Source organism: Bombina bombina, chromosome 1, assembly GCF_027579735.1.
Source record: "Bombina bombina isolate aBomBom1 chromosome 1, aBomBom1.pri, whole genome shotgun sequence".
In the NCBI taxonomy this organism is placed as follows: domain Eukaryota; kingdom Metazoa; phylum Chordata; class Amphibia; order Anura; family Bombinatoridae; genus Bombina; species Bombina bombina.
This window is the reverse complement of record NC_069499.1, coordinates 1,589,347,726-1,589,636,083: the sequence shown is the minus strand read 5'-3', so window position 1 is coordinate 1,589,636,083 and position 288,358 is coordinate 1,589,347,726.

Below are 288,358 nucleotides of genomic sequence, written 5' to 3'. Positions count from 1 at the left end.
GTCTGGTCAGTATTATTAATTCTAAAATAGTCCTCTAAAGCTGCAGCTATCTCTAACGAGGTCGGTGCGTCATTTAACATTGTCTCATCTAGTCGCCAGGTGTATGGGAGGATTGTTTTTTCCGGCCACTTAAAGTCACATATCACCGGTGCGTGATCTGACCAAGTGATCTGTAATATGTCTGTATACAGAACATGTGAGAGTAGGGCTTGGTCAACAAGAATATAATCTATTCTGGAGTATGTGAGGTGTGGGTGAGAATAGAAGGTGTATTTTCTGTCTTTAGGGTGTTGTATCCTCCATGCATCTCTCAATAAAAGCTGCCGCAGCTGTGGACCAACTGATCTCATCACCTTTTTAGGAACGCTGGAGGTGCCACCCGAAGTGTCTACTTTAGGTTCTAGGGACAAATTGAAGTCTCCTCCCATTATCACCTCCCCCCTGCTATTCTCCAGGATCTTGTGTGTAATTATCTTTAAAATGGTGTGCTGCTGTTGGTTTGGTAGATATATATTTATCAACGTGATGTATCTGTTATATAACAATCCAATAACTATAATATATCTCCCTGTTCTATCCTTGTCAACATATGTCGGGTGGAATTGTATGTTGCTATTAATTAGTATTCCCACCCCTCCTGTTTTCGTTTGACCTGAAGCGAGGAAAATTTGATTGTATCTGGCACTGAGTGTTTTTGGCTCTCTACCCCTCCTAAAATGGGTTTCTTGCAAAAATATAATATCTCCGTCCTGCCGGTGGAGATCCCTGAAAGCTATTGACCTTTTTTCAGGGCTGTTGAGGCCTTTAGCGTTTATGGTTATCAGCCTAATTTGGCAGTTTTCCCTCCGTGTCCATTGGACTGACATTGTATTAGCCCTGTGTGATGTCTTGGGGTTAGGGGAGGGTGTGGGGAAAGGAAGGGAAGGCGGGGATGAGTTTGAGAATAAAGTTATGAGTAAGGTTAAGTGGATGAAGAGAAAGTGACAGCAGTCTCCTAATATGCTGTGCTATATCAGTATAGAGTAGAGTCCAGTTGAATTTATTCGTGTCAGTGGTACACTAAATGGTTGTGTAACAGAGTAGGGTGTTATCCCCTACCCCCAGGGTGACATTCTGATTTCATTTATCTGTTTCTAGGCAGATTCCTATGCAGTTAATAATGTAAATAAGTGTGCCCTATGGTCAGTCTCAGGGGCATGGCGGCCCTGTTGTTGAAGATAGGATTAACAGTCAGTGACGCTGCAAAAGTGGTGATTTCAGCATTTAATAACGTGTATTCTAGGTCTACGGTTGTATTTAGGTGCAATTATTGCAGATTTAGACATTCCTCAGTTTTGCTTTATACAGGTCTATAACATACTCAAAGAAAAGGGAAAAGAAAATTGTAACCTCCATAACATGAATCTACAAAACATTGAACAAATAGTAAACATTGCATAACGCCCTACTGGGGTCAATGTGCTGGTATCTTTGGTTAGACCTGCAAGGGTCTCAGATCATATAAGATAAATAATACATACCATTTAAATAGTATTCAGGCCCTTCCAATATCTTTGTATTTGACACTCAGAGCTTGGGTGCCGGACATACATTGTACTACTTATAAGGTGGCCATAAACATTTGATAAACTATTTCTTTACAACATTTTTAACTTTATTAACTTATAAGAAACCATCCTCTCTCAGTGCTATTTAGCCTTATGCGGCTTAGCGTTTCCCTCAAGAGGGTAGATCCATTACTTGAACCTATGTAGCAATAACTGATCAACCAATAGAATGTAACATAAAACTTTTGCCACACTATATCATAGATGTTAAGATGGTGTTTTTAGTTAGAACATTTGTGACTTTACTCAGCTGCGGGACTGGGAAATATAATACATAGATAATAACTGGGCTCTTTCACCTATTATGTTACTGCTGGAGTATACTCTTGTATTTACTTCCCTATCAAGGAAAAGTTTGTGTGACATTTGTTAATTGTTATCAAACTGTATTTTTTCAACTTTGTTTACTTTACCCTCCTGCAGTCAGCCAGTTCATATGAGAATGTTCCTTGTATCAGTGGGCCGGCGGGCAATTAAGATAAGTCCATGATGGTAAACAGGTCATTAAGTCCCTTTTCTAGTGTCGCTGATTTTTGCAGCATTCTCTTGCAAGTTGCTCCTGTTTGATGGGGGTTGTTCTGCAGGGGGGGTGATTTGTATGTGAAGAGTTTCGCAGAAGTGGTCCAAGTCCTCTGGGTTCCTGAAAGTAGCCGATTTCTCTCCTTTAGTGGCAGTTATGCTAACTGGGAATCCCCATCTGTATGGTATGTTTTTCGCACGTAGAGTCGACGTGATAAATTGTAGATCTCTCCTCTTCTGCAGGGTGGCCGGACTGAGGTCTGAAAAGATCTGGATAAGCACTCCTGCGTGTGTAAATTGCGGCTTCAGGCGAGCGTGGCGCAGGATTTCTTCTTTTTCCTGGTAGTTTAAAAATTTAATAACAACATCTCTTGGAGGCGCTTTTGGTGAGGGTTTAGCCCTGAGGGCTCTATGTGCCCTTTCCATGATTACTTCTGCGGACGTGCTGGTACCTTTAAGTGTCCTGAACATATCTTGTAGATAGCCTGAAAGAGCCGTGGGTAATATACTCTCTGGGACACCTCTTATACGCAAGTTGTTTCTGCGCCCTCTATTGTCGAGATCCTCAACTTTTTCTAGTAGGTTCTGTATTGTGTCCTCTTCATTGTATACTAATTGTGACAAGTGCTGGACATCTTGATTAGTTATGTTGTGGCTTTCTTCTAATGTTGTCACTTTGTTATCTATGCGCCGTATGTCCCTTTTCATCTCTTGGAACATATTGCGCATATCAGTCATTGCTGATTTAATATCCTCTTTAGAGGCTAGTAGTTTAAGGTCCTCTCTGGTGATTTCTGAGTGTCTCACCTGTGAAAATGGGGTCTCAGGATTGATGTCTGACATGTTCGGTGAGGTTTGAGCTTCCTGTAAGTGGTCTGCTGCAGATGTCAGGGGGCCCTCTGCCTGTTTCATATATTGACTTATCATTTTTGATTTGGGCTGGGGATCTAATTTCACAGCTTTTTTAGCAGGCATTACCCCTTTAAGTGATTGAAGGGAGAGTTCTTGGTTAAGCTGTATTTATTTTTTATTTATTAATTTATTTCTTTTTTTATTTTTATTTTTTATATGCACTTGAATTTGTCCTTCTTCCCCTCTGTGCCCTTATTAAATCAGGCCTCTCTTAATTAACCCACACTGGAAGGGTTAGTGTGACACTCCTATCACCTTATTTTATGATGGGTCAGAGGTGGCTTTAGTTGTAATTCTGATGCTGCTCGTTTTAGCCTGTCTGTTTTTCTCTGTTTTACAGAGCGTGCTGTATAAATGTGAGTATGACTCACCTTAGGTCTAATGACCAATGTCGGCTCTGGACTCTGTTTCTTGGCGGTACCCAGAAGTGCTGATCCTCCGCTGTGGGTAAGTGCCCCCCTGATTTCCCTGCTAGCTTTCACTGCGGCCCGTTGAGGACCGGATCGGATTGAAGTGCGCCCGCTCTTGTCTCTGTGACCTCTTCAGCGCAGTTGTTCTGCAGCGCCTATGCCGGGACCTCTCTCTGTCTCGTTGTAGGATCTACCGCTGGGCAATCAGAAGCCGGTATAGGGCAAGCTGGGGCTGCTTGTTGTGTTGCGCACCGTGGCTTGATTGTGGCCTTCTGTCTGATCCTGCGGTTTTAGATATAGCTGTGCCTCAGGTGCTTCCTCTGCTTTTCGATCAGGCGCCACTGCTATTATAAGTGCTTGGATGGGCAAATATTCAGGTATTGCTTATTTAAACATTATGAATTTGTCACTCTGGGGGATTAGGGCCTAGGAGCTATTTCAACAGGCAGCCATCTCCCGGCGTGGCCAAGCTCCGCCCCTCCTCCTTCAGCCTTTTTATATGAGGGTCCCTCAACAGGCACCACAGCATGAAAGACCCCATTTACACAAGGTTGGATGCGGAGCTACTCATGTCCCGTTCCTATCTTCTTCCCCCCAGCCACGTACAACACCACGGGTACCAGATAGGTGACAATGAGCACCCTGGGATGCCTGTTGTGGTTGGTCTTCCTCCTCCTCCTCAAAGCCACATTCCTCCTCTGACGCCTCTTCCTCACAATCCTCTTCCAGCGTTGCCGCAGGTCCAGCAAGCAATGCTGATAAGGCTGTTTCTGGTGGTGATGGTGACCACAACTCTTCTTCTTCACGCTCATCTATGGCCTGATCCAGCACTCTTCGCAGGGCACACTCCAGGAAGAAAACAAATGGTATGATGTCGCTGATGGTGCCTTCGGTGCGACTGACTAGGTTTGTCACCTCCTCAAAAGGACGCATGAGCCTACAGGCATTGTGCATGAGCATCCAGTAACATGGCAAAAAAATTCCCAGCTCCGAAGAGGCTGTCCTGGCACCCCGGTCATACAAATAGTCGTTAACGGCTTTTTCTTGTTGGATCAGGCAGTCAAACATTAGGAGTGTTGAATTCCAATGTGTCGGGCTGTCGCAAATCAAGTGCCTCACTGGCATGTTGTTTTGCTGCTGGATATCTGAAAAGTGCACCATGGCCATGTAGGAACGCCTGAAATGGCCACACACCTTCCTGGCCTGCTTCATGACATCCTGTAAGCCTGGGTACTTATGCACAAAGCATTGTATGATCAGATTACACACATGTGCCATGTACGGCACATGTGTCAACTTGCCCAAATTCAATGCGACACAAAATTTCTTCCGTTGTCAATAACCACTTTGACGATCTCCAGTTGGTGTGGAGTCAGCCACTGATCCACCTGTGCGATCAGGGTGGACAAGAGTGCTGGTCCAGTGTGACTCTCTGCTTTCAGGCAAGTCAACCCCAAGACGGTGTGACACTGCCGTATCCAGGATGTGGAATAGTACCTGGGGAGCTGGGGGGTGTCGTTGATGTGGAGCAAGAAGCAGCAGCAGAAGAGGACTCAGTCCAGGAGGTTATGGAAGAGGATGGAGTAGGAGGAGTAGAGGAGGTGGCAGCAGGCCGGCCTGCAAGTCGTGGCGGTGTCACCAACTCCTCTGCAGAGCCACGAATTCCATGCTTGGCAGCCTTCAACAGGTTTAACCAATGTGCAGTGTAGGTGATATACCTGCCCTGACCATGCTTTGCAGACCAGGTATCAGTGGTCAGATGGACCCTTGCCCCAACAATGTGTGCCAGATATGCCATTACTTCCTTTTGCACAATCGAGAACAGGTTGGGGATTGCCTTTTGTGCAAAGAAATTTCGGCCGGGTACCTTCCACTGCGGTGTCCCAATAGCTACAAATTTTTTGAATGCCTCAGACTCCACTATCTTGTATGGTAAAAGCTGGCGGGCTAAGAGTTCAGTCAAGCCAACTGTCAGATGCCGGGCAAGGGGGTGACTTTGTGACATTGGCTTCTTATGCTCAAACATGTCCTTGACAGACACCTGACTGTGTGCAGATGAGCAGGAACTGCTCAAGGCAAGACACGGAGTGGCGGATGGTTGAGAGGGGGCAAGGAGGACAGCAGTGGTTGACGTGGCTGAAGATGCTGGACCAGGAGGAGGATGGCGGCTTTGAGTTTGTGTGCTGCTTGTACTCTTGTTGATCCCATAGGCGTTTGTGATGTGTGATCATGTGCCTTCGCAAAGCAGTTGTACCTAGTTGGATGTTGGACTTCCCATGACTCAGTTTCTTTTGGCACAGGTTGCAAATGGCATTGCTGTTGTCAGAGGCAGACACACAAAAAAAATGCCACACTGCTGAGCTCTGCAATGACGGCATTCTGGTGGTGGCAACAGCATGTGTTGATTGGCATGCTGTCTGGCTGACCCCGGGTGCCAATGCATGCTGTCTGACTGTGCCAATAGCTCCTTGTGACAACCTCCCCCCCCTTCCAACTCGTCTCCTCCTCTCTGTCTCCCCATCTGAACTTTCCACCTCTTCTTCTTCTCTTCTAGCGGGCACCCACGTGACATCCACGGATGCATCGTCCTCATAAACCGCTTCACTTGTATCTCACAACTCAGCAAAGGAAGCAGTAGTGGGTACAACATCATCATCATCACACCGTACGTCCATGTGTGTAATGCTGCCTGACTGAGACATATCCCTGTTATCTACATCCTCTGGCAATAATGGTTGCGCATCACTATCACTCATTTTTTCCAACTAACTCCTCTGACAAATCAAGTGAAGCGGCTGTGGTGCTAGTGTTGGTGGTGGCGGCAGGAGGACGAGTGGTAACTTGAGAGGTGCCCGAAGCTAAGCTGGAGGAGGATGGTGCGTCAAGGTTCCGAGCGGAAGCTGTAGAAGATTGGGTGTCCTGTGTTAGCCAGTGAACTATGTCCTCAGAAATGTTCGAGTTCAGGGTACGTGGCCTCTGAACACTGGGCATTATTCTAGGGCCAAAGGGAATCACAGCACCACGACCACGACGGCCCCTGCGGGGTGGCTTGCCTCTGCCTGTCATTTTTTTTTCCGATTAGTGGTACTATGCGTGCAAGCTACTGTGACAACAGATATGAGTAGCACTGTGCACTGGCAGAAGTTGGCAGAGTAGACGCTGTAGGCCTGACACACACACTTGCAGACAACTAACTGCTATTAAATCTATTACAGTCAAAATTGTATTTTTTTTTTTAAATGTACACTACTGTTACACCAGATATGAGTTGCACTGGGGTGACACTGTGCCCTGGCAGGCAGGCCCTGAAACTCACACGTGTGAAGGAAACTGACTGCTATTATTTAACACAGTCAAAAAAGTGTTGTTTTTTTTAAATCTACACTACTGTTACACCAGATATGAGTTGCACTGGGGTGACATTGTGCCCTGGCAGGCACTGAATCTCACACGTGTGAAGGAAACTGACTGCTATTATTTAACACAGTCAAAAAAGTGTTGTTTTTTTTAAATCTACACTACTGTTAACCAGATATGAGTTGCACTGGGGTGATACTGTGCCCTGGCAGGCAGGCAGGCCCTGAAACGCAGACGTGTGAAGGAAACTGACTGCTATTATTTCACAGTCAAAACAGTGTTGTTTTTTTTAAATCTACACTACTGTTACACCAGATATGAGTGGTGGCACTGGGCAAGTGGGCACAGTATACGCTGTGAGTCTGACACACACGCTGGCAGGCAGGCAACTGCAATTAGATTACAAAGGGAAAAAAAAGCAGACTGATGTTCTAGCCCTAAAAAGGGCTTTTTGGGGTGCTGTCCTTACAGCAGAGATCAGATGAGTCTTTAAGGACTGTAGTGGACACTGAATACATTAGCCTAGCTATCAATTTCCCTATTAAATCAGCAGCAGCTACACTGTTCCTCCTCTCACTAAGAATGCAGCTTCCAAATGAATCTAAAATGGATGCTGTCCAGGAGGTGGGAGGGTCTGGGAGGGAGTGTCTGCCGCTGATTGGCAGTAATGTGTCTGCTGACTGTGAGGTAAAGGGTCAAACTTTACTCAATGATGAAGAATAGGGGGCGGATCGAACATCGCATATGTTCACCCGCAGCGGCAAATGCGAACATGGTATGTTCGCCGGGAACTATTCACCGGCGAACTATTCGAGACATCACTACTAGTAATATCTGTGTAAAGCAAACGCTAGTAATATCTGTGTAAAGCAATCACTAGTAATATCCGTATAAAGCAAACACTAGTAATAACTGTGTGAAGCAAACGCCAGTAATATCTGTGTGAAGCAAATGCTAGTAATATCTGTGTAAAACAAACGCTATTGATATCTGTGTAAAGCAAACACTAGTAATATCTGTTAAAGGAAAAGCTAATAATATCTGTGTATAGCAAATGCTAGTAATATCTGTTTAAAGCAAACGCTAGTAATATCTGTTTAAAGCAAACGCTAGTAATATCTGTGTAAAACAAACGCTACTGAGATCTGTGTAAAGGAAACGCTAGTAATATCTGTGTAAAGCAAAAGCTAATAATATCTGTGTAAATCAGACGCTAGTAATATCTGTGTAAAGCAAATGCTAGTAATATCTGTGTAGAGCAAACAAAAGTAATATATGTGTAAAGCAAATGCTAGTAATATTTGTGTAAAGAAAAAGCTAGTAATATCTGTGTAAAGCAAACATTAGTAATATCTGTGTAAAGAAAATACTAGTAATATCCGTATAAAGCAAAAGCTAGTAATATTTGTGTAAAGCAAATGCTAGTATTATCTGTATAATCAAAAGCTAGTAATATCTGTGTAAAGCAAACAATAGTAATATCTGTGTAAAGCAAACGCTAGTAATATCCGTATAAAGCAAAAGCTAGTAATATCTGTGTAAAGCAAACACTAGTAATATCTGTGTAAAGCAAACACTAGTAATATCTGTGTAAAGCAAGTACTAGTAATATCCGTATAAAGCAAAAGCAAACACTAGTAATAACTGTGTGAAGCAAACGCTAGTAATATCCGTATAAAGCAAAAGCAAACACTAGTAATATCTGTTAAAGGAAAAGCTAATAATATCTGTGTAAAGCAAATGCTAGTAATATCTGTTTAAAGCAAACGCTAGTAATATCTGTGTAAAACAAACGCTACTGAGATCTGTATAAAGCAAATGCTAGTAATATCTGTGTAAAGCAAACGCTAGTAATATCTGTGTAAAGCAAAAGCTGGTAATATCTGTGTAAAGCAAAAGCTAGTAATATCTGTGTAAAGCAAAAGCTAGTAATATCTGCGTAAAGCAAACATTAGTAATATCTGTGTAAAGAAAACACTAGTAATATCCGTATAAAGCAAACGCTAGTAATATCTGTGTAAAGCAAACGCTAGTAATATCTGTGTAAAGCAAAAGCTAGTAATATCTGCGTAAAGCAAACATTAGTAATATCTGTGTAAAGAAAACACTAGTAATATCCGTATAAAGCAAACGCTAGTAATATCCGTATAAAGCAAAAGCTAGCAATATCTGTGTAAAGCAAACGCTAGTAATATCTGTATAAAGCAAAGCTAGTAATATCTGTGTAAAGCAAATGCTAGTAATATCCGTATAAAGCAAAAGCTAGTAATATCTGTGTAAAGCAAATGCTAGTTATATCTGTGTAAAGCAAACGCTAGTAATATCCGTATAAAGCAAAAGCTAGTAATATCTGTGTAAACCAACTGCTAGTAATATCCGTAAAAAGCAAAAGCTAGTAATATCTGTGTAAAGCAAACGCTAGAAATATCTGTGTAAAGCAAACGCTAGAAATATCTGTGTAAAGCAAATGCTAGTAATATCCGTATAAAGCAAAAGCTAGTAATAGCTGTGTGAAGCTAAAGCTATCTGTGTAAAGCAAACGCTAGAAATATCTGTGTAAAGCAAATGCTAGGAATATCTATGTAATGCAAATGCTAGTAATATCTGTCTAAAGCAAATGCTAGTAATATCCATGTAAGCAAAAGTTAGTAGTATCTGTGTAAAGCAAAAGCTAGTAATATCCGTATAAAGCAAAAGTAGTAGTAATTAGTGATGTGGCAAACCTAAAAATTTGGGTTCGCGAACTGTGAACGCAAACTTCCGCAAAAGTTCACGAACCAGCGAACCGGGCGAACCTCCATTGACTTCAATGGGCAGGCAAATTTTAAAACCCACAGGGACTCTTTCTGGCCACAATAGTGATGGGAAAGTTTTTTCAAGGGTACTAACACCTGGACTGTGGCATGCCGGAGGGAGATCCATGGCAAAACTCCCACGGAAAATTACATAGTTGATGCAGAGTCTGGTTTTAATCCATAAAGGGCATAAATCACCTAACATTCCTAAATTGTTTGGAATAACATGCTTTAAAACATCAGGTATGATGTTGTATCGATCAGGTAGTGTAAGGGTTACGCCCGCTTCACAGTGACAGACCAAACTCCTGCAGTGGGTACAACATCATCATCATCACGACGTACGTCCATGTGTGTAATGCTGCCTGACTGAGACATATCCCTGTTATCTACATCCTCTGGCAATAATGGTTGCGCATCACTCATTTCTTCCAACATGCTATGTTCGCCGGGAACTATTCGCCGGCGAACTATTCGCAACATCACTAATAGTAATATCTGTGTAAAGGAAACGCTAGTAATATCTGTGTAAAGCAAAAGCTGGTAATATCTGTGTAAAGCAAAAGCTAGTAATATCTGTGTAAAGCAAACACTGGTAATATCTGTGTAAAGCAAAAGCTAGTAATATCTGTGTAAAGCAAATGCTAGGAATATCTATGTAATGCAAACGCTAGTAATATCTGTCTAAAGCAAATGCTAGTAATATCTGTGTAAGCAAAAGCTAATAATATCTGTGTAAAGCAAAAGCTAGTAATATCTGTGTAAAGCAAAAGCTAGTAATATCTGTGTAAGCAAAAGCTAATAATATCTATGTAAAGCAAAAGCTAGTAATATCTGTCTAAAGCAAATGCTAGTAATATCTGTGTAAAGCAAAAGCTAGTAATATCTGTGTAAAGCAAAAGCTAGTAATATCTGTGTAAAGCAAAAGCTAGTAATATCTGTGTAAAGCAAAAGCTAGTAATATCTGTGGTAAGCAAACGCTAGTAATATCTGTGTAAAGCAAAAGCTAGTAATATCTGTGGTAAGCAAACGCTAGTAATATCCGTATAATGCAAAAGCTAATAATATCTGCGTAAAGGAAATGCTAGTAATATCCATACAGGGAGTGCAGAATTATTAGGCAAATGAGTATTTTGACCACATCATCCTCTTTATGCATGTTGTCTTACTCCAAGCTGTATAGGGTCGAAAGCCTACTACCAATTAAGCATATTAGGTGATGTGCATCTCTGTAATGAGAAGGGGTGTGGTCTAATGACATCAACACCCTATATCAGGTGTGCATAATTATTAGGCAACTTCCTTTCCTTTGGCAAAATGGGTCAAAAAAAGGACTTGACAGGCTCAGAAAAGTCAAAAATAGTGAGATATCTTGCAGAGGGATGCAGCACTCTTAAAATTGCAAAGCTTCTGAAGCGTGATCATCGAACAATCAAGCGTTTCATTCAAAATAGTCAACAGGGTCGCAAGAAGCGTGTGGAAAAACCAAGACGCAAAATAACTGCCCATGAACTGAGAAAAGTCAAGCGTGCAGCTGCCAAGATGCCACTTGCCACCAGTTTGGCCATATTTCAGAGCTGCAACATCACTGGAGTGCCCAAAAGCACAAAGTGTGCAATACTCAGAGACATAGCCAAGGTAAGAAAGGCTGAAAGACGACCACCACTGAACAAGACACAAAAGCTGAAACGTCAAGACTGGGCCAAGAAATATCTCAAGACTGATTTTTCTAAGGTTTTATGGACTGATGAAATGAGAGTGAGTCTTGATGGGCCAGATGGATGGGCCCGTGGCTGGATTGGTAAAGGGCAGAGAGCTCCAGTCCGACTCAGATGCCAGCAAGGTGGAGGTGGAGTACTGGTTTGGGCTGGTATCATTAAAGATGAGCTTGTGGGGCCTTTTCGGGCTGAGGATGGAGTCAAGCTCAACTCCCAGTCCTACTGCCAGTTTCTGGAAGACACCTTCTTCAAGCAGTGGTACAGGAAGAAGTCTGCATCCTTCAAGAAAAACATGATTTTCATGCAGGACAATGCTCCATCACACGCGTCCAAGTACTCCACAGCGTGGCTGGCAAGAAAGGGTATAAAAGAAGAAAATCTAATGACATGGCCTCCTTGTTCACCTGATCTGAACCCCATTGAGAACCTGTGGTCCATCATCAAATGTGAGATTTACAAGGAGGGAAAACAGTACACCTCTCTGAACAGTGTCTGGGAGGCTGTGGTTGCTGCTGCACGCAATGTTGATGGTGAACAGATCAAAACACTGACAGAATCCATGGATGGCAGGCTTTTGAGTGTCCTTGCAAAGAAAGGTGGCTATATTGGTCACTGATTTGTTTTTGTTTTGTTTTTGAATGTCAGAAATGTATATTTGTGAATGTTGAGATGTTATATTGGTTTCACTGGTAAAAATAAATAATTGAAATGGGTATATATTTGTTTTTTGTTAAGTTGCCTAATAATTATGCACAGTAATAGTCACCTGCACACACAGATATCCCCCTAAAATAGCTATAACTAAAAACAAACTAAAAACTACTTCCAAAACTATTCAGCTTTGATATTAATGAGTTTTTTTGGGTTCATTGAGAACATGGTTATTGTTCAATAATAAAATTAATCCTCAAAAATACAACTTGCCTAATAATTCTGCACTCCCTGTATAAAGCAAAAGCTAGTAATAGCTGTGTAAAGCTATAGCTATCTGTCGGCTAGATTTAGAGTTCTGCGGCCAAAGGGGTGCGTTAGCTATGCGTGATTTTTTTCCCCCGCACCTTTTAAACAGCGCTGGTATTTAGAGTTCACAGAAGGGCTGCGTTAGGCTCCAAAAAGGGAGCGTAGAGTATATTTTACCGCCACTGCAACTCTCAATACCAGCGGTGCTTACGGACGCGGCCAGCTTTAAAAACGTGCTCGTGCACGATTCCCCCTTAGGAAACAATGGGGCAGTTTGAGCTGAAAAAAAAACCCTTACACCTGCAAAAAAGCAGCTTTCAGCTCCTAACGCAGCCCCATTGTTTCCTATGGGGAAACACTCCCTAAGTCTGCACCTAACACCCTAACATGTACCCCGAGTTTAAACACCCCTAACCTTACACTTATTAACCCCTAACCTGCCGCCCCCGCTATCGCTGACCCCTGCATATTATTATTATTAACCCCTAATCTGCCGCTCCGTACACCGCCGCAACCTACGTTATCCCTATGAACCCCTAATCTGCTGCCCCTAACCCCCGCCGACCCCTATATTATATTTATTACCCCCTAATCTGCCCCCCCCACGTCCCCGCTACCTACCTACAATTATTAACCCCTAATCTGCCGACCGGACCTCACCGCTACTCTAATAAATGTATTAACCCCTAAAGCTAAGTCTAACCCTAAACCAAACACCCCCCTAAGGTTTAATATAATTTTTATCTAACGAAATAAAATAAATCTTATTAAATAAATTATTCCTATTTAAAGCTAGATACTTACCTGTAAAATAAACCCTAATATAGCTACAATATAAATAATAATTACATTGTAGCTATTTTAGGGTTTATATTTATTTTACAGGCAACTTTGTATTTATTTTAACCAGGTACAATAGCTATTAAATAGTTAATAACTATTTAATAGCTACCTAGTTAAAATAATTACAAAATTACCTGTAAAATAAATCCTAACCTAAGCTACAATTAAACCTAACACTACACTATCAATAAATAAATTAAATACAAATACCTACAAATAAATACACTAACTAAAGTACAAAAAATAAAAAAGAACTAAGTTACAAAAAATAAAAAAATAATTTACAAACATTATAAAAATATTACAACAATTTTAAGCTAATTACAGCTACTCTAAGCCCCCTAATAAAATAACAAAGCCCATCAAAATTAAAAAAATGCCCTACCCTATTCTAAAATAAAAATTGAAAAGCTCTTTTACCTTACCAGCCCTTAAAAGGGCCTTTTGCGGGGCATGCCCCAAAGAATTCTACTCTTTTGCCTGTAAAAAAACATACAATACCCCCCCAACATTACAACCCACCACCCACATACCCCTAATCTAACCCAAACCCCCCTTAAATAAACCTAACACTAAGCCCCTGACGATCTTCCTACCTTATCTTCACCACGCCGGGTATCACCGATTGAATCAGCCAATCAGATTCAAGTTCAATCCGATTGGCTGATTGGATCAGCCAATCAGATTGAGCTTGCATTCTATTGGCTGATCAGAACAGCCAATAGAATGCAAGCCAATCTGATTGGCTGATCCAATCAGCCAATCGGATTGAACTTGAATCTGATTGGCTGATTCCATTAGCCAATCAGAATTTTCCTACCTTAATTCCGATTGGCTGATAGAATCCAATCAGCCAATCGGAATTCGAGGGACGCCATCTTGGATGAAGTCCCTTAAAGGAACCTTCATTCGTCGGGAGTTTGTCGTGGAGGAAGGATGTTCCGCGTCGGCGGGATGAAGATGGAGCTGGAAGAAAGAAGATTGAAGATGCCGCTTGATAGAAGATTTCAGGCGGATGATGGACCTCTTCAGCCCCCGCTTGGATGAAGACTTCAGCCGGATGATGGACCTCTTCAGCCCCCGCTTGGATGAAGACTTCAGCCGGATGATGGACCTCTTCAGCCCCCGCTTGGATGAAGACATCGCCCAGATAGGAGGAAGACTTCAGACCCTCTTCTGGACGGTGATACCCGGCGTGGTGAATATAAGGTAGGAAGATCTTCAGGGGCTTAGTGTTAGGTTTATTTAAGGGGGGTTTGGGTTAGATTAGGGGTATGTGGGTGGTGGGTTGTAATGTTGGGGGGGGTATTGTATGTTTTTTTTTACAGGCAAAAGAGCAGAATTCTTTGAGGAATGCCCCTCAAAAGGCCCTTTTAAGGGCTGGTAAGGTAAAAGAGCTTTTCAATTTTTATTTTAGAATAGGGTAGGGCATTTTTTTATTTTGGGGGGCTTTGTTATTTTATTAGGGGGCTTAGAGTAGGTGTAATTAGCTTAAAATTGTTGTAATATTTTTATAATGTTTGTAAATTATTTTTTTATTTTTTGTAACTTAGTTCTTTTTTTATTTTTTGTACTTTATTTAGTGTATTTATTTGTAGGTATGTGTATTTAATTTATTTATTGATAGTGTAGTGTTAGGTTTAATTGTAACTTAGGTTAGGATTTATTTTACAGGTAATTTTGTAATTATTTTAACTAGGTAGCTATTGAATAGTTATTAACTATTTAATAGCTATTGTACCTGGTTAAAATAAATACAAAGTTGCCTGTAAAATAAATATAAACCCTAAAATAGCTACAATATAATTATTATTTATATTGTAGCTATCTTAGGGTTTATTTTACAGGTAAAGTATTTAGCTTTAAATAGGATTAATTTATTTAATAAGATTTATTTTATTTCGTTAGATAAAAATTATATTTAGGGGCGGAGCCAACCGCCAAACGGAATGGTCGCAAGCATCAAGAGCTCTGTACATAATAGCACAAAAACTGCATTTTAAGGGAAATGTATAATGGACTTTTGAGCCAGAGCTGACTCTGCTAACCATCAACCTAAAGGGGCTTAATACAACTGACACTGACGGTCAGATTGAGACAGGAGCAGAGGACACGTCTCAATTGTTTCAATCCCAGCTCTCTATCTTCCATAGTGATACCGAGCATTTGATATCATGGCCGCGCTCCTTCTAGCACAACTAAAAGATTTGTTGGATCGACACAATGAGGCCCTATTGGAGTCGGTGGCTGAAGCTTTTTGACCTTCTATTGTCCTTACTACAACCTCGGTTGCTCTACCTGTCTGTGAAGATCAGTGCGCAGCAGCTGTAATTGGCCCACGGGAGTCGCCATCTTTACTCCCCACACCAGGATATCTCTTACCTCATCACGGTCCGAAGGGGACTGCAGAGCGAGATACCGTTAGAGATCTGGACTCTGCCTAAATGTTTCAGGACCCAGCACCACAAGCACATTGCAGGGGCTCAGAAGCGGTAACGCTGACAGATACTTACTACCGCACTAACAGATGGCGCTGGATGAAAGACCCCCGCGTGGCTGCCGTCTATCTACTAACCTGCCAACACTTCTCTTCAGTACATGACACAGATTGCGAGATCGCTCCATGGCTGAGGGATACTATAACAAGTTGGCCACAAAGGATTTACGACCTAGCCCTGGCGGTAAGAGCCCCAAGAGCCGGAGTTGGTTAATTATTAGGCTGCATACATACTGATGCCTTGTTTGAGTTTTATATGACTGGTGATGGGCTTCGCTGACTGGGTTTCATGTTTGTGAACTTTCTCTACCGGTCAGCTCTCTTAACGAATTCAAGGCAACATAAGAGCACTGTTGATGCTGGAGGAAGGTTGTTGCAAAAGTGGTAACTCTCCTATACTTTAGGCCTACCAGACAACTTGGGCATCCCTGAAAACTTTGGCAATCTTTATTTGAGAAATTGGGATCTAGCCAAAAGACAGGATAATTGCTACTGCGAACTAACACATGTCCCTTCCTATTGTTTTGCTTATGTCTATATTTCTCAGGCACTAAATGGTACATATGTAATGGCTATTATTTTTTTCAGCTTGGACTATCATTTCAGCACAATAGGACCTCATACACGATGCAGTTTACCAGTCTCAATAATGTTGAAAATAACTTCTAAATAATTACATAGCATCATCTGCTTATCAGTCTGCTGTTCCACAATATCTGCTTACAGTTAGCAATAAGTCTGTACGCCACTTTATGTAATAATTGTCTACTGTTTTAGGCGCACCTACCAAAATGCTGGTCTATGTTTATTTGTTTGTGCCAACCTCAATTACCCTAACAGTTTCACATATGTTGTCAGTGGCAAGTTACCCCAAGAGTTCTATAACTGTCATATATAGCAAGTTACCAAGTTAGCTGACACTGTTTATGCGCAATAGTTAGGCCCAGAGGGCACTTAACAATTGGGAGTTCTACAGTTTAACATGTTGCAATTCTGTGTTTACTTTCGGAGATTTTTCTGCTTTCACTGGGATATTTTATTTTATGTGATGGACACCTGTATATATGTGCAACTGTTTGCATTTTCTTATTCTCTTTACCTTAATGGTACAGGCGTAGCCAGCGGCCGGGGCTGCGCCTTCACAATCAATATGTCTAGAAATATAGGTGTTCCATTATGTTCAGTAGATTCATCCCTTTACTGCCGTGATGTTCCCCCACTATTGACAGTTATTTTATACAAAGTGTGTCATCTGCTCCCACGCTACTCCAAGTTACAAGACCTCCTACCACTTTATCAGCAGCCTCTTATAGATAGGTATGTTTTATGTTATAATGGCTCTAGCTCAACCCGTATAGCCCATTTTTTTTTGTTTCTGCTTATAACTCTCCTATTTAAGGTGATGTTTATTGCCTAGACTTATCAGACTTTATCTGTTACCTACATAGTGTATCCAGAGACAAAATGTAGTGCTCATTGTGTTGGCTTACTTATCCCAGCGGGCATATTTATTACTATATGAGGGTACCACCCCCTGGCCAATAGTTGTGCCTCCTTAGTTTATAAGTATATTATCAATCGCTAAGATATTATAACATGAGGTGCAGCGAGACTTTGCAGATTAATACGGTGTTTCTTGTGCAGGCAGGTCCTGCATCATTACTCTTACCACTTATGCCCTTCTCATGCACTATATTTTAGATAAGCCCTACACATTTTGCCAACTATGTAAACATAGAACTTATGGCTCCCTTGATTTAGATGCTCCTTTGACCTAGCATATACTCAACATATTGGTAACCTACTACTTTATATTGACCACCTCCCCCCCTCCCCCCCTCCCATTTTCAAATAATATACCTCCTAACTTAGGAGGGTTATTTGAGCGGTGTATCTTGCTTGTACCGCACCCTGATTACTTTCATATTCATATATCCTGCAGTGCAATGCGACAATGACCATATTTTTCCTCCCCAGCCTTGCAGGTTTGTTTAGCATTCTCTTGTTAATCATAAAAAAATTAAAAGAGTAAAACAGGGTTTCACAGCTGAGATCCAAGTGTGATCTCAATCTATTTGAATTTACCTACTATAATTATATCCACATTACACCATTATAGGCCCCTAGAGTGGCCCGTTAAATTGTTCAGTGGGTTTGAAGTCTTAAAGGCAATTGTTGTGTATTTCAAGATTATGTAACTATACACTGTATTTGTGTTTTTTGCAATGACATTTTTTTGTATGTTTGCCTTATTTGAAACCTCAATAAAGAGTATTTAAAAAAATAAATAAAAAAAAAATTATATTTAACTTAGGGGGGTGTTAGGGTTAGACTTAGCTTTAGGGGTTAATACATTTATTAGAGTAGCGGTGAGGTCCGGTCGGCAGATTAGGGGTTAATAATTGTAGGTAAGGTAGCGGCGATGTTGGGGGGGGGGCAGATTAGGGGGTAATAAATATTATGTAGGTGTCGGCGGTGTTAGGGGCAGCAGATTAGGGGTTCATAGGGATAATGTAGGTTGCGGCGGTGTGCGGTCGGCAGATTAGGGGTTAAAAATTTTTAATAGAGTGGCGGCCTCGGTTTAGGGGTACATAGGTAGTTTATGGGTGTTAGTGTACTTTAGAGCACACTAGTTAAGAGCTTTATGAACCGGCGTTTGCCCAGAAAGCTCTTAACTCCTGGCTTTTCTCTGCGGCTGGAGTCTTGTCGTTAGATCCCATTGAAAAGATAGGATACGCAATTGGCGTAGGGGGATCTGCGGTATGGAAAAGTTGCGGCTGGAAAGTGAGCGTTAGACCCTTTCCTGACTGACTCTAAATACCAGCGGGCGGCCACAACCAGCGTTAAGACCCCCTAACGCTGGTTTTGACAGCTAACGCAGAACTCTAAATCTAGGCGTGTGTAAAGCAAAAGCTGGTAATATTTGTGTAAAGCATAAGCTAGTAATATCTGTGTAAAGCAAACGCTAGTAATATCCATATGAAGAAAAAAATAATAATATCTGCATAAAGCAAACGCTAGTAATATCTGTGTAAAGCAAATGCTAGGAATATCTATGTAATGTAAACGCTAGTAATATCTGTGTAAAGCAAAATCTAGTAATATCTGTGGTAAGCAAACGCTAGTAATATCCGTATAAAGCAAAAGCTAATAATATCTGTGTAAAAGAAACGATAGTAATATCTGTTTAAAGCAAATGCTGGTAATATCTGTGTAAAGCAAAAGCTAGTAATATCTGTGTAAAGCAAATGCTAGTAATATCTGTGTAAAGCAAACCCTGTTAATATCTGTGTAAAGCAAAAGCTAGTAATATCTGTGTAAAGCAAAAGCTAGTAATATCTGTGTAAAGCAAACGCTAGTAATATCTGTAAAGCAAATGCTAGTAATATCTGTGTAAAGCAAATGCTATGTAAAGCAAACACTAGTAATATCTGTGTAAAGCAAATGCTAGTAATATCTGTGTAAAGCAAACGCTAGTAATATCTGTAAAGCAAACGCTAGTAATATCTGTGTAAAGCAAATGCTAGGAATATCTATGTAATGCAAACGCTAGTAATATCTGTGCAAAGCAAACGCTAGTAATATCTGTGTAAAGCAAACACTAGTAATATCTGTGTAAAGCATATGCTAGTAATATCTGTGTAAAGCAAATGCTAGTAATATCTGTGTAAGCAAATGCTAGTAATATCTGTGTAAAGCAAACGCTAGTAATATCTGTGTAAAGCAAACACTAGTAATATATGTTAAAGAAAAAGCTAATAATATCTGTTTAAAGCAAATGCTAGTAATATCTGTTTAAAGCAAACGCTAATAATATCTGTGTAAAGCAAATGCTAGTAATATCTGTTTAAAGCAAACGCTAGTAATATCTGTGTAAAACAAATGCTAGTAATATCTGTGTAAAACAAACGTTACTGACATCTGTGTAAAGCAAACGCTAGTAATATCTGTGTAAAGCAAAAGCTAGTAATATCTGTGTAAAGCAGACGCTAGTAATATCCGTATAAAGCAAAAGCAAGTAATATCCGTATAATGCAAAAGCTAGTAATATCTGTGCAAAGAAATGCTAGTAATATCTGTGTAAAGCAAACGCTAGTAATATCCGTATAAAGCAAACACTAGTAATATCCGTATAAAGCAAAAGCTAGTAATATCTGTGTAAAGCAAATGCTAGTAATATCCGTATAAAGCAAAAGCTAGTAATATCTGTGTAAAGCAAACACTAATAATATCTGTGTAAAGCAAATGCTAGTAATATCCGTATAAAGCAAAAGCTAGTAATATCTGTGTAAAGCAATAGCTAGTAATATCTGTGTAAAGCAAACACTAGAAATATCTGTGTAAAGCAAATGCTGGTAATATCTGTGTAAAGCAAAAGCTAGTAATATCTGTGTAAAGCAAATGCTAGTAATATCTGTGTAATGCAAACCCTGTTAATATCTGTGTGAAGCATAAGCTAGTAATATCTGTGTAAAGCAAATGCTAGTAATATCTGTGTAAAGCAAACGCTAGTAATATCTGTGTAATGCAAACCCTGTTAATATCTGTGTAAAGCATAAGCTAGTAATATCTGTGTAAAGCAAACGCTAGTAATATCTGTGTAAAGCAGACGCTAGTAATATCTGTGTAAAGCAAACGCTATTAATATCTGTGTAAAGCAAACGCTAGTAATATCTGGGTAAAGCAAAAGCTAGTAATATCTGTGTATAGCAAACGCTAGTAATATCTGTTTTAAGCAAATGCTAGTGATATCTGTGTAAAGCAAACGCTTGTAATATCTGTGTAAAGCAAACACTAGTAATATCTGTGTAAAGCAAACACTAGTAATATCTGTGTAAAGCAAAAGCTAGTAATATCTGTGTATAGCAAACGCTAGTAATATCTGTTTTAAGCAAATGCTAGTAGTATCTGTTTAAAGCAAACACTAATAATATCTGTGTAAAGCAAAAGCTAGTAATATCTGTGTATAGCAAACGCTAGTAATATCTGTGTAAAGCAAACGCTAGTAATATCTATGTGAAGCAAACGCTAGTAATATCTGTGTAAAGCAGACGCTAGTAATATCTATGTGAAGCAAAAGCTAGTAATATCTGTGTAAAGCAAACGCTAGTAATATCTGTGTAAAGGAAACGCTAATAATATCTATGTGAAGCAAACGCTAGTAATATCTGTGTAAAGCAAAAGCTAGTAATATCTGTGTATAGCAAACGCTAGTAATATCTGTGTAAAGCAAAAGCTAGTAATATCTGTGTAAAGCAAATACTAGTAATATCTGTGTAAAGCAAATACTAGTAATATCTGTTTAAAGCAAAAGCTAATAATATCTATGTGAAGCAAACGCTAGTAATATCTGTAAAGCAAAAGCTAATAATATCTGTGTAAAGCAAAATCTAGTAATATCTGTGTAAAGCAAACGCTAGTAATATCTGTGTAAAGCAAATGCTAGTAATATCTGTGTAAAGCAAACGCTAGTAATATCTGTGTAAAGCAAACGCTAGTAATATCTGTGTAAAGCAAACGCTAGTAATATCTGTGTAAAGCAAACGCTAGTAATATCTGTGTAAAGTAAACGCTAGTAATATCTGTGTAAAGCAAACGCTAGTAATATCTGTGTAAAGCAAACGCTAGTAATATCTGTGTAAAGCAAACGCTAGTAATATCTATGTGAAACAAACACTAGTAATATCTGTGTAAAGCAAAATCTAGTAATATCTGTGTAAAGCAAACGCTAGTAATATCTGTGTCAAGCAAACGCTAGTAATATCTGTGTAAAGCAAACGCTAGTAATATCTGTGTAAAGCAAACGCTAGTAATATCTGTGTAAAGTAAACGCTAGTAATATCTGTGTAAAGCAAACGCTAGTAATATCTGTGTAAAGCAAACGCTAGTAATATCTGTGTAAAGCAAACGCTAGTAATATCTATGTGAAACAAACACTAGTAATATCTGTGTAAAGCAAAATCTAGTAATATCTGTGTAAAGCAAACGCTAGTAATATCTGTGTAAAGCAAACGCTAGTAATATCTGTTTAAAGCAAACGCTAGTAATATCTGTGTAAAGCAAATGCTAGTAATATCTGTGTAAAGCAAAAGCTAGATATTGAGAAATTATATTTGTACTATTTTTCTCCTACGAATAATCAGAAACAATATAAACACAGTTAAAGCAATGGTAAAACAAAATGAATAGAGGAGAGGTTACAAGCAGCTTACCATTTATAGTCTAAAGCTACTCAGCACAATAACCTATTGTAATAAAATGCTTCGCACAATTATCAAGTAAACGAGAAGTTACACAATATGTTATTTAAAAATCCTAATTTGTTACTGGAATTTGAACTCCCTTATTATAACAAACACAAGAAATAACTGTTTCTAAATGTTGTCAATGCTTTTGTGTGTTTGACGCCTTTATTTGAAGGTCATAACGCACTTTTCCTACAATCCCTCCTGCTATTCTATTGATAGTCAAACACTGAATACGGCTCTTTAACTAATGGAATAAACAAAAATAGCACAAATAGCTTCTTACCTTAAAGTTGCAGGTGCTATTAAAGTAACTTAAACTAAAGGATTTTGTTACATCTCACAAGTCTTTATTTGCTTTTTTCTGTAAGTTAAAAAGAGATTACATTGTTTTCTTGCTCTCTGATCAGTTTTAAACCTTAGATGGTTATGGCCAATATAATTTATTCCCATCTATCATTTTCTAAATCTTAATTTAATTTTCTCGTTAGAATAAAGACCCACATCATCCATCTGTCAAAAACTCAATAACCATATACAGTAATAGAACGGAGAGCTGTATATTCAATTCTTTTTATTTTCTATGGCCTAGATTTAGAGTTTTGACGGTAACGACCCATGTAGCTAACGCTGGCTTTTTTCTGGCCGCACCTTTTAAATAACTCTGGTATTGAGAGTTCACAGAATGGCTGCGTTAGGCTCCAAAAAGGGAGCGTACAGGCATATTTACCGCCACTGCAACTCTCGATACCAGAGTTGCTTACGGACGCGGCCAGCTTCAAAAACGTGCTCGTGCAAGATTCCCCCATAGGAAACAATGGGGCTGTTTGAGCTGAAAAAAAACCTAACACCTGCAAAAAAGCAGCGTTCAGCTCCTAACGCAGCCACATTGTTGTCTATGGGGAAACACTTCCTACGTCTGCACCTAACACTCTAACATGTACCCCGAGTCTAAACACCCCTAACCTTACAATTATTAACCCCTAATCTGCCGCCCCCGCTATCGCTGACCCCTGCATATTATTATTAACCCCTAATCTGCCGCCCCCGCTATCGCTGACCCCTGCATATTATTATTAACCCCTAATCTGCCGCTCTGTAAACCGCCGCTACTTACATTTTCCATATGTACCCCTAATATGCTGCCCCTAACACCACCGACCCCTATATTATATTTATTAACCCCTAATCTGCCCCCCACAACGTCGCCTCCACCTGCCTACACTAATTAACCCCTAATCTGCCGAGCGGACCGCACAGCTATTATAATAAAGTTATTAACCCCTAATCCGCCTCACTAACCCTATAATAAATAGTATTAACCCCTAATCTGCCCTCCCTAACATCGCCGACACCTAACTTCAAACATTAACCCCTAATTTGCCGACTGGAGCTCACCGCTATTCTAATAAATGTATTAACCTCTAAAGCTAAGTCTAACCCTAACACTAACACCCCCCTAAATTAAATATAATTTAAATCTAACGAAATTAATTAACTCTTATTAAATAAATTATTCCTATTTAAAGCTAAATACTTACCTGTAAAATAAATCCTAATATAGCTACAATATAAATTATATTTATATTACAGCTATTTTAGGATTTATATTTATTTTACAGGTAACTTTGTATTTATTGTAACCAGGTACAATAGCTATTAAATAGTTAAGAACTATTTAATAGCTAAAATAGTTAAAATAATTACAAAATTACCTGTAAAATAAATCCTAACCTAAGTTACAATTAAACCTAACACTACACTATCAATAAATTAATTAAATACAATATCTACAAATAAATACAATTAAATAAACTAACTAAAGTACAAAAAATAAAAAAGAACTAAGTTACAAAAAATAAAAAAATATTTACAAACATCAGAAAAATATTACAACAATTTTAAACTAATTACACCTACTCTAAGCCCCCTAGTAAAATAACAAAGACCCCCAAAATAAAAAAATGCCCTACCCTATTCTAAATTACTAAAGTTCAAGGCTCTTTTACCTTACCAGCCCTGAACAGGGCCCTTTGCGGGGCATGCCCCAAAGAATTCAGCTCTTTTGCCTGTAAAAAAAACACATAGAATACCCCCCAACATTACAACCCACCACCTACATACCCCTAATCTAACCCAAACCCCCCTTAAATAAACCTAACACTAAGCCCCTGAAGATCTTCCTACCTTATTTTCACCATACCAGGTTCACCGATTGATCCAGAAGAGCTCCTCCGATGTCTTGATCCAAGCCCAAGCGGGGGGCTGAAGATGTCTATGATGTGGCTGAAGTCTTCATCCAAGCGGGAGCTGAAGAGGTCCATGATCTGGCTGAAGTCTTCTATCAACGGCATCTTCAATCTTCTTTCTTCTGGATCCATGTTCATCCCGCCGACGCGGAACATCCATCTTCACCGACGACTTCCCGACGAATGACGGTTCCTTTAAGGGACGTCATCCAAGATGGCATCCCTTGAATTCCGATTGGCTGATAGGATTCTATCTATCAGCCAATCAGATTGAGCTTGCATTCTATTGGCTGTTCTGATCAGCCAATAGAATGTGAGCTCAATCTGATTGGCTGATTGAATCAGCCAATCGGATTGAACTTGATTCTGATTGGCTGATTGAATCAGCCAATCGGATTGAACTTGATTCTGATTGGCTGATTCCATCAGCCAATCAGAATTTTCCTACCTTAATTCCGATTGGCTGATAGAATCCTATCAGCAAATCGGAATTCGAGGGACGCCATCTTGGATGACTTCCCTTAAAGGAGCCTTCATTCGTCGGTAGTCCGTCGGGCCAGCAGGATGTTCCGCCTCGGAGGTCTGCAAGATGAACATGGATCCGGAAGAAAGAAGATTGAAGATGCCGTTGATAGAAGACTTCAGCCGGATCATGGACCTCTTCAGCTCCCGCTTGGATGAAGACTTCAGCCGGATCATGGACCTCTTCAGCTCCCGCTTGGATGAAGACTTCAGCCGGATCATGGACATCTTCAGCCCCCCGCTTCGGCTTGGATCAAGACATCGGAGGATCTCTTCTGGATCGATCGGTGAAACTGGTATGGTGAAGATAAGGTAGGAAGATCTTCAGGGGCTTAGTGTTAGGTTTATTTAAGGGGGGGTTGGGTTAGATTAGGGGTATGTGGGTGGTGGGTTGTAATGTTGGGGGGGGGGTATTGTATGTGTTTTTTTTACAGGCAAAAGAGCTGAATTCTTTGGGGCATGCCCCGCAAAGGGCCCTGTTCAGGGCTGGTAAGGTAAAAGAGCTTTGAACTTTAGTAATTTAGAATAGGGTAGGGCATTTTTTTATTTTGGGGGTCTTTGTTATTTTATTAGGGGGCTTAGAGTAGGTGTAATTAGTTTAAAATTGTTGTAATATTTTTCTGATGTTTGTAAATATTTTTTTATTTTTTGTAACTTAGTTCTTTTTTATTTTTTGTATTTTAGTTAGTTTATTTCATTGTATTTATTTGTAGATATTGTATTTAATTAATTTATTGATAGTGTAGTGTTAGGTTTAATTGTAACTTAGGTTAGGATTTATTTTACAGGTAATTTTGTAATTATTTTAAATAGGTAGCTATTAAATAGTTAATAACTATTTAATAGCTATTGTACCTGGTTAAAATAAATACAAAGTTGCCTGTAAAATAAATATTAATCCTAAAATAGCTATAATATAATTATAATTTATGTTGTAGCTATATTAGGCCTAGATTTAGAGTTTGGCGGTAAAAGGGCTGTTAACGCTCCGCGGGTTTTTTTCTGGCCGCACCATAAATTTAACTCTGGTATCGAGAGTTCAAACAAATGCTGCGTTAGGCTCCAAAAAAGGAGCGTAGAGCATTTTTACCGCAAATGCAACTCTCGATACCAGAGTTGCTTACGGACGCGGCCGGCCTCAAAAACGTGCTCGTGCACGATTCTCCCATAGGAAACAATGGGGCTGTTTGAGCTGAAAAAAAACCTAACACCTGCAAAAAAGCAGCGTTCAGCTCCTAACGCAGCCCCATTGTTTCCTATGGGGAAACACTTCCTACGTCTGCACCTAACACTCTAACATGTACCCCGAGTCTAAACACCCCTAGCCTTACACTTATTAACCCCTAATCTGCCGCCCCCGCTATCGCTGACCCCTGCATTACACTTTTAACCCCTAATCTGCCGCTCCGTAAACCGCCGCCACCTACGTTATCCCTATGTACCCCTAATCTGCTGCCCTAACATCGCCGACCCCTATGTTATATTTATTAACCCCTAATCTGCCCCCCACAACGTCGCCGACACCTACCTACACTTATTAACCCCTAATCTGCCGAGCGGACCTGAGCGCTACTATAATAAAGTTATTAACCCCTAATCCGCCTCACTAACCCTATCATAAATAGTATTAACCCCTAATCTGCCCTCCCTAACATCGCCGACACCTACCTTCAATTATTAACCCCTAATCTGCCGACCGGAGCTCACCGCTATTCTAATAAATGTATTAACCCCTAAAGCTAAGTCTAACCCTAACACTAACACCCCCCTAAGTTAAATATAATTTTTATCTAACGAAATAAATTAACTCTTATTAAATAAATGATTCCTATTTAAAGCTAAATACTTACCTGTAAAATAAATCCTAATATAGCTACAATATAAATTACATTTATATTATAGCTATTTTAGGATTAATATTTATTTTACAGGTAACTTTGTATTTATTTTAACCAGGTACAATAGCTATTAAATAGTTAAGAACTATTTAATAGTTACCTAGTTAAAATAATTACAAATTTACCTGTAAAATAAATCCTAACCTAAGATATAATTAAACCTAACACTACCCTATCAATAAAATAATTAAATAAACTACCTACAATTACCTACAATTAACCTAACACTACACTATCAATAAATTAATTAAACACAATTGCTACAAATAAATACAATTAAATAAACTATCTAAAGTACAAAAAATAAAAAAGAACTAAGTTACAGAAAATAAAAAAATATTTACAAACATAAGAAAAATATTACAACAATTTTAAACTAATTACACCTACTCTAAGCCCCCTAATAAAATAACAAAGACCCCCAAAATAAAAAATTCCCTACCCTATTCTAAAATACAAAAATTACAAGCTCTTTTACCTTACCAGCCCTGAACAGGGCCCTTTGCGGGGCATGCCCCAAGAATTTCAGCTCTTTTGCCTGTAAAAAAAAACATACAATACCCCCCCCCAACATTACAACCCACCACCCACATACCCCTAATCTAACCCAAACCCCCCTTAAATAAACCTAACACTAATCCCCTGAAGATCTTCCTACCTTGTCTTCACCATCCAGGTATCACCGATCCGTCCTGGCTCCAAGATCTTCATCCAACCCAAGCGGGGGTTGGCGATCCATAATCCGGTGCTCCAAAGTCTTCCTCCTATCCGGCAAGAAGAGGACATCCGGACCGGCAAACATCTTCTCCAAGCGGCATCTTCTATGTTCTTCCATCCGATGACGACCGGCTCCATCTTGAAGACCTCCAGCGCGGATCCATCCTCTTCTTCCGACGACTAGACGACGAATGACGGTTCCTTTAAGGGACGTCATCCAAGATGGCGTCCCTCGAATTCCGATTGGCTGATAGGATTCTATCAGCCAATCGGAATTAAGGTAGGAATTTTCTGATTGGCTGATGGAATCAGCCAATCAGAATCAAGTTCAATCCGATTGGCTGATCCAATCAGCCAATCAGATTGAGCTCGCATTCTATTGGCTGATCGGAACAGCCAATAGAATGCGAGCTCAATCTGATTGGCTGATTGGATCAGCCAATCGGATTGAACTTGATTCTGATTGGCTGATTCCATCAGCCAATCAGAAAATTCCTACCTTAATTCCGATTGGCTGATAGAATCCTATCAGCCAATTGGAATTCGAGGGACGCCATCTTGGATGACGTCCCTTAAAGGAACCGTCATTCGTCGTCTAGTCGTCGGAAGAAGAGGATGGATCCGCGCTGGAGGTCTTCAAGATGGAGCCGGTCGTCATCGGATGGAAGAACATAGAAGATGCCGCTTGGAGAAGATGTTTGCCGGTCCGGATGTCCTCTTCTTGCCGGATAGGAGGAAGACTTTGGAGCACCGGATTATGGATCGCCAACCCCCGCTTGGGTTGGATGAAGATCTTGGAGCCAGGACGGATCGGTGATACCTGGATGGTGAAGACAAGGTAGGAAGATCTTCAGGGGATTAGTGTTAGGTTTATTTAAGGGGGTTTGGGTTAGATTAGGGGTATGTGGGTGGTGGGTTGTAATGTTGGGGGGGGGGGTATTGTATGTTTTTTTTTTACAGGCAAAAGAGCTGAAATTCTTGGGGCATGCCCCGCAAAGGGCCCTGTTCAGGGCTGGTAAGGTAAAAGAGCTTGTAATTTTTGTATTTTAGAATAGGGTAGGGAATTTTTTATTTTGGGGGTCTTTGTTATTTTATTAGGGGGCTTAGAGTAGGTGTAATTAGTTTAAAATTGTTGTAATATTTTTCTTATGTTTGTAAATATTTTTTTATTTTCTGTAACTTAGTTCTTTTTTATTTTTTGTACTTTAGATAGTTTATTTAATTGTATTTATTTGTAGCAATTGTGTTTAATTAATTTATTGATAGTGTAGTGTTAGGTTAATTGTAGGTAATTGTAGGTAGTTTATTTAATTATTTTATTGATAGGGTAGTGTTAGGTTTAATTATATCTTAGGTTAGGATTTATTTTACAGGTAAATTTGTAATTATTTTAACTAGGTAACTATTAAATAGTTCTTAACTATTTAATAGCTATTGTACCTGGTTAAAATAAATACAAAGTTACCTGTAAAATAAATATTAATCCTAAAATAGCTATAATATAAATGTAATTTATATTGTAGCTATATTAGGATTTATTTTACAGGTAAGTATTTAGCTTTAAATAGGAATCATTTATTTAATAAGAGTTAATTTATTTCGTTAGATAAAAATTATATTTAACTTAGGGGGGTGTTAGTGTTAGGGTTAGACTTAGCTTTAGGGGTTAATACATTTATTAGAATAGCGGTGAGCTCCGGTCGGCAGATTAGGGGTTAATAATTGAAGGTAGGTGTCGGCGATGTTAGGGAGGGCAGATTAGGGGTTAATACTATTTATGATAGGGTTAGTGAGGCGGATTAGGGGTTAATAACTTTATTATAGTAGCGCTCAGGTCCGCTCGGCAGATTAGGGGTTAATAAGTGTAGGCAGGTGTCGGCGACGTTGTGGGGGGCAGATTAGGGGTTAATAAATATAACATAGGGGTCGGCGATGTTAGGGGCAGAAGATTAGGGGTACATAGGGATAACGTAGGTGGCGGCGCTTTGCGGTCGGAAGATTAGGGGTTAATTATTTTAAGTAGCTTGCGGCGACGTTGTGGGGGGCAAGTTAGGGGTTAATAAATATAATATAGGGGTCGGCGGGGTTAGGGGCAGCAGATTAGGGGTACATAAGTATAACGTAGGTGGCGGTCGGCAGATTAGGGGTTAAAAATTTTAATCGAGTGGCGGCGATGTGGGGGGACCTCGGTTTAGGGGTACATAGGTAGTTTATGGGTGTTAGTGTACTTTAGAGTACAGTAGTTAAGAGCTTTATAAACCGGCGTTAGCCAGAAAGCTCTTAACTCCTGCTATTTTCAGGCGGCTGGAATCTTGTCGTTAGAGCTCTAACGCTCACTGCAGAAACGACTCTAAATACCAGCGTTAGAAAGATCCCATTGAAAAGATAGGCTACGCAAATGGCGTAGGGGGATCTGCGGTATAGAAAAGTCGCGGCTGTAAAGTGAGCGTTAGACCCTTTAATCACTGACTCCAAATACCAGCGGGCGGCCAAAACCAGCGTTAGGAGCCTCTAACGCTGGTTTTGACGGCTACCGCCGAACTCTAAATCTAGGCCTTAGGGTTTATTTTACAGGTAAGTATTTAGATTTAAATAGGAATAATTTATTTAATAAGAGTTAATTTATTTTGTTAGAATAAAATTATATTTAATTTAGGGGGTGTTAGGGTTAAGGTTAAAATTAGCTTTAGGGGATAAAAAATGTATTAGAGTAGTGGTGAGCTCCGATCGGCAGATTAGGGGTTAATACTTGAAGTTAGGTGTCGGCGATGATAGGGAAGGCAGATTAGGGGTTAATACTATTTATTATAGGGTTATTGAGGCGGGAGGGAGGTGGATTAGGGGTTAATAACTTTATTATAGTAGCGGTGCGGTCCGCTCGGCAGATTAGGGTTTAATAAATATAATATAGGGGTCGGCGGTGTTAGGGGCAGCAGATTAGGGATACATAGCTATAATGTAGCTGGCGGCGGCGTGCGGACGGCAGATTAGGGGTTAATAATAATATGCAGGGGTCAGCGATAGTGGGGGCAGCAGATTAGGGGTTAATAAATATAATATAGGGGTCGGCGGTGTTAGGGGCAGCAGATTAGGGGTATATAAGTATAACGTAGGTGGCGGTCGGCAGATTAGGGGTTAAAATTTTTTATTAGAGTGGCAGCGATGTGGGGGGGCCTCGGTTTAGGGGTTCATAGGTAGTTTATGATTGTTAGTGTACTTTAGAGCACAGTAGTTAAGAGCTTTATGAACCGGCGTTAACTACTGACTTTTTTCTGCGGCTGAAGTTTTGTCGTTAGAATTCTAACGCTCACTTCAGACACGACTCTAAATACCGGAGTTAGAAAGATCCCATTGAAAAGATAGGATACGCAATTGACGTAAGGGGATCTGCGGTATGGAAAAGTCGCGGCTGGAAAGTGAGCGTTAGACCCTTTCCTGACTGACTCCAAATACCGGCGGTAACCTAAAAACCAGCATTAGGAGCCTCTAACGCTGGTTTTCACGGCTACCGCCAAACTCTAAATCTAGGCCTATGTTCCTAAAAGATCAAGGGCTAGATTACAAGTGGAGCGTTAATTTAACGTGTGCCCTTAAAAGCGGGCAAATTCACCCGTTTACATGCGCCGGTTAAATAAAAAGCCATTACAAGTGTCTGGTTAATGCTACCTTGAGCTTGCGGATAGTAATTTGTGCTCCGATAATTAACCAGAGGTAAAATCTCTGGTTAATTTAAAAAAAAATGTTCCCCAATTGCCCCCTTAATAAAGTGTAGTGCTGGTTTTTAAATGTGAAAAATTTGTATCTTTATTTTTTTCTAAATAGCAGTTATAAGGGGTTAAAGTGAGTAGCTTGACTTTACATAACAATCTATGGGTACTGTGTTATTCCTATAAATACATATAATGCTTATATACATATATATATATATAAATGTAATGTTTTAATTTTTGCACCTAACCTTTATGCAAGATAAAGTGCTAACCTGACAAATTTAGTTAGCGCTTATGTCGTTGCACGGGTGACACAGGCCCTCTGTAATTTCCCTAGATACATACAAAACACTGAAATGGGCTGCACTCTTAAAACCAGAAAGTACAGAGATCCTGTGTCACATTGTTTTGTATCTCAGTGCTTAAGGCACGCAGTGTGAGGGTGTTGGTTGGGGACCCAGGGTGGATGAGACCTTGACGTGGTCTTGTGTCTAACACCATTTGGCCAAATGCTGTAACTAACTCTTCCTTTTTGCTTTTTAATCTATCTGTGTGCTTGCAAGAGAGTGACAGGCTTTTTATGTGTTGTGTTGATAATTTTGCCTATGGGCTTTGCACCCAAGATTGTCTGGCCTGGAGTTAACTTCCTGAGTTACTCAAAGCTGTGCAGCTGGTTGCGAGTGCTGATGAGCACGAGGGCTGTAAGTTTTGTAAGGTTATGGGATGTTTACCCAGTCTGGTTTGAGAGTGCAATCCATTTCCATGTTTTGGTGTGTGTGTGTATATATATATATATATATATATATATATATATATATATATATATATATATATATATATATATACAGATATAGATATTTAAGTGAAGAACAAATGTATTTAATGCATTGGTATTAACCCTTTAAGGACACAGCTTTCAGTTTGCTCAATTGTTTTATGACGGAAAAATTCCGTCATAATGTCCTTAAGAGGTTAAAACTAAGGCGTGTGTATTTATGTATGTATATATATATATATATATATATATATATACATATACACAGTCTGTGTATAAATTTGTGTTTGTATATGCATATGTGTATGTATGCATTTGTGCACATATTTTCACATATATACATAACATACATGAACAAATACATATATAAATACGCCTAGATTTAGAGTTTGACGGTAGCCGTCAAAACCAGCGTTAGAGGCTCCTAACGCTGGTTTTTACCGCCCGCTGGTATTTGGAGTCAGTCATTAAAGGGTCTAAAGCTCACTTTGCAGCCGCGACTTTTCCATACCGCAGATCCCCCTACGCCATTTGCGTATCCTATCTTTTCAATGGGATGTTTCTAACGCCAGTATTTAGAGTCGTGGCTGAAGTGAGCGTTAGAAATCTAACGACAAGACTCCAGCCGCAGAAAAAAACCTGGAGTGAAGAGCTTTTTGGGCTAACACCGGTTCATAAAGCTCTTAACTACTGTGCTCTAAAGTACACTAACACCCATAAACTACCTTTGTACCCCTAAACCGAGGCCCCCCCCACATCGCCGCCACTCGATTACATTTTTTAACCCCTAATCTGCCGACCACACACCGCTGCCAGCTACGTTATACTTATGTACCCCTAATCTGCTGCCCCTAACACTGCCGGCCCCAATATTATATTTATTAACCCCTAATCTGCCCCCCACAACATCGCCGCCAGCTACCTGCAATTATTAACCCCTAATCTGCCGACCGGACCTCACCGTTATTATAATAAAGTTATTAACCCCTAATCCGCCTCACTCCCGCCTCAATAACCCTATAAGAAATAGTATTAACCCCTAATCTGCCCTCCCTAATATCGCCGACACCTAACTTCAATGATTAACCCCTAATCTGCCGACCGGACCTTGCCGCTACTCTAATAAATGTATTAACCCCTAAAGCTAAGTCTAACCATAACCCTAACACCTCCCTAAATTAAATATAATTTTATTCTAACGAAATAAATTAACTCTTATTAAATAAATTATTCCTATTTAAAGCTAAATACTTACCTGTAAAATAAACCCTAATATAGCTACAATATAAATTATAATTATATTGTAGCTATTTTAGGATTAATATTTATTTTACAGGCAACTTTGTATTTATTTTAACCAGGTACAATAGCTTTTAATATCAGGTTCCTTGGTTATTTGAATCACAACTGCAGAGTCTAAATAAATTATATTTGTTTCACAACTGAAGTACAGGCTATTATATCAGCATAGACTGTTTTATTCAGAGTGATTTTTATAAGTAATGGCAGTAAGTCTTTATATGGTTATATTATATCGTTATACCATATAAATATTTAGAGGCTGAAAATAAGTATTATTATTAATAACAACTTTTGACAATAATTGTGCTCAAACCCAAATGTGAGAGATAGTGTTCATTGTAATAAGCACTGAGGCATGAGAGATGTGAGACACACAGACTGCAGCTGCTGACAGGGGCGTGACCTGCTGCGAGACACAGCACACAGAGTAATGCTTGCAGCGTGGAAATCTGAACACAGACTAGTGATTGTAAATGGAGCTGTGAGACACGCTGAGTTGTAAGGAGCTGTATGGCAAGCTGAGATGTATGAAGCTGTGTGACGTCACATAAAGTCCGTTACTGTCCGGTATGAGAATGTATCAAAGGAAGTTCATAGAATTAAATAAAACATACGTTGCAATCAAAGTAATTTCTGAGAGACAAAGTCAATTTACATAAGTTCAAAAGGAAACATGAAATTTGTAATTAGCCGTTACTTAAGGCATCCAAGGTAAATTAGATTTGATACAAATACCGTAGTAGTAGTTGGTAGAATCCTCCTGTTGGAAATTAGATAGCAATTCCTGTAGAGATGTGGAGTTGAATAACTTAATACTTCTTGGAATAGCAATCTTCAGGATGAATAAGACTAGTTGTTATTAGTCCCTTTGTGACCAAACTGCAGCTGGTATTTGTAAATCCAAATGTTAAAGTAGTAGAAGTAAATCTTCTTTTGATAAGTATATAGCTTATAAGAAAGAGAGCACTGGTTTCAGCAAACAATACTCAACAACTAAGCACTTGTTTGGGGCGGGGTGATGCCTTAAGTACAGGTGAGGAAGGTAAGTTGAGGCAAAAAGTAAAAGCAGGACTGGAATCCTTACAGATCCCCCCCCTCAAGCAAGCCGACCACGGGTTGGAATTTAGGTCTGTTTGGATATCTTCTATGAAAACGAGCAATAAGCTTTGGAGCATTAATGTGTGCATGAGGTTCCCAAGTATCATCCTCTGGGGCGAACCCTTTCCATCGGACCAGATACTGTAATTCCCCATTATAAAATCTTGAGTCCAAAAGATCATAAACTTCATAGACATCAGTGCCCAATTGAATAGGAGAAGGGGGTAGAAGAGGTACATCAGGTTTATCTCCCAAGTAGGGTTTCAATAATGATACATGGAAAGTTGGGTGGATGGGTAAAGAATCAGGTAGATCAAGCCTGACTGCATTTTCATTGATGATGTGTAGAATTTTGAATGGGCCAAGGAACAACCCAGCCAATTTTTTACTTGGTAAGTGCATTTTAATGTTTTTGGAAGATAACCAAACATAGTCCCCTATAGAATATTTCGGAGAAGCTCTACGACGTAAATCATAGAATTTCTTCTGAGACGCCTGAGCTTGTTTGATGTTATCTCGTAAATGTAGGAAATTTTCAGCTATGTTTTGTGTTAGCACATCAACAGATGGTGAGTCATGTGTAGAAGTCGTTTGGATAGTGAATCTTGGATTAAAACCATAGTTGGCGAAAAAGGGAGAGTAATTTGTAGTGCTGTTAATGGTATTGTTATAGGCAAATTCAGCCATGGAGAGAAAGGAAGTCCATTTATTTTGATGATATGAGCAATAGCATCGTAGATATTGCTCAAGCCACTGATTGAGTCTCTCAGTTTGGCCATTAGTCTGAGGGTGGAAGGCTGTGCTTAACCTTTGATCGATTTGGAGTGCTTTAGTGAGTGCTTTCCAGAAGCGTGAGGTGAATTGGGTTCCTCTATCAGTAGTTAAAATGGATGGTAACCCATGGTATCGTACAATGTGGTTTAGAAATAAATATGCTGTTTCAATGGAAGTGGGTAACTTATGAAAAGGAATAAAATGTGCCATTTTAGTAAAATGATCGGTAACAACTAAAATGGTGGTTTGTCCAGAACTAGGTGGTAGATCAACTATAAAATCCATTCCCAAATGAGACCAAGGAGATTCCGGTACTTCCAAAGGAATTAAATAGCCATAGGGAGGTCTCCTTTCTGGTTTTGATACTGTACAGGTTGTACAATGTTGTATATATTCCTTTATACTGGTTTTCATCGATGGCCACCAGTAACTTCTGGAGATGAGCTCATGTGTACGTTTGATTCCTGGATGACCAATTAGTGGAGGGTCATGATGATCTTTGATTATTTTCTGTCTGAAACGTTCTGGAATATAAAGTTTAGAACCATGGAAGTAAAAACCATCCTGGAGGGTTAGTCTATCTAGTAGGGTTTGGTCTTCTGAAGAAAGATCAGATTGATATTCCTTATCCTGTTGAGATAGGATAGCAAGGAATCGAGTAGGGGGAAGAATGCTAGTAGGAGAGTCTTCCTGTATAGGTCTTGGATCTCGTCGAGAGAGTGCATCTGCCTTCCCATTTTTTGAACCCGGCCTGTACATGATTTGGAAATTGAAACGGCTAAAGTAGAGACTCCATCTCACTTGACGTCCAGATAAAGTTTTATTATTTTGTAGATATTCCAAATTCCGGTGATCCGTATAAATCACTATAGGTAGGGAGGTACCTTCAAGGAGATGTCTCCAGAATTCAAAAGCTCTTTTAATGGCTAGAAGTTCCTTGTCCCCAATGGAATAATTGATCTCTGCTGGAGTCATAATTTTTGAATAGAACCCAACTGGGTGTAGTGGTTCTGTAGGAGACTGTCTTTGGGAGAGGACTGCGCCAAGAGCATAATCTGAAGAATCCACCTCTAGGGTATATTGAAGGTTTGGATCAGGATATTTCAGAATGGGGGCAGATGAAAAGGAATTCTTTAGAAAGCTGAATGCATCATCCTGTTCTTTAGTCCACTGGAAAGAGCAATTAGCACTAGTTAATTTAGTAAGAGGTTTTGCAATTTTAGAAAAATTGCGAATGAACTTTCTGTAATAGTTACTGAAACCAAGAAACTTTTGTAGTTCTTTCCGTGTTGAAGGTGTGGGCCATGATTTTACTGCTTCCACTTTGCTATCTTGCATTTGAATCCCATTTGGGCTGATGGAGTAACCCAGGAACTCTATTTTGTTGGTGTGGAAAATACATTTTTCCAATTTGGCGTATAGCCGATGGACTTGGAGTCTTGCTAAAACCCAACTAACATGTTTGATATGTTCTTCTAGATTTGTGGAATAGATTAAAATGTCATCTAGGTAGACAACAACACATGTGTCAAGGAGATCATGGAAAATGTCATTAATAAAGAACTGGAAAGTTGCGGGTGCGTTAGTTAAGCCGAAAGGCATAACTAGATATTCAAACAACCCATACCTAGTTCTAAAAGCGGTAAGCCACTCATCCCCCTCACGGATACGCACTAAATTGTACGCCCCTCTCAAATCTAATTTAGTAAAAATCTGAGCATGCCTGAGTCTTTCTATGAGTTCGGGAATGAGGGGGAGAGGGTATCGATTTTTTATGGTTATTTTGTTCAATTGTCTGAAGTCAATGATAGGCCGAAGAGATTGGTCTTTGTTCCGCACAAAGAACATTCCTGCACCAGCAGGAGAAACCGAAGGACGGATAAACCCTTTCTTTAAATTTTCATCTAGGTAAGTTTTTAGATGATCCAGTTCTGGTTGACAAAGTGGGTATAAATGTCCAATAGGTGGCGTGGTTCCAGGTTTCAGTTCAATAGGGCAGTCGTAGATTTTAGATTCTGTGTGGGGGAAGGGTATCTGCTTCCTTCTTACTGAAGACTTCAGAGAACTGCTTGTACATTTCTGGTATCTGAGTTTCTGATGTGGAGGATAAACTGTGAAAAAAAATTCTATGGCAAGTCTGTTGACAGAAATCAGAATTTAATTGAACATTTAAGGATTTCCAATTAATATCAGGTTCGTGTAGCTGTAACCAAGCTAGCCCAAGTACAATTGGGAATAATGGAGAAGTGATTACATCAAAAGTGAGATGTTCATGATGTGTTTTTAATGTAGTGACAGAGAGCGGGATGGTGTGATGTGTAATTGGCCCTGATGATATCTCAGAGCCATCAACCACACGAAGGAAAATAGGAGACAACTTTTTTATCAATGGTATTTTATTTTTAGAAACCAGAGAACTGTCAATGTAGTTTCCTTGTGCTCCTGTATCCAAGATGGCTGGAATGGTCAGTTGCTTATTTGCCCACTGTAGAGAAAGAAGTAAAGAACAATGAAGAGGGTTGTTATGCTTTGACTGGAGAGAAAGATTGGTATGGTACTTACTCTTCTTGTTCTGTGGCAAAGATGGGCAATCCTTTAAAGTATGAGATGAGGATGCGCAATACATGCAGAGGCCTCTAGTCTTCCTTCTGATACGTTCTTCAGGAGTTAGAGGTCCTCTAAAAAAACTTATATCCATTGCTTCAGCACCAGTTGAACCAGTATGAGGACTGTTAGAAGTGGGATGGTTTAGAACCTTATCCTTCTTATAAACAATTTCAGGGTATTGACGTTCAAATCTTCTTTCACGTAATCTCCTATCAATTTGCCTGCTGAGCTTCATAAGGCCTTCCAATGTTTCAGGTAACTCAGTTCGGGCTAATTCATCTTTTACTGCGTCAGAGAGTCCAAGCCTGAACTGGTTTTTTAAAGCAATGGCGTTCCACTGAGAGTCAATAGAATATTGCTTGAATTCTGTTATGTAACATTCAACAGGTTTGTTACCTTGTTTTAAGTTCCTCATCTTTTTCTCAGCAGTATACTGTAGGTTAGAATCATAGTATAATTCATCCAGGATATCCAGAAAAGATGAAAAAGATGAAAGAACAGCATTATTTGTCTCAAAGAGAGTGTCTGCCCATATGCGAGGTTCACCTCTTAAATAGCTTATCATTGTAAGGACTTTAACCCTATCATTTGGGTATGTTTTAGGTTTAAGGGTGAAATTAAGCAGACAAGCATTTTTGAATTGACGGTATAAATTCCTATCTCCGTTGAAAAAATCTGGAGGTGCAATAAATGGTTCTGACAGATTGTCAGGAAGGCTCTGTTTAATAGAGACAGTGTCTTTTATTACTTTTCTTAAAGTTTCATTTTCTAATTGTAACTCTCTAAAGGCTTGACTAAGTTGGTCAACTCTTTGTGTTAAATTATAAACAATTTGAGGAAGCTCTGCTGGATCCATATTTTATGGCTTAGTTGTTATATCAGGTTCCTTGGTTATTTGAATCACAACTGCAGAGTCTAAATAAATTATATTTGTTTCACAACTGAAGTACAGGCTATTATATCAGCATAGACTGTTTTATTCAGAGTGATTTTTATAAGTAATGGCAGTAAGTCTTTATATGGTTATATTATATCGTTATACCATATAAATATTTAGAGGCTGAAAATAAGTATTATTATTAATAACAACTTTTGACAATAATTGTGCTCAAACCCAAATGTGAGAGATAGTGTTCATTGTAATAAGCACTGAGGCATGAGAGATGTGAGACACACAGACTGCAGCTGCTGACAGGGGCGTGACCTGCTGCGAGACACAGCACACAGAGTAATGCTTGCAGCGTGGAAATCTGAACACAGACTAGTGATTGTAAATGGAGCTGTGAGACACGCTGAGTTGTAAGGAGCTGTATGGCAAGCTGAGATGTATGAAGCTGTGTGACGTCACATAAAGTCCGTTACTGTCCGGTATGAGAATGTATCAAAGGAAGTTCATAGAATTAAATAAAACATACGTTGCAATCAAAGTAATTTCTGAGAGACAAAGTCAATTTACATAAGTTCAAAAGGAAACATGAAATTTGTAATTAGCCGTTACTTAAGGCATCCAAGGTAAATTAGATTTGATACAAATACCGTAGTAGTAGTTGGTAGAATCCTCCTGTTGGAAATTAGATAGCAATTCCTGTAGAGATGTGGAGTTGAATAACTTAATACTTCTTGGAATAGCAATCTTCAGGATGAATAAGACTAGTTGTTATTAGTCCCTTTGTGACCAAACTGCAGCTGGTATTTGTAAATCCAAATGTTAAATTAGTAGAAGTAAATCTTCTTTTGATAAGTATATAGCTTATAAGAAAGAGAGCACTGGTTTCAGCAAACAATACTCAACAACTAAGCACTTGTTTGGGGCGGGGTGATGCCTTAAGTACAGGTGAGGAAGGTAAGTTGAGGCAAAAAGTAAAAGCAGGACTGGAATCCTTACATTTAAATAGTTAATAATTATTTAATAGCTACCTAGTTAAAATAATTACAAAATTAACCTGCAAAATAAATCCTAACCTAAGTTCGGAACAGCCAATAGAATGATCGGAACAGCCAATAGAATGCAAGCTCAATGTGATTGGTTGATTGGATCAACCAATCGGATTGAACTTGAATCTGATTGGCTGATTCCATCAGCCAATCAGAATTTTCCTACCTTAATTCCGATTGGCTGATAGAATCCTATCAGCCAATCGGAATTCGGGGGATGCCATCTTGGATGGCGTCCCTTAAATGAACCTTCATTCGTCGTCTAGTCGTCGGAAGAAGAGGATAGATCCGCGCTGGAGGCCTTGAAGATCAGCCGCTCGTCATCGGATGGAAGAACATAGAAGATGCCTCCTGGATGAAGATATTTGCCGGTCCGGATGTCCTCTTCTGCCCGCTTGGATCAAGACTTCAGCCGGAGGATGGATGTCTTCAGCCCCCCCGCTTGGGCTTGGATCAAGACATCGGAGCCTGGACGGATCGCTAATACCCGGTGTGGTGAAGATAAGGTAGGAAGATCTTCAGGGGCTTAGTGTTAGGTTTATTTAAGGGGGGTTTGGGTTAGATTAGGGGTATGTGGGTGGTGGGTTGTTATGTTGGGGGGGGTATTGTATGTTTTTTTTCCAGGCAAAAGAGCTAAATTCTTTGGGGCATGCCCCGCAAATGGCCCTTTTAAGGGCTGGTAAGGTAAAAGAGCTTTTCTATTTTCATTTTAGAATAGGGTAGGGCATTTTTTTTATTTTGGGGGGCTTTGTTATTTTATTAGGGGGCTTAGAGTAGGTGTAATTAGTTTAAAATTGTTGTAATATTTTTCTTATGTTTGTAAATATTTTTTTATTTTTTGTACTTTAGTTAGTTTATTTAATTGTATTTAATTGTAGGTATTTTATTTAATTAATTTATTGATAGTGTAGTGTTAGGTTTAATTGTAGATAATTGTAGGTATTTTATTTAATTAATTTATTGCTAGTGTAGTGTTAGGTTTAATTGTAACTTAGGTTAGGATTTAATTTGCAGGTTAATTTTGTAATTATTTTAACTAGGTAGCTAATAAATAATTATTAACTATTTAAAAGCTATTGTACCTGGTTAAAATAAATACAAAGTTGCCTGTAAAATAAATATTAATCCTAAAATAGCTACAATATAATTATAATTTATATTGTAGATATATTAGGGTTTATTTTACAGGTAAGTATTTAGCTTTAAATAGGAATAATTTATTTAATAAGAGTTAATTTATTTCATTAGAATAAAATTATATTTAACTTAGGAGGGTGTTAGGGTTATGGTTAGACTTAGCTTTAGGGGTTAATACATTTATTAGAGTAGCGGTGATGTCCGGTCGGCAGATTAGGGGTTAATAATTGTAGGTAGCTGGCGGCGACGTTGTGGGGGGTAGATTAGGGGTTAATAAATATAATATAGGGGTCGGCGGAGTTATGGGCAGCAGATTAGGGGTACATAGGGATAATGTAGGTTGCGGCGGTGTACGGAGCGGCAGAATAGGGGTTAATAATAAAATGCAGGGGTCAGTGATAGTGGGGGCGGCAGATTAGGGGTTAATAAGTGTAAGGTTAGGGGTGTTTAGACTCGGGGTACATGTTAGGGTGTTAGGTGTAGACTTAGAAAGTGTTTCCCCATAGGAAACAATAGGGCTGCGTTAAGATCTTAATGCTGCTTTTTTGCAGGTGTAAGGTTTTTTTTTTCAGCTCAAACTGCCCCATTGTTTCCTATGGGGGAATCGTGCACGAGCACGTTTTTGAAGCTGGCCGTGTCCGTAAGCACCGCTGGTATCGAGAGTTGCAGTGGCGGTAAATTATGCTCTACGCTCCTTTTTTGGAGCCTAACGCACTGAAAACGCAGCCATTCTGTGAACTCTAAATACCAGCGGTATTTAAAAGGTGCGGGGAAAAAAAAGCCAGCGTTAGCTACGCGGGTCGTTACCGACAAAACTTTAAATCTAGCCGTTAGCTCTGTTATGTGTTGCTTTTGAGCATAAAACACAAATTTTAACTTGTAATTTGAGTGATGTTTAGTGCGGCCATGCTCTCCATTGAAATTTTTTTGGATGTTACTTTGGTTTTCAAATGTGACTTTAATTTTTGAATGTTTCTAATTATATTGAATATCCACATTCGAAATGTCAAATGACATTTAACAAATTCTATTCAGAAGTTCAATAGTTCATGTGGTAGGAAATTCAGTAAAAAGATACATTATAGATATAAATACTATATTAATTTGAATGTTTCTATTTCGAATATTACATTTAAATAAAACATTAGAAATACTATTACATTACATTAAATGAATGTTAGAATGTTATACAAAAAAAAAAATTGAAACAAATGAACAAATGTGTTAAATAAATTTCATTTGTAGAATGTAGCAAAATATTCGCCCATCCCTAATATGTATATGTGTAAGTGTGTGTATAAGTATGTATGTGTGTGTATAAGTATGTGTGTATGTGTGTGTATAAGTATGTGTATGTGTGTGTATAAGTATGTGTATGTGTGTGTATAAGTATGTGTATGTGTGTGTATAAGTATGTATGTGTGTGTATAAGTATGTGTATGTATGTGTATAAGTATGTGTAAGTGTGTGTATAAGTATGTGTATGTATGTGTATAAGTATGTATGTGTGTGTATAAGTATGTGTATGTGTGTGTATAAGTATGTGTATGTGTGTGTATAAGTATGTATGTGTGTGTATAAGTATGTGTATGTGTGTGTATAAGTATGTGTATGTGTGTGTATAAGTATGTGTATGTGTGTGTATAAGTATGTATGTGTGTGTATAAGTATGTGTGTATGTGTGTGTATAAGTATGTATGTGTGTGTATAAGTATGTGTATGTGTGTGTATAAGTATGTGTATGTGTGTGTATAAGTATGTATGTGTGTGTATAAGTATGTGTATGTGTGTATAAGTATGTGTATGTGTGTGTATAAGTACCTGTATGTGTGTGTGTAAGCATGTGTATGTGTGTGTATAAGTATGTGTATGTGTGTGTATAAGTATGTGTATGTGTGTGTATAAGTATGTGTATGTGTGTGTATAAGTATGTGTATGTGTGTGTATAAGTATGTGTATGTGTGTGTATAAGTACCTGTATGTGTGTGTGTAAGCATGTGTATGTGTGTGTATAAGTATGTGTAAGTGTGTGTATAAGTATGTATGTGTGTGTATAAGTATGTGTATGTGTGTGTATAAGTATGTGTAAGTGTGTGTATAAGTATGTATGTGTGTGTATAAGTATGTGTATGTGTGTGTATAAGTATGTGTATGTGTGTGTATAAGTATGTGTATGTGTGTGTATAAGTATGTGTAAGTGTGTGTATAAGTATGTATGTGTGTGTATAAGTATGTGTATGTGTGTGTATAAGTATGTGTATGTGTGTGTATAAGTATGTATGTGTGTGTATAAGTATGTGTATGTGTGTGTATAAGTATGTGTATGTGTGTGTATAAGTATGTGTATGTGTGTGTATAAGTATGTGTAAGTGTGTGTATAAGTATGTATGTGTGTGTATAAGTATGTGTATGTGTGTGTATAAGTATGTGTATGTGTGTGTATAAGTATGTGTATGTGTGTGTATAAGTATGTGTATGTGTGTGTATAAGTATGTGTATGTGTGTGTATAAGTATGTGTAAGTGTGTGTATAAGTATGTATGTGTGTGTATAAGTATGTGTATGTGTGTGTATAAGTATGTGTATGTGTGTGTATAAGTATGTATGTGTGTGTGTATAAGTATGTGTAAGTGTGTGTATAAGTATGTGTATGTGTGTGTATAAGTATGTATGTGTGTGTATAAGTATGTATGTGTGTGTATAAGTATGTTTATGTGTGTGTATAAGTATGTGTATGTGTGTGTATAAGTATTATGTGTGTGTATAAGTATGTGTATGTGTGTGTATAGTATGTATGTGTGTGTATAAGTATGTGTATGTGTGTGTATAAGTATGTATGTGTGTGTATAAGTATGTGTATGTGTGTGTATAGTATGTATGTGTGTGTATAAGTATGTAAGTGTGTGTATAAGTATGTGTATGTGTGTGTATAAGTATGTGTATGTGTGTGTATAAGTATGTATGTGTGTGTATAAGTATGTGTATGTGTGTGTATAGTATGTATGTGTGTGTATAAGTATGTATGTGTGTGTATAAGTATGTATGTGTGTGTATAAGTATGTGTATGTGTGTGTATAGTATGTATGTCTGTGTATAAGTATGTATGTGTGTGTATAAGTATGTATGTGTGTATAGTATGTATGTGTGTGTATAAGTATGTGTATGTGTGTGTATAGTATGTATGTATGTGTGTGTATAAGTATGTGTATGTGTGTGTATAAGTATGTATGTGTGTGTATAAGTATGTATGTGTGTGTATAAGTATGTGTGTATGTGTGTGTATAAGTATGTATGTGTGTGTATAAGTATGTGTATGTGTGTGTATAAGTATGTATGTGTGTGTATAAGTATGTATGTGTGTGTGTATAAGTATGTATGTGTGTGTATAAGTATGTATGTGTGTGTATAAGTATGTGTATGTGTGTGTATAGTATGTATGTGTGTGTATAAGTATGTATGTGTGTGTATAAGTATGTATGTGTGTGTATTAGTATGTGTATGTGTGTGTATAGTATGTATGTGTGTGTATAAGTATGTATGTGTGTGTATAAGTATGTATGTGTGTGTATAAGTATGTGTATAAGTATGTGTATGTGTGTGTATAAGTATGTATGTGTGTGTATAAGTATGTGTATGTGTGTGTATAAGTATGTGTATGTGTGTGTATAAGTATGTGTATGTGTGTGTATAGTATGTATGTGTGTGTATAAGTATGTGTATGTGTGTGTATAGTATGTGTATGTGTGTGTATAAGTATGTATGTGTGTGTATAAGTATGTATGTGTGTGTATAAGTATGTGTATGTGTGTGTATAGTATGTATGTCTGTGTATAAGTATGTGTATGTGTGTGTATAAGTATGTGTATGTGTGTGTATAAGTATGTATGTGTGTGTATAGTATGTATGTGTGTGTATAAGTATGTGTATGTGTGTGTATAAGTATGTATGTGTGTGTATAAGTATGTGTGTATGTGTGTGTATAAGTATGTGTATGTGTGTGTATAAGTATGTATGTGTGTGTATAAGTATGTGTATGTGTGTGTATAAGTATGTATGTGTGTGTATAAGTATGTATGTGTGTGTATAAGTATGTTGTATGTGTGTGTATAAGTATGTATGTGTGTGTATAAGTATGTGTATGTGTGTGTATAAGTATGTGTGTGTATAAGTATGTATGTGTGTGTATAAATATGTATGTGTGTGTATAGTATGTATGTGTGTGTATAAGTATGTATGTGTGTGTGTATAAGTATGTATGTGTGTGTATAGTATGTATGTGTGTGTATAAGTATGTGTATGCGTGTGTATAAATATGTGTGTGTATAAGTATGTATGTGTGTGTATAAGTATGTGTATGTGTGTGTATAGTATGTAGGTGTGTGTATAAGTATGTATGTGTGTGTATAAGTATGTATGTGTGTGTATAAGTATGTATGTGTGTGTATAAGTATGTGTATGTGTGTGTATAAGTATGTATGTGTGTGTGTATATGTATATGTGTGTATAAGTATGTGTATGTGTGTGTATAAGTATGTATGTGTGTGTATAACAGTGTGTATGTGTGTGTATAAGTATGTATGTGTGTGTATAAGTATGTGTATGTGTGTGTATAAGTATGTGTATGTGTGTGTATAGTATGTATGTCTGTGTATAGGTATGTATGTGTGTGTATAGTATGTATGTGTGTGTATAAGTATGTGTATGTGTGTGCATAAGTATGTATGTGTGTGTATAAGTATGTATGTGTGTGTATAAGTATGTATGTGTGTGTATAAGTATGTATGTGTGTGTATAAGTATGTGTATAAGTATGTATGTGTGTGTATAAGTATGTGTGTGTATAAGTATGTGTGTGTGTATAAGTATGCGTGTGTATAAGTATGTGTATGTGTGTGTATAAGTATGTATGTGTGTGTATAGTATGTATGTGTGTGTATAAGTATGTATGTGTGTGTGTAAGTATGTGTATGTGTGTGTATAAGTATGTATGTGTGTGTATAGTATGTATGTGTGTGTATAAGTATGTATGTGTGTGTATAAGTATGTGTATGTGTGTGTATAAGTATGTATGTGTGTGTATTAGTATGTGTGTGTGTATAAGTATGTATGTGTGTGTATAAGTATGTATGTGTGTGTGTATAAGTATGTATGTGTGTGTATAAGTATGTGTATAAGTATGTATGTGTGTGTATAAGTATGTGTGTGTATAAGTATGTGTGTGTGTATAAGTATGCGTGTGTATAAGTATGTGTATGTGTGTGTATAAGTATGTATGTGTGTGTATTGTATGTATGTGTGTGTATAAGTATGTATGTGTGTGTGTAAGTATGTGTATGCGTGTGTATAAGTATGTGTGTGTGTATAAGTATGTGTATGTGTGTGTATAAGTATGTATGTGTGTGTATAAGTATGTTTATGTGTGTGTATAAGTATGTGTGCATGTGTGTATAAGTATGTATGTGTGTGTATAAGTATGTTTATGTGTGTGTATAAGTATGTAAGTGTGTGTATAAGTATGTGTGTATGTGTGCGTGTATACGTATGTGTATGTGTGTGTATAAGTATGTGTATGTGTGTATAAGTATGTGTATGTGTGTGTATAAGTATGCAAGTGTGTGTATAAGTATGTGTGTATGTGTGTGTATAAGTATGTGTGTGTGTGTATAAGTATGTGTATGTGTGTGTATAAGTATGTGTATGTGTGTGTATAAGTATGCAAGTGTGTGTATAAGTATGTGTGTATGTGTGTGTATAAGTATGTGTATGTGTGTGTATAAGTATGTATGTGTGTGTATAAGTATGTGTATGTGTGTGTATAAGTATGTATGTGTGTGTATAAGTATGTATGTGTGTGTATAAGTATGTGTATGTGTGTGTATAAGTATGTATGTGTGTGTATAAGTATGTGTATGTGTGTGTATAAGTATGTGTGTGTATAAGTATGTATGTGTGTGTATAAATATGTATGTGTGTGTATAGTATGTATGTGTGTGTATAAGTATGTATGTGTGTGTATAAGTATGTATGTGTGTGTATAGTATGTATGTGTGTGTATAAGTATGTGTATGCGTGTGTATAAATATGTGTGTGTATAAGTATGTATGTGTGTGTATAAGTATGTGTATGTGTGTGTATAGTATGTAGGTGTGTGTATAAGTATGTATGTGTGTGTATAAGTATGTATGTGTGTGTATAAGTATGTATGTGTGTGTATAAGTATGTGTATGTGTGTGTATAAGTATGTATGTGTGTGTGTATATGTATATGTGTGTATAAGTATGTGTATGTGTGTGTATAAGTATGTATGTGTGTGTATAACAGTGTGTATGTGTGTGTATAAGTATGTATGTGTGTGTATAAGTATGTGTATGTGTGTGTATAAGTATGTGTATGTGTGTGTATAGTATGTATGTCTGTATATAGGTATGTATGTGTGTGTATAAGTATGTATGTGTGTGTATAAGTATGTGTATGTGTGTGCATAAGTATGTATGTGTGTGTATAAGTATGTATGTGTGTGTATAAGTATGTATGTGTGTGTATAAGTATGTATGTGTGTGTATAAGTATGTGTATAAGTATGTATGTGTGTGTATAAGTATGTGTGTGTATAAGTATGTGTGTGTGTATAAGTATGCGTGTGTATAAGTATGTGTATGTGTGTGTATAAGTATGTATGTGTGTGTATAGTATGTATGTGTGTGTATAAGTATGTATGTGTGTGTGTAAGTATGTGTATGTGTGTGTATAAGTATGTATGTGTGTGTATAGTATGTATGTGTGTGTATAAGTATGTATGTGTGTGTATAAGTATGTGTATGTGTGTGCATAAGTATGTATGTGTGTGTATAAGTATGTGTGTGTGTATAAGTATGTATGTGTGTGTATAAGTATGTATGTGTGTGTGTATAAGTATGTATGTGTGTGTATAAGTATGTGTATAAGTATGTATGTGTGTGTATAAGTATGTGTGTGTATAAGTATGTGTGTGTGTATAAGTATGCGTGTGTATAAGTATGTGTATGTGTGTGTATAAGTATGTATGTGTGTGTATTGTATGTATGTGTGTGTATAAGTATGTATGTGTGTGTGTAAGTATGTGTATGCGTGTGTATAAGTATGTGTGTGTGTATAAGTATGTGTATGTGTGTGTATAAGTATGTATGTGTGTGTATTGTATGTATGTGTGTGTATAAGTATGTATGTGTGTGTGTAAGTATGTTTATGTGTGTGTATAAGTATGTGTGCATGTGTGTATAAGTATGTATGTGTGTGTATAAGTATGTTTATGTGTGTGTATAAGTATGTAAGTGTGTGTATAAGTATGTGTGTATGTGTGCGTGTATACGTATGTGTATGTGTGTGTATAAGTATGTGTATGTGTGTATAAGTATGTGTATGTGTGTGTATAAGTATGCAAGTGTGTGTATAAGTATGTGTGTATGTGTGTGTATAAGTATGTGTGTGTGTGTATAAGTATGTGTATGTGTGTGTATAAGTATGTGTATGTGTGTGTATAAGTATGCAAGTGTGTGTATAAGTATGTGTGTATGTGTGTGTATAAGTATGTGTATGTGTGTGTATAAGTATGTATGTGTGTGTATAAGTATGTGTATGTGTGTGTATAAGTATGTATGTGTGAGTATAAGTATGTGTATATGTGTGTGTAAGTATGTATGTGTGTGTATAAGTATGTATGTGTGTGTATAAGTATGTGTATATGTGTGTGTAAGTATGTATGTGTGTGTATAAGTATGTGTATGTGTGTGTGTGTGTATAAGTATGTGTATGTGTGTGTATAAGTATGTGTGTGTATAAGTATGTGTATATGTGTGTGTAAGTATGTATGTGGGTGTATAAGTATGTTTATGTGTGTGTATAAGTATGTGTATGTGTGTGTATAAGTATGTGTGTGTATAAGTATGTACGTGTGTGTATAAGTATGTGTGTGTATAAGTATGTATGTGTGTGTATAAGTATGTGTGTTTATAAGTATGTATGTGTGTGTATAAGTATGTGTATGTGTGTGTATAAGTATGTATGTGTGTGTATAAGTATGTGTGTATGTGTGTGTATAAGTATGTGTATGTGTGTGTATAAGTAGGTATGTGTGTTTATAAGTATGTGTATGTGTGTGCATAAGTACGTATGTTTGTGTATAAGTATGTATGTGTGTGTATAAGTATGTGTGTGTGTGTGTGTGTATAAGTATGTGTATGTGTGTGTATAAGTATGTATGTATGTGTATAAGTATGTATGTGTGTTTGTGTATAAGTATGTATGTGTGTGTATAAGTATGTATGTGTGTGTATAAGTATGTATGTGTGTGTATAAGTATGTGTATGCGTTTGTATAAGTATGTGTGTGTGTATAAGTATGTATGTGTGTGTATAAGTATGTGTGTGTATAAGTATGTGTATGTGTGTGTATAAGTATGTGTATGTGTGTGTATAAGTATGAGTATGAGTGTGTATAAGTATGTATGTGTGTGTATAAGTACCTGTATGTGTGTGTGTAAGCATGTGTATGTGTATGTATAAGTATGTGTATGTGTGTGTATAAGTATGTATGCGTGTGTATAAGTATGAGTATGTGTGTGTATAAGTATGAGTATGTGTGTGTGTAAGTATGTATGTGTGTGTGTAAGTATGTGTGTGTATAAGTATGTATGTGTGTGTATAAGTATGTGTGTGTATAGTATGTATGTGTGTGTGTAAGTATGTGTGTGTATAAGTATGTATGTGTGAGTATAAGTATGTGTATGTGTGTGTATAAGTATGTATGTGTGTGTATTGTATGTATGTGTGTGTATAAGTATGTGTATGTGTGTGTATAAGTATGTATGTGTGTGTATTGTATGTATGTGTGTGTGTAAGTATGTGTATGCGTGTGTATAAGTATGTGTGTGTGTATAAGTATGTGTATGTGTGTGTATAAGTATGTATGTGTGTGTATAAGTATGTTTATGTGTGTGTATAAGTATGTGTGCATGTGTGTATAAGTATGTATGTGTGTGTATAAGTATGTATGTGTGTGTATAAGTATGTTTATGTGTGTGTATAAGTATGTAAGTGTGTGTATAAGTATGTGTGTATGTGTGCGTGTATACGTATGTGTATGTGTGTGTATAAGTATGTGTATGTGTGTATAAGTATGTGTATGTGTGTGTATAAGTATGTAAGTGTGTGTATAAGTATGTGTGTATGTGTGTGTATAAGTATGTGTGTGTGTGTATAAGTATGTGTATGTGTGTGTATAAGTATGTGTATGTGTGTGTATAAGTATGCAAGTGTGTGTATAAGTATGTGTGTATGTGTGTGTATAAGTATGTGTGTATGTGTGTGTATAAGTATGTATGTGTGTGTATAAGTATGTGTATGTGTGTGTATAAGTATGTATGTGTGTGTATAAGTATGTGTATGTGTGTGTATAAGTATGTATGTGTGTGTATAAGTATGTATGTGTGTGTATAAGTATGTGTATGTGTGTGTATAAGTATGTATGTGTGAGTATAAGTATGTGTATATGTGTGTGTAAGTATGTATGTGTGTGTATAAGTATGTGTATATGTGTGTGTAAGTATGTATGTGTGTGTATAAGTATGTGTATATGTGTGTGTAAGTATGTATGTGTGTGTATAAGTATGTGTATGTGTATGTGTGTGTATAAGTATGTGTATGTGTGTGTATAAGTATGTATGTGTGTGTATAAGTATGTATGTGTGTGTATAAGTATGTGTATATGTGTGTGTAAGTATGTATGTGTGTGTATAAGTATGTGTATGTGTATGTGTGTGTATAAGTATGTGTATGTGTGTGTATAAGTATGTGTGTGTATAAGTATGTGTATATGTGTGTGTAAGTATGTATGTGGGTGTATAAGTATGTTTATGTGTGTGTATAAGTATGTGTATGTGTGTGTATAAGTATGTGTGTGTATAAGTATGTATGTGTGTGTATAAGTATGTGTGTGTATAAGTATGTATGTGTGTGTATAAGTATGTATGTCTGTGTATAAGTATGTGTGTTTATAAGTATGTATGTGTGTGTATAAGTATGTGTATGTGTGTGTATAAGTATGTATGTGTGTATAAGTATGTGTGTATGTGTGTGTATAAGTATGTGTATGTGTGTGTATAAGTAGGTATGTGTGTTTATAAGTATGTGTATGTGTGTGCATAAGTACGTATGTTTGTGTATAAGTATGTATGTGTGTGTATAAGTATGTGTGTGTGTGTGTGTATAAGTATGTATGTGTGTGTATAAGTATGTATGTGTGTGTATAAGTATGTATGTGTGTGTATAAGTATGTGTATGCGTTTGTATAAGTATGTGTGTGTGTATAAGTATGTATGTGTGTGTATAAGTATGTGTGTGTATAAGTATGTGTATGTGTGTGTATAAGTATGTGTATGTGTGTGTATAAGTATGTGTATGTGTGTGTATAAGTATGTATGTATGTGTATAAGTATGTATGTGTGTTTGTGTATAAGTATGTATGTGTGTGTATAAGTATGTATGTGTGTGTATAAGTATGTATGTGTGTGTATAAGTATGTGTATGTGTGTGTATAAGTATGTGTGTGTGTATAAGTATGTATGTGTGTGTATAAGTATGTGTGTGTATAAGTATGTGTATGTGTGTGTATAAGTATGTGTATGTGTGTGTATAAGTATGTGTATGTGTGTGTATAAGTATGAGTATGTGTGTGTATAAGTATGAGTATGTGTGTGTATAAGTACCTGTATGTGTGTGTGTAAGCATGTGTATGTGTATGTATAAGTATGTGTATGTGTGTGTATAAGTATGTGTATGTGTGTGTATAAGTATGTGTATATGTGTGTGTAAGTATGTATGTGTGTGTATAAGTATGTGTATGTGTATGTGTGTGTATAAGTATGTGTATGTGTGTGTATAAGTATGTGTGTGTATAAGTATGTGTATATGTGTGTGTAAGTATGTATGTGGGTGTATAAGTATGTTTATGTGTGTGTATAAGTATGTGTATGTGTGTGTATAAGTATGTGTGTGTATAAGTATGTATGTGTGTGTATAAGTATGTGTGTGTATAAGTATGTATGTCTGTGTATAAGTATGTGTGTTTATAAGTATGTATGTGTGTGTATAAGTATGTGTATGTGTGTGTATAAGTATGTATGTGTGTGTATAAGTATGTGTGTATGTGTGTGTATAAGTATGTGTATGTGTGTGTATAAGTAGGTATGTGTGTTTATAAGTATGTGTATGTGTGTGCATAAGTACGTATGTTTGTGTATAAGTATGTATGTGTGTGTATAAGTATGTGTGTGTGTGTGTGTATAAGTATGTATGTGTGTGTATAAGTATGTATGTGTGTGTATAAGTATGTATGTGTGTGTATAAGTATGTGTATGCGTTTGTATAAGTATGTGTGTGTGTATAAGTATGTATGTGTGTGTATAAGTATGTGTGTGTATAAGTATGTGTATGTGTGTGTATAAGTATGTGTATGTGTGTGTATAAGTATGTGTATGTGTGTGTATAAGTATGTATGTATGTGTATAAGTATGTATGTGTGTTTGTGTATAAGTATGTATGTGTGTGTATAAGTATGTATGTGTGTGTATAAGTATGTATGTGTGTGTATAAGTATGTGTATGCGTTTGTATAAGTATGTGTGTGTGTATAAGTATGTATGTGTGTGTATAAGTATGTGTGTGTATAAGTATGTGTATGTGTGTGTATAAGTATGTGTATGTGTGTGTATAAGTATGTGTATGTGTGTGTATAAGTATGAGTATGTGTGTGTATAAGTATGAGTATGTGTGTGTATAAGTACCTGTATGTGTGTGTGTAAGCATGTGTATGTGTATGTATAAGTATGTGTATGTGTGTGTATAAGTATGTATGCGTGTGTATAAGTATGAGTATGTGTGTGTATAAGTATGAGTATGTGTGTGTGTAAGTATGTATGTGTGTGTGTAAGTATGTGTGTGTATAAGTATGTATGTGTGTGTATAAGTATGTGTGTGTATAAGTATTTATGTGTGTGTGTAAGTATGTGTGTGTATAAGTATGTATGTGTGTGTATAAGTATGTATGTGTGTGTATATATGTATGTGTGTGTATAAGTATGTATGTGTGTATAAGTATGTATGTGTGTGTGTAAGTATGTGTGTGTATAAGTATGTATGTGTGTGTATAAGTATGTGTATAAGTATGTATGTGTGTGTATAAGTATGTATGTGTGTGTATAAGCATGCGTGTGTTTAAGTATGTGTATGTGTGTGTATAAGTATGTATGCGTGTGTATAAGTATGAGTATGTGTGTGTATAAGTATGTATGTGTGTGTATAAGTATGCGTGTGTATAAGTATGTGTGTGTATAGGTATGTATGTGTGTGTATAAGTATGAGTATATGTGTGTATAAGTATGTATGCGTGTGTATGCGTATGTGTATGTGTGTGTATAAGTATGCGTGTGTATAAGTATGTGTATGTGTGTGTATAAGTATGTGTGTGTATAGGTATGTATGTGTGTGTATAAGTATGAGTATATGTGTGTATAAGTATGTATGCGTGTGTATGCGTATGTGTATGTGTGTGTATAAGTATGCGTGTGTATAAGTATGTGTATGTGTGTGTATAAGTATATATGTGTGTGTATAGTATGTATGTGTGTGTATAAGTATGTATGTGTGAGTATAAGTATGTGTATGTGTATAAGTATGTATGTGTGTGTGTAAGTATGTATGTATGTATGTATGTATGTATGTATGTGTGTGTGTGTAAGTATGTGTGTGTGTATAAGTATGTATGTGTGTGTATAAGTATGTATGTGTGTGTGTAAGTATGTGTGTGTATAAGTATGTATGTGTGTGTGTAAGTATGTGTGTGTATAAGTATGTATGTGTGTGTGTGTGTAAGTATGTGTGTGTATAAGTATGTATGTGTATAAGTATGAGTATGTGTGTGTATAAGTATGTCTATGTGTGTGTATAAGTATGTATGTGTGTGTGTAAGTATGTGTGTGTATAAGTATGTATGTGTATAAGTATGAGTATGTGTGTGTATAAGTATGTCTATGTGTGTGTATAAGTATGTATGTGTGTGTATAAGTATGTGTATGTGTGTGTATAAGTATGTATGTGTGTGTATAAGTATGTATGTGTGTGTGTAAGTATGTGTGTGTATAAGTATGTATGTGTGTGTGTATGTATGTGTGTGTGTAAGTATGTATGTGTGTGTATAAGTATGTATGTGTGTGTGTAAGTATGTGTGTGTATAAGTATGTATGTGTGTATAAGTATGTATGTGTGTGTATAAGTATGTATGTGTGTGTGTAAGTATGTATGTGTGTGTATAAGTATGTGTGTATAAGTATGTGTGTATGTGTATAAGTATGTGTATGTGTGTGTATAGTATGTATGTGTGTGTATAAGTATGTGTGTGTGTAAGTATGTGTGTATATAAGTATGTATGTGTATAAGTATGTGTGTATATAAGTATGTGTGTGTATAAGTATGTCTATGTGTGTGTATAAGTATGTATGTGTGTGTATAAGTATGTATGTGTGTGTATAAGTATGTATGTGTGTGTGTAAGTATGTGTGTGTATATATAAATATATACACACATACACAAACATACACAAACATACACACACCCATACACCCAGAATGGTATATATATATCATGTGTTAAAAACAAAGCTTTATGTACCTATCCAGTTCTGCAGCTCTGCCCATAAATAGAGACACCTGAAGCTTTATTTGGGCAATGAGCAAATAGCACAAAGCGCCATCATCTGGAATAAAACTGATCTCCTGGGTCCATGCAGTAAAAATAATTTCTTATGTTTCTGGCTTGACAGGCAGAGAGTTTATGAAGACGACCTTCATGAAAACATCAGATTGTGTCATTCTCTGTTTGAAATCATGGAGTCGAGAGACAGAAGGGCCGATGTCAGTTATTGCAGCTGAGTGTCAGGGGAATGTTTTGGATGAAGGAAATGAGTGTTTTTTTGTGAGGGTGACCATAACAAACTGCACATGGTGACATTGTCCTACATACGGGGTGACTTGTGTGCCGAGAGCACTGAGCATTGTAACCTGCTGTCACATAAATATCCTGTTGTTTATATGTGCAATACATTACTATACTAAAAAAGTTTTGCCACCCATATGAAACAGCAGCATCTTAACATGCCAAATTTCTTTTAAAAGCTAATTAAATCGAAACTAATACATTTGTCTTATTTGCATATGTCCTACTAATTTTTATTGGCTCTTAGGTACTTCCTGCTAATGCTCATTGGTTGTTAGGCACTTCCTGCTAAAGCTTAATGGCTGATAGGCAATTCCTGCTAATGCTTATTGACTGATAGGTACTTCCTACTAATGCTCATTAGTTGATAGGTACTTCCTGCTAATGTTCATTGGCTAATAGGCACATCCTGCTAATGCTCATTTGCTGATAGGCACTTCCTACAAATGCTAATTGGCTGATATGCACTTCCTGCTAATGCTCATTGGCTGACAGGCACTTCCTGGTAATGCACATTGACTGATATGCACTTCCTAATAATGCTCATCGGCTGATAGGCACTTATTGCTAATGCTCATTGAGTGATAGGCACTTCCTGCTAATTCTAATTGTCTGATAGTCACTTCCTGCTAATGATCATTGACTGTTAGGCACTTCCTGCTAATGCTTATTGGCTGATATGCACTTCCTGCTAATGCTCATTGGCTTATAGGCACTTTGTTCAAATGCTCAAAGGTTTATAGATATTTCCTGATAATGCTCATTGGATGATAGGCAAGTCCTGCTAATGCTCGTTGGATGATAGGCAAGTCCTCCTAATGCTCATTAACTGATAGGCATTTCCTACTAATGCTCATTTGCTGATGGGCACTTCTTGCTAATGCTAATTGTCTGATAGTCACTTCCTGCTAATGCTTATTGACTGATAGGCTCTTCCTTCTAAAGCTCATTGGCTTATATGGACTTCCTGCTAATGCTCATTGGCTGATAGATATGCACTTCCTGCTAATGCTCATTGGCTGATAGGCACTTCTTGCTAATGCTAATTGTCTGATAGTCATTTCCTGCTAATTATGATTCACTGATAGGCATTATTGCTAATGCTCATTGAGTGATAGGCACTTCCTGCTAATTCTAATTTTCTGATAGTCACTTCCTACTAATGATCCTTGACTGTTAGGCACTTCCTGCTAATGCTTATTGGCTGATATGCACTTCCTGCTAATGCTCATTGGCTTATAGGCACTTCGTTCAAATGCTCATGGGTTAATAGATACTTCCTGATAATGCTCATTGGATGATAGGCAAGTCCTGCTAATGCTCGTTGGATGATAGGCAAGTCCTGCTAATGCTCATTCACTGATAGGCATTTCCTACTAATGCTCATTGGCTGATAGGCACTTCTTGCTAATGCTAATTGTCTGATAGTCACTTCCTGCTAATGCTTAATGACTGATAGGCACTTCCTTCTAAAGCTCATTGGCTGATATGGACTTCCTGCTAATGCTCATTGGCTGATATGCACTTCCTGCTAATGCTTATTGACTGATAGGCACTTCCTTCTAAAGCTCATTGGCTGATATGCACTTCCTGCTAATGCTCATTGGCTGATAGGCACTTCTTGCTAATGCTAATTGTCTGATAGTCATTTCCTGCTAATGCTGATTCACTGATAGGCATTTCCTACTAATGTTCATTGACTGATAGTCACTTTCTGCTAATGCTAATTGTCTGATAATCACTTCCCGCTAATGCTCATTGGCTGATATGCATGTGACAGACCCTTCTGTCAGGACTGAAGGAGTTAATTGTGTTTAGCTAAGAATCTAATTTCTAAAGACAGGTTTTCTGGCCTCAGCTACTGTGTGCTATAATTACATTTAAGTAATAAACAGGCCATTGTTTAATCACCCTCAGAGAGCAGACGTTAGGTGATAAGACAAGCCAAATGTGTTTAAGTTGTTATCTGCCTAAGTAAAGTATTTAAGTAATGTAATTCTACTGTTTCATAAAAGGGCGTCTTCCCCTTTTTATCTAAATGTACAAGAGTCTTTCAACCCCCCCATCTGGGGTCAAACCTGTATAAATACTAGGCATCTAGCCTTTAATAAATGACATTCTGTTTTAAACCTGAAACTGGCTGGGTTGTGAATTGCTGATTCCCTATGCAGGACATTGTTCATCTGGTATTAACCCTTGGTACACTGTTGGTACCGTAACAATTGGTGGCAAGCGACGGAATGAACCTTATCGCCCAGAAGAGCAACTACACAAGCCAGTAACCTCAGGAAGAGGGGGATTATTACAATACTGACTAAGATGGAAAGAGTACCAGGGACAGAAGGAACCAATGGGTCCAGCATATCAGACAGAACCCCTGAAGAAGCAAGCTTTGATCGGGCGGTTAAAATAAGACTGGCATATTATGGCCCCAACCCATCTGCGGAAATTATCGACCGGGTCATAGCAGCTGTGGAAGCCAACCTACTTCGCCAAAGCAGCGCTGCAGCAGCCCAAGTGGAAAAGAGAAAAGTAAATTTTGCAGCTTTTAAAAACTTCCTGGAAACAGAAGGAGAGATTGATGGGTTCCTTGCGGATTTTGAGAGGCAATGTGCACTACACAAGGTACCCGCAGAGGACTGGGTCACGATATTATCCGGAAAATTATCCGGCCGGGCCAGTGAGGCTTTTCGGGCCATTCCAGATGAGGAGGTTGGGGATTATAATACTGTGAAAGAGGCTCTGCTCTCCAGGTATGCGGTTACACCGGAGGCATACCAAAGGCGGTTCAGAGACACTGTTAAATTAGCTGGTGATTCCTACGTTGAGTGGGCATGTAAGGTGCACCGCACAGCAGCTCACTGGATAGCGGGGTGCCAAGCCGTATCTGGGGAAGAGGTGCTGCAGCTATTCCTGTTGGAACATTGCTTTGACAAGTTATCAGCAGGAGTTAGAGAGTGGGTTCGGGACCGTAAACCCTCCACCCTGCATGAAGCTGCTCGCCTGGCAGATGAGTATATGGATGCCCGCAAACTGGACACTGCTACCACTAAGCCCCCTGCTAGAGTGGAGTACAGACCCCCAGTCACCCCAGCAACTGCCAGTTACCAACCCCCGGCGCACCGCTATACCACACGGCCTCCGGCCACGAACTACCCTCAGAGAGCCCGGTTCAATTCACGGGGCTACTCACAGCCTATTTGGTGCTTTGGATGTAAGCAACTAGGGCACAAAAGACCAGAGTGTCCCCTAAATGCAGCGAACCAAGCACAGTCCTGGAGAAGACCCGCCAGCGGAATCCCACGTAACTCTCAGCCTGCGGCCCGCTACGTAGAGGCGCAAGAATGCTGGAGCATCCTACATGAGGCAGACCTTGTGCAAGCTACCCACCGGAATAACCGGCAACTGGTTAAAGTGAATGGGAAGAAGGTCAGTGGTCTACGGGATACTGGTGCTACCATGACCTTGCTTCAAAAGAACTTGGTGTCTGAGAAACAGTACACTGGAGACACTGTGGCTGTGAGGGTAGCAGGGGGCGATGTGTTCAGCCTACCTGTTGCCAGGGTACATTTGGATTGGGGAGTGGGCGCTAGACCTGTGAATGTGGGGGTCAAGAAGGACTTACCTGCTGATGTTCTTCTTGGAAATGACTTGGCCCCCCTTGTTTCTGCCTACGCTCCTATGGGTCCCGCTGATGTTAACTCTGTGACTACCCGTGCCCAGATCCGTGCAGCAGAGACTGACCCCCCTGCTGCTAAGCCCCAGGACGCTGAGCTCGGTAAATCTCTATCCGCTATGGATACATGGAAGTCCCGTTACAATGCGCTGATGAAGGAGAAGAGGAGCGCAGAGGAAAAAGCACGTTTAGAACGTGAATCTCTGCTAGACAAGCTGCACCGACAGACTGCAGAAAACACCAGCTTGAGAGTGGGACATGAAACATTAAAGACAAACTTAGCGACACTTGAGGAGAAGCTGACGCTGGCTCATAGTGAGGTGCTGCAACTCAAGGGCACCCTATGTCAGTATGAAGGGATTGTGGATACCTATAAAGAGCAGGTACAGAAAACTCGTAAAGAAGCTGATGGGATTTTGAAGGACTGTTTAGCCCTAGTCTGGGCACTGAGGAAGTTGAACCCTTCTTTGTATGGACAGGAATTCTCTCTCATAACGGGAATACAGATGGATTGTCCTGGCAAACTGACATGCCTACCACCTCCTAGTCCGGTCATCCCCAGGTTGACCCGCCAAAGTGTCAAGCCGGGTCTGCCGGAGTGTTCCACAAGGGGGGAGATATGTGACAGACCCTTCTGTCAGGACTGAAGGAGTTAATTGTGTTTAGCTAAGAATCTAATTTCTAAAGACAGGTTTTCTGGCCTCAGCTATTGTGTGCTATAATTACATTTAAGTAATAAACAGGCCATTGTTTAATCACCCTCAGAGAGCAGACGTTAGGTGATAAGACAAGCCAAATGTGTTTAAGTTGTTATCTGCCTAAGTAAAGTATTTAAGTAATGTAATTCTACTGTTTCATAAAAGGGCGTCTTCCCCTTTTTATCTAAATGTACAAGAGTCTTTCAACCCCCCCATCTGGGGTCAAACCTGTATAAATACTAGGCATCTAGCCTTTAATAAATGACATTCTGTTTTAAACCTGAAACTGGCTGGGTTGTGAATTGATGATTCCCTATGCAGGACATTGTTCATCTGGTATTAACCCTTGGTACACTGTTGGTACCGTAACAATGCACTTCTTGCTAATGCTCATTCACTGATAGGCATTTCCTACTAATGCTTATTGGCTAATAGACACTTCCTGCTAATGCTAATTGTTTGATAGTCACTTCCTGCTAATGCTCATTCACTGATAGGCATTTCCTACTAATGCTAATTGTCTGATAGTTACTTCCTGCTAATGCTCATTGACTTTAAGGTACTTCCTGCTAATGCTTATTGACTGATAGGCACTTCCTTCTAAAGCTCATTGGCTGATATGCACTTCCTGCTAATGCTCATTGGTTGTTAGGCACTTCCTGCTAATGCTCATTGGCTGTTAGGCACCTCCTGCTATTGCTCATTGGCTTATAGGCACTTCCTACTAATGCTCATTCATTTATAGGCACTTCATACTAATTCTCATTGGCTTATAGGCACACCCAGGCAATGCTTATTCGCTGATAGGCACTTACTGCTAATGCTTTTTGGCTGATAGGCACTTCCTGCTAATGCTTATTGACTGATAGGCGCTTCCTGCTAATGCTCATTGGCTGATAGTGTCACAAACCAAGCCTCCAGACTAAAAGGAAAAATAAAAGGTCTAGGAGACATTCTGCTCGAAAGGGCTGTGCATGGATTTTTTTAAGTTGCATGCTATTGTATTTGAAACTCCTAAACTGCTAGAACTGGCTGTGGCTCAACATACAAGCAAACAGAGTAGTAAGCACAGAGCCACAGTCAGTTCTAGCAGTTTAGGAGTTTCAAATACAATAGCATGCAACTTAAAAAATCTGTTAAATGAGTAATTGTCTTACTTGTAATTACACCTGTGCAAAACACAGGTGCTCTCAATTTTGGATTTAGTCAGAACCAATCCTGTGCAAAACCTCCCTATTTAAGGCTGGCTGTTAGGCTGCACATTGTCTTCACATTGTTTCTGTTTTGTCACAAGCCAGAAGACTTCACCTTTGCACCTGTTTACAAATTTGTTTTCTACCTTGTACAATTCCTGCACTTCAGTTAATACCAGGAGAAATACTTTACCTTTAAACCTGCTACCTGTTTACAAATTTGTTTTCTACCTTGTACAATTCCTGCACTTCAGTTAATACCAGGAGAAAGACTTTACCTTTAAATCTGCTACCTGTTTACAAATTTGTTTTCTAACGTGTACAATTCCTGCACTTCAGTTAATACCAGGAGAAAGACTTTACCTTTAAACCTGCTACCTGTTTACAAGTTTGTTTCCTGCTTTGTGCAAATCCTGCACTTCAGTTATTACCAGAACAAAGACTTTCCTTTTGAATCTGCATCTCTTCTTACTTGCTCGTTCCTTACTCCTGGCGTATGTGGACATAACATACCTGAATAGCACATATTTAAAATACCCTGCAAGTATTTGCTCAAAGTATTTTGTTATTTAAATAAATCCGTTATATTTTCAATCTATATGGCTTCTACTAATCTTCATTTAAAGCAACTGTTCCAGACAATGAGGCTCTCACAAAATATCCTGAGACAGAACATGACTGGCACTTCCTGCTAATGCTGATAGGCACTTCCTGCTAGTGCCCATTAGTTGTTATGCACATCCTGCTACTGCTCATTAGTTGTTAGGCACTTCCTTCTACTGCTCATTAGTTGTTAGCCACTTTGTGCTAGTGCTCATTGTTTGTTAGGCACTTCCTGCTACTGCTCATTAATTGTTAGGCACTTCCTGTTATAGGCATATAAAGGTATTTCCAGAGGCTGGCTGTGGGTATATAAAGGTATCTACAGAAGCTGGCTTTTGGCATATAAAGGTATCTCCAGAGGCTGGCTTTTGGCATATAAAGGTATCTCCAGAGGCTGGCTTTTGGCATATTAAGGTATCTCCAGAGGCTGGCTTTTGACATATAAAGGTATCTCCAGAGGCTGGCTTTTGGCATATAAAGGTATCTCCAGAGGCTGGCTTTTGGTATATAAAGGTATCTCCAGAGGCTGGCTTTTGGCATAAAATGGTTTTTCCAGGAGCTGGCTTTGGGTATATAATGGTATCTCAAGAGGCTCACTTTTGACATACAAAGGTATCTCCAGAAGGCTGGCTGTGGATATACAAAGGTATCTCCAGAAGGCTGGCAGTGGATATACAAAGGTATCTCCAGAAGGCTGGCTGTGGATATACAAAGGTATCTCCAGAAGGCTGGCAGTATATATACAAAGGTATCTCCAGAAGGCTGGCTGTGGATATACAAAGGTATCTCCAGAAGGCTGGCAGTGGATATACAAAGGTATCTCCAGAAGGCTGGCAGTGGATATAAAAAGGTATCTCCAGAAGGCTGGCTGTGGATAAACAAAGGCTGGCTGTGGATAAACAAAGGTATTTCCAGAAGGCTGGCTGTGGATATACAAAGGTATCTCCAGAAGGCTGGCAGTGGATATACAAAGGTATCTCCAGAAGTCTGGCAGTGGATATAAAAAGGTATCTCCAGAAGGCTGGCTGTGGATAAACAAAGGTATCTCCAGAAGGCTGGCTGTGGATATAAAAAGGTATCTCCAGAAGGCTGGCTGTGGATATACAAAGGTATCTACAGAAGGCTGGCTGTGGATAAACAAAGGTATCTCCAGAAGGCTGGCTGTGGATATACAAAGGTATCTCAAAAGGCTCACTTTTGACATATAGAGGTATCTCCAGAAGTCTGGCTGTGGGTATATAAAGGTATCTCTAAAAGTTGGCTGTGGATATACAAAGGTATCTCCAGAAGGCTGGCTGTGGATATACAAAGGTATATCCAGAAGGCTAACTGTGTATATACAAAGGTATCTCCAGAAGGCTGGCTGTGAATATACAAAGGTATCTCCAGAAGGCTGGCTGAGGATATACGAAGGTATCACCAGAAGGCTGGCTGTGGATATACAAAGGTATCTACAAAAGGCTGGCTGTGGATATACAAAGGTATCTCAACAAGGCTGACTGTGGATATACGAAGGTATCTCAAGAAGGCTGGCTGTGTATATACAAAGGTATCTCCAGAAGGCTGGATGTGGGTATATAAAGGTATCTCCAGTTGGCTGGCTGTGGATATACAAAGGTATCTCCAGAAGGCTGGCTGTGGATATACAAAGGTATCTCCAGAAGGCTTGCTGTATATATGCAAAGGTATATCCAGAAGGCTGTCTGTGGATATACAAAGGTATATCCAAAAGGGTGGCTGTGGATATACAAAGGAATCTCCAGAAGGCTGGCTATGGATATACAAAAGAATCTCCAGAAGCTGGCCGTGGGTGTATAAAGGAATCTCCAGAAGTTGGCTGTGGGTGTGTAAAGGAATCTCCAGTAGCTGGTCGTGGGTGTGTAAAGGAATCTCCAGAGGCTGGCCATGGGTGTGTAAAGGAATCCCCAGAATCTGGTTGTGGGTGTGTAAAGGAATCTCCAGAAGCTGGTTGTAGGTGTGTAAAGGAATCTCCAGTAGCTGGCCATGGGAGTGTAAAGGAACCTCCAGTAGCTAGCCGTGGGTGTGTAAAGGAATCTCCGGTAGCTGGCTGTGGGTGTGTAAAGGAATCTCCAGAAGCTGGCTGTGGGTGTGTAAAGAAATCCCCAGTAGCTGGACCTGGGTATGTAAAGAAATCTCCAGAAGCTAGCCGTGGGTGTATAAAGGAATCTCCAGTAGCTCTCTGTGGGTGTGTAAAGGAATCTTCAGATGCTGGCTGTGGGTGTGTAAAGGAATCTCCAGTAGCTGGCTGTGAGTGTGTAAAGGAATCTCCAGAAGCAGGCCGTGGGAGTGTAAAAGAATCTCCAGTAGCTGTCTGTGGGTGTGTAAAGTAATCTCCAGTAGTTGGCCATGGGTGTGTAAAGAAATCTCCAGTAGCTGGCCATGGGTGTGTAAAGGAATCTCCAGAAGCTGGCCGTGGGTGTGTAAAGGAATCTTCAGAAGCTGGCTGTTGGTGTGTAAAGGAATCTCCAGAAGCTGGCCGTGGGTGTGTAAAGGAATCTACAGGAGCTGGCTATGGGTGTGTAAAGGAATCTCCAGTAGCTGGCCATGGGTGTGTAAAGGAATTTCCAGAAGCTAGCCGTGGGTGTGTAAAGGAATCTCCAGAAGCTGGCCTTGAGTGTGTAAAGGAATCTCCCGAAGCTGGTGGTGGGTGTCTAAAGGAATCTCAGGGAGCTGCCCATGAGTGTTTAAAGGAATCTCCAGAAGCTGGCCTTGGGTGTGTAAAGGAATCTCCAGAAGCTGGCCATGGGTGTGTAAAGGAATCTCCAGCAGCTGGCCTTGGGTGCGTAAAGGAATCTCCAGAAGCTGGCTGTGGGTGTGTAAAGTAATCTCCAGTAGCTGGCCGTGGGTGTGTAAAGGAATCTCCAGGAGCTGGCCGTGGGTGTGTAATGGAATCTCCAGTAGCTGGCCATCGGTGTGTAAAGGTATTTCCAGTAGCTGGCCGTGGGTGTGTAAAGGAATCTCCAGAAGCTGGCCATGGGTGTGTAAAGGAATCTCCAGAAGCTGGCCGTGGGTGTGTAAAGGAATCTCCAGGGGCCGGCCATGGGTGTGTAATGGAATCTCCAGTAGCTGGCCGTTGGTGTTTAAAGATATCTCCAGTAGCTGGCCGTGGGTGTATAAAGAATCTACAGAAGCTGGCCATGGGTGTGTAAAGGAATCTCCAGAAGCTGGCCGTGGGTGTGTAAAGGAATCTCAAGAAGCTGGCCGTGGGTCTGTAAAAGAATCTCCAGAAGCTGGCCGTGGGTGTGTAAAGGAATCTCCATTAGCTGGCTGTGGGTGTGTAAAGGAATCTCCAGGAGCTGGCCATGGGTGTGTAAAGTAATCTCAAGTAGCTGGTCGTGGGTGTGTAAAGGCATCTCCAGAAACTGGCCGTGGGTGTATAAATGAATCTCCAGTAGCTGGCCGAGGGTGTGTAAAGGTATCTCCTGAAGTTGGCTGTGGGTATATAAAGGTATCTCCAGAAGGCTGGCTGTGGATATACAAAGGTATCTCCAGAAGGCTGGCTGTGGATATACAAAGGTATCTCCAGAAGGCTTGCTATAGATATGCAAAGGTATATCCAGAAGGCTGGCTGTAGATATACAAAGGTATAGCCAAGAGGCTGGCTGTGTATATACAAAGGTATCTCCAGAAGGCTGGCTATGGATATATAAAGGTATCTCCAGAAGGCTGGCTGTTGATATACAAAGGTATCTCCAGTCGGATGGCTGTAGATATACAAAGGTATCTCCAGAAGGGTGGCTGTGGGTGTGTAAAGGAATCTCCAGAAGTTGGCTGTGGGTGTGTAAAGGAATCTCCAGTAGCTGGCCGTGGGTGTGTAAAGGAATCTCCAGAAGCTGGCTGTGGGTGTGTAAAGGAATCCCCAGAATCTGGTTGTGGGTGTGTAAAGGAATCTCCAGAAGCTGGTTGTAGGTGTGTAAAGGAATCTCCAGTAGCTGGCCATGGGTGTGTAAAGGAATCTCCAGTAGCTGGCCGTGGGTGTGTAAAGGAATCTCCAGTAGCTGGCTGTGGGTGTGTAAAGGAATCTCCAGAAGCTGGCCGTGGGTGTGTAAAGAAATCCCCAGTAGCTGGACGTGGGTGTGTAAAGGAATCTCCAGAAGCTAGCCATGGGTGTATAAAGGAATCTCCAGTAGCTGGCTGTGAGTTTGTAAAGGAGTCTCCAGATGCTGGCTGTGGGTGTGTAAAGGAATCTCCAGGAGATGGCTGTGAGTGTGTAAAGGAATCTCCAGAAGTTGGCCGTGGGTGTGTAAAGGAATATCCAGTAGCTGGCTGTGGGTGTGTAAAGAAATCTCCAGTAGCTGGCCATGGGTGTGTAAAGGAATCTCCAGTAGCTGGCTGTGAGTGTGTAAAGGAATCTCCAGAAGCTGGCCATGGGTGTGTAAAGGAATCTCCAGTAGCTGGCTGTGGGTGTGTAAAGGAATCTCCAGTAGTTAGCCGTGGGTGTATAAAGAAATCTCCAGTAGCTGGCCATGGGCGTGTAAAGGAATCTCCAGAAGCAGGCCGTGTGTATGTAAAGGAATCTCCAGAAGCTGGCTGGTGGTGTGTAAAGGAATCTCCAAAAGCTGGCCGTGGGTGTGTAAAGGTATCTCCAGAAGACTGGCTGTGGATATACAAAGGTATCTCCAAAACGATGGCTGTAGATATACAAAGGTATCTCCAGAAGGATGGCTGTGGGTGTTTAAAGGAATCTCCAGAAGGCTGGCTGTGGGTGTGTAAAGGAATCTCCAGAAGCTGGCCGTTGGTGTGTAAAGGAATCTCCAGAAGTTGGCTGTGGGTGTGTAAAAGAATCTCCAGTAGCTGGCCGTGGGTGTGTAAAGGAATCTCCAGAAGCTGGCCGTGGGTGTGTAAAGGAATCCCCAGAATCTGGTTGTGGGTGTGTAAAGGAATCTCCAGAAGCTGGTTGTAAGTGTGTAAAGGAATCTCCAGTAGCTGGACGTGGGTTTGTAAAGGAATCTCCAGTAGCTGGCCGTGGGTGTGTAAAGGAATCTCCAGTAGCTGGCTGTGGGTGTGTAAAGGAATCTCCAGAAGCTGCCCGTGGGTGTGTAAAGAAAACCCCAGTAGCTGGACATGAGTGTGTAAAGGAATCTCCAGAAGCTAGCCGTTGGTGTATAAAGGAATCCCTAGTAGCTGGCTGTGGGTGTGTAAAGGAATCTCCAGAAGCTGGCCGTGGGGTGTAAAGAAATCCCCAGTAGCTGGAAATGAGTGTGTAACGGAATCTCCAGAAGCTAGCCGTGGGTGTATAAAGGAATCTCTAGTAGCTGGCTGTGGGTGTGTAAAGGAATCTCCAGAAGCTGGCCGTGGGTGTGTAAAGAAATCCCCAGTAGCTGGACGTGAGTGTGTAAAGGAATCTCCAGAAGCTAGCCATGGGTGTATAAAGGAATCTCCAGTAGCTGGCTGTGGGTGTGTAAAGGAATCTCCAGATGCTGGCCGTGGGTGTGTAAAGGAATCTCCAGTAGCTGGCTGTGGGTGTGTAAAGGAATCTCCAGTAGTTGGCCGTGGGTGTGTAAAGAAATCTCCAGTAGCTGGCCATGGGTGTGTAAAGGAATCTCCAGAAGCTGGCCGTTGGTGTGTAAAGGAATCTCCAGAAGTTGGCTGTGGGTGTGTAAAAGAATCTTCAGTAGCTGGCCGTGGGTGTGTAAAGGAATCTCCAGAAGCTGGCCGTGGGTGTTTAAAGGAATCCCCAGAATCTGGTTGTGGGTGTGTAAAGGAATCTCCAGAAGCTGGTTGTAGGTGTGTAAAGGAATCTCCAGTAGCTGGATGTGGGTGTGTAAAGGAATCTCCAGTAGCTGGCCGTGGGTGTGTAAAGGAATCTCCAGTAGCTGGCTGTGGGTGTGTAAAGGAATCTCCAGAAGCTGGCCGTGGGTGTGTAAAGAAATCCCCAGTAGCTGGACGTGAGTGTGTAAAGGAATCTCCAGAAGCCAGCCGTGGGTGTATAAAGGAATCTCTAGTAGCTGGCTGTGGGTGTGTAAAGGAATCTCCAGAAGCTGGCCGTGGGTGTGTAAAGAAATCCCCAGTAGCTGGACGTGAGTGTGTAAAGGAATCTCCAGAAGCTAGCAGTGGGTGTATAAAGGAATCTCCAGTAGCTGGCTGTGGTTGTGTAAAGGAATCTCCAGATGCTGGCTGTGGGTGTGTAAAGGAATCTCCAGTAGCTGGCTGTGAGTGTGTAAAGGAATCTCCAGAAGCTGGCCGTGGATGTGTAAAGGAATCTCCAGTAGCTGGCTGTGGGTATGTAAAGGAATCTCCAGTAGTTGGCCGTGGGTGTGTAAAGAAATCTCCAGTAGCTGGCCATGGGTGTGTAAAGGAATCTCCACAAGCTGGCCGTGGGTGTGTAAAGGAATCTCCAGAAGCTGGCTTTTGGTGTTTAAAGGAATATCCAGAAGCTGGCCGTGGGTGTGTAAAGGAATCTCCAGGAGCTGGCTATGGGTGTGTAAAGGAATCTCCAGAAGCTGGCTGTGGGTGTGTAAAAGAATCTCCTGAAGTTGTCTGTGGGTATATAAAGGTATCTCCAGAAGCCTGGCTGTGGATATACAAAGGTATCTCCAGAAGGCTGGCTGTGGATATACAAAGGTATCTCCAGAAGGCTTGCTATAGATATGCAAAGGTATATCCAGAAGGCTGGCTGTGGATATACAAAGGTATAGCCAAAAGGCTGGCTGTGTATATACAAAGGTATCTCCAGAAGGCTGGCTATGGATATATAAAGGTATCTCCAGAAGGCTGGCTGTTGATATACAAAGGTATCTCCAGTCGGATGGCTGTAGATATACAAAGGTATCTCCAGAAGGCTGGCTGTGGGTGTGTAAAGGAATCTCTAGAAGTTGGCTGTGGGTGTGTAAAGGAATCTCCAGTAGCTGGCCGTGGGTGTGTAAAGGAATCTCCAGAAACTGGCTGTGGGTTTGTAAAGGAATCCCCAGAATCTGGTTGTGGGTGTGTAAAGGAATCTCCAGAAGCTGGTTGTAGGTGTGTAAAGGAATCTCCAGTAGCTGACTGTGGGTGTGTAAAGGAATCTCCAGAAGCTGGCCGTGGGTGTGTAAAGAAATCCCCAGTAGCTGGACGTGGGTGTGTAAAGGAATCTCCAGAAGCTAGCCATGGGTGTATAAAGGAATCTCCAGTAGCTGGCCGTGGGTGTGTAAAGGAATCTACAGAAGCTGGCTGTGGGTGTGTAAAGGAATCCCCAGAATCTGGTTGTGGGTGTGTAAAGGAATCTCCAGAAGCTGGTTGTAGGTGTGTAAAGGAATCTCCAGTAGCTGGCCATGGGTGTGTAAAGGAATCTCCAGTAGCTGGCCGTGGGTGTGTAAAGGAATCTCCAGTAGCTGGCTGTGGGTGTGTAAAGGAATCTCCAGAAGCTGGCCGTGGGTGTGTAAAGAAATCCCCAGTAGCTGGACGTGGGTGTGTAAAGGAATCTCCAGAAGCTAGCCATGGGTGTATAAAGGAATCTCCAGTAGCTGGCTGTGAGTTTGTAAAGGAGTCTCCAGATGCTGGCTGTGGGTGTGTAAAGGAATCTCCAGGAGATGGCTGTGAGTGTGTAAAGGAATCTCCAGAAGTTGGCCGTGGGTGTGTAAAGGAATCTCCAGTAGCTGGCTGTGGGTGTGTAATGAAATCTCCAGTAGCTGGCCATGGGTGTGTAAAGGAATCTCCAGTAGCTGGCTGTGAGTGTGTAAAGGAATCTCCAGAAGCTGGCCATGGGTGTGTAAAGGAATCTCCAGTAGCTGGCTGTGGGTGTGTAAAGGAATCTCCAGTAGTTAGCCGTGGGTGTATAAAGAAATCTCCAGTAGCTGGCCATGGGCGTGTAAAGGAATCTCCAGAAGCAGGCCGTGTGTATGTAAAGGAAGCTCCAGAAGCTGGCTGGTGGTGTGTAAAGGAATCTCCAAAAGCTGGCCGTGGGTGTGTAAAGGTATCTCCAGAAGACTGGCTGTGGATATACAAAGGTATCTCCAAAAGGATGGCTGTAGATATACAAAGGTATCTCCAGAAGGATGGCTGTGGCTGTGTAAAGGAATCTCCAGAAGTTGGCTGTGGGTGTGTAAAAGAATCTCCAGTAGCTGGCCGTGGGTGTGTAAAGGAATCTCCAGAAGCTGGCCGTGGGTGTGTAAAGGAATCCCCAGAATCTGGTTGTGGGTGTGTAAAGGAATCTCCAGAAGCTGGTTGTAAGTGTGTAAAGGAATCTCCAGTAGCTGGACGTGGGTTTGTAAAGGAATCTCCAGTAGCTGGCCGTGGGTGTGTAAAGGAATCTCCAGTAGCTGGCTGTGGGTGTGTAAAGGAATCTCCAGAAGCTGCCCGTGGGTGTGTAAAGAAAACCCCAGTAGCTGGACATGAGTGTGTAAAGGAATCTCCAGAAGCTAGCCGTTGGTGTATAAAGGAATCCCTAGTAGCTGGCTGTGGGTGTGTAAAGGAATCTCCAGAAGCTGGCCGTGGGGTGTAAAGAAATCCCCAGTAGCTGGAAATGAGTGTGTAACAGAATCTCCAGAAGCTAGCCGTGGGTGTATAAAGGAATCTCTAGTAGCTGGCTGTGGGTGTGTAAAGGAATCTCCAGAAGCTGGCCGTGGGTGTGTAAAGAAATCCCCAGTAGCTGGACGTGAGTGTGTAAAGGAATCTCCAGAAGCTAGCCATGGGTGTATAAAGGAATCTCCAGTAGCTGGCTGTGGGTGTGTAAAGGAATCTCCAGATGCTGGCCGTGGGTGTGTAAAGGAATCTCCAGTAGCTGGCTGTGGGTGTGTAAAGGAATCTCCAGTAGTTGGCCGTGGGTGTGTAAAGAAATCTCCAGTAGCTGGCCATGGGTGTGTAAAGGAATCTCCAGAAGCTGGCCGTTGGTGTGTAAAGGAATCTCCAGAAGTTGGCTGTGGGTGTGTAAAAGAATCTTCAGTAGCTGGCCGTGGGTGTGTAAAGGAATCTCCAGAAGCTGGCCGTGGGTGTTTAAAGGAATCCCTAGAATCTGGTTGTGGGTGTGTAAAGGAATCTCCAGAAGCTGGTTGTAGGTGTGTAAAGGAATCTCCAGTAGCTGGACGTGGGTGTGTAAAGGAAACTCCAGTAGCTGGCCGTGGGTGTGTAAAGGAATCTCCAGTAGCTGGCTGTGGGTGTGTAAAGGAATCTCCAGAAGCTGGCCGTGGGTGTGTAAAGAAATCCCCAGTAGCTGGACGTGAGTGTGTAAAGGAATCTCCAGAAGCCAGCCGTGGGTGTATAAAGGAATCTCTAGTAGCTGGCTGTGGGTGTGTAAAGGAATCTCCAGAAGCTGGCCGTGGGTGTGTAAAGAAATCCCCAGTAGCTGGACGTGAGTGTGTAAAGGAATCTCCAGAAGCTAGCAGTGGGTGTATAAAGGAATCTCCAGTAGCTGGCTGTGGGTGTGTAAAGGAATCTCCAGATGCTGGCTGTGGGTGTGTAAAGGAATCTCCAGTAGCTGGCTGTGAGTGTGTAAAGGAATCTCCAGAAGCTGGCCGTGGGTGTGTAAAGGAATCTCCAGTAGCTGGCTGTGGGTGTGTAAAGGAATCTCCAGTAGTTGGCCGTGGGTGTGTAAAGAAATCTCCAGTAGCTGGCCATGGGTGTGTAAAGGAATCTCCACAAGCTGGCCGTGGGTGTGTAAAGGAATCTCCAGAAGCTGGCTTTTGGTGTTTAAAGGAATATCCAGAAGCTGGCCATGGGTGTGTAAAGGAATCTCCAGGAGCTGGCTATGGGTGTGTAAAGGAATCTCCAGAAGCTGGCTGTGGGTGTGTAAAGGAATCTCCTGAAGTTGGCTGTGGGTATATAAAGGTATCTCCAGAAGCCTGGCTGTGGATATACAAAGGTATCTCCAGAAGGCTGGCTGTGGATATACAAAGGTATCTCCAGAAGGCTTGCTATAGATATGCAAAGGTATATCCAGAAGGCTGGCTGTGGATATACAAAGGTATAGCCAAAAGGCTGGCTGTGTATATACAAAGGTATCTCCAGAAGGCTGGCTATGGATATAAAGGTATCTCCAGAAGGCTGGCTGTTGATATACAAAGGTATCTCCAGTCGGATGGCTGTAGATATACAAAGGTATCTCCAGAAGGCTGGCTGTGGGTGTGTAAAGGAATCTCCAGAAGTTGGCTGTGGGTGTGTAAAGGAATCTCCAGTAGCTGGCCGTGGGTGTGTAAAGGAATCTCCAGAAACTGGCTGTGGGTGTGTAAAGGAATCCCCAGAATCTGGTTGTGGGTGTGTAAAGGAATCTCCAGAAGCTGGTTGTAGGTGTGTAAAGGAATCTCCAGTAGCTGGCTGTGGGTGTGTAAAGGAATCTCCAGAAGCTGGCCGTGGGTGTGTAAAGAAATCCCCAGTAGCTGGACGTGGGTGTGTAAAGGAATCTCCAGAAGCTAGCCATGGGTGTATAAAGGAATCTCCAGTAGCTGGCTGTGAGTTTGTAAAGGAGTCTCCAGATGCTGGCTGTGGGTCTGTAAGGGAATCTCCAGGAGATGGCTGTGAGTGTGCAAAGGAATCTCCAGAAGTTGGCCGTGGGTGTGTAAAGGAATCTCCAGTAGCTGGCTGTGGGTGTGTAAAGAAATCTCCAGTAGCTGGCCATGGGTGTGTAAAGGAATCTCCAGTAGCTGGCTGTGAGTGTGTAAAGGAATCTCCAGAAGCTGGCCATGGGTGTGTAAAGGAATCTCCAGTAGCTGGCTGTCGGTGTGTAAAGGAATCTCCAGTAGTTAGCCGTGGGTGTATAAAGAAATCTCCAGTAGCTGGCCATGGGCGTGTAAAAGAATCTCCAGAAGCAGGCCGTGTGTGTGTAAAGGAATCTCCAGAAGCTGGCTGGTGGTGTGTAAAGGAATCTCCAAAAGCTGGCCGTGGGTGTGTAAAGGTATCTCCAGAAGACTGGCTGTGGATATACAAAGGTATTTCCAAAAGGATGGCTGTAGATATACAAAGGTATCTCCAGAAGGATGGCTGTGGGTGTGTAAAAGAATCTCCAGAAGGCTGGCTGTGGGTGTGTAAAGGAATCTCCAGAAGCTGGCCGTTGGTGTGTAAAGGAATCTCCAGAAGTTGGCTGTGGGTGTGTAAAAGAATCTTCAGTAGCTGGCCGTGGGTGTGTAAAGGAATCTCCAGAAGCTGGCCGTGGGTGTGTAAAGGAATCCCCAGAATCTGGTTGTGGGTGTGTAAAGGAATCTCCAGAAGCTGGTTGTAGGTGTGTAAAGGAATCTCCAGTAGCTGGACGTGGGTGTGTAAAGGAATCTCCAGTAGCTTGCTGTGGGTGTGTAAAGGAATCTTCAGTAGCTGGCTGTGGGTGTGTAAAGGAATCTCCAGAAGCTGGCCGTGGGTGTGTAAAGAAATCCCCAGTAGCTGGACGTGAGTGTGTAAAGGAATCTCCAGAAGCCAGCCGTGGGTGTATAAAGGAATCTCTAGTAGCTGGCTGTGGGTGTGTAAAGGAATCTCTAGAAGCTGGCCGTGGGTGTGTAAAGAAATCCCCAGTAGCTGGACGTGAGTGTGTAAAGGAATCTCCAGAAGCTAGCCGTGGGTGTATAAAGGAATCTCCAGTAGCTGGCTGTGGGTGTGTAAAGGAATCTCCAGATGCTGGCTGTGGGTGTGTAAAGGAATCTCCAGTAGCTGGCTGTGAGTGTGTAAAGGAATCTCCAGAAGCTGGCCGTGGGTGTGTAAAGGAATCTCCAGTAGCTGGCTGTGGGTGTGTAAAGGAATCTCCAGTAGTTGGCCGTGGGTGTGTAAAGAAATCTCCAGTAGCTGGCCATGGGTGTGTAAAGGAATCTCCACAAGCTGGCCGTGGGTGTGTAAAGGAATCTCCAGAAGCTGGCTTTTGGTGTTTTAAGGAATCTCCAGAAGCTGGCCGTGGGTGTGTAAAGGAATCTCCAGGAGCTGGCTATGGGTGTGTAAAGGAATCTCCAGAAGCTGGCTGTGGGTGTGTAAAGGAATCTCCAGTAGCTGGCCGTGGGTGTGTAAAGGAATTTCCAGAAGCTAGCCGTGGGTGTGTAAAGGAATCTCCAGAAGCTGGCCTTGAGTGTGTAAAGAAATCTCCTGAAGCTGGCCGTGGGTGTGTAAAGGAATCTCAAGAAGCTGGCCATGGGTATGTAAAGGAATCTCCAGAAGCTGGCCGTGGGTGTGTACAGGTATCTCCAGTAGCTGGCCGTGGGTGTGTAAAGGAATCTGCAGAAGCTGGCCATGGGTGTGTAAAGGAATCTCCAGAAGCTGGCCGTGGGTGTGTAAAGGATTATCAAGAAGCTGGCCGTGGGTCTGTAAAAGAATCTCCAGAAGCTGGCCGTGGGTGTGTAAAGTAATCTCCATTAGCTGGCTGTGGGTGTGTAAAGGAATCTCCAGGATCTGGCCTTGGGTGTGTAAAGGAATCTCAAGTAGCTGGTCGTGGGTGTGTAAGGAATCTCCAGAAACTGGCCATGGGTGTATAAAGGAATTTCCAGTAGCTGGCCGTGGGTGTGTAAAGGAATCTCCAGAAGCTGGTCATGGGTGTGTATAGGAATCTCGAGTAGCTGGTTGTGTGTGTGTAAAGGAATCTCCAGAAGCTGGCTGTGGGTGTGTAAAGGAATCTCCAGTAGCTGGCCATGGGTGTGTAAAGAAATCCCCAGTAGCTGGACGTGAGTGTGTAAAGCAATCTCCAGAAGCTAGCCATGGGTGTATAAAGGAATCTCCAGTAGCTGGCTTTGGGTGTGTAAAGGAATCTCAAGATACTGGCTGTGGGTGTGTAAAGGAATCTCCAGTAGCTGGCTGTGAGTGTGTAAAGGAATCTCCAGAAGCTGGCCGTGGGTGTGTAAATGAATCTCCAGTAGCTGGCTGTGAGTGTGTAAAGGAATCTCCAGTAGTTGGCCGTGGGTGTGTAAAGAAATCTCCAGTAGCTGGCTGTGGGTGTGTAAATGAATCTCCAGAAGCTGGCTGTTGGTCTGTAAAGGAATCTCCAGAAGCTGGCCGTGGGTGTGTAAAGGAATCTCCAGGAGCTGGCTATGGGTGTGTAAAGGAATCTCCAGAAGCTGGTTTTGTGTGTGTAAAGGAATCTCCAGTAGCTGGTTGTGTGTGTAAAGGAATCTCCAGAAGCTGGCGTTGGGTGTGTAAAGGAATCTCCAGTAGCTGGCTGTGGGTGTGTAAAGGAATCTCCAGTAGCTGGCCGTGGGTGTGTATAGGAATCTCCAGTAGCTGGCCGTGCTTGTGTAAAGGAATCTCCAGTATCTGGGCGTGGGTGTGTAAAGGAATCTCCAGTATCTGACTGTGGGTGTGTAAAGGAATCTCCAGTATCTGGCTGTGGGTGTGTAAAGGAATCTCCAGTATCTGGCTGTGGGTGTGTTAAGGAATCTCCAGTAGCTTGCCGTGCTTGTGTAAAGGAATCTCCAGTATCTGGCTGTGGGTGTGTAAAGGAATCTCCAGTATCTAGCTGTGGGTGTGTAAAGGAATCTCTAGTAGCTGGCCGTGGGTGTGTAAAGGAATCTACAGTAGCTGGCCGTGCTTGTGTATAGGAATCTCCAGAAGTTGGCTGTGGGTGTGTAAAGGAATCTCCAGTATCTGGCTGTGGGAGTGTAAAGGAATCTCCAGTATCTGGCTGTGGGTGTGTAAAGGAATCTCGAGTATCTGTCTGCGAGTGTGTAAAGGAATCTCGAGTATCTGGCTGCGAGTGTGTAAAGGAATGTTAGGAGTGAACTGTTTTAAAGAGAGGCTCTTTTTTTCTGGTTTCATTAGTTTGCTCTGGTTATAAAGATATTTTGGTGATTTAGTGTCCTTCACATTGGAACTTGCAACTTGAAGCGAATGGTTAGGAGATACTTTAGGCCCCATGATTATTATACAGCGTATCTCACTCTTTAATACAATGATGAGTGATGGGGTTGCATCTTTATAAATAATGAGTTGTGATGTTCTGACCAGTGTTCTTGTGTTGTGTGAGCTGTAAACAGCTTTTTTCCCATTCTGTATTTTTATTTTAAATAAATGTGATTCATTTACCCCACTATCCCCTTGTGCAATACAACGTAGCAAGTCATTTCTATCACACACAGAGATGAGAGCTGTAACAGCTGAATTCATTGATCCTCTGGTTGAGATGCTCTGTCTGTCCCTAGGAGATGTGATTTCCTGTAATTATCCCACTGAGGTGAGCTATTGTACAATTAATAATTCACACAGAATCTTTCAAGCTTGAAATTAGGGTGTAACCTTGAATCATAATCAGGCTCCCTGCACGCTGTAAAGCTCCATAAGAGACATCTTATTAAAGGGCCATTCACCTGCAAATCACTGTGACAGCTGGGCCCAGCCTATAGCAAAAGAGCTAGTATGCATCTAATGTAGCAACTTCGCACACTAAAGTATTAAGCAGATTTAACTGATCTTCTCTGTAACCCTTGTAAATATTTATATATAATATACACAAACTGACTGTGGCACAAGCATATTTTTATTGTAATAAAATGTAATTGTGAAAAAAATAATTAGTGATCCCTTTAGTACAAATATTTTAAAGCATTAAACACAATTGTGTAAATGTATTTGTGTTTGTGTGTGTGTAGCTTTACCCCTAAATATACTCTAATCCTAGCTGTAACCCTAACTGTAACCCAAACCCTATCCCTAACTGTAACCCAAACCCTATCCCTAACTGTAACCCAAACCCTATCCCTAACTGTAACACAAACCCTATCCCTAACTGTAACCCAAACCCTATCCCTAACTGTAACCCAAACCCTATCCCTAACTGTAACACTAACCCTATCCCTAACTGTAACACTAACCCTATCCCTAACTGTAACACTAACCCTATCCTTAACTGTAACACTAACCCTATCCTTAACTATAACCCTAACCCTATCCCTAACTGTAACACTAACCCTATCCTTAGCTGTAACACTAACCCTATCCTTAACTGTAACACTAACCCTATCCTTAACTTGAACACTAACCCTATCCCTAACTGTAACCCTAACCCTATCCCTAACTGTAACACTAACCCTATCCCTAACTGTAACACTAACCCTATCCCTAACTGTAACACTAACCCTACTATCCTTTACTGTAACACTAACCCTATCCCTAAAGCTAACCCTAACCTAAACCCTATCCCTAACTGTAACCCAAACCCTATCCCTAACTGTAACCCAAACCTTATCCCTAACTGTAACACTAACCCTATCCCTAACTGTAACACTAACCCTATCCCTAACTGTAAAACTAACCCTATCCTTAACTGTAACACTAACCCTATCCCTAACTGTAACCCTAACCCTATCCTTAACTGTAACACTAACCCTATCCCTAACTGTAACCCTAACCCTATCCCTAACTGTAACACTAACCATATCCTTAACTGTAACACTAACCCTATCCCTAACTGTAACACTAACCCTATCCCTAACCCTAACCTAAACCCTATCCCTAACTGTAACCCAAACCCTATCCCTGACTGTAACCCAAACCCTATACCTAACTGTAACACTAACCCTATGCCTAACTGTAACCCTAACCCTATCCCTAACTGTAACACTAACCCTATCCCTAACTGTAACCCTAACCCAAACCCTATCCCTAACTGTAACCCAAACTCTATCCCTAACTGTAACCCAAACCCTATCCCTAACTGTAACCCAAACCCTATCCCTAACTGTAACACTAACCCTATCCCTAACTGTAACACTAACCCTATCCCTAACTGTAACCCAAACCCTATCCCTAACTGTAACCCAAACCCTATCCCTAACTGTAACCCAAACCCTATCCCTAACTGTAACCCAAACCCTATCCCTAACTGTAACACTAACCCCAAATGGGGCCAGCCTATAACAGAAGAGCTATTATGCATCTAATGTAGCAACTTCGCACACTAAAGTAATAAGCAGATTTAACTGATCTTCTCTGTAACCCTTGTAACTACTTATATATAATATACAAAAACTGAATGTGGCACAAGCATATTTTTATTTGTAATTAAATGTAATTGTGAAAAAAATAATTAGTGATCCCTTTAGTACAAATATTTTAAAGGATTAAACACAATTGTGTAAGTGTATTTGTGTTTGTGTGTTTGTAGGTTTACCCCTAAATATACCCCTAATCCTAGCTGTAACCCTAACTGTAACCCTAACCCAAACCCTATCCCTAACTGTAACCCAAACCCTATCCCTAACTGTAACCCAAACCCTATCCCTAACTGTAACACTAACCCTATCCCTAACTGTAACACTAACCCTATCCTTAAATGTAACACTAACCCTATCCTTAAATGTAACACTAACCCTATCCCTAACTGTAACACTAACCCTATCCCTATTTGTGACACTAACCCTATCCCTAACTGTAACACTAACCCTATCCCTAACTGTAACACTAACCCTATCCCTAACTGTAACACTAACCCTATCCCTAACTGTAACCCTAACCCAAACCCTATCCCTAACTGTAACCCAAACCCTATCGCTAACTGTAACCCAAACCCTATCCTTAACTGTAACCCAAACCCTATCCCTAACTATAACACTAACCCTATCCCTAACTGTAACACTAACCCTATCCCTAACTGTAACACTAACCCTATCCCTAACTTTAACCCTAACCCAAACCCTATCCCTAACTGTAACCCAAACCCTATCCCTAACTGTAACCCAAACCCTATCCCTAACTGTAACCCTAACCCAAACCCTATCCCTAACTGTAACCCAAACCCTATCCCTAACTGTAACCCAAACCCTATCCCTAACTGTAAACCAAACCCTATCCCTAACTGTAACCCAAACCCTATCCCTAACTGTAACACTAACCCTATCCCTAACTGTAACACTAACCCTATCCTTAACTGTAACACTAACCCTATCCCTAACTGTAACACTAACCCTATCCCTAACTGTAACACTAACCCTATCCCTAACTGTAACACTAATCCTATCCCTAACTGTAACACTAACCCTATCCCTAACTGTAACCCTAACCCAAACCCTATCCCTAACTGTAACCCAAACCCTATCGCTAACTGTAACTGTGACAAAACCAATCTCGCCACTGTACATTGGAGGGCCTGTTATGGAACATTCTTAGGGCTGGAGGTACATGGGCTTAAGGATACCCAGAGACTGCATGGAAATATGGAATTTTATATGCTGGACACCCCATGTACTTTCATAACTCTGTCTTATGTCTATGTCACCCTGTATCCATAAATACAGGATGGGTACAGGGTGTGAGTGCCCCTTGTGGGAGCAATTGTGACTCTATAAGCCAAGTGGGCATAAAAGACTTTATAGCTAATAAGAACTGTTCCTATATTCTGTAATAAGATGTATTCTATGTATGTTTAAGATCTGATTGTGTCTCAGGAGTCTGTCTAGGTAAACTGATTGGGTTTTGTGTGATTATGTTAACTAGACTGCCCAACATCAAATTGTCTGAGTACTTAATATGTTAATCTGTTTTACCTGTGATGCATTGTTCATATGTTTGCTTTACTGTTTAACCAATGCCCTCTGTAACCTGAAGCCAGGGTTATATTCAACCCCCCCCATCTGGGGTCAAAACCTGTATAAATACTAGGCATTCAGCCTTTAATAAATATATTCTTTTTTAAACCTGAAATGTGGAGCTTGGTCTCATGTTTGCAGGGAAACTGATCGAGGTTGTGAAGTGCTGATTCTGTATGCAGGACATTGTTCCCTGGTATTAACCCTTGGTATCCTGTTGGTACCGTAACAATTGGTGGCAAGCAACGGAATGAACCTTATCGCCCAGAAGAGCAACTACACAAGCCAGTAACCTCAGGAAGAGGGGGATTATTACAATACTGATTAAGATGGAAAAGAGAAAAGTAAATTTTGCAGCTTTTAAAAACTTTCTGGAAACAGAAGGAGAGATTGATGGGTACCTTGCGGATTTTGAGAGGCAATGTGCACTACACAAGGTACCCGCAGAGGACTGGGTCACGATATTATCTGGAAAATTATCCGGCCGGGCCAGAGAGGCTTTTCGGGCCATTCCAGATGAGGAAGTCAGGGATTATAATACTGTAAAAGAGGCTCTGCTCTCCAGGTATGCGGTTACACCGGAGGCATACTGGAGGCGGTTCAGAGACACTGTTAAATTAGCTGGAGATTCCTACCTTGAGTGGGCATGTAAGGTGCACCGCACAGCAGCTCACTGGATAGCGGGGTGCCAAGCCATATCTGGGGAAGAGGTGCTGCAGCTATTCCTGTTGGAACATTGCTTCGACAAGTTACCCGCAGGAGTTCGAGAGTGGGTTCGGGACCGTAAACCCTCCACCCTACAGGAAGCGGCTCGCTTGGCAGATGAGTATACGGATGCCCGCAAACTGGACACTGCTACCACTAAGCCCCCTGCTAGAGTGGAGTACAGACCCCCAGTCACCCCAGCAGCTGCCAGTTACCAAACCCCGGCGCACCGCTATACCACACGGCCTCCGGCCACGAACTACCCTCAGAGAGCCCTGTTCAATTTGCGGTGCTACTCACAACCTATTCGGTGCTTTAGATGTAAGCAACTAGGGCACAAAAGACCAGAGTGTCCCCTAAACGCAGCGAACCAAGCGCAGTCCTGGAGAAGACCCGCCGGCGGAATCCCACGTAATCCTCAGCCTGCAACCCGCTACGTAGAGGCGCAAGAATGCTGGAGCATCCTACATGAGGCAGACCTTGTGCAAGCTGCCCACCGGAATAACCGGCAACTGGTTAAAGTGAATGGGAAGAAGGTCAGTGGTCTACGGGATACTGGTGCTACCATGACCTTGCTTCAAAAGAACTTGGTGTCTGAGAAACAGTACACTGGAGACACTGTGGCTGTGAGGGTAGCAGGGGGCGATGTGTTCAGCCTACCTGTTGCCAGGGTACATTTGGATTGGGGAGTGGACGCTAGACCTGTGAATGTGGGGGTCAAGAAGGACTTACCTGCTGATGTTCTTCTTGGAAATGACTTGGCCCCCCTTGTTTCTGCCTACGCTCCTATGGGTCCCGCTGATGTTAACTCTGTGACTACCCGTGCTGTTACGGTACCAACAGTGTACCAAGGGTTAGTACCAGGGAACAATGTCCTGCATAGGGAATCAGCAATTCACAACCCAGCCAGTTTCAGGTTTAAAACAGAATGTCTACTTTATTTGAAGGCAGCACACAGATTTATACACCCTCGCTTCAGGTTACAAAGGGCATTGGTTTAACAGTAAAGCAAACATATGAACAATGCATCAAACCTCTAACAATTGTCTATTCACAGGTAAAACAGATTAACATATTAAGTTAATTAACTAGGGAAGAACGTTTACTCAGACAATCTGATTTTGGGCAGTCTAGTTAACATAATCACACAAGGACACAATCAGTTTACCCAGACAGACTCCTGAGACACAATCATATCTGAAACATACATAGAATACATCTTATTAGAGAATATAGGAACAGTTCTTATTAGCTATAAAGTCTTTTATGCCCACTTGGCTTATAGAGTCACAATTGCTCCCCCAAGGGGCACTCACACCCTGTACCCATCCTGTATTTATGGATACAGGGTGACATAGACATAAGACAGAGTTCTGAAAGTACATGGGGTGTCCAGCATATAACATTCCATATTTCCATGCAGTCTCTGGGTATCCTTAAGCCCATGTACCTCCAGCCCAAAGAATGTTCCATAACAGGCCCTCCAATGTACAGTGGCGAGATTGGTTTTGTCACATCTCTCCCCTTTTCCAAACAGACTAACAGGGTATCTGACCTCCTGCCGGTCAGTGCCCTGGTTAGTCCAGCAACCCACCCATAAAACACACTTAGTAGTACAGCCCACCCACAATAAATGGTTACTACACCTGAGTACGGGGAAAACTTGTCCATGTCCAGGTGCCTCACCACAGCTGTGTGGGGGACTGGTACGCTGAATTGGTGGGTTGCGAGGTGGGCAGAGACCAGCTGTACTCTGCCCGGGTGCCAGCACTACCATGGAAGTAGCCTGGTGGGAGCCTGGTTGCTGGAGGGGAAGACCGACTGTCTCCCCTTCGGATACATAGCTGTGCTGCTGGAGGGGGAGACCAATCGTCTCCCCTTTGGCTAAACAGCCGTGTTGCTGGGGGACAGGACCATCAAACTCCTCTCCCTCTGGTTTGTCATGCTCGGCTGTCCAGGGTATATACTGTGCCATATACCACCAGAGCGCCTGGTAGGCATGTCAGTTTGCTGGGACAATCCATCTGTATTCCCGTTATGAGAGAGAATTCCTGTCCATACAAACAAGGGTTCAAATTCCTCAGTGCCCAGACCAGGGCCAAACAGTCCTTCAAAATCCCATCAGCTTCTTTACGAGTTTTCTGTACCTGCTCTTTATAGGTATCCACAATCCCTTCATACTGACATAGGGTGCCCTTGAGTTGCTGCACCTCACTATGAGCCAGCGTCAGCTTCTCCTCCAGTGTCACTAAGTTTGTCTTTAATGTTTCATGTTCCACTCTCAAGCTGGTGTTTTCTGCAGTCTGTCGGTGCAGCTTGTCTAGCAGAGATTCCTGTTCTAAACGTGCTTTTTCCTCTGCGCTCCTCTTCTCCTTCATCAGCGCATTGTAACGGGACCTCCACATATCAATAGCGGATAGAGATTTACTGAGCTCAGCGTCCTGGGGCTTAGCAGCAGGTGGGTCAGTCTCTGCTGCACGGATCTGGGCACGGGTAGTCACAGAGTTAACATCAGCGGGACCCATAGGAGCGTAGGCAGAAACAAGGGGGGCCAAGTCATTTCCAAGAAGAACATCAGCAGGTAAGTCCTTCTTGACCCCCACATTCACAGGTCTAGCGCCCACTCCCCAATCCAAATGTACCCTGGCAACAGGTAGGCTGAACACATCGCCCCCTGCTACCCTCACAGCCACAGTGTCTCCAGTGTACTGTTTCTCAGACACCAAGTTCTTTTGAAGCAAGGTCATGGTAGCACCAGTATCCCGTAGACCACTGACCTTCTTCCCATTCACTTTAACCAGTTGCCGGTTATTCCGGTGGGCAGCTTGCACAAGGTCTGCCTCATGTAGGATGCTCCAGCATTCTTGCGCCTCTACGTAGCGGGCCGCAGGCTGAGGATTACGTGGGATTCCGCCGGCGGGTCTTCTCCAGGACTGCGCTTGGTTCGCTGCGTTTAGGGGACACTCTGGTCTTTTGTGCCCTAGTTGCTTACATCTAAAGCACCGAATAGGTTGTGAGTAGCACCGCAGGGCTCTCTGAGGGTAGTTTGTGGCCGGAGGCCGTGTGGTATAGTGGTGCGCCGGGGTTTGGTAACTGGCAGCTGCTGGGGTGACTGGGGGTCTGTACTCCACTCTAGCAGGGGGCTTAGTGGTAGCAGTGTCCAGTTTGCGGGCATCCGTATACTCATCTGCCAAGCGAGCCGCTTCCTGCAGGGTGGAGGGTTTACGGTCCCGAACCCACTCTCGAACTCCTGCGGGTAATTTGTCGAAGCAATGTTCCAACAGGAATAGCTGCAGCACCTCTTCCCCAGATATGGCTTGGCACCCCGCTATCCAGTGAGCTGCTGTGCGGTGCACCTTACATGCCCACTCAAGGTAGGAATCTCCAGCTAATTTAACAGTGTCTCTGAACCGCCTCCTGTATGCCTCCGGTGTAACCGCATACCTGGAGAGCAGAGCCTCTTTTACAGTATTATAATCCCTGACTTCCTCATCTGGAATGGCCCGAAAAGCCTCTCTGGCCCGGCCGGATAATTTTCCAGATAATATCGTGACCCAGTCCTCTGCGGGTACCTTGTGTAGTGCACATTGCCTCTCAAAATCCGCAAGGTACCCATCAATCTCTCCTTCTGTTTCCAGGAAGTTTTTAAAAGCTGCAAAATGTACTTTTCTCTTTTCCATCTTAGTCAGTATTGTAATAATCCCCCTCTTCCTGAGGTTACTGGCTTGTGTAGTTGCTCTTCTGGGCGATAAGGTTCATTCCGTCGCTGCCACCAATGTTACGGTACCAACAGTGTACCAAGGGTTAGTACCAGGGAACAATGTCCTGCATAGGGAATCAGCAATTCACAACCCAGCCAGTTTCAGGTTTAAAACAGAATGTCTACTTTATTTGAAGGCAGCACACAGATTTATACACCCTCGCTTCAGGTTACAAAGGGCATTGGTTTAACAGTAAAGCAAACATATGAACAATGCATCAAACCTCTAACAATTGTCTATTCACAGGTAAAACAGATTAACATATTAAGTTAATTAACTAGGGAAGAACGTTTACTCAGACAATCTGATTTTGGGCAGTCTAGTTAACATAATCACACAAGGACACAATCAGTTTACCCAGACAGACTCCTGAGACACAATCATATCTGAAACATACATAGAATACATCTTATTAGAGAATATAGGAACAGTTCTTATTAGCTATAAAGTCTTTTATGCCCACTTGGCTTATAGAGTCACAATTGCTCCCCCAAGGGGCACTCACACCCTGTACCCATCCTGTATTTATGGATACAGGGTGACATAGACATAAGACAGAGTTATGAAAGTACATGGGGTGTCCAGCATATAACATTCCATATTTCCATGCAGTCTCTGGGTATCCTTAAGCCCATGTACCTCCAGCCCAAAGAATGTTCCATAACAGGCCCTCCAATGTACAGTGGCGAGATTGGTTTTGTCACACGTGCCCAGATCCGTGCAGCAGAGACTGACCCACCTGCTGCTTAGCCCCAGGACGCTGAGCTCAGTAAATCTCTATCCGCTATTGATATGTGGAGGTCCCGTTACAATGCGCTGATGAAGGAGAAGAGGAGCGCAGAGGAAAAAGCACGTTTAGAACGTGAATCTCTGCTAGACAAGCTGCACCGACAGACTGCAGAAAACACCAGCTTGAGAGTGGAACATGAAACCTTAAAGACAAACTTAGCGACACTTGAGGAAAAGCTGACGCTGGCTCATAGTGAGGTGCAGCAACTCAAGGGCACCCTATGTCAGTATGAAGGGATTGTGGATACCTATAAAGAGCAGGTACAGAAAACTCGTAAAGAAGCTGATGGGATTTTGAAGGACTGTTTGGCCCTGGTCTGGGCACTGAGGAATTTGAACCCTTGTTTGTATGGACAGGAATTCTCTCTCATAACGGGAATACAGATGGATTGTCCCAGCAAACTGACATGCCTACCAGGCGCTCTGGTGGTATATGGCACAGTATATACCCTGGACAGCTGAGCATGACAAACCAGAGGGAGAGGAGTTTGATGGTCCTGTCCCCCAGCAGCAGAGGAATATACAGGGAATTGGGAGCCCAGACTCCATTCCCCAGCGGCAGGCTGCGTTACAAGGGGTAAGGACAGTTGGTCCTGTCCCCCAGCAACACGGCTGTTTAGCCAAAGGGGAGACGATTGGTCTCCCCCTCCAGCAGCACAGCTATGTATCCAAAGGGAAGACAGTCGGTCTCCCCCTCCAGCAACCAGGCTCCCACCAGGCTACTTCCATGGTAGTGCTGGCACCCGGGCAGAGTACAGCTGGTCTCTGCCCACCTTGCAACCCACCAATTCAGCGTACCAGTCCCCCACACAGCTGTGGTGAGGCACCTGGACATGGACAAGTTTTCCCCATACTCAGGTGTAGTAACCATTTATTGTGGGTGGGCTGTACTACTAATTGTGTTTTATGGGTGGGTTGCTGGACTAACCAGGGCACTGACTGGCAGGAGGTCAGATACCCTGTTAGTCTGTTTGGAAAAGGGGAGAGATGTGACAAAACCAATCTCGCCACTGTACATTGGAGGGCCTGTTATGGAACATTCTTTGGGCTGGAGGTACATGGGCTTAAGGATACCCAGAGACTGCATGGAAATATGGAATTTTATATGCTGGACACCCCATGTACTTTCATAACTCTGTCTTATGTCTATGTCACCCTGTATCCATAAATACAGGATGGGTACAGGGTGTGAGTGCCCCTTGTGGGAGCAATTGTGACTCTATAAGCCAAGTGGGCATAAAAGACTTTATAGCTAATAAGAACTGTTCCTATATTCTGTAATAAGATGTATTCTATGTATGTTTAAGATCTGATTGTGTCTCAGGAGTCTGTCTAGGTAAACTGATTGGGTTTTGTGTGATTATGTTAACTAGACTGCCCAACATCAGATTGTCTGAGTACTTAATATGTTAATCTGTTTTACCTGTGAATAGACAATTCTTAGAGGTTTGATGCATTGTTCATATGTTTGCTTTACTGTTTAACCAATGCCCTCTGTAACCTGAAGCCAGGGTTATATTCAACCCCCCCATCTGGGGTCAAAACCTGTATAAATACTAGGCATTCAGCCTTTAATAAATATATTATTTTTTAAACCTGAAATGTGGAGCTTGGTCTCATGTTTGCAGGGAAACTGATCGAGGTTGTGAAGTGCTGATTCTGTATGCAGGACATTGTTCCCTGGTATTAACCCTTGGTATCCTGTTGGTACCGTAACAGTAACCCAAACCCTATTCCTAACTGTAACGCTAACCCTATCCTTAACTGTAACACTAACCCTATCCCTAACTGTAACCCAAACCCTATCCCTAACTGTAACACTAACCCTATCCCTAACTGTAACACTAACCCTATCCCTAACTGTAACACTAACCCTATCCCTAACTGTAACCCTAACCCAAACCCTATCCCTAACTGTAACCCAAACCCTATTCTTAACTGTAACCCAAACCAAATCCCTAACTGTAACACTAACCCTATCCCTAACTGTAACCCAAACCCTATCCCTAACTGTAACCCAAACCCTATCCCTAACTGTAACCCAAACCCTATCCTTAACTGTAACACTAACCCTATCCCTAACTGTAACCCTAACCCAAACCCTATCCCTAACTGTAACCTAAACCCTATTCTTAACTGTAACCCAAACCCTATCCCTAACTGTAACACTAACCCTATCCCTAACTGTAGCCCTAACCCAAACCATATCCCTAACTGTAACCCAAACCCTATCCCTAATTGTAACACTAACCCTATCCCTAACTGTAACACTAACCCTATCCCTATTTGTGACACTAACCCTATCCCTAACTGTAACACTAACCCTATCCCTAACTGTAACACTAACCCTATCCCTAACTGTAACACTAACCCTATCCCTAACTGTAACCCTAACCCAAACCCTATCCCTAACTGTAACCCAAACCCTATCCCTAACTGTAACACTAACCCTATCCCTAACTGTAACACTAACCCTATCCCTAACTGTAGCCCTAACCCAAACTCTATCCCTAACTGTAACCCAAACCCTATTCCTGACTGTAACACTAACCCTATCCCTAACTGTAACCCTAACCCAAACCCTATCCCTAACTGTAACCCAAACCCTATCCCTAACTGTAACCCTAACCCAAACCCTATCCCTAACTGTAACCCAAACCCTATCCCTAACTGTAACCCAAACCCTATCCCTAACTGTAAACCAAACCCTATTACTGACTGTAACACTAACCCTATCCCTAACTGTAACCCTAACCCAAACCCTATCCCTAACTGTAACCCAAACCCTATCCCTAACTGTAACCCTAACCCAAACCCTATCCCTAACTGTAACCCAAACCCTATCCCTAACTGTAACCCAAACCCTATCCCTAACTGTAAACCAAACCCTATCCCTAACTGTAACCCAAACCCTATCCCTAACTGTAACACTAACCCTATCCCTAACTGTAACACTAACCCTATCCTTAACTGTAACACTAACCCTATCCCTAACTGTAACACTAACCCTATCCCTATTTGTGACACTAACCCTATCCCTAACTGTAACACTAACCCTATCCCTAACTGTACCACTAACCCTATCCCTAACTGTAACACTAACCCTATCCCTAACTGTAACACTAACCCTATCCCTAGCTGTAACCCTAACCCAAACCCTATCCCTAAATGTAACCCAAACCCTATCGCTAACTGTAACCCAAACCCTATTCCTAACTGTAACGCTAACCCTATCCTTAACTGTAACACTAACCCTATCCCTAACTGTAACCCAAACCCTATCCCTAACTGTAACACTAACCCTATCCCTAACTGTAACACTAACCCTATCCCTAACTGTAACACTAACCCTATCCCTAACTGTAACCCTAACCCAAACCCTATCCCTAACTGTAACCCAAACCCTATTCTTAACTGTAACCCAAACCAAATCCCTAACTGTAACACTAACCCTATCCCTAACTGTAACCCAAATCCTATCCCTAACTGTAACCCAAACCCTATCCCTAACTGTAACCCAAACCCTATCCTTAACTGTAACACTAAACCTATCCCTAACTGTAACCCTAACCCAAACCCTATCCCTAACTGTAACCCAAACCCTATTCTTAACTGTAACCCAAACCCTATCCCTAACTGTAACACTAACCCTATCCCTAACTGTAGCCCTAACCCAAACCCTATCCCTAACTGTAACCCAAACCCTATCCCTAACTGTAACACTTACCCTATCCCTAACTGTAACACTAACCCTATCCCTATTTGTGACACTAACCCTATCCCTAACTGTAACACTAACCCTATCCCTAACTGTAACACTAACCCTATCCCTAACTGTAACCCTAACCCAAACCCTATCCCTAACTGTAACCCAAACCCTATCCCTAACTGTAACACTAACCCTATCCCTAACTGTAACACTAACCCTATCCCTAACTGTAGCCCTAACCCTATCCCTAACTGTAACACTAACCCTATCCCTAACTGTAACACTAACCCTATCCCTAACTGTAACCCTAACCCAAACCCTATCCCTAACTGTAACCCAAACCCTATCCCTAACTGTAACACTAACCCTATCCCTAACTGTAACACTAACCCTATCCCTAACTGTAACACTAACCCTATCCCTAACTGTAACCCTAACCCAAACCCTATCCCTAACTGTAACCCAAACCCTATCCCTAACTGTAACACTAACCCTATCCCTAACTGTAACACTAACCCTATCCCTAACTGTAGCCCTAACCCAAACCCTATCCCTAACTGTAACCCAAACCCTATCCCTAACTGTAACACTAACCCTATCCCTAACTGTAACACTAACCCTATCCCTATTTGTAACACTAACCCTATCCCTAACTCTAACACTAACCCTATCCCTAACTGTAACCCTAACCCAAACCCTATCCCTAACTGTAACCCAAACCCTATCCCTAACTGTAACACTAACCCTATCCCTAACTGTAACACTAACCCTATCCCTAACTGTAACACTAACCCTACCTCTAACTGTAACCCTAACCATACACCTAACTGTAGCCATAACCCTTGAGGTCTTAGAGGCTCCATTTACCTTTCATATACCCTTAAAGGGACACTGAACCCCAATTTTTTCTTTCATGATTCAGATAGAGCATGCAATTTTAAGCAACTTTCTAATTTACTCCTATTAGCAATTTATCTTCATTCTTTATTTGAAAAAGAAAGTCCAGAACCTTGGACAGTACTTGTTTATTGGTGGATGAATTTATCCACCAATCCGCAAAAACAACCCAGGTTGTTCACCAAAATGGGCCGGCATCTAAACTTACATTCTTGCTTTTCAAATAAAGATAACAAAAGAATGAATAACATTTGCTAATAGGAGTAAATTAGAAAGTTGCTTAAAATTGCATGCTCTATCTGAATCGCAAAAGAAAAAATTTGGGTTCAGTGTCCCTTTAATCTTCAAGCTGTCACTTGACAACAAACCGTTACACCAACCTTGCCATTATAGGCTACCTGAAATAAATACACTGACACCAGAGTTTGGCTAAATATGGAAAGGTCACGTTTATTAATTTAATTAAGTTTCTTATTGGGTAATAACCAAACCCTAATCCCTAACTGTAACACGAACCCTATCCTTAAATGTAACACTAAACCTATCCCTATTTGTGACACTAACCCTATCCCTAACTGTAACACTAACAATATCCCTAACTGTAACACTAACCCTATCCCTAACTGTAACACTAACCCTATCCCTAACTGTAACCCTAACCCAAACCCTATCCCTAACTGTAACCCAAACCCTATCGCTAACTGTAACCCAAACCCTATCCCTAACTGTAACCCAAACCCTATCCCTAACTATAACACTAACCCTATCCCTAACTGTAACACTAACCCTATCCCTAACTGTAACACTAACCCTATCCCTTACTGTAACCCTAACCCAAACCCTATCCCTAACTGTAACCCAAACCCTATCCCTAACTGTAACACTTACCCTATCCTTAACTGTAACACTAACCCTATCCCTATTTGTGACACTAACCCTATCCCTAACTGTAACACTAACCCTATCCCTAACTGTAACACTAACCCTATCCCTAACTGTAACCCTAACCCAAACCCTATCCCTAACTGTAACCCAAACCCTATCCCTAACTGTAACACTAACCCTATCCCTAACTGTAACACTAACCCTATCCCTAACTGTAGCCCTAAACCAAACCCTATCCCTAACTGTAACCCAAACGCTATCCCTAACTGTAACACTAACCCTATCTCTAACTGTAACACTAACCCTATCCCTATTTGTGACACTAACCCTATCCCTAACTGTAACACTAACCCTATCCCTAACTGTAACACTAACCCTATCCCTAACTGTAACACTAACCCTATCCCTAACTGTAACCCTAACCCAAACCCTATCCCTAACTGTAACCCAAACCCTATCCCTAACTGTAACACTAACCCTATCCCTAACTGTACCACTAACCTTATCCCTAACTGTAACACTAACCCTATCCCTAACTGTAACCCTAACCCAAACCCTATCCCTAACTGTAACCCAAACCCTATCCCTAACTGTAACACTAACCCTATCCCTAACTGTAACACTAACCCTATCCCTAACTGTAGCCCTAACCCAAACCCTATCCCTAACTGTAACCCAAACCCTATCCCTAACTGTAACACTAACCCTATCCCTAACTGTAACACTAACCCTATCCCTATTTGTGACACTAACCCTATCCCTAACTGTAACACTAACCCTATCCCTAACTGTAACACTAACCCTATCCCTAACTGTAACCCTAACCCAAACCCTGTCCCTAACTGTAACCCAAACCCTATCCCTAACTGTAACACTAACCCTATCCCTAACTGTAACACTAACCCTACCTCTAACTGTAACCCTAACCATACACCTAACTGTAGCCATAACCCTTGAGGTCTTAGAGGCTCCATTTACCTTTCATATACCCTTAAAGGGACACTGAACCCAAATTTTTTCTTTCATGATTCAGATAGAGCATGCATTTTTAAGCAACTTTCTAATTTACTCCTATTAGCAATTTATCTTCATTCTTTATTTGAAAAAGAAAGTCCAGAACCTTGGACAGTACTTGTTTATTGGTGGATGAATTTATCCACCAATCCGCAAAAACAACCCAGGTTGTTCACCAAAATGGGCCGGCATCTAAACTTTCATTCTTGCTTTTCAAATAAAGATAACAAAAGAATGAATAACATTTGCTAATAGGAGTAAATTAGAAAGTTGCTTAAAATTGCATGCTCTATCTGAATCGCAAAAGAAAAAATTTGGGTTCAGTGTCCCTTTAATCTTCAAGCTGTCACTTGACAACAAACCGTTACACCAACCTTGCCATTATAGGCTACCTGAAATAAATACACTTACACCAGAGTTTGGCTAAATATGGAAAGGTCACGTTTATTAATTTAATTAAGTTTCTTATTGGGTAATAACCAAACCCTAATCCCTAACTGTAACACTAACCCTATCCTTAAATGTAACACTAACCCTATCCCTATTTGTGACACTAACCCTATCCCTAACTGTAACACTAACAATATCCCTAACTCTAACACTAACCCTATCCCTAACTGTAACACTAACCCTATCCCTAACTGTAACCCTAACCCAAACCCTATCCCTAACTGTAACCCAAACCCTATCGCTAACTGTAACCCAAACCCTATCCCTAACTGTAACCCAAACCCTATCCCTAACTATAACACTAACCCTATTTCTAACTGTAACACTAACCCTATCCCTAACTGTAACACTAACCCTATCCCTTACTGTAACCCTAACCCAAACCCTATCCCTAACTGTAACCCAAACCCTATCCCTAACTGTAACCCAAACCAAATCCCTAACTGTAACACTAACCCTATCCCTAACTGTAACCCAAACCCTATCCCTAACTGTAACCCTAACCCAAACCCTATACCTAACTGTAACCCAAACCCTATCCCTTACTGTAACCCAAACCCTATCCCTAACTGTAAACCAAACCCTATCCCTAACTGTAACCCAAACCCTATCCCTAACTGTAACACTAACCCTATCCCTATTTGTGACACTAACCCTATCCCTAACTGTAACATTAACCCTATCCCTAACTGTAACACTAACCCTATCCCTAACTGTAACACTAACCCTATCCCTAACTGTAACACTAATCTTATCCCTAACTGTAACACTAACCCTATCCCTAACTGTAACCCTAACCCAAACCCTATCCCTAACTGTAACCCAAACCCTATCGCTAACTGTAACCCAAACCCTATTCCTAACTGTAACGCTAACCCTATCCTTAACTGTAACACTAACCCTATCCCTAACTGTAACCCAAACCCTATCCCTAACTGTAACACTAACCCTATCCCTAACTGTAACACTAACCCTATCCCTAACTGTAACACTAACCCTATCCTTAACTGTAACACTAACCCAAACCCTATCCCTAACTGTAACCCAAACCCTATTCTTAACTGTAACCCAAACCAAATCCCTAACTGTAACACTAACCCTATCCCTAACTGTAACCCAAACCCTATCCCTAACTGTAACCCAAACCCTATCCCTAACTGTAACCCAAACCCTATCCTTAACTGTAACACTAACCCTATCCCTAACTGTGACCCTAACCCAAACCCTCTCCCTAACTGTAACCCAAACCCTATTCTTAACTGTAACCCAAACCCTATCCCTAACTGTAACACTAACCCTATCCATAACTGTAGCCCTAACCCAAACCCTATCCCTAACTGTAACCCAAACACTATCCCTAACTGTAACACTAACCCTATCCCTAACTGTAACCCTAACCCAAACCCTATCCCTAACTGTAACCCTAACCCAAACCCTATACCTAACTGTAACCCAAACCCTATCCCTAACTGTAACCCAAACCCTATCCCTAACTGTAAACCAAACCCTATCAATAACTGTAACCCAAACCCTATCCCTAACTGTAACACTAACCCTATCCCTATTTGTGACACTAACCCTATCCCTAACTGTAACACTAACCCTATCCCTAACTGTAACACTAACCCTATCCCTAACTGTAACACTAACCCTATCCCTAACTGTAACACTAATCTTATCCCTAACTGTAACACTAACCCTATCCCTAACTGTAACCCTAACCCAAAACCTATCCCTAACTGTAACCCAAACCCTATCGCTAACTGTAACCCAAACCCTATTCCTAACTGTAACGCTAACCCTATCCTTAACTGTAACACTAACCTTATCCCTAACTGTAACCCAAACCCTATCCCTAACTGTAACACTAACCCTATCCCTAACTGTAACACTAACCCTATCCCTAACTGTAACACTAACCCAAACCCTATCCCTAACTGTAACCCAAACCCTATTCTTAACTGTAACCCAAACCAAATCCATAACTGTAACACTAACCCTATCCCTAACTGTAACCCAAACCCTATCCCTAACTGTAACCCAAACCCTATCCCTAACTGTAACACTAACCCTATCCTTAACTGTAACACTAACCCTATCCCTAACTGTGACCCTAACCCAAACCCTCTCCCTAACTGTAACCCAAACCCTATTCTTAACTGTAACCCAAACCCTATCCCTAACTGTAACACTAACCCTATCCCTAACTGTAGCCCTAACCCAAACCCTATCCCTAACTGTAACCCAAACACTATCCCTAACTGTAACACTAACCCTATCCCTAACTGTAACACTAACCCTATCCCTATTTGTGACACTAACCCTATCCCTAACTGTAACACTAACCCTATCCCTAACTGTAACACTAACCCTATCCCTAACTGTAACCCTAACCCAAACCCTATCCCTAACTGTAACCCAAACCCTATCCCTAACTGTAACACTAACCCTATCCCTAACTGTAACACTAACCCTATCCCTAACTGTAGCCCTAACCCAAACCCTATCCCTAACTGTAACCCAAACCCTATCCCTAACTGTAACACTAACCCTATCCCTAACTGTAACACTAACCCTATCCCTATTTGTGACACTAACCCTATCCCTAACTGTAACACTAACCCTATCCCTAACTGTAACACTAACCCTATCCCTAACTGTAACACTAACCCTATCCCTAACTGTAACCCTAACCCAAACCCTGTCCCTAACTGTAACCCAAACCCTATCCCTAACTGTAACACTAACCCTATCCCTAACTGTAACACTAACCCTACCGCTAACTGTAACCCTAACCATACACCTAACTGTAGCCATAACTCTTGAGGTCTTAGAGGCTCCATTTACCTTTCATATACCCTTAAAGGGACACTGAACCCCAATTTTTTCTTTCATGATTCAGATAGAGCATGCAATTTTAAGCAACTTTCTAATTTACTCCTATTAGCAATTTATCTTCATTCTTTATTTGAAAAAGAAAGTCCAGAACCTTGGACAGTACTTGTTTATTGGTGGATGAATTTATCCACCAATCCGCAAAAACAACCCAGGTTGTTCACCAAAATGGGCCGGCATCTAAACTTACATTCTTGCTTTTCAAATAAAGATAACAAAAGAATGAATAACATTTGCTAATAGGAGTAAATTAGAAAGTTGCTTAAAATTGCATGCTCTATCTGAATCGCAAAAGAAAAAATTTGGGTTCAGTGTCCCTTTAATCTTCAAGCTGTCACTTGACAACAAACCGTTACACCAACCTTGCCATTATAGGCTACCTGAAATAAATACACTGACACCAGAGTTTGGCTAAATATGGAAAGGTCACGTTTATTAATTTAATTAAGTTTCGTTTTGGGTAATAACATATCCCAAGTCAAATTCAACTACACAAAAAGTAAATTTATGCTTACCTGATAAATTAATTTATTTTATGATATGATGAGTCCATGGATTTCTTTCTTACTTGTGGGATATTAACCTCCTGCTAACAGGAAGTGGCAAAGAGCACCACAGCAGATACGTATATATAGCTCCTCCCTTCCTTCCACCCCCAGTCATTCGACCGAAGGTTTAGGAAAAGAAAGGAAAAGCTAAAGGTGCAGAGGTGACTGAAGTTTAAAAGAAATAAAATAAATCTGTCTTAAAATAACAGGGTGGGCCGTGGACTTGTCATATCGTAAAAGAAATTAATTTATCAGGTAAGCATAAATTTACTTTTCTTTTACAAAGATATGATTAGTCCACGGATTTCATCCTTACTTGTGGAATACCAATACCAAAGCTATAGGACACGGATGAAAGGGAGGGACAAGACAGAGACCTAAACAGAAGGCACCACTGCTTGAAGAACCTTTCTCCCCAAAACAGCCCCAGAAGAAGCAAAAGTATCAAATTTGTAAAATTTGGAAAAAGTATGAAGAGACGACCAAAATGCAGCCTTGCAAATCTGCTCAACAGAAGCATCGTTTTTAAAAGCCCATGTGGAAGCCACAGCCCTAGAAGAATGAGACGTAATTCTTTCAGGAGGCTGCTGTCCAGCAGTCTCATATGCCAGCGGTGGATGATACTCTTCAGCCAAAAAGAAAGAGAGGTAGCCATAGCTTTCTGACCCCTTCGCTTTCCAGAATAAACAATGAATAATGAAGATGATTGACAGAAATCCTTCCTTGTCTGCAAGTAAAACTTCAAGGCACGGACCACGTCCAGGTTATGTAACAGACGCTCCTTCTTAGAAGAAGGATTAGGACACAAGGAAGGAACAACAATTTCCTGATTAATATTCTTATTTGAAACAACCTTAGGAAGGAATCCAGGTTTGGTACGCAAAACCACCTTATCAGAATGAAATATAAGATAAGGTGAATCACATTGTAACGCTGAAAGCTCAGAAACTCTACGAGCCAAAGAAATAGCAAGCAAAAACAAAACTTTCCAAGATAATAATTTAATATCTATGGAATGCATGGGTTCAAATGTAACCCCTTGAAGAACTCTAAGAACTAAATTCAAACTCCAGGGAGGAGTAATCGGTCTAAATACAAGCTTAATTCTGGTTAAAGCCTGACAAAAAGACTGAACATCTGGAACATTTGCCAAACGTTTCTGAAATAAAATTGACAAAGCAGAAATCTGTCCCTTTAAGGAACTTGCTGATAACCCTTTCTCCTATCCTTCTTGGAGAAAAGACAGAATCCTGGGAATCCTAACTTTACTCCATGAGTAATCGTTGGATTCACACCAATAAAGATATTTACACCATATCTTATGATAGATTTTTCTAGTGACAGGCTTACGTACCTGTATCAAAGTATCAATGACCAAATCAGAGAATCCCCGCTTAAATAAAATCAAGCGTTCAATTTCCAAGCAGTCATCTCCAGAGAATTTAGATTTGGATGTTGGAAAGGACATTGAATGAGAAGGTCCTGTCTCAAAGGAAGTTTCCACGGTGGCAGAGAGGACATGTCCACTAGATCTACATACCAAGCCCTGCATGGCCACACAGGCGCTATCAGGATTACTGAAGCTTTCTCCTGTTTGATCTGAGCAATCACGCGTGGAAGGAGAGGAAATGGTGGAAACAGATAAGCTAGGCTGAACGACTAAGGCACTTCCAAGGCATCTATCAGTTCGGCCTGAGGATCCCTCGACCTGGGTCCGTAACGTGGAAGCTTGGCATTCTGATGAGATGCCATCAGATCCAATTCCGGTCTGACCCATTGGCGAATCAATGAAGCAAACACCTCCAGGTGGAGTTCCCACTCCCTCGGATGAGTTTTCTACTCCTGGGATGTAGATTGCCGACAGATAACAAGAGTGGGCCTCCGCCCATTGGATTATCTTGGATATTTCTATCATCGCTAAGGAACTCCTTGTTCCCCCCTGATGATTGGTATAAGCCACAGTCTTGATATTGTCCGACTGGAATCTGATGAATTTGGCCGAAGCCAACTGAGGCCACGCCTAAAGCACATTGAATATTGCTCTCAGTTCCAGAATATTGATTGGAAGTAGAGACTCCACCTGAGTCCAAACACCCTGAGCCTTCAGGGAATTCCAGACTGCACCCCAGCCCAGTAGACTGGCGTCCGTTGTCACTATCAGCCACAAGGGTCTGCGAAAACACGTCCCCTGGGACAGATGATCCAGCGACAACCACCAAAGAAGAGAGTCTCTTGTCTCTTGATCCAGAATTATCTGAGGAGATATATTTGCATAGTCCCCATTCCACTGTCCGAGCATGCACAGCTGCAGTTGTCTGAGATGAAAGCGAGCAAACAGGATGATGTATATTGCCGCTACCATTAATCCAATTACCTCCATACACTGAGCCACTGATGGCCAAGGAATGGACTGAAGTGCTCGGCAAGTATTTAGAATTTTTGATTTTCTGACCTCCGTCAGAAATATTTTCATGTCTACCGAGTCTATCAGAGTTCCCAAGAAGGGAACCCTTGTCCGTGGAACTAGTGAACTCTTCTCTATGTTCACCTTCCAACCGTGAGTTCTCAGGAAGGACAACACTGTGTCCGTGTGAGATTTTGTCAGATGATAAGTTGATGCCTGAATCAAAATATCATCCAGATAAGGCGCCACTGCTATTCCCCGTGGTCTGATAACCACCAGAAGGGACCCTAGAACCTTTGTGAAGATCCTGGGTGCTGTGGCCAACCCGAAGGGAAGAGCCACGAACTGAAAATGTTTGTCCAAGAAGGCAAACCTTAAGAACTGATGATGATCCTTGTGAATAGGGATATGAAGATATGCATCCTTCAAGTCCACGGTAGTCATATATTGACCCTCCTGGATCATTGGTAAGATTGTTCGTATAGTCTCCATCTTTTTTGGGAACCACGAGAAGATTTGAGTAAAACCCCTGTCCCTGTTCCAGTTTTGGAACGGGACAAATAACTCCCATTGTAGAGAGGTCTTTTACACAGCGTAAGAACGCCTCTCTTTTTATCTGGTCTACAGACAATCGTGAAAGATGAAATCTCCCTCTTGGGAGAAAATCCTTGAATTCTAGTTGATAGCTGTGAGTCACGATTTCCAATGCCCATGGGTCCTGAACATCTCTTGCCGAAGGCTGGGCAAAGAAAGTCTGCCCCCTACTAGATACGGTCCCGGATCGGGGGCCGCCCCTTCATGCTGTCTTTGTAGCAGCAGCGGGCTTCTTGGATTGTTTACCTTTGTTCCAAGCCTGGTTGGGTCTCCAGACGGACTTGGATTGAGCAAAATTCCCTTTCTGCTTTGTGGAGGAAGAGGAAGCAGAGGGTACTCCTTTAAAATTTCGAAAGGAACAAAAATTATTTTTAGCCCTGATTTTAACAGACTTATCCTGAGGTAGGGCATGGCCTTTGACTCCAGTAATGTCAGAAATTATTTCCTTCAATTCAGGCCCGAATAGGGTCTTACCCTTGAAAGGAATAGCTAACAGCTTAGATTTTGATGACACATCTGCAGACCACGATTTGAGCCATAGCGCTCTACGCGCTAAAATGGCAAATCCTGCATTTTTCACTGCTAAGTTAGCAATTTGAAAAGCGGCATCTGTAATAAAAGAATTAGCTAGCTTGAGAGCCTTAATTCTAATTTCTCTGGTGGGATTTCAATAGGGTCACAATCATCCAGAGTCGCTAAAACCTCCCTAAGTAACAGACGGAGGTGTTCAAGCTTAAATTTAAAAGACATAACGTCCGAATCTGTCTGAGGTAACATACTTCCTGGGTATGAAAGTTCTCCCTCAGACAATAATTCCCTGACCCCCAACTCAGAGTCCTGTGAGGGTATATCGGAAATAGCCAACAAAGCATCGGAGGATTGAGTATGTGCATTAATACCTGACCTACTGCGTTTACCCTGTAACACTGGTAATTTAGATAATACCTCTGTAAGGGTAGTTGACATAACTGCAGCCATATCCTGCATAACCTTAGTTACATCTGCTAAGATCATCAACCTCAGGGCAGAAATCTTCTTCTCATATCTCCCTGAGGAAAATAGTACTCACCGGTAGCATTTAAAATAAAAAACTTCTTGATTGAAGAATCTAAAACTAACACCTCGCTTTACCTCTTCCTATTACTAACACAGGCAAAGAGAATGATTGGGGTGTGGAGGGAAGGGAGAAGCTATATATACAGCTCTGCTGTGGTGCTCTTTGCCACTTCCGGTTAGCAGGAGGTTAATATCCCACAAGTAAGAATGAAATCCGTGGACCGTCATATCTTTGTAAAAGAAACTGCACCAGCATTTGAACATGAACTTGGACCCACATGTCAGGGGGACCACAAACTCCCCCCCTGTGGCAGAGCAAGAGGGGGAGGAGAGAACCTGCAGCATAGGCCAACCATTAGCTAGACCACTGAATCATGACTTAGGGTGGGTATGCTACAGGATCCCCTCCACCCCACCTACGTGCCTACGTGCCAGATCCCAATGTTACCACAAAAACCCTTCATCATTTTATCTCAGATTTATGGCATCTCTACAGCTGCGTGTTTATCTTATCACCGTCAGCTAGCATAGACCACTCAAGTCACCTACTAGCATCCAGCTGCAGCTTCTTTCATTCCTCTTTATTAGGGAGCACGGGCAGTCTTACTGCGATCCTACTAAGTAGCTAAAATCCTGCCCATAACCGTACCAAATTCGTTTCACATCCAGGTAATTGCTTCTACTTGCTCATCCGAATCTAGGGAGTGCGGGAGGGAAACAAAAAATGTTAGTAATGATGCACTTCCTGTTTTCCTGTTCCTATATACCTCTTTCCCACCCCCTACCTTTTATCTCTGCAAGTCCCTCCTCTATCCCTTATCTATCTCTCTCCCTATTCTTTGTCTAACTTCCTACCCCCCTTCTCCCCCAGCTATTCCAGCTAGGAGCCCATCCCTTATGCCGCTCCTGTCATAGTCACTCCATATGCTTATTTAAGGTCTTAGAGGCTCAATTTACCTTTCATATACCCTTAACCTTCAAGCTGTCACTTGACAACAAACCGTTACACCAACCTTGCCATTATGGCTACCTGAAATAAATACACTGACACCAGAGTTTGGCTAAATATGGAATGGTCACATTTATTAATTTAATTAAATTTCTTATTGGGTAATAACATACCCCAAATCAAATTCAACGACACAAAAATGCACCACATTTGAACATGAACTTGAACCCACGTGTCAGGGGGAGGGGCGAACCACAACCACCCGCCGTGGCAGAGCAAGAGGGGGAGGGGAGAACCTGCAGCATAGGCCAACCATTAGCTAGACCACTGAATCATGATTTAGGGTGGGTATGCTACAGGATCCCCTCCACCCCTCGTATGCCCCACCTACGTGCCTCCGATGTCCCTCAGTGCCTTGGCCGCTACCAGATTAATCTTTCTTCTGGATCTATAACCCGCCCTTTGCATGTCTGTATTCCTCCAAAACAATCTTGAGATCATGTTTGACCATACTATTCTTACGCCCTGCTATTCTATCGCAAACCAACTCATTACTCCCTTTATCTTCTCCTCCAATACTCATCCGGCCGCCCCCATCTCTGCCTTATCTGCTGTATGGTGCCTACCAAATCTACCCACTTCATTCCCCGCTTGCCTATCAATCTAATACTGGCCTCAGTGTGTTTAAAACCTAAATGCACCCCTTTGGCCAATGCCGCAGCCTTAACGTGTGCCCAGTGTACGTATGAGTGTCCTACCACCCATATCCTCAAAGCTCCTCCTGCAATAAGATGGAGAAAAACATTAATAGAAAACAGCAGATTTCCCATAGGTTTAGTAACTTGTATCCTAATGAAGTAATGTATACACATTCGTGGCTGGACAGTCATACGTCCAAAATAGCTGTTAAACCCCCAGGAAAGCACACTATACGTGCACCAGATGAACCTATAAATCCAAACAGCTCCAAAGCTCCCAACAGGGTCAAATGAATAGGAGACTACTTTCAACCTCACCCCACAAGTGAGGTTTAGGCAGAAAAATCTTCTTTGTTATATAAACATTAAGCTTCCTCTTTACCTTGCATCAAAGGATCCCATCGTCTGCCGGATACAGGCTCCGTCGTCCTGGTGAACCGCAGCTCCGGTGCGGAATTACTCACTAGACGAGCCTCCATGTGCAGCATTGCCTTTGGTATGCAAGACCGGCGTGTGACGTCACACTGGGGGCATGTGTGTCTCCCAAAAGCTTAGTGCCGTTTCTTCAGCTTTCCTAGGGGAAACAGGTGAACCAACAGCTTGCCATGGAAAGTGTAGAGGCTGTAAGGGCTCCAGATGAGAAGCGGGCTCCTTGTAGCCCGTAGATAAATAGACAAAGGAGGATTCAGGAGTCCCAGTTTAAAATAATCCAACAAGCTTTATTTGTGAAAAAACAATAAATATAAGTAGTGATACCATCAAAGTAACAGAATAACAGCTGGTCCTACTAGTTTCGGCTAGTTGCCGTAATCTAAGACCTGTCGTAATCTTACGGCAACTAGCCGAAACTAGTAGGACCAGCTGTTTCTCTGTTACTTTGCTGGTATCACTACTTATTTTTATTGTTTTTTCACAAATAAAGCTTGTTGGATTATTTTAAACTGGGACTCCTGAATCCTCCTTTGTCTATTTATCTACGGAGAAAAACATTGTCATTTAGGTTGGTTCATTATTACATGAGAAAATCATTCTTCTAGACGCTATTACAGCCCCCATTCAACCTGATGTAGGACTTGTATGCCACAGATTTCCATCTCCCCATCTTTTTAATCTGCTCAGCTGAGCACCCGTTGCTTGCCATGCTAGTTGCTGCCACAATTCTAAATGAATGCGGGGTGTAGTACGCATTTGTCCAACCTAGCTTCTTTACTACCCGCTCTAGCACCTTCCGAAATTGAAAAATTGTGACGCTAGTCCCGTCCTTATGCCTAACAAAATACAGGCCTACTGCCCTTTCTGCTAACATATATTCCTTTACGGCTGCTACTGGGCAAGAGACACCCTCTACTGCTCCCATTGACACCCATACCCCTTTAATAGGTAAATCCGTCTTTGATTTCCTGATCAAAACCAATACTGCCCTCTTACCCCGTCTCACATCCATTTGCCTTGGACCTCTGTCTGTGTCTTTTTTATTCTTAAGACAACAATTCCCCTATTCTCAATGCCCCGTGAAAAGCCAGTGAAAATGCCACTCTGAATACCAGCGCCTGATCCTTATCAAAACATACTTCTTTAAGTACAGCTATCATCTCCACAAGTATATGCTCCGTTATAGGTTCCCTTTTGTCTCTTCCTTTCTTTTCTCCTGCGTCCCAACCCCTTACTACTTTCTTCACCACAAGTCTCCTTGTTAAATACTTTCTCCCGTGTAGCTGCGCAAAATACGACACTCCAGCCATTCCTGTACCTAGCTGTCCTTTCTTCATACCTCCCTGCTTTAATAACCATATCCATTCTAAAAACTGGTTTCTTCATTCTGTCCTACAGTCCTACTAAATTTGCACCACTGTTCCCAATACTTCTTGCATACTGCCCATGTTTTTGGCGCCACAGACTTCTCAACCATTTCCCTGATTCCGTCTATTCGCTGCCAATCTGCCAAAGAAAAACAGGGCAGGAATCACCTTCCTTTCTTGCTCCAGGAGAAACCTTCCTAAATACATCCCATTTAAAACGTGACAGTGCATCAGCCACAACGTTTCTATACCCTGGAATACTGGAATATGCTGAGCTTTGAAACAGATATTATGCTCAGATATTATGCTTAAGACACTTCAAAACTAAATATCTAAAATATTTAATTACCGGGCCAGATGATGATGACAAATTATTCATTACATCAACTACCGCTTTATTATCAGACCAGCATATTATTCTTTTGTTCTCCAATATATGGCCCCATAGTTCTATTGCCACTATAATGGGAAACAATTCTAGCAGAGTCCGGTTCCTTACCAATCTCTTCTCCTTCCAATCACTGGGCCATTTGCTCACACTCTACCTTGAAAATATGCCCCAAAACTGATACTGCCTGCTGCATCCGTAAACAACTTCAATTCCTCTACTGACTTCACCTCCTTCCATATCCTGACTCCATTAAATTCATATAAAAATGAATCCCATACCCTTAGATCCTCCTTCATTTCTCTATTCACACAGACCATATGCTCGGGCTGCTTAGCCCCTTTTGTTCCCATCTCCAACCTCATTTTGAATAACCTACCCACTGGTATCACTCTGCACGCAAAATTTAAGACCCCCAGCAGACTCTGCATCTCCCTGAGTGTCACTTTATTTCTCTTCAACATCCTTTTAATCATTTGTCTTGCCTTATCAATCTTATCGGCCGGGAGCTCACACTGCCCTCTCGCTGAATCTATCATAATTCCCAGAAAAACAAGCCTTGTTCCTGGCCCTTCCGACTTTTCTCCCGCAACTGGCAACCCCAATTCTTTTAACATGACTTCCAACTCCTCTTTCGAGATTCTACTTTCCACAGTTTTGGCCCTACCAACTACCAGAAAATCATCTAAGTAATGAGCCATATTCTCACATCCTGTCCTTTTCATAAACAACCAATGCAAAAAGGAACTAAACTTTTCAAAAATGTAACAATAAACCGAACACCCCATGGGCAAACAATTATCTATATAATAGCAACCATCAAACTTACAACCCATCAAATTAAAGCTACACAGGTTCAAAGGTAATAATCTAAAGGCAGACTCCACATCAATCTTTGCCATCAAGGCTCCTTTCCCTAGCTGTTTCACTATATTCACTGCCCTATCAAAAGATTGATATTGCACTGAGGAATCCAACTTATCAATTGCGTCATTGACTGAATCTCCCCTGGGGTAAGACAGGTGCTGTATCATACTGTATTTTTCTTTTTCTTTTTTAGGTACCACCCCGAGGGGAGACACAATCAAATCCTCACAAGGCTTCTCCTTAAATGGCCCCACCATTCTCCCAGTTTAACCTCCTTTTCCAACTTCTCTGCCAACACCCCGGGAAATTCTGCTGCAGATTTCAGGTTTCTAGCCTGCATTGCCCCTTTAACCTCCATTTTAACTGGAACAATAAAACCTTTTGCACAAACCATTTGTCAATAAATTTCTTTCCTCTCTCAGCGGATATGCTGCTAAAAACTTAATAATTCTATCGATTCTCAGCAGTGTTTTGGCCATTTCCTGCCACTCCTGCCCCGTTAATGTTGCTCCCGTGCCCTCAAAAGGAAAATTTATTGCTGGTACCAGCATTACCCCTTCTATAATCTATGCCTGGGTGAGCGCCCCTGCAGTATCTACATGCGTGCTTGTATTTACATGAGTTCCCCCTATCACATCTTTTGTCATTCGACGCCCAGCACTCCCTTACCTCTGTCCTAACTGATTTCACCTGCCCCATTGGTTTACCACTTTGTGCATCCGATACCTTCATTAACCTTGTCCACATATCCAGTATTTCTACTCCGAAATCCTTTCTTCCCTACCCTCCTTATTGTAAATTCCCCTTCCTGAATTCCCTATCGTAATTCTTCCAGGCGAAACCGTTGTATGTCGTATAGCACTCGGCTAAGTGGATGTAGCGCAGTACCCCCTTTTCTTTATCAGGGTTAGCCATTATAAAGCATTCCGCATAGATTACTATTCCCTTCACCCACTCTGGAAACATTTACCTTGCCTTCCTCCCCTGGTCCCTGCTACTTCATCATCTAAATTTATTTCATTATCACTGCTATCCCCTTCCTCCGATACCTCCTTCACCACCCTTCTTTGTCCTTGTTTTGCCTATATCCTTCTAACAATTTTCAATATTTTTCTATGTCCATTACTATTGTGCTTCTCATCCTCAGAATCAAATTCAGTAGAACTCTCAGATGAGTCTGATCACTACTTCCACTATAATACATTTTCTTACCTTGTTTCTGCTGCTTGGGAAACTCCTTCTGTCCTTCCTTGCCCGCTGCTGCCATTCCCTGCGATGCTGCGCTGTCTCCATCTCCCTCTTTGTCCTTTGCTCCTTTAGGCGCTGCATACTCTCTGTCCCCCCTCTGTAAAATATCCACATTTGCATTAGCATCCCCCTCCCCTTATGGCTGTTATGCCACCCAAACTGCTGGCTTGCCCTTTTGTTGCTGTGTACATTCTTAGTCGTACTCTAAACATCCCTTCCCCCCTCCCCTGGGTCAATCATCATGTAGGTATTGCCCTCAACGTCCCTGATTACCCTGGGGTGCTCTGACCTAACCCCCCTGCCTCACTCATTTTTTGGGCCTTTTATCGTCTGATTCCCTGTCATACACCTCTAAATACCATGGGGGCCCCTTATACTCGTCCCCCCTCTCCTTTGTTGTCTCCCTCCCTGTTCCTACCCGGGAAAAACGGTTTGGACCGCAACCGAAACCGTCCTCCCGGTACCATGTCTTGCCTGCTTGTAGCTTTTCCCCCCTTTTACTGCTAATGCCCCCTACAGTATTGCCCCTCTCCACCCGCTCCCACTGTGGCCAGCAATCTTGTAGGCCTTATTGCCCCCGGACGCCTCCCCCCTTTTTTGCGTGGTGACGTCATCCGCACGCCGACGCCCTTCCGGCATGCACACGCACAATGGGGATCTAAAGGCCGGGGAAGTAGGATGGGTAATGCTGTGGCTACACCCATAAACATGGAGGGTGTCTCCTTGATTGGAGGTAATCTCCTTGATTCAGCCCAGACTTGCCTCCTTTCGCCCTCCCGCCCCCTGCCCCATGGACTATGACTAGCCACCTGATTGCCCGCCCTCCCTACTTAGGATTTAACCCCTTGTGGTGCGGCCCGCCTCATACTCCCAGGGAGTGCCTCACTACTGCCCTCCGTATGGCCGTACCTGCCCCCTTGACCCAGGGGGTTTCAGGGCTAGATGAGTGATCTGTGTTGCTGAAGAGTAAAAGCTCACCCATACTCACAGACATTGCCCCATCGACTTCCCCAGGCACCCTATTCATACTCACAGCTCCATCTGTCAAATTCACCCTTCCAGGGGGTATTACCACATCCACACGAATGGCCTCTTCTGCGCCCACATCGCTCTCGTCCTCCAGAAGGTCTCATTGACGGTTAGGAAATGCTTAGGAATCTTCCTGCTTCTAGTCGACATCTTCAATCAACTTTTTCTGCAAAACAGCTACAAGCAGCACCTGGAAACAAAAAATGTTAGTAATGATGCACTTCCTGTTTTCCTGTCCCTATATATATATATATATATATATATATATATATATATACCTCTTTCCCACCCCCTACCTGTTATCTCTGCAAGTCCCTCCTCTATCCCCTATTCTTCCTCTATCTTCCTACCCCCCTTCTTCCCCAGCTATTCCATTCCTTATGCCGCTCCGGTCATAGTCACTCCATATGCTTATTATATCTTACTGTAATCCAAACCCTTTCCCTAACTGTAACCCTAATCCTATGCCTATATGTAACCCTAACCCTATCTCTAACTGTAACCCTAACCCTATCCCTATCTGTAACCCTAACCCTATCTCTATCTGTAACCCTAACCCTATCTCTATCTGTAACCCTAACTGTAACACTAACCCTATCTATAACTGTAACTCTATCCCTAACTGTAATCTGAATCATATCCCTAACTGTAATTCTCACCCTAACTGTAATCCTAACCCTATCCCTAACTGTAACACTAATCCCTAACTAATACTAATACACTAATCTCTAACTGTAAACCTATTGCTAACTGTAACCCTAAACATATCCCTTACTATAACTTTAAAACTATCTCTAAATGTAACCCTAATCCTATCCCTAACTGTAATCCTAACCCTATCCATTTCTGTAATCCTAATCCTATCCCTTACTGTAATCTTTACCCTATCTCTAACTGTAATCCTAATCCCTAACTGTAACCCTGTTATTCCTAACTGTAACCCTAACCCTATCTCTAACTGTAATCTGAATCATATCCCTAACTGTAATTCTCACCCTAACTGTAACCCTAACCCTATCTTTAACTGTAACCCTATCCTTAACTGTAATCCTAACCCTATCCCTAACTGAAACACTAACCCTATCTCTAACTGTAACCCTAACCGTATCTCTAACTGTAAACCTATTGCTAACTGTAACCCTAAACCTATCCCTTACTATAACTTTAAAACTGTCCCTAACTGTAACCCTAACCCTATCCATTACTGTAATCCTAATCCTATCCCTTACTGTAATCTTTACCCTATCCCTAACTGTAATCCTAACCCTATCCATTACTGTAATCCTAATCCTATCCCTTACTGTAATCTTTACCCTATCTCTAACTGCAATCCTATCCCTAACTGTAACCCTGTTATCCCTAACTGTAATCCTAACCCTATCTCTAACTGTAATCCTAACCCTATCCCTTACTGTAATCTTAACCCTATCTCTAAATGTAATCCTAACTCTACTTCTAAATGTAATCCTAACCCTATCCATAACTATAACCCTAATCCTATTCCTAACTGTAAACCCTAATCCTAACCCTTACTGCATCCCTCACCTCATATCTAACTGTAACCCTAACCCAATCCCTAACTGTAACCCTAACGCTATCTCTAACTGTAACCCTAATCCTATCCCTAACTGTAACCCTAACCCTATCTCTTACTGTAACCCTAATCATATCTCTAACTGTAACCCTATTCCTAACTCTAATCCTAACCCTATCTCTAACTGTAATCCTAACCTTATCCATAACTGTAACCCTAACCCTTTCTCTAACTGTAAACCTAAGCCTATCCCTTACTGTAATCTTAACCCTATCTCTAAATGTAATCCTAACTCTACCTATAAATGTAATCCTAACCCTATCCCTAACTATAACACTAACCCTAACTGTAACCCTAACTGTAATCCTAACCCTATGCCTAACTGTAACACTAACCCTATCTCTAACTGTAACCCTAAACCTATCCCATACTATAACTTTAAACCTATCCCTAACTGTAATCCTAATGCTATCCCTAACTGTAATCCTAACCCTATCCATTTCTGTAATCCTAATCCTATCCCTTACTGTAATCTTTACCCTATCTCTAACTGTAATCCTATCCCTAACTGTAACCCTGTTATTCCTAACTGTAACCCTAACCCTATCTCTAACTGTAATCTGAATCATATCCCTAACTGTAATTCTCACCCTAACTGTAACCCTAACCCTATCTTTAACTGTAACCCTATCCTTAACTGTAATCCTAACCCTATCCCTAACCCTAACCCTATCCATAACTATAACCCTAATCATATTCCTAACTGTAAACCATAATCCTAACCCTTACTGCATCCCTCACCTCATATCTAACTATAACCCTAACCCAATCCCTAACTGTAACCCTAACGCTATCTCTAACTGTAACCGTAATCCTAACCCTTACTGCAACCCTCACCTCATATCTAACTGTAATCCTAACCCAATCCCTAACTGTAACCCTAACGCTATCTCTAACTGTAACCCTAATCCTATCCCTAACTGTAACCCTAACCCTATCTCTTACTGTAACCCTATTCCTAACTCTAATCCTAACCCTATCTCTAACTGTAATCCTAACCTTATCCCTAACTGTAACCCTAACCCTTTCTCTAACTGTAAACCTAAGCCTATCCCTTACTGTAATCTTAACCCTATCTCTAAATGTAATCCTAACTCTACCTATAAATGTAATCCTAACCCTATCCCTAACTATAACCCTAATCCTATTCCTAACTGTAAACCCTAAACCTAACCCTTACTGCAACCCTCACCTCATATCTAAATGTAACCCTAACCCAATCCTGAACTGTAACCCTAATCCTATCCCTAACTGTAACCCTAAACCTATCTCTATCTGTAACCCTAACTGTAATACTAACCCTATCTATAACTGTAACCCTATCCCTAATTGTAATCTGAATCATATCCCTAACTGTAATTCTCACCCTAACTGTAACCCTAACCCTATCTCTATCTGTAATCCTAACTGTAATACTTACCCTATCTATAACTGTAACCCTATCCCTAACTGTAATCTGAATCATATCCCTAACTGTAATTTTCACCCTAACTGTAACCCTAACTGTAATCCTAACCCTATGCCTAACTGTAACACTAACCCTATCTCTAACTGTAACCCTAAACCTATCCCATACTATAACTTTAAACCTATCCCTAACTGTAATCCTAATCCTATCCCTAACTGTAATCCTAACCCTATCCATTTCTGTAATCCTAATCCTATCCCTTACTGTAATCTTTACCCTATCTCTAACTGTAATCCTATCCCTAACTGTAACCCTGTTATTCCTAACTGTAACCCTAACCCTATCTCTAACTGTAATCTGAATCATATCCCTAACTGTAATTCTCACCCTAACTGTAACCCTAACCCTATCTTTAACTGTAACCCTATCCTTAACTGTAATCCTAACCCTATCCCTAACTGAAACACTAACCCTATCTCTAAATGTAACCCTAACCGTATCTCTAACTGTAAACCTATTGCTAACTGTAACCCTAAACCTATCCCTTACTTTAACTTTAAAACTGTCCCTAACTGTAACCCTAATCCTATCCCTAACTTTAACCCTAATCCTATCCCTAACTGTAATCCTAACCCTATCCATTACTGTAATCCTAATCCTATCCCTTACTGTAATCTTTACCCTATCTCTAACTGCAATCCTATCCCTAACTGTAACCCTGTTATCCCTAACTGTAATCCTAACCCTATCTCTAACTGTAATCCTAACCCTATCTCTAAATGTAATCCTAACTCTACCTCTAAATGTAATCCTAACCCTATCCATAACTATAACCCTAATCCTATTCCTAACTGTAAACCCTAATCCTAACCCTTACTGCATCCCTCACCTCATATCTAACTATAACCCTAACCCAATCCCTAACTGTAACCCTAACGCTATCTCTAACTGTAACCGTAATCCTAACCCTTACTGCAACCCTCACCTCATATCTAACTGTAATCCTAACCCAATCCCTAACTGTAACCCTAACGCTATCTCTAACTGTAACCCTAATCCTATCCCTAACTGTAACCCTAACCCTATCTCTTACTGTAACCCTATTCCTAACTCTAATCCTAACCCTATCTCTAACTGTAATCCTAACCTTATCCCTAACTGTAACCCTAACCCTTTCTCTAACTGTAAACCTAAGCCTATCCCTTACTGTAATCTTAACCCTATCTCTAAATGTAATCCTAACTCTACCTATAAATGTAATCCTAACCCTATCCCTAACTATAACCCTAATTCTATTCCTAACTGTAAACCCTAAACCTAACCCTTACTGCAACCCTCACCTCATATCTAAATGTAACCCTAACCCAATCCTGAACTGTAACCCTAATCCTATCCCTAACTGTAACCCTAAACCTATCTCTATCTGTAACCCTAACTGTAACACTAACCCTATCTATAACTGTAACCCTATCCCTAATTGTAATCTGAATCATATCCCTAACTGTAATTCTCACCCTAACTGTAACCCTAACCCTATCTCTATCTGTAATCCTAACTGTAACACTTACCCTATCTATAACTGTAACCCTATCCCTAACTGTAATCTGAATCATATCCCTAACTGTAATTTTCACCCTAACTGTAATCCTAACCCTATGCCTAACTGTAACATAACCCTATCTCTAACTGTAACCCTAAACCTATCCCATACTATAACTTTAAACCTATCCCTAAATGTAATCCTAATCCTATCCCTAAATGTAATCCTAACCCTATCCATTTCTGTAATCCTAATCCTATCCCTTACTATAATCTTTACCCTATCTCTAACTGTAATCCTATCCCTAACTGTAACCCTGTTATCCCTAACTGTAACCCTATCCCTATCTCTAACTGTAATCCTAACCCTATCTCTAACTGTAATCCTAACCCTATCTCTAACTGTAACCCTAATCCTATCCCTAACTGTAACTCTAACCCTATCTCTTACTGTAACCCTAATCATATCTCTAACTGTAACCCTATCCCTAACTCTAATCCTAACCCTATCTCTAACTGTAATCCTAACTTTATCCCTAACTGCAACCCTATCCCTTTCTCTAACTGTAACCCTAACCCTATCCCTTAATGTAATCCTAACCCTATCTATAAATGTAATCCTAACTCTACCTCTAAATGTAATCCTAACCCTATCCCTAACGATAACCCTAATCCTATTCCTAACTGCAACCCTAATCCTATCCCTAACTGTAACCCTATCCCTATCTCTAACTGTAATAATAACCCTATCCCTTACTGTAATCCTAATCCTATCCCTAACTGTAATCCTAACCCTATCTCCAACTGTAATCCTAATCCTATCCCTAATTGTAACCCTAACCCTTTATCTAACTGTAACCCTAACCTTATCCCAAACTGTAACACTAACCCTATCTCTAACCGTAATCCTAACCTTATCCCTAACTGTAACCCTAACCCTATCTCTAACTGCAACTGTAATCATATCCCTAACTGTAACCCTAACCTTATTCCTAACTGTAACCCTATCTCTAACTGTTACCCTAATCCCATCCCTAACTGTAACCCTATCTCTAACTGTAACTCTAACCCTATCTCTAACTGTTTTCCTAAACTTATCCCTAACTGTAACCCTAATTATCATTTTACCACCAAAAGAAAAAAATCCCTATAATTATGAGCACAATAAAATCTAATCAATCCACCATTATATTAATTAAATTACCCAAAGCCTTGCTGACATAAAACATATTTATATTCATGTAACAAACATTTCTGTACTTATATTGGGCTATATTACAAGTGAGGAGCAATATCGTGTTTTTGGGAACCATTTTCATAGCGCTGATATTTCAAGTTGAGAGAAATTGCAATTGTGCTAGCGCAAACGCCATTTACGCTTTAATCCTAACCGCGATCTCAGAGCTGTGGTTAACTGTTTTCCTAAACTAAAAAGTTGCAAAAAACACTTAAAAAATGCATTACAAAGTACAGTTACACTCATAATAACACTGTCTAATAAAAATTATTTAAAAAAAATATTGCGCAAAAAAAGTTTTAAGGCTTCAACATAGAGATATATACATATACGTGTCTAAAGGTGTCTATGTATATATATGTAACATTATACATTTACTCAGGGTGCTGTGGGTAAAGCCCGAAGTAACATCAAGGGGCTGAATTATCAAGCTCCGAATGGATGCCCCTGTTTCCGCTGCTTCATAACTTGTCCGCCTGCTCTGAGGCCGCGGACATTAATACGGCCGATCCTATACGATTGGGCTGATTGACACCCCCTGCTAGCAGCTGATTGGCCACGAATCTGCAGGGGGGGCATTGCACAAGCAGTTCACCAGAACTGCTGTGCAATGATAAATGCTGGTAGTGTATGCTTTCGGCATTTATCGATGTGCGGTGGACATGATACACTAAATCGTATCATGTCCGCTCGCACTATGGTAAATTGGCCCCCATAAAACAACTCAGAATGCATCAAATCACTTCATCAAACATATTCACATCTTCTATAAATTTGATTTAAAAAAAAAAAATTGCTGCTTTTTAGAAATACATTTATGAAACATATATATGATGCACTGTAATTCCCAAATCTTCACTATCTAATTTTGCCTCCATCTGTGGGGTTGGTTCAAGAAGGGCAAAGCCCCCCTTGCAAACCTCATTCCCCAAGGTTCACTTGGAGTGAAGGCCAGAGGATATATACAGGTATGTATTTACAGTCATATATACACATATAAACACATTAATACATACTGTATGTAGACATATATATGTATTTACAGTCATATATACACATATAAACACATTAATACATACTGTATGTAGACATATATATGTATTTACAGTCATATATACACATATAAACACATTAATACATACTGTATGTAGACATAACTTAAATTATTCTTACCTGATAATTTTCTTTTCTTCAGACGGGGAGAGTCCACAGCTGCAGTCATTACTTTTAGGAATTCAGAACCTGGCCACTAGGAGGAGACAGACAACCCAGCCAAAGGCTTAAATACTTCCCCCCACCTCCCTCATCCCCCAGTCATTCTTCCGAGGGAACAAGGAACAGTAGGAGAAACATCAGGGGGAAAAAGGTGCCAGAAGAACAAAAACAAAAATTACGGCCGCCCCCATATAAAAAACGCGGGCGGGGAACTGTGGACTCTCCCCACTGAAGAAAAGAAAATTAAAAAGGTAAGCATAATTTAAGTTTATCTTCATAAATGGGGAGAGTCCACAGCTGTGTTCATTACTTTTGGGAAAACAATACCCAAGCTATAGAGGACAACTGAATGCAAAATGGGTGGGTACAAAAGGCGGACCATTCTGAGAACACCACAGCCTGAAAACACCCAAACTCCTGACAAAAAACTGGCCAACAGTTAGAACCAACAAGGCCCTTGCTAGAGACTGCTCAGGTTACCAGAATCGACTGAGCCAAAAAGCCTCTGAGGAGACAAAGTTCCGCAGGCACAAAATAAACTCACCCCCGATCTGAAGTAAGGGGAACATACACATTCCCCCAGAAGGAAGAAAAAGGACCCAGATAAGGGAAAGAAAACTCAAGGGTAACTCCAAGAGAGTAAACCAAGATGAAACATGGCAAAACATTTGAAAGAACCCTATTGACCCAGCAGAGGAAAGGGAGGAAAAACCCAGACCCCTATCTGCATAGAAACCAAGGGACCAAAATAATGCCCTGAAAACTTAAAGAGAGAAAGGAAGAACCCCTCACCTACGCAGAGTACTAACTCGCACCCAGGACAGAGCAACCGAAAGGCAAACCATCCCCTGGAGTCATTGAAAAACAGCATCAGAATATCTGAATATGCTCCTTCTAAGCCATAGGCTTCCTGCTGCAAAGGAGGTCTTAGCAAACACAAGCTGCCAATCCTAGCTACCCAAGCTAGTAAACTGCACAGAATCATCTTCAGAAAAGAAGAACTCCAAAGTAGTGCAGAACAACTCCTTCCCAAGAAAGGCAGGAAAAGAAAAGAACAGAACAGAACCCAGAACCAGCAGAAAAAAAAACACCTGCCGAGGAGGGATCCACCGCAAAGCCTCCCACCTAAGGAAGGCTCTTGCAAGATCTAACTATGATACACGGTCAAAGATCAACAGATCAGACAAATCCCTGACCCTCGCTCCGGGCAACGGACCTAGCACCAAAATCACTGATAATGTCCGAAAAGACAAGGGAAATAAAAATTCCCCAAATCCACAAGACCTTCAAGAAGGAAAATGGAGGGGATCCATCCCAAAAAAGAGCTTGGGTTTCAGAACCCAGTCACAGCTCCCTTCCCAAAGACTAAGGACATTCCCAAAAGAGACCCTCTACTGAAACTATAGTAATGGCATGTCACTAGAAATCCAGCCCATCAATCTGACATCCTGCACATAAGGCAGGGGGGACAACCCCACTGAACAGAGTAAGAAAAAGTACCTCCAAGCACCAGGTGGATACTGTGGAATGCAAAATCCACCCCAAAGGGAGGGAAACAAAAACAGAACAGCTCACCCGCACACAGGTATGGAGTGAAAATCTGTAGACGGATACAAAAAAAGTCCATTACCAAATTAAAAAAACATCCTTTCACTACGGCCTGCCCAGTAGAAAAGTCTACTTCTCTGATAAAAGAGAAAAATTCACCCGTAGCAACAGAAGATGTCCCGGAAGCAGGAAACTGGGCCGTCTCGAACCAGTCCTAAGGGATCTGGATACAGAATCCCAAAAAGTCCAGTCAAAGACAAGGACAAAAAAACCCAGACACCCGGAACTCGGAGCCAGCTTAAACATAGTAATGAGGAACCACTGGGTTACCCCATCCAGAGCAGACTTTGCACCACAGGCGATGCAATCACCGTCATATCCAAGGCACCTTGGACACTGAACTCTCACGTAAGTGCCCCAGACACATAGAGCTTAAGACGCCCACAGCAAGAAACAACTCCCAACTTAAAGGGTGCTAGGCAATGATGAAAGCAACACAGCTACTCTGGTTGACCCTAAAGGCTCTAGGGACAACACCCACTAAGTCCAAAGACTAAGGTAAACGTACAAGAGAACAGAGCTCAAACTTTAGAAATTCTGGATTGAGACGATAACAGTAGTCTCCAAGATCCTCTCAGGATCATCTTTCCGGAGACCCCTACAGGTCGAGGAATTAATGAATGAACGAGCATCCTAACCCCTGGCGGGTGAAAACCCAAAACGCCTAAGCAGGGGTGAACACAGAAAAAAAAGGAGACAACCTAATCTGCAAATCTCCAAAATTAGCTGCAGATGATCCTAGAAGTAGAAAAAAGCCAAAAGGCCCTAACTTCCTGAAACAGATGACCAGAAGGCCAACCCCAAGAAAGGGGACAAAAAAGCCCAATCAGCCTCGGCCCGAAGGAAGAGGTATCGTCAGCAAGGAAATAGTCCAAGAGGACAATCCCAAAGGAAGCCTCAAAAGTGTCATATCACAGTAATTCCCAATCTCTATACTTCATCTTTTCCACGTTTCACTGTCCCTTTAAACATAATATCACATGACCGTTATGCCTTTATAAGCCCTCCTCTCTAATTCATCGATGCTTGGTAATTTGATTCACATGAGGAGTGATCACAACTTTCAAGAAGCTCTCTCCATTTTCGTCAAGTTGTTTTCTACCTTTATATCTGCAAAGTTCTCTTCAATCACAGGACAGCATACTTCATTCTGAAACGCTAACTGACATTCAGCGTGTCTTCAGTAGTTCGGCGTCTGACGTCATCAGCACTCCGGGAGTCAGTGTCGCAGCTCCTCTCTGTTCCCGGATTCAACACTGCTTCTCAGGACAACTGAACAGTCATCAAGCATAGTCTTCACAAGTACACGCTGGTCATGAAGTGTTGGGTATCGTACTAAACATAAAGTTATTGCTGAAGTTACGCTAATATCATATGTTCCTAAGACTGTATATACTAACTAATCAAGCTTATACATATACGTTACTAATGGAAAGTGTGCATGTTTAACATCCTCTGCATATATCCTGGTTATTTCTGCATACAATACACTGCCATAACAATTCTGCTGCAGTCATAAATAAGGTTGCATATGAACTTTACTAACCTGAATATTAAAGCATTGTACCTGATTGATAAGCTACAATCTATTTAAAGAGATACTAACAGAGCTTCAATTACATAAAGTTATATTTTATTCTATATCCAAAGAGATTATCTATTGTTTAGCAAATGCTATTATAGTACTTAGGAGAGTATTAGCACACTCACATTGTTGTGCATATCTCCAACAACTAAAGATAGTTGTTATTTACTTTTGACCTAAACAGGTCACCCTCAGTCAATGAGCATAATAAGGTTCCTAGTTTATCAAGGTACCTAGGTTTGGTGTGAGACTGAGTGGAGTAGATACAACTGGGTTCATATTAATTATATAATAAATCCTCACATATGGATATAATGATCCAGGGTCTTAGGGACCTCCAAGTTGAAAATCAGGAATTACGAAAATATATTAGAGATCATGTACCTACTCAAACTTTACCAACACCTCTTGTTTCTCCTGAGCCACAAATATGTCCACCTGAGAGATTTTCTGGAGACAGAACTCAATTTAGAGACTTTAAAAATTCATGTACTTTATTATTTTCATTGAAACCAAGAACCTATCCTACCGAAAGGGTTAAAGTTCTAACGGTAATTTCTTATCTCACTGGTGAAGCCAAGGCATGGGCTAATGCATACTATGAGAAAGAAGATCCTATCTTAAACTCATTAGAATCATTTTTTAATGCCATGTCCTTACTATATGAAGATCACGACAAACAAACTTCAGCAGAAAATTCTATCAGACATCTGCGACAAGGTAGACGCCCTGTAGAAGAATATATAACTGATTTCAAAAGATGGGCACCTGACACACAGTGGAATAACCCAGCTTTGACAAATCAATTCCGTATTGGATTAGCGGATGCTATAAAGGATGAATTGGCACGTGTGGTTATTCCTAAGGACTTAGAAAATCTTATGACCTTGTCTATATCTATTGATCGTCGTTTGAGGGAAAGGAAGATTGAAAGAGGGTCATCAGAATTATACACCAAGAAAGCCTATAGCTCTCATTCAGTTTCCACTGTCCGTTTAACAGATGAGCCTATGGAGATAGGTTTTGTCAAAGGTCCTCTTAAACCTGAAGAAAAGGCTAGACGAAGACAACTTAATCTTTGTTTATATTGTGCTGCTAAGGATCATGGAGTAAAGGAGTGTCCAATTCTGTTAAAATCAAAAAAGGGTAAGCAAGAGATAGCTCATTTAAATGAGACTGTTATAAAAAACTCATCTCACTTTACTCTTTCTGTTTGTCTACAGTGGGATCAACATCAACTTAAAGCCCAGGTGGTAATCGATTCAGGAGCAACTAATAATTTCATTCATTCATCCTTTGTTGAAAATCACAAGATTCCTATAATTAAAAAATTAATTGCATTACCTATTCGAGTTGTTGATGGTTCTTTTATCAATTCAGGTCCCGTTACCCATCATACTGATCCATTATCATTAACATTTTCATCAGGTCACTCTGAATTGTGTACCTTTGAGGTTATTCATTCCCCTTTGTACCCCATAATTCTAGGACTCTCATGGCTAAAGAAACATCAACCAAACATCTCATGGAATAGTGGTACTATTTCCTTCGACTCACCATATTGTAAAAAACACTGTACACAATCACAAACTATATTACAGGTTGATATCACAAATATACCAACAGAGTATTCAGATTTTTATGATGTTTTTGATAAGGTTGAGGCTCAATCTCTACCTCCCCACAGACCCTACGACTGTCCTATCGATTTAAAACCAAACAGTAAAATTCCTTATGGTCGTATATATCCACTCTCTGAACCAGAACTGCTTCATCTCAAAGGATATCTTGAGGAAAATCTGAAGAAAGGTTTTATTCGGCCTTCTACATCTTCAGCTGGTGCCGGGTTCTTTTTCGTGAAGAATAAAGATGACAGTCTCAGGCCTATAATTGACTATAGACAACTGAACAATTGTACAATAAAAAATAGATATCCTTTACCTCTTATTCCAGAACTCATAGAGAGGTTACAGGGTGCTACCATTTTCACCAAACTGGATTTAAGAGGTGCATATAATTTAATTAGAATTCGCAAAGGTGATGAATGGTTAACTGCCTTTCGCACTAGGTATGGTCTCTATGAGTATTGTGTCATGCCTTTTGGTTTGTGCAATGCACCTGCAACTTTTCAGTTTTTCATTAATGATGTTTTCAAAGATTTACTTGACACATACATTGTCATTTATTTGGACGATATTCTCATTTATTCACATTCCAAAGAGGATCACATACAACATGTCAGAACAGTTCTTTCAAGATTAAGACAGAACAACTTATATGTTAAGGCAGAAAAATGTATATTCAATTCTGATACTATTTCTTTCCTGGGGTATCATATTTCACCAAAAGGAATATCCATGGAGGACAACAAAGTACAAGCTATCACTAACTGGCCTATTCCAAAAAATAAGAAAGAGCTCCAGAGATTCCTAGGATTCTCAAATTTTTATAGAAAATTTATTAAAGGTTTCTCTACTATTGCAAAACCTCTCACATTACTCACCCGAAAGAATAACAAATACCACTGGAACCAACAGGCAGATGAGTCTTTTAACGCTCTCAAACACAGTTTCATTACCGCTCCAATTCTACAATTCCCAGATCCATCGAAACAATATACATTAGAAGTAGATGCATCCGAATTTGCAATAGGAGCCATTCTGTCTCAAAAAGATTCTTCTACCAACATGCTTCATCCTGTTGCATATTATTCTCGGGTTATGAATTCGGCCGAAATTAATTACCCAATTGGGGAAAAAGAACTTCTAGCCATCAAGGCTGCATTAGAATTTTGGAGACATCTATTAGAAGGCGCAAGATTTCCAATCATCATATTTACAGATCATCGTAATCTACAATATCTAAAAACTAACAAAAGTCTTTCTTCCAGACAAGTCAGATGGAGTTTATTCTTTACTAGATTTGATTTTATAATCACTTATCGTCCAGGAGTAAGAAATACAAAGGCAGATGCTCTATCTAGATATTCAACTCCATTAACTGAGAGTTCTGAACTAAACTCAATAATACCACCAGAAAAATTCATTGGCCTCTTAGTGGGAAAAACATCTATTCTCAAAGAACAACAACAGAATGATCCATTGATTAATGATTCTAGGATTCATAAAGGTAATGATGGATTTTTTTACCATGGTCATGCACTGTATGTTCCAGAATCTCTTAGGAATGACATTTTAGCTATGGCACATGATATTCCACTTTCAGGACATCCTGGTTTCAAGAAAACTCTTCATTTAATTCAAAGGGATTTTTGGTGGCCGCATATGATTCAGTCTGTAAAACAGTACATACAAGGGTGTGCTGTATGTACCAAATGTAAAACTCAAAGAATTCACCCTTATGGTTTACTTCTATCTCTTCCAATCGCTGACAGACCTTGGCAAGATATTGCCCTAGACTTCATTGTCGATCTACCTCCCTCTTCTAACAACACAGTAATCCTGGTTGTTGTGGATCTCTTTTCAAAAATGGCACATTTTATACCTATTCACACTTTGCCAACAGCTTCAGAAACAGCAGAATTGTTCATCAAACATATTGTCAGATTGCATGGGTTACCTAAGTCTATTACGACTGACAGGGGTACACAATTTACCTCTCGATTTTGGACACAACTCTGTTCTAGTTTGCATATTGATCGCCGTTTGAGTTCAGCTTACCATCCTCAAACAAACGGTCAGACCGAAAGGACTAATCAGAGTTTAGAGCAATATCTAAGATGCTACTGTACATTTCAGCAAGACAACTGGTCTTCTCTTCTTCCTACTGCTGAATTCTCATATAATAACACCATTAATTCATCTACCAATACAACTCCATTTTTCATTAACTATGGGTTTCATCCCTCTTATCATCTTCTTCAAAGATCAGAAAGTTCTTGTCCCTTGGTAAATGACACTGTGAATACAATTGCTGAAGGATTCATTCAACTAAAACAGATTTTACTACAATCTCAAGAAAGGCAAAAACGTTATTATGACTTAAGGAGAACAAAACCTCCTGAGTATAAGGTGGGAGATCTAGTTTGGTTGTCTTCTAAACACTTGAAGCTTCACATTCCCAGTAAAAAGCTTGGTTCTCTGTTTATTGGTCCTTACAAAATTATTAGGATTGTTAATGCTAATGCTGTCACTTTACAACTACCAAGTTCTTTTAAGATACATCCAACATTTCATGTATCCCTTTTGAAACCTTATGTTCCAGTCAGAGATCAAGCCTTGACAACTCAAGTTCCGACACTCATTGAGGATGAAGTATCATATGAAGTTGATTCCATTTTGGATTCTAGATTCTATAAGAATTCTCTACAGTATTTAGTTCGGTGGAAAAATTATTCATCAGAAGAGGATTCTTGGGAACCATCCACTAACTTATCAGCCCCTAGATTGGTATCTCTGTTTCATCGCAGACATCCAGACCGTCCCAAACCCTGATCTGTGGAGCAGATCGTTAAGGGGGGTGTCCTGTCATATCACAGTAATTCCCAATCTCTATACTTCATCTTTTCCACGTTTCACTGTCCCTTTAAACATAATATCACATGACCGTTATGCCTTTATAAGCCCTCCTCTCTAATTCATCGATGCTTGGTAATTTGATTCACATGAGGAGTGATCACAACTTTCAAGAAGCTCTCTCCATTTTCGTCAAGTTGTTTTCTACCTTTATATCTGCAAAGTTCTCTTCAATCACAGGACAGCATACTTCATTCTGAAACGCTAACTGACATTCAGCGTGTCTTCAGTAGTTCGGCGTCTGACGTCATCAGCACTCCGGGAGTCAGTGTCGCAGCTCCTCTCTGTTCCCGGATTCAACACTGCTTCTCAGGACAACTGAACAGTCATCAAGCATAGTCTTCACAAGTACACGCTGGTCATGAAGTGTTGGGTATCGTACTAAACATAAAGTTATTGCTGAAGTTACGCTAATATCATATGTTCCTAAGACTGTATATACTAACTAATCAAGCTTATACATATACGTTACTAATGGAAAGTGTGCATGTTTAACATCCTCTGCATATATCCTGGTTATTTCTGCATACAATACACTGCCATAACAATTCTGCTGCAGTCATAAATAAGGTTGCATATGAACTTTACTAACCTGAATATTAAAGCATTGTACCTGATTGATAAGCTACAATCTATTTAAAGAGATACTAACAGAGCTTCAATTACATAAAGTTATATTTTATTCTATATCCAAAGAGATTATCTATTGTTTAGCAAATGCTATTATAGTACTTAGGAGAGTATTAGCACACTCACATTGTTGTGCATATCTCCAACAACTAAAGATAGTTGTTATTTACTTTTGACCTAAACAGGTCACCCTCAGTCAATGAGCATAATAAGGTTCCTAGTTTATCAAGGTACCTAGGTTTGGTGTGAGACTGAGTGGAGTAGATACAACTGGGTTCATATTAATTATATAATAAATCCTCACAAAAAGAGACGATGAGGAAACGTCATCAGAACCTGGCACCACAGAGTTCCATGGAATCCTCTGAACCTCCAACCCACTATGGGAAGGAGAAAAACTCTAGCACCTAGTTCCAAAGGAACCCAGGACCCAACAAAGTATGCCTTAGAAGGATCCGAACCTCGGAAAACCCTCCAGCTAAGTATGGATAGGCCAATTAAGACTGAGCACAATCAAAAAAACGAGGACTAGCCTGACATCTAGGAATGAAGGCCATCTATAACTTGTAACGAAACCATGAAAACAAAACTCAAAACAAGAGTGAGCCACTCTACACCCCAGCTGGACCAGCCAGGTATAATGGGCACCACGTGTCTGATAAAGACCTCAAGGGACAGAAAAACTAGTACCCAATCAGGACCAGCCTGATACATAGGGCACCCAGAAACTGTCCAAGGCCACAGAAAATCGCAACCCAAGAAGGGATAGACAAATTAAACAGACAAATGGTAGACATAATATGTCTTTGCACATAACTTTTGCAGAAGCTGCCAATGCGACCACAAAATCGCTAGTATCAAATTCCAGAGAAGAAAATATTTCGATAGGAATATATTATACCAGACATGAGCTTTCAAAATTAAATAAAATACATCCTAACCGGATCAAAATAAATGAGGGCTGCACAAAACATGCCTCAGCAGGACACGAAGGCGCGCCAGTCTATAGCGAAAGGCAAGACTTACCTCCACCGGGGCAACTGATGACCCTGGAACCGAGAGTTGAACCCTGAAACCTCAGAGGAAACCGCTTCCCCAGAGGATCCCATGCCTGACGAGCCCTGGTTAATGGAACACGGATATCTTCCTGGAAGATGTAAATGTGCCAATACCATAGATATGGCCATGTGGAACCATGCAGTAACTTCTGGAGGAAACAAGCCACCTTCCGGAGAAGGATAAATGGCATTTGGGACACCTGCGTGTGTAGCAAAAGAAGTTCTAGGGCGTGCGCCTCACGGGATGTGGAATCCTCAGGGGCGGATGGCTCAGCGGACTCTAAGTTCCCCAATTCCGGAGAAAAGAGCACTCTAAAGCAGCATTTGGAACATAACTGATGGGCATGGATCACCCAGGCCAATTAATATTTTGCAAGAAGTAGAATCTGAATCAGAGACACCCGTCTCCAAAAAATCAGAATCCTCCATAACTTGGAGATTGTAAATATGGACAAAAATTAAATGGCATCTTACACCCTCAATGACTGGGGCACTCACCACCTCCTATGACCCAGACTCTAGCAAAACAGACTCTCTCTGTCTCCACACGGTCAGGAATACGGAAATGGAGAACAAAAACATGACCATGACCCAGTCACAAGACGCACCGTGCAGTCCAAGAAAAAGTGTGCCAGTCTGTAAAGACTGCGAAGCCTGCAAAAAAGGCCGGTATGTTCCGAAATAACCACAAGCCCAAGTATCACTACACATTAGCAGACAGAATCACATAAAAAACATGATTAAAGTCCCATAAACTTGGTTAGAGTAAGAAAAGACTTACTCTAAAAAAGAATACACATTATAGCACTCTGGGTGGTAGCTAGTAAATGAATTTAATTGGACACAGCACTTATTATGGACTTGTGGAAATAAAAGATAAAACTTAACTTTTAATAGTTACTTCGCAAAATAGGAAAGAATTACATTTTAAATCACACTTAAGTAACCTCCAGTGGCTTGTTATATGTATGCCGTAATTATGTTTCAACTAAGAATCATCTGGTGGGAGTAAGTAACCTCTGAACTAGTTTAACTTTTGTCGCTTGTTAGAATATTCTACAGATTATAGTATATATGTTAAGTGGTCACTCATTGGGTAGCATAACTTCTTATACTTTGTTGAAATGTATGTTAATTCTGATTAATTTGTAGCTTGTATATTCTTACAATTATGTTCTGACTTATTTACAGCGTAATAGCTGTTTTACCATCTGTCTATATTTGTGTTGTATGATTATTCTTATAGGCTTGGGCTAGATTTATTAAAGCCCTACGGCTGCAAGTTATCATAAGAACTTGCTCGCTGTAATTTATCAAGCAGCGGTCACCAGACCACCGCTTCCCTAACCTCTTCGCCACCTCTAAGGTGGCGAAATTCAATCTCCTCGGTCTAGTCAGACCGAGGAGATTGACAGCTCCTGCCCGCGCTTGATTGGCTGTGCGCGGGCAGGGGGCGGGATTGCATGCAAGCGCAAAATTGCAATGGCGAATACCTGCGGGTAATTTCGCCCCGCCACAGGCGAGCTGAGGCTTTAATAAATCTTTAATAAATCTAACCCTTAATATAGCCATGCAGAGCATAAGTTGTTTTAACCAAAGTCAGAATCTCATGATACCTTATTTTGGTATAATGAGGTTGTTTAGTTGGTCTGCTGATATATCTATGCTTGTCAAAGCATTGGTTTATCCAAATACCCAGTTGTTTATTGTATAGATCCCTGTGTCGTATCACAATGTATCTGTTTTGTTTTTAATATTATTTATATTTATTTTAGTATTATATCTTGTGCAGTTTTTTAAGTTTCAGCTGCCGTTTAGTTGTTTAACATTACCAAAATAGTAAGACCAAGTGAAAACAATCACTATTTTGGTAATGTTAAACAATCGATCGGGTTGAATTCCGGTGATGTCTGTCCGTCTGCTCAGAGCAGGCGGACAAGTTATGGAGCAGCGGTCTTTGTGACCGCTGCTTCATAACTGCTGTTTCTGACGAGTCTGCAGACTCGCCAGAAACACGGGGCATCAAGCTCCATTCAGAGCTTGATAGATAGCCCCCCCCCCCCGTCTCTTCATTACATTACATTTCCATATTGAAAGTAAAATGAAACAATCTTACCGGAATCTACGCCGTGGAACAGGAACACGGCCCTTCAAGTGTGACATATAGCAGCATTGCTTCTGACATGGTCTTGAGACAAGAAATCAGGCAGCGAAACTCGTTAATGCTGATTGCTAATGGAGCTGTTATTATGAGTCGGGATGGTTTTGCAGAAAGACTCTTCCTGCATCTCCGGACTCTAACTTTCATCCATGCCCTCACTGAGAGGCTGACATGACTACTTAAAACTCCAGTCCCATTCCGACGAGTACTACCCTCCATAAGAGACTAAACTGAAATCTTTTGACACTTCTCTGCCAACCTTCTGTGATGTGAGGCAAAGAATGACTAGGGAAGAGGGAGGTGAAGGAGGTATTTAAGCCTTTGGCTGGGGTGTCTTTGCCTCCTCCTAGTGGCCAGGTTCTGAATTCCCAAAAGGAATGAATGTAACTGTGGACTCTCCCCGTTTATGAAGAAAATATATGTATTTACAGTCATATATACACATATAAATACATTAATACATACTGTACGTAGACATATATATATATATATATATATATACATACATATATATATATATTTACAGTCATATCATATATATATATACATACAGTATAAACACATTAATACATACTGTATGTAGACATATATATATGTATTTACAATCATATATACACATATTAATACATATTGTATGTAGACATATACTATATATGTATTTACAGTCATATATACACATATAAACACATTAAGACATACTGTATATAGACATATATATGTATTTACAGTCATATATACACATAAACGCATTAATACATACTTTATGTAGACATATACATGTATTTACAGTCATATATACACCTATAGATAAATTAATGCATACTGTATGTAGACATATATATATGTATTTACAGTCATATATACACATATAAATACATTAGTACATACTGTATGTAGACATATATCTGTATTTACAGTCATATATACACATATAAACACATTAAGACATACTGTATGTAGACATGTATAAAAAAAAACACATATATAAGTGCATTATAGCCATTTGCCATTAAGTAGCTGAAAACATGATAGAACATATTTATGCAATATTCATATTTAATAAAGATTTTAATTATGTATTTACTGTAAATATTTCACATTTATGAATGATATGCTATGTTGTTTGTGCAATGGGTGTTTGGTTTTTTAATTAAAATTAAGTTAGTCTTTTCACTAGCACAAAAACAGAATTTAAGCTTACCTGATAAATTACTTTCTCCAACGGTGTGTCCGGTCCACGGCGTCATCCTTACTTGTGGGAATATCTCTTCCCCAACAGGAAATGGCAAAGAGTCCCAGCAAAGCTGGCCATATAGTCCCTCCTAGGCTCCGCCCACCCCAGTCATTTGACCGACGGACAGGAGGAAAAATATAGGAGAAACCATATGGTACCGTGGTGACTGTAGTTAGAGAAAATAATTAATCAGACCTGATTAAAAAACCAGGGCGGGCCGTGGACCGGACACACCGTTGGAGAAAGTAATTTATCAGGTAAGCATAAATTCTGTTTTCTCCAACATTGGTGTGTCCGGTCCATGGCGTCATCCTTACTTGTGGGAACCAATACCAAAGCTTTAGGACACGGATGAAGGGAGGGAGCAAATCAGGTTACCTAAACGGAAGGCACCACGGCTTGCAAAACCTTTCTCCCAAAAATAGCCTCCGAAGAAGCAAAAGTATCAAATTTGTAAAATTTGGCAAAAGTGTGCAGTGAAGACCAAGTCGCTGCCTTACATATCTAGTCAACAGAAGCCTCGTTCTTGAAGGCCCATGTGGAAGCCACAGCCCTAGTGGAGTGAGCTGTGATTCTTTCAGGAGGCTGCCGTCCAGCAGTCTCATAAGCCAATCGGATGATGCTTTTAAGCCAAAAGGAAAGAGAGGTAGAAGTCGCTTTTTGACCTCTCCTTTTAGAATAGACAACAAACAAAGAAGATGTTTGTCTGAAATCTTTTGTAGCCTCTAAATAGAATTTTAGAGCACGGACTACGTCCAAATTGTGTAACAAACGTTCCTTCTTTGAAACTGGATTCGGACATAAAGAAGGTACAACTATCTCCTGGTTAATATTCTTGTTAGAAACAACCTTTGGAAGAAAACCAGGCTTAGTACGCAAAACCACCTTATCTGCATGGAACACCAGATAGGGCGGAGAACACTGCAGAGCAGATAACTCTGAAACTCTTCTTGCAGAAGAAATAGCAACCAAAAACAAAACTTTCCAAGATAGTAACTTAATATCTATGGAATGTAGAGGTTCAAACGGAACCCCTTGAAGAACTGAAAGAACTAGATTTAGACTCCAGGGAGGAGTCAAAGGTCTGTAAACAGGCTTGATCCTAACCAGAGCCTGAACAAATGCTTGAACATCTGGCACAGCTGCCAGTCTTTTGTGTAGTAAGACAGATAAAGCAGAGATCTGTCCCTTTAGAGAACTTGCAGATAATCCTTTCTCCAAACCTTCTTGTAGAAAGGAGAGAATCTTAGGAATTTTTATCTTATTCCATGGGAATCCTTTGAATTCACACCAACAGATATATCTTTTCCATATTTTATGGTAAATCTTTCTAGTTACCGGTTTTCTGGCCTGAACCAGAGTATCTATCACAGAATCTGAAAACCCACGCTTTGATAGAATCAAGCGTTCAGTCTCCAAGCCGTCAGCTGGAGGGAGACCAGATTTGGATGTTCGAATGGACCCTGAACAAGAAGGTCCTGTCTCAAAGGTAGCTTCCATGGTGGAACCGATGACATATTCACCAGGTCTGCATACCAAGTCCTGCGTGGCCACGCAGGAGCTATCAAAATCACCGAGGCCCTCTCCTGTTTGATCCTGGCTACCAGCCTGGGAATGAGAGGAAACGGTGGAAATACATAAGCTAGGTTGAAGGTCCAAGGTGCTACTAGTGCATCTACTAGAGTCGCCTTGGGATCCCTGGATCTGGACCCGTAGCAAGGAACCTTGAAGTTCTGACGAGACGCCATCAGATCCATGTCCGGAATGCTCCATAATTGAGTTAGTTGGGCAAAGATCTCCGGGTGGAGTTCCCACTCCCCCGGATGGAATGTCTGACGACTCAGATAATCCGCTTCCCAGTTTTCCACACCTGGGATGTGGATCGCAGATAGGTGGCAGGAGTGATCCTCCGCCCATTGAATTATTTTGGTCACTTCTTTCATCGCCAGGGAACTCCTTGTTCCCCCCTGATGATTGATATACGCAACGGTCGTCATGTTGTCTGATTGGAATCTTATGAATCTGGCCTTTGCTAGCTGAGGCCAAGCCCTGAGAGCATTGAAGATCGCTCTTAGTTCCAGAATGTTTATCGGGAGAAGAGACTCTTCCCGAGACCATAGTCCCTGAGCTTTCAGGGATTCCCAGACCGCGCCCCAGCCCACTAGACTGGCGTCGGTCGTGACAATGACCCACTCTGGTCTGCGGAAGCTCATTCCCTGGGATAGATGGTCCAGGGTCAGCCACCAACGGAGTGAATCTCTGGTCTTCTGATCTACTTGAATCATTGGAGACAAGTCTGTATAGTCCCCATTCCACTGTTTGAGCATGCACAGTTGTAATGGTCTTAGATGAATTTGTGCAAAAGGAACTATGTCCATTGCTGCAACCATCAACCCTACTACTTCCATGCACTGCGCTACGGAAGGACGTGGAACAGAATGAAGAACTTGACAAGTGCTTAGAAGTTTTGACTTTCTGACCTCTGTCAGAAAAATCCTAATTTCTAAGGAATCTAATATTGTTCCCAAGAAGGGAACTCTTGTTGACGGAGACAGAGAACTTTTTTCTATGTTCACTTTCCATCCGTGTGATCTGAGAAAGGCCAGAACGATGTCTGTATGAGCCTTTGCTTTTGACAGGGACGACGCTTGTATTAGAATGTCGTCCAAGTAAGGTACTACTGCAATGCCCCTCGGTCTTAGAACCGCTAGAAGGGACCCTAGTACCTTTGTGAAAATCCTTGGAGCAGTGGCTAACCCAAATGGGAGGGCCACAAACTGGTAATGTTTGTCCAGAAAGGCGAACCTTAGGAACTGATGATGTTCTTTGTGGATAGTAATATGTAGGTACGCATCCTTTAGATCCACAGTAGTCATAAACTGACCTTCCTGGATAGTGGGTAGAATCGTTCGAATGGTTTCCATCTTGAACGATGGTACCCTGAGAAATTTGTTTAGGATCTTCAAATCCAAAATTGGTCTGAAAGTTCCCTCTTTTTTGGGAACTACGAACAGATTGGAATAAAATCCCATTCCTTGTTCCTTTATTGGAACTGGGTGTATCACTCCCATCTTTAACAGGTCTTCTACACAATGTAAGAATGCCTGTCTCTTTATTTGGTTTGGATAAGTGAGACATGTGGAACCTTCCCCTTGGGGGTAGTTCCCTGAATTCCAGAAGATAACCCTGAGAAACTATTTATAGTGCCCAGAGATCCTGAACATCTCTTGCCCAAGCCTGAGCAAAGAGAGAGAGTCTGCCCCCTACTAGATCCGGTCCCGGATCGGGGGCTACTCCTTCATGCTGTTTTGTTAGCAGCAGCAGGCTTCTTGGCCTGCTTACCCTTGTTCCAGCCTTGCATCGGTTTCCAGGCTGGTTTGGGTTGTGAGGCATTACCCTCTTGCTTAGAGGATGCAGAATTAGACACCGGTCCGTTCCTGAAATTGCGAAAGGAACGAAAATTAGACTTATTCTTGGCCTTGAAAGGCCTATCTTGTGGAAGGGCGTGGCCCTTTCCCCCAGTGATGTCTGAGATAATCTCCTTCAATTCTGGTCCAAATAGAGTTTTACCTTTGAAAGGGATGTTAAGCAATTTTGTCTTGGATGACACATCCGCTGACCAAGACTTTAGCCAAAGCGCTCTGCGCGCCACGATTGCAAACCCTGAATTTTTCGCCGCTAATCTAGCTAATTGCAAAGCGGCATCTAAAATAAAAGAGTTAGCCAACTTAAGTGCGTGAACTCTGTCCATAACCTCCTCATATGGAGTCTCTCTACTGAGCGACTTTTCTAGTTCCTCGAACCAGAATCACGCTGCTGTAGTGACAGGAACAATGCACAAAATGGGTTGTAGAAGGTAACCTTGCTGTACAAAAATCTTTTTAAGCAAACCCTCCAATTTTTTATCCATAGGATCTTTGAAAGCACAACTATCCTTGATAGGAATAGTAGTGCGCTTGTTTAGAGTAGAAACTGCCACCTCGACCTTAGGGACTGTCTGCCATAAGTCCTTTCTGGGGTCGACCATAGGAAATAATTTCTTAAATATAGGGGGGGAACAAAAGGTATGCCGGGCTTTTCCCACTCCTTATTCACTATGTCCGCCACCCGCTTGGGTATAGGAAAAGCGTCGGGGTGCACCGGAACCTCTAGGAACTTGTCCATCTTGCATAATTTCTCTGGAATGACCAAGTTGTCACAATCATCCAGAGTAGATAACACCTCCTTAAGCAGTGCGCGGAGATGTTCTAATTTAAATTTAAATGTCACAACATCAGGTTCAGCTTGTTGAGAAATTTTTCCTGAATCTGAAATTTCCCCATCTGACAAAACCTCCCTCATGGCCACTTCAGATTGGTGTGAGGGTATGACAGAACAATTATCATCAGCGCCCTCCTGCTCTTCAGTGTTTAAAACAGAGCAATTGCGCTTTCTCTGATATGTAGGCATTTTGGATAAAATATTTGCTATGGAGTTATCCATTACAGCCGTCAATTGTTGCATGGTAATAAGCATTGGCACGCTAGATGTACTAGGGGCCTCCTGCGTGGGCAAAACTGGTGTAGACACAGTAGGAGATGATGTAGTATCATGTTTACTCCCCTCATCTGAGGAATCATCTTGGGCAATTTCATTATTTGTGGCAGTACTGTCCTTACTTTGTTTGGACGCTATGGCACAATTATCACACAAATTTAAATGGGGAGACACATTGGCTTTCATACATATAGAACATAGCTTATCCGAAGGCACAGACATGTTAAACAGGCTTAAACTTGTCAATAAAGCACAAAAAACGTTTTTAAAAAAAACCGTTACTGTCTCTTTAAATTTTAAACAGAAAACACTTTATTACTGAATATGTGAAAAAGTATGAAGGAATTGTTCAAAAATTACCAAAATTTCACCACAGTGTCTTAAAGCATTAAGAGTATTGCACACCAATTGTCAGAGCTTTAACCCTTAAACGGAGCCGTTTACAAATTTAACCCCTATACAGTCCCAGCTATAGCCTTTGCTGTGACCTAACCAAGCCCAGAGGGGAATACGATACCAAGTGACGCCTTCTAGAAACTTTTCCAGCTACTTTCAGATCCTCACACATGCATCTGCATGTCTTGCTCTCAAAAACAACTGCGCAGTAATGGCGCGAAAATGAGGCTCAGCCTACAACTGGGAAGGCCCTCCCTGACTGGAAAAGGTGTCTAACATAGTGCCTGCCGTTAAAAAACGTTCCCCAAGTTTATAAATTTGAATTATCAGCATAAACATGAATAAAATGCCCAAATAAAGCAATCGATTTAGCCCATAAAGTGTCTACCAGTTTTATAGCCCATATTAAGCCCTTTATTCTGTTTGCTTGACTAAGAAAATGGCTTACCGGTCCCCATGAGGGGAAATGACAGCCTTCCAGCATTACATGGTCTTGTTAGAAATATGGCTAGTCATACCTTAAGCAGAAAAGTCTGCTAACTGTTTCCCCCAACTGAAGTTACTTCATCTTAAAAGTCCTATGTGGAAACATCAATCGATTTTAGTTACTGTCTGCTAAAATCATCTTCCTCTCACAAACAGAAATCTTCATCCTTTTCTGTTTCAGAGTAAATAGTACATACCAGCACTATTTTAAAATAACAAACACTTGATAGAAGAATAAAAAACTACATTTAAACACCAAAAAACTCTTAACCATCTCCGTGGAGATGTTGCCTGTGCAACGGCAAAGAGAATGACTGGGGTGGGCGGAGCCTAGGAGGGACTATATGGCCAGCTTTGCTGGGACTCTTTGCCATTTCCTGTTGGGGAAGAGATATTCCCACAAGTAAGGATGACGCCGTGGACCGGACACACCAATGTTGGAGAAATACGTTTTTTTGAAACTTGTAATACGAATTCAACCTGACTAGCGCAAAAAGCTTAACTCAAGCGGAATTTTCGTGATCTTGAAAAAAAAATATATACAGTATTGCCCCACTTGTAATCCAGACCAATGTTGTTAATGAGCAAGACGTGTCCTCTGTTTACAGAAACCCAAAGATAATTAAATACTTGGGGTCCTGTAACCAGTGGATATGTCTTGCTCATGAAGAACAAGTGGAGCACTAATTTATCACACGCCCACAAATGGTCAAATTTACCCGTTTGCCGGTGCGCAATAAATAATCAGTCATTACAAGTGTTGAGATCTCTATTTCATTTTCTAAATGAGTCCCAATTCCCCTGAAAATAAAGCGTGTTGTGGTCTTCTAAAAAAAATAAAAAAAATCTTTATTTTGTAAAAACATAACTGTTTAAAGCAGTTATAAGGGGTTAAAAGTGGCAGTTGTGGTGTGCTAGAAAAAAAACGGCACTGAAAAGTATTTCTGTAATATATATGTATATGCTAAATATATATGTATTTATTCATATACACATATATTTATATTTGCTGCCCATTGCTGCACGACTTACCCCCTTCGCTGTGCTAGGTTCTCATGTCGTGTCTGACAGCATGAGAACAACGCTCCCATTGGAGCCTATGGAAGTGCGCTCTCGTGAGCACATTGCACCTCACATTTGCGTGCACTGGTGTTACTCAGTTGAGTGCAAATATTGCTTTCGCAGAAGCAATATTTTGGGTTCAACTTGCTATCTGGCCCTGTATAAGCACAGCAATGTTTGTTGCATGATTATAAAAAATAATTATAACAGCAAGGTTTTGGGTAATTTGGTGAATATATTGGTGGACTGATTATATTTTATTGTGCACAGACTTATACAGCTATATATATATAGTAATATCTGTTTAAAAATACTTAGAACATATTCCCCTATGTGAAGAACATAGTGAGAATGTGAAATATTTACAGTACATACATAGTTAAACACTTTGGGGCATATTTATCAAAGTGGATGCGGACATGATACGATGTAGCCGACAGCGATTTATTATTCTACCAGCAGTTCTTGTGAACTGCTGGTGCAATGCCGCCCCCTGCAGGGGGTGTCGATTGGTTAGATTTCTGTCCGCGGCCTCAAAGGAGGCGGACAAGTTATGGAGCAGCGGTCTTTAGCTTCTTCATGCAAGTCGGAAACAAGGGGCATCGAGCTCCATTCAGAGCTTGATAATTCGGCCCCTTTGTGCTAGATTACAATGATTGCGCTCAAGTTTTCGTGATCGTTTGCACACCTGTTAAATTACACTCATATTATAAGTTGAGCGTGACTGCATGAACGCAATATCGATTAATGCTAGAATTATCACTGCAATCTCAGAAAGTTGTACAAAACACTTCAAAAATACATTACACAGTACAGTTACACACATAATAACACCATTTAATAAAAATACATTACACAGTACAGTTACACTCATAATAACACCATCTAATAAATATACATTACACAGTACAGTTACACTCATAATAACACCATCTAATAAATATACATTACACAGTACAGTTACACTCATAATAACACCATCTAATAAATATATATTACACAGTACAGTTACACACATAATAACACCATCTAATAAATATATATTACACAGTACAGTTACACACATAATAATACTGTCTAATAAATATACATTACACAGTACAGTTACACACATAATAACACCATCTAATAAATATACATTACACAGTACAGTTACACTCATAATAACATCATCTAATAAATATACATTACACAGTACAGTTACACTCATTATAACACCATCTAATAAATATATATTACACAGTACAGTTACACACATAATAATGTTGTCTAATAAATATACATTACACAGTACAGTTACACTCATAATAACACCATCTAATAAATATACATTACAAAGTACAGTTACACTCATAATAACACCATATAATAAATATACATTACACAGTACAGTTACACTCATAATAACACTATCTAATAAATATACATTACACAGTACAGTTACACTCATAATAAAACCCTCTAATAAATATACATTACACAGTACAGTTACACTCACAATAACACCATCTAATAAATATACATTACAAAGTACAGTTACACTCATAATAACACCATCTAATAAATATACATTACACAGTACAGTTACACACATAATAACACCATCTAATAAATATACATTACAAAGTACAGTTACACTCATAATAACACCATCTAATAAATATACATTACACAGTACAGTTACACTCATAATAACACCATCTAATAAATATTCATTACACAGTACAGTTACACTCATAATAACACCATCTAATAAATATACATTACACAGTACAGTTACACACATAATAACACTGTCTAATAAATATACATTACACAGTACAGTTACACACATAATAACACCATCTAATAAATATACATTACATAGTACAGTTACACACATAATAACACTGTCTAATAAATATACATTACACAGTACAGTTACACACATAATAACACTATATAATAAATATATATTACACAGTACAGTTGCACACATATTAACACTGTCTAATAAATATACATTACATAGTACAGTTACACACATAATAACCCTATCTAATAAATATACATTACACAGTACAGTTACAAACATAATAACACTGTCTAATAAATATACATTACACAGTACAGTTACACACATAATAACACTATCTAATAAATATACATTACACAGTACAGTTACACACATAATAACACCATCTAATAAATATATATTACACAGTACAGTTACACACATAATAACACTGTCTAATAAATATACATTACACAGTACAGTTACACACATAATAACACTATATAATAAATATATATTACACAGTACAGTTACACTTATAATAACACTGTCTAATAAAATACATTACACAGTACAGTTACACACATAATAACCCCATCTAATAAATATACATTACACAGTACAGTTACACACATAATAACACTGTCTAATAAATATACATTACACAGTACAGTTACACACATAATAACACTGTCTAATAAATATACATTACACAGTACAGTTACCCACATAATAACACCATCTAATAACAATACATTACACAGTACAGTTAGACACATAATAACACTGTCTAATAAATATACATTACACAGTACAGTTACACTCATAATAACACCATCTAATAAATATACATTACACAGTACAGTTACACACATAATAACACTATCTAATAAATATACATTACACAGTACAGTTTCACTCATAATAACACTGTCTAATAAATATACATTACACAGTACAGTTACACACATAATAACACTGTCTACTAAAAACAAAAATATTGCACAAAAAAGTTATAAGGGCCCAAGAGACCTTGGGTGTTAAGTAGTGATGTCGCGAACAGCGAACGCGAACGTCCGCAAAAGTTTGCGAACAGGCGAACCTCCATAGACTTCAATAGGCAGGCAAACTTTAAAACCCACAGGGACTCTTTCTGGCCACAATAGTGATGGAAAAGTTGTTTCAAGGGGACTAACACCTGGACTGTGGCATGCCGGAGGGGGATCCCTGGCAAAACTCCCATGGAAAATGACATAGTTGATGCAGAGTCTGGTTTTAAGCCATAAAGGGCATAAATCACCTAACATTCCTAAATTGTTTGGAATAACGTGCTTTAAAAAATCAGGTATGATGTTGTATCGATCAGGTAGTGTAAGCGTTACGCCCGCTTCACAGTGACAGACCAAACTCCTTGTTTAAAGGGACAGTCTACACCAGAATTTTTATTGTTTTAAAAGATAGATAATCCCTTTATTACCCATTTCCCAGTTTTGCATAACCAACACAGTTATAATAACATACTTTTAACCTCTGTGATTATCGTGTATCTAAGCCTCTGCAAACTGCCCCTTTTCTCAGTTCTTTTGACAGACTTGCAGTCTAGCCAATCAGTGCCTGCTCCCAGATAACTTCTCGTGCATGAGCACAGTGTTATCTATATGAAATACGTGAACTAACACCCTCTAGTGGTGAAAAACTGTTAAAATGCAATCTGAAAGAAGTGGGCTTCAAGGTCTAAGAAATTTGCATATGAACCTCCTAGGTTAAGCTTTCAACTAAGAATACCAAGAGAACAAAGCAAAATTTGTGATAAAAGTAAATTGGAAAATTGTTTAAAATGACATGCTCTATCTGAATCATGAAAGTTTATTTTGGCCTAGACTGTCCCTTTAACGCACCACAAACAATTGCAAACAGTCCATTTGCACAACCACAAACTCCCCATTTGCACAAGGTTGGATACCAAGCTAGCCATGTCCCATTCCTTGTCCTCACTGATGTCATTGAAGGTCTCTTCCTCCACCCAGCCACGTACAACACCAAGGGTCCCTGAAAGGTGAAAACAAGCCCCCTGGTATGCCTGCTGTGTTTGGTCTTCCACCTCCTCAAAGCCACCTTCCTTCTCTGACTCCTCTTCTTCAGACTCCTCTCTCTGTGTTATTATAAGGTGTGTTAAGTAGTACTATTCCTATCAGTTTAATCCCTGTTCCGTCCCCTATCAGGGGACGTGTATATGGCATGGATTTTAGGAACCGGGAGATGGAAAAAGATGCTTGGTCGGTCCTCCTACTTCAAATTTGGGGCACTGCCAGTGCAATCTAATGTGCCACCAGATAGAAGTGGTGTGTTAAGTAGTACTATTCCTATCAGTTTAATCCCTGTTATGTGCCTTTTTTATTGGTTTGGTTTTTGAAGCCACAGTGCAGCACCAGAGGCCAGAAAAATTAGGCATGTACACATGCCTGAAAAATTAGGTATTGTTGCAGCCGCTGCTACAGAAAAATTGATGTTTGTTTCCCAGGCAGAAAGTGCCCTAAAACATTACGGCTTGAAACCTAGTTGGTTGCGGATAAGTCACGCAAGTCATCCGGCATTCGAAGATAAAATACAGCACCGTGTGGACCATTTTTAGCCCAAGGCAGCTCATCTCATCAGGCCTTTTTTACTCGAATGTATCGCCAAATGTCAGTCCCTTCGGGATCCATCCCTCATTCATCTTATTAAAGGTGAGGTAATCTAGACTTTTTTGACCTAGGCGACTTCTCTTCTCAGTGACAATACCTCCTGCTGCACTGAAGGTCCTTTCTGACAGGACACTTGAAGCAGGGCAGGCCAGAAGTTCTATCGCAAATTGGGATAGCTCAGGCCACAGGTCAAGCCTGCACACCCAGTAGTCAAGGGGTTCATCGTTCCTCAGAGTGTTGAGATCTGCAGTTAAGGCGAGGTAGTCTGCTACCTGTCAGTCGAGTCATTCTCTGAGGGTGGACCCCAAAGGGCTGTGTCGATGCATAGGAGTTAAAAACCTCTGCATGTCCTCCATCAACAACACGTCTGTAAAGCGTCCTGTCGTTGCCGGCATGGTCGTGGGAGTCGTAGGATTACTTTCACCTCTTCCCCTGTTAGATTTCCGTTGTGCTGTGACATCACCCTTATACGCTGTGTAAAGCATACTTTTTAATTTATTTTGGAACTGCTGCATCCTTTCTGACTTGCAGTAATTCGGTAACATTTCAGGCACTTTATGCTTATACCGGGGGTCTAGTAGCGTGGACACCCAGTACAGGTCGTTCTCTTTCAGCTTTTTTATACGAGGGTCACTCAACAGGCACGACAGCATGAAAGACCCCATTTGCACAAGGTTGGATGCCGAGCTACTCATGTCCCGTTCCTCATCCTCAGTGATCTCACAGAAGGTATCTTCTTCCCCCCAGCCACGTACAACACCATGGGTACCAGATAGGTGACAACGAGCACCCTGGGATGCCTGTTGTGCTTGGTCTTCCTAGTCCTCCTCAAAGCCACATTCCTCCTCTGACTCCTCTTCCTCCCAATCCTCTTCCAGTGTTGCCGCTGGTCCAGCAAGCGATGCTGATAAGGCTGTTTCTGGTGGTGATGGTGACCACAAGTCTTCCTCTTCACGCTCATCTACGGCCTGATCCAGCATTCTTCGCAGGGCACACTCCAGGAAGAAAACAAATGGTATGATGTCGCTGATGGTGCCTTCGGTGCGACTGACTAGGTTTGTCACCTCCTCAAAAGGACTACAGGCATTGCGCATGAGTGTCCAGTAATGTGGCAAAAAAATTCCCAGCTCCGCAGAGGCTGTACTAGCACCCCGGTCATACAAATAGTCGTTAACGGCTTTTTCTTGTTGGAGCAGGCGGTCGAACATTAGGAGTGTTGAATTCCAACGTGTCGGGCTGTCGCAAATCAAGCGCCTCACTGGCATGTTGTTTCGCCGCTGGATATCGGAAAAGTGCGCCAAGGCCATGTAGGAACGCCTCAAATGGCCACATACCTTCCTGGCCTGCTTCAGGACGTCCTGTAAGCCTGGGTACTTATGCACAAAGCATTGTACGATCAGATTACACACATGTGCCATGCATGTGTCAACTTGCCCAATTTCAATGCCGCCACCAAATTACTTGTCAGAAACCACTTTGCCGATCTCCAGTTGGTGCGGAGTCAGCCACTGATCCACCTGTGCGTTCAGGGTGGACAGGAGTGCTGGTCCGATGTGACTCTCTGCTTTCAGGCAAGTCAACCCCAAGACGGTGTGACACTGCCGTATCCGGGATGTGGAATAGTACCTGGGGAGCTGGGGGGGTGCCGTTGATGTGGAGCAAGATGCAGCTGCAGAAAAGGACTCAGCCGAGGAGGTTATGGAAGAGGATGGAGTAGGAGGAGTAGAGGAGGTGGCAGCAGGCCTGCCTGCAAGTCGTGTCGGTGTCACCAACTCCTCCTCTGCAGAGCCAAGCATTCCATGCTTGGCAGCCATCAGCAGGTTTACCCAATGCGCAGTGTAGGTGATATACCTGCCCTGACCATGCTTTGCAGACCAGCTATCAGTGGTCATATGGACCCTTGCCCCAACACTGTGTGCCAGACATGCCATTACTTCCTTTCGCACAATCAAGTACAGGTTGGGGATTGCCTTTTGTGCAAAGAAATTTCGTCCGGGTACCTTCCACTGTGGTGTCCCAATAGCTACAAATTTTTTGAACGCCTCAGACTCCACCAGCTTGTATGGTAAAATCTGGCAGCCTAAGATTTCAGACAAGCCAGCTGTCAGACGCCGGGCAAGGGGGTGACTTTGTGACATTGGCTTCTTACGCTCAAACATGTCCTTGACAGACACCTGACTGTGGGCAGATGAGCAGGAACTGCTCTGGAAGAGAGACAGAGTGGCAGATGGTTGAGAGGGGGCAAGGAGGACAGCAGTGGTTTTCGTGGCTGAAGATGCTGGACCAGGAGGAGGATGGCGGCTTTGAGTTTGTGTGCTGCTTCTACTCATGTGTTGATCCCATAGGCGTTTGTGATGTGCGATCATGTGCCTTCGCAAAGCAGTTGTACCTAGGTGGGTGTTGGACTTCCCATGACTCAGTTTCTTTTGGCACAGGTTGCAAATGACATTGCTGTTGTCAGAGGCAGACACACAAAAAATATGCCACACTGCTGAGCTCTGCGATGACGGCATTCTGGTGGTGGCAACAGCATGCATTGATTGGCGTGCTGTCTGGCTGACTCCGGGTGCCGATGCATGCTGTCTAACTGTGCCACTAGCTAATTGCGACGACCTCCCCCTGCTTCCATCAACCGCTTCACTTGTATCTGACAAATCAACAAAGGAAGCAGCAGCGGGTACAACATCATCATCATCACACCAAACGTCCATGTCTGTAATGCTGCCTGACTGAGACATATCACTGTTATCTACATCCTCTGTCAATGATGGTTGCGCATCACTCATTTCTTCCAACTGATGTGTAAAATACTTCTCTGACAGATCAAGTGAAGCGGCTGTGGTGCTAGTGTTGGTGGTGGCGGCAGGCGGGCGAGTTGTAACTTGAGAGGTGCCCGAAGATAAGCTGGAGGAGGATGGTGCGTCAAGGTTCGGAGTGGAAGCTATAGAAGATTGGGTGTCCTGTGTTAAAAAGTCAACTATTTCCTCAGAAATTTTCGAGTTCATGGGACGTGGCCTCTGAACACTGGGCATTATTCTAGGGCCAAAGGGAATCACAGCACCACGACCACAAGATATGAGTGGTGGCACTGGGCAAGTGGGCACAGTATACGCTGTGAGCCTGACACAAAAAAGCAGGCTGATGTTTCACAGTCCAAAAAGCCTGACACAAAAAAGCAGACTGATGTTTCACAGTCCAAAAAGTTTTTTTTGTTTTTAAATGTACACTTACACTATTATTAAACAAGATATGAGTGGTGGCACTGGGCAAGTGGGCACAGTATACGCTGTGAGCCTGACACAAAAAAGCAGACTGATGTTTCACAGTCCAAAAAGTTTTTTTTTTTGTTTTTAAATGTACACTTACACTACTATTAAAAAAGATATGAGTGGTGGCACTGGGCAAGTGGGCACAGTATACGCTGTGAGCCTGACACAAAAAAGCAGACTGATGTTTCACAGTCCAAAAAGATTTTATTTTTTTAAATGTACACTTACTCTACTATTAAACAAGATATGAGGGGTGGCACTGGGCAAGTGGGCCCAGTATAAGCTGTGAGCCTGACACAAAAAAGCAGACTGATGTTTCACAGTCCAAAAAGTTTTTATTTTTTTAAATGTACACTTGCACTACTATTAAACAAGATATGAGTGGTGGCACTGGGCAAGTGGGCACAGTATACGCTGTGAGCCTGACACAAAAAAGCAGACTGATGTTTCACAGTCCAAAAAGTATTTATTTTTTAAAATGTACACTTACACTACTATTAAACAAGATATGAGTGATGGCACTGGGCAAGTGGGCCCAGTATAAGCTGTGAGCCTGACACAAAAAAGCTGACTGATGTTTCACAGTCCAAAAAGTTTTTTTTTTTTTTAAATGTACACTTACACTACTATTAAACAAGATATGAGTGGTGGCACTGGGCAAGTGGGCACAGTATACGCTGTGAGCCTGACACAAAAAAGCAGACTCATGTTTCATAGTCCAAAAAGTTTTTTGTTTTTAAATTTACACTACTGTTACACCAGATATGAGTGGTGGCACTGGGCAGGTGGGCACAGTATACACTGTGAGCCTGGCACACACACTGGCAGGCAGGCAACTGCAATTAGATTACACAAGCAGACTGATGTTTCACAGTCCAAAAAGTTTTTTTTTTAAAAAATTACACTACTGTTACAGCAGATATGAGTGGTGGCACTGGGCAAGTGGGCCTGGCACACACGCTGGCAGGCAGGCAACTGCAATTAGATTACACAAGCAGACTGATGTTTCACAGTCAAAAAAGTTTTTTTTTTTTTAAATTTACACTACTGTTACACCAGATATGAGTGGTGGCACTGGGCAAGTGGGCCTTGCACACACCCTGGCAGACAGGCAACTGCAATTAGATTACACTAGCAGACTGATGTTTCACAGTCAAAAAAGTTTTTTTTTTTTTTTTAATTTACACTACTGTTACACCAGATATGAGTTGTGGCACTGGGCAAGTGGGTCTGGCACACATGCTGGCAGGCAGGCAACTGCAATTAGATTACACTAGCAGACTGATGTTTCACAATCAAAAAAGTTTTTTGTTTTTTTTTAATTTACACTACTGTTACACCAGATATGAGTGGTGGCACTGGGCAAGGGGCTTGGCAGGCAGGCAACTGCAATTAGATTACACAGGAAAAAAATTAAAAAAAATATCAGATGAGTCCTTCAGGACTGTAGTGTACACTGAATACACTAGCCTAGCTATCAATTTCCCTATTAAATCACCAGCAGCTACATTGTCCCTCCTCTCACTAACAATGCAGCTTCCGAATGAATCTAAAATGGCTGCTGTCCACGAGCTGGGAGGGTCTGGGAGGGAGGATCTGCTGCTGATTGGCTGGAATGTGTCTGCAGACTGTGAGATACAGGGTCAAAGTTTACGCAATGATGACGAATAGGGGGCGTATCGAACATCGCATATGTTCGCCCGCCGCGGCGAACGCGAACATGCCATGTTCGCTGGGAACTATTTGCCTGCGAACTATTCACGACATCACTAGTGTTAAGGAAAAAAAGCAGGCAAAGGGCTTTAACATTGTATATGTATGTATATGTATAAGTCTATATACTGTATGTGTACATATGTATTTATATGTTTACTAGTCCTAAAGCCTGTGTACACGGGCCATTTTTTTGCAGTACAGCGGTTCAACCCCTTGCACTCTCTCTCTCCCCCTCTATTTTACTCTCTCTCTCCGCCTCTATTTTACTCTCTCTCTCCCCCTCTTCTGCTCTCTATCTCCCCCTCTCTATTTTGCTTTCTCTCCCCCCTCTCTTTTGCTCTCTTTCCCCCTCTCTTTTCCTCCCTCTCTTTTGCGCTCTCTCTCCCCCCTCTCTTTTGTGCTATCCCCCCTCTCTTTTGCTATCTCTCTCTCTGTCTTTTGCTCTCGCTATACCCCCGCTTTTGCTCTTTCTCCCCCTCTCTTTTGCCCTCTCTCCCCCCTCTCTTTTGCTCTCTCTCTCTCTCTCCTTTCTTTTGCTCTATTTCCCCCTCTCTTTTGCTGTCTCTCTCCCCCTCACTTTTGCTCTTTCTCTCCCCCTCTCTTTTGCTCTCTCCCCCATCTCTTTTGCTCTTTTTCTCCCCCTCTCTTTTGCTCTTTCTCTCCCCCCTCTTTTATATTCTCTCTCTCCCCCTCACTTTTGCTCTCTCTACCTGTCTTTTGTGCTCTCTCCCCTCTCTTTCCCCACCCTCTCCCCTCTCTTTTGCTCTCTCTCCCCCTCTTTTGCTTTCTCTCTCCCTCTCTTTTGCTCTCTTTCTCTCTCTCCCTTTCTTTTGCACTCTCTCCCTTTCTTTTGCTCTCCCCCCTCTCTTTTGCTGTCTCTCTCCTTGTCTTTTGCGCTCTCTATCCCCCCTCTCTTGTTCTCTCTCTCTCCCCTCTCTTTTGCTCTCTCTCCCCTTTCTCCCCCTCTCTTATGCTGTCTCTCACCCTCACTTTTGCTCTCTCTCTCTCTCCCTCCCTCTCACCTCTCTTTCCCCCCTCTCTTTTGCACTCTCTCTCCCCTGTCTTTTGTGCTCCCCCTCTCTTTTGCTCTCTCTCTCTCTCTCTCTCTCTCTCCCTTCTCTTTTGCTCTCTCTCTCCTCCCTCTCTCCCCCTTCTTTTGCGCTCTCTTTCTCTCCCCTCTTTTGCTCTCTCTCCCCTTTCTACCCCTCTCTTATGCTCTCTCTCATCCTCTCTTTTTCTCTCTCTCTCCCCTCTCTTTCTCCCCTCTCTTTTGCACTCTCTCTCCTGTGTTTTGTGCTCTCCCCCCTCTCTTTTTGCTCTCTCTCACTCCCATCTCTTTTGCTCTCTCCTCCCTCTCTCCCCCCCTCTTTTGCGCTCTCTTTCCCTCCCCTCTTTTGCTCTCTCTCCCCTTTCTCCCCCTCTCTTATGCTCTCTCTCACCCTCTCTTTTGCTCTCTCCCCTCTTTTTTTCTCTCCCTCTCCCTCTCTCTCTCCCCCCCCTCTCTCTCTCTCTCTCTCTCTCTCTCTCTCTCTCTCTCTATTTCTCCCCCTCTCTCTATCTCTCCCCTCTCTTTCCCTCCTCTCTTTTGCACTCTCCCCTGTCTTTTGTGCTCTCCCCTCTCTCTTTTGCTCTCTCTCTCTCATTTCTTTTGCTCTTTCTCCCCCCCTCTTTTGTCCTCTCTTTCTCTCCCCTCTTTTGCTCTCTCCCCTTTCTCACCCTCTCTCTCCCATCTCATTTGCTTGCTCTCTCCTCCCCCCCTCTTTTGCGCTCTCTTTCTCTGCCCTCTTTTGCTCTCTCTCCCCTTTCTCCCCCTCTCTTATGCTCTCTCTCATCCTCTCTTTTTCTCTCTCTCTGCCCTCTCTTTCTCCCCTCTCTTTTGCACTCTCTCTCCTGTGTTTTGTGCTCTCCCCCCTCTCTTTTGCTCTCTCTCTCTCCCATCTCTTTTGCTCTCTCTCTCCTCCCTCTCTCCCCCCTCTTTTGCGCTCTCTTTCCCTCCCCTCTTTTGCTCTCTCTCCCCTTTCTCCCCCTCTCTTATGCTCTCTCTCACCCTCTCTTTTGCTCTCTCCCCTCTCTTTTTCTCTCCCTCTCCCTCTCTCTCTCTCTCTCTCTCTATTTCTCCCCCTCTCTTTATCTCTCCCCTATCTTTCCCTCCTCTCTTTTGCACTCTCCCCTGTCTTTTGTGCTCTCCCCTCTCTCTTTTGCTCTCTCTCTCTCATTTCTTTTGCTCTTTCTCCCCCCCCCCCTCTTTTGTGCTCTCTTTCTCTCCCCTCTTTTGCTCTCTCCCCTTTCTCACCCTCTCTCTCCCATCTCATTTGCTTGCTCTCTCCTCCCCCCCTCTTTTGCGCTCTCTTTCTCTGCCCTCTTTTGCTCTCTTTCCCCTTTCTCCCCCTCTCTTTTGCTGTCTCTCTCTCTCTCTTTTGCTCTCTCTATCTCCCTTCTTTTGCTCTCCCTCTATCCTTCCTCTTTTTTTTTTTTCCCAAAACTTTTTATTAAAAATCCATGATACAAATAGATCGACAAAACATGAAAAATGACAATAATAATAATCACATAGTCAATCCTACAGAGAAAGATACAATGTGTGAGTAATGCATCCTGGAATCTTGTTTTAACCTTTTTCCTTATCAAAGAAAACAATACAAACCAACAATAACATTAGTAAGGACATCTCAATGCTTATCTCGTTATCTAACCAAGTCTACCTGAAAATACCCTTTATGGGCTGCGCTCATGTATGGACAAGATCTTACTATGCATCCTGTCAAGAAAACTTTAAGCGTTATCAAGTGGTCTGGTTTGGAGCTTATTAGATTTAATATGATTTTCCCAGGTTATTTGTAATTCTATGAATTGGTCGCTTTTGTCTTGTAAGTAGGAACCATATTCCTCTAATTCTATCAAGTCTGTGACCTTTCTGCGCCACATGGTCAGTGAAGGGATCTCTGGCGATCTCCAGTTTATATCCCTCCTCTTTTTTTGAGCTCTCTCTCTATGCCCCCTCTTTTTTTTAGCTCTCTCTCTCTCTAACATCCACATGGCCCCTTCAGCCCCGCCCACATCACGTCTGGCCCTGTCACGGTTGCCCCATCCAGCCCTGCCCAGTCCCGCCCACGTCCGTCCGGCCCAGCCCCCATCACACACGGTCGTCCCAGATGTCATTCCAGCCAGGTCAGTCTTCTCAAAGGCCAGGTGTGTTTGTCCTTGCGCAGTTTCTATTGCGCATGACAGCTTCGGACAAACATACTTGGCCTTTTATAGAATAGGATATATGTATTTACATATATATATTTATATACACAAATATAAACACATAAATACATATGTACACACATTATATATATGCAATATAGCCCTTTGCCATTAAGCTGAAAACATGCAAAAGCATATTTATGAAATATTTATATTTTCATGTCGTGTTTGTGCATATTAGAATTTGCGATTTGCTACATGCATATGAAAAAATGCAATCGGGTTTGCATGCTGTCGGGTTAGTGGGAGAGAGATAACCTTTAACTTTCAACTCGTAATACCAGCGCAATTTGACGCGTGCAAAAGTATAATTCTAGTGCAATTAGCGCTCTAGTGGAAGCGCAAAATACAGCTCCACTTTTTTTCAATCTGGCCCTTTATTAAATATATAAATATTGCGTCACTTGTAATCTAGCACTAAGAGTGTACACTGTAGTGGGCTCTTTATACCTGTGCACTATAATACGACATCAGTCTGTTCTTTCCTATAATGCCTGTAACTTCAAAAGGCGATTTAAGTAAAAACCTTTTCAAAATGCATTCAAAAGCGCTTTGCAGAAATGATGTTGTTGCACAAGTTTTATTTACATGAAAAACACAATAACACCTCAAGTAACACTCATGAGAACAAATAAGAAATGTTAATTTTGTAGTTTTTATTTATTTATATAGAAAGGTCACTTCATAACTGAATTATCAATAGTGTGTGACAAAAGAACGCAGCCCAACATTGATGTCTTCATAAATAAGATCCTCGGAATAGACAGAAATAATGTACAGGAATTCACAAAGCAATGTGATAATCATGAGGCGATCTGAGGATTAATTAAGATTAGATTTTGCACAGAAATATGTGCAGACTTGATAGGGCCGTAGCTTCATATAAGACATTAATGTTCTGTGTTTTTATATTTCTGCTTTGCCGCTGGAATTCCGCATCAGTTCATTGCTCTGTATTTAGATTTCCTTATTTTGCTGCGACTGGTTGCTCTTGCTGTATACTGTTTCGGTTTGTCCTTTGCTGAGTGTCCTCTATCACTGGTGTTTTGGTCGGTATTTTCATGCACTTTGAGTTTATGGCAGTCGCTTTGCTTTGAGCATTTTATCTGAACGTCCTTCCTGCGAATGGCACCACTGATAATTTATATAGAGTTTAGTTGCAACAGACTGCTCAAGTGAACCAGATGTAGATGAGCTGATATCATGTTGAAGGGACGAGTTAATGAAAAGACAGATCCTATAATCCTGCTGTGCAGATCCTGACTGGAGACATTAAGTATAACATGCAGAAATACAGACAGCAAGCAGGAGGTATATATCCCCCACCTGCTACTGCTGTAACTGGGGCTGTAGCACTCTTCAGATTAGAGACACAAGGGTCAGACTCTGTTGTGCTGATCTGATATATATATAAGTATTAAATATATAAAAATATACAGTGATCAGAACATAAAATATATAAAACCATATAATATATAATACACACTACAGTCATCAGTACATATAATAATACAGGTGTCAGACTATATAATATATATTATGCACTACAGACATCAGTACCTATAAGTATACAGGTGTCAGACCATATAATATATAATACACACTAATATATAAGTACACAGGTGTCAGACCATATAATATATAATACACACTAATATATAAGTATGCAGGTGTCAGACCATATAATACATAATACACATTAATATATAAGTACACAGGTGTCAGACCATATAATATATAATACACACTAATATATAAATACACAGGTGTCAGACCATATAATATATAATACACACATATATAAGTATACAGGTGTCAGACCATATAATATATAATACACACTAATATATATGTATACAGGTGTCAGACCATATAATATATAATACACACTAATATATAAATACACAGGTGTCAGACCATATAATACATAATACACACATATATAAGTATACAGGTGTCAGACCATATAATATATAATACACACTAATATATAAGTATACAGGTGTCAGACCATATAATATATAATACACACTAATATATAAGTACACAGGTGTCAGACCATATAATATATAATACACACTAATATATAAGTACACAGGTGTCAGACCATATAATATATAATACACACTAATATATAAGTACACAGGTGTCAGACCATATAATATATAATACACACTAATATATAAGTATACAGGTGTCAGACCATATAATATATAATACACACTAATATATAAGTACACAGGTGTCAGACCATATAATATATAATACACACTAATATATAAGTATGCAGGTGTCAGACCATATAATATATAATACACACTAATATATAAGTATAAAGGTGTCAGACCATATAATATATAATACACACTAATATATAAGTACACAGGTGTCAGACCATATAATATATAATACACACTAATATATACGTATACAGGTGTCAGACCATATAATATATAATACACAATAATATATATGTATACAGATGTCAAACCATATCCTATATTATAAAAGGCCAAGTGTGTTTGTCCGAAGTTGTCATGCGCAGTAGAGACTGCGCGTGTGGACAAACACGCCTGGCCTTTCCGACTGACCTGGCATCTGGCGTCAGAGTCAGTGTGTGGTGGAGTGGCCGGCGTGTGTGTCGTGGGCCTGGCCAACAAGTGTATCGTGGGCGTGGCCGACAGGGATGTCATGGGCGTGGATGACGGGTGCACCGTGGGCGTGGCTGGCGGGTGCATCATGGGCGTGGTCAGCGGGTGTATTGTGGATGGGGTCAACTGCCGAAACAGAGCAGAAGATGGGGATAAAGAGATGGGGGAGAGAGAGAGATGGGGGAGTAAAAGAGGGGGGGGGGAGAGAGACAGCACAAAAGAGAGAGGAGAGGCAGAGACAGCACAAAAGAGAGAGGAGAGACAGAGACAGCACAAAAGAGAGAGGAGAGAAAGCACAAAAGAGAGAGGAGAGGCAGCACAAAAGAGAAAGGAGAGACAGAGACAGCACAAAAGAGAGAGGAGAGACAGAGAAAGCACAAAAGAGAGAGGAGAGACAGAGACAGCACAAAAGAGAGAGGAGAGACAGAGACAGCACAAAAGAGAGAGGAGAGACAGAGACAGCACAAAAGAGAGAGGAGAGACAGAGACAGCACAAAAGAGAAAGGAGAGACAGAGACAGCACAAAAGAGAGAGGAGAGACAGAGACAGCACAAAAGAGAAAGAAGAGACAGAGACAGCACAAAAGAGATTGGAGAGACAGAGACAGCACAAAAGAGAGGGGAGAAAGAGAGCAAAAGAGAGGGGGGATAGAGAGCGAGCAAGGGGTGGGAGAGAGAGCACAAAAGAGAGGGGGAGAGAGAGCACAAAAAAGAGGGGGGAGAGAGAGCGCAAAAGAGAGGGGGGAGAGAGAGTGCAAAAGACAAAAGAGGGGAGAGAGAGAGAGCAAAGGAGGGGAGAGAGAGAGCAAAAGAGAGGGGGAGAGAGAGCGCAAAAGAGAGGGGGGCAAGAGAGCGCGAAAGAGAGGGGAGAGAGAGAGCACGAAAGAGAGGTAAGAGAGAGCGCAAAAGAGGGGAGAGAGAGCGCAAAAGAGAGGGGGGAGAGAGAGCGCGAAAGAGAGGGGAGAGAGAGAGCGCAAAAGAGAGGGGAGAGAGAGTGCGAAAGAGAGGGGAGAGAGAAAGCGCAAAAGAGAGGGGGAGAGAGAGCGCAAAAGAGAGGGGGAGAGAGAGCACAAAAGAGAGGGGGAGAGAAAGCGCAAAAGAGGGGGGGAAGAGAGTGCAAAAGAGAGGGGGAGAGAGAGCGCAAAAGAGAGGGGGAGAGAGAGCGCAAAAGAGAGGAGGAGAGAGAGAGCTCAAAAGAGAGGGGGAGAGAAAGAGCAAAAGATAGGGGGAGGGAGAGAGCAAGGGGTGGGACCGCTGTACTGCAAAAAATGGCCCGTGTGAACGGGCTTTAGGACTAGTAATATATAATACACACTACAGTCATCAGTACATATAATAATACAGGTGTCAGACCATATCATTTATATTACGCACTTCAGACATCAGTACCTATAAGTATACAGGTGTCAGACCATATAATATATAATACACACTAATATATAAGTACACAGGTGTCAGACCATATAATATATAATACACACTAATATATAAGTATACAGGTGTCAGACCATATAATATATAATACACACTAATATATAAGTACACAGGTGTCAGACCATATAATATATAATACACACAAATATATAAGTACACAGGTGTCAGACCATATAATATATAATACACACTAATATATAAGTACACAGGTGTCAGACCATATAATATATAATACACACTAATATATAAGTACACAGGTGTCAGACCATATAATATATAATACACACTAATATATAAGTACACAGGTGTCAGACCATATAATATATAATACACACTAATATATAAGTATACAGGTGTCAGACCATATAATATATAATACACACTAATATATAAGTACACAGGTGTCAGACCATATAATATATAATACACACTAATATATAAGTACACAGGTGTCAGACCATATAATATATAATACATGCTAATATATAAGTATACAGGTGTCAGACCATATAATATATAATACACAGTAATATATAAATACACAGGTGTCAGACCAAATAATATATAATACACACTAATATATAAATACACAGGTGTCAGACCATATAATATATAATACACACTAATATATAAATACACAGGTGTCAGACCATATAATATATAATACACACTAATATATAAGTATACAGGTGTCAGACCATATAATATATAATACACGCTAATATATAAGTATACAGGTGTCAGACCATATAATATATAATACAAACAAATATATAAGTATACAGGTGTCAGACCATATAATTTATAATACACCCTAATATATAAGTACACAGGTGTCAGACCATATAATATATAATACACACTAATATATAAGTACACAGGTGTCAGATCATATAATATATAATACACACTAATATATAACTATACAGGTGTCAGACCATATAATATATAATGCACACTAATATATAAGTATACAGGTGTCAGACCATATAATATATAATACACACTAATATATAAATACACAGGTGTCAGACCATATAATATATAATACACACTAATATATAATTACACAGGTGTCAGACCATATAATATATAATACACACTAATATATAAATACACATGTGTCAGACCATATAATATATAATACACACTACAGACATCAGTACATATATGTACACAGGTGTCAGACCATATAATATATAATACACACATATATAAGTATACAGGTGTCAGACCATATAATATACAATACACACTAATATATAAGTATGCAGGTGTCAGACCATATAATATATAATACACACTAATATATAAGTACACATGTGTCAGACCATATAATATATAATACACACATATATAAGTATACAGGTGTCGGACCATATAATATATAATACACACTAATATATAAGTACACATTTGTCAGACCATATAATATATAATACACACTAATATATAAGTATACAGGTGTCAGACCATATAATATATAATACACACTAATATATAATTATACAGGTGTCAGACCATATAATATATAATACACGCTAATATATAAGTATACAGGTGTCAGACCATATAATATATAATACACACTAATATATAAGTTTACAGGTGTCAGACCATATAATATATAATACACACTAATATATAAGTTTACAGGTGTCAGACCATATAATATATAATACACACTAATATATAATTATACAGGTGTCAGACCATATAATATATAATACACACTAATATATTAGTATGCAGGTGTCAGATCATATAATATATAATGCAAACTAATATTTAAGTATACAGGTGTCAGACCGTATAATATATAATACACACTTATATATAAGCATACAGGTGTCAGACCATATAATATGTAATACACACTAATATATAAGTATACAGGTGTCAGACCATAGAATATATAATACATACTAATATATAAGTATACAGGTGTCAGACCATATAATATTAATACAAACTAATATATAAGTATACAGGTGTCAGACCATGTAATGTATAATACACACACATATATAAGTATACAGGTGTCAGACCATATAATATATAATACAGACTAATATATAAGTACACAGGTGTCAGACCATATAATATATAATACACACTAATATATAAGTATGCAGGTGTCAGACCATATAATATATAATACACACTAGTATATAAGTTTACAGGTGTAAGACCATATAATATGTAATATACACCAATATATAAGTATACAGGTGTCAGACCATATAATATGTAATTGTGACAGACCCCTCTGTCAGTACTGGAAGGGTTAACTTTGTTCAGCTTTGAGAAACTATTTTCTGAAAACAGGTTTCCTGGCATCAGCTATTGTTTACTGTAATTAAGTTTAAATGATAAGCGTTCACATTGTTTAATCAGACTGCCAGGTGTCAAGAAGGACTCCCTTGTTTTCTTGTGTTTAATTGTTTATTTGGTTAAGTAATGCAATCTATTGTATCCTGTAAAAGGGCGTCTTCCCTCTATCTAATGTACAATACTCTTCCAACCCCCCATCTGGTCTCCTAGGTGAGTTCTGCATAAATACTGGGCATATAGTCCTCAATAAAACACATTCTGTTTTACCCTCAAGATGGAGCTTTGTCTCATGTTTGGGGGGGGAATTAACTAGGTTCGTGTGTTGCTGATCCCGTATTCAGGGCATCTTTCATCAGGTATTAACCCTTGATATCCTGGTTATACCATAACAACTGGTGGCAAGCGACGGGATGGTCCTCATCGCCCAGAAGAGTAACTACACATCCGGACCTCATGGGAGTACCGTATGAAAGGCTGAAAAGAGCTACCCTTAAAGACCTGCTAGAACAATGGGGCCGACAAGCCAGTAACCTCAGGAAGAGGGAGATTATTACAATACTGACCGAGATGGACGGAATACCAGTGCCCGAAGGAACCAATGAGCCCAGCATGTCAGACAGAACCCTCGAAGAAGCAAGATTTGACCGGGCAGTTAAAATAAGACTGGAATATTATGGCGCTGCAGCAGCCCAAGTCATAGCAACTGCAGTGGAAAAGAGAAAGGTACATTTTGCAGCTTTTAAAAACTTCCTGGAAACAGAAAGAGAGGCAATGTGCCCTACACAAGGTACCCGCAGAGGACTGGGTCACGATATTATCTGGAAAATTATCCGGCCCAGCCAGCGAGGCTTTTCGGGCCATTCCAGATGAGGAAGTCGGGGATTATAATGCTGTAAAAGAGGCTCTGCTCTCCAGGTATGCGATTACACCGGACGCATACATGAGACAGTTCAGAGACACTGTTAAACTAGCTGGAGATTCCTACATCGAGTGGGCATGTAAGGTGCACCGCACAGCAGCTCACTGGATGGCAGGGTGCCAAGCCGTATACGGGGAAGAGGTGCTGCAGCTATTCCTGTTGGAACATTGCTTTGACAAGTTATCCGCAGGAGTTAGAGAGTGTGTTCGGGACCGTAAACCCTCCACCCTGCATAAAGTTGCTCGTCTGGCAGATGAGTATATGGATGCCCGCAAACTGGACACTGCTACCATTAAGATCCCTGCCAGAGTGGAGTACAGACCCACAGTCCCCCCAGAAGCTACCAGTTACCAACCCCCGGCACACAGCTCTACCACACCGCCTCCAGCCACAAACTATTCTCAGACAGCCCGGTTCAACTCACGGGACCACTCACAGCCTATTCGGTGCTTTGGATGTAAGCAACTAGGGCACAAAAGACAAGAGTGTCCCCTAAACACAGCGAACTAAGCACAGTCCTGGAGGAGACCCGCTGGCGGAAACCCACGTAACCCTCAGCCTGCTGCCCACTGCGTAGAGGAGGAAGAATGCTGGGGCATCCTACATGAAGCAGACCCCGTGCAAGCTGCCCACTGGGATAACTGGCAACAGCACCGGCAACTGGTTAAAGTGAATGGGAAGGAGGTCAGTGGTCTACGGGATACTGGTGCTACCATGACCTTGCTCCAAAAGAACTTGGTGTCTGAGAACCAGCACACTGGAGACACTGTGGCAGTGAGGGTAGCAGGGGGGCACTGTGTTCTGCTTACCTGTTGCCCGGGTACATTTGGATTGGGGATTGGGCGCTAGACCTGTGAATGTGGGGGTCATGAAGGACTTACCAGCTGATGTTCTCCTTGGAAATAACTTGGCCCCCCTTGTTTCTGCCTATGCTCCAATGGGTCCCGCCGATGTTAACCCTGTGACTACCCGTGCCCAGATCCATGCCGCAGAGAATGACCCACCTGCTGCTGAGCCCCAGGATGCTGAGCTGAGTAAATCTCTATAGTAAATCTCTATCTGCCATTGATACTTGGAAGTCCCGTTACAATGTGCTGATGAGGGAGAAGAGTCAAGAAGAGGATGAAATGGTCACGTTAAACAATCACGTAACAGTGCTAGCAGGAGAGAAGAGGAGCTCAGAGGAAAAAGTGCGTTTAGAATGGGAATCTCTGCTAGACAAGCTGCACCGACAGACCGCAGAAAACGCCAGCTTCAGAGTGGAACATGAAACAGTAAAGACAAACTTAGCAACACTGGAGAAAAAGTTGACGCTGGCTCATAGTGAGGTGCAGCAACTCAAGGGCAACTTCAGTATGAAGGGCTTGTGGATACCTATAAAGAGCAGGTACAAAAAAACTCATAAAGAAGCCGATGAGATTTGTCTCCAACTGAAAAGAAGCGTCTCTGAAAACAAAAACTTGAAGGAATGTTTAGCCCTGGTCTGGACACTGAAGAAGTTGAACCCTTATTTATACGGACAGGAATTCTATCTCATAACGGACCACAATCCCTTAGTCTGGCTTAACCGGGTCTCAGGAGACAATGGTAGATTGCTGCGGTGGAGTTTAGCCCTCCAACCCTATAACTTCACCATCAGCTACCGGCCCGATAAGCAAAACGGGAATGCAGATGGATTGTCCCGGCAAACTGACATTCCTACCACCTCCTAGTCTGGTCATCCCCAAGTTGACCCGCCAAAGGGTCAAGCAGGGTCTGCCGGAGTGTCCCACCAGGAGGGAGCCGTGTGACAGACCCCTCTGCCAGTACTGGAAGGGTTAACTTTGTTCAGCTTTGAGAAACTATTTTCTGAAAACAGGTTTCCTGGCATCAGCTATTGTATTATGTAATTAAGTTTAAGTGATAAGCGTTCACATTGTTTAATCAGACTGCCAGGTGTCAAGAAGGACTCCCTTGTTTTCTTGTGTTTAATTGTTTATTTGGTAAAGTAATGCATCTATTGTATCCTGTAAAAGGGCGTCTTCCCTCTATCTAATGTACAATACTCTTCCAACCCCCCATCTGGGCTCCTAGGGGAGTTCTGCATAAATACTGGGCATATAGCCCTCAATAAAACACATTCTGTTTTACCCTCAAGATGGAGCTTGGTCTCATGTTTGGGGGGAATTAATTGGGTTTGAGTGATGCTGATCCCGTATTCAGGGCATCTTACATCAGGTATTAACCCTTGATATCCGGGTTATACCATAACAGTAATACACACTAATATATAAGTATACAGGTGTCAGACCATATAATATATAATACACACTACAGACATCAGTACATATAAGTATGCAGGTGCCAAACCATATAATATATAATACACACTAATATATAAGTACACAGGTGTCAGACCATATAATAAATAATACACACTAATATATAAATACACAGGTGTCAGACCATATAATATATAATACACACATATATAAGTATACAGGTGTCAGACCATATAATATATAATACACACTAATATATAAGTATGCAGGTGTCAGACCATATAATAAATAATACACACTAATATATAAGTACACAGGTGTCAGACCATATAATATATAATACACACTAATATATAAGTACACATGTGTCAGACCATATAATATATAATACACACATATATAAGTATACAGGTGTCGGACCATATAATATATAATACACACTAATATATAAGTACACATTTGTCAGACCATATAATACATAATACACACTAATATATAAGTATGCAGGTGTCAGACCATATAATATATAATACACACTAATATATAAGTATACAGGTGTAAGACCATATAATATATAATACACACTAATATATATGTATACAGGTGTCAGACCATATAATATATAATACACACTAATATATAAGTATACAGATGTCAGACCATATAATATATAATACACACTAATATATAAGTACACAGGTGTCAGACCATATAATATATAATACACACTAATAAATAAGTATACAGGTGTCAGACCATATAATATATAAGTATACAGGTGTCAGACCATATAATATATAATACACATTAATATATAAGTATACAGGTGTCAGACCATATAATATATAATACACACTAATAAATAAGTACACAGGTGTCAGACCATATAATATATAATACACACTAATAAATAAGTATACAGGTGTCAGACCATATAATATATAATACACACTAATATATAAGTACACAGGTGTCAGACCATATAATATATAATACACACTAATATATAAGTATACAGGTGTCAGACCATATAATATATAATACACACTAATATATAAGTATGCAGGTGTCAGACCATATAATATATAATACACACTAATATATAAGTATGCAGGTGTCAGACCATATAATATATAATACACACACATATAAGTATACAGGTGTCAGACCATATAATATATAATACACACTAATATATAAGTATGCAGGTGTCAGACCATATAATATATAATACACACTAATATATATGTATACAGGTGTCAGACCATATAATATATAATACACACTAATATATAAGTATGCAGGTGTCAGACCATATAATATATAATACACACTAATATATATGTATACAGGTGTCAGACCATATAATATATAATACACACTAATATATAAGTACACAGGTGTCAGACCATATAATATATAATACACACTAATAAATAAGTATAAAGGTGTCAGACCATATAATATATAATACACACTACAGACATCAGTACATATAAGTATTCAGGTGTCAGACCATATAATATATAATACACACTAATAAATAAGTACACAGGTGTCAGACCATATAATATATAATACACACTAATAAATAAGTACACAGGTGTCAGACCATTTAATATATAATACACACAAATAAATAAGTATACAGGTGTCAGACCATATAATATATAATACACACTAATATATATGTATACAGGTGTTAGGCCATATAATATATAATACACACTAATATATAAATACACAGGTGTCAGATCATATAATATATAATACACACTAATATATAAGTACACAGTTGTCAGACCATATAATATATAATACACACTAATATATAAGTACACAGGTGTCAGACCATATAATATATAATACACACTAATATATAAATACACATGTGTCAGACCATATAATATATAATACACACTAATATATAAGTATACAGGTGTCAGACCATATAATATATAATACACACTAATATATAAATACACATGTGTCAGACCATATAATATATAATACACACTACAGACATCAGTACATATATGTACACAGGTGTCAGACCATATAATATATAATACACACATACAGGTGTCAGACCATATAATATATAATACACACTAATATATAAGTATACAGGTGTCAGACCATATAATATATAATACACACTAATATATAAATACACAGGTGTCAGACCATATAATATATAATACACACTAATATATAAGTATACAGGTGTCAGACCATATAATATATAATACACACTAATAAATATGTATACAGGTGTCAGACCATATAATATATAATACACACATACAGGTGTCAGACCATATAATATATAATACACACTAATATATAAGTATACAGGTGTCAGACCATATAATATATAAAACAAAAATTGCAAAAAAACAGGCGAGTCTCCAGGCACTATAGAATAAAAGTTCAATGTTTATTGGAAACCAGATAAAAAAGTTTAAGACATAATAAACATAAAATAAGAAAGCTGAGCTGTCTTACGCGTTTCGGCTACAATTAGCCTTACTCATAGACACACTTTGTGAGCACAGACACCAGGCTTAAATAGCCAGGTGGCCGGGAAAACAAAGCCCCAGCTGAACGTAATTAGCATAAGGTGCATTCGTATGTTATACTAAGAAACTATTACAAAAGTGACAGATATGGAAAGGGAAATAAACTGGATTGTAACAATACAATGTCAAAAGAGGCACCAGTGCAAGCATATAGATAGGAGTGTTAACCAATGGTAATCGCTTACTATCATCAGTATTATGAATGTAAATATATATATAAATAGAGCGGGCAAGGTGATCTACAATTTAAAGGAACATACCCGTATATTAAAATGTAGAAAACAATGGCTAAAGTTAAAAAAGAACTGAACCAGGGAATCTCACATAAGTATGAATAGACGTATACACTCATATAGGCCAGCAAGTCCCTCATTACAAAGTAGATATTAAACCTAATATTTTGTTTTTTGAACTTTTAAAATATTTAAAGGGACATACGCTTAAGTAGAGGTGCTTGAATCCATACCAAGCATGAATTATGCCCAATTGTAAAAGAAGTTTAACAGGACATATAGTAACATTTGGAAAATAGCTGTAAGTTTGGGAGTGTACTCCTCATTATTTAACAAATCGATGTAAGATTCATATTCTAATGATAAAACCCTTAATTGCTGGGACTTAAATGTTTGGTATAATAGAGAGGGGACTGTGGTTATAAGATGACAGATATCAGGCACATAATTAGAATGTTAAATTCTCTATACGCTTATTGTTATAAATACAAAAGTGACATGTACTCTTTGGATTTATAAATGCTTGACCATTAGAATCAAATGAATTCCAATAATCAGCTTCGTTTCCAGAGGTTAATAACATCTCCTTCTATATTGAAACCTTCCGGTCTCCTAGTTCTAAGTTGGAATATCCAGTATGCCTCTTGGTATAGTAATCTAGTAGTCATGTCACCTCCTCTATCTGGTGTCCTGATTTGTTCTATGACCTGCCATTGAAAGCTTTTAACATTTTTACCATGTTTGTGGATAAAGTGTCGTGCTAGATCTGAACACTCAATACCATTGTCAATATTGTTGAGATGTTCACGGATTCTAGTGCGTGCTTCTCTAGTCGAGCAACCTACATACTGTTTTCTGCAAGATGTGCAGTCCACCAAATAAATGACATTGTGTGTCCTGCAATTGGTGCAGTTCTTAAGGAAATAGACCCTTTGAGTAGCCATAGATTGAAAATTTTTTGTAATACGTGTGTAGCTACAGGCTATACATTTGTTAAAATGGCATTTGTAATGCCCCTTAACATGTAACCAACTGCTAGTACCAGATTTTTTCTTTAACATACTCGGTGAAAGCATGTTCCCTATGGTGCAGCCTCTTTTGGCTACAAAGTTGCACCCAGATTGAACATAGTCTTTTAGACTATCTTCTGCCGTGAGTATAGGGAGATGTTTGGTGATGATTGCACAGATATCCCTATATTGGGAGCTATAAGTGGTTGTGAAAAGGGGTTTAGACTTATCAAACTTATCACCCCTAGAAAAGTTGTAATTGGTTGACAACATGGTTGACCTGTCAGTGCGTTTTACCTCCAATAAAGCCCTATTGACAACCTTCTTTGAATACCCTCTTTCTAAAAGTTGAGTGGCTAGTATCTCACTATTTGTTTCAAAGTCAGTATCTGTTGTACAGTTGCGCTTCAAGCGTGTAAATTGTCCCTTTGCTATCCCAAAACCCGTGTGTCTGGGATGATTGCTTTTTGCATGCAGAATATTATTGCATGAAATGGGTTTGCGGTACAAGTTTGTGATCACCTGGCCCTTTTCAACATCACCTGTTAGGGTAAGATCTAGATATGTTGTTGTATGGGTATCAGATTGGTAGGTGAATTCTAATCCTGCTTCGTTCTGGTTGATAAAGGACACAAAATCAGATTTCTGATCTTCTGTGCCAGTCCAGATGATCAAAAGATCATCAATATATCTTTTATAGGTGTTGATGCAGTCTCGATATGGGTTACCCTCACCATAGACGTGGGACCGCTCCCACCATGCCATGAAAATATTCGCGTAAGATGGTGCAAATTTAGCACCCATGGCGGTCCCACGTCTCTGGAGGAAATACTCATTCTCAAACTTAAAAAGTAATTATGGTGTAGGAGAAAGTCTAAAGATTTGACTATAAATTCCTTAAGTGTGTCATCATAATTACTTAATTGATCTAAAAGACATCTAACTGCTATCAGCCCTTGATCGTGCGGAATGGCAGAGTACAGACCAACCACGTCAATTGTCAACCAAGAACAATCTTTATTCCAAACCACTTGTTTCAGACAGTTAAGAAGGTGCTTAGTGTCACGTAGGTATGATGGAATCTGCAGGACAATGGGCTGCAGTAGGGAGTCAATCCAGCTAGATAGCTGCTCAAATAGTGATCCAATACCCGAGACAATAGGTCTCCCTTTCACCACCTCCAAGGATTTATGTACCTTAGGGAGGTGGTGAAATATTGGTACAACAGGGTTAGAAACATATAAAAAATCCAAAGTATCCTGATCTATGACTCCATCCTCCAGGCCATCGTCCAGCAGACTCCATAACTTTGTCTTAAATAATTCTGTTGGATCAGAATTCAAAATTCGATAGACATCTCTGTCATATAGTTGTCTATGAGCCTCCTCTATGTATTTGGATCTATCCAAGACCACAATACTACCTCCCTTGTCTGAATCTTTTATGGTGATGTCTTGTCTAGATTTTAATTTATCCAAAGATTCTTTTTGTAATGCTGTTAAGTTAGGGTAGGTGTGTTTCGGATTGTTATGGAGCTCAATCAAATCTTGTTCTACCCTTTTGTGAAAGGCTTCTAAAAAAGGTCCCCTTTCACGAATGGGGTAGAACACTGATTTCGGTTTGTAACCAGCATGTGACGTTTTTAAAGTAAGTGAATCCGTGTGTGCCTCAACACTTAGATCCTGCAGACTAAGTATATCGCACACTTCTTGAAAGTCCACTATATCATATATATGTGTTTGAGTGGTGCATAGTGGTGGATCTGAGGGGGATATGGAGGTATCGTCCTGATGTTTGTCCCAAAAAAATTTTTTTAGAGTAAGATTTCTAATTAGTTTATTAACATCGACAATCGTGTCGAAGAGGTTAAACTTCTTTGTAGGGACATAACCTAAACCCAGACTAAGTACCTCCAACTCCCCATCAGTCAGAGCAATAGAAGATAAATTGATAATCTTCAAAGGGTATATTTGTTCCTCCTTCCCCTGCCCCTGTAACGCCCCCTTCTGCCTCCTGCCCCTCTTCCTCTTGCCCCTCCTCCTGCGATACCTCTGGTGGCAATTTGAAAAACCTGAGTATCTGCTGAGTTGTTTATAGGGACTGAGGTGGCAGTAGGTCTTGGATCCATTTCATTGTCACTTAGAAACTCCATATTCCTTTGATCATTAACTGAGATCAATTGGGCAGAATTATCCCTCTTATGGGCGTTTCTCGTGACTATGGGATCCTGTCTGACATTCTTAATAATTGGACGTAAAACTTGTGATTCTTCATCAGAGGGACCGCTCGAGTCAAATCTATTCTCATTATCTGAGCGGTCATCCTCAGAAGTATCATTATCTGAAAAAGTGACCCTCTTTTCAGATCTATCTTTACTAGATGAATGAGTTGATCTGGAGTTAGACCTAGATTTCCTTTGTCTGATATTTGAAAACTGAGAACGCAGGTGCCAATTGTAAACCTTGTTGTTGGTATGGTCTGCGTAATCCCTGTTATATTTCCTAAGTTTAAAATTATCTAGGTCAGTTCTAAATTTTTTAATCGTTTCTTGTAGGATTTTATCAAACTGTGGGTATTTAGGGTGATCTATAAAAGCATTGAGATCCTTTTGAATGTTTACTAAATCCTCCCTGGTCTTTTTTAACTGTGACTCTTTGTATCTTATAATTAGACCCATCAGTCTACTAGAACATTCACTTAATATGATATTCCAGTCCTTGATGAAATCTGGATCATCAACATTAAAAGAGGGGTATTTATTGAGTCTCAGTCCCCTTGGTATAAGATTCATCTGTAGATATTTCTCCAGGGCACGTTTATCCCACCATATCCTATACTCCTGCAAGAGAGTCTTTTCCAGTAATTGAAAAATGTCACTAATGGATAAAGATTCAGTTTGTTTAATGAAAGTGTCGTCCAAAGAAAGTCTTTCCATATCCATATCTGTTAGTGATCTCAGTGAAAATAAATCAGTGGTTTCCATAATTACAGATATTAAGGACTTTAAGTAAACTGATAAGTAAATATATAAACAGCAAAGAAAGTCCATCAACAGGTGTCACTGCAATGTCGTGTATACAGAGTCTTTCCCACCGAGCACACGGAAGAAAACAAGGGGTTAATTGATATAAGCAAGAAACTCTTCCCAGTGTTGCTCAAGGTGTTTGGTGTATGGGGAGGGAAATAAATAAATCTTGTCCAGACGCTGTTGGTGCGTGCAAATCATGCAGTATGTGGAAATATGAACAGCCAAAAGAGGCTGCACCATAGGGAACATGCTTTCACCGAGTATGTTAAAGAAAAAATCTGGTACTAGCAGTTGGTTACATGTTAAGGGGCATTACAAATGCCATTTTAACAAATGTATAGCCTGTAGCTACACACGTATTACAAAAAATTTTCAATCTATGGCTACTCAAAGGGTCTATTTCCTTAAGAACTGCACCAATTGCAGGACACACAATGTAATTTATTTGGTGGACTGCACATCTTGCAGAAAACAGTATGTAGGTTGCTCGACTAGAGAAGCACGCACTAGAATCCGTGAACATCTCAACAATATTGACAATGGTATTGAGTGTTCAGATCTAGCATGACACTTTATCCACAAACATGGTAAAAATGTTAAAAGCTTTCAATGGCAGGTCATAGAGCAAATCAGGACACCAGATAGAGGAGGTGACATGACTACTAGATTACTATACCAAGAGGCATACTGGATATTCCAACTTAGAACTAGGAGACCGGAAGGTTTCAATATAGAAGGAGATGTTATTAACCTCTGGAAACAAAGCTGATTATTGGAATTCATTTGATTCTAATGGTCAAGCATTTATAAATCCAAAGAGTACATGTCACTTTTGTATTTATAACAATAAGCGTATAGAGAATTTAACATTCTAATTATGTGCCTGATATCTGTCATCTTATAACCACAGTCCCCTCTCTATTATACCAAACATTTAAGTCCCAGCAATTAAGGGTTTTATCATTAGAATATGAATCTTACATCGATTTGTTAAATAATGAGGAGTACACTCCCAAACTTACAGCTATTTTCCAAATGTTACTATATGTCCTGTTAAACTTCTTTTACAATTGGGCATAATTCATGCTTGGTATGGATTCAAGCACCTCTACTTAAGCGTATGTCCCTTTAAATATTTTAAAAGTTCAAAAAACAAAATATTAGGTTTAATATCTACTTTGTAATGAGGGACTTGCTGGCCTATATGAGTGTATACGTCTATTCATACTTATGTGAGATTCCCTGGTTCAGTTCTTTTTTAACTTTAGCCATTGTTTTCTACATTTTAATATACGGGTATGTTCCTTTAAATTGTAGATCACCTTGCCCGCTCTATTTATATATATATTTACATTCATAATACTGATGATAGTAAGCGATTACCATTGGTTAACACTCCTATCTATATGCTTGCACTGGTGCCTCTTTTGACATTGTATTGTTACAATCCAGTTTATTTCCCTTTCCATATCTGTCACTTTTGTAATAGTTTCTTAGTATAACATACGAATGCACCTTATGCTAATTACGTTCAGCTGGGGCTTTGTTTTCCCGGCCACCTGGCTATTTAAGCCTGGTGTCTGTGCTCACAAAGTGTGTCTATGAGTAAGGCTAATTGTAGCCGAAACGCGTAAGACAGCTCAGCTTTCTTATTTTATGTTTATTATGTCTTAAACTTTTTTATCTGGTTTCCAATACACATTGAACTTTTATTCTATAGTGCCTGGAGACTCGCCTGGTTTTTTGCAATTTTTGTTTGGATATACACTGTTACCAGGCTCGAATCTCGGCACTCAGGTGGATAGTTGGTGTATGGGGCTACGTCCGTGTAGCAGGGAATCCCATTGGCGTATGCAGACTATTACGTCATGAACCAGAAAGTGCCGGATCACGCTCAGCCACAGCGTGCTTACAACAAAACACTACGGATGCTGTGAAGCGGTATGCCCTTTTGGACGGATATCGGAGCACAGGCTAAAAGACCTCCAGGAGTGAGGAGCAAGTGAAAGCCAGCGGGGCAGGATATCACAAAGGCTCGCGGAGAAAGGCTAAAGCAGCAAGTTTGGTGAGTTATACACCACTCCGGTGTTTAGCCGTATTTAAACCTGCCACACCGCAGACAGAGCTCTGTTCATATTTCCACATACTGCATGATTTGCACGCACCAACAGCGTCTGGACAAGATTTATTTATTTCCCTCCCCATACACCAAACACCTTGAGCAACACTGGGAAGAGTTTCTTGCTTATATCATATAATATATAATACACACTAATAAATATGTATACAGGTGTCAGACCATATAATATATAATACACACTAATATATAAGTATACAGGTGTCAGACCATATAATATATAATACACACTAATATATAAGTATACAGTGTGTAATATATAATACACACTAATATATAAGTACACAGGTGTCAGAATATATAATATATAATACACACTAATTAATAAGTATACAGGTGTCAGACCATATAATATATAAGTATACAGGTGTCAGACCATATAATATATAATACACATTAATATATAAGTATACAGGTGTCAGACCATATAATATATAATACACACTAATAAATAAGTACACAGGTGTCAGACCATATAATATATAATACACACTAATAAATAAGTATACAGGTGTCAGACCATATAATATATAATACACACTAATATATAAGTACACAGGTGTCAGACCATATAATATATAATACACACTAATATATAAATACACAGGTGTCAGACCATATAATATATAATACACACTAATATATAAGTACACAGGTGTCAGACCATATAATATATAATACACACTAATATATACGTATACAGGTGTCAGACCATATAATATATAATACACACTAATATATAAGTATGCAGGTGTCAGACCATATAATATATAATACACACTCATATATAAATACACAGGTGTCAGACCATATAATATATAATACACACTACAGACACCAGTACATATAAGTACACAGGTGTCAGACCATATAATATATAATACACACTAATGTATAAGTATGGAGGTGTCAGACCATATAATATATAATACACACTACAGACATCAGTAAATATAAGTATGCAGGTGTCAGACCATATAATATATAATACACACTAATATATAAGTATGCAGGTGTCAGACCATATAATATATAATACACACTAATATATATGTATACAGGTGTCAGACCATATAATATATAATACACACTAATATATAAATACACAGGTGTCAGACCATATAATACATAATACACACATATATAAGTATACAGGTGTCAGACCATATAATATATAATACACACTAATATATAAGTATGCAGGTGTCAGACCATATAATATATAATACACACTAATATATAAGTATACAGGTGTCAGACCATATAATATATAATACACACTAATATATAAGTATACAGGTGTCAGACCATATAATATATAATACACACTAATAAATAAGTACACAGGTGTCAGACCATATAATATATAATACACACTGCAGACATCAGTAAATATAAGTATGCAGGTGTCAGACCATATAATATATAATACACACTAATATATAAGTACACAGGTGTCAGACCATATAATATATAATACACACTAATAAATAAGTATACAGGTGTCAGACCATATAATATATAAGTATACAGGTGTCAGACCATATAATATATAATACACACTAATATATAAATATACAGGTGTCAGACCATATAATATATAATACACACTAATAAATAAGTATACAGGTGTCAGACCATATAATATATAATACACACTAATATATAAGTATGCAGGTGTCAGACCATATAATATATAATACACACTAATATATAAGTATGCAGGTGTCAGACCATATAATATATAATACACACTAATATATAAATATACAGGTGTCAGACCATATAATATATAATACACACTAATATATAAGTATGCAGGTGTCAGACCATATAATATATAATACACACTAATATATAAGTACACAGGTGTCAGACCATATAATATATAATACACACTAATATATAAGTATGCAGGTGTCAGACCATATAATAAATAATACACACTAATATATAAGTACACAGGTGTCAGACCATATAATATATAATACACACTAATAAATAAGTATACAGGTGTCAGACCATATAATATATAATACACACTAATATATACGTATACAGGTGTCAAACCATATAATATATAATACACACTAATATATAAATATACAGGTGTCAGACCATATAATATATAATACAAACTAATATATAAGTATACAGGTGTCAGACCATATAATATATAATACACACTAATATATAAATATACAGGTTTCAGACCATATAATATATAATACAAACTAATATATAAGTATACAGGTGTCAGACCATATAATATATAATACACACTAATATATAAGTATACAGGTGTCAGACCATTTAATATATAATACACACTACAGACATCAGTAAATATAAGTATGCAGGTGTCAGACCATATAATATATAATACACACTAATATATAAGTACACAGGTGTCAGACCATATAATATATAATACACACTAATATATAAGTATACAGGTGTCAGACCATATAATATATAATACACATTATTATATAAATACACAGGTGTCAGACCATATAATATATAATACACACTAATATATAAGTACACAGGTGTCAGACCATATAATATATAATACACACTAATATATAAGTACACAGGTGTCAGACCATATAATATATAATACACACTAATATATAAGTATGCAGGTGTCAGACCATATAATACATAATACACACATATATAAGTATACAGGTGTCAGACTATATAATATATAATACACACTAATATATAAATATACAGGTGTCAGACCATATAATACATAATACTCACATATATAAGTATACAGGTGTCAGACCATATAATATATAATACACACATATATAAGTATACAGGTGTCAGACCATATAATATATAATACACACTAATATATAAATATACAGATGTCAGACCATATAATATATAATACACACATATATAAGTATGCAGGTGTCAGACCATATAATATATAATACACACTAATATATAAGTACACATTTGTCAGACCATATAATATATAATACACACTAATATATAAGTACACAGGTGTCAGACCATATAATATATAATACACACTAATAAATAAGTATACAGGTGTCAGACCATATAATATATAGTACACACTACAGACATCAGTACATATAAGTACACAGGTGTCAGACCATATAATATATAATACACACTAATATATAAATACACAGGTGTCAGACCATATAATATATAATACACACTAATATATAAATACACAGGTGTCAGACCATATAATATATAATACACACTACAGACATCAGTACATATAAGTACACAGGTGTCAGACCATATAATATATAATACACACTAATATATAAATACACAGGTGTCAGACCATATAATATATAATACACACTAATATATAAATACACAGGTGTCAGACCATATAATATATAATACACACTAATATATAAGTACACAGGTGTCAGATCATATAATATATAATACACACTAATATATAAGTACACAGGTGTCAGACCATATAATATATAATACACACTAATATATAAATACACAGGTGTCAGACCATATAATACATAATACACACATATATAAGTATACAGGTGTCAGACCATATAATATATAATACACACTAATATATAAGTATGCAGGTGTCAGACCATATAATATATAATACACACTAATATAAGTTTACAGGTGTCAGACCATATATTATATAATACACACTAATATATAAGTATGCAGGTGTCAGACCATATAATATATAATACACACTAATAAATAAGTACACAGGTGTCAGACCATATAATATATAATACACACTAATATATAAATACACAGGTGTCAGACCATATAATATATAATACACACTAATATATAAGTATGCAGGTGTCAAACCATATAATATATAATACACACTAATATATAAGTACACAGGTGTCAGACCATATAATATATAATACACATTAATATATAAATACACAGGTGTCAGACCATATAATATATAATACACGCTAATATATAAGTATACAGGTGTCAGACCATATAATATATAATACACACTAATATATAAGTATACAGGTGTCAGACCATATAATATATAATACACACTAATATATAAGTATGCAGGTGTCAGACCATATAATATATAATACACACTAATATATAAGTTTACAGGTGTCAGACCATATATTATATAATACACACTAATATATAAGTATGCAGGTGTCAGACCATATAATATATAATACACACTAATAAATAAGTACACAGGTGTCAGACCATATAATATATAATACACACTAATATATAAGTACACAGGTGTCAGACCATATAATATATAATACACACTAATATATAAGTATACAGGTGTCAGACCATATAATATATAATACACACTACAGACATCAGTACACATAAGTATGCAGGTGTCAGACCATATAATATATAATACACACTAATATATAAATACACAGGTGTCAGACCATATAATATATAATACACACTAATATATAAATACACGGGTGTCAGACCATATAAAATATAATACACACTAATATATAAGTATACAGGTGTCAGACCATATAATATATAATACACACTAATATATATGTATACAGGTGTCAGACCATATAATATATAATACACACTAATAAATAAGTATACAGGTGTCAGACCATATAATATATAATACACACTAATATATAAATACACAGGTGTCAGACCATATAATATATCATACACGCTAATATATAAGTATACAGGTGTCAGACCATATAATATATAATACACACTAATATATATGTATACAGGTGTCAGACCATATAATATATAATACACACTAATATATAAGTATACAGGTGTCAGACCATATAATATATAATACACACTAATATATAAGTATACAGGTGTCAGACCATATAATATATAATACACACTAATATATAAGTATACAGGTGTCAGACCATATAATATATAATACACACTAATATATATGTATACAGGTGTGAGACCATATAATATATAATACACACATATATAAGTATACAGGTGTCAGACCATATAATATATAATACACACTAATATATAAGTATACAGGTGTCAGACCATATAATATATAATACACACTAATAAATAAGTATACAGGTGTCAGACCATATAATATATAATACACACTAATATATAAGTATACAGGTGTCAGACCATATAATATATAATACACACTACAGACATCAGTACACATAAGTATGCAGGTGTCAGACAATATAATATATAATACACACTAATATATAAATACACAGGTGTCAGACCATATAATATATAATACACACTAATATATAAGTATACAGGTGTCAGAGCATATAATATATAATACACACTAATATATAAATATACAGGTGTCAGAGCATATAATATATAATACACACTAATATATAAATATACAGGTGTCAGACCATATAATATATAATACACACTAATATATAAGTATACAGGTGTCAGAGCATATAATATATAATACACACTAATATATAAGTATACAGGTGTCAGACCATATAATATATAATACACACTAATATATAAGTATACAGGTGTCAGAGCATATAATATATAATACACACTAATATATAAATATACAGGTGTCAGACCATATAATATATAATACACACTAATATATAAGTATACAGGTGTCAGACCATATAATATATAATACACACTAATATATATGTATACAGGTGTCAGACCATATAATATATAATACACACTAATAAATAAGTATACAGGTGTCAGACCATATAATATATAATACACACTAATAAATAAGTATACAGGTGTTAGACCATATAATATATAATACACACTAATAAATAAGTATACAGGTGTCAGACCATATAATATATAATACACACTAATATATAAGTACACAGGTGTCAGACCATATAATATATAATACACACTAATAAATAAGTATACAGGTGTCAGACCATATAATATATAATACACACTAATATATAAGTATACAGGTGTCAGACCACATAATATATAATACACACTAATATATAAGTATACAGGTGTTAATGAGTTTATGTATTTGGCTGCCAATGATATTACTGCCCTTTGGCACACACAACACTGTCTTTGCATATTTTTAACTATTTACATGTAATACACAGAGTCTGATTTCAACCCACCTAATGACTGCCAGTGACATATAGCACAGTGATTGTTTTTTGTACTGTCATGTGATTCTGTGCCATATTATTTATATATAGATATATGAAGCCTTTACAATGTAACTGCTAATCAAGTAGAGTCCGGTTGTTCAGTATGGACCTGGATAGTGCAGTATTTTACAACAATGTCAAGTAACCTCATCACATAAATACCTGACACCTAAATGTCCAGTTTAGACCATTATTGTGTGTTTAATGTAGATGGCCTTAACACATTACAAATACGGAACAGCATGAAGTGATAGACAGTCAAGAGTGGCAGATCACTTCTGTTTATGTTTTGTTACTGGCAGCTGAAGAAGTAAACCTACTGATTTATGCTACTGACAGCCAAGGGGTAAAATTACTTTTTAGTTGTGACAAATATACATTGTCAATTCAATAGTGAGTGCTGACATATAGCTATAGGGGGCAATGAGGGACTCCCAGTTAACTACAGCTTGTCCAACCTTGTCCCAAGAGACTTATCCTGTATTTTTTGTTTAATACTGGACACCAGGCCAACATATCCGTAAAAATGTTTTAACAAACCATTAAAAATATCACTGCAGAGACCTCTGATCCGCATAACACTAAAACACCAAGGCCTAGATTACGAGTTGTGCATTAGCCTTAAAAAGCAGCGTTAAGAGGTCCTAACGCTGCTTTTTAACGCCCACTGGTATTACGAGTCTTGCAGGTACAGGTGTACCGCTCACTTTTTTGGCCAGACTCTGAAATACCGCAAATCCACTTACGTCAATTGCGTATCCTATATTTTTAATGGGACTTACATAGCGCCGGTATTACGAGTCTGCCAAAAAGTGAGCGGTAGACCCTCTCCTGTCAAGCCTGGTACCGCATTTAAAAGTCAGTAGTTAAGAGTGTTACACTACAATGCCGTAGCATAAAACTCTTAACTAAAGTGCTAAAAAGTACACTAACACCCATAAACTACCTATTAACCCCTAAACCAAGGCCCCCCACATCGCAAACACTAAAATAAAATTTTTAACCCCTAATCAGCCGAACCAGACATCGCCGCCACTATAATAAACATATTAACCCCTAAACCGCCGCACTCCTGCATGGCAAACACTAGTTAAATAATATTAATCCCTAATCTGCCGGCCCTAACATCGCCGCCCCCTACCTACATTTATTAACCCCTAATCTTCTGTCCCAACGTCGCTGCCACTATAATAAAGTTATTAACCCCTTAACCTAAGTCTAACCCTAACCCTAACACCCCCTAACTTAATTATAATTTAAATAAATCTAAATAAAATTACTATCATTAACTAAATAATTCCTATTTAAAACTAAATACTTACCTATAAAATAAACCATAAGCTAGCTACAATATAACTAATAGTTACATTGTAGCTAGCTTAGGGTTTATTTTTATTTTACAGGCAACTTTGTATTTATTTTAACTAGGTAGAATAGTTATTAATTATTTAATAACTACCTAGTTAAAATAAAGACAAATTTACCCGTAAAATAAAACGTAACCTAAGTTACAATTACATCTAACACTACACTATAATTAAATTAATTACCTAAATTAAATACAATTAATTACAATTAAATAAAATTATCTAAAGTACGAAGAAAAAAAAACCCACAAAATTACAGAAAATAAGAAATTACAAGATTTTTAAACTAATTACACCTACTCTAATCGCCCTAACAAAATAAAAAAGCCTCCCCAAAATAAAAAATTACAAATAGCCCTTAAAAGGGCCTTTTGCGGGGTATTGCCCCAAAGTAATCAGCTCTTTTACCTGTAAAAAAAAAGTACAAATACCACCCCAACATTAAAACCCACCACCCACACAACCAACCCTACTTTAAAACCCTCCCAATCCCCCATTAAAAAAAACTAACACTAACTCCTTAATCACCCTACCGTGAGAAGTCTTTATCCATGATGGCGTCCCTTCAATTCCGATTGGCTGATAGAATTCTATCAGCCAATCGTAATTAAGGTAGAAAAAATCCTATTGGCTGATGCAATCAGCCAATAGGATTGAGCTGGAATTCTATTGGCTGTTCCAATCAGCCAATAGAATGTGAGTTCAATCCTATTGGCTGATTGCATCAGCCAATAGGATTTTTTCTACCTTAATTCCGATTGATAGAATTCTATCAGCCAATCGGAATTGAAGGGACACCATCTTGGATGACATCATTTAAAGGAACCTTCATTCATTCATCGGCCATGGACAGAAGAGGATGCTCCGCGTCGGATGTCTTGAAGATGAACCCGCTCCGCGCCGGATGGATGAAGATAGAAGATGCCGTCTGGATGAAGACTTCTGGCCGTCTGGAGGACCACTTCTGCCCGGTTGGATGAAGACTTCTGCCCATCTAGAGGACCACTTCTGCCGGATTCGTTGAGGACTTATGCCCGTTTGGGTGAAGACTTCTCATGGTAGGGTGATCTTCAAGGGGTTAGTGTTAGGTTTTTTTAAGGGGGGATTGGGTGGGTTTTAGAGTAGGGTTGGTTGTGTGGGTGGTGGTTTTTAATGTTGGGGGGATATTTGTACTTTTTTTTTTTTTACAGGTAAAAGTGCTGATTACTTTGGGGCAATGCCCCACAAAAGGCCCTTTTAAAGGCTATTTGTAATTTAGTGTAGTGTAGGGCTTTTTTATTTTGGGGGGCTTTTTTTATTTTGGGGGGCTTTTTTATTTTGTTAGGGGGATTAGAGTAGGTGTAATTAGTTTAAAAATCTTGTAATTTCTTTATTATTTTCTGTAATTTAGTGGGGGGGTTCGTACTTTAGATAATTTTATTTAATTTAGGTAATTAATTTAATTATAGAGTAGTGTTAGATGTAATTGTAACTTAGGTTACGTTTTATTTTACAGGTAAATTTGTCTTTATTTTAACTAGGTAGCTATTAAATAGTTAATAACTATTTAATAACTATTCTACCTAGTTAAAATAAATACAACGTTGCCTGTAAAATAAAAATAAGCCCTAAGCTAGCAACAATGTAACTATTAGTTATATTGTAGCTAGCTTAGGGTTTATTTTATAGGTAATTATTTAGTTCTAAATAGAAATTATTTAGTTAATTGTAGTAATTTTATTTAGATTTATTTTAATTATATTTAAGTTAGGGGGTGTTAGGGTTAGACTTAGGTTTAGGGATTAATAACTTTATTATAGTGGCGGCAACGTTGGGGCAGCAAATTAGGGGTTAATAAATGTAGGTAGGTTGTGGCGACATAGGGGGCAGAAGATTTGGGGTTAATAAATAAAATGTAGGTGTCGGCGATGTTGGGGGCGGCAGATTAGGGGTTAATAAGTGTAATCAAAACAACAGGGTAGGTATAAGATACAACGCTCAAATCTCAATTGCTATTCCCAAAAGGTAAGTGCACCTCCTAACATCAAACCAAAATAGACTAAGAACAAGGGGATATGGGAACGCGCTGTAAAAAACAGCATATGAGAGGTAAAGAACTATATAAGGAATGTGGATTACACAAGAGTATAATAAAAAAGTTTATAATTGTATTACAATAAGCGATGCCGGCATCTGATACAAAGTAAAATAGTACAATTAAAATAGGATAAGAATCAACATAAATTGTAAAACATCAGTATGTAGTACTGTAAGTAACTGAAAAAAAATATATTAATATGTTGCAAAGTAACACAATGTTAAAATTGAAACAGAGTCAATGTTACCGTCCTTTCACAATCAGGCCAGTGATTAGAGTGTCTGATCCAGCTGTTTATATGAATGCAGGTATAACTTGGATGATTCCCTCTGCGTTGTTTATAAAACAGCGAAAAGCTTGCAGAATCTTCTGGCTTGTATCCAATGACTGTGAGTTAAATTTCAAAGACACATTCACAGCGGTATTTGCGGGATGTCCCGTGCTGTGGGCCGGTTCCGGTCAGGTGGTCAAAGTGCAGGAGTAATGATTAGCAACGACAGACTTCGTTTCTTTGAAGCTAAAATGAATCAGACTGCTTTTAACAAATGTGGGTCATGGGTGGGAATTACGCATATAGAGTCAATTCATATATTAAAGACGCTCAATGCACTGCACCTACCGCATATGTAAGTCAAGCAGTTGTATTGCAAGTAAAGTTTGTAACAGCGTCCATATTATTCAGAAAGTAGATCATGGGTATGATGGTATTTCCAAGAAAAAACAACTCTGTGCATTAGTGCGTTAAGTGTAATATTAGGGGTGTTTAGACTCGGGTTCATGTTAGGGTGTTAGGTGTAGACATAACTTTTCTTTCCCCATAGGAATCAATGGGGCTGCGTTAGGAGCTTTACGCTACTCTTTTGCAGGTGTTAGGTTTTTTTTCAGCCGGCTCTCCCCCATTGATTCCTATGGGGAAATCGCGCACAAGCACGTTTTACCAGCTAACCGCTAACGTAAGCAGCGCTGGTATTGAGGTGAGATGTAGAGCTAAATTTTACTCTACGCTCACTTTTTTGTGGCTAATGCCGGGTTTGTAAAAACCCGTAATACCAGCGTTGTCTGTAAGTGAGCGGTGAGCATAAACTGCTCGTTCGCACCGCACAGCCTCTAACGCAAAACTCGTAATGTAGGCGTGAATGTCCTATCAGTATATTGGAATTATATAGATGTTATGTTAGTTTAATTGACTGAGTGGAAATGTGATAACTAAGCGCCAAATATATAACACAACAGACATCCAGCTCTAATAAATTGGCACCTAGTTGCCAAGGGTGGATTCAATTTTAAGATTGGATATCAGAGCGCCAAACAACGTAGGCAGGGTCTATGGGCAGATAGTCAAATACCAAAGGTAACAATAGGTTGAAATAATATGATTTAATACATAAGATAAAAAAGTTGGTACATTTAAAATGATACAACAATTAGTCATGGATCCATGTTACACTTTAAAATATATATTGAAACACTAGGAACAATTTAAAAATGCTTGTAGAACAATAAATAACAACAAAAAAATCTAACAAATAATGTCTATCGCATAAAACTTAAATTCTAATATGTGAATGCTAGGAGCGCTTATGCACACTCTATTTATAAAAACACTGGGTTACAATGCACAGGTGGATAGATTCCAGGTTGCTTGAAACCGATGGGTGTGAAATGTAAGTGGCTCCGAATTGGGGTTTTGCCTATGTGTTTATCCAAAATTGTGTAAATCCTAACAGGTGGACAAAAAATGTTACAGGAATGTCTAGAACCTGAATTCAAAATATAAGACCTGAGGTTGTGCCTATGTGTTTATCCAAAAAGGGTGTAAATCCTAACAAGTGAAAAAATGTGAGAACAATATTGCAGGGGTGTGTGAACCTTATTTTCAAAATAAACAATGAATTCAAAAGAAAACGATATAGAAGTGAATTTTTGACAAATCAACTAATGCAAACATAAAGCATAAATAGAACCAAATAAAAACAACAGCACAAGTGTTTAACGTGTGTTCCAATGTGTTTCTGCTTGCAAACTGTGATGTGATGTGAACAAATATCTATTGTAAACACTGAATAGTGGCAAAACTTTGTGATTGGATTGAAATTGAACACAGGCTCTAAATTGATGCCCTAAAATACAAATCTAAAGGGCTCAGAGTTGCTGAGCTAGATATAGGGGACTTGCTCAAAGAGCCTCGAGATGTTAATTAAAAGAGACCATATAACAACAGTGGGTTAAAAAACGGATGATATAACATAAAATGCTTAAAAGTCCAAATAAATATTAAAATTGGATAATAAGAATCTTGCTATAGTCTATCTCAATATGGATCCCAACTGCTGATTATGTAGAAATCTTCTTGGGCAGTAGTTAACAAATAATTCCAACTTGCAATGTTGTCCCTTACCTGCCAAAAAAGGAAAGGCAAACAATAGTGCAGATGGCTTCTTCATGTGATCACAATTAAAATACTCCTTACCAGTCAACCGGTTTCGGTCTTCACTGACCTTTCTAAAGTCTTGAGAAAGGTCAGTGAAGACCGAAACCGGTTGACTGGTAAGGAGTATTTTAATTGTGATCACATTAAGAAGCCATCTGCACTATTGTTTGAGAAAGGTCAGTGGAGACCGAAACCGGTTGACTGGTAAGGAGTATTTTAATTGTGATCACATGAAGAAGCCATCTGCACTATTGTTTGCCTTTCCTTTTTTGGCAGGTAAGGGACAACATTGCAAGTTGGAATTATTTGTTAACTACCACCCAAGAAGATTTCTACATAATCAGCAGTTGGGATCCATATTGAGATAGACTATAGCAAGATTCTTATTATCCAATTTGAATATTTATTTGGACTTTTAAGCATTTTCTGTTATATCATCCGTTTTTTAACCCACTGTTGTTATATGGTCTCTTTTAATTAACATCTCGAGGCTCTTTGAGCAAGTCCCTTATATCTAGCTCAGCAACTCTGAGCCCTTTAGATTTGTATTTTAGGGTATCAATTTAGAGCCTGTGTTCAATTTCAATCCAATCACAAAGTTTTGCCACTATTCAGTGTTTATAACAGATATTTGTTCACATCACATCACAGTTTGCAAGCAGAAACACATTTGAACACACTTTAAAGTTGTGCTGTTGTTTTTATTTTTTGGTTCTATTTATGCTTTATGTTTGCATTAGTTGATTTGTCAAAAATTCCCTTGTATATCGTTTTATTTTGAATTCATTGTTTATTTTGAAAATAAGGTTCACACACCACTGCAATATTGTTCTCACATTTTTTCACTTGTTATGATTTACACCCTTTTTGGATAAACACATAGGCAAAACCCCAATTCGGAACCACTTACATTTCACACCCACCTGTTTCAAGCAACCTGGAATCTATCCACCTGTGCATTGTAACCCAGTGTTTTTATAAATAGAGTGTGCATAAGCGCTCCTAGCATTCACATATTATAATTTAAGTTTTATGCGATAGACATTATATGTTAGATTTTTTTGTTGTTATTTATTGTTCTACAAGCATTTTTAAATTGTTCCTAGTGTTTCAATATATATTTTAAAGTGTAACATGGATCCATGACTAATTGTTGTATAATTTTAAATGTACCAACTTTTTTATCTTATGTATTAAATCATATTATTTCAACCTATTGTTACCTTTGGTATTTGACTATCTGCCCATAGACCCTGCCTACGTTGTTTGTCGCTCTGATATCCAATCTTAAAGTTTAATTGACTGACACAGTAAATATATAACTATAGGTGTCAGACCCTATAAGTATATTGGACTGAACCAGTAAATACATATTACATTACATTAGTAATACTTTATTACATATTGTTACTTTAGAGTGTATCTGATCTGTTGTCTGCGGCGTGACAATGGTGGGTGGGAGTGGGCGTGGCTGGACGTGAGTGGGCTTGGCAGGGCAGGGCCGGGCACGCGCGAGTAAGAGATAGATCAAAAGAGATGGGGGAGAGAGAGAGGAAGAGATCGGGAGAGTGCAAAAGAGATGGAAAAGAGCAAAAGAGATGGGAGAGAGAGCAAAAGAGAGGGGGAAGAGAAAAAGAGAGGGGAAAGAGCAAAAGAGATGGAAAAGAGAAGGGAAAGAGAAAAAGAGAGGGGAAAGAGCAAAAGAGACGGGAGAGAGAGCAAAAGAGAGGGGAAAGAGCAAAAGAGAGGGGAGACAGAGCAAAAGAGAGGGGAGAGAGAGAGAAATAGAGGGGAAAGAGCAAACGAGAGGGAAGATAGAGCTAAAGAGATTGGGGGAGAGAGAGAGCAAAAGAGAGGGGGGGAGAGCAAAAGAGAGGGGTAGAGAGAGAACAAACGAGAGGGGGAGAGAGAAAAATAGAGGGGGGGGAAGAGAGAGAGCAAAAGAGAGGGGGAGAGAGAGCCAAAGAGAGGGGGGAAAGAGCAAAAGAGAGGGGGAGAGAGAAAGAGAGGGGGGAGAGAGAGAGAGAGAGAGAGAGAGAGAGGGGGGAGAGAGAGAGAGGGGAGAGAGAGAGAGAGGGGAGAGAGAGAGAGAGAGAGAGAGAGAGAGGGGAGAGAGGAGGGGGAGAGAGCAAAAGAGATGGGAAAGAGTAAAAGAGAGGGGAGAGAGAGCAAAATAGAGGGGAAAGAGCAAAAGAGAGGGGAGAGAGAGCAAAAGAGAATGGGAAAGAGCAAAAGAGAGGGGGGAGCAAAAGAGAGGGGGGAGAGAGCAAAATAGAGGGGAAAGAGCAAAATAGAGGGGAAAGGGCAAAAGCAAGGGAAGAGAGGGGGGAGAGAGAGAGATCAAAAGAGAGGGGGAGAGAGAGCAAAAGAGAGGGGGGAGAGAGAGCAAAAGAGAGGGGGGGAGAGAGAGAGCAAAAGAGAGGGGGAGAGAGAGCAAAAGAGAGGGGAGAGAGAGAGAGAGAGTAAAAGAGAGGGAGAGAGAGAGAGCAAAAGAGGGGGGACAGAGAGAGCAAAAGAGGGGGAGACAGAGAGAGGGGGAGAGAGAGAGGGGGAACGAGAGAGGGGGGAGAGAGAGATGGGGGAGACAGAGAGAAAAAGAGAGGGGGAGAGAGAAAGAGCAACAGAGGGAGGAGAGAGAGAGAGAGAAAGAGAGAGAGGGCAAAAGAGGGGAGAGAGAGGGAGGATAGAAGGGGGAAAGGGAGAGGGGGGAGAGAGAGAGGGGGAGAGAGCAAAAAAGAGTTGGAGAGAGAGAGCAAAAGAGGGAGAGAGAGAGAGAGAGAGAGAGATGGGGATATAGGGGGGAGAGAGAGAGGGGGGAGAGAGAGGGGGAGAGAGCAAAAGAGAGAGTGGAGAGAGAGAGGAGAGAGAGAGCAAAGAGAGGGGGGAAAGAGAGAGCGGGGAAAGAGAGATAGCAAAAGAGGGGGAGAGAGAAAGAGAGAGGGGGAGAGAGGGGGGGAGAGAGGGGGGAGAGCAAAAAAGAGGGTGGGAGAGAGGGGGAGAGAGAGAGCAAAAGAGAGAGGAGATAGAGAGAAGAGAGAGAGAGAGAGAGCAAAAGAGAGGGGAGAGAGAGAGCAAAAGAGAGGGTGAAAAAAAGAGCAAAAGATAGGGGGAGAGAGAGAGAGAGAGAGAGAGAAAGAGAGGGGGAGAGAGAGCAAAATAGAGGGGGGAGAGAGCAAGAGCAAAAGAGAGGGGGGAGAGAGCAAGAGCAAAAGAGAGGAGGAGAGAGAGTGTAAAAGAGAGGGGGGAGAAAGAGAGCACAAAAGAGGGGGGAGAGAGAGCGCAAAAGAGAGGGGGACAGAGCACAAAAGAGAGGGGGGAGAGAGCGCACAAAAGAGAGGGGGGAGAGTGAGGGCAAAAGTATGTACCTAAAAAATGTACCTAAAATAATACCATGTATAGCACCTAAAAAACGGCTAGATTACGAGTTTTGTGTTATGGCTCATAACGCTGCTTTTTCACTACCGCTGCTATTACGAATCTTGCAGGTATAGCTGTACTGCACACTTTTTTGGCCGTAACGCAACATAACTACAGCACCTTTCAAAAAGTCCTTTTTCAATGGGACTTCCATAGCGCCGGAATTACGAATTTGCCTGTCCAGACAAAAATTGGCTGGTACAGCCCATAACTACAAGATCCGTACCGTAAACTGAAAGTCAGTAGTTATGGGTTTTGTGCTACAAAGCTTTAGCATAAAACTCATAACTAAAGTGCTACAAAGATGGAAAAGAGCAAAAGAGAGGGGAAAGAGAAAAGAGAGGGGAAAGAGCAAAAGAGACGGGAGAGAGAGCAAAAGAGAGGGGAAAGAGAAAAGAGATGGAAAAGAGCAAAAGAGAGGGGAAAGAGAAAAGAGAGGGGAAAGAGCAAAAGAGACGAGAGAGAGAGCAAAAGAGAGGGGAAAGAGCAAAAGAGAGGGGAGACAGAGCAAAAGAGAGGGGAGAGAGAGAGAAATAGAGGGGAAAGAGCAAACGAGAGGGAAGATAGAGCTAAAGAGATTGGGGGAGATAAGAGCAAAAGAGAGGGGGGAGAGAGCAAAAGAGAGGGGTAGAGAGAGAGAACAAACGAGAGGGGGAGAGAGAAAAATAGAGGGGGGAAGAGAGAGAGCAAAAGAGAGGGGGGTGAAAGAGAGCAAAAGAGAGGGGGAGAGAGAGCAAAAGAGAGGGGGGAAAGAAAAAGAGAGGTGGGAGAGAGTGCAAAAGAAAGAGGTGAGAAAGAGCAAAAGAGAGGGGGAGAGAGAGAGAGAGAGAGGGGGGGGAGAGAGAGAGAGAGAGAGAGAGAGGGGAGAGAGAGAGAGAGAGAGAGAGGGAGAGAGAGAGAGAGAGAGGGAGAGAGGAGGGGGAGAGAGCAAAAGAGATGGGAAAGAGCAAAAGAGAGGGGGGAGAGAGCAAAAGAGAATGGGAAAGAGCAAAAGAGAGGGGGGAGCAAAAGAGAGGGGAGAGAGAGCAAAATAGAGGAGAAAGGGCAAAAGCAAGGGAAGAGAGGGGGGAGAGAGAGATCAAAAGAGAGGGGGAGAGAGAGCAAAAGAGAGGGGGAGAGAGAGAGCAAAAGAGAGGGGGGAGAGAGAGAGTAAAAGAGAGGGAGAGAGAGAGCAAAAGAGGGGGGACAGAGAGAGCAAAAGAGGGGGGGGACAGAGAGAGGGGGTGGAGGGAGAGAGGGGGAACGAGAGAGGGGGGCGAGAGAGAGAGGGGGGAGACAGAGAGAAAAAGAGAGGGGGAGAGAGAAAGAGCAACAGAGGGAGGAGAGAGAGAGAAAGAGAGAGAGGGCAAAAGAGGGGAGAGAGAGGGAGGATAGAAGGGGGAAAGGGAGAGGGGGGAGAGAGAGAGGGGGAGAGAGCAAAAAAGAGTTGGAGAGAGAGAGCAAAAGAGGGAGAGAGAGAGAGAGATGGGGCGATAGGGGGGAGAGAGCGAGGGGAGAGAGAGAGGGGGGGAGAGAGGGGGAGAGAGCAAAAGAGAGAGTGGATAGAGAGAGGAGAGAGAGAGCAAAGAGAGGGGGGAAAGAGAGAGGGGGGAAAGAGAGAGAGCAAAAGAGGGGGAGAGAGAAAGAGAGAGGGGGAGAGAGGGGGGAGAGCAAAAAAGAGAGGGGGAGAGAGAGAGCAAAAGAGAGAGGAGATAGAGAGAAGAGAGAGAGAGCAAAAGAGAGGAGAGAGAGAGAGAGAGCAAAAGAGAGGGTGAAAAAAAGAGCAAAAGATAGGGGGAGAGAGAGAGAGAGAAAGAGAGGGGGAGAGAGAGAGCAAAATAGAGGGGGGAGAGAGCAAGAGCAAAAGAGAGGGGGAGAGAGCAAGAGCAAAAGAGAGGGGGAGAAAGAGTGTAAAAGAGAGGGGGGAGAAAGAGAGCACAAAAGAGGGGGGGAGAGAGCGCAAAAGAGAGGGGGACAGAGCACAAAAGAGAGGGGAGAGAGAGCACAAAAGAGAGGGGGGAGAGTGAGGGCAAAAGTATGTACCTAAAAAATGTACCTAAAATAATACCATGTATAGCACACCTAAAAAACGGCTAGATTACGAGTTTTGTGTTATGGCTCATAACGCTGCTTTTTCACTACCGCTGCTATTACGAATCTTGCAGGTATAGCTGTACTGCACACTTTTTTGGCCGTAACGCAACATAACTACCGCACCTTTCAAAAAGTCCTTTTTCATAACTACAAGATCCATACCGTAAACTGAAAGTCAGTAGTTATGGGTTTTTGCGCTACAAAGCTGTAGCATAAAACTCATAACTAAAGTGCTACAAAGTACACTAACACCCATAAACTACCTATTAATCCCTAAAACGAGGCCCTCCCGCATCGCAAACACTAAAATAAAATTATTAACCCCTAATCTGCCGCTCCGGACATCGCCGCCACTATAATAAACATATTAACCCCTAAACCGCCACACTCCAGCATCGCAAACACTAGTTAAATATTATTAACCCCTAATCTGCCACCCCAACGTCACCGCCGCCACTATAGTAAAGTTATTAACCCCTAAACCTAACCGTAAGTCTTACCCTAACCCCCCTAACTTAAATATACTTAAAATAAATCTAAATAAAAATTACTATTATTACCTAAATAATTCCTATTTAGAAATAAATACATACCTATAAATAAACCCTAAGATAGCTACAATATAACTAATAGTTACATTGTAGCTAGCTTAGGGTTCATTTTTATTTTAGAGCTAAGTTTGTATTTATTTTAACTAGGTAGATTAGTTAGTAAATAGTTATTAACTATTTAATAACTACCTAGTTAAAATAAATACAAACTTACCCGTAAAATAAAACCTAACCTGTCTTACACTAACACCTAACATTACACTACAATTAAATAAATTACATTAATTAAATACAATTAACTAAATTACAAAAAATAAAAAACACTAAATTACACTCAATAAAAAATAATTTATCAAATATTTAATCTAATTACACCTAATCTAATAGCCCTATCAAAATAAAAAAGCCCCCCCAAAATAAAATAAAAACTAGCCTAAACTAATCTGTCAATAGCCCTTAAAAGGGCCTTTTGTGGGGCATTTCCCCAAAGAAATCAGCTCTTTTACCTGTAAAAAAAATACAAACAACCCCCAAACAGTAAAACCCACCACCCACACAACCAGCCCCCCCCCCAAATAAAACCTACCTAAAAAACCTAAGCTCACCATTGCCCTGAAAAGGGCATTTGGATGGGCATTGCCCTTAAAAGGGCATTTAACTCTTTTTCCTTGCCCAAAGTTCCTAAGCTAAAAATAAAACCCACCCAAGAAACCCTTAAAAAACACTAACCCCCGAAGATCCACTTACAGTTTTTGAAGACCGGACATCCATCATCAACGAAGCCGGGAGAAGTCTTCATCCAAGCGGCAAGAGGTCGTCCTCCAGACGGGCAGAAGTCTTTATCCAGACGGCATCTTCTATCTTCATCCTTCCAACGCGTAGCGGCTCCATCTTCAAGACATCCGGCGCGGAGCATCCTCTTTATACAGTCCCAGCCGTACACTGAAGGATCCTTTAAATGACGTCATCCAAGATGGCATCTCTTGAATTCCGATTGGCTGAAGGACAACTTCTTGCTGCTTGGATGAAGACTTCTCCTGGCTTAGTTGAGGATGGATGTTCTGTCTTCAAAAACTGTAAGTGGATCTTTGGGGTTTAGTGTTAGTTTTTTTTTAATGGTTTCTTGGGTGGGTTTTATTTTTTAGCTTACAGACTTTCAGCAAGGAAAAAGAGCTAAATGCCCTTTCAAGGGCAATGCCCATCCAAATGCCCTTTTTAGGGCAATGGGGAGCTTAGGTTTTTTTAGGTAGGTTTTATTTGAGGGGGTTGGTTGTGTGGGTGGTGGGTTTTAGTGGGTGGTGGGTTTTATTGTTGGGGGGTTGTTTTTACAGGTAAAAGAGCTGCTTTCTTTGGGGCAATGACCCGCAAAAGGCCCTTTTAAGGGTTATTGGCAGTTTAGTTTAGGGTTTTTTTTTATTTTGGGGGGGACTTTTTTACTTTGATAGGGCTATTAGATTAGGTGTAATTAGTTTAAATATTTGATAAATTCTTTTTTATTTTGTGTAATTTAGCATTTATTTTTTTGTTGTAATTTAGTTAATTGTATTTAATTAATGTAATTGATTTAATTGTAGTTTAAAGTTAGGTGTTAGTGTAAGACGGGTTAGGTTTTATTTTACAGGTAAGTTTGTATTTATTTTAACTAGGTAGTTAGTAAATAGTTATAAGTAGTCTACCTAGTTAAATTAAAAACAAACTTAGCTGTGAAATAAAAATAAAACCTAAGATAGCTACAATATAAATATTAGTTATATTGTAGCTAGCTTAGGGTTTATTTTATAGGTAAGTATTTAGTTTTAAATATGAATTATTTAGGTATTAATTGTAATTGTTATTTAGATTTATTTTAATTATGTTAAAGTTAGGGGTGTTAGGGTTATGGTTAGGGTTAGACATAGGGTTAGGTTTAGGGGTTAATAACTTTAGTATAGTGGCGGCGACATTGGGGGCAGCAGATTAGGGGTTAATAAGTGTAGGTAGGTAGTGACGATATTGGGGGTGGCAGATTAGGGGTTAATAAATTTAATCTAGGTAGCAACAACATTGGGGGCAGCAGATTAGGGGTTAATAAGTAATGTAGGTGGCGGCGATGTCGGGGGTGGCAGATTAGGGGTTAATAAGTATAATGTAGGTGTCGGCAGGCGGCAGATTAGGGGTGTTTAGACTCGGGCTTTATGTTAGGGTGTTAGGTGTAAACATCAATTTTCTTTAGCCATAGGAATCAATGGGGCTACGTTACGAAGCTTTACACTCCTTTTTGAAGGTGTTAGGCTTTTTTTTAGCTGGCTCTCCCCATTGATGTATATGGGGAAATTGTGCACGAGCATGTAAAACCAGCTCACAGTAGCGCTGGTATTTGTGTGCGGTATGGAGCTCAATGCTGCCATATTGCCTGCTAACGCCAGGTTTTTGCAAACCTGTAATAGCAGCGCTATAGGGAGGTGAGCAGTGGAAATAACTTGCAAGTTAGTACCGATCCGCTCATAACGCAAAACTCGTAATCTAGCCGAAAGTACCTTATACGTAACTGTTATAATTATTATTATTAATAATAACACTGATAACAATACACTTACATTGTTGTTAGATAGTCAGCAGCATTTAAGAATAGGTATCATGAGCAATAGCAATATCTAATAAACCTGTGTCCCATACAGAGGGGCGCTGCAAGATTTCCCCCCACAATCGGCTAGATTACAAGTGGAGCATAAATTTGCCCGTTTGCGGGCGCATGATAATTAATCAGCCATTAAAAGTGGTTGGTTATTGCTACCTCAAGCTCGCGGTTGCAATTAGCGCTTATAAAATGAACCAGAGATCAGATCTCTGGTTCATTTTATAAATATGCCCCCAAAATACAGTGTAGTGAAAATAAAAATTGTAGCATTTTTTTTAATAAAATAACTGCACTAGGCAGTATTTTGGGGGTAAAGTTGGCAGGAGTGGGGTGTTAGACAAAAATTGGCACTGAAAATTGTCATTACATTGCAGATAGCTATGGGATCTGTGTGCTCCTTGTAAATAACACAATTTATGCTTACCTGATAAATTTATTTCTCTTGTGGTGTATCCAGTCCACGGATCATCCATTACTTGTGGGATATTCTCATTCCCAACAGGAAGTTGCAAGAGGACACCCACAGCAGAGCTGTAATATAGCTCCTCCCCTAACTGTCATAGCCAGTCATTCGACCGAAAACAAGCCGAGAAAGGAGGAGCCATAGGGTGCAGTGGTGACTGTAGTTTAAATTTAAAAATTACCTGCCTTAAAATAACAGGGCGGGCCGTGGACTGGATACAACACAAGAGAAATAAATTTATCAGGTAAGCATAAATTGTGTTTTCTCTTGTAAGGTGTATCCAGCCCATGGATCATCCATTACTTGTGGGATACCAATACCAAAGCTAAAGTACACGGATGAAGGGAGGGACAAGGCAGGAACTTAAATGGAAGGAACCACTGCCCGTAAAACCTTTCTCCCAAATATAGCCTCCGAAGAAGCAAAAGTATCAAATTTGTAAAATTTTGAAAAAATATGAAGCGAAGACCAAGTCGTCGCCTAGTAAATCTGATCAAAAGAAGCCTCATTTTTAACGGCCCAAGTGGAAGCCACAGCTCTAGTGGAATGAGCTGTAATCCTTTCAGGAATCTGCTGTCCAGCAGTCTCATAGGCTAAGCGGATTAAGCTTCTTAGTCAAAAAGAAAAAGAGGTTGCCGAAGCCTTTTGATCTCTCCTCTGTCCAGAGCAGACAACAAACAAAGCAGATGTTTGACGAAAATCTTTAGTAGCTTGTAAGTAAAACTTTAAAGCACGGACCACGTCCAGATTGTGTAACACAAGGATGGAACAACAATCTCTTGATTGATATTCTTGTTAGATACCACCTTAGGTAAGAACCCAGGTTTGGAACGCAGGACTACCTTATCCGTATGAAAAATCAGATAAGGAGAATCACATTGTAAGGCAGATAGCTCAGAGACTCTACGAGCCGAGGAAATAGCTACCAAAAAAGAACTTTCCAAGATAAAAGCTTGATATCTATGGAATGAAGAGGTTCAAACGGAACTCCTTGAAGAACCTTAAGAACCAAGTTTAAGCTCCATGGTGGAGCAACAGGTTTAAACACAGGCTTGATTCTAACTAAAGCCTGACAAAATGCCTGAACGTCTGGAACATCTGCCAGACGCTTAACTAGCTGACAATCCTTTTTCCAAACCTTCTTGGAGAAAAGATAATATCCTAGCAATCCTGACCTTACTCCATGAGTAATCCTTGGATTCACACCAATAAAGATATCTATGCCATACCTTATGGTAAATTTTCCTAGTGACAGGCTTTCGTGCCTGTCTTAAGGTATCAATAACTGACTCGGAGAAGCCAAGCTTTGATAAAATCAAGCGTTCAATCTCCAGGCAGTCAGCCTCAGAGAAATTAGATTTGGATGGTTGAAAGGACCCTGAAGTAGAAGGTCCTGTTTCAGAGGCAGAGACCATGGTGGAAAGGATGACATGTCCACTAGATCTGCATATCAGGTCCTGCGTGGCCACGCAGGTGCTATCAAAATCACTGATGCTCTCTCCTGCTTGATCTTGGCAATCAGTCGAGGGAGCAGAGGAAACGGTGGAAACACATAAGCCAGGTTGAAAGACCAGGGCGCTGCTAGAGCATCTATCAGTGTCGCCTTGGGATCCCTGGACCTGGATCCGTAACACGGAAGCTTGGCGTTCTGGCGAGACGCCATGAGATCCAGTTCTGGTTTGCCCCAACAATGAATCAGTTGTGCAAATACCTCCGGATGGAGTTCCCACTCTCCCGGATGAAAAGTCTGACGACTTACAAAATCCGCCTCCCAGTGCTCTAGACCTGGGATATGGATAGCTGATAGGTGGCAAGAGTGAATCTTTGCCCAGCGAATTATTTTTGAAACTTCTAACATCTCTAGGGAACTTCTCGTTCCCCCTTGATGGTTGATGTAAGCTACAGTCGTGATGTTGTCCGACTGAAATCTGATGTACCTCAGAGTTGCTAACTGAGGCCAAGCCTGAAGAGCCTTGAATATCGCTCTTAGTTCCAGAATATTTAATGGAAGGAGAGACTCCTCCTGAGTCCACGATCCCTGAGCCTTCAGGGAGTTCCAGACTGCACCCCAACCTAGAAGGCTGGCATCTGTCGTAACAATTGTCCAATCTGGCCTGCGAAAGGTCATACCTTTGGACAGATGGACCCGAGATTGTTTCCAAACCTTCTAGCCACCAGAGAAGAGAATCCCTGGTCTCTTGGTCCAGATTCAGTTGAGGGACAAATCTGTGTAATCCCTGTTCCACTGACTGAGCATGCATAGTTGCAGCGGTCTGAGATGTAAGCATGCAAACGGCACTATGTCCATTGCCGCTACCATTAAGCCGATTACTTCCATACACTGAACCACCGAAGGGCGCGGAATGGAATGAAGAACCCGGCAGGAATTTAGAAGCTTTTATAACCTGGACTCCGTCAGGTGAATTTTCATTTCTACAGAATCTATCAGAGTCCCTAGAAAGGAAACTCTTGTGAGTGGGGATAGAGAACTCTTTTCCTCGTTCACTTTCCACCAATGCGACCACAGAAATGCCAGTACTATGTCCGTATGAGACTTGGCAATTTGGAAGTTTGACACCTGTATCAGGATGTTGTCTAAATAAGGGGCTACTGCTGTGCCCCGCGGCCATAGGACCGCGATAAGCGACCCTAGAACCTTTGTAAAGATTCTTGGGGCTGTAGCTAATCCCAAGGGAAGAGCTACAACTGGTAATGCCTGTCTTGAAAGGCAAACCTGAGAAACCGATGATGATCTTTGTGTATCGGAATGTGAAGATAAGCATCCTTTAGATCCATTGTAGTCATATATTGACCCTCCTGGATCAGTGGCAGGATGGTACGAATAGTTTCCATCTTGAATGACGGAACTTTGAGGAATTTGTTTAAGATCTTTAGATCCAAAATTGGTCTGAAGGTTCCCTCTTTTTTGGGAACCACAAACAGATTTGAGTAAAAACCCAGTCCCTGTTCCTCCTTTGGAACTGGTTGGATCACTCCCATAACTAGGAGGTCTCGTACACAGTGTAAGAATGCCTCTCTCTTTATCTGGTGTGCAGATAATTGTGAAAGGTGAAATTTCCCTTTTGGGGGGGAAGCTTTGAAGTCCAGAAGATATCCCTGGGATATAATTTCCAAAGCCCAGGGATCCTGAACATCTCTTGCCCACGCCTGGGCAAAGAGTGAAAGTCTGCCCCCTATTAGATCCGTTCCTGGATAGGGGGCCGTTCCTTCATGCTGTCTTAGAGGCAGCAGTAGGCTTTTTTACCTGCTTACCTTTTTTCCAGGTCAGGTTTGGTCTCCAGACCGTCTTGGATTGAGCAAAAGTTCCCTCTTATTTATTATTAGAGGAAGTTGATGCCGCACCTGCCTTCAAGTTTTGAAAGGCACGAAAATTAGACTGTTTGGCCCTAGATTTGGACCTGTCCTGAGGAAGGGCATGACCTTTTCCTCCAGTGATATCAGCAAAAATCTCCTTCAACCAGGCCCGAATAGGGTCTGCCCCTTGAAGAGAATGTTAAGTAGCTTAGATTTTGAAGTCACGTCAGCTGACCATGATCTAAGCCTATAGCGCTCTGCGCGCCTGTATAGCAAAACCAGAATTCTTAGCCGTTAGTTTAGTCACATGAACAATGGCATCAGAATAAAAGAATTGGCTAGCTTAAGTGCTCTAAGTTTGCCAAGTATGTCATCGAATGGAGTCGCTACCTGTAAAGCCTCTTCCAGAGACTCAAACTAGTACGCAGCAGCAGCAGTAACAGGGGCAATGCATGCAAGGGGCTGTAGGATAAAACCTTGTTGAATAAATATTTTCTTAAGGTAACCTCTAATTTTTTATCCATTGGATCTAAAAAAAAAAAGCACAACTGTCCTCGACAGGGATAGTAGTACGCTTTACTAGAGTAGAAACTGCTCCCTCCACCTTAGGGACTGTCTGCCATAAGTCCCGTGTGGTGGCGTCTATTGGAAACATTTTTCTAAAAATAGGAGGGGAAGAGAATGGCACACCTGGTCTATCCCATTCCTTATTAATAATTTCTGTAAACCTTTTAGGTATTTGGAAAAACATCAGTACACACTGGAACTGCAAAGTATTTATCCAGTCTACACAATTTCTCTGGCACTGCAATGGTATCACAGTCATTCAGAGCAGCTAAAACCTCCCTAAGTAACACGCGGAGGTGTTCAAGCTTAAATTTAAATGTAGAAATATTAGAATCAGGTATCTTTCCTGAGTCATTAACATCACCCATTGACTGAAGCTCTCTTTCCTCAGCTTCTGCATATTGTGAGGCAGTATCAGACATGGTTCTTAAAGCGTCAGTATGCTCTGCATTTTGTCTCACCCCAGAGCTATCACGCTTACCTCTAAGTTCAGGTAGTCTGGCTAATACCGCTGACAGTGTATTATCCATGACTGCCGCCATGTCTTGTAAAGTAAACGCTATGGGCGCCCTAGATGTACTTGGCGCCATTTGAGCGTGAGTCCCTTAAGCGGGAGTCAAAGGGTCTGACACGTGGGGAAAGTTAGTCGGCATAACTTCCCCCTCGTCAGATTCCTCTGGTGATAAATTTTTTAAAGACAGAAAATGATCTTTATTGCATAAAATGAAATCAGTACATTTGGTACACATTCTAAGAGGGGGTTCCACCATGGCTTTTAAACATAATAAACAAGGAGTTTCTTCTATGTCAGACATGTTTATACAGAATAGCAATGAGACTAGCAAGCTTGGAAAACACTTTAAATCAAGTTAACAAGCAAATATAAAAAACGGTACTGTGCCTTTAAGAGAAACAAATTTTGTCAGAATTTGAAAAACAGTGAAAAAAGGCAGTAAATCAAACGAAATTTTTACAGTGTGTGTAATAGGCTAACAGAGCATTGCACCCACTTGCAAATGGATGATTAACCCCTTAGTTCAAAAAACGGATCAAAAAAACGAAATAGACGTTTTTTAACAGTCACAACCAACTGCCACAGCAAGCTGTGGCCCTACCTTCCCCAATAAACGACTTTGGAAAGCCTTTGGGCCCTTTAGAGATGTCCTATAGCATTCAGAGGGCCTTTGAGGGAAGCTGGATGTCACAGTTTGTAATTTTAACTGCACCAACTGTAACTTTTATACTATAACAGTGGAAAGCCTCAGTAAAACTGTTTCTAGTCAAAATTTAAGCCAGCCATGTGGAAAAAACTAGGCCCCAATAAAGTTTTATCACCAAAGCATATATAAAAAACGATTAAACATGCCAGCAAACGTTTTATATTGCAAATATCATAAGGGTATTACCCCTGGGAGTAAGCATGATACCAGTCGTTATTAAATCACTGTATTCAGGCTTAACTTACATTATTCCGGTATCAGCAGCATTTTCTAGTGTTTTCCATCTCTAGAAAAAATTATAACTGCACATACCTGATAGCAGAATAAACTGCACGCAATTCTCTCGCTGAAGTTACCTCATCTGTGTAATCCCCTCAGACATATGTGAGAACAGCAATGGATCTTAGTTACAACCTGCTAAGATCATAGAAACCTCAGGCAGATTCTTCTTCTATTTACTGCCTGAGATAAAATAGCACAACTCCGGTACTATTTAAAAATAACAAACTTTTGATTAAAGAAAATAAACTAGCTATATTTAACCACTCTCTCCTACAACGTCCTTGCTTGTTGAGAGTTGCAAGAGAATGACTGGCTATGACAGTTAGGGGAGGAGCTATATTACAGCTCTGCTGTGGGTGTCCTCTTGCAACTTCCTATTGGGAATGAGAATATCCCACAAGTAATGGATGATCCGTGGACTGGATACACCTCACAAGAGAAATATATGTATGTGCTTATATATGTATGTGTATGTTAGCATGCATTTTATTACTATTGCTCACTACTAAGCTACCTTTGAGGGCACAAAATATGTTGTCCCAGGGCCCTCAGTTGAGTGGTTCTACTACTGATGCAAGTAGTATTATTTGCTGAGGTGCAAATAGCAAGAGGTCAGTAAAGAATAGCAATATGATCTGGATGCAGTAAGAGAGTATATTTCCCATATGTTTTTCTAATATCAGCTTTATTTTGTGAAAGGGATGAGAGTTTGCCCAGTGGCAGCTGAAGTGATAGGCTGATCTGCGCTGTCATTTTAGGTTGCTGCGACCTAAGCAGAGCTCCTGTCACACAAATGTTCATATATAAAAAGTCTTTGCAACTGTTATTTTTTAATGAGACAATACAAATAGAAGTCATTGACATGTTTTTGGAACATCAAGGTCTATTGCTTTTTTCCTCCTGAAGCACCTTTTTCACATCTCTCATTTTGTGAGCTATTTTGTTTTCCAGAAGCAACGCTTCATCTTTGGTGTATTTTTTCTAAAGCCGTCCCTCTTGGTTACTTTTAACAAGTCCACATGGATTCAAAATATAAAAGAAAAATCAGCTGTTTCATGTTCCTGATAAGCAGGTATTCTGAATTTCTGCAGTGAGGCGAAACGCCTTTATAATCAGTTGCTTGGCAACAGCTCACAACTTGAGGGGATTTTCTTTTAGCCCTGCTTGCTTCTGGTCAAATCCGTTACTGTATACTGACAATTCGAGATTAAAAAAAGACGCACAATGTTCTCTTTTTGTACTTGTTTTGTTTTGTCTAATAACATATAATACTTTAACACCAACCACAGCCATTCTATTAATTAATATCTGTTCTTCCGCGGTTTCATTTGTCTCTCTAGCGTAGATTTGCTCAGTCAGTGCAGCGGTTAAATAAATGTTACTTTTGTCAATCAATAGTAGAGATGTATAAGTACGGCTCACTTTCTCGTGGTGCTGTCAGCGTGCGACTTGTGAACTGAGTGGGTGAGACTAAGTGCAGCTACTTTTCATGGTTAAGAACAAAAAGGTCAGGACTCCAACAGAGCTTGGAAACTGTACAGTTTAATATAATGGGGCTTTTATAAGGGTTATTTTTGCCCATTTTGTGCAGTTACAGTTTTTATTATTAGATTCAAAATGTTGTAATTATTTAAGTAACCTAAGTGCATTCATCACAGTAAAAACAACAAGAAAATGTACGTATATATATATATATATATATATATATATATCACTGACACAGGACGCTCTCAGGCTTTCCTCATCCTGAGGTCAATAAAGTTCAACTGAGACTCCCATTCCAAACTCTGTATAGCAGTTTACGGAAAAGAAAATATTATTATTTTCAAAATTATTACAATCAATAGAAAGACTCGCCCCTGAAGGATTTAATTACAATCATCAGATAATTATAAACATGTTAACAGTTGCAGAGGAGCCGTTTTTAAGGTCAACCCTATACGTAACATGTGCCAGTCCTGTTTTCAGATCTTAAACCTAATCCTCAATAATTATTGACACATTTTCAGGACAGTTTTCACTGCTAAAAAGACTTCATAAATCCCAGACAACACTTTTCTGCTTATTATAATGTACCCCAAAATATTATCAATTATTACATGGGTTATGCTCGTGCATAATAGACTGAATTTACCATCATCTTATATCACAAAACCGGTGCAAACACTTCCTGCACAATCAATTAAAGGGACAGTAAATATAAGAAAATAAGTTTAATGTTCTAAAAATGCCATGTGTTCTAGAAATATCCAGTGCATATATCATGCCTTGTAGAATCAGTTACACATAAAAAAAATAAAAAAAACTTACTGTAGGGGAATATCTGTGGGACACCCAGAGCTCTGGTCCTTTATTTATTAATTTTAAAGTTGTTTTAAATTTAATCCAATCAAAATGTTCCTGATCAAGCTTCTGCATAGATTGTTGGCACATGCACTAGTCCTTCATCCAATCAGATTGTTCATGAGCGAGCTTCTGCATAGATTGTTGGCACATGCACTAGTCCTTCATCCAATCAGATTGTTCCTGATCGAGCTTCTGCATAGATTGTTGGCACATGCACTAGTCCTTCATCCAATCAGATTGTTCCTGAGCAAGCTTCTGCATAGATTGTTGGCACATGCACTAGTCCTTCATCCAATCAGATTGTTCCTGAGCGAGCTTCTGCATAGATTGTTGGCACATGCACTAGTCCTTCATCCAATCAGATTGTTCATGAGCGAGCTTCTGCATATATTGTTGGCACATGCACTAGTCCTTCATCCAATCAGATTGTTCCTGAGCGAGCTTCTGCATAGATTGTTGGCACATGCACTAGTCCTTCATCCAATCAGATTGTTCCTGAGCGAGCTTCTGCATAGATTGTTGGCACATGCACTAGTCCTTCATCCAATCAGATGGTTCCTGTTCAAGCTTCTGCATAGATCGTTGGCACATGCACTAGTCCATCCAATCAGATTGTTCATGAGCGAGCTTCTGCATAGATCGTTGGCACATGCACTAGTCCTTCATCCAATCAGATTGTTCATGAGCGAGCTTCTGCATAGATTGTTGGCACATGCACTAGTCCTTCATCCAATCAGATTGTTCATGAGCGAGCTTCTGCATAGATTGTTGGCACATGCACTAGTCCTTCATCCAATCAGATGGTTCCTGTTCAAGCTTCTGCATAGATCGTTGGCACATGCACTAGTCCTTCATCCAATCAGATTGTTCATGAGCGAGCTTCTGCATAGATCGTTGGCACATGCACAAGTCCTTCATCCAATCAGATTGTTCATGAGCGAGCTTCTGCATAGATTGTTGGCACATGCACTAGTCCTTCATCCAATCAGATTGTTCCTGATCGAGCTTCTGCATAGATCGTTGGCACATGCACTAGTCCTTCATCCAATCAGATTGTTCCTGATCAAGCTTCTGCATAGATTGTTGGCACATGCACTAGTCCTTCATCCAATCAGATTGTTCCTGATCAAGCTTCTGCATAGATCGTTGGCACATGCACTAGTCCTTCATCCAATCAGATTGTTCCTGATCGAGCTTCTGCATAGATCATTGGCACATGCACTAGTCCTTCATCCAATCAGATTGTTCATGAGCGAGTTTCTGCATAGATTGTTGGCACATGCACTAGTCCTTCATCCAATCAGATTGTTCATGAGCGAGTTTTTGCATAGATTGTTGGCACATGCACTAGTCTTTCATCCAATCAGATTGTTCCTGAGCGAGCTTCTGCATAGATTGTTGGCACATGCACTAGTCCTTCATCCAATCAGATTGTTCATGAGCGAGTTTCTGCATAGATTGTTGTCACATGCACTAGTCTTTCATCCAATCAGATTGTTCATGAGCGAGCTTCTGCATAGATCGTTGGCACATGCACTAGTCCTTCATCCAATCAGATTGTTCATGAGCGAGCTTCTGCATAGATCGTTGGCACATGCACTAGTCCTTCATCCAATCAGATTGTTCATGAGCGAGCTTCTGCATAGATTGTTGGCACATGCACTAGTCCTTCATCCAATCAGATGGTTCCTGTTCAAGCTTCTGCATAGATCGTTGGCACATGCACTAGTCCTTCATCCAATCAGATTGTTCATGAGCGAGCTTCTGCATAGATCGTTGGCACATGCACTAGTCCTTCATCCAATCAGATTGTTCATGAGCGAGCTTCTGCATAGATTGTTGGCACATGCACTAGTCCTTCATCCAATCAGATTGTTCCTGATCGAGCTTCTGCATAGATCGTTGGCACATGCACTAGTCCTTCATCCAATCAGATTGTTCCTGATCAAGCTTCTGCATAGATTGTTGGCACATGCACTAGTCCTTCATCCAATCAGAATGTTCCTGATCGAGCTTCTGCATAGATCGTTGGCACATGCACTAGTCCTTCATCCAATCAGATTGTTCCTGATCGAGCTTCTGCATAGATCGTTGGCACATGCACTAGTCCTTCATCCAATCAGATTGTTCATGAGCGAGTTTCTGCATAGATTGTTGGCACATGCACTAGTCCTTCATCCAATCAGATTGTTCATGAGCGAGTTTCTGCATAGATTGTTGGCACATGCACTAGTCTTTCATCCAATCAGATTGTTCCTGAGCGAGCTTCTGCATAGATTGTTGGCACATGCACTAGTCCTTCATCCAATCAGATTGTTCATGAGCGAGTTTCTGCATAGATTGTTGTCACATGCACTAGTCTTTCATCCAATCAGATTGTTCCTGAGCGAGCTTCTGCATAGATTGTTGGCACATGCACTAGTCCTTTATCCAATTAGATGGTTCCTGTTCAAGCTTCTGCATAGATTGTTCGCACATGCACTAGTCTTTCATCCAATCAGATTGATCCTGAGAGAGCTTCTGCATAGATTGTTGGCACATGCACTAGTCCTTTATCCAATTAGATGGTTCCTGTTCAAGCTTCTGCATAGATTGTTGGCACATGCACTAGTCCTTCATCCAATCAGATTGTTCCTGATCGAGCTTCTGCATAGATTGTTGGTACATGCACTAGTCCTTCATCCAATCAGATTGTTCCTGATCGAGCGTCTGCATAGATTTTTGGCACATACACTAGTCCTCATCCAATCAGATTGTTCCTGATCGAGCTTCTACATAGATTGTTTGCACATGCACTAGTCCTCATCCAATCAGATTGTTCATGATCAAGCTTCTGCATACAGGGAGTGCAGAATTATTAGGCAAATGAGTATTTTGACCACATCATCCTCTTTATGCATGTTGTCTTACTCCAAGCTGTATAGGCTTGAAAGCCTACTACCAATTAAGCATATTAGGTGATGTGCATCTCTGTAATGAGAAGGGGTGTGGTCTAATGACATCAACACCCTATATCAGGTGTGCATAATTATTAGGCAACTTCCTTTCCTTTGGCAAAATGGGTCAAAAGAAGGACTTGACAGGCTCAGAAAAGTCAAAAATAGTGAGATATCTTGCAGAGGGATGCAGCATTCTTAAAATTGCAAAGCTTCTGAAGCGTGATCATCGAACAATCAAGCGTTTCATTCAAAATAGTCAACAGGGTCGCAAGAAGCATGTGGAAAAACCAAGGCGCAAAATAACTGCCCATGAACTGAGAAAAGTCAAGCGTGCAGCTGCCAAGATGCCACTTGCCACCAGTTTGGCCATATTTCGGAGCTGCAACATCACTGGAGTGCCCAAAAGCACAAGGTGTGCAATACTCAGAGACATGGCCAAGGTAAGAAAGGCTGAAAGACGACCACCACTGAACAAGACACACAAGCTGAAACGTCAAGACTGGGCCAAGAAATATCTCAAGACTGATTTTTCTAAGGTTTTATGGACTGATGAAATGAGAGTGAGTCTTGATGGGCCAGATGGATGGGCCCGTGGCTGGATTGGTAAAGGGCAGAGAGCTCCAGTCCGACTCAGACGCCAGCAAGGTGGAGGTGGAGTACTGGTTTGGGCTGGTATCATCAAAGATGAGCTTGTGGGGCCTTTTCGGGTTGAGGATGGAGTCAAGCTCAACTCCCAGTCCTACTGCCAGTTTCTGGAAGACACCTTCTTCAAGCAGTGGTACAGGAACAAGTCTGCATCCTTCAAGAAAAACATGATTTGCATGCAGGACAATGCTCCATCACACGCGTCCAAGTACTCCACAGCGTGGCTGGCAAGAAAGGGTATAAAAGAAGAAAATCTAATGACATGGCCTCCTTGTTCACCTGATCTGAACCCCATTGAGAACCTGTGGCCCATCATCAAATGTGAGATTTACAAGGAGGGAAAACAGTACACCTCTCTGAACAGTGTCTGGGAGGCTGTGGTTGCTGCTGCACGCAATGTTGATGGTGAACAGATCAAAACACTGACAGAATCCATGGATGGCAGGCTTTTGAGTGTCCTTGCAAAGAAAGGTGGCTATATTGGTCACTGATTTGTTTTTGTTTTGTTTTTGAATGTCAGAAATGTATATTTGTGAATGTTGAGATGTTATATTGGTTTCACTGGTAAAAATAAATAATTGAAATGGGTATATATTTGTTTTTTGTTAAGTTGCCTAATAATTATGCACAGTAATAGTCACCTGCACACACAGATATCCCCCTAAAATAGCTATAACTAAAAACAAACTAAAAACTACTTCCAAAACTATTCAGCTTTGATATTAATGAGTTTTTTGGGCTCATTGAGAACATGGTTGTTGTTCAATAATAAAATGAATCCTCAAAAATACAACTTGCCTAATAATTCTGCACTCCCTGTAGATTGTTGGCACATGCACTAGTCCTCATCCAATCAGATTGTTCATGATCAAGCTTCTGCATAGATTGTTGGCACATGCACTTGCCTAATTCTATCTGCCAGGTGCACGGTCTGTTCTTTACCCCCACACTCACTACATCAGTTGCGCACCCTACTACAGGCATAGGAGTGAGGACTAGGGGGTAGGCGACTGCCTTCTTGTAGGCTGCAAAGCTCACTCCCCAGAAAGGTGCAACTTAGGTGGTGGGCTGCTAATGGATTTGTGACTGATCCATGGCAATAAAGTAAGTATAAAATCAAATAAAATAAATGCATTTTTATAATTTCACATTATATTTTGTATTTTCAAATAAAAATTCATTATTTGTCGCCTTGAAAAATCATTTGTTTACTGACACTTTAACCCCGCAATGGCCAATGGTGGAATTATTCCATCGTAGAACCACTGAGCAAACTGAAGCTGTGTCCTTAAGGGGTAAAAGTAAAAAACAACAACAATAACCCATTAAACTTCTACACCCATAATGTCCCTAGTCAAATCCCTCAGTGAGACACACTCATTTCTCTTTGGAGCTAAACGGGTTAATGGGTAATTACACATATGTCCCCTATTAGCTTCTCTACACACTAATAAACATCTAATGATACAGGCCTAGATTCCAAGTGGAGCGCTACTGACATCGCAGGGAGCGCTACTGATATTGCGGGGTGCGCATTGCATATTATAATCAGAGAATGTTTAGTGTGGCCGACATCTCTTTAACGTACACTATAATAATATCACCGCCGTGCTTAACATCCCTCTTATTACAAGCTGAAAGTTCCAGCAAAACAAACAAAAAAAAGTTAGCACGACTTTGGAAATGTTCTTGAATAAAAAAAGTATATTACACTCATGTGTAGATATATTAAATAAATGTAATAACTATTTAAAAAGATATGGTATGTCATTGTGTTTGATGAGGAAGAAATGTGTATATATTTGTGCATTTATATATATGTGTTTATATGTGTACATATGTAGGTGTACACATAAATTCATATATACACATACTGTATATACATACGCACATAGAAATATATGCACATATATATATACGCCTTTCAACCCCTCTCAGTCAAACACTGAGCAATTTTTTTAAAATTTTAATAGAAATACTTAAATACCTTTTGTTCTTAACTTAGAAGAAAATGTTCTTTTTATTTTGAAATATCTATTTATCTATATCTGTATCGTACCAGCTAATGCTCAGAAATTTGGTGAAAACAAGCCCCATAATCCATTCATTTTATGCTTTTCAAGTGCATTAGTTCCACAAAAAAATCTCCTTAAGTTGATTGAAAACTTGGGTGACTCAAATATCACTTTCATTTGTGATTATTTTTTTTTCTTAATGAAGATCAAAATGATTACCTTTGTAACATTGGATTAAAATTGTCTCATAGTCCACCAGGCTCCGGGGGTTTTTTTGGTTCCTTCTGACATTTTTGCTATAATCCAATTGAAATCAAGGCCGTTAGGTGACCAGGACTTTCTCTGAATCACCCCCTTCCTCTATAGCGCATGCATAAGTCAATAATTATTCTCAATAACTAAATGCGCTCTCCCATGTGACGCATGAGAGTTGGTCACACTAGGGAATCCCTTCTTACGTCTTACATCTTGTAATCGATCGGGAAAGGAGTAACGCTACATTTTAGCAAGCGGATAAATTGTCTTTCATTCTTAATAGTAAATAATGATTAGCTGGATTCATTGTTAACATTAAGACGTTGACATTGGACTTGCGCATGCTCAAACTTATGTGCTGTGAGCAAGCCTAAATGGTGACGTAGGGAGCAGGTGGAACCGCTCTCTACTATAACTATATCTTAGAGCAGAAAATCCGACATGGGAGGAGTTAGGCTTGGTAAGCAAACATTTCTAAAATATCACGTTTTGATAAAAATTTGACATTAAAAAACGTGGCGACTATGCTCATATAGGAACGGGCTACATGTATAAACAATGAATACGTTGCAACTTTTGTATTCTAATCAATCAGAAAATACTGGTTTAGCTGTTTAGCAACAGATTTTTGGACTTATCCAATTGTTTACCTTGGACATGTGTAAAATTATTTTTGTCTGTTTTTAGTGGCTTTCGGATGATAAAACGTTTGCACAAATTAAAGGGACATTAAACTTTCATGATTCAGATAGGGCATCTAATTTCCAATTTACTTTTATCACCAATTTTGCTTTTTTCTCTTGGTATTCTTAGTTGAAATCTAAACCTAGGAGGTTCGTAAGCTAATTTCTAAGACCTTGAAGGCCTCCTCTTCTCTCAGGGCATTTTGAAAGTTTTTCACCACTAGAGGGTGTTAGTTCACGCGTTTCATATAGATAACACTGTGCTCATGCACGTGGAGTTCCAGTGAGCCAGCTCTGATTGGCTAACATGGATGTCAGTCAAAAGATCTAAAATAAGGGGGCAGTTTGCAGAGGCTTAGATACAAAGTAATTACAGAGGTAAAAAGTATATTAATATAACTGTGTTGGCTGTGCAAAACTAGGGAATGGGTAATAAAGGGATTATCTATATTTTTAAACAATAAAAATTCTGGTGTAGACTGTCCCTTTAACATCTAATATCTCGGTAAAATATTGAATTAAGAATAAAATAAACAACATTGGAATATATATTAATATTTCTGCTTTTGCTGTAAATTACCTCTGTGCTTTCTCCACTCCCACCCACAGAAAGATGGAGCACCTCGATCATACTTAGCACAAGCTATCTCTAACTGTACAGTGAAGGAGACCAGCAACATGGATTCCTCTAGGCTTTTCAAGAGCTGTTCTAGATAAAACAATAAGACACTAGTGTTTGAGATTCCTTTTGGATAACTTTACCTTTATTGAAGTCAAATATAGGCACAGTATCTTTAAGTAAAGATAGGATTAAGGAGGTAATGTGTGTAACCTCGGTGCTACCCCTTTAAATAATTGTCAACAATAAGGGAAAGGAATTGGGAGGGATGTAGAAGGGATATTAAGCACCCTTACACCTAGATAGGTGTAAGAGTGCTTAATATCCCTTCTACATCCCTCCAAACTCCTTTCCCTTATTTTGGATAACTTTACCTACCTGTTCTAGAGGTTTCCTAGTGGGTGTTACCAGCCATTCATGAATATTGTTGAATTGAGTTGACCAATGTATAATGAGAACTGAGAACCGGGCTAGATGTAGGTGTGGAGGTTTCAGATGCTGGGTGTGTAGACACAGACAGACAAGTGTAGACATGGACAGTCAAGCATAGACACGGACAGACAAGCACAGATAAGCATAAAAAAGAAGAGGCAAGCACAGACACGGACAGACAAGCGCAGACACTGACAGGCAAGCATAGACACGGACAGACAAGTGTAGACACAGACAGACAAGTGTAGACACGGACAGACAAGCACAGACAAGCATAAAAAAGAAGAGGCAAGCACAGACACGGACAGACAAGCGCAGACACTGACAGGCAAGCATAGACACGGAGAGACAAGCACAGACACGGACAGAAAAGCATGAACATGGAGAGGCAAGCACATACACGGACAAGCATGTGCAGACATGGACAGGCAAGCGCAGACACGGACAGGCAAGCCCAGACACGGACAGGCCAGTGCTTACATGGACAGGAAAGCGCAGACACAGACAGTCAAGCATAGAAATGGAGAGGCAAGCATAGACACAGACAGGCAAGCACAGATATGGACAGGCATGTGCAGACACGGACAGGCAAGCACAAACACGGACAGGCAAGCACAGATACTGAGAGGCAAGCATAGACATGGACAGGCAAGCGCAGACATGGACAGGTCAGCATAGGCACAGACAGGCAAGTGCTGACATGGACAGAAAGCACAGACACAGACAGTCAAGCATAGACACAGACAGGCATGTGCAGACACAGACAGGCAAGCACAGACATGGACAGGCAAGCACAGACATGGACAGGCAAGTGCAAACAGGGACAGTGAAGCATAGACACTGACAGGCCAGCATAGGCATGGACTGGCAAGTGCTGACATGGACAGGAAAACACAGACCCAGACAGTCAAGCATAGACACAAACATAGAAACAGAGAGGCAAGCATAGAAACAGACAGACAAGCGCAGACATTGACAGACAAGCACAGACACAGACAGGCAAGTGCAGATACAGACAGGCAAGCACAGACATGGACAGGTAAGCATAGACACGGACAGGCAGGCACAGACACAGATAGTTAAGCATAGACATGGACAGGCAAGCATAGACACGGACAGGCAAGTTCAGACATGGACAGGCAAGCACAGACACAGACAGTCAAGCATAGACACCAGCAGGCAAGTGCAGATATGGACAGGAAAGCCCAGACACAGACAGTCAAGCAAAGACATGGGCAGGCAAGTGCAGACATAGACATTCAAGCATAGACACAAACAGGCAAGCACAGACAGTCAAGCGTAGACACAGACAGGCAAACACAGATACGGATAGGCAAGTGCATATACGAACAGGCAAGTGCAGACACATACAGTCAAGAATAGACACAAACAGGCAAGCATAGACATTAAAGAATAGACACAGAGAGGCAAGTGCTGATATGGACAGGAAAGTGCAGACACAGACAGTCAAGCATAGACACGGACAGGCAAGTGCAGACATGGACAGGCAAGCGCAAACACGGACAGTTAAGCATAGAAATGGAGAGGCAAGTGCAGACATGGACAGGCAAGCGGAAACACGCACAGTCAAGCATAGAAACAGACAGGTAAGCATAGACACGGACAGGCAAGCACAGAAACAGATAGTCAAGCATAGACATGGACAGGCAAGCATAGACACAGACAGGCACATTCAGACATGGACAGGCAAGCACAGACACAGACAGTCAAGCATAGACATGGGCAGGCAAGTGCAGATATGGACAGGAAATCACAGACAGTCAAGCAAAGACATTAACAGGCAAGTGCAGACATAGACAGGCAAGCATAGAAACAGATAGGCAAGTACAGACAGTCAAGCATAGACACGGACAGGCAAGTGCGGATATAGACAGACAAGCACAGACACATACAGTCAAACATAAAGACGGACAGGCAAGCATAGACAGTCAAACATAGACACAGACAGGCAAGTGCAGATACAGACAGGCAAGCACAGACACAGACAGTCAAGCATAGACACAGACAGGCAAGCGCAGAAATAAACAGTCAAGCATAGACACGGACAGGCAAGCATAGACATGGACAGGCAAGTGCAGACAAGCACAGACACATACAGTCAAGCACAGAGAGGGACAGGCAAGCGCAGACACAGACAGTCAAGCATAGACACGGACAGGCAAGTGCAGACATATACAGGAAAACATAGACAGGCAAGCATAGACACAGACAGGCAAGTGCAGACATATAGAGGCAAACATAGACACAGACAGGCGAGTGCAGACATATACAAGCAAACATAGACAGGCAAGCGTAGACACAGACAGGCAAGTGCAGACATATGCAGTCAAACATAGACAGTCAAGTATAGACAGGTACAGGCAAGTGTAGACATTTACAGGCAAACATAGACAGGCAAGCATAGGCACGTACAGGCAAGTGCAGACATATACAGGCAAACATAGACAGGCAAGCATAGACGCAGACAGGCAAGTGCAGACATATACAGGCAAACATAGACAGGCAAGTGCAGACATATAAAGGCAAACATAGACATGCAAGCATAGACACAGACAGGCAATTGCAGACATAGACAGGCAAGCATAGACAGGCAAGCATAGACACAGACAGGCAAGTAAAGACATATACAGGCAAACGTAGACAGGCAAGCATAGACACAGACAGGCAAGTAAAGACATATACAGGCAAACATAGACAGGCAAGCATAGACACAGACAGGCAAGTGCAGAAATATACAGGCAAACGTAGACAGGCAAGCATAGACACAGACAGGCAAGTAAAGACATATACAGGCAAACATAGACAGGCAAGCATAGACACAGACAGGCAAGTAAAGATATATACAGGCAAACGTAGACAGGCAAGCATAGACACAGACAGGCAAGTAAAGACATATACAGGCAAACATAGACAGGCAAGCATAGACACTTACAGGCAAGTGGAGACATATACAGGCAAGCATAAACACAGACAGGCAAGTGCAGACATATACAGGCAAGCATAGACATGGCAGGCAAGTGCAAACATATACAGACAATCATAGACAGGCAAGCATAGACACAGGCAGGCAAGTGAAGATATACAGGCAAACATAGACAGGCAAGCATAGACACAGACAGGCAAGTGCAGACATATACAGGCAAACATAGACATGCAAGCATTGACACAGACAGGCAAGTGCAGAAACAGACAGGCAAACATAGACAGGCAAGCATAGACACTTGCAGGCAAGTGCAGACATATACAGGCAAGCATAAACACAGACAGGCAAGTGCAGACATATACAGGCAAGCATAGACACAGACAGGCAAGTGCAGACACGGACAGGCAAGTGCAGACATATACAGGCAAGCATAGACACAGAGAGGCAAATGCAGACACGGACAGACATATACAGGCAAGCATAGACACAGACAGGCAAGTGCAGACACTGACAGGCAAGTGCAGTTATATACAGGCAAGCATAGACACAGACAGGCAAGTGCAGACACAGACAGACATATACAGGCAAGTGCAGACACAAACAGACATATACAGGCAAGCATAGACACAGACAGGCAAGGGCAGACATATACAGGCAAGCAGAGACACAGACAGGCAAGTGCAGACACGGAAAGGCAAGTGCAGACATATACAGGCAAACATAGACATGCAAGCATTGACACAGACAGGCAAGTGCAGACATGAACAGACATATACAGGCAAGCATAGACACAGACAGGCAAGTGCAGACACTGACAGGCAAATGCAGTTATATACAGGCAAGCATAGACACCGACAGGCAAGTGCACACACTGACAGGCAAGTGCAGTTATATACAGGCAAGCATAGACACAGACAGGCAAGTGCAGACACTGACAGGCAAGTGCAGTTATATACAGGCAAGCATAGACACAGACAGGCAAGTGCACACACTGACAGGCAAGTGCAGTTATATACAGGCAAGCATAGACACAGACAGGCAAGTGCAGACACTGACAGGCAAGTGCAGTTATATACAGGCAAGTGCAGACATGGATCAGCAGTTCACATGTATTAAGATAAACAATAATGAGAAAATATTCAACAGAGATTTTTACATAGCTTAACACTTTAAATATAACAAAATACCTATTTGAAATTATTTATAAAAGTTTAGATACACTGAGCATAACAATTATTACTACTATTGTTTGATAGATAAATATGTTTTAAAGTTACTCTGAGTTACATTAGTGTTTCCTGTAGTATCTGCCTCATGATTACTCCACAGCAAAGATTACCCAGTGCTTACATTTAGATTATTTTAACTGTTTATATAGTGTTTGATAGGAAAATGCCTTGTGAGACCTGTACTGACATTATGTGAGAAAGTAAAGTAATAAAACAATTAATAGCATTTTGTATTTAACAATTTATACTCAAGCTAAAATGATGACAATGATGATGATATGATTTCATTATTTCTTATTTAACATGTACATCATAATTATATTTATGAAATTGTTTAACATTTTCACTTTTTCTTCAAAGATAATATTTGTGTAATATATGTGTGTATTTGAGTGTATGTGTGTGTGAGTGTATGTTTGTGTATGTGAGAATGTTTTATATGTTAGTGTATGTGAATATGTATGTGTGTGTGAGTGTATGTGTGTGTGAGTGTATGTTTGTGTATGTGAGAATGTTTTATATGTTAGTGTATGAGTGTATATGTGAATATGTGTGTGTGTATATGTGTATGTGAGTATGTGTGTGTATGTAAGTGTATGTTAGTATGTTTTTTTATATGTAAGTATGTGTTTATATGTGAATATGTGTGTGTATATGATTATGTGTGTGTACGTGAGTATGTATATTTGTGTATATGTGAGTATGTATATTTGTGTATATGTGAGTATGTGTGTATATGTGAGTATGTGTGTGTATGTAAGTATATGTTAGTATGTTTTTTTATATGTAAGTATGTGTTTATATGTGAGTATGTGTGTATATGTGAGTATGTGTGTGTATATGATTATGTGTGTGTACGTGAGTATGTATATTTGTGTATATGTGAGTATGTGTGTATATGTGAGTATGTGTGTGTATATGATTATGTGTGTGTGAGTGTATGTTTGTGTATGTGAGAATGTTTTATATGTTAGTGTATGTGTGTGTATGTGAATATGTGTATGTGAGTATGTGTGTGTATGTAAGTATATGTTAGTATGTTTTTTTATATGTAAGTATGTGTTTATATGTGAATATGTGTGTGTATGTGAATATGTGTGTGTATATGAGTATGTGTGTGTACGTGAGTATGTATATTTGTGTATATGTGAGTATGTGTGTATATGTGAGTATGTGTGTGTATGTGTGTGTATGTGTGTGTATGTGTGTTTGTGTGTATATGTGTGTATGTGTGTTGGTGTGTGTATGCGAGTATGTGTGTGTACGTGAGTATGTGAGTATGTGTGAATATATAGATAGATAGATAAATAGATAGATAGATAGATAGATAGAATGAAATAAATATATCACTGCTCCTGCACCTTGTTTACCTATATAATAGGTAGTCTGTGATCTCACATTATAAGACATGATCATTGAGAGAAGTTTGATATTTCTCACCTCCTGAAAGAATATCTCTCTCTGGAGAATTTGTTTAAGCGTTAACATATTATATGTGTTTTGTCTTAGTCACTAACAAGTGCATAGCAGGAGCGGTAGAACCTGTGTGTACTCTGTCACTAGGAGTTAATTAGTGAAAGTTTGTGTGTACGAGTCAGTAGAGGCAGTAACGTTCCCTATGACAGGTGCAGCCTGTTAGTCTAGAAAAATGACTCCACCTTGGTGCTTCACACTAGGGGAGAAAGGTTTGCTGAGATGCAGAATTACCCCATTATTATCTGAGTTGCATGTAAAGGTTTCTAATTATTCGTATTAACACTCCACAAATTGCACATTTTGCAGCACTCACACAACATTATCTTTCCAAGAACAGGATAAAAATGAACATCATTTTGCCAATTTAGCAGGAAAAAAAGAACATTCCCCTCGTGGGTTATAAATATGACGATTGCACTTTAAAATGAGCTGAACTTTGTAGTTGCATTTTTAATATTTTAAAGTGTTATTTGTTTTAAAAATGAAAACCGTATTACAGGACTAACCCCTCAGCAGTGCAATGAATTACCATTATTAGCATTATATCTATCTGTCTGTTTATATATCTGTCTATCTATGCACTTATAAAAACATAAATACATTTGTATACACCTATATATATATATATATATACTGTATATGTGTGTGTGTGCATTGGAGACATTTGTTGCAGTTAACCTCTTAAGGACATATGACAGAATTTTTCCGTCATAAAACAATTGAGCAAACTGAAAGCTGTGTCCTTAAAGGGTTAAGTAGCTAAAAATGTATGCAATACTCATATTTAATACAATGTTTAACTGTGTACAGGGAGTGCAGAATTATTAGGCAAGTTGTATTTTTGAGGATTCATTTTATTATTGAACAACAACCATGTTCTCAATGAGCCCAAAAAACTCATTAATATCAAAGCTGAATAGTTTTGGAAGTAGTTTTTAGTTTGTTTTTAGTTATAGCTATTTTAGGGGGATATCTGTGTGTGCAGGTGACTATTACTGTGCATAATTATTAGGCAACTTAACAAAAAACAAATATATACCCATTTCAATTATTTATTTTTACCAGTGAAACCAATATAACATCTCAACATTCACAAATATACATTTCTGACATTCAAAAACAAAACAAAAACAAATCAGTGACCAATATAGCCACCTTTCTTTGCAAGGACACTCAAAAGCCTGCCATCCATGGATTCTGTCAGTGTTTTGATCTGTTCACCATCAACATTGCGTGCAGCAGCAACCGCAGCCTCCCAGACACTGTTCAGAGAGGTGTACTGTTTTCCCTCCTTGTAAATCTCACATTTGATGATGGACCACAGGTTCTCAATGGGGTTCAGATTAGGTGAACAAGGAGGCCATGTCATTAGATTTTCTTCTTTTATACCCTTTCTTGCCAGCCACGCTGTGGAGTACTTGGACGCGTGTGATGGAGCATTGTCCTGCATGAAAATTATGTTTTTCTTGAAGGATGCAGACTTCTTCCTGTACCATTGCTTGAAGAAGGTGTCCTCCAGAAACTGGCAGTAGGACTGGGGGTTGAGCTTGACTCCATCCTCAACCCGAAAAGGCCCCACAAGCTCATCTTTGATGATACCAGCCCAAACCAGTACTCCACCTCCACCTTGCTGGTGTCTGAGTCGGACTGGAGCTCTCTGCCCTTTACCAATCCAGCCACGGGCCCATCCATCTGGCCCATCAAGACTCACTCTCATTTCATCAGTCCATAAAACCTTAGAAAAATCAGTCTAGTGATATTTCTTGGCCCAGTCTTGACGTTTCAGCTTGTGTGTCTTGTTCAGTGGTGGTCGTCTTTCAGCCTTTCTTACCTTGGCCATGTCTCTGAGTATTGCACACCTTGTGCTTTTGGGCACTCCAGTGATGTTGCAGCTCTGAAAAATGGCCAAACTGGTGGCAAGTGGCATCTTGGCAGCTGCACGCTTGACTTTTCTCAGTTCATGGGCAGTTATTTTGCGCCTTGGTTTTTCCACACGCTTCTTGCGACCCTGTTGACTATTTTGAATGAAACGCTTGATTGTTCGATGATCACGCTTCAGAAGCTTTGCAATTTTAAGAGTGCTGCATCCCTCTGCAAGATATCTCACTATTTTTGACTTTTCTGAGCCTGTCAAGTCCTTCTTTTGACCCATTTTGCCAAAGGAAAGGAAGTTGCCTAATAATTATGCACACCTGATATAGGGTGTTGATGTCATTAGACCACACCCCTTCTCATTACAGAGATGCACATCACCTAATATGCTTAATTGGTAGTAGGCTTTCGAGCCTATACAGCTTGGAGTAAGACAACATGCATAAAGAGGATGATGTGGTCAAAATACTCATTTGACTAATAATTCTGCACTCCCTGTATTTACTGTACACAGATAATTATATAAATATTTCACATTCCAATGATCTTCACATAGGGAAATAGTAAGCATTTTTAAATTTATATTCATATATATATATATATATATATATATATATATATATAGTAATAGCGACAAAAAAGAGCACTCACTGGGTCTATCACTGATATAGCATAAAATGCTTTTTATTTGTACAGGTAACGTTTCGGGGATTCCAACCCCGTCCTCAGCCCTTACCTATATATATATAAATAAATAAATATCCAACGTGTTGCACTCTCACAAACCTCAATTCTGCGGACCACGGTGCAGCAAGAGAAAATAAAATACAATTTGCAGGCATATGCACTTTCTGGTGTTAAACAAAAGTAACTTTAATGTATGTAAACGTTTTTGGGTGCATTCACCCCTTCCTCAGACATATGAACAATTAGAACATATTCTTCTGTGTGAAGAACAAATATATTCTATTTATTCATAAATACAAATTTATATTAATATATGATGGTATTTTGGTAGAATATATATCTATACCTATATAAATTATTACTATTGTACAGGGACTGAAACAGGTTTGGATTTTGGAATATTTGCATCTGTAAAATGGGACAGTTTTGGGAGGAGATAGAACCAAGTGTAATCACCAATATCGTATGTTATTTAGGCAATACTGTATTTACGTCATAATACAGCTTATACATGTCAGCTAATGGTAGTTTTATATAATTTTTAATACTTTTTTATACAAAGTACTATTAGAAAAATAGTGCAGTATTATAATCTTAAAGGTAAACAAATATAGACTATTATTTGCATTTTTGATTACAAAACCAAACCAAAAACACAGCTAGAGAAGATTGTGACTTACAGACAGGGAAAACCAGTAATTTTTGATAATTTTATTTTTTGAAAAATATGAATTGAAAGTTTGGATTTTGGAATTGCAGATTTGAGGATTTGTACCTGTTTATAGGTATTATATATGTGTATACATGTGTGTATAAGTGTATATATATATATATATATATATATATATGTATATATGTGTATATATATATATATATATATATATATATATATGTGTGTATATGTATGTGTATATTTGTGTATATATGTGTATATATGTGTATATATGTGTGTATATATGCGTATATATGCATGTAAATGTATATATATGTGTGTATATGTATATATATATGTGTGTATATGTATGTGTATATTTGTGTGTATATGTGTGTATATGTGGATACATGTGTATATATGTGTATATATGTGTGCATATGTGTATATATATATGTGTATATATGTGTGCATGTCTATATATGTGTTTGTGTATATATGCATATATATGTGTATATATATATATATATATATATATATGTGTATATACTGTATGTGTATATATGTGTATATATGTGTGCATATGTCTATATATGTGTTTATGTATATGTGTATATATGCGTATATATATGTGTGTATATGTGTATATATATGTGTATGTACTGTATGTGTATATATGTGTTTGTATGTATGTATATGTGTATATATGTGTTTGTATGTATGTATATGTGTATATATGTGTGTATATGTGTATATATGTGTATATGTGTATATATGTGTTTGTATATATGTGTATATATGCGTGTATATACTGTATGTGTATATATAGGTGTATATGTGTGTATATATGTGTATATATGTGTGCATATGTGTGCATATGTCTATATATGTGTTTATGTATATGTGTATATATGCGTATATATATGTGTGTATATGTGTATATATATGTGTATGTACTGTATGTGTATATATGTGTTTGTATGTATGTATATGTGTATATATGTGTGTATATGTGTATATATGTGTATATATGCGTGTATATGTGTATATATATGTGTATATACTGTATGTGTATATATGTGTATATATGTGTGCATATGTCTATATATGTGTTTATGTATATGTGTATATATGCATATATATATATATGTGTGTATATGTGTATATATATGTGTATGTACTGTATGTGTATATATGTGTTTGTATGTATGTATATGTGTATATATGTGTTTGTATGTATGTATATGTGTATATATGTGTGTATATGTGTATATATGTGTATATGTGTATATATGTGTTTGTATATATGTGTATATACTGTATGTGTATATAGGTGTATATGTGTGTGTATATGTGTATATATATGTGTATATACTGTATGTGTATATATGTGTTTGTATATATGTGTATATATGTGTGTATATATGTGTTTGTATGTATGTATATGTGTATATATGTGTATATGTGTATATATGTGTATATGTGTATATATATGTGTATATACTGTATGTGTATATATGTGTTTGTATATATGTGTATATATGTGTGTATATATGTGTTTGTATGTATGTATATGTGTATATGCGTGTATATGTGTATATATGTGTTTGTATGTATGTATATGTGTATATATGTGTATATGTGTATATATGTGTATATGTGTATATATATGTATATATACTGTATGTGTATATATGTGTTTGTATATATGTGTATATATGTGTGTATATATGTGTTTGTATATATGTGTTTGTATGTATCTTTAAACAATAACATTTTTGGTGTTTACTGTCCCTTTAAATACACAGACACTTTATTATATATGAATATTGCATATATATATATATATTGACCACATCATCCTCTTTATGCATGTTGTCTTACTCCAAGCTGTATAGGCTCGAAAGCCTACTACCAATTAAGCATATTAGGTGATGTGCATCTCTGTAATGAGAAGGGGTGTGGTCTAATGACATCAACACCCTATATCAGGTGTGCATAATTATTAGGCAACTTCCTTTCCTTTGGCAAAATGGGTCAAAAGAAGGACTTGACAGGCGCAGAAAAGTCAAAAATAGTGAGATATCTTGCAGAGGGATGCAGCACTCTTAAAATTGCAAAGCTTCTGAAGCGTGATCATCGAACAATCAAGCGTTTCATTCAAAATAGTCAACAGGGTCGCAAGAAGCGTGTGGAAAAACCAAGGCGCAAAATAACTGCCCATGAACTGAGAAAAGTCAAGCGTGCAGCTGCCAAGATGCCACTTGCCACCAGTTTGGCCATTTTTCAGAGCTGCAACATCACTGGAGTGCCCAAAAGCACAAGGCGTGCAATACTCAGAGACATGGCCAAGGTAAGAAAGGCTGAAAGACGACCACCACTGAACAAGACACACAAGCTGAAACGTCAAGACTGGGCCAAGAAATATCTCAAGACTGATTTTTCTAAGGTTTTATGGACTGATGAAATGAGAGTGAGTCTTGATAGGCTAGATGGATGGGCCCGTGACTGGATTGGTAAAGGGCAGAGAGCTCCAGTCCGACTCAGACGCCAGCAAGGTGGAGGTGGAGTACTGGTTTGGGCTGGTATCATCAAAGATGAGCTTGTGGGGCCTTTTCAGGTTGAGGATGGAGTCAAGCTCAACACCCAGTCCTACTGCCAGTTTCTGGAAGACACCTTCTTCAAGCAGTGGTACAGGAAGAAGTATGCATCCTTCAAGAAAAACATGATTTTCATGCAGGACAATGCTCCATCACACGCGTCCAAGTACTCCACAGCATGGCTGGCAAGAAAGGGTATAAAAGAAGAAAATCTAATGACATGGCCTCCTTGTTCACCTGATCTGAACCCCATTGAGAACCTGTGGTCCATCATCAAATGTGAGATTTACAAGGAGGGAAAACAGTACACCTCTCTGAACAGTGTCTGGGAGGCTGTGGTTGCTGCTGCACGCAATGTTGATGGTGAACAGATCAAAACACTGACAGAATCCATGGATGGCAGGCTTTTGAGTGTCCTTGCAAAGAAAGGTGGCTATATTGGTCACTGATTTGTTTTTGTTTTGTTTTTGAATGTCAGAAATGTATATTTGTGAATGTTGAGATGTTATATTGGTTTCACTGGTAAAAATAGATAATTGAAATGGGTATATATTTGTTTTTTGTTAAGTTGCCTAATAATTATGCACAGTAATAGTCACTTGCACACACAGATATCCCCCTAAAATAGCTATAACTAAAAACAAACTAAAAACTACTTCCAAAACTATTCAGCTTTGATATTAATGAGTTATGTGGGTTCATTGAGAACATGGTTGTTGTTCAATAATAAAATTAATCCTCAAAAATACAACTTGCCTAATAATTCTGCACTCCCTGTATATTTAGATTATTACCACTCCAGCTTAAACCTTTGCGCTTCCCGGACCCACAGATCTCATAGAGGTTGCTATTGGCACTCATCATTGGTTCACGTCACAGTACACGCCTCTGGAAGAGCCGACATTCCTCTACACAGCTGGAACTATTACTACTAGCGGATGCATGCTCAACCCTGTTAGGCACACTTGTCAACATGGCGCTGAGGGATTTGCCGGCATGGGAACCCTCATTGTAGTGGAGGATCACTACAAATCACCTTGGTGAACAATCCGTTAGCCGCACTCTGAAGTTCATAGCCACATGGGTGAGTGATTTCTTGCACTGCATATGACTGACACTTCCGGATTGAACGTGTACTTTGTTTTGAGCTGTAAAGCGGGACTCTTTGTGTATTTATATATACTGTATATATACAGTATATAGGAAATAGATAGATGATAGATAGATCGACAGATGATAGATAGACAGATGATAGATAGATATTAGATAGATATAGATTTGCATGCGAGTACGTTTTTTTCTCACTTTTTAAACTGAGGGAATACGATAAATCCTTCATGATATTCAGACTTTGGCATTTTGTGCATATCGGGTTAGTGCTCATGCGAAAAACATTTTATTTTCAACTTGTAATACGTGCCCTACCCGATATCCTGCAAAAGTCTCCATCTAGCAAAGATAACATGATAGTGAAGCACAAACTACCGCTCCACTCGTAACCTAGCCCTAAATGAGATGTCCAACTGTCTTGTGGTATCTGATTAGAATTATTTGCTTTGCTCTGACTTTATGGCCAAATACTGAGAATTAAGCTTCAAAGAGGTTGGGATGGGAGCCAGCAAGTCACTCATATAACAGCTACACTTAGCCTATAATATGCAGTAATCTCGCTGTGCCCGTGGCTGCTGGGAATTCAATTGCACATCATTGTTAAACTGTATACACTGCTACAAATAAAATCCGTTCTGCACCGGGAACGCTCAGTAGGCTGCAAACCCATCATTTATTTTTCAGAACACACATTCCTTCCATTATTTCACATCAAAAACACAAAAACAACATCCAAATGTCTTTAAGTTCCTTGTTTAGTCATCCAGCCTGTGAAATATTCAATAAAAAATACATTCAGGTTAGTACTATATGGAATTGGTGAAATAGAACTATTTAAATATGATTCTAAAAACAGGAATTGTTCCACATATGATTGGTACATTCACACAGTTTGTTTTAGGTGCTGAATAGCACAATATCGCTTTATTCAGGGTCAAGAGAATATTATTTAAATTGATCATATATATATATATACTGGCTGGCTGGTGATGCTGCACATGTGCCTCTTGTTAGTGGCTCGCCATATGTGTTCTGCTAGCTCCCAGTAATGCAATAATAACATACTCCGATATATTACTGCCTTTTTGTGTCCCATTAAAACTTCATAATAAAAAAAAATCCAGTTTAATTCTATTATCAAATGTATTTTTCCTCTTGGTTTCCTATACTGAAAGCTCCTTCCCAAGACAGCATACTGAGCGTACTGTATGTGTATCACTGCCGTATCACTGCCATATAGTGCTCAGGACACGTGCACACTCCTGAGCCTACCTTAGTATGTTTTCATAGCGTATCATGTCCGCCACACATCGATAAATGCCGACAGCGTATGCACAAGCATATCGCAAGAAATGCTTGTGCTATGCCGCCCCCTGCACATTCGCAGCCAATCAGCCGCTAGCAGGGGATGGCAATCAACCCAATCATATGCGATCGGGCGGATAGCTGTCCGCAGCCTCAGAGTTGGCAGATGAGCTAAAGGGACACTAAACCCAAACTTTGTCTTTCATGATTCAGGTACAGCATGCAATTTGAAGCAGCTTTCTAATTCACTCCTTTTATCAATGTTTCCTCGTTCACATGCTATCTTGATTTTAAAAAGCTAGACTGTAAGCTTAAGAGCCATCCCATTTTTGGTCCAGCACCTGGGTAGCGCTTGCTGAATGGTGGCTAAATGTAGCAAACCAATCAGCAAGCGCTAACCAGGTGCTGAAGCAAAAATGGGCCGGCTCCTAATTTTACATTACTGCTATTTCCAATAAAGACAACAAGAGAACAAATAAAATGTGTTAATAGGAGTAAATGAGAAAGTTGCTTAAAAGTGCATGCTCTATCTGAATCATGAAAGAAAAAATTTGAGTTTAGTGTCCCTTTAAGGAGCAGTGGTCTTAAGACTGCTGCTTTTTAACTCCTGTTTCCATGGAAACAGCTGCATAAGGCTCAATACGGAGCTTGTTAAATCAGCCCCATTATCTGAATCATGATAGTTTAATTGTAAATTCACATAATACTATTACTATCTATAGTGCACAAGTCACTTCCCCTAGCCGTACAACTTACTGAAGAGATTAACTAAAGAAAGGAAATGAGCTGCACAGGAATCAGTATCCGTTACTAACACATCTCGCTGGTTGCACAAACAAAATAAAATCGGCATTATAGACAGTTGTCATGATATGTGTGTTACAGAAGCATTAGTTATTTTGTTATGAAGAGCTTATTTCCCAGCAGCAATGCCTGAACCAGCAAGCCAGCGCCTAAGAAGGGCTCCAAGAAAACTGTAACAAGTTTCATTTCATAAAGAGTTAACTCTTTTTTTTTCAGCTTTTAGAAACTATTGTCTAATCACCTCTGGAGCCAGACTGCTAATTGATAAGATGAACTTGTAAACTTGTTATCTTAAGTACTGTAATCCTATTGTGGCCTGTCAAAGGACAGTGCTCTCTATCTAAATGTGTGATGGGGGATTTTGTGCTTCCCCCCCTCTCCCCCTGGGAGTGCCCTGTGTGCATGTACCTTAATAAAAAGCAGGCTGGGCATCCCAGTCCTGAGTTCTTGTTTGACCCTCAATCGCAGCGTTGACTCGTTTTGTGGGCAGAAGGGTATCCTAGCTGTACTGCAGCTAAGGGAGATTATTCTATATTTGCGAGACTCATATAGAATACTATGGAAAGCAGCTTCTCCCCTCTTTAGCAATAGGGATCCAGGCTACTAAGCGGTCCATCTCTCAGCGAGACTAAGGGTAACCGTAACATTTGGCGGCAGCGGCGGGATTTTCCTGGATTTCCTAGGAGAGGTACAGAACGGATGGAGAGCGCTTACGAAAAATTGAAGCGTACAACCCTAAAGGATTTACTTGAAAGCAGAGGGGGGTACGCCAGCAACCGGCCGAGGAGAGAGCTGATCGCAGAATTGACCGAACTGGATCAGAGCTTCACAATGGCGGAAACACCGACCACGATTAGTGACGAAAAAACCAGGATTGTTCGGGAAAGGCTCTCATTATACGGGCCGAACCCCTCCATGGAATTGGTACAGCAGTTGATGGCGGAGGCGGACGAGGATATACGAGAGACTCGAGCCCACGAACTCAACCTAGCGAACGCACACCGCAATGCTGAAGCCCCGCAGGTAATCATCCCTGTCGAAAATGCTGGGAGGCCCAAGATACCCTATGCGGCATTTCGACCCTTCCTAGAGAGCGAGACAGGGATTGATGAATATTTGGCGGACTTCGAAAGGCAATGTGCCCTGCACCAGATTCCCAACAGAGAGTGGCCCACGATATTGTCTGGGAAACTATCCGGGCGAGCCCTGGAAGCCTTTCGTACTCTGGGTGCTGAGGAAGTGACACAGTATGAGCTAGTTAAGGAGACACTGTTGCGACGGTACGCTGTAACTCCGGACACGTATCGCCGACAGTTTCGGGGCACGGAAAAGAAGCCTAACGATACCCATATGGAATGGGCGCACCGAATGCGGAGAGCGGCAAATCACTGGCTGAGCGGAAGTAAAGCGGTGACTGGGGAGGAAATTTTACAATTGTTTCTCTTAGAACATTTTTATAATGGCATGGAACAGCAAGGGAAGGAATGGCTGCGAGACAGGCGGCCTTCTACCTTAGAAGAAGCAGCCAAATTGGCCGATGAACATTATGACTCCCGTCTTCACGAACCCATGAACTACCGAGCTCCAGCACGGGTCGAACCCAGAGAGGTTTACCGTGCACCCCCTCGTGCTGAATTCCGAGCCCCGGTGCCCACAGGGCCCGTCCGACACTCAGGACCACCCAATAACAGCTCTGAGCGTCCCAGACCGACTTGCCACCGATGCAAGCAACCAGGGCATTTCATGGCTAGCTGCCCCCTTAATACGCACCAGACACCCAGGAATTACAATTACCCCTCTGGGTCCTATCGTCCGGCCCGGGCCCTCTGTGTTAACCAAGAGGCCCCTATGGAGGGATATGTGGGGCCGCTTCACGAGGCAGACCCTGTATATGCTGCCTCAGATAACCACCAGCACCATCGGCAGAGGGTATGGCTCGAGGGGCGATCTACCGAGGGATTGCGAGACACAGGGGCTACTATCACGCTGGTACAGAGTCATTTGGTGCCAGAGCACAAGCGATCCGGACAGACTGTGGCCGTTAGAGTGGCGGGGGGGGATGTGTACAAAATTCCAACAGCTAAAGTGCATCTTGATTGGGGAGCGGGAAAGGGGGCTGTGAACGTGGGCCTAATGGATAATTTACCTGCCGAAGTACTACTGGGCAACGATTTGGGCCCCATGACTTCTGCCTATGCTCCAGTATGCAACAACGAGGCGGACCCAGTGACTACACGGGCCCAAGCCCGGACGGAGCGAGAGCTCTCACCAGTGCGGGAGACACAGGTAAGACCTACCCCGACCTTGCCTGACAGGTTAGGCCCCATACCCTGGGACACCCCAGATGCCTTCGAGGCAGAGTCTAAGACTGACCCGACCTTACAAAAGTACCGGGAACGAGCAGAGACCGGAGGGGGCGGGGCAGATAACGAAACATTCTTATGGGAAAAAGGGAAACTATACCGCTGGACAGAGAAAAGGGGACAGCGTAGGCGACAGCTGGTAGTGCCCCACAAATACCGTCAAGAAATCCTCAAAATAGGCCACGACATCCCCTTAGCAGGCCACCTAGCCGTTACCCGTACCCTACACCGCATTACTCACACGTTCTTTTGGCCAGGGGTGCACGCTGACGTTAGAACTTACTGTAACACCTGCGATGTGTGTCAACGAGTAGGAAGGCGAGGCGATCACCCTAAAGCCCAGCTAGTAAATATGCCCATTGTAGAGGAACCCTTCAGCCGGGTTGCTATTGACCTAGTGGGACCACTGGCTACCCCTAGTCCCTCCGGTAAGCGATACATTCTTACCGTAGTGGACTACGCTACCAGGTACCCAGAGGCTGTCGCCCTATCCAACATACAAGCGGATACGGTAGCGAATGCACTAGTACAGGTGTTCTCCCGGGTAGGATTTCCAAAAGAAATCCTATCCGACCGAGGCACCCAATTTACGGCTGAATTGACCCAACAACTCTGGCAGGTTTGCAAAATTAAGTCCCTCCTAAGCTCCCCATACCACCCCCAGACGAACGGGCTGTGTGAGAGGTTCAATGGGACCCTCAAGCAAATGCTCAAGACGTTCACTCAGGAATACCGAGACTGGGAACGCTTCCTGCCGCACCTCCTATTTGCTTATCGGGAGGTGCCCCAGGAAACGACAGGGTTCTCTCCCTTCGAGTTGCTCTACGGAAGAAAGGTACGGGGACCCCTAAACCTGATCCGGGAGCACTGGGAGGGAGAGATGGAGGCTGACGGTGTCCCAATTGTGCCATACGTGCTGGAACTCAGGGACCGAATGGAGCAATTAGCCAAATCCGTGCGGGCTAATCTCCAGTTGGCCCAGAGAAGACAGAAAGTATGGTACGATCGGGGGGCCCGAAAGAGAATCTTCACCATAGGACAAAAGGTGTTAGTACTTAAGCCGGTGAAGACAGACAAATTGCAGGCGTCCTGGCAGGGTCCCTACCAGATCGTAGAGAAAAGGGGAGACACCACTTATGTGATAGCTAGCTGCCACGACAACAATCTTAGAAAGACATTCCATGTAAACATGCTCAAGGAATATTTTGAGCGACCAGAGAACGTGACGGCCGTATGTTGTTCCCCTCAGGAAGACCCCGACAGTTTACCCATTCCAGACCTATTAGAAAAGAGCCTCCCCACAGGTATAGTGGCGCAGGTTCAGATAGGGGACCGACTTAGCCCCACTGAAAGGGAGCAGCTCAACCAACTCCTCCAGTCCAAACACCTCACCTTCTCCCCGAAGCCAGGGTACACTACTTTAACCACCCACCAGGTAGATACTCCAGGACAAGCTCCCTTGCGCCAGGCTCCGTACCGAATCCCCGAAGCAGTTAGGACAGGAATGAAGAAGGAGATCGATGAGATGCTCCAGCTCAGGGTAATTGAGCCCTCCGATAGACCCTGGGCCTCCCCAGTTGTCTTGGTGCCCAAGAAAGATGGGACCACCCGGTTCTGCGTAGACTATCGGAGGCTCAATGAAAATACCGTGACGGACGCTTACCCTATGCCCAGGGTAGACGAGCTACTCGATCGTATAGCCAGGGGAAATTACCTGACCACTATTGACCTCTGCAAAGGTTACTGGCAGATTCCCCTGGCCCCGGAGGCTATCCCCAAGTCGGCATTCGTCACCCCATTCGGCTTATATCAGTTTAGGGTAATGCCGTTTGGGATGAAGAATGCCCCAGCTACATTCCAGCGCTTGGTGGATAGGCTCCTGGATGGCTTCCAGAGTTTTGCTTGCGCCTACCTGGACGACATAGCGATCCACAGTGAGTCCTGGGAGGACCACTTAGCTCATGTGGGAATGGTTCTGGATCAGATCCGGGCTGCTGGCCTGACTCTGAAGCCAGAAAAATGCCACTTTGGGATGGCCGAGGTACAGTACCTGGGTCACCGGGTGGGGTGTGGAAAGCAGCGACCAGAGCCGGCCAAAATAGAAGCTGTCGCCAATTGGCCCACCCCCATCACTAAGACTCAGGTCCTAGCCTTCCTGGGCACGGCAGGGTACTATAGACGGTTCGTACCAGACTACAGCACACTTGCCAAACCCCTGACTGACTTGACCAAGAAGAACTTACCTCGACAGGTCCTGTGGTCTCCCCACTGTGAAACGGCTTTCCAGGCTCTCAAAAATGCTCTAATTAACGCTCCTGTCTTGGCGGCCCCAGCCCTTAACAAACGTTTTATCGTCCATACAGATGCTTCCATGTTCGGGTTGGGAGCCGTCCTCAGCCAAGTAGGCGAAGATGGAGGGGAGCATCCAGTTGCCTACATCAGCCGGAAGCTCCTGCCCCGCGAAGTCAGCTATGCAGCGGTCGAAAAGGAGTGTTTGGCTTTGGTGTGGGCATTAAAGAAATTGACTCCCTATTTATATGGTCAGGAGTTCACTCTGGTCACCGACCATAACCCGTTGGTGTGGCTGAACCGGGTCTCTGGAGATAACGGCAGGCTATTACGTTGGAGCTTATCGTTGCAAACCTTCAATTTCACCATTACTTACAGACCTGGGAAACAGAATGGCAACGCCGACGGGTTGTCCAGACAAACCGACCTCAGCCCCGCATAACCAGCAGTCTGGACAGCCTTAGTCTGCCCCGAAAAGGGGTCAGACCGTGTCTGCCAGAGTGTTCCACAGAAAGGGAGCAATGTTACAGAAGCATTAGTTATTTTGTTATGAAGAGCTTATTTCCCAGCAGCAATGCCTGAACCAGCAAGCCAGCGCCTAAGAAGGGCTCCAAGAAAACTGTAACAAGTTTCATTTCATAAAGAGTTAACTCTTTTTTTTCAGCTTTTAGAAACTATTGTCTAATCACCTCTGGAGCCAGACTGCTAATTGATAAGATGAACTTGTAAACTTGTTATCTTAAGTACTGTAATCCTATTGTGGCCTGTCAAAGGACAGTGCTCTCTATCTAAATGTGTGATGGGGGATTTTGTGCTTCCCCCCCTCTCCCCCTGGGAGTGCCCTGTGTGCATGTACCTTAATAAAAAGCAGGCTGGGCATCCCAGTCCTGAGTTCTTGTTTGACCCTCAATCGCAGCGTTGACTCGTTTTGTGGGCAGAAGGGTATCCTAGCTGTACTGCAGCTAAGGGAGATTATTCTATATTTGCGAGACTCATATAGAATACTATGGAAAGCAGCTTCTCCCCTCTTTAGCAATAGGGATCCAGGCTACTAAGCGGTCCATCTCTCAGCGAGACTAAGGGTAACCGTAACAATGTGTTTGTCTAAAAGAGAGATTTCTGGTGTACTGTACCTTTAAGGAGGCCTAGACGATCAATTAGTCCTTAGTCTATATTAGCTCTGTGTTTGTAGCATGTGGTTGTTTGTGTATTGGGTTAATTCCTCTACTCTGGCAATTACTATTTGGATATACTGGTTTGACTTCTGCTTTCCCTGACTTTGCCTCTGTTTAACTCTTTGTTTGGACTAAATTGGTTTATGACTTTAGCTTGTTTGTGGATTTGATTTTGTGCTTTTTCTTGTGAGGCCTTGACCCGGACCGTCTTTCTATTACGTAATTGTTGTTTGTTTTGTAGGAGCTGATTAAAATACTAGAGTGAGTTCAGCTCCTACATTTAGGGACATATTTATCAATGTGCGAGCGGACATGATACCAAGTAGCGTATCACATCGATAAATGCCGACAGAATACGCTGTCAGCATTTATCATTGCACCAGTGGCCACTAGCAGGAGTGTCAATCAACCCGATTGTATTCGATAGTGTTTATTTCTGTCTGCGGCCTCAGAGCAGGCGGACAAGTTATGGAACAGCGTAACAAAAAGCTTGATAAATATGCCCCTTAGTCTCATTGCTCTCTTACCCCTGGCCTTTGTTTGAACATTGTGTTTATGTCCAGTGCTCTAGTGAGGGCTTGTGATGAGCAGTATATATACATACGTATATTGTATAGGTAGCAGTATCTACATCAGGAATAGTAAGTATTACAGTGAATAAGGCCAGTAGAGTGCTTGGTTGTATAGGTAGCAGTATCTACATCAGGAATAGTAAGTATTGCAGTGAGTAAGGCCCGTACAGTGCTTGGTTGTATAGGTAGCGGTATCTGCAGCAGGAATAGTAAGTATTACAGTGAGTATGGCCCGTAGAGTGCTTGGTTGTATAGGTAGCAGTATCTACATCAGGAATAGTAAGTATTGCAGTGAGTAAGGCCCGTACAGTGCTTGGTTGTATAGGTAGCGGTATCTGCAGCAGGAATAGTAAGTATTACAGTGAGTATGGCCCGTAGAGTGATTGGTTGTATAGGTAGCGGTATCTGCAGCAGGAATAGTAAGTATTGCAGTGAGTGAGGCCAGTACAGTGCTTGATTGTATAGGTAGCAGTATCTGCAGCAGGAATAGTAAGTATTAGAGTGAGTAAGGCCAGTAGAGTGCTTGGTTGTATAGGTAGCAGTATCTGCAGCAGGAATAGTAAGTATTACAGTGAATAAGGCCAGTAGAGTGCTTGGTTGTATAGGTAGCGATATCTACAGCAGGAATAGTAAGTATTACAGTGAATAAGGCCAGTACAGTTCTTGATTGTATAGGTGGCAGTATCTACAGCAGGAATAGTAAGTATTAGAGTGAGTAAGGCCAGTAGAGTGCTTGGTTGTATAGGTAGAGGTATCTACAGCAGGAATAGTAAGTATTAGAGTGAGTAAGGCCAGTAGAGTGCTTGGTTGTATATGTAGAGGTATCTGCAGCAGGAATAGTAAGTATTACAGTGAGTATGGCCCGTAGAGTGCTTGGTTGTATAGGTAGCAGTATCTACATCAGGAATAGTAAGTATTGCAGTGAGTAAGGCCCGTACAGTGCTTGGTTGTATAGGTAGCGGTATCTGCAGCAGGAATAGTAAGTATTACAGTGAGTATGGCCCGTAGAGTGCTTGGTTGTATAGGTAGCAGTATCTACATCAGGAATAGTAAGTATTGCAGTGAGTGAGGCCAGTAGAGTGCTTGATTGTATAGGTAGCGGTATCTGCAGCAGGAATATTAAGTATTACAGTGAATATGGCCAGTACAGTGCTTGATTGTATAGGTAGCAGTATCTGCAGCAGGAATAGTAAGTATTAGAGTGAGTAAGGCCAGTAGAGTGCTTGGTTGTATAGGTAGCAGTATCTGCAGCAGGAATAGTAAGTATTGCAGTGAGTGAGGCCAGTAGAGTACTTGGTTGTATAGGTAGCGGTATCTGCAACAGGAATTGTAAGTATTACAGGGAATAAGGACAGTATAGTGTTTGATTGTATAGGTGACAGTATCTACAGCAGGAATAGTAAGCATTGCAGCAAGTAAAATCAGTAGATTGCTTAGTTGTATAGTTAGTGGTATCTACAGCAGGAATAGTAAGTATTGCAGTGAGTAAGGCCAGTAAAGTGCTTGGTTGTATAGGTAGCAGTAGCTACAGTAGGAATAGTAAGTATTGCAGTGAGTAAGGCCAGTGAAGTGCTTAGTTGTATAGGTAGTGGTATGTACAGCAGAAATAGTAAATATTGCAGTGAGTAAAGCCAGTAGAGTGCTTGGTTGTATAGGTAGCGGTATCTACATCAAGAAAAATAAGTATTTCAGTGAGTAAGGCCAGTAGAGTGCTTGGTTGTATAGGTAGTGGTATGTGCAGCAGGAATAGTAAGTATTGTAGTGAGTAAGGCCAGTAGAGTGCTTGGTTGTATAAGTAGCGGTATTTACTGCAAGAATTGTAAGTATTACAGTGATTAAGGCCAGTAGAGTGCTTGGTTGTACAGGTAGAGGTATCTGCAGCAGAAATAGTAAGTATTAAAGCGAGTAAGGCCAGTAGAGTGCTTGGTTATATAAGTAGAGGTATCTGCAGCAGGAATAGTAAGTATTGCAGAGAGTAAGGCCAGTAGAGAGCTTGGTTGTATAAGTAACGGTATCTGAAACAGGGATAGTAAGTATTGAAGAGAGTAAGGTCAGTAGAGTGCTTGGTTGTATAGGTAGCAGTATCTACAGCTGGAATAGTAAGTATTGCAGAGAGTAAGGCCAATAGAGTGCTTGGTTGTATAGGTAGGGGTATCTACAACAGGAATAGTAAGAGTTGCAGAGAGTAAGGCCCGTAGAGTGCTTGGTTGTATAGGTAGCGGTATCTACAGCAGGAATATTAAGTATTGCAGCAAGTAAGGTCAGTAGAGTGCTTAGTTATATAGTTAGGGGTATCTACTGCAGGAATAGTAAGTATTGCAGTTAGTAAGGCCAGTAAAGTGCTTGTTTGTAAAGGCAGATGTATCTGCAGCAGGAATAGTAAGTATTGCAGTGAGTAATGCTAGTAAAGTGCTTGATTGTTTAGGTCGCGCTATCTACATCAGGAATAGTAAGTATTACAGTGAGTAAGGCCAGTAGAGTGGTTTGTTGCATAGGTAGCGGTATCTACATTAGGAATAGTAAATATTGCAGTGAGTAAGGCCAGTAGAGTACTTGGTTGTATAGGTAGCGGTATCTACAGCAGGAATAGTAAGTATTACAGTGAGTAAGGCCAGTAGAGTGCTTGGTTGTATAGGTAGCGGTATCTACAGCAGGAATAGTAAGTATTACAGTGAGTAAGGCCAGTAGAGTGCTTGGTTGTATAGGTAGCAGTATCTACAGCCGGAATTGTAAGTATTGCAGAGAGTAAGGCCAGTAGAGTGCTTGGTTGTATAGGTAGAGGCATCTGCAGCAGGAATAGTAAGTATTGTAGTGAGTAAGGCCAGTAGAGTGCTTGATTGTATAGGTTGCGGTATCTGCAGCAGGAATAGTAAGTATTGCAGTGAGTAAGGCAAGTAGAGTGCTTGGTTGTATAGGTAGTGGTATCTGCAGCAGGAATAAGTATTACAGTGAGTAAGGCCAGCAGAGTGCTTGGTTGTATAGGTAGCAGTATCTACAGCAAGAATAGTAAGTATTGCAGTGAGTAAGACTAGTAGAGTGCTTGGTGTATATATAGCAGTATCTGCAGCAGGAATAGTAAGTATTGCAGTGAGTAAGGCCAGTAGAGTGCTTGGTTGTATAGGTAGCGGTATCTGCATCAGGAATAGTAAGTATTACAGCGAGTAAGGCCAGTAGAGTGCTTGGTTGTATAGGTAGAGGTATTTGCTACATGAATAGTACGTGTTTGCAGTGAGTAAGGCCAGTAGAGCGCTTGGTTGTATAGGTAGCGGTATCTGCAACAGGAATAGTAAGTATTGCAGTGAGTAATGCCAGTAAAGTGCTTGGTTGTATAGGTATCGGAATCTGCAGCAGGAATAGTAAGTATTGCACTGAGTTAGGGCAGTTGAGTGCTTGGTTGTATAGGTAGCGGTATCTACAGCAGGAATAGTAAGTATTACAGTGAGTAATGCCAGTAAAGTGCTTGGTTGTATAGGTAGCGGTATCTACAGCAGGAATAGTAAGTATTGCACTGAGTTAGGGCAGTTGAGTGCTTGGTTGTATAGGTAGCAGTATCTACAGCAGGAATAGTAAGTATTGCAGAGAGTAAGGCCAGTAGAGTGCTTGGTTGTATAGGAAGCGGTATCTACAGCAGGAATAGTAAGTATTGCAGTGAGTAATGCCAGTAAAGTGCTTGGTTGTATAGGTAGCGGTATCTACAGCAGGAATAGTAAGTATTGCACTGAGTTAGGGCAGTTGAGTTCTTGGTTGTATAGGTAGCGGTATCTACAGCAGGAATAGTAAGTATTGCACTGAGTTAGGGCAGTTGAGTTCTTGGTTGTATAGGTAGCGGTATCTACAGCAGGAATAGTAAGTATTGCACTGAGTTAGGGCAGTTGAGTGCTTGGTTGTATAGGTAGCGGTATCTACAGCAGGAATAGTAAGTATTGCACTGAGTTAGGGCAGTTGAGTTCTTGGTTGTATAGGTAGCAGTATCTACAGCAGTTATAGTAAGTATTGCAGAGAGTAAGGCCAGTAGAGTGCTTGGTTGTATAGGTAGCGGTATCTACAGCAGGAATAGTAAGTATTGCACTGAGTTAGGGCAGTTGAGTGCTTGGTTGTATAGGTAGCGGTATCTACAGCAGGAATAGTAAGTATTGCACTGAGTTAGGGCAGTTGAGTTCTTGGTTGTATAGGTAGCGGTATCTACAGCAGGAATAGTAAGTATTGCAGTGAGTAAGGCCAGTAGAGTGCTTGGTTGTATAGGTAGCAGTATCTACAGCAGTTATAGTAAGTATTGCAGAGAGTAAGGCCAGTAGAGTGCTTGGTTGTATAGGTAGCGGTATCTACAGCAGGAATAGTAAGTATTGCAGAGAGTAAGGCCAGTAGAGTGCTTGGTTCTTTAGGTGGCAGTATCTACAGCAGACAAGTAAGGTTCTTATGCTACTCTACAGATAACAAGTTAGGCCAATGAGTATTCTGTGCAGTTGGGGAGGCCATATCTCCAGAAGGATATAAATGAACCAAAATCTGTGTAATGGAGGCGACTTAACTCGTATATGATCTATAAAATAAAACATACAAAGAAAGGCTTAAATACCTAAATATGTGCAGCTTAGAGGAGACAAGAGAGAGAATTGTTATCATTGAAACTTTTTAGTATATTAATTTGGTTAATAAAACTGAAGATAAAACCATTTTTTCACAAAAAGAGCAAAACCAGAACAAGAGGCCATGATCTCATGTTAAAGCTCAGCAGGTTAAAGAGTAATTTGCAGAATTGCTTTTTCACCAAAAGGATTGTTGGTTCACGGATGAAACTTCCTTTAGAGATGGTAACAAAAAACCCTGTGGTGGACTTCACTAACGACTGAGATAAGCATAAGGATACCCTAATGATTACAAGTTACTGAAATATGGGCAGAATTGATGGGCCTATGGTTCTTATCTGCCATTATAATCTATGTATGTTTCTAATGATAATCTCCTGTGCTATTTATGATATGTAATGTTGAAGACACAAATTTGAAAATATTCTACAAATTCTTAACGACTGTTGATATTTGCACTTTTGGAAATGATTATTATTATTTTATTATTATCAGGTATTTTTAGAGTGCCAACAGATTCCGCAGCGCTGTAAACATAGTCGGTATACAGGATAGCTTTTGTAGGGATCAAGTGGGTAGAGGGCCCTGCCGAGAGTTTCACTGTTGTAGTCGGCTCTTATGAAGGCGATCTGCAAACAGCTGGGCTCGTAGGCTTACATTCTAAGGGGTTTAAGGGGAAAGCAATGGAGTTAGGAAGGTTAGTGTTTGTTGTAAGCATCCCTGAATAGTAGAGTTTTTAGGGAGCGCTTGAAGCTGTTAAAACTAGGGGAGAGTCTTGTGGAAGTCCTGTACATGGGAAATGTGAGGAAGTAACAAGAGAGGAGGAGACGAGGAGATCCTGAGCTGATCGAAGGGGACGGGAGGGAGAGCATCTGGAGACAAGTTCTGAAATGTAAGGGGGAGCAGTGCAGTTGAGAGCTTTGTATGTCAGAGTGAGGATTTTGTGTTTAATCCTAGAGGCAAGAGGAAGCCAGTGAAGGTATTAGCAGAGAGGTGCAGCAGATGAAGAGCGAAGAGTAAGGAAGATGAAACTGGCAGAGGAATTCATAATGGATTGTAAAGGAGCTATGCGACAGCTAGGTAGACCAGAGAGGACAGAGTTGCAGTAGTCAAGGTGGGAAAGGATGAGAGAGTGGATTAAAATCTTAGTTGTATCTTGTGTAAAGAAATGTCTAATTTTAGAGATTTTTTAAGGTGGATGCAGCAGGCTTTAGCCAAGGACTGACTGTGAGGAGTGAAAGAAAGATCTGAGTCAAGTGTGACCCCAAGACATCGGGCATGCGGGGTAGGAGTAATGATGGAATAATCAACAGTTATAGAAATTTTGGGGGTGGAGACATTGGAAGAAGGGGGAAAAATAAGGAAAAATAAGGAGTTCAGTTTTGGAGAGATTTAGCTTAAGGTAGTGAGAGGACATCGAAGATGAGATATGAGAAAGACAGTTAGTGACACAGGTTAGTAAGGAAGGAGGTAGGTCTGGTGCAAAGATCAAATCTTTGGTAGAAGGACTTACTGAACAAGAGATGCTAAGGGACTGATGGGTGAAAAAATAGAGATAAATCACATATTTTTACCTGTTATTATTATTATTATTATAATTATCGGTTATTTGTAGAGCGCCAGCAGATTCTGCAGCGCTATGAACAAAGGGGGAGTAAAACAAAAAAATTATAGGGATCAAATGGGTAGAGGGCCCTGCCAAGAGTTGCACTGTTGTAGTCAGCTCTTAAGAAGGTGATCTACAAACAGCTGGACTCTTAGGCTTACATGCTAAGGGGCTTCAGGGGATAGCAATGGAGGAGAGGAACTGGTATTAGGAAAGTTTAGTGTAGGTTGTATGCATCCCTGAACAGTAGAGTCTTTAGGGAGCACTTGAAGCTTTTAAAACTAGAAGAGAGTCTTGTGGAGCGAGGCAGAGAGTTCCACAAGATGGGAGCCAGTCTGGAGAAGTCCTGTAAACGGGAGTGTGATGAGGTGACAAGAGAGGAGGAGAGTAGGAGGTCATGAGCAGAGCGAAGGGGACAGGAGGGAGAGTATCTGGAGACAAGGTCTGAGATGTAGGGGAGAGCAGTGCAGTTGAGGGCTTTGTATGTCAGAGTGAGAGTTTTGTGTTTGATCCTAGAGGCAAGAGGAAGCCAGTGAAGGGATTGGCAGAGAGGTGCAGCAGATGAAGAGCGACGTGTAAGGAAGATGAGTCTGGCAGAGGCATTCATTATGGATTGTAAAGGAGCTAGGCGACAGGTGGTAAGACAAGAGAGGACAGAGTTGCAGTAATCAAGGCGGGAAAGAATGAGAGAGTGGGTTAAAATATTAGTTGTGTCTTGTGTAAGGAAGTGTCTAATTTTAGAGATATTTTTAATGTGGAAGCGGCAGGCTTTAGCCAAGGACTGAATATGAGGAGTGAAGGAAATATCTGATTCAAATTTGACCCCGAGACATCGGGCATGCGGGGTAGGGGTAATGATGGAGTTGTCGACAGTTATAGAGATATTGGGGGTGGAGATTTTGGAAGAAGGGGGGAAAATGAGGAGCTCAGTTTTGGAGAGATTTAGCTTGAGGTAGTGAGAGGACATCCAGGAAGAGATGTGAGAAAGACAATTAGTGACACGGGTTAGCAAGGAAGGAGGTAGGTCTGGTGCAGAGAAGTAGATTTGGGTGTCATCGGCATACAAATGATATTGGAAACCGTGGGACTTAATTAGGGAACCTAGTGATGACGTATAGATTGAAAAGAGAAGGGGACCGAGGACAGAGCCTTGCGGTACTCCGACAGAAAGTGGTGACGGGGCAGAGGAGGCCCCAGAGAAGGCTACACTGAAGGTATGGTTTGATAAGTAGGAAGAGAGCCACGAAAAGGCTGTGTCACAGATGCCGAAGGATTGGAGGGTTTGGAGCAAAAGAGGGTGGTCGACAATGCCAAAGGCTGCGGACAGATCAAGGAGTATAAGCAGAGAGAAGTGGCCTTTTGATTTAGCTGTAAGTAGGTCGTTGGTACCTTAACAATAGCTGTCTCTATGGAGTGATAGGGACGAAATCCAGATTGCAGCGGGTCAAGAAGGGAGTTTAACGTAAGGAAATTAGATAGGCGTGCATAAACAAGTTTTTCGAGAAGCTTTGAAGCAAGAGGGAGGAGGGAAATAAGGCGGTAGTTGGATGGGGAGGTAGGATCAAGGAAAGGTTTTTTGAGGATAGGTATGACCTGTGCATGTTTCATCGATGAGGGAAATGTACCAGTGCTGAGGGAGAGGTTGAAAATGTGTGTTAGTATAGGGGTAAGGGTAGCAGAGAGAGAGGGGAGTAGCTGTGAGGGGATAGGGTCAAGGGGACAGGTAGAGAGTAGTGATGTCGTGAATAGTTCGCCGGCGAATAGTTCCCAGCGAACATAGCATGTTTGCGTTCTCCGCGGCGGGCGAGCATATGCGATGTTCGATCCGCCCCCTATTCGTCATCATTGAGTAACACTTTGACCCTGTACCTCACAGTCAGCAGACACATTCCAGCCAATCAGCAGCAGACACTCCCTCCCAGACCCTCCTACCTCCTGGACAGCATCCATTTTAGATTCATTTGGAAGCTGCATTCTTAGTGAGAGGAGGGACAGTGTAGCTGCTGCTGATTTAATAGGGAAATTGATAGCTAGGCTAGTGTATTCAGTGTCCACTACAGTCCTGAAGGACTCATCTGATCTCTGCTGTAAGGACAGCACCCCAAAAAGCCCTTTTTAGGGCTAGAACATCAGTCTGCATTTTTTTTTTTCCTGTGTAATCTAATTGCAGTTGCCTGACTGCCAGCATGTGTGTCAGGCTCACAGCGTATACTGTGCCCACTTGCCCAGTGCCACCACTCATATCTGATGTAACAGTAGTGTAGATTTTTTTAAAAAAACACTTTTTTGACTGTGTTAAATAATAGCAGTCAGTTTCCTTCACACGTGTGCATTTCAGGGCCTGCCTGCCAGGGCACAGTGTCACCCCAGTGCAACTCCTATCTGGTGTAACAGTAGTGTAGATTTAAAAAAAAAAACACTTTTTTGACTGTGTTAAATAATAGCAGTCAGTTTCCTTCACACGTGTGCGTTTCAGGGTCTGCCTGCCAGGGCACAGTGTCACCCCAGTGCAACTAATATCTGGTGAAACATTAGTGTAGATTTAAAAAAAACAACACTTTTTTGACTGTGTTAAATAATAGCAGTCAGTTTCCTTCACATGTGTGCGTTTCAGGGCCTGCTAGGGCACAGTGTCACCCCAGTGCAACTCATATCTGGTGTAACAGTAGTGTAGATTTACAAAAACAACACTTTTTTGACTGTGTTAAATAATAGCAGTCAGTTTCCTTCACACGTGTGCGTTTCAGGGCCTGCCAGGGCACAGTGTCACCCCAGTGCAACTCATATTTGGTGTAACAGTAGTGTACATTTAAAAAAAAATATACAATTTTGACTGTAATAGATTGAATAGCATTTAGTTGTCTGCAAGCGTGTGTGTGTCAGGCCTACAGCATCTACTCTGTCAACTTCTGCCAGTGCACAGTGCTACTCATATCTGTTGTCACAGTAGCTTGCGCGCATAGTACCACTAATCGAAAGAAAAAAGACAGGCAGAGGCAGGCCACCCCCAGGGGCCGTCGTGTTCGTGGTGCTGTGATTCCCTTTGGCCCTAGAATAATGCCCAGTGTTCAGAGGCCACGTACCCTGAACTCGAACATTTCTGAGGACATAGTTGACTGGCTAACACAGGACACCCAATCTTCTACAGCTTCCGCTCGGAACCTTGACGCACCATCCTCCAGCTTAGCTTCGGGCACCTCTCAAGTTACCACTCGCCCGCCTGCCGCCACCACCAACACTAGCACCACAGCCGCTTCACTTGATCTGTCAGAGGAGTTATTTACACATCAGTTGGAAGAAATGAGTGATGCGCAACCATTATTGCCAGAGGATGTAGATAACAGGGATATGTCTCAGTCAGGCAGCATTACACACATGGACGTACGGTGTGATGATGATGATGTTGTACCCGCTGCGGAAGTTTGGTCTGTGACTGTGAAGCGGGCATAACCCTTACACTACCTGAGCGATACAACATCATACCTGATGTTTTAAAGCACGTTATTCCAAACAATTTAGGAATTTTAGGTGATTTATGCCCTTTATGGCTTAAAACCAGACTCTGCATCAACTATGTAATTTTCCATGGGAGTTTTGCCAAGGATCCCCCTCCGGCATGCCACAGTCCAGGTGTTAGTCCCCTTGAAACAACTTTCCCATCACTATTGTGGCCAGAAAGAGTCCCTGTGGGTTTTAAAATTTGCCTGCCCATTGAAGTCAATGGGGGTTCGCCCGGTTCGCCGGTTCGCAAACTTTTGGGAAAGTTTGCGTTCGCTGTTCGCGAACCCAAATTTTTAGGTTCACAACATCACTAGTAGTGAGGTGAGAGCTCAGTATAAGTGCTGAAACTTCTTTCTCAGTAACAGGGGAGAATGAACTAAGTTTAAGGTTATGAGGGTTGTGGTTGAGTGAGAGCATTTGATGGGGGGGAGAGAGTGGAATTATTTTGAGAGCTGATTTCATGTCTGATGGAGTCAATTTTGTTAATGAAGTGACTGGCAAAGTCTTGAGCTGACAGCGAAGTTGTATTAGGAAGTGGGGGAGGGCAGAGGAGAGTATTGAAAGTGGATAACAGACGTTTTGGGTTTGAAGAAAGATTAGAGATAAGAGTAGAGAAGTAGTGTTGCTTGTGGAGATTAAGGGCAGAATAGTAGGAGTTCAAGATGAATTTGTAATGAAGAAAATCAGCTGAACTCCGTGATTTTCTCCAATGCCATTCAGCAGTACGGGAACATCTGCGTAGGTACCGTGTCAGAGGAGTATGCCAGGGCTGGGGATGAGTGTGTGATTTCCGAGCAGTGGTAAGAGGGGCGAGATTGTCAAGGATGGATATAAGGGTGGAATTATAGTGGCAGATAGATTGTTCAGGGCAGGAAAAGGAGGAGAAGGATGAGAGGAGTGGTTTAAGGGAATTAGCAAGTTGTTGCTGATCTAAAGACATAATGCTTCTGTAAAGTTTGGTGTGAGGGAGTAGAAGGTGGGAGAGTTGTAGGAAGGGATGATATGTTGCAAGTAAGGAGATAGTGGTCAGAAAGAGGAAAAGGGGAGTTTAAGAAGTTTGAGAGTGTGCATCGATAGCTAAAGATCAGGTCAAGAGAGTGACCGTCTTTGTGAGTGGGAGAATCAGTCCATTGTGACAGACCGAAAGAGGAAGTGATTTGCAGAAGTTGTTTAGCAGATGAGGCAGTGTGATTGTTAAGGGGGATGTTGAAGTCACCAAGATTGAGGGCAGGGGTGTCTGAGGAAAGGAAATAGGGTAGCCAGGCAGCTAAGTGATCTAGAAATTGAGTTGAGGAGCCAGGGGGTCGGTATATGACTGCAACACGTACAGAGAGAGGGGAGAATAAGCGAATCATGTGGGTTTCGAATGAGGGAAAAGTGAGGGAAGAGATAGGATGTATTTGTTGAAAGGTGCAACGAGAGGAAAGTAAAATACCTACACCACCTCCTTGTCTATTACCAGACCTAGGAGTGTGGCTGAAGTGGAGACCCCCATGTGACAGAGCAGCAGTGGATGCTGTGTCTAGGGGAGAGAGCCAGGTTTCTGTTAGGGCCAGAAGGTTGAGGGAGCGGGAGATGAAGAGGTCATGTATAGAAGTGAGCTTGTTGCAAACAGAGCGAGAGTTCCAGAGTGCACAAGTGAAAGGGGTAGTGGCTTTAGATGCAAGAGGAATGTGAGTAAGGTGTGCAGAGTTTAGTTTTCTGAGTCTATGGGATAGTACACAGGGATTTGCACGGTTTGTCAGTGGTTGGGGACCAGGATTAGGGGAGATGTCACCAGCAGTAAGTAGAAGCAAGAGGGAGAGTGACATGAGATGAGATACAGATTTGCAGTAGTGAGACTGCTTTTGAGATGAGCTGCAGGGGGAGAGAGAGTTTTTAGGAATAGGTAAAGTTCATGAGTACAAAAGTAAGGTGAGTTTAAGAGAGATGGGCTAATGAACAGTGCAGGTGGAGAGGGAGAAGGAGTAATTGAATAGTGTAGTTTGTTATAGAGACAAAGGGTAGTTAAAAGGAATATGAATATATTGAGCATTTTTACAGAATTGGGAACCAGTTAAAAACATAAGACACAGAATTACTGTAACAATTGCGTAAGGGAACAAAAGGTATATGAAACATAATATAACAAAAGTACTGTGTATTCTATAGGGTTAAGGGAATGGATATATTGTAGTATAGGTGATGCTCCTGCACATCTACAGAGCATACAATCTGCCTTTATAACATGATGTGAGAGACCTTGTGGTACTGATCTCACCAGAGCAGAGAGGTTTTAATCATCAGCCCATGAAATCATGAACTTGAAGCATATGTTTTGGGAGACAGTGAAAGAGGCTATACTTTAAGAACTCCCTTTGCACTCGGATTATGAAACTGATACTTTGGGCTCCATTTGTCAATCTGAATCTGCAACGTCAGAGGCCCTTCGCAGAAGCAAACCCTGTCCATCTGGGCTTTGTTAAATCGCCACATAGAGGAGGAAAAGTGCAATAAATAAAAAAACGTAACAATAAATATTTTTGCAAACACAGAATTTTGTAAACCTCCAGAATAAATAAGGCTTCCTGCTCATACTGATGGATGGGTGCCATAGTTATTTGCATTAAAGTGAGTTTACTGGTTGAATATTTACATTGGTTAACATGCACACTTGTAAAGATGGGCTTTGATATACTGAGCAAAATACTTCTAAGCATAAAGACTGAAGAAAAAAGTAAATGCTGCTGGCTAATGAGCAAATGCAGAAAGATTTAAACAATGAAAATGCACAAAAAAAAGATAAATAGATAAAATGATAAGCTATTCACAGAAAGCATCTGCTAATTCCTCTGAAATAAATTATCTGAGTTATCAAAGTTACATCCCAGAGCTGCCGTATTCTTTATGAAAATGGATAATCTGCAAAAAAGAATTTATATTATAGAACTTAAACAATACTCAGCAAGAAATAGGGAACTTACAGCAAAGAGTCTCAGGCATTGACTATCAAACAAATAAGACATTATGGACTAGATTGCGAGTGGTGTGCTAACAGTTGCGCCCAAGCGAAAGGAGGTTTATCGAGGGTGTTTGCGCGCGCCAGAAGTAAATGTAAAATAAAAGTTCACTCGAGCGTTATTGAATTTAACGTGCGTCGGATTAGTGCAACTTCAGAGCTCTGGCTAAAGGGACAGTCAACACCAGAATTTTTGTTGTTTTGAAATATAGATAATCCCTTAATTACCCATTCCCCAATTTTGCATAATCAACACAGTTAAAATTATACATATTTTGACAGTGCGGATCAAGTCCGCCAGACCTCGCTGAATACGGAGAGCAATACGCTCGAGTATTCAGCATTGCACCAGCAGCTCACAAGAGCTGCTGGTGCAAAGCCCCCCCTGCAGACTCGTGGCCAATCGGCCGCCAGCAGGGGGTGTCAATCAACCCCATTGTACTCGATCGGGTTGATTTCCGGCGATGTCTGTCTGCCTGCTCAGAGCAGGCGGACAGGTAATGAAGCAGCGGTCTTTGTGACCGCTGCTTCATAACTGCTGTTTCTGGTGAGTCTGAAGACTCGCCAGAAACAGGGGCCGTCAAGCTCCTTTCGGAGTTTGATAGATAGGCCCCCTTGTATCTAAGCCTCAGCAGACTGTCCCCTTATTTTAGTTCTTTTGACAGACTTCGATTTTAGCCAATCAGAGCTGGCTCCATGGTAAATTTACGTGCATGAGCTCAATGTTATCGATATGAAACTAATGCCCTCTAGTGGTGAAAAACTAACAAAATGCATTTAGATTAGAGGCGGCCTTCAAAGACTTAGAAATTAGCTTATGAACCTCCTAGGTTTAGCTTTCAACTAAGAATAGCAAAAGAACAAAGCTAAATTGGTGATAAAAGTAAATTGGAAAGATGTTTAAAATGACATTCCCTTTATATATTTATTTTTTTACAAATACAAAAAGCAGTTAACTGCTGTGCTGCTGCTGATATTACTAGTTGTGACCGTTGACGGCTGTCACGGTTGATTACCATTAATACATTTAAGTATTTTAGCAGATTAATTAATTAGCAGATTGCAATTAGAAGTTTTGCAAAAAAAAAGGTAAAAGTTTTTTTGGAAAAAAGCAGTTAACTGCTGTGCTGCTGCTGATACTAGTTGTTGACCGTTGACGGCTGTCGCGGTTGCTTACCATTAATACATTTAAGTATTTTAGCAGATTAATTAATTATCAGATTGCAATTAGCAGTTTTGCAAAAAAAGGTAAAAGTTTTTTGTTTTTTTTTAAACTGCTGTGGTGCTGCTGATACTAAAATTAGGCAGTAAACCGGCATATTTAACATTTTTTTATCTCTAGTGAGCTATATTATTATAATTATTATAAGATATTACCTATTAGTTGTAGTTGATATTTTCTAACAGCTGCAATATATGTTATAACAACCGGCACAGCAAAAGTACTTGCCGTTGCCTACTAGTGTTGTAGATCTTCTAACAGCTGCAGAGCTACCTACCTACAAGTTATATATTAGATAAGAGCAAAGGACTGCTCTTTGTGTGTAAACTAACAGTTAAGATGGCACTTAGTAAAATTAGTGTGTCTGAGCTAAAGCAATTACATTTTTCAACATTGCCCATTGAAAGAAAAATTGAAATTAAAATGCTCAGGCCAACACCTACCCAGGTGACAAAATGTAAAACTAGAGATTACTGGCATTAGCTGAATATACCTGGGGCGCGATCCGATATAGATCGCAGTTTGCGGCGCAAGCGAGGGAACCGGCGTCCCCGCAGTTTCAGCTCGCAACTCGAGCTATCCCATATAAGTCGCCGTCAGATGCTAACGTGCCGTAAGTTGGATAAACCAGCGATGTCCAGAAATCTGCGTAAGTACAAATTTCTGGCGTCGCCAGTGACTTGCGGCACGTTAGAAACTGCCGGCGCCTATAAAACCTGACTAAAGTCTAAAACACCCGCACTGTCTAACACGCCTCCCTAACATAGCCCGACAAGTCTAACACGCCTCCCTAACATAGCCCGCACTGTCTAACCCTCTATCCGCTATCCCCCCTCACTATCCTAACAATAAAAAAGCTATTAACCCCTAAACCGCCGCTCCCGTACCCCGCCGCCAGCTATATTATATCTATAACCCCCTAAAGTGAGCCCCTAACACCGCCGCCATCTATATTAAAATTATTAACCCCTAATGTAAGCCCCTTACACCGCCGCCATCTCTATTAAAATGATTAACCCCTAATTTAATCTACCTACCCCGCCGCCAGCTATATTATCTATATTAACCCTAAGTATATTATAGTTAATATAGTTATTACATTATATATATTAACTATATTAACCCTAATTATATTAGGGTTAATATAGTTACTATAGTATTTATATTAACTATATTAACTCTATCTAACCCTAACTAAATTTATATTAAATTAATCTAATTCATTTATAAACTAAAATATTCCTATTTAAATCTAAATACTTACCTATAAAATAAACCCTAAGATAGCTACAATATAATTAATAATTACATTGTAGCTATGTTAGGGTTAATATTTATTTTACAGGTAAATTGTTAATTATTTTAACTAGGTATAATAGATATTAAATAGTTATTAACTATTTAATATCTACCTAGTTAAAATAATTACCAATTTACCTGTAAAATAAATCCTAACCTAAGTTACAAATACACCTACACTATCAATAAATTAAATAAACTACAAATATCTATCTAAAAATACAATTAAATAAACTAAACTAAATTACAAAAAATAAACAAACACTAAATTACAAAAAATAAAAAAAAGATTACATGCCCCAAAGAATTCAGCTCTTTTGCCTGTAAAAAAAACATATACATTACCCCCCCCCCAACATTACAACCCACCACCCACATACCCCTAATCTAACCCAAACCCCCCTTAAATAAACCTAACACTAAGCCCCTGAAGATGTTCCTACCTTATCTTCACCTCACCGGGTACACCGATCCGTCCTGGCTCCAAAATCTTCATCCAAGCCCAAGCGGGGGCTAGACATCCATCATCCGACGGCTGAAGAAGTCCAGAAGAGGGTCCAAAGTCTTCATCCTATCCGGGAAGAAGAGTAGATCCGGACCGGCAACCATCTTCTTCCAAGCAGCATCTTCTATCTTCATCCGATGAGGACCGGCTCCATCGTGAAGACCTCCAGCGCGGACCCATCTTCTTCCGGCGACGTCCAACTGAAGAATGACGGCTCCTTTAAGGGACGTCATCCAAGATGGCAACCCTCGAATTCCGATTGGCTGATAGGATTCTATCATCCAATCAGAATTAAGGTAGGAAAATTCTGATTGGCTGATGGAATCAGCCAATCAGAATCAAGTTCAATCCGATTGGCTGATCCGATCAGCCAATCAGATTGAGCTCGCATTCTATTGGCTGATCGGAACAGCCAATAGAATGCAAGCTCAATCTGATTGGCTGATTGGATCAGCCAATCGGATTGAACTTGATTCTGATTGGCTGATACCATCAGCCAATCAGAATATTCCTACCTTCTTCTTTGCTGCTTGGATGAAGACATCGCCGGATGGAAGACTTCTTCTCTGCCGCTTGATTGAAGACATTGCCCGGATCGGATGAGGAGTTCTGCCTGGCTGGGTGAAGACAAGGTAGGGAGATCTTCAGGGGGGTAGTGTTAGGTTTATTTAAAGGCGGTTTGGGTTAGAGTAGGGGTATGTGGGTGGTGGGTTGTAATGTTGGGGGGTGGTATTGTGTTTTTTTTTTACAGGCAAAAGAGCTGATTTCTTTGGGGCATCCCCCTGCAAAAGGCCCTTTTAAGGGCTGGTAAGGTAATAGACATGTTAACTTTTTAAATTTAGAATAGGGTAGGGAAATTTTTTTATTTTGGGGGGCTTTATTATTTTATTAGGTGGCTTAGAATAGGTGTAATTAGCTTAAAAATCTTGTAATCTTTTTTCATTTTTTGTAATTTACTCTGTTTTTTTTGTAATTTAGTTTAGTTTTTTTTAATTGTATTTTAGTTTAGATATTTGTAGTTTATTTAATTTATTGATAGTGTAGGTGTATTTGTAACTTAGGTTAGGATTTATTTTACAGGTAAATTGGTAATTATTTTAACTAGGTAGCTATTAAATAGCTATTAACTATTTAATAGCTATTGTACCTAGTTAAAATAAATACCAAGTTACCTGTAAAATAAATATAAACCCTAAAATAGCTACAATGTAATTATTAATTATATTGTAGCTATCTTAGGGTTTATTTTATAGGTAAGTATATAGATTTAAATAGGAATATTTTAATTAATAATATTAATTAGATTTATTTTAATAAGAATTTAGTTAGGGATGTTAGAGTTTGATAGGGTTATTATACTTAATTAATATATATATATATATAATATAATAATGATATTAACTATATTAACGCTAATATAATTAGGGTTAATATAGTTAATATATATAATATAATAACTATATTAACTATATTAACCCTAATATAATTAGGGTTAATATAGCTGGCGGCGGTGTAGGGGGATTAAATTAGGGGTTAATACATTTAATATAGCTGGCGGCGGTGTAAGGGGCTCACATTAGGGGGTAGTTTAATATAGCTGGTGGCGGGGTAAGAGCTCACATTAGGGGGTAGGTAATATAGATGGTGGCGGTGTAAGGAGCTCACATTAGGGGGTAGGTAATATAGATTGCGGCGGTGTAAGGAGATCACATTAGGGGATAGGTAATGTAGGTGGCGGCGGGGTCTGGGAGCGGCGGTTTAGGGGTTAATAACTTTGGCCTAGATTTGGAGTTTGGCGGTAGCAGTGAAAACCAGCGTTAGAGGCTCCTAACGCTGGTTTTAGGCTACCGCCGGTATTTGGAGTCCCCTTACGTCAATTGCGTATCCTATCTTTTTAGAGTTGTGTCTGAAGTGAACGTTAGAAAACGACAAAACTCCAGCCGCAGAAAAAAGCCAGGAGTTAAGAGCTTTCTGGGCTAACGCTGGTTAATAAAGCTCTTAACTACTGTGCTCTAAAGTACACTAACACCCATAAACTACCTATGTACCCCTAAACCGAGGCCCCCCCACATCGCCGCCACTCGATTAAATTTTTTAACCCCTAATCTTCCGACCGCCACCTACGTTATCCTTATGTACCCCTAATCTGCTGCCCCTAATTAACCCCTTATCTGCCGACCGCAAAGAGCCGCCACCTACATTATAGCTATTTACCCCTAATCTGCTGCCCCTAACACCGCCGACCCCTATATTATATTTTTTAACCCCTAATCTGCCCCCCACAACGTCGCCTCCACCTGCCTACACTTATTAACCCCTAATCTGCCGACCGGACCTGAGCGCTACTATAATAAAGTTATTAACCCCTAATCCGCCTCACTAACCCTATAATAAATAGTATTAACCCCTAATCTGCCCTCCCTAACATCGCTGACACCTAACTTCAATTATTAACCCCTAATCTGCCGACTGGAGCTCACCGCTATTCTAATAAATGTATTAACCCCTAAAGCTAAGTCTAACCCTAACACTAACACCCCCCTAAATTAAATATAATTTTAATCTAACGAAATTAATTAACTCTTATTAAATAAATTATTCCTATTTAAAGCTAAATACCTGTAAAATAAATCCTAATATAGCTACAATATAAATTATAATTATATTATAGGATTAATATTTATTTTACAGGTAACTTTGTAATTATTTTAACCAGGTACAATAGCTATTAAATAGTTAAGAACTATTTAATAGCTAAAATAGTTAAAATAATTACAAATTTACCTGTAAAATAAATCCTAACCTAAGTTACAATTAAACCTAACACTACACTATCAATAAATAAATTAAATACAATTCCTACAAATAAATACAATGAAATAAACTAACTAAAGTACAAAAAATAAAAAAGAACTAAGTAACAAAAAATAAAAAAATATTTACAAACATTAGAAATATATTACAACAATTTTAAACTAATTACACCTACTCTAAGCCCCCTAATAAAATAACAAAGCCCCCCAAAATAAAAAAATGCCCTACCCTATTCTAAATTACTAAAGTTCAAAGCTCTTTTACCTTACCAGCCCTGAACAGGGCCCTTTGCGGGGCATGCCCCAAGAAGTTCAGCTCTTTTGCCTGTAAAAAAAAAAACACAATACCCCCCCCCAACATTACAACCCACCACCCACATACCCCTAATCTAACCCAAACCCCCCTTAAATAAACCTAACACTAAGCCCCTGAAGATCTCCCTACCTTGAGTCATCTTCAACCAGCCGAGCCAAATTCTTCATCCAAGCGGAGCAAGAAGAGGTCCTCCATCCGGTAGAAGTCTTCATCCAAGCGGGGCAGAAGAGGTCTTCCATCCGATTGAAGTCTTCATCCAAGAGGCATCTTCTATCGTCATCCATCCAGAGTGGAGCGGCAGCATCCTGAAGACCTCCGACGCAAAACATCCATCCTGGCCGACGACTGAACGACGAATGACGGTTCCTTTAAATGACGTCATCCAAGATGGCGTCCCTCGAATTCCGATTGGCTGATAGGATTCTATCAGCCAATCGGAATTAAGGTAGGAAAAATCTGATTGGCTGATTGAATCAGCCAATCAGATTGAGCTCGCATTCTATTGGCTGATCGGAACAGCCAATAGAATGCGAGCTCAATCTGATTGGCTGATTGGATCAGCCAATCGGATTGAACTTGATTCTGATTGGCTGATTCCATCAGCCAATCAGAATATTCCTACCTTAATTCCGATTGGCTGATAGAATCCTATCAGCCAATCGGAATTCGAGGGACGCCATCTTGGATGACGTCATTTAAAGGAACCGTCATTCGTCGTTCAGTCGTCGGCCAGGATGGATGTTCCGCGTCGGAGGTCTTCAGGATGCTGCCGCTCCACTCCGGATGGATGACGATAGAAGATGCCTCTTGGATGAAGACTTCAATCGGATGGAAGACCTCTTCTGCCCCGCTTGGATGAAGACTTCTACCGGATGGAGGACCTCTTCTTGCTCCGCTTGGATGAAGAATTTGGCTCGGCTGGGTGAAGATGACTCAAGGTAGGGAGATCTTCAGGGGCTTAGTGTTAGGTTTATTTAAGGGGGGTTTGGGTTAGATTAGGGGTATGTGGGTGGTGGGTTGTAATGTTGGGGGGGTATTGTATGTTTTTTTTTACAGGCAAAAGAGCTGAACTTCTTGGGGCACGCCCCGCAAAGGGCCCTGTTCAGGGCTGGTAAGGTAAAAAAAGCTTTGAACTTTAGTAATTAAGAAAAGGGTAGGGCATTTTTTTATTTTGGGGGGCTTTGTTATTTTATTAGGGGGCTTAGAGTAGGTGTAATTAGTTTAAAATTGTTGTAATATATTTCTAATGTTTGTAAATATTTTTTTATTTTTTGTAACTTAGTTCTTTTTTATTTTTTGTACTTTAGTTAGTTTATTTCATTGTATTTATTTGTAGGAATTGTATTTAATTTATTTATTGATAGTGTAGTGTTAGGTTTAATTGTAGATAATTATAGGTATTTTATTTAATTTATTTATTGATAGTGTAGTGTTAGGTTTAATTGTAACTTAGGTTAGGATTTATTTTACAGGTAAATTTGTAATTATTTTAACTATTTTAGCTATTAAATAGTTCTTAACTATTTAATAGCTATTGTACCTGGTTAAAATAATTACAAAGTTACCTGTAAAATAAATATTAATCCTAAAATAGCTATAATATAATTATAATTTATATTGTAGCTATATTAGGATTTATTTTACAGGTAAGTATTTAGCTTTAAATAGGAATTTATTTAATAAGAGTTAATTAATTTCGTTAGATTAAAATTATATTTAACTTAGGGGGGTGTTAGGGTTAGGGTTAGACTTAGCTTTAGGGGTTAATACATTTATTAGAATAGCGGTGAGCTCCAGTCGGCAGATTAGGGGTTAATAATTGAAGTTAGGTGTCGGCGATGTTAGGGAGGCCAGATTAGGGGTTAATACTATTTATTATAGGGTTAGTGAGGCGGATTAGGGGTTAATAACTTTATTATAGTAGAGCTCAGGTCCGGTCGTCAGATTAGGGGTTAATAAGTGTAGGCAGGTGGAGGCGACGTTGTGGGGGGCAGATTAGAGGGTTAATAAATATAATATAGGGGTCGGCGGAGTTAGGGGCAGCAGATTAGGGGTACATAGGGATAATGTAAGAAGCGGCGGTTTATGGAGCGGCAGATTAGGGGTTAAAAATAATATACAGGGGTCAGCGATAGTGGGGGCGGCAGAATAGGGGTTAATAAGTGTAAGGTTAGGGGTGTTTAGACTCAGGGTACATGTTAGAGTGTTAGGTGCAGACGTAGGAAGTGTTTCCCCATAGCAAACAATGGGGCTGCGTTAGGAGCTGAACGCGGCTTTTTTGCAGGTGTTAGGTTTTTTTTCAGCTCAAACAGCCCCATTGTTTCCTATGGGGGAATCGTGCACGAGCACGTTTTTGAGGCTGGCCACGTCCGTAAGCAACTCTGGTATCGAGAGTTGCAGTGGCGTTAAATATGCTCTACGCTCCTTTTTTGGAGCCTAACGCAGCCATTCTGTGGACTCTTAATACCAGAGTTATTTTAAAGGTGCGGCCAGAAAAAAGCCAGCGTTAGATACGCGGGTCCTTACCGACAAAACTCTAAATCTAGCCGTTTATTAGGTGGCGGCGGGGTCCGGGAGCGGTGGTTTAGGGGTTAATACATTTTTTATTGTTAGGATAGTGAGGGGGGATAGCGGATAGAGGGTTAGACGTGTCGGGCTATGTTTGGGAAGCGTGTTAGACAGTACGGGTGATTTTATAACTTAGTCAGGTTTTGTAGGCGCCGTCAGTTTCTAAAGTGCCGTAAGTCACTGGTGACTCCAGAAATTTGTACTTACGCAGATTTCTGGACATTGCTGGTTTATCACTTTAGCATCTGACGGCGCTGTATATGGGATAGCTCGAGTTGCGGGGGTTCCCTCACTTGCGCCGTAAACTACGATCTATATCGGATTGCGCCCCAGATCTCTGCTGTAAGGACAGCACCCCAAAAAGCACTTTTTAGGGCTAGAACATCAGTCTGCTTTTTTTTTTTTTCCTGTGTAATCTAATTGCAGTTGCCTGCCTGCCAGCGTGTGTGTCAGGCTCACAGCGTATACTGTGCCCACTTGCCCAGTGCCACCACTCATATCTGGTGTAACAGTAGTGTACATTTAAAAAAACAACACTTTTTTGACTGTGAAATAATAGCACACAGCTGCCAGTACGCAAGATGGCCGCCAATAAGGCAGATGGGGAGGGTTAGAGAGCTGTTTTGGGGGGGATCAGGGAGGTTGGGGGCTAAGGGGAGTATGCTACACCACAGCATATGTAAATATGCTAAAAAATAAAAAAATTTAAAAACCCTTTATTTTAGTACTGGCAGACTTTCTGCCAGTACTTAAGATGGCGGGGACAATTGTGGGGTGGGGGAGGGAAGGGAGCTGTTTGGGAGGGATCAGGGGGTCTGATGTGTCAGGTGGGAGGCTGATCTCTACACTAAAGCTAAAATTAACCCTGCAAGCTCCCTACAAACTACCTAATTAACCCCTTCACTGATAACCATAAAACACGTGTGATGCACAGCAGCATTTAGCGGCCTTCTAATTACCAGAAAGCAATGCCAAAGTCATATATGTCTGCTATTTCTGAACAAAGGGTATCCCAGAGAAGCATTTACAACAATTTGTGCCATAATTGCACAAGCTGTTTGTAAATGATTTCAGTGAGAAACCTAAAATTGTGAAAAATTTAACGTTTTTTTTTTTATTTGATCGCATTTGGCGGTGAAATGGTGGCATGAAATATACCAAAATGGGCCTAGATCAATACTTTGGGTTGTCTACTACACTACACTTAAGCTAAAATTAACTCTACAAGCTCCCTACATGCTCCCTAATTAACCCCTTCACTGCTGGGCATAAAACACATGTGGTGCGCAGTGGCATTTAGCAGCCTTCTAATTACCAAAAAGCAACACCAAAGCCATATAAGTCTGCTATTTCTGAACAAAGAGGATCCCAGAGAATCATTTCCAACCATTTATGCCATAATTGCATAAGTTGTTTGTAAATGATTTCTGTGAGAAACCTAAAGTTTGTGAAAAAGTGAACATTTTTTTTTTATTTGATCGCATTTGGCGGGGAAATGGTGGCATGAAATATACCAAAATGGGCCCAGATCAATACTTTGGGATGTCTTCTAAAAAAATATATATACATGTCAAGGGATATTCAGGTATTCCTGACAGATATCAGGGTTCCAATGTAACTAGCGCTCATTTTGAAAAAAAGTGGTTTTGAAATAGCAAAGTGCTTCTTGTATTTATTTCTCTATAACTTGCAAAAAAAGCAAAGAACATGTTAACATTGCGTATGTCTAAACTCAGGACAAAATTTAGAAACTATTTAGCATGGTTGTTTTTTGGTGGTTGTAGATGTGTAACAGATTTTTCAGGGCCTGCCAGGGCACAGTGTCACACCAGTGCAACTCATATCTGGTGTAACAGTAGTGTACATTAAAAAAAATACAATTTTGACTGTACTAGATTGAATAGCAGTTAGTTGTCTGCAAGCGTGTGTGTCAGGCCTACAGCGTCTACTCTGCCAACTTCTGCCAATGCACAGTGCCACTCATATCTGTTGTCACAGTAGCTTGCATGCATAGTACAACTAATCGGAAAAAAAATGACAGGCAGAGGCAGGCCACCCCGCAGGGGCCGTCGTGGTGCTGAACGTACCCTGAACTTGAAAAGTTCTGAGGACATAGTTGACTGGCTAACACAGGACACCCAATCTTCTACAGCTTCCGCTCGGAACCTTGACGCACCATCCTCCTCCAGCTTAGCTTCGGGCACCTCTCAAGTTACCACTCACCCGCCTGCCGCCACCACCAACACTAGCACCACAGCCGCTTCACTTGATCTGTCAGAGGAGTTATTTACACATCAGTTGTAAGAAATGAGTGATGCGCAACCATTAGTGCCAGAGGATGTAGATAACAGGGATATGTCTCAGTCAGGCAGCATTACACACATGGACGTACGGTGTGATGATGATGATGTTGTACCCGCTGCGGGAGTTTGGTCTGTCACTGTGAAGCGGGCGTAACCCTTACACTACCTGATCGATACAACATCATACCTGATGTTTTAAAGCACGTTATTCCAAACAATTTAGAAATGTTAGGTGATTTATGCCCTTTATGGATTAAAACCAGACTCTGCATCAACTATGTAATTTTCCATGGGAGTTTTGCCATGGATCCCCCTCCGGCACGCCACAGTCCAGGTGTTAGTCCCCTTGAAACAACTTCTCCATCACTTTTGTGGCCAGAAAGAGTCCCTGTGGGTTTTAAAATCCGCCTGCCCATTGAAGTCTATGGGGGATTTGCGGAAGTTCCCAAATTTTTATGTTCACGACATCACTATCAGCCACCAATTGTGCAAGTTCTCCCACTTAAGAAAATTAGAGAGGCCTATAATTTCCATCATAGGTATACCTCAACTATGAGAGACAAAATGTGGAAAGAAATCAAGACAATCACATTGTCTGATTTGGAAAGAATTTATTTGCATTTTATGGTGGAAAATAAGTATTTGGTCACCTACAAACAAGCAAGATTTCTGGCTCTCACAGACCTGTATCTTCTTCTTTAAAAGGCACCTCTGTCCTCCACTCATTACCTGTATTAATGGCACCTGTTTGAACTTGTTATCAGTATAAAAGACACCTGTCCACAACCTCAAACAGTCACACTCCAAACTCCACTATGGTGAAGACCAAAGAGCTGTTGAAGGACACCAGAAACTAAATTGTAGACTTGCACCAGGCTGGGAAAACTGAATATGCAATAGGCAAGCAGCTTGGTGTGAAGAAATCAACTGTGGGAGCAATAATTAGAAAATGGAAGACATACAAGACCACTGATAATCTCCCTCAATCTGGGGCTCCATGCAAGATCTCACCCGTGGGGTCAAAATGATCACAAGAATGGTGAGCAAACATCCCAGAACCACACGGGGGGACCTAGTGAATGACCTACAGAGAGCTGGGACCAACGTAACAAAGGCTACCATCAGTAACACACTACGCCACCAGGGACTCAGATCCTGCAGTGCGAGACGTGTCCCCCTGCTTAAGCCAATACATGTCCGGGCCCGTCTGAAGTATGCTAGAGAGCATTTGGATGATCCAGAAGCGGATTGGGAGAATGTCATATGGTAAGATGAAACCAAAGTAGAACTGTTTGGTAGAAACACAACTCGTCGTGTTTGGAGGAGAGAGAGTTGCAACTACAGAATACCATACCTACTGTGAAGCATGGGGGTGGCAACATCATGCTTTGGGGCTGTTTCTCTGCAAAGGGAACAGAACGACTGATCCGTGTACATGAAAGAATGAATGGGGCCATGTATTGTGAGATTTTGAGTGCAAATCTCCTTCCATCAGCAAGGGCATTGAAGATGAAACGTGGCTGGGTCTTTCAGCATGACAATGATCCCAAACACACCGCCCGGGCAACGAAGGAGTGGCTTCGTAAGAAGCATTTCAAGGTCCTGGAGTGGCCTAGCCAGTCTCCAGATCTCAACCCCATAGAAAACCTTTGGAGGGACTTGAAAGTCTGTGTTGCCCAGCAATAGCCCCAAAACATCACTGCAGAATGGGCCAACATTCCAGCAACAGTACGTGACAACCTTGTGAAGACTTACAGAAAACGATTGACCTCTGTCATTGCCAACAAAGGATATATAACAAAGCATTGAGATGAAATTTTGATATTGATAGTGGAAGGACAGACCAAGCGCTTAGGGCAATACCATGAGTCGCTCTGCACAAAGGTGCTCTAGCTCACCTGATAGGAAACTAATGTGAATAAACAGTGTAGAGTGCCAAAAGATAAGTTAAATGGGTTTATAAAAATAACAGTAAGAATATGTCAAATATCCATAACATCTATGGATCTAAAACAATTAAAATCACAAGATATAGACTGGCAAACAATCACACAATCAAACAATGCTACATCAGTGTTAAAAACAAGCAAGCAATAAGGTGCACCTTAAAATGAAAATAAAAATTAAAAATATGAATATATAAAAAGAATATATAAAATATAAATGTAAATATTTATATTTATATTAAAATCCAAGATAGGTCCTGATCCCTGTCATATAGTTAGCAGAAACAAAGTCAATGTCAGAAAGGTATCCAAGAGTTATAATGATATGTGACTCCGGTGTGTGTTCGTGAAGAATGCAAACCAAATATAATAAACAAATAGAAAAAATAGAAAAAGTAGAAAAAATAGAAACAATAGTGGCAGTGGTGATCCTAAAAGTGTGTTAGACCATCAGGAAAAAGTTGTGAAAAAATATAAAAATTAAAAAAATAAACAAATAAAAAATTGTAAAAAAAATATATATAATTATATATAAAAAGGAAAAAAGGGATAAAATTAGAGTTGGTGATAAATGTATATATAAAAAAGGTTGTAATCCAAAAAGGGGGGTTGGTGATTATTTAGCAGAGATCTTCTCTGTAGTGTGTAGAATCAACAATATTCTTCTAATACCTGTGGAAATAGTATAACATAGTGCAATATTGCTAGGGAACAAATATAGCAGATTAAAATAAGGCTTACCAATACTGTCGACGCGTTTCGGCCCTATAGCATAGGCCTTTATCAAGACTAGTGTATGGTAATGCCTATAAGCCTTATATAGTGTATGTCCTAATGTGTTAATTAGTCCTTCCTGTGTTGTTTTGGCGCCAAAAAAACGGCTGTTGACTTCCTGTGTCCCATAAACAGCTTCCCGTTCCTATTGGGTGAATTGTGGGCGGAAGTGATGTCATATATTAGTAGTATCCCTATTGTTGTACAGCCTGTATAATTGGCCATTTTCTCCCACCTACAATCATTTGTCTCTTTTTCTGTCATTTCAGCTATTTAGTTGGTATCATTTTAACCTTAAAATTCCATTATTTTAATACTGTGACTGTTTACCCTCTCGATGTCAGTAACGGAACCAACTGGAAGTGATGTATATGCCTTCGTCACTTCCGGTTTTGTGTAACTGGGTAACGCTAATTTGTTGTACTTTTTAGTGTTAGGAATGAATACCTTCTCCATGTCAGATACGGGACAACCCGGAAGTGATATACAAGCCTTCATCACTTCCGGTTCCCCGTGTCTGTGTAACGCTTATTTTGCCCCGTGATGGGTATGATTTGTAAATAACAGCTCATCATCTCAGAGCTATGGATATCTGATTGTCTTAAATCATTCTTTAATGTGGTCAGAATCAGTGGTTACGGTACTTTGGAACAGATTGGCTACTGCTTTATAATTTCCTTGCTTGTCTATTATATGGCCGTATTGTTGTTACTCCGTTGTCATGGTGATGGAGTCCTATTGTCTTGGTAACCAATGTTAAGACGGTTTCGTGTCTCAATCCCGGTTATAAATAATCCAATCTTTGTGTCAAACCCTCTCTTAAAAATTCTCAATTTAAATGGATATGACGAAGTTGAACATAAATGCTCCCTATTTTAACTCACACTTATCAAAGTATTTCTAGAAAACAGTACATTATAGAGCCGTGTACACAAAGGATGGCTCGATGAAATACATATTTGTAAATTTAAGCTAGCATCTAAATAACAACATTTTGATGCATCTCCTTAAAAATGAATATTTTAGAACCATTTATGCAAAGAGTAGCTTAGTGGACACCGTCAAGCCTGATGATCGTTTTTTGTCAGTTTCCTCACTTAGGCAAGTGAAATGGGGGTATTTAAATGCATTCAGACATGTATAAATAATCATTATGTCAGTACAAAATTTTAGACTATTAAATACAATGTTTCCAGAGAAAACCAGATGAAAAACATCAACCCCTCTATATAGCAACATATGATGCATCTACTTCAAATTTGAGTATTAAGAGTGGAATATTTCGAAACCGTTTAAACAGAGAGTGGCTTAATGAAAACCATCAAGCCTAATGGTCATATTTGTCAGTTTCCTCACTTAGGCAAGTAGACTTGAATTTTATAAATGCATTCAGATATGCATATGTAATCAATCTGACAATACATAATTTAAGACTACTAAATACAGTGTTTACAGAAAAAATATATATCCAGGTGAAAAACATCAAACCAATCATATTAGTAGTTATTAAGTGTATTACTTATCAGACATAGTAGCGCTGTGCCATATTGGAACTTAGTGATATGTTGGTGCAAAGGGGCTTCTAATATGATGCTGGACGTGCTCACCTGATTGAATTTATATAACATGGTTGCACATCTTCCTATGGCGATTGGTTCAATATCATTAATATACACATATATCTAAAACCATGGCGTGTTAAGCACCTATTTATTGAAGTAGGGTTGGAAATATTTGGATATTCGCTATATTTAACAGCCATATTGGCCATTGTAGCGGAGTCTGATATTGGCTATCTATCTATCACAGCCATATTGAAAATAACCCCACCTAATGAATCAAACATCGTCTAGTGTTATATGAGTGGATATTGGCTATATGTACCGGCCATGATGGCCATAATGGCTGAGTCTGATAAGATAGAGAATAGCTAACTGTAAACATATTCCACCTATTAGGACAAACATAGTCTAGTGGAGTTAGTGTGATAACACATACACAACCAGATGTCATCTATATATGACCATATGTGTACAGTAAGTAGCCTGCGGATAAACCTTGGCGTAGACCTTTGAATCGTTACTAATCTTGAACCTATATCTCCTTAATTGGATACATACCTGGGTACAGCTAGATCAACTTCCTAGAGGATACTATTGACTGGCAGTGTAGCTGCTTCTAAATATTCTACAGTGGTCACTCACTTGTGATCCCATTGATAGGTAAACTCATAGAGCTTTCCATGTGGTGGTTTGTGTTGCCTATCATGGACTTCCACATCCTCGTGTGGGACAGATTAGTTAATTATAAGAGAAGAGGATATGCTTTCAATCATATGCTCCATATGATATCGGTAGAGATATGTATAGACAGTCTAATATATCCATATTATTGATGTTCTTATTGTCCCCATGTTCCATATAGTGTGTAAATCTACATAGGAACACATATTGAGTTCAGAATAGGTGTTAGAACTGTGCTTGTCTTCAGGATATTTACTCATCTTCACGGAAAATCCATGTGGTGTTATCTGTATATAGGGTTGTTTTTACACTTGTATGTCTATATTATGATATAGCCACCTTGGTCTCAATCAGACGTTCATGTTTATAAGATGTACTAGATGAAACATAAAGGCGACATAAAAAGCCTCAAATATCTAGGGATTCAAAAAATAAGTAAAAACTGGAGAGGAGGAGACTATGAAAAGAGACTCCTAATTGCTGAATCTAGATGGATTTTCAATCTAGACTGCTTGTTTCCCAAAGGTCTTAACCATAAGGAAGACCTAGTACATCTTATAAACATGAACGGCTGATTGAGACCAAGGTGGCTATATCATAATATAGACATACAAGTGTAAAAACAACCCTCTATACAGGTAACACCACATGGATTTTCTGTGAAGATGAGTAAATATCCTGAAGACAAGCACAGCTCTAACACCTGGCTATTCTGAACTCAATATGTGTTCCTATGTAGATTTACACACTATATGGAACATGGGGACAATAAGAACCTCAATAATATGGACATATTAGACTGTCTATACATATCTTTACCAATATCATATGGAGCAAACGATTGAACGCATATCCTCTTCTCTTATAATTAACTAATCTGTCCCACACGAGGATGTGGAAGTCCATGATAGGCAACACAAACCACCCCAGGGAAAACTCTATGAGTTTACCTATCAATGGGATCACAATTAAGTGAGTGACCACTGTAGAATATTTAGAAGCAGCTACGCCGCCAGTCAATAGTATCCTCTAGGAAGTTGATCTAGTTGTACCCAGGTATATATCCAATTAAGGAGATATAGGTTCAAGATTAGTAATAATTCAAAGGTCTACGCCAAGGTTTATCCGCAGGGTACTTACTGTATACATATGGTCATATATAGATGACATCTGGTTGTGTATGTGTTATCACACTAACTCCACTAGACTATGTTTGTCCTAATAGGTGGAATATGTTTACAGTTAGCTATTCTCTATCTTATCAGACTCAGCCATTATGGCCATCATGGCTGATACATGTAGCCAATATCCACTCATATAACACTAGACAATGTTTGTTTCATTAGGTGGGGTTATTTTCAATATGGCTGTGATAGATAGATAGCCAATATCAGACTCCACTACAATGGCCAATATGGCTGTTAAATATAGCCAATATCCAAATATTTCCAACCCTACTTCAATAAATAGGTGCTTAACACACCATGGTTTGAGATATATGTGTATATTAATGATATTGAACCAATCGCCATAGGAAGATGTGCAACCATGTTATATAAATGCAATCAGGTGAGCACGTCCAGCATCATATTAGAAGCCCCACAATAGGACTCCATCACCATGACAACAGAGTAACAACAATACGGCCATATAATAGACAAGCAAGGAAATTATAAAGTAGTAGCCGATCTGTTCCAAAGTACCGTAACCACTGATTCTGACCACATTAAAGAATGATTTAAGACAATCAGATATCCATAGCTCTGAGATGATGAGCTGTTATTTACAAATCATACCCATCACGGGGCAAAATGAGCGTTACACAGACACGGGGAACCGGAAGTGATGAAGGCTTGTATATCACTTCCAGGTTGTCCCGTATCTGACATGGAGAAGGTATTCATTCCTAACACTAAAAAGTACAACAAATTAGTGTTACCCAGTTACGCGAAACCAGAAGTGATGAAGGTATATACATCACTTCCGGTTGGTTCCGTTACTGACATCGAGAGGATAAACAGTCACAGTATTAAAATAATGGAATTTTAAGGTTAAAATGATACTAACTAAATAGCTGAAATGACAGAAAAAGAGACAAATGATTGTAGGTGGGAGAAAACGGCCAATTATACAGGCTGTACAACAATAGGGATACTACTAATATATGACATCACTTCACTATGTTATACTATTTCCACAGGTATTAGAAGAATATTGTTGATTCTACACATTAGAAGATCTATCACACTACAGAGAAGATCTCTGCTAAATAATCACCAACCCCCTTTTTTTGGATTACAACCTTTTTATATATATATATACATTTATCACCAACTCTAATTTTATCCCTTTTTTCATTTTTATATATAATTATATATATTTTTTCACCATTTTTTCACAATTTTTGATTTCTTTATTTTATATATTTTTACATTTTTTTCACAACTTTTTCCTGATGGTCTAACACACTTTTAGGATCACCACTGCCACTATTGTTTCTATTTTTTCTATTTGTTTATTATATTCGGTTTGGATTCTTCACGAACACACACCGGTGTCACATATCACTATAACTCTTGGATACCTTTCTGACATTGACTTTGTTTCTGCTAACTATATGACAGGGATCAGGACCTATCTTGGATTTTAATATAAATATAAATATTTACATTTATATTTTATATATTCTTTTTATATATTCATATTTTTAATTTTTATTTTCATTTTAAGGTGCACCTTATTGCTTGCTTGTTTTTAACACTGACGTAGCATTGTTTGATTGTTTGCCAGTCTATATCTTGTGATTTTAACTGTTTTATATCCATAGATGTTATGGATATTTGCGTAGATGTTATGGATATTTGCGTAGATGTTATGGATATTTGAGATATACTTACTGTTATTTTTATAAACCCATTTAACTTATCTTTTGACACTCTACACTGTTTATTCACATTAGAACTTTTGATATTGACCAAATACTTATTTTCCACCATAATATGCAAATAAATTCTTTACAAATCAGACAATGTGATTGTCTGGATTTATTTCCACATTATGTCTCTCATAGTTGAGGTATACCTATGATGAAAATTACAGGCCTCTCTCATCTCTTCTTAAAGGGACACTGAAACCAAATTTTTTCTTTTGAGATTCAGATAGAGCATGAAATTTTAAGCAACTTTCTAATTTACTCCTATTATCAAATTTCTTTCATTCTCTTGGTATCTTTATTTGAAATGCAAGAATGTAAGTTTAGATGCCGGCCCATTTTTGGTGAACAACCTGGGTTGTCCTTGCTGATTGGTGGATATATTCATCCACCAATTAAAAAAAGTGCTGTCCAGAGTTCTGAATTAAAAAAAAAAGCTTAAATGCCTTCTTTTTCAAATAAAGATAGCAAGAGAACGAAGAAAAGTTGCTAATAGGAGTAAATTAGAAAGTTGCTTAAAATTGCATGCTCTAGCTGAATCACAAAAGAAAAAATTTGGGTTCAGTGTCCCTTTAAGTGGGAGAACTTGCACAATTGGTGGCTGACTAAATACTTTTTTGCCCCACTGTGTATATATATATAGCAGTTGCAAAAAATTTTATAGCAGAAAGCATCTTCTTTTTTTCTGCGTGGCTTTCCGGCTCAGCTGCGTCATGGCTGGGGTGGATGTCCTGTTGGAGAGGCTCCGGGAGGCTGCTAAGGAGAAGGGACCTACCTGGCTGGAGTCCCAGGTCCGTGGCTTGCTTGGAGATCCGGTCGAGGAGCAGGAAGGTCGCAGGAAGAAGTCCACGAGGCGTTCCAGGCCTCCTGCGAGCCTGAGTCCAGAGGTGAGCCGGCGACCTGCTGGGGGGAAGAAGCCTGGTTCCGGTACTGTTAGGAGCCCTGCTGGGCCGGTCGTGTTCCTGGGAGCTGCGGCTGAAGCGGGAAAAGCGCCAGTGACGTCATCGGAGGCGGGGAGCGGCGGACCACCGGAGCTGAGGGCCTTCTCTGTTACTTTGTCCAAGCAGGGTAAAGTATCTGTGAAAAAGGCCCACGGCCCTAGCGGGCCTGATGTAGTGGTGGCTGGGTTTACAGGGGAGCGGGTGGCAGTTGATTTGGGAGTCCCTGCTGTTTCTTTTGGGGGAGTTGTGGAGGACAGCCTCAGTGAGGGGGATGGTTTTGGTTCTGTGGTTCAGGGAGTGTGTAGTGGGGGGGAGGTGAGGGTAATTCAATCCGGCCATGTTTTTGCAGGCCCAGGGCACAGTGGGGACAGTGCTACTGGGGTGGGCCCTGTATTCCCTGACATGCCTAGAGGTGGGTTAGTGGACATGGATTATGGGTCTGAGGAGGAGGAGGAGGAATTTGAGATAGATGCTGGTATAGTTGATTTATATTTAGACTCCTCTGATGAGGAATATGTCCCTCCTTCCCCTGGGGTCACTGTTAAGTCTGTGGAACGTTTTAGGGGGTCTAATGTTAGGTCTGATTCTGGCAGGGCCTGCGGGGTTGGCAGTCCCCCTCTCAGGGTCCCTGTTTCTGTGGGGAGGGTTGCTGGTGCTGATTTTTGTGACTCACATGCCAGTTTTTCTATTGCAGTTCCTAGTTCCACAGGGCAATGGCCAGAGCCTCAGCCTGGTCCATCCACAGCGGCAGATGTTTTTGACGGCCTTGAGGAGGACTTCTCTGGCCTGCACGGCTCCTGGACTGATACTATTCATCTGGAGCCCGATGACGGCGTGCAGCAGGAAGTGCAACCGGTTGGTGGAAGTCAGGTGAGGAGGGGAGCTATGGCAAGTGTGGGTGAGATGGCAAGTGGTAGCAGGGTTGCCAGGGCTGGTATTGCATCCGAGCGTGGTGCTAAAAGGGGGGGTTGTCGGCCTGCCGGGCCTGGAGTGGGTGTTGGTTTAGGGAGGGCTAGGTCACGGCGATGGCCTGTGGCGGATGTTATTTGGCCTGGTGGAGATGGTTATGGAGCTCCCAAGAGAGGCAGGGGGGAGGGTACGGCTAGGGGATCCAGCCTTATTAGGGGGGGGAGGGGCGGGCGAGGTGTTGTACAAGGGGACATGTATTCACGTGATGCTGTTTTTCAGGATCAACCACGGCAGTCGTTCCAGCAGGTACGGTCGACTGTCAGGATACCAGCAAGAGGTGGAAGGAGTACGGAGCAGCGCATCGGCGGGCTCCAGACGGCGCTTGTCAGCTTCCCGAGTGGCCAGCGTTCTACAGAGGCTTTAACAGGTGAGACAGTTTTAATTTCTGGGCAAAGTGGTGGTTTGGGGGAGTCTAGTGTGCAGGATGCTAGTGGTGATTCAGTGGCTGGGAGAGTGGTGGCTGGTTTGAAGGATATACTGTCAAAGTTGGAGGGGGGTCCGGGGTCTTCCGTGGAGAGATCATGGTTGCCTCCGGCTGGGGCTGCGGTTGTTCCGGATCTAGGTAGGACTGAGGTTAGCGGTGAAAATGTCACGGGGTCCAAGGTGGGTGTGGTTCTGGAGGCTGTTGCCAGTGCAGGGATGGCTAAGGAGTCAATTAGTGCTGGCATTAAGCCGGCAGACGGGGCTGAGTTGAGGGTGGCCGACACAGCGATGTCACGCTCGTGTCTCTGCTCCATTGGTCCTTTGGGAATGCACTTAACAGCCGATGTGAGGGAGAAAATATGTGAGAGAATTCATTGAGTTGTTCTCCCTCCTCCCTCTTAAGCAGTCCTTTGAGATTCCAGAGGATTCCAAAAAGGATGTTGCAAAGAAGGAGGAAGAAGAGAGGAAAAAACGCTATAGGAAATTGCCAAAAACATTTTCAAATTGGTTCCAAGCGTTCGTAATCTATGCAAGTGTTTTTTCGGGTAGGTTCCCGGATCAGGGTGGGGCGTTGTTTTGCTACCTGGATGAGGTAGCGGCTGCTCAGAGGACTTATGGGGGTATGGCGTGGTGGTCCTATGACGAGCAGTTCAGGCAGCGGCTTTCGGTGAAGCCAGATATGAGGTGGGACGACCGGGACATGGGTTTATGGCTCAAGATAATGACACCGCTTAGGGCCACCCAGTCCTTTCGGTCATGAGCCGGTGGCACGGCTTCCAGTTTGGTTTTGTGATTCCGTCACAGGGTGGGTGTACTGTTTTTCGGGGAAATTTGAAGTCGGACCGTCAGTGGCCTGGCGTGGTCTTGGAAAAATTGGGTAAGGAGGTGTCCTTGAGGTGCATGGCCGGCCCATTTGAATGGCCTCCTATTGCGAATCTGAGGGTATCCCCGCTAGGAGTTGTTCCAAAACGTGAAATGGGTAAATTCCGGTTGATCCACCATTTATCTTTCCCTAAAGGGAGATCGGTGAATGATGGTATCCCGCAGGAATTATCTTCAGTCAAGTACGCATCTTTCGATCAGGCGATTAGTTTGGTGCGGGAGGCTGGCCCCTCCGCTTTGCTGGATAAGATTGACATTGAGGCGGCTTTTCGGCTGTTGCCGGGGCACCCGACCTCGCACCATTTGTTGGGTTGCCGGGTAGACGACTGTTACTATGTTGACCTGTGCCTGCCCATGGGTTGCTCCATCTCCTGTTCACTCTTTGAAAAATTTAGTATGTTTCTCGAATTGGTTATTGCCGAGCGATCGAGCTTGTCATCATTGGTTCATTACCTTGATGATTTTTTGTTAGTGGGCCCGGCGGGTTCTGACGATTGTAGGCTTTTGCAGGAGGTTTGCTATATGGTCGCGTCTGAGTTTGGCGTGCCCATTGCGTTTGAAAAATCTGAAGGCCCGGTGACATCTTTAGAATTTCTGGGTATTACCATTGATTCGGTGAACATGGAATGCAGGCTCCCCTGGGGTAAGGTGGTTGACTTGTTGGAAGTTATTGAACAATTTTTGCAAGCAAAAAAGGTTACACTTCGGGAAATGCAGTCGTTGGTGGGCAAGTTTAACTTTGCATGCAGAATTATCCAGATGGGGAGGGTTTTCTGTAGGAGGTTATCCTTGGCCACTGCCGGGGTTGTTTAACTGCATCATTTCATTCGGCTTCCCATGGAGTTGAAGGATGATTTGCGTGTCTGGAGGCAATTTTTGTTGAGTTTTAATGGCGCAACTCTAATTCAAGCAGTCAGGGTGTCCAATGAAGAGCTTGGGTTAGTAACTGATTCAGCGGGTGGTTGTGGCTTTGGTGCTTATTTTGGGGGTCATTGGTGTGCTGATCGGTGGCCCCCTGAATGGATTTCCCTGGGTTTGGTCAAGAACCTGGTGTTCTTAGAGCTATTCCCGATTGTGGTTTCTTTGTTTGTGTGGGAGGGTGACTTGTGTAATAAGGCTGTGGTTTTCTATTCGGACAACATGGGTGTTGTGTATGCATTGAATACTTTGTCAGCTAAGTCATTGCCTGTATTGAGATTGTTGCGAGTGTTGGTCTTGAAATGTTTGCAACTGAACGTGTGCATTAAGGCTAAGCACATCCCAGGAGTTTGTAATGCTATAGCAGATTCCTTATCTCGCTTTCAGTGGCAACGCTTTCGGGAGCTGGTCCCTCATGCAGATACGGAGGGTTGCCCGTGCCCAAGTTACCTGTGGCGTCTTGGAGTGGAAGACTGGCTGAACTGGTAAAGGCTTAACTTGCTCCAGGTACTTGGGCGGCTTATTCTAGAGTGTGGTGGGAGTGGGAACTCAGATTGGCTGGTAGAGCGGGGGAGGAGTGTGTATCAGATTTTACAGCTTTTTTGTTTGATTGGATGGTGGAATGGGGTGTATTGAAGTTGTCACATTCGGTGATGGACAGGCGATTGGTAGCCTTGGCTTTCCGCTTTAAGTTGTTAGGTCTGAGGGACATTACAAAAGAATTTTGTGTGAGGCAGGTCTTGAAAGGTTTGAAGAGAGGTGTTGTGGGGCGTACTTTGGAGCGTTGGCGTCCTATTACTTTTTCACTGCTTAGCAGTATATTTAAGGTGTTGGGGGCAGTGTGCCTATCGGACTTTGAAACTTCTTTGTTCCGTTTGGCTTTTGTTTTTGCCTTCTTTGGGGCATTTAGGATCTCTGAATTGGTCAGTAAAAACTTGGTGTCAATGGGTGGATTGGCGTTGGTGGATGTGGTGTTGTTTGATTCCAAGGTAGAGATATTTTTGAGGCGAAGAAAGACAGACCAGATGGGGCGGGGAACGATAGTTCTTTTTCCCAATGGTTTGGAGGTTTGTCCTTGGCGATGCCTAAGGCATTATTTGGGAATACGGCCCCCTGTTGGGGGTTCATTGTTGGTCCATCAAGATGGGAGGCCGCTGTCACAGTTTCAGTTCCGTGCGGTTTTAAATAAGGAATTGCTGAAGTTGGGTTTCTCCGCAGGGGAGTTTGGGTCTCATTCTTTCCGCATAGGGGCGGCAACGGAGGCTTCTCTGAGGGGTTTATCTGACACGGTTGTTAAAGGCATTGGTAGGTGGGATTCCAGGAGGTTCCGCCTGTATGTACGTCCTGAATTAAGTGTTTAGGGCAGTATTCATTGTTATTGTTAATTTTCTGTGTTCTAGGTGTGGAGCGCGTGTGGCTGGTCGGCCACTCGTTTATTTATTGGGCACGAAGAGCTGCTGCAATGAAAGTGGACGGCTTGCAGTTGGGGTTTTCCAAGTCTCGTTGTGAGGTTAAATGGTTCGGTGTTAGGGGGCTTCGTTGGGACAAGTTATTGCCCCTGGTTGTTGACTATTGCAAAACTTTTCGGCCTCCAACTGTGTTGCTGGGGGTAACGATCTTGGTTTCTTACCGCAAAGGGAGCTGGGGAGAATCATGAAAAGGGACATTGGGAGGTTATTGGTTTTATACCCTGAGCTTAAGATTGTTTGGTCTGACATTTTACCAAGGAAATTTTGGGGGCAGCTTGGGATCCTGTCCGGCTTGACAAGAGCAGGAGAAAGGTTAACAAGTTGATGGGTTCCTTTGTTTGGAGATTGGGTGGCTTGGTAGTGCATCACCCGGACTTGGCGGAGGTGGGACAGGGTGAGTTCTTTTCCCTGGACAGAGTGCATCTCAATGATTTTGGTTTACAGCTCTTTATACTTGACTTTAAGGAGACGTTATGCAGAATTGAGGGGTTGGCGGGACTGGCCTGAGGTGTCAGTTCAGTCGGTGGCGGGGGTGCTAGCCCTTACAAGTGCAACAGGTTATGGCCAATTGTTAATGCAGAGGTATTTAGAATTCCCATGGGGGGGAATTCTATTTTTGGGTTCCTAAGGGCACGGGTTCCTTAGAGGTTTTATGTGTTGGTATTGACGGGCCCAATCACTTGCACGGTTGGATCCATTGGTGCTTTGACGGCCATTAGATATAAAGAAATAAATAGAGGCTAGCACCACTGTTTTTTTGGGTTGTTATGTATATGTGGTTGCAATACTTGTTGTTATTTATTAAGTTATTAAAGTTATTAAAGTTTTTTAATATTTATTAAAATAAAGGAGCTGCGGCCAATTTGTACCAAAGCCAAGTCTAGTGTCTTTATTTGTTTTGTGTATATTATAAAATGTTAAAAGGTGGTGTTAAAAAGGTAAGGGCCAGTTCTTGACGAAATAGCAGGTCAAGGGGCTCCTGAAAGCGGTGCAAAGCTGGCTGGAGGGAGCTTTGACCGCAGAGGAAGTAGGCAGTGTAGTTAGGAGGAGTAAGGGGCGGAGCAGGGTAGGAGGTTATTTATAGTGGAGCTGAGCGGGACAGCCAGCAGTTGCAAAAAATTTTATAGCAGAAAGCAACTCCCTCCCACCCGTCCCTAATTTATATGGTTCTTGTTTATAGGTTTATTGTCGCAGTTTTGGGCGGGGGTGCTAGCCCTTACAAGTGCAGCAGGTTATGGCCAATTGTTAATGCGGAGGTATTTAGAATTCCCATGGGGGGGAATTCTATTGGTTCCTAAGGGCACGGGGTTCCTTAGAGGTTTTATATGTTGGTATTGACAGGCCCAATCACTTGCACGGTTGGGTCCATTGGTGGTTTGACGGCCATTAGATATAAAGAAATAAATAGGGGCTAGCACCACTGGTTTTTTTGGGTTGTTATGTATATATGGTTGCAATACTTGTTGTTATTTATTAAGTTATTAAAGTTATTAAAGTTTTTTAATATTTATTAAAATAAAGGAGCTGCGGCCAATTTGTACCAAAGCCAAGTCTAGTGTCTTTATTTGTTTTGTGTGTATTATAAAATGTTAAAAGGTGGTGTTAAAAAGGTAAGGGCCGGTTCTTGACGAAATAGCAGGTCATGATAGTTTTGCACTCAATAAAAAAGCCTTTTTAATAGTACAAAGTAAACATTATAATCAAAGTGCCCTTTAATGGTAATACGGTTTGAAGTTAACTAGCCTGCAAAATGCAAATTAAAATATGTACAATGTGACATTTTAAAATACATAGTTAAAATCATAACAAAGAGTGCAAAATTCAATCGGCACTTTAGTTTTCTATTGTGAAGAATTTTGGTGAGTGGGCTGTGAAGGGGACGTTTCTGTGGCACATTTGATATTATCTCACAGGTTTCATTACATGTCACCAAGTGTAAGCTGGTTTGTTTCAAAATATACCATATAATCTACAGTATAATAAGATATCATTATCTTACAGAAAAAATCCATGTATGTGACATTGCAAGCAAATGCAAGTGCGCTGACAATAGCCCAATTGTATCTGTATATGCTTCAAAAAATGTTAGTATCAGTGAGGAATGCTCTTCACATTTCCTCTGCAAGACTCTCGTGAGATTCATTACTGTCTATGGGCGGCAGCTCGTCATTACCAGAACACCCAGGTTCAGCTACTTTTTAGAGAGACTTCCCATGCAAGGGTCAGCATATTGCTCTATACTCCTATAAGAAGGGGGGTATTGTTATTTTGTCCCCCACGGCTTACAGTGAAACTGAAATAACCTATAACGTCTCATGGATAGGACGAGACTGACGAAACTGGACTCACCTATTATTATTGGTTTCAATTCACAGATACAGCAGATGCTTTTTGTTTCAATTTCACCAATAGAAGTACAATCAAGGGCTTTTTATTTATTAATCTCTCACTTGCAAGCAACGTTTATTTTACATGTTGGGGTGTTTGTCCTTTTTGTTCTCTTCATTATTAGACTATAATAATAATATTAATAATACTACTACTACTAATAATACTACTACTACTAATAATAATAATAATACTAATAATACTAATAATAATAATACTAATAATAATACTAATACCAATAATAATAATAATAATAATACTACTACTACTACTAATAATAATAATAATACTAATAATACTAATAATAATAATACTAATAATAATACTAATACCAATAATAATAATAATAATAATAATAATAATAATAATAATAATACTAATAATAATAATAATAATACTACTAATAATAATAATACTAATAATAATACCAATAATAATAATACTAATAATAATACCAATAATAATAATACTAATAATAATACTACTAATACTACTACTACTACTAATAATAATAATAATAATAATAATAATAATAATAATAATAATAATAATACTACTACTACTAATAATAATAATACTACTACTACTAATAATAATAATAATACTAATAATAATACTACTACTAATAATAATAATAATAATAATAATACTACTACTACTACTAATAATAATACTAATAATACTTATAATAATAATACTAATAATAATAATACTAATAATAATACTACTACTAATAATAATAATACTATGACTAATAATAATACTAATAATAATACTACTACTACTACTACTACTAATAATAATAATAATAACAATAATAATACTAATAATAATAATAATACTAATAATAATACTAATAATAATACTACTAATACTACTACTACTACTAATAATAATAATAATAATACTAATAATAATACTACTAATAATAATACTACTACTAATAATAATAATAATACTAGAGCAGCAATTTTAAGGAACTTTCTAATTTACTCCTATTATCATTTTTTTTTTGTTCTCCTGCTATCTTTATTTAAAAAAGAAGGCATCTAAGCTTTTTTTTTCTTGGTTCAGGACTCTGGACAGCACTTTTTTATTGGTGGATGAATTTATCCACCAATCAGCAAGGACAACCCAGGTTGTTCACCAAAAATGGGCCGGCATCTAAACTTACATTCTTGCATTTCAAATAAAGATACCAAGAGAATGAAGAAAATTTGAGAATAGGAGTAAATTAGAAAGTTGCTTAAAATTTCATGCTCTATCTGAATCACGAAAGAAAAAAAATTGGGTTCAGTGTCCCTTTAATATATTTTATTGTTTTGTAATGTAACAGATGAATAATAAAATGTGTAAATAACCTTTTTCACTCCTCTGGGTAATTAGAGCGTAACGTGTGGCAGAGCAGGATAAACTTCTGCATATTTAATGAATCTTAGATACTATTGTAATATTGCTTAACTGTCTCCTAAAGTCTGTGTCATTGGCATGTAAAGTATATTGCCTATTGATTAATCCTGCAGCAACCCATGTTAAAACCCTTTTGTTCATAATATCAATTAAGTCTTAAATGTATATAGATTAACCCCCTAAAGCAAAATGAACGTAGGTACTACATGACACCGCTTGGGGGAAGGGGGATCAATACACTAAAGAAAAAAGTTTATCAAGAAATAATATAAAAAAAAGAAAGAAATTTTCTATAAAAAAAAACCTGCATAATATCAGACTGTCTGCCAGTACCTAAGATGGTGGTAACCAGTGGGGGGAAGGAAGAGAGCTTTTTGAGAGTGGTCAGGTAGGGATCAGGAGGTGGGAGGTGTTGGGTGGGATGGTAATCTCTACACTACAGCAAAAGATTAACCATACAAGATAACTGATTAACCCTTTCACTGTCAGGAATTTCAAGTTTGGTACACAGCTGCCATTAGCGACTTCTAATTACCAAAAAGCAATCGCAAAGCTATGCATGTCGGCTATTTCTGAACAAAGGGGATCCCAGGGAAGCTTTTACGGCCATTTGTATTATGACTGCACAAGCTGCATGTAAATAATTTCAGTGAGAAACCTAAATTTTGTGAATAAGTTAACCATTTTTTTAATATGATCACATTTGGCGACAAAGTGGTGGCATAAAATATACCAAAATGGGCCTAGATCAATATTTAGAGTTGTCTACTAAAATATATATATAGTTTTGATAAAAAACAAACAAACAAGCCTCAATTTCTGTTTAAATGGAGTACTAGCAAAAATGCTAAAAATTCTTTGGTACTTTGAGCAAGTTTTTCTCTAAAACTCCAAATAGGAATTTCAAGTATTTCTTTTTAATATACTTTAACAGATATATAGATATATATACATACATGCATATATATATATATATATATATATATATATGTGTGTGTGTCTGTATGTGTATATATATATATGTATATGTGTCTGTATGTGTGTATATATATATATATATATATATATATATATATATATATATATATATATATATATATATATATATATATATATATATATAATAATAATAAGAGCAGGTATTGGCGCACCTCAAGATACATGAGACCACAAATTATTTCACATATTTTAACTTTTTTCCATTTTTTCCTTAATGCTGCAAAAATTGCCTTCTTAATATATCATAATTTTTTTAAATTTTTTAAATAAAGATGGGATCTTAGTCACACAATATGGCCATATTCTGCTCAGCCAGTCACCACTTACAAGGTGTCCCACCAAAAGACTGGTCCTAACTCTATAAAATTTAGCCAAGCGAAGATCAAGAATACAATTCTAATATATCAAAATAGAATTTCCAATCTCTCATCCAGACTGCATGGGATGAGGCTTCCTGGCTACATATTATTACACATACTTCAAACTTGTTTCCCAATGCTGCAAAAAATTGCCTTCTCAACACCTCTTAACACTATGAAGTTAGCCAATACAATTCTAATATACCAAAATAACATTCCAACATTACAATACTATACCTCTCATCCAGACTGCATGGGATGAGGTTTTCTGGATTTATATACACACAGTTAAATATCTGTGTCTGGAACACACCTGAACTGGGTGGAGTGCTTTAAACCAAAAGGGCTTTGGTCAGTTTCCCCAGTGATAAATCAGTAAGAAATAATGGTTAAGCACATCTAATAAAAGCATATGTTTTTAAATGCACATATTGTGGAGTGCTGCCAAAGTGACCAAAATGTATATAATAATAAGAGCAGGTATTGGCGCACCTCAAGACACATGAGACCACAAATTATTTCACATATTTTAACCTTTTTCCATTTTTTCCTTAATGCTGCAAAAAGTGCCTTCTTAATATATCATAATTTTTTAAATTTTGTTAAATAAAGATGGGATCTTAGTCACACAATATGGCCATATTCTGCTCAGCCAGTCACCACTTACAAGGTGTCCCACCAAAAGACTGGTCCTAACTCTAAAATTTTAGCCAAGCTAAACTCAAAAATACCATTCTAATATATCAAAATAGAATTTCCAATCTCTCATCCAGACTGCATGGGATGAGGCTTCCTGGCTACATATTATTACACATACTTCAAACTTGTTTCCCAATGCTGCAAAAAATTGCCTTCTCAACATCTCTTAACACTATGAAGTTAGCCAATACAATTCTAATATACCAAAATAACATTCCAACATTACAATACTATACCTCTCATCCAGACTGCATGGGATGAGGTTTTCTGGCTTTATATACACACAGTTAAATATCTGTGTCCAGGAAGCCTCATCCCATGCAGTCTGGATGAGAGATTGGAAATTCTATTTTGATATATTAGAATTGTATTTTTGAGTTTAGCTTGGCTAAAATTTTAGAGTTAGGACCAGTCTTTTGGTGGGACACCTTGTAAGTGGTGACTGGCTGAGCAGAATATGGCCATATTGTGTGACTAAGATCCCATCTTTATTTAAAAAAATTAAAAAAATGATGATATATTAAGAAAGCAATTTTTGCAGCATTAAGGAAAAAAATGGAAAAAAAGTTAAAATATGTGAAATAATTTGTGGTCTCATGTGTCTTGAGGTGCGCCAATACCTGCTCTTATTATTATATACATTTTGGTCACTTTGGCAGCGCTCCACAATATGTGCATTTACAAACATATGCATTTATTAGATGTGCTTAACCATTATTTCTTACTGATTTATCACTGGGGAAACTGACCAAAGCCCTTTTGGTTTAAAGCACTCCACCCAGTTCAGGTGTGTTCCAGACACAGATATTTAACTGTGTGTATATAAAGCCAGAAAACCTCATCCCATGCAGTCTGGATGAGAGGTATAGTATTGTAATGTTGGAATGTTATTTTGGTATATTAGAATTGTATTGGCTAACTTCATAGTGTTAAGAGGTGTTGAGAAGGCAATTTTTTGCAGCATTGGGAAACAAGTTTGAAGTATGTGTAATAACATGTAGCCAGGAAGCCTCATCCCATGCAGTCTGGATGAGAGATTGGAAATTCTATTTTGATATATTAGAATTGTATTCTTGAGTTTAGCTTGGCTAAAATTTTAGAGTTAGGACCAGTCTTTTGGTGGGACACCTTGTAAGTGGTGACTGGCTGAGCAGAATATGGCCATATTGTGTGACTAAGATCCCATCTTTATTTAAAAAATTTAAAAAAATTATGATATATTAAGAAGGCAATTTTTGCAGCATTAAGGAAAAAATGGAAAAAAGTTAAAATATGTGAAATAATTTGTGGTCTCATGTGTCTTGAGGTGCACCAATACCTGCTCTTATTATTATATACATTTTGGTCACTTTGGCAGCATTCCACAATATGTGCATTTAAAAACATATGCTTTTATTAGATGTGCTTAACCATTATTTCTTACTTTATATATATATATATATATATAAAATGTATGCTCGAGAGCAACCCATTACTTTAAACTTGTAATATCAGCGCTATTTTGAGCAGTCACAATATCCATTTAAAGTATTGTCACGCAAGAGTTATGACGGCAGCACTAAACCTTTGTTTTACCATGGACTTGTAATATCAAGTTGCACTAACCTTAGCGCACCACTTGTAACCTAGGCCTAACTGCGCCATATTGGATTTGTTAAAAATCTTCCCAATAACACTGGACAGCTGCATTGCTCTCCTTACAGCCAAATAACTGCACTAACTGCACACGCACTAACTGCAGTGCCACATGCAAGCAATAAGCAGGTTGTAATCGTCTCCTTTCCCTAAGTATCATATTTACATAAGAGCTATAGACAATGATTTAATAAGCTTCACGTGATGCTGTCATGGTTACATCTCCCTAACGCTTCATTGTGTGGTTTGACTTCAAGCTGAAACTTCAGGGACCAGGAAAATGTGCAGCTATTAAATAATTATCTTCAAGCAAGACAGTGAGAAGTGATATAAATAATTACTTACTAGTTTTGAAACTGGTTTATTTAGCTGAATAGATGTTACAGCTGCTTGAAGGATTATCTTAATCTGTGAACAATTCCTATCCGAGATTTATTCAGATGTTTAAATGAAGTAATCTTTGCACAATCTTTCACACTCTTAAATTGGCATAGAGTCCACACACAACTTTATCAGTGATGGAAATGCACACGGTTTTCTAAAGTTCTGTGTAAGTGAACAAAGTCACAACTCCTACTGAATACTAAATTATATATAAATATATTTGCTGTCATTGGGTTAGCGCAGCTGAAGTCCTCACGTAAAGTAATACTACTAATTGAAAAGTTGCACCAAAAAGAAAATAAATAGAATAAAATAAAATGTAACACTCATATATACAACATCTAATTAAAATGATTCATATATTTTTATATATTTATATATATATATATATATATATATATATATATATATATATATTATTTTTTTTTTATATATATATTTTTTTTCTAAAGGGTTAAAAGGTATATGGTATATAAAAATGTGTGTATATATATATATATATATATATATATATATATATATATATATATATATATATACACTTTGGAGCCCTTTCCACTCAAATACCTGAAAACAAGAAAAATACTGTTAAAGGAATAGTCTAGTCAAAATTAAACTCTCATGATTCAGATAGAACATGCAATTTTTTTGCAACTTTCTAATTTACTCATTGGGGCCGAATTAACAATGTGCGGGCGGACATAATCCGTTGTAGTGGATCACGTCCACCGCACATCGATAAATGCAGCATACGCTGTCTGCATTTATCATTGCACAAGCATTTCACTGTCGTTCCTGCTCTGCATTTGCCAGTCCTGCTCCGCGGCCACTCCGCTCTGTGTCCCTCTGGATGAAGATAGAAGATGTCCCCGCGCTGGATGAAGATGTCGCCGCCATGGAAGAAGTCTTTCACCGCTGGACTTCAGGAACTGGGAGTACCTATTTCGGGGGTTAGACTTAAGTTTTTTTTAATTTTTGGGCTGTTTTTTTTTTTTTTATATTAGGGATTTTTTTTTTACTGGGCAGCAAAAGAGCTGATTGCCCTTTTAAGGGGTTTAACTATTACTTTGTAATTTTTTTAGGTAAAAGAGCTGTTTAACTTAGGGCAATGCCCTACAAAAGGCCCTCTTAAGGGCTATTGGTAGTTTAGTGTTATATTGGGGGTGTTTTTATTTTTGGCGGGGGGGTGGGCTTTTTATAGGAGTATTAGTTTGGATTTAAAAAAAAATATTTTGGATAATTACATTTATTTTTTTTCTGTAATTTTAGATTTTTTTATGTTTTGTAATTTTAGTGGGTTTTTTTGTAATGTTAGATTTTTTTAATTTAATCTTAAATCTTTTTTTATATAATTGGGGTAAATTTATTGGGTTTTAGGTTAGGGGTCTTAGTGATAGATTTTTTCTGCGTTGTGGGGGGTTTGCAGTTTAGGGGTTAATATTGTAATTAGGTAGTTTGCGTTTGTGGAGGTTTTTGCAGTTTAGGGGTTAATAGTGTAATTAGGTAGTTTGTGTTGTGGGGGTTTGGCGGTTTAAGGGTTAATATTTTAATAATGTTATTTGCATTGTTGTTTAATTTGTGTATTAGGGGTTAATTACTTTATTATTTTGCGATATGGGAGTTGGCGGTTTAGAGGTACATTTTGCACGTGCCTTAGATGTTTGTTAATATTTCTTGCGGGCTGTTAGGGTTTTTTTTGTAAATACTTTGTGCAGGCGGTTAGGGTTTTTTTGTTAATACTTTGTGCGGGTGGTTCGGTGTTTTTTTTGTTAATACTTCATGCGGGCGGTTAGGTTTTTTTTTTTAATACTTTGTGAGGGCGATTAGGGTTTTTTTGTTAATACTTCATGCGGGCGATTAGTTTTTTTTTTAATACTTCATGCGGGCGGTTCGGTGTTTTTTTGTTAATACTTCATGCGGGCAGTTAGGTTTTTTTTTAATACTTTGTGAGGGCGATTAGGTTTTTTTTTGTTAATACTTTGTGCGGGTAGTAAGGTGTTTTTTGCTAATACATTGTGAGAGCGGTTAGGTGTTTCTTGTTTATATTTCGTGCAGACAGGTCGCTTTTTTTGTTAATCCTTCGTGCAGGTAGTTAGGTGTTTTTTGTTAATCCTTTGTGCAGGTAGTTAGGTGTTTTTTGTTAATACTTTGTGCTGGCGTTTATGTTTTTTATTGTTAATACTTTGTGTGGGCGGTTAGGTTTTTTTTTGTTATTATTTCGTGTGGGCGGTTAGGTTTTATTGTTATTATTTCATGCGGGCGGTTAGGTTTTATTGTTATTATTTCATGCGGGCGGTTAGGTTTTTCTTGTTAATACTTTGTGCGGGCGTTTATGTTTTTTTTGTTAATACTTTGGGGCCTATCTATCAAGCTCAGAATGGAGCTTGATGCCCCGTGTTTCTGGCGAGCCTGCAGACTCGCCAGAAACAGTAGTTATGAAGCAGCGGTCACAAAGACCGCTGCTCCATAACCTGTCCGCCTGCTCTGAGCAGGCGGACAGACATCGCCGGAATCGAGTACGATCGGGTTGATTGACACCTCCCTGCTGGCGGCCGAGTCTGCAGGGGGCTGCGTTGCACCAGCAGCTCTTGTGAGCTGCTGGTGCAATGCTGAATACAGAGAGAGTATTGCTCTCCATATTCAGCAATGTCTGTCAGACCTGATCTGCACTGTCGGATCAGGTCTGACAGACATTTGATAAATCGGCCTCTTTGTGCGGGAGGTTAACTGTTTTTTGTTTATATTTTATGCTGGTGGTTAGGTGTTTTTTGGTTTATATTTCGTGCAGGCGGTTAGGCATTGTTACGGTTACCCTTAGTCTCGCTGAGAGATGGACCGCTTAGTAGCCTGGATTCCTATTGCTGAAGAGGGGAGAAACTGCTTTCCATAGTATTCTATATGAGTCTCGCAAATGTAGAATAATCCCCCTTAGCTGTAGTACAGCTAGGATACCCTTCTGCCCACAAAAACGAGTCAACGCTGCGATTGAGGGACAACCAAGAACTGAGGACTGGGATGCCCAGCCTGCTTTTTATTTAGGTTACATGCACACAGGGCACTCCCAGGGGGGGGAAGCATAAAATCCCCCATCACACATTTAGACAAAGCCCTTGGACAGGCCACCGCAGATAACAAGTACACACAAGAAAACAATTGAATCCTTCTTATCACCTAGCAGTGAATGCTTATCACAAACTTAATTACAGTACACAATATGCTAGGAAACCTGCCTCAGAAAATAGTTTTCTCAAAACTGAACAGAGTTAACCCTTTATGAAATGATACTTGTTACAGTTTTCTTGGAGCCCTTCTTAGGCGCTGGCTTGGCTGGTTCAGGCATTGCTGCTGGGAAATAAGTTTCTTCACAACAAAATAACTAATGCTTCTGTAACAGGCATCTTTTGGTTAAGGCTTTGTTTGGCTGCGCGTGCAGCCTACATTCTTTTTGCTGCGTGCACAACTGACGACGGTGACGGATGCATTACAAACGCAATTATAGTACAGGGAGTGCAGAAATATTAGGCAAATGAGTATTTTGACCACATCATCCTCTTTATGCATGTTGTCTTACTCCAAGCTGTATAGGCTTGAAAGCCTACTACCAATTAAGCATATTAGGTGATGTGCATCTCTGTAATGAGAAGGGGTGTGGTCTAATGACATCAACACCCTATATCAGGTGTGCATAATTATTAGGCAACTTCCTTTCCTTTGGCAAAATGGGTCAAAAGAAGGACTTGACAGGCTCAGAAAAGTCAAAAATAGTGAGATATCTTGCAGAGGGATGCAGCACTATTAAAATTGCAAAGCTTCTGAAGCGTGATCATCGAACAATCAAGCGTTTCATTCAAAATAGTCAACAGGGTCGCAAGAAGCGTGTGGAAAAACCAAGGCGCAAAATAACTGCCCATGAACTGAGAAAAGTCAAGCGTGCAGCTGCCAAGATGCCACTTGCCACCAGTTTGGCCATATTTCAGAGCTGCAACATCACTGGAGTGCCCAAAAGCACAAGATGTGCAATACTCAGAGACATGGCCAAGGTAAGAAAGGCTGAAAGACGACCACCACTGAACAAGACACACAATCTGAAATGTCAAGACTGGGCCAAGAAATATCTCAAGACTGATTTTTCTAAGGTTTTATGGACTGATGAAATGAGAGTGAGTCTTGATGGGCCCGTGGCTGGATTGGTAAAGGGCAGAGAGCCAGGGTGGAGGTGGAGTACTGGTTTGGGCTGGTATCATCAAAGATGAGCTTGTGGGGCCTTTTCGGGTTGAGGATGGAGTCAAGTTCAACTCCCAGTCCTACTGCCAGTTTCTGGAAGACACCTTCTTCAAGCAGTGGTACAGGAAGAAGTCTGCATCCTTCAAGAAAAACATGATTTTCATGCAGGACAATGCTCCATCACACGCGTCCAAGTACTCCACAGCGTGGCTGGCAAGAAAGGGTATAAAAGAAGAAAATCTAATGACATGGCCTCCTTGTTCACCTGATCTGAACCCCATTGAGAACCTGTGGTCCATCATCAAATGTGAGATTTACAAGGAGGGAAAACAGTACACCTCTCTGAACAGTGTCTGGGAGGCTGTGGTTGCTGCTGCACGCAATGTTGATGGTGAACAGATCAAAACACTGACAGAATCCATGGATGGCAGGCTTTTGAGTGTCCTTGCAAAGAAAGGTGGCTATATTGGTCACTGATTTGTTTTTGTTTTGTTTTTGAATGTCAGAAATGTATATTTGTGAATGTTGAGATGTTATATTGGTTTCACTGGTAAAAATAAATAATTGAAATGGGTATATATTTGTTTTTTGTTAAGTTGCCTAATAATTATGCACAGTAATAGTCACCTGCACACACAGATATCCCCCTAAAATAGCTATAACTAAAAACAAACTAAAAGCTACTTCCAAAACTATTCAGCTTTGATATTAATGAGTTTTTTGGGTTCATTGAGAACATGGTTGTTGTTCAATAATAAAATTAATCCTCAAAAATACAACTTGCCTAATAATTCTGCACTCCCTGTATAGATAGAGTATTTTTGCACTTAACCTCTCTATGTCCTTGTGATATTATTTTATATTACGATTAGTGTGCTGCTACCTGGTCTTTTGAAGATCCCTTATTACGGTTCGTTTATTCTTCCTTCTTTGAATAATTTATATAACTTGTTTCCAGTTTGCACCTTTTCATTTTTCTATTGTTTAGGTGAGCATATCGTTTGTTTTCTTTTTGTATGAAAATATGAATATTTCATATTCCAATGTTCTTCACATAGTAGAATATGTTCTATTTATTCATAAATATATATATATATATATATATATATATATATATACACAGTATATATATACAGTATCTCACAAAAGTGAGTACATCCCTCACATTTTTGTAAATATTTTATTATATATTTTCATGTGACAACACTGAATAAATGACACTTTGCTACAATGTAAAGTAGTGAGTAGTGATGTTGCGAACCTTAAAATTTCAGTTCGCGAACGGCGGACTCGAACTTCCGCTACTGTTCGCGAATCCGGCGAACCACACGAACAGCCATTGACTTCAATAGGCAGGCGAACTTTAAAACCCACAAGGACTCTTTCTGGCCACAATAGTGATGGAAAAGTTGTTTCAAGGGGACTAACACCTGGACTGTGGCATGCCGGAGGGGGATCCATGGCAAAACTCCCACGGAAAATTACATAGTTGATGCAGAGTCTGGTTTTAACCCATAAAGGACCTTAATCACCTAACATTCCTAAAAATTTTTTGAATAACGTGCTTTAAAACATCAGGTAGGATGTTGTATCGATCAGGTAGTGTAAGGGTTACGCCCGCTTCACAGTGACAGACCAAACTCCCCGTGTAACGCACCGCAAACAACCGCAGTTGTTGCAAACAATCCATTTGCACAACCATGAGATAGATAGATTTGATAGATAGATACATAGATTACATAGATCAATAGATGCAATATACATATGATAGAATCAAATTACATAGATCAATAGATGCAATATACATTTGATAGATACGAATTACATAGATCAATCAATGCAATATACATTTGATAGATACGAATTACATAGATCAAAAGATGCAATATACATTTGATAGATACGAATTACATAGATCAATAGATGCAATATATATTTGATAGATACGATTGATAGTTAGATAGATTCGATGGATAAATAGATAGATTTGATAGATATATAATTTCCCTGACAGAGTATAACAATAAGACATGCGTTCTGGGACCCGTGGTAACTAGGTTGTGTTAAGTAGTACTATTCTTAGCACTTTAATACCTGTTACTCCCCCTATCGGGGGAGTTCTATATGGCATTGATTTTCGGAACAGGGAGAAGAATATGCTTGGTCTGTCCTCCTACTTTCAAATTTGGCCAAAACACAAGTGGCTGTCACAAAACAGTCCGGCCATGAGATAGATAGATTTGATAGATAGATATACATAGATTGATAGTTAGATAGAATCAATAGAAGATAAATAGATAGATTTGATAGATATATAATTACCCTGACAAAGTATAACAATAAAACATGCGGTCTGGGACCCATGGTAACTAGGTTGTGTTAAGTAGTACTATTGTTAGCACTTTAATCCATGTTACTCCCCCTATTGGGCGAGGTCTATGTGGCTTGCATGATTACCCTGACAAAGTATAACAACAAGACATGCGGTCTGGGACCCATGGTAACTAGGTTGTGTTATGTAGTACTGTTCTTAGCAGTTTAAAACCTGTTACTCCCCATATCGGGGGAAGTCTATATGGCCTGCATGATTACCCTGACAAAGTATAACAACAAAACATGCGGTCTAGGACCCATGGTAACTAGGTTGTGTTAAGTAGTACTATTCTTAGAACTTTAATCCCTGTAACTCCCCCTATCAGGGGAGGTCTATATGGCCTGCATGATTACCTTGACAAAGTATAACAACAAAACATTGGTCTGGGACCCATGGTAACTAGGTTGTGTTAAGTAGTACTGTTCTTAGCAGTTTAATCCCTGTTACTCCCTCTATCGGGGGAGGTCTATATGGCCTGCATGATTACCTTGACAAAGTATAACAACAAAACATGTGGTCTGGGACCCATGCTAACTAGGTTGTGTTAAGTAGTACTATTCTTAGCACTTTAATCCCTGTAACTCCCCCTATCGGGGAGGTCTATATGGCCTGCATGATATATAATTACCCTGACAAAGTAAAACAATAAGACATGCGGGCTGAGACCCATGGTAAGGTTGTGTTAAGTAGTACTATTCTTAGCAGTTTAATCCCTTTTACTCCCCCTATCGGGGGAGGTCTATATGGCCTGCCTGATTACCCTGACATAGTATAATAATAAAACATGCGGTCTGGGACCCATGGTAACTAGGTTGAGTTAAGTAGTACTATTCTTAGCAGTTTAATCGCTGTTACTCCCCCTATCGGGGGAGGTCTATATGGCCTGCATGATATATAATTACCCTTACAAAATATAACAATAAGACATGCGGTCTTGGACCCATGGTAAGGTTGTGTTAAGTAGTACTATTCTTAGCAGTTTAATCCCTTTTACTACCCTTATCGGGGGAGGTCTATATGGCCTGCATGATTACCCTGACAAAGTATAACAATAAAACATGCGTTCTGGGACCCGTGGTAACTAGGTTGTGTTAAGTAGTACTATTCTTAGCACTTTAATACCTGTTATTCCCCCTATCGGGGGAGTTCTATATGGCATTGATTTTCGGAACAGGGAGAAGAAGATGCTTGGTCTGTCCTCCTACTTCAAATTTGGACCAAAACACAAGTGACTGTCACAAAACAGTCCGGCCATGAGATAAATAGATTTGATAGATAGATATACATAGATTGATAGTTAGATAGAATTGATAGAAGATAAATATATAGATTTGATAGATATATAATTACCCTGACAAAGTATAACAATAAAACATGCGGTCTGGGACCCATGGTAACTAGGTTGTGTTAAGTAGTACTATTGTTAGCACTTTAATCCATGTTACTCCCCCTATTGGGGGAGGTCTATATGGCCTGCATGATTACCCTGACAAAGTATAACAACAAGACATGCGGTCTGGGACCCATGGTAACTAGGTTGTGTTAAGTAGTACTGTTCTTAGCAGTTTAAAACCTGTTACTCCCCATATCGGGGGAAGTCTATATGGCCTGCATGATTACCCTGACAAAGTATAACAACAAAACATGTGGTCTTGGACCCATGGTAACTAGTTTGTGTTAAGTAGTACAATTCTTAGCACTTTAATCCCTGTAACTCTCCCTATCGGGGGAGGTCTATATGGCCTGCATGATTACCTTGACAAAGTATAACAACAAAACATGTGGTCTGGGACCCATGGTAACTAGGTTGTGTTAAGTAGTACTATACTTAGCACTTTAGTCCCTCTAACTCCCCCTATCGGGGGAGGTCTATATGGTCTGCATGATTACCCTGACAAAGTATAACAACAAAACATGTGGTTTGGGACCAATGGTAGCTAGTTTGTGTTAAGTAGTACTATTCTTAGCACTTTAATCCCTGTAACTCCCCCTATCGGGGGAGGTCTATATCACCTGCATGATTACCCTGACAAAGTATAAGAACAAGACATGCGGTCTGGGACCCATGGTAACTAGGTTGTGTTAAGTAGTACTGTTCTTAGCAGTTTAATACCTGATACTCCCCCTATCTGGAGAGATCTATATGGCCTGCATGATTACCCTGACAAAGTATAACAACAAAACATTGGCCTGGGACCCATGGTAAATAGGTTGTGTTTAGTAGTACTGTTCTTAGCAGTTTAATTCCTGTTACTCCCCCTATCGGGGGAGGTCTATATGGCCTGCATGATTACCTTGACAAAGTATAACAACAAAACATGTGGTCTGGGACCCATGCTAACTAGGTTGTGTTAAGTAGTACTATTCTTAGCACTTTAATCCCTGTAACTCCCCCTATCGGGGAGGTCTATATGGCCTGCATGATATATAATTACCCTGACAAAGTATAACAATAAGACATGCGGGCTGAGACCCATGGTAAGGTTGTGTTAAGTAGTACTATTCTTAGCAGTTTAATCCCTTTTACTCCCCCTATCGGGGGAGGTCTATATGGCCTGCCTGATTACCCTGACAAAGTATAATAATAAAACATGCGGTCTGGGACCCATGGTAACTAGGTTGAGTTAAGTAGTACTATTCTTAGCAGTTTAATCGCTGTTACTCCCCCTATCGGGGGAGGTCTATATGGCCTGCATGATATATAATTACCCTTACAAAATATAACAATAAGACATGCGGTCTTGGACCCATGGTAAGGTTGTGTTAAGTAGTACTATTCTTAGCAGTTTAATCCCTTTTACTCCCCCTATCGGGGGAGGTCTATATGGCCTGCATGATTACCCTGACAAAGTATAACAATAAAACATTTTGTCTGGGACCCATGGTAACTAGGTTGTGTTAAGTAGTACTATTCTTAGCAGTTTAATCCCTGTTACTCCCCCTATCGGGGGAGGTCTATATGGCCTGCCTGATTACTCTGACAAAGTATAATAATAAAACATGCGGTCTGGGACCCATGGTAACTAGGTTGTGTTAAGTAAAAAAATTCTTAGCAGTTTAATCCCTGTTACTCCCCCTATCGGGGGAGGTCTATATGGCCTCCCTGATTACCCTGACAAAGTATAACAATAAAACATACGGGCTGGGACCCATGGTAACTAGGTTGTGTTAAGTAGTACTATTCTTAGCAGTTTAATCTCTGTAACTCCCCCTATCGGGGGAGGTCTATATGGCCTGCCTGATTACCCTGACAAAGTATAACAATAAAACATGCGGTCTGGGACCCACAGTAAGATAACTTCCTTTTGCACAATAGAGTACAGGTATGGCATCAATTTTAGGAACCCAGAGATAATTTTTAGGAATCGGGAGATGGAAAAAGATGCTTGGACACCCAGTACAGGTCGTTCTCCTTCAGCCTTTTTATACTTGGGTCCCCGACCCTCAACAGGCACAACAGCATGAAACACCACATATGCCATCCTTTTGCACAATAGAGTACAGGTATGGCATCGATTTTAGGAACCTGGAGATAATTTTTAGGAACGGGGAGATGGAAAAAGATGCTTGGACATCCAGTACATGTCGTTCTCCTTCAGCCTTTTTATACGATTTTCCACAACCCTCAACAGGCACAACAGCATGAAACACCACATATGCCATCCTTTTGCACAATAGAGTACAGGTATGGCATCGATTTTAGGAACCCGGAGATAATTTTTAGGAACCGGGAAATTGAACAAAAAACATGCTTGGACACCCAGTACAGGTCGTTCTCATTCAGCCTTTTTATACGATGGTCCACGACCCTCAACAGGCACAACAGCATGAAACACCACATATGCCATCCTTTTGCACAATAGAGTACAGAAATGGCAACGATTTTAGGAACCCGGAGATAATTTTTAGGAAGGAACCGGGAGATGGAAAAAGATGCTTTGACACCCAGTACAGGTCGTTCTCCTTCAGCCTTTTTAGACGATGGTCCATGACCCTCAACAGGCACAACAGCATGAAACACCACATATGCCATCCTTTTGCACAATAGAGTACAGGTATGGCACCGATTTAGGAAGCCGGAGATAATTTTTAGGAACCGGGAAATTGAACAAAAAAGATGCTTGGACACCCAGTACAGGTCGTTCTCCTTCAGCCTTTTTATACGATGGTCCACGACCCTCAACAAGCACAACAGCATGAAATACCACATATGCCATCCTTTTGCACAATAGAGTACAGGTATTGCATCGATTTTAGGAACCCAGAGATAATTTTTAGGAACCGGGAGATGGAAAAAGATGCTTGGACACCCACTACAGGTCGTTCTCCTTCAGCCTTTTTATACAGGTGTCCCCAACCCTCAACAGGCACAACAGCATGAAACATCACATATGCCATCCTTTTGCACAATAGAGTACAGGTATGACATCGATTTTAGGAACCCGGAGATAATTTTTAGGAACCGGGAAATTTAAAAAACATGCTTGGACACCCAGTACAGGTCGTTCTCATTCAGCCATTTTATACGATGGTCCACGACCCTCATCAGGCACAACAGCATGAAACACCACATATGCCATCCTTTTGCACAATAGAGTACAGGTATGGCATCGATTTTAGGAACCCGGAGATAATTTTTAGGAACCGGGAAATTGAACAAAAAACATGCTTTGACACCCAGTACAGGTCGTTCTCCTTTAGCCTTTTTATACGATGGTCCACGACCCTCAACAGGCACAACAGCATGAAACACCACAATTGACTTCCTTTTGCACAATAGAGTACAGGTATGGCTTCGATTTTAGGAACCTGGAGACAATTTTTAGGAAGGAACCGGGAGATGGAAAAAGATGCTTTGACACCCAGTACAGGTCGTTCTCCTTCAGCCTTTTTATACAATGGTCCACGACCCTCAACAGGCACAACAGCATGAAACACCACATATGCCATCCTTTTACTCAATAGAGTACAGGTATGGCATCGATTTTAGGAACCCGGAGACAATTTTTGGGAAGGAACCGGGAGATGGAAAAAGATTCATTGACACCCAGTACAGGTCGTTCTCCTTCAGCCTTTTTAGACGATGGTCCACGACCCTCAACAGGCACAACAGCATGAAACACCACATATGCCATCCTTTTGCACAATAGAGTACAGGTATGGCATCGATTTTAGGAACCCGGAGATAATTTTTAGGAACCGGGAAATTGAACAAAAAACATGCTTTGACACCCAGTACAGGTCGTTCTCATTCAGCCTTTTTATACGATGGTCCACGACCCTCAACAGGCACAACAGCATGAAACACCACATATGTCATCCTTTTGCACAATAGAGTACAGGTATGGCTTCGATTTTAGGAACCTGGAGACAATTTTTAGGAAGGAACCGGGAGATGGAAAAAGATGCTTTGACACCCAGTACAGGTCGTTCTCCTTCAGCCTTTTTATACAATGGTCCACGACCCTCAACAGGCACAACAGCATGAAACACCACATATGCCATCGTTTTGCACAATAGAGTACAGGTATGGCATCAATTTTAGGAACCCGGAGATAATTTTTAGGAACCGGGAGATGGAAAAAGATGCTTGGACACCCAGTACAGGTCGTTCTCCTTCTGCCTTTTTATACGTGTGTCCCCAACCCTCAACAGGCACAACAGCATGAAACACCACATATGTTATCCTTTTGCACAATAGAGTACAGGTATGGCATCGATTTTAGGAACCCGGAGATAATTTTTAGGAACCGGGAAATTGAAAAAACATGCTTGGACACCCAGTACAGGTCTTTCTCCTTCAGCCTTTTTATACGAGGGTCCCCGACCCTCAACAGGCACAACAGCATGAAATACCACCACATATGCCATCCTTTTGCACAATTGAGTACAGGTATGGCATCGATTTTAGGAACCCGAAGACAATTTTTAGGAAGGAACCGGGAGATGGAAAAAGATGCTTTGACACCCAGTACAGGTCGTTCTCCTTCAGCCTTTTTATACGATGGTCCACAACCCTCAACAGGCACAACAGCATGAAATAACACATATGCCATCCTTTTGCACAATCGAGTACAGGTATGGCATTGATTTTAGGAACCCGGAGATAATTTTTAGGAACCGGGAGATGGAAAAAGATGCTTGGTCGGTCCTCCTACTTCAAATTTGGGGCACTGTGCATGCAATCTACTGTGCCACCAGATATGAGTGGTGTGTTAAGTAGTACTATTCTTAACAGTTTAATCACTGTTATGTGCCTTTTTATTTGGTTTGGGTTTTGTAGCCACAGTGCAGCAACAGAGGCCAGAAAAATTAGGCATGTACAAATGCCTGAAAAATTAGGTATTGTTGCAGCTGCTGCTGTAGCAGCGGCCAGAAAAATTGATGTTTGTTTGACAGTTAGAAAGTGCCCTAAAACATTGCGGCTTGAACCCTAGTTGTTGGCGGATAAGTCACGCAAGTCATCCGGCATTCGAAGATAAAATACAGCAGCATGTGGACCATTTGTAGCCCAAGGCAGCTCGTCATCTCATCATGCCTTTTTTACTCTAATGTATCGCACAATGTCAGTCCCTTTGGGATCCATCCTTCATTCATTTTAATAAAGGTGAGATAATCAAGACTTTTTTGACCTAGGCGACTTCTCTTCTCAGTGACAATACCTCCTGCTGCACTGAAGGTCCTTTCTGACAGGACACTTGAAGCGGGGCAGGCCAGAAGTTCGGCCTGCATGATATATAATTACCCTTACAAAATATAACAATAAGACATGCGGTCTTGGACCCATGGTAAGGTTGTGTTAAGTAGTACTATTCTTAGCAGTTTAATCCCTTTTACTCCCCCTATCGGGGGAGGTCTATATGGCCTGCATGATTACCCTGACAAAGTATAACAATAAGACATGCGGTCTTGGACCCATGGTAAGGTTGTGTTAAGTAGTACAATTCTTAGCAGTTTAATCCCTTTTACTCCCCCTATCGGGGGAGGTCTATATGGCCTGCATGATTACCCTGACAAAGTATAACAATAAAACATGCGGTCTGGGACCCATGGTAACTAGGTTGTGTTAAGTAGTACTATTCTTAGCAGTTTAATCTCTGTTACTCCCCCTATCGGGGGAGGTCTATATGGCCTGCCTGATTACCCTGACAAAGTATAACAATAAAACATGCGGTCTGGGACCCACGGTAAGATAACTTCCTTTTGCACTATAGAGTACAGGTATGGCATCAATTTTAGGAACCCAGAGATAATTTTTAGGAATCGGGAGATGGAAAAAGATGATTGGACACCCAGTACAGGTCGTTCTCCTTCAGTCTTTTTATACTTGGCCCCCGACCCTCAACAGGCACAACAGCATGAAACACCACATATGCCATCCTTTTGCACAATAGAGTACAGGTATGGCATCGATTTTAGGAACCTGGAGATAATTTTTAGGAACGGGGAGATGGAAAAAGATGCTTGGACATCCAGTACAGGTCGTTCTCCTTCAGCCTTTTTATACAATTTTCCACAACCCTCAACAGGCACAACAGCATGAAACACAACATATGCCATCCTTTTGCACAATAGAGTACAGGTATGGCATCGATTTTAGGAACTCGGAGATAATTTTTAGGAACCGGGAAATTGAACAAAAAACATGCTTGGACACCCAGTACAGGTCGTTCTCATTCAGCCTTTTTATACGATGGTCCACGACCCTCAACAGGCACAACAGCATGAAACACCACATATGCCATCCTTTTGCACAATAGAGTACAGGTATGGCATCGATTTTAGGAACCCGGAGATAATTTTTAGGAACCGGGAAATTGAACAAAAAACATGCTTGGACACCCAGTACAGGTCGTTCTCATTCAGCCTTTTTATACGATGGTCCACGACCCTCAACAGGCACAACAGCATGAAACACCACATATGCCATCCTTTTGCACAATAGAGTACAGAAATGGCAACGATTTTAGGAACCCGGAGATAATTTTTAGGAAGGAACCGGGAGATGGAAAAAGATGCTTTGACACCCAGTACAGGTCGTTCTCCTTCAGCCTTTTTAGACGATGGTCCATGACCCTCAACAGGCACAACAGCATGAAACACCACATATGCCATCCTTTTGCACAATAGAGTACAGGTATGGCACCGATTTAGGAAGCCGGAGATAATTTTTAGGAACCGGGAAATTGAACAAAAAAGATGCTTGGACACCCAGTACAGGTCGTTCTCCTTCAGCCTTTTTATACGATGGTCCACGACCCTCAACAAGCACAACAGCATGAAATACCACATATGCCATCCTTTTGCACAATAGAGTACAGGTATTGCATCGATTTTAGGAACCCAGAGATAATTTTTAGGAACCGGGAGATGGAAAAAGATGCTTGGACACCCACTACAGGTCGTTCTCCTTCAGCCTTTTTATACAGGTGTCCCCAACCCTCAACAGGCACAACAGCATGAAACATCACATATGCCATCCTTTTGCACAATAGAGTACAGGTATGACATCGATTTTAGGAACCCGGAGATAATTTTTAGGAACCGGGAAATTGAAAAAACATGCTTGGACACCCAGTACAGGTCGTTCTCATTCAGCCATTTTATACGATGGTCCACGACCCTCATCAGGCACAACAGCATGAAACACCACATATGCCATCCTTTTGCACAATAGAGTACAGGTATGGCATCGATTTTAGGAACCCGGAGATAATTTTTAGGAACCGGGAAATTGAACAAAAAACATGCTTTGACACCCAGTACAGGTCGTTCTCCTTTAGCCTTTTTATACGATGGTCCACGACCCTCAACAGGCACAACAGCATGAAACACCACATATGACTTCCTTTTGCACAATAGAGTACAGGTATGGCTTCGATTTTAGGAACCTGGAGACAATTTTTAGGAAGGAACCGGGAGATGGAAAAAGATGCTTTGACACCCAGTACAGGTCGTTCTCCTTCAGCCTTTTTATACAATGGTCCACGACCCTCAACAGGCACAACAGCATGAAACACCACATATGCCATCCTTTTACTCAATAGAGTACAGGTATGGCATCGATTTTAGGAACCCGGAGACAATTTTTGGGAAGGAACCGGGAGATGGAAAAAGATTCATTGACACCCAGTACAGGTCGTTCTCCTTCAGCCTTTTTAGACGATGGTCCACGACCCTCAACAGGCACAACAGCATGAAACACCACATATGCCATCCTTTTGCACAATAGAGTACAGGTATGGCATCGATTTTAGGAACCCGGAGATAATTTTTAGGAACCGGGAAATTGAACAAAAAACATGCTTTGACACCCAGTACAGGTCGTTCTCATTCAGCCTTTTTATACGATGGTCCACGACCCTCAACAGGCACAACAGCATGAAACACCACATATGTCATCCTTTTGCACAATAGAGTACAGGTATGGCTTCGATTTTAGGAACCTGGAGACAATTTTTAGGAAGGAACCGGGAGATGGAAAAAGATGCTTTGACACCCAGTACAGGTCGTTCTCCTTCAGCCTTTTTATACAATGGTCCACGACCCTCAACAGGCACAACAGCATGAAACACCACATATGCCATCGTTTTGCACAATAGAGTACAGGTATGGCATCAATTTTAGGAACCCGGAGATAATTTTTAGGAACCGGGAGATGGAAAAAGATGCTTGGACACCCAGTACTGGTTGTTCTCCTTCAGCCTTTTTATACGGGTGTCCCCAACCCTCAACAGGCACAACAGCATGAAACACCACATATGCCATCCTTTTGCACAATAGAGTACAGGTATGGCATCGATTTTAGGAACCCGGAGATAATTTTTAGGAACCGGGAAATTGAAAAAACATGCTTCGACACCCAGTACAGGTCGTTCTCCTTCAGCCTTTTTATACGAGGGTCCCCGACCCTCAACAGGCACAACAGCATGAAATACCACCACATATGCCATCCTTTTGCACAATTGAGTACAGGTATGGCATCGATTTTAGGAACCCGAAGACAATTTTTAGGAAGGAACCGGGAGATGGAAAAAGATGCTTTGACACCCAGTACAGGTCGTTCTCCTTCAGCCTTTTTATACGATGGTCCACAACCCTCAACAGGCACAACAGCATGAAATAACACATATGCCATCCTTTTGCACAATCGAGTACAGGTATGGCATTGATTTTAGGAACCCGGAGATAATTTTTAGGAACCGGGAGATGGAAAAAGATGCTTGGTCGGTCCTCCTACTTCAAATTTGGGGCACTGTGCATGCAATCTACTGTGCCACCAGATATGAGTGGTGTGTTAAGTAGTACTATTCTTAACAGTTTAATCACTGTTATGTGCCTTTTTATTTGGTTTGGGTTTTGTAGCCACAGTGCAGCAACAGAGGCCAGAAAAATTAGGCATGTACAAATGCCTGAAAAATTAGGTATTGTTGCAGCTGCTGCTGTAGCAGCGGCCAGAAAAATTGATGTTTGTTTGACAGTTAGAAAGTGCCCTAAAACATTGCGGCTTGAACCCTAGTTGTTGGCGGATAAGTCACGCAAGTCATCCGGCATTCGAAGATAAAATACAGCAGCATGTGGACCATTTGTAGCCCAAGGCAGCTCGTCATCTCATCATGCCTTTTTTACTCTAATGTATCGCACAATGTCAGTCCCTTTGGGATCCATCCTTCATTCATTTTAATAAAGGTGAGATAATCAAGACTTTTTTGACCTAGGCGACTTCTCTTCTCAGTGACAATACCTCCTGCTGCACTGAAGGTCCTTTCTGACAGGACACTTGAAGCGGGGCAGGCCAGAAGTTCGGCCTGCATGATATATAATTACCCTTACAAAATATAACAATAAGACATGCGGTCTTGGACCCATGGTAAGGTTGTGTTAAGTAGTACTATTCTTAGCAGTTTAATCCCTTTTACTCCCCCTATCGGGGGAGGTCTATATGGCCTGCATGATTACCCTGACAAAGTATAACAATAAGACATGCGGTCTTGGACCCATGGTAAGGTTGTGTTAAGTAGTACAATTCTTAGCAGTTTAATCCCTTTTACTCCCCCTATCGGGGGAGGTCTATATGGCCTGCATGATTACCCTGACAAAGTATAACAATAAAACATGCGGTCTGGGACCCATGGTAACTAGGTTGTGTTAAGTAGTACTATTCTTAGCAGTTTAATCTCTGTAACTCCCCCTATCGGGGGAGGTCTATATGGCCTGCCTGATTACCCTGACAAAGTATAACAATAAAACATGCGGTCTGGGACCCACGGTAAGATAACTTCCTTTTGCACTATAGAGTACAGGTATGGCATCAATTTTAGGAACCCAGAGATAATTTTTAGGAATCGGGAGATGGAAAAAGATGATTGGACACCCAGTACAGGTCGTTCTCCTTCAGTCTTTTTATACTTGGCCCCCGACCCTCAACAGGCACAACAGCATGAAACACCACATATGCCATCCTTTTGCACAATAGAGTACAGGTATGGCATCGATTTTAGGAACCTGGAGATAATTTTTAGGAACGGGGAGATGGAAAAAGATGCTTGGACATCCAGTACAGGTCGTTCTCCTTCAGCCTTTTTATACAATTTTCCACAACCCTCAACAGGCACAACAGCATGAAACACAACATATGCCATCCTTTTGCACAATAGAGTACAGGTATGGCATCGATTTTAGGAACTCGGAGATAATTTTTAGGAACCGGGAAATTGAACAAAAAACATGCTTGGACACCCAGTACAGGTCGTTCTCATTCAGCCTTTTTATACGATGGTCCACGACCCTCAACAGGCACAACAGCATGAAACACCACATATGCCATCCTTTTGCACAATAGAGTACAGGTATGGCACCGATTTTAGGAACCCGGAGATAATTTTTAGGAACCGGGAAATTGAACAAAAAACATGCTTGGACACCCAGTACAGGTCGTTCTCCTTCAGCCTTTTTATACGATGGTCCATGACCCTCAACAGGCACAACAGCATGAAACACCACATATGCCATCCTTTTGCACAATAGAGTACAGGTATGGTACCGATTTTAGGAACCCGGAGATAATTTTTAGGAAGGAACCGGGAGATGGAAAAAGATGCTTTGACACCCAGTACAGGTCGTTCTCCTTCAGCCTTTTTAGACGATGGTCCATGACCCTCAACAGGCACAACAGCATGAAACACCACATATGCCATCCTTTTGCACAATAGAGTACAGGTATGGCACTGATTTAGGAAGCCGGAGATAATTTTTAGGAACCGGGAAATTGAACAAAAAAGATGCTTGGACACCCAGTACAGGTCGTTCTCATTCAGCCTTTTTGTACGATGGTCCACGACCCTCAACAAGCACAACAGCATGAAATACCACATATGCCATCCTTTTGCACAATAGAGTACAGGTATTGCATCGATTTTAGGAACCCAGAGATAATTTTTAGGAACCGGGAGATGGAAAAAAATGCTTGGACACCCACTACAGGTCGTTCTCCTTCAGCCTTTTTATACAGGTGTCCCCAACCCTCAACAGGCACAACAGCATGAAACACCACATATGCCATCCTTTTGCACAATAGAGTACAGGTATGACATCGATTTTAGGAACCCGGAGATAATTTTTAGGAACCGGGAAATTGAAAAAACATGCTTGGACACCCAGTACAGGACGTTCTCCTTCAGCCTTTTTATATGATGGTCCACGACCCTCAACAGGCACAACAGCATGAAACACCACATATGCCATCCTTTTGCACAATAGAGTACAGATATGGCATCGATTTTACAAACCCGGAGATAATTTTTAGGAACCGGGAAATTTAAAAAAAAACATGCTTGGACACCCAGTACAGGTCGTTCTCATTCAGCCATTTTATACGATGGTCCACGACCCTCATCAGGCACAACAGCATGAAACACCACATATGCCATCCTTTTGCACAATAGAGTACAGGTATGGCATCGATTTTAGGAACCCGGAGATAATTTTTAGGAACCGGGAAATTGAACAAAAAACATGCTTTGACACCCAGTACAGGTCGTTCTCCTTTAGCCTTTTTATACGATGGTCCACGACCCTCAACAGGCACAACAGCATGAAACACCACAGATGCCTTCCTTTTGCACAATAGAGTACAGGTATGGCTTCGATTTTAGGAACCTGGAGACATATTTTAGGAAGGAACCGGGAGATGGAAAAAGATGCTTTGACACCCAGTACAGGTCGTTCTCCTTCAGCCTTTTTATACAATGGTCCACGACCCTCAACAGGCACAACAGCATGAAACACCACATATGCCATCCTTTTGCACAATAGAGTACAGGTATGGCATCGATTTTAGGAACCCGGAGATAATTTTTAGGAACCGGGAAATTGAACAAAAAACATGCTTGGACACCCAGTACAGGTCGTTCTCATTCAGCCTTTTTATACGATATTCCACGACCCTCAACAGGCACAACAGCATGAAACACCACATATGCCATCCTTTTGCACAATAGAGTACAGAAATGGCAACGATTTTAGGAACCCGGAGATAATTTTTAGGAAGGAACCGGGAGATGGAAAAAGATGCTTTGACACCCAGAACAGGTCGTTCTCCTTCAGCCTTTTTAGACGATGGTCCATGACCCTCAACAGGCACAACAGCATGAAACACCACATATGCCATCCTTTTGCACAATAGAGTACAGGTATGGCACCGATTTAGGAAGCCGGAGATAATTTTTAGGAACCGGGAAATTGAACAAAAAAGATGCTTGGACACCCAGTACAGGTCGTTCTCCTTCAGCCTTTTTATACGATGGTCCACGACCCTCAACAAGCACAACAGCATGAAATACCACATATGCCATCCTTTTGCACAATAGAGTACAGGTATTGCATCGATTTTAGGAACCCAGAGATAATTTTTAGGAACCGGGAGATGGAAAAAGATGCTTGGACACCCACTACAGGTCGTTCTCCTTCAGCCTTTTTATACAGGTGTCCCCAACCCTCAACAGGCACAACAGCATGAAACATCACATATGCCATCCTTTTGCACAATAGAGTACAGGTATGACATCGATTTTAGGAACCCGGAGATAATTTTTAGGAACCGGGAAATTGAAAAAACATGCTTGGACACCCAGTACAGGTCGTTCTCATTCAGCCATTTTATACGATGGTCCACGACCCTCATCAGGCACAACAGCATGAAACACCACATATGCCATCCTTTTGCACAATAGAGTACAGGTATGGCATCGATTTTAGGAACCCGGAGATAATTTTTAGGAACCGGGAAATTGAACAAAAAACATGCTTTGACACCCAGTACAGGTCGTTCTCCTTTAGCCTTTTTATACGATGGTCCACGACCCTCAACAGGCACAACAGCATGAAACACCACATATGACTTCCTTTTGCACAATAGAGTACAGGTATGGCTTCGATTTTAGGAACCTGGAGACAATTTTTAGGAAGGAACCGGGAGATGGAAAAAGATGCTTTGACACCCAGTACAGGTCGTTCTCCTTCAGCCTTTTTATACAATGGTCCACGACCCTCAACAGGCACAACAGCATGAAACACCACATATGCCATCCTTTTACTCAATAGAGTACAGGTATGGCATCGATTTTAGGAACCCGGAGACAATTTTTGGGAAGGAACCGGGAGATGGAAAAAGATTCATTGACACCCAGTACAGGTCGTTCTCCTTCAGCCTTTTTAGACGATGGTCCACGACCCTCAACAGGCACAACAGCATGAAACACCACATATGCCATCCTTTTGCACAATAGAGTACAGGTATGGCATCGATTTTAGGAACCCGGAGATAATTTTTAGGAACCGGGAAATTGAACAAAAAACATGCTTTGACACCCAGTACAGGTCGTTCTCATTCAGCCTTTTTATACGATGGTCCACGACCCTCAACAGGCACAACAGCATGAAACACCACATATGTCATCCTTTTGCACAATAGAGTACAGGTATGGCTTCGATTTTAGGAACCTGGAGACAATTTTTAGGAAGGAACCGGGAGATGGAAAAAGATGCTTTGACACCCAGTACAGGTCGTTCTCCTTCAGCCTTTTTATACAATGGTCCACGACCCTCAACAGGCACAACAGCATGAAACACCACATATGCCATCGTTTTGCACAATAGAGTACAGGTATGGCATCAATTTTAGGAACCCAGAGATAATTTTTAGGAACCGGGAGATGGAAAAAGATGCTTGGACACCCAGTACTGGTTGTTCTCCTTCAGCCTTTTTATACGGGTGTCCCCAACCCTCAACAGGCACAACAGCATGAAACACCACATATGTTATCCTTTTGCACAATAGAGTACAGGTATGGCATCGATTTTAGGAACCCGGAGATATTTTTTAGGAACCGGGAAATTGAAAAAACATGCTTGGACAACCAGTACAGGTCTTTCTCCTTCAGCCTTTTTATACGAGGGTCCCCGACCCTCAACAGGCACAACAGCATGAAATACCACCACATATGCCATCCTTTTGCACAATTGAGTACAGGTATGGCATCGATTTTAGGAACCCGAAGACAATTTTTAGGAAGGAACCGGGAGATGGAAAAAGATGCTTTGACACCCAGTACAGGTCGTTCTCCTTCAGCCTTTTTATACGATGGTCCACAACCCTCAACAGGCACAACAGCATGAAATAACACATATGCCATCCTTTTGCACAATCGAGTACAGGTATGGCATTGATTTTAGGAACCCGGAGATAATTTTTAGGAACCGGGAGATGGAAAAAGATGCTTGGTCGGTCCTCCTACTTCAAATTTGGGGCACTGTGCATGCAATCTACTGTGCCACCAGATATGAGTGGTGTGTTAAGTAGTACTATTCTTAACAGTTTAATCACTGTTATGTGCCTTTTTATTTGGTTTGGGTTTTGTAGCCACAGTGCAGCAACAGAGGCCAGAAAAATTAGGCATGTACAAATGCCTGAAAAATTAGGTATTGTTGCAGCTGCTGCTGTAGCAGCGGCCAGAAAAATTGATGTTTGTTTGACAGTTAGAAAGTGCCCTAAAACATTGCGGCTTGAACCCTAGTTGTTGGCGGATAAGTCACGCAAGTCATCCGGCATTCGAAGATAAAATACAGCAGCATGTGGACCATTTGTAGCCCAAGGCAGCTCGTCATCTCATCATGCCTTTTTTACTCTAATGTATCGCACAATGTCAGTCCCTTTGGGATCCATCCTTCATTCATTTTAATAAAGGTGAGATAATCAAGACTTTTTTGACCTAGGCGACTTCTCTTCTCAGTGACAATACCTCCTGCTGCACTGAAGGTCCTTTCTGACAGGACACTTGAAGCGGGGCAGGCCAGAAGTTCGGCCTGCATGATATATAATTACCCTTACAAAATATAACAATAAGACATGCGGTCTTGGACCCATGGTAAGGTTGTGTTAAGTAGTACTATTCTTAGCAGTTTAATCCCTTTTACTCCCCCTATCGGGGGAGGTCTATATGGCCTGCATGATTACCCTGACAAAGTATAACAATAAGACATGCGGTCTTGGACCCATGGTAAGGTTGTGTTAAGTAGTACAATTCTTAGCAGTTTAATCCCTTTTACTCCCCCTATCGGGGGAGGTCTATATGGCCTGCATGATTACCCTG